Source organism: Lygodium microphyllum, chromosome 23 (genome assembly GCF_053477565.2).
Source record: "Lygodium microphyllum isolate KBCC chromosome 23, Lygodium_microphyllum_v1.1.10, whole genome shotgun sequence".
Taxonomy (NCBI): domain Eukaryota; kingdom Viridiplantae; phylum Streptophyta; class Polypodiopsida; order Schizaeales; family Lygodiaceae; genus Lygodium; species Lygodium microphyllum.
Genome location: NC_141157.1, coordinates 58,538,616 through 58,824,217, shown reverse-complemented (window position 1 = coordinate 58,824,217; position 285,602 = coordinate 58,538,616). Strand labels below are relative to the sequence as shown.

The window sequence follows — 285,602 nt, the reverse complement described above, 5'->3', positions numbered from 1 at the left end:
TGATGAGCTAATAGGCCTTATAGGGCTTAGGCTTTGGCTCATCAATCAAACAAAATGAAAGGCATTACTTTACAAAAAGAAAAACAAAAGGCTAGACACTATGACTTAACCTAGGTTTTTCTTGAATATTCCTGCCACTTCCAAAAGGGTAAAGGAAAAGGATCACATCCAAGAGTCCACCAAAGCTAATCATTAAAATGTGGCCCAATAATGTTTATCAATTTTTGCTTAGTTTTTGTATTATTTTTCAAAAAGTTTAGCATCAAATTTAGAATAAAATATAGATGGTTGGAACTTTCTTAGACATGACAACAAGCTTTTTGAGAATTTTTTTAGATATGTTGCCTTTTTCTCCCCTTGTCCCTCTTCTTTTCCCTCCCCTATCACACGTGGCTAGTCAAGAATTCTTTTTTTGAAAATAAACTTTAGAGTTGAACCAAGGAAAGATGTCAATGGAGCTACTCACTGGGTTTTTCAAGTGTATGTGGGTTGTCAAAACTTCAAAGGACAGGAATATCTAAAGGGCAAAGGGTCCAATAAAGTGACTCTCCCCAAAAGCAACACACACACCTCCCCCAATTTAGTGACAATTTTGTATGCATCATTTGGCCACTTGAAACTATGATATGAATACTTATCTTAAATATAGGCTTAATATGAGTCAACACCTATTTTATATTTTAGATTTTGCAAAATCTCAAAACAACACATCCTTAAGAGTCACATCTAAAACTAGATCTACTAGATTAAAATATCAAATTGTTCCAAAATTTTTATTTGAGAATGATATGATGTATATAGCTTAATGATGTAAATAATTCCTTTTAACTCAATTGGACTTAAAATATCCAATAGGGGACTGCTCAATGTTACTCTATTGGCCCATGTATCCTACTTTACTTGATATACTTTGTAGGCTTTTATCAAACTTATGGGTTAAAGTATACGGAACTCTTAGGAAACCTTTTAGTTAAAAATTTTGAGGTCATTAATACGAGATTTTATTTTCACATAATTCTAACATGGTTTACATGAACATTTAAGCTAGATACGATATGGTTTCAATAAGAACTAAGCATTTTTCTACTTGTTTCTTTGGGGGACTTATCATGATGGTAAAGTAATGGAAAGAGTACTAGTACCTTGCTTCAGTTTCTCTACTTTTCATAAAGGCAAAAAGGTGAATGTTGGAGAAAGGAAAAAGATATGCTCATTCCATAGTCACTTCCCCACCAAAGTCCCAAGTTGGCCAACAAGGTACATGTATGAAGGCAAGGTGAACTAAATTACCACCCTTGGAAACACTCCATGAAATATGGATGCAAGGCCTTATACAAACAAATCTATAATCTAGAAAAGAAAGTTTTGCCAAAAAGTTAGTGTGATGAGTGATTCAAAAATTGCTAGTTCACTAAAAAGGCCACCATATTCTCATCTAAAGCATGCATTGTCCTTTGGCCACTTTTTTATATTCACAATATTCTCTCTTGAAGTTTGACTGACAATTGAATTTGTGCAATTTCTCATTGAATAATAAACTAAGAGTGAAATGTTAACAAGGGGTGCATGAATGTACTTTAGTTAAACACTTGTATTAATTTGACATACATTGTCAAGAAGAGGGAAGGTATAGGAGACAATACAATGAGGACTACCATATATCCTTCCAAAAACTTAACCCCTACCAATATTTTCACCCTCTCACTTCTCATTGGATAGGAAGCACATTGCTTGAGATTTCATGACAAACTCCATGATAGTTAAGCCTACTATTTCCTTAATTCATGTTGCTACAATCATGATCCCAATACTCCTGAAAAAATCTAGAAGGAAAGCACGAACACCTTTATGTTATGCTAGAAGTAAAGTTTCAATAGGTACCATTGTAGTCTTTACAATCATGAATGGTGTTTCCATGATCTAGAAAGATAATTTCTTGAGGTGCTTTCATTCATGCTTAGCACTTGTAGGGTGTGATTTATGTTGGATCTTTTCTAGTATTCCTAGTGCTTTGATATGAATGATGCTTACAATTTGTATTATCCAAAGTTCAAGTATTATTTATTTTCTTTAAGGGTTAAGATGTACAAGAATGTGGATCTTAACTCAAAAGCACTTAATTGCTTTTAGCACCTTGGGCTACTTCCAAAGTATCCGGCTTTGTCATCTTAATAGCTCATCGCACCGTTGGTGGATGTAATCCACGGATAAACTTTCTCATCTCCATATTAAAAGGAACTTCATTAAAAAATGTAGATTTAAGAGAAATAGTTGCAAACTTGTTGATATATATTTCAACATTGTTTTCATGGCTTTGTTTCAACTCATCCCATTCTTGTTACACATCGACTTCAAAGGATAAAGGTAGAAACTTGTTTGTTGAACATCTCCTTAGACTCTTTCCAAGAATTGGGTTCCTTTCCCTCTTGAACAACTTTGATTTCGAGGTTGAGGAAGGAAGTGTACATAGAGATAGAGTGCTCAGTTTCCAATATTATGAGCTAGTTATCTAGGTTGTCTAGAGTGATAATGTCTTTTGGGTAGATGTATAATATTGACTCTTGGTAACTGCTTATAGTATTGAAATTGATTAGAGGGTTTGGAAAACTGATTAAAAGTAAGTCATCAAAATGTCAAAAGCCATGTGATAGCCATTCTAAAATATATTATCATTGTCTAGCAAGCCTTTGGCAAAATGTAGACTCATAGTAGAAAGGGTAAATGTTGCACCACATAGGCTAGCAATAAAATCCCATGGCTATACCACAAATTTGTTTGTTGATTTCACAATTTAATTGAAAATAGGTATTGTCTATGAGTCAATTATTGATGGAGCTAACAACTTGTAGATCAAAGGAGATGGGTTTCCTTATGTTACACCAAGATCCAAATGTATAGTCAATAGGGATTCTAGGCAAAGAACTTAGAAATTTCAAAAGGCCAAGAGATTACCATTGCTAAAATGTTGTTTAAGTCATCAGATCCATCATGAGAGATCGATTCATATTCCTTCTTAATGCCTAAGGAAAAAGTATTGGAGATATTATCAATGAGGTTTATAGTTAGTTCCATAGATGAGTCAATGATCCAATTAGATTCAATGTGTAATCTTGTGGTTAAGAAAATCTTTGGTTGAGAGTTCCACACATAGCTTGAATTGTTTCCTTGCCTGGGTGCAATAATGTAGCACATATGATAGTAATGAGATAATGATCTTGGGGTAGTTTTGAAGTTCTAAAAAGCTACTAGTAAGCCTTGGTTGTTCAAACTATTAAAAAGAAATCTCCTTCTTGGTTGGCACTTTTAGGGTGCTTTTGGATTTGTTTACTTTTTTTTGTGCTTTTGAGTACTTGTATGGTGCTTCTAGATCTCTAAACCTTTTGAAGCTAAGAAAGTTCTATGCACTATTAAATATTAGTTTCCTAGGTCTAAATGGCATAGATCATATGCAAATAGTCTTGATCACAACTAGGTGCTTGTCATTTCTAGCACACTTGTGTCATCACATTTATGGAGAAGTTGTACTACCAGGGTTGTGGCACATCTTTTAAGAACACATGCTATAGAGATGATCGTATAAAAATGAGATACCTTGTACAAATGTTCAATTGGTTTTATAGATGCACCTTTGGCCATTCAACCATATGGGAGAAAGTTGTATCTATAGCAAAATCCATCAAGCAAGAAGTACGAGCTTAGTATAGTGAAAGATGGTGGAGCACTACTATAACAAATAGACATGGAGCATGGTGTGTGTTGAAACAATAGAAAGGATCTAAATGGGCTTCCATCTACACCTCATAAATGGAATTTCCTTTTCTCACATGTGAACTCCCTCTTAAGTAGGTTTTATTGTACATTGCTTGAATAATAGGTTATTGGTTCTTTGGCTTGGTGGTACTACTCTCAATCCTCTCTATCAATATCCTTATGGTCACCATTCCATCACCATGGCCTTGATCCCCATCATCATTTTCTTTGCCATCACCATCTCCACCCTCATCAACCTTGTTATCTCCACTCTCCTCATATCCGCACTTTTTCTCTAAGTGCCTCTTCATGGCCACTTGACTCATAGTCTTCTTGAGACCTCTTTCCCATCCTTGGGACTAAGCTATAATTTTAGGTCACCCATATCATGGTCATCTTCTTGAGACCTCTTTCCCATCCTTGGGACTAAGCTATAATTTTAGGTCACCCACAATAAGATTTTTCCTAGGCAATCTATGGTGTGGATATGAATGGTTGTCTTGGAAAGGGATGGCATCAAGTGGTTTCCTTTGTGCATGTAGTCGTGTGAAGAGACTAAGAAAATAATTATAGAAGTGAAGGATACAAGGAGATTAAATAGGAAGCAAGGGTGTAGTAAAGGACCCATGATATGTCCCCCTCTTCTCTAAGCATCCCTACCTCTACCTAAATTGATACTATTAACTTCTTCTCCCCAAACATTGCACTCCCATAACCATAAGCACTCCCACCACCAATAGCACAAGTAGCATGGGCCTCAACTAGCTCATCAATCACTTTGTCAATTTTTGCAGGCACAAGCACAACAAGCCCCTCACTAGACATGGCCTCTAGTAGTGCATATGAATGGGTAGAGGACTTGAAAGAGAAAAGAATACTATGTGGCTTCTCTATGGGACATCAAGAAGTATCAAAGAAACAAGGACTTGTTGATTGATGAGCACCTTTTGCTCATACCATGAAGGAAACATTTTGCAAGTATGGACACGACAAATGGATGTAATCCACAATCTTGGAGGCCATTCAAGAAGAAACCAAAACTTACATAGTTTCTTTATTTAAAGATGCATCTCTCTGTGCAATCCATGCTCAACATGTAATTGTTATGCATAGGGATATATAGTTCGCTAGGTGGATTAGAGATTAATGGAACTAAATTATTTTTTGTTGGACATGCTTATGCATTCTTACAGTGATTGTGAAATTTGTATCCCCCCCAAAGTATACTAGATATGGTGTTCAAGTTTGCAAGTGTGGTTTTTTAACTTTTAATTTCTACTCTTATTGCTTGATGCCTATTACCCAAAAAGTCCAATCCATTAGCCTAGTCCTCAATGAGTTAGGTGTTTCACATCTGCAGGTGGTCTAATAATAGGTTATAAACCACATCCTTCATGACCATGGCATTTACTATAAAGTTAATCCTTGTGATTTTGACAAGCCAATCCTTCAATACTGCTAGTGATTGGACCTTATAGCCATTGACCACTATAAGGTTGAAGTGCACGCTCTCAATGGGTAGATTTTTCCATGCTTCTAGCACTATGTAGTTGACTATATTACACCTCGGTCATGTGTCAATAATACTTCTTTCGACTGAGTCACCTAGAGCCTCTGCAAGGATAGTGTGATAGTTGGCTTCCTTTTAGAATGTGTCGACTCCAAGAGCTCTTAGAGAAGGAGTATATGCTTTGACACTCGTGTTGTTCCTTTGCATTATATAGAGTGGTGGTTCTTGTGGTTTTGTCCCTCCCTCCTTCCACAATTTGAATACCTTCTAGAGGTTGGGATTACTCCACGATAGTAGCCCTAGTGGTATTTTCATGCTAGTGGACAAGGCTAGGTTCTCCTTCATTGCACTACAACCAATGGTTTGTCTGGCCACCTTCTTATCTATCTTTTATCAAGCTTTAGCTTATTCTATATTCAATTGGTCTTGAAGATAGTTTCTTTGTATCATGCTCATGTCTTGGTAAGACAATGATGGCGTGCTAGACAATCCTATAGTGCTCATGTTAAAAAGCGATGTATAGCACACTTAATTTCTTGAGCTTCTTACAACCATTTCCTTAACTTTTATTATTATTTCTAGCTTCCATTGGGATATTCTTTTTCTTTTAAGGCTACAATCTTCTTAGTTTGGGGAGTTGTATTAGTGCTTTCTATATTGTATGTATATAAGCACATCAATGTGCATTCTTGCCTTTGAGTCTCCTTAACTCCATCCTAACTTATGGTGATTGCCTTAAATTTGGAGTTGGCAATGAGTTTTCTTTTGCCCACTCTTGCAGTTTTGAGAGCTAGTGGATGCATTATGGGTTCAAGTTGTTAGTCCAAGGGTTCTCATGCTCACTAGTGCAAGGTAGAAACCCTAATTTTCCACAGTTTTGATGCATGAAGGAATTATTCTAGTGCATGGATAATGCATGTTTGCCTTGTGTTACAAGTCTTCTAAGCCATCATTGCCTTCTTTTACTTAAGAGGTCATAACCCTAGCAATGATAAGGAGATAATGCATTAATTGTGACTGTATATGAAGGAAGCTAAGGCTTTGTGCTACCTAAGTATCTAACTTTTTGTGCAACTAATGGTGAGGTGATTTCTATGTGATGTACATGTGGTGCCTAGTTTTCATGCATTATCCAAGTTAGATGGGGGGATCCTAAGGGTGGTAAAGCTGATTGGGCATTTGGTGGTGGGGTAGGTGTCAAAGAGTAATGCTCTTCCCGCATGTGAATGAACTAATATTTTATCAGCAAATTCAAGAGTACTATCTTAACATGAATGTGTGCTTGTGATTCTTCTTCAACTCACCCTAAATTATTAGGCTAGATGACCTTCATGCAAGACTAACCTAAGGGATCTACTATGCCTTTTGCATAAGTATTTCAACAAGATGTGTGTGTCTTCTAGGGTACCATGTAAGGAGACGTTCATTTTTGGAGGCTATGTGGGTTTGAAAATGTGCATTATAGTGCTCTAACATGCTTTCCTACTTGTGCCTAACCATATGCCTATTCCTAAACTCATGCCTAATCATGTGTACATGCTTCTACACTACTGCCTAAGTGCAAGAATGCATTTCTACACCTAATATCTAGAGTGTATATTGTACTTAAGTGCCTCGATCCTTTCTATGTGAGTACCCTAAGGGTATGAATGTGGTTGCAGATTTAAATAGGTGGATATGTGTGTTTTTATTCTAGCTACCAAGTGTGTATGCTATGCCATATGCAACTACACTAGGTACTAAGCATCTTGTGCCTCATGTAATGAAGTGAAGCTAGTATGTTGTGCCTAATTGTGTGTATGGTGGATATCAAAGCTTTTCCAAATTTGACACTTGACTTCACAGAATGCTTATTGTTTCAAATGCTTTGATCGATGTGGCTATGGCTACCTCTCACATAACTATTGCACAATCTTATATCATAGTAAACTCATATTTGCAAAGGCTCCTTGATGGCTCCATGTTTCAAGTAATGTTACTCAAGCATGCTTCATCTCCTTTACCTCGATCACTTTCATTACTGAGTTTGCCTTAATAAACAATGTGTGTGTACATTCTCTTAAAATAAGCAAGGTGCAAAAATATCCACTTCAAGAACAAGTTATTTTATGTTGGAAAAATAAATTATTATGTAAATTTATCACATTCACATGCATGCAATTCATTCAACACATGCATACTCAGAAAAATTAAATCATAACGTTAAATATGATAAAGATCACACATTTTAGACTAGCACTAATGATGCTTCAATAATAATAATAATAATAATTGTTATCATTAATGAGATGTTATATGACAATTCATAAGTAGAAGTACTTAAGAAAACCTCCCTAGATAAGCTTATTAAAACTATATTAGTAGTACAAGACAATAATAAGAACTAGCCTAGTGAATAGTCACTTGGTGCTTAAGCACACTTAATGACATTGCTAAGATGGGTGACCTCTTGAAAATTTTTTCCTCAAGTGAGTGATGGCTTCTCACACATAGCCAACATTGCCAACAAAGCCTTCATAGCCCGTTGACAAGTATCCCAAGATCAAGATACCAGGGTCTATGCCTTGGTCGCTTCTTCACTCTCATGAGTCTTGGAGGGATGCCATGATGTGGTGTCCATGCCCTTACCCAATTGCTACATGTTCAAGGTCTATTTTTTAATAAAAGTCATAAAAATATTTTCTTCTTTTGAAAACAAAAATATGTCGTGCTTCAGAAATGGAGTCCTTGCCATGATGTCAACTATAATGCTAAAGGCGGGCCCTCCTCCCCCTCCCCTCCCCTCCTTCTCCAAGTACTATATAAACAAGGGTAGGGGAGTCTAAAAAACAAACAACTCTTGCAAATAATCCATCATGGAGAGTGCGACAAAGCTACTTGCTCCCCCTCTCTCTTCTGCAATAATCATGGAGAAGCCCTACGAGAATCCTTTGAGCTCTTCCTCTTTTCTTCTCCATCATGCAAAGCTCTATTGAAATCCATCGAGCTTCTCCCTCTCTTCCCCACACAATGTAGAAGCTATGTCAAATTTTTTCAAGCCAGTTCCATGGCTCCCAAGAGATGTAGAGATGTTTTGCGGGCTCCCATGCACAAGAAAGGAGATGCTGGTGTTGAAATTTAGCTCAAAGTTGAAGCACACCATGAAGACATCCCCAAACTCGTCTAATCCACAGAGTTAGTCATCACATGGAAATCCAAAGTTATGGTCATGCCATGTAACAATGATGGTTGGCCCATGGAGAAGAATCAGGTTTGTTGAAGAAAAAAGAGTTATTTTTAAATTTTTAGCTTTTATCTCAAAGAATTTGATAAATTACTTAATCAAATTATGTGGTAACTTCTTATAAATTCCTGAGTCAACTTATGTAGTTACTTCATTGTAGTTAAATAAAGAAGCTCGAGACATTAAAAAAGCATGTAGGATGAGTTTTTTGCTTCACTTGATTTTCTTCAGGTCAATCCGGAGGTTCCCCATTTTATTAGGGTTGATTGTGAAGAAGTTGTGAGCCATTCTCTACAACATTCCTCTAGACCATCCCCATTAGATTCTGGTCTATTGAGGGTCTGACATATTCTCAAGAATTATCATCACCTTTTCTCAAAACTCAATGTTCTAGGACCGGTAGGTAAATTTGTACATGACCTTGAATACCATGAACCGATTTAAGCTTGGACAACATCTTAAAAGATCATAGTTACACTTATCAAATAATAAAGATACCTTTATTAATTCACGAGGAAGTACAAAATCTTAACAAAGTATTTTATCCAATTCTTTGATTACAAAAGAAGGCAAACTATCCTTAGTCTCCAAAAATCAATAACGCTTCAAGAGATCACGATAGTCAAGGAGTTTATAGTTCTTTGAATTTAGACACCCAATAAGAGCAATCCTATCAAGAGGAATAACTTTTGTATATTGTTCATATACCATGTATTTGCCCTCATAAATTTCCCGTCTATAAATGTTCTATTGTCCCTTCAAATTGTATGGGTCTTTACATCCTCATATACACTCAAATCTAAGTAAAAGTATGGGTCATCCCATCCCCAAGTTGGGTTCCAATTATAACCTCTTTGTAGACTCAGACAAGTCCAAAACCATGTCTTTTCTAGATAACCATCATGTCCTCTCAAAAGTCAAATATACCTGAGTGACAACCAATAGCATACATGATTTCAAAACTCAACATCATAAAATGTACTTCATCCTTAACCTATCAAGGCAATCTAACTATCATTATATTTCATTACTCATGCTCTTCTAAATAAATAACAATGAGGCTTTTCATTACTACAATTTTTTTTTACAAAGATTTATTGATCATAAATGATCTACCAAAACATGATTTCATGGATTGTTTCCTAATGAAAAGTATCAATGTCTATTCTCTCATATCTCTATGGACTCTCATGTGTATGACAAGTAACATAGCTCAATGGTTCTTGGGGGTAACCAAAATATCAAGTTCCAAAATAAGGTCTTCTTGAACCTATAACAACTCTCTTAGGTAGTACTAATTGTACACCTCTCAATAAACCCACAAAGTTTAGGGTATAGGCTCATTATCAGTGTCTAATAGTCATTCATTTAAAGCAACAAACAAGGGTATATGTTGACTACCCTTAGTCTCTTAGCCCATTGAATTCTCCATAGTTTGTAATAGAGAAGGAAGTTTCGCCCAGCATTTATTCCCATGTATGACATGTTATGTAGCCAAAAATTCCTCATATACCATTAGTCAGGAGGATGAGGTCGCAATACATTGGGAGGAATGAAGATCATTTCCACTATCACAAGGATGGCCTTGCAATATGTAAATTTATTTGACCCTAAGGCTAGTTGATACATTAAAGTGAAAATACCCCGCACACATGCAGTTTCCTCATCCTTGATTTTTGGCACAATGTGTATGCTAGTATTAGTGCAAAAAAACCAGTAATAATTTATTCAAACAAATGTGGTTACTTCATTAATTCTTTTTATCCATTGACTACTTAATCTTGTAGCCCTAGGTCTTTTAAACCTTGGCTCTAATACCATGTGTGAGGTGCCTCCTCCATCCGGCTCGAAGGAGTTCTCTAGTAGTCAACTGAAATTTGTGTCCATGCACAACACCACCCAATCTCTCATGTTCAACTAAGCCCAATGTTTCCTAGGGGAGATTGGGTGGTGTTGTGCATAGACACAAATTTCGGTCAACTACTAGAGGACTCCTCCGAGCCTAATGCATTAAGACCAAAAATGTTTCAAAAAGGCACTTGTAAGAAAATGGTTAAGTTACTAATTAAAGGAGGTTTTGAAATAAAAAACCCTCCAAATTTGGCTACCTAGATCTGATTAATGAGAGAATATATGATTCATTGAAGAGGTTGACCAAAAAGATTAAATATCTTCATTCTTTTATGGATGTTAAGGGTCACCTTTTCAGTCTTATTCTCTTGGAACTTGCAAAATTTTGTATTTTTGAAATTTTGCACCAAAAGACACTCGTTTATTCCTCAACATTTATTTTTTGCACCTCTCTTATTTTTCCTTCTTTGTGACATTGTTGCCCCGTTAAGGGTTCTCCACCAAAATGTTTACCAATACCTCTTCTCTCAACACAAGCGCATCCCCACCAAGCATGTATAAACTTACTATTCAACTAGATCCTGCTCATTCATCTTGAGGAGTATACACCATTGAGCATTGTTGGACAAGGACAAAGCTAATAGGTTACGATTACAAGGAAAGAAGCATGTAGACTTATGGGTGGATGGAAATATTTATCCATTGGACCCTTCTATAGGTGAGCATCCTCCTTTTTACAATATTCATGACTTCATAATGTACATTGGAGATGGTTGTGATGGGATGCTTGGCTATTGTATGAGGTTATATTCTGCATCTTATGCATTTAGAGAACAAATACATGAAATGAAGGAATCATTAACATTGGCACAAAAAACTATTTCTAAGTTGACAAACAAGAATGATATTCTAGAAAATTCTAACAAGTCATTGCAAGAAAAATTACTACACTTGAAGGAAACTCCAATAGGATTTAGAGAGAGAAAAAGGCTACTAAAAAATATAATGGGCTTGTGTAGTCGGGTGAAAAAAAGGAGGCTAAATCTTGCGAAGAGATATACCTCTAATATTTCAAGCATTAATATTCGAGAGAACGATGAGAGAATTAAGCTTAGGAAAGAAACCGTGACAAAGAAGGACATTTTAAGGATTCTAAAATCAACTAAAAATGTAGACTTGAGAAGCCAAACTTTGAAAGAGTTGGTGAAAGATTTAAAAGGAACAGTCAAACCAAATGAAATAGTGGAGATGTGTGATAGTATGGATATCAATCGTAAAGGTTATCGTGCTCTCTCAAAATTGTTGTTTACAAACCTTAGATGTCATAAGATAAGTGCATTTGGTTTGCCTTGGCCTTTTGCAATTTCAATTGCTAGGACAACCATGATATCGTAGGATTCTAGATGTCTTTGGGGAGTATATTCATATAGAAGGATCTATGCCTTATGAAAAGCATAAAATAAATGTTTTTTTAATACAACACATTTAACAGTATTTGGATTGATCTTAAAAGAGTCCAAATTGCAACGGTCCGTATGTATACATTTATTGTTCAAGAATGTGATGGTATTTGGAAGTTTGCACTAAAATTGGATGAAGCATAGATTCAAAAGGGACAAAAGATAGAAAGAGTCAGCATTTGTATCATGAACAGAACATTGGATTATAGTAATGGTAGGAGACAAGAACAACAATTTAAGATACAATGCGAGATGGAACTTTGGTGGATTGGTGCAGCCCAAGTATCAATTGAAAGTCATGAAATCCTGAATGGTTGTTCTCTCATACAGGTATTCCTAATATTGTAAAGTCTCAAAGTAAATGGAAAATGCTAATAGTCGATGGTGTTGGTAGTTTTAATGTTGAGTGGCATATGAGTGCTGACTTGAAAACTATCAAATGTATGCTTGGAATAAGTAATGGAGCCAATGCAAAATATCCTTGTATTTATTGCATGGAAAGTTTGGGATCCAAAGAATGAAGTACTTTGTAGCCAAACTAGGAACTCCATAGATTTGAGCATGTTCAAAACCGTGGATAGTTTATGGGATCCTATTCTTTCAATCTCTTTAAGGAACGTTCATATTTGTACATTGCATGTAGAGATTAGAATAATTGATAAGTTGCTTAGGTTGCATCTTGACTATGCATATTTAATAAAACAAGTATCTTTGTCAGATGAATGATTGATAAATATGAGGCTTTGCTCTCAAAAATGGGTTTTCATGGAGGTCAAGTTCACCTGAGAATCGATCCAATAGCCTCAAGGAAAACAAGAGATATCTTAGTAGACGTCTCTATGGGGGGTTTAAAAGCTAGACGATTTCTAGGAAAAATCATGCAAGCAAATAAATGAGTGCATTATGGGAGTGCTAGAGAGAATCGTGTGCAATCACAACAAATGTAGCGAGTACACCATGAGTGGCATTCCTATGAATGGAGGTTTGGAGACATCTTGACATATTTTTAAAAGTACTCGGGGAACAAAAGATAACATCCAATTATTCGGAAGAGTACAAACGTTCAATTGTAAACCTTGTTCAAGCAATCAAAAAAGCTTGGGGAGAAAAGATATTGCTTTCTCCTTGGTAAGATAGACATAAATTTGATTCTTTGTGCTTTGAAAACAAGGTTTAGTGATTCAAATTGATTTTTGCTTTTATGGGTTGTCACAGCATATTCTTCTTGTTCATGGGCCTTATTTTGTTGAAGAGTAAGGGCCCCTAGCAACTTACAGCAGCCAAGGTATGGAGAAATCTCACTACAAAGCACCTACGTGTTTCTTTCGAAGCACTAGACGCGGAGGAGGAGTAATTAAAATCAATGCCCTTGAGGAGTTATTCAATTGGTTTTTTCGAAAAGACAACTTTAAAGACTAAATAACACAACAAATTGCGATGGAATCTAGAATATCCATACTATTTTCAAAATATTTTATACATGGCTAGCTTTCAAGAGCCTTTACATCCTCATCCTCCTCAGGCATTTTACCTCTATAATGTAAAAACTTTATTCTCTTGTATCCAGCTATGGACTTGATATTTGTTTTATTTACTGCTAAAGCATAAGATGAGAATGCTAAGAAGTATCTAGCCCTGGAGGTAGAGAAGCCGAGAACATAACCAAATATTCGGATGCCTGTTATCTTTTCTAGGAACATGACTTTGTGTGCATTGTACTGCAAACTTGAGTACCCAAGGAGCCTTCTAAGTGCTTTGACATAGACAATCGGCCATGAGGCCTCCTCTGAGAAGAAAGTGCTATGCAAAACTAATAGAACATTAGGATCTATCCTTGATATGTAATGCCCAAGTGCAACATTCTTTAGGGAACTATCACCAATTCTTGATCCTTTGCCTCTTCCCAAGAAATTATCCTCATTTGCAATCTCCAACTATAAAACCAAAAGTTAGAATGAAAAAAATGAAAATATGTATGTGGTTTCAAAAAAATATAAGAAACCATTACTGCTTGATCTTCATCACTCTCAAGTTTACTTGGATTCCATACACTAATTGATGTCTCCTTAATATCCTTGAGTTCCTTCACATATTCTGACTCCCCTCTTCCAAAATTGGAGATTCCAAGCTTCTCTTGAAATTTGTCTAACTCTCTCTTAGCATTTCTTACCTTGCTTAAACATAGGGAAAATGCATCTGATGCATCTATAAACTTATCATTTGGCACTTGAGTACCTAATTTTAGTAAGTCCTCCTTGGATTCATTCTCAACATCCACTATGCCTTCTACATCTACAGATGCCTCTCCAATAATTGCCAAGCAATAATCCTCCCTCAAATTGAAAAGGATTTGTAGATCATGCAATAATATGTACTATTTGTCTTTAATTGGGAAAGTTGGCACAAGGATGGAATAATGAGGTTGGAAGAGGTATCATATACTTCATCAACTCTGCATTGCTCTCTTCAATTATTGTCTTTGCTTTAAATTGAGCAACGTCTAAGTATTTTGCAATTGATGCTTCCATTTGTGGGTCTACTTGCTCCTCAACATCCACATCATTTGCTAACTCTTTAAGAAGACAACAACTGGACAATTTTGAGGTTTCCTTAAGCTTTTCGTCAAATTTTATGGGGTACTTCATAAGAGCAAAGATAATAGATGCAGTAGGCTCAAGCATAAGCCTACATTTTTTTGATTGTAAAGAGCATAACTCAAATGCATAGAATCTATGAAGAGAATGATAACCACATTTCTTGTTGAAGGAAGACTTCTCAATGGTGGTTGACCTACCAATATAGGAGTGTGAACATAATCCTTGGAATCCAACTGAACAATAAGATATGCCAACTCTTCAAACTTTGCAAAGTCTTCCCTACAAAAGTCCTTTGAGTAGTTCATAACCTAATCAAGATCCCACTCTAGATTGAAAATCTCCCTAGCTATTGTTGCAAAGAAGGACAAGTCAATATTGTTTTCAATAAGGAAATCCAGAAGTCTTTCTAAGGCTCTGATCTCTATAATTTGAGTGAGGCCAGGGGTCCTCACAGAAGATTTTCCCTTTTTTAAGCCTTCTTTGTAGTCATAGCACTTGTCACTAACACATGAGATGCAACTGAAACTTTTGAGGCAACTAATTCCCTAGACAATGTGGGTTTAAGCCTTTTTTTACATTTTCCAATTGTGGAGGGTGAGATGGGTGGGTTATCACTTGACATTTTGAACTAGCACTATTGATGGAAAAGATCGGGTGGACAAGAAGAGGCGATGGGAGAAGACGATGATGATAGTAAGATGACGTAAACAAGAGGCAAAAACAGCAATGGAGACAATGGGAGAAGACACTGAGTTTTATAGCAGTGTTAGAGTGGCCGACGGGACAACATGTTGACGAAGACATGGCATGGGGATAGATGCATGGATGGCACATCAACGTCAAGATTACAGCTGCAAAAAAGAGCACGAAAATGTGACAAAGAGGACAAGGAGGTCGATGAGAGGCCGGACAATGGTAGAAAATCGTGAAAAGAGCACGAAGTGAGACCTCGATATATTATATAGGCCATGTGGAACATTCTTGAACCGTTGGGAGACCTTAACTGGAGAACAATAACAATATGACACGTGTCCAAAAGCTCCCCAACATATATAAGGGCCTCCCATTTCGTGTAAAACTTGTTTCACACTTTTCGACTTCCCTACTGTACATTCGACACTCCTATAAATTATGTCCGTAGTTCGTGTCGCACGTCCAACACACTCACCATTTCTGACATCTATCTGACAGAGCCTATACAACGCGAGGTGTTCTTCCAAACCTCCTCATGGAGGCCCTTCATCGCATTGTAAAGAAATTGAGCTTCCGATTTTCCAATGATACAATGAGAATATGAGCCCCGCAGAATCCTCCAGCACAACCACTCACGTCATATCGTATCCTTTTAGAGGTATGGAGAGACCTTTAGATATGTTGATGCACTTAAGAAAAGATTGCATGAAACCTTTAACACGATGGACTTGGGTAATGGTGGTCACATTCTTGGCATGTGCAGTATATAGAATAGAGACAAAAAGATACTCAATTTGTCTCGAAACATTGGGAAGGTATTGGAGCATTTAGTATGGAGAAGGGGAAAGCAATGGGTATTCCATTACTGAAACAACTAAAAAGAAATACATTGGGAAGGCTAAAATGGCCAAGGTTCCTTATGCATCCACAATTGATGTCTTGATGTATGGCATGGTTGGTATACGTCTAGATATTGCCTATGCAATGGGAGTAGTGTAAAAATTATATGGTGTGAATAGAATTTGAGCAAGAGATAGAGAAAGAGAGTATACAGTAGATAAGAGGAGAATAATTTTTTTTCTTTAACTCCAAACAAGATGATACAAAGATTGCTTTGTCCACCTGTGTACTTCCAATGTGAAGCTTAAATGGCGATCTAGACAAAAGATGGGTGAAAAGCTTAAAGCAAGTTGGAGTAACTCTGATTGGGTGAAAGGATGGATCGTGAAAGCTGTGAAGGGGTCTACCTTTTATAGTCTTTGAAGGAGGTCATGATGGATGACCTTTCATATGCACTTGTGTTTGCTGACCTTCCATATGCACATTGTTGAAGGAGTTTTTGTCGAAAGGTTGAATCCACCGGGGATCAGAGGTAGAAGGAAGTAGAGATAGGAGATGGAAGAGAAGAGAGAGAATACACAAGTGGTAAACATGACAAAGACAAAGCACAATGAATTGAATCAATATGTATTGGAATCTTTGCACTACTCAAAAGCAATCTCTAGGCATTAGTTCTCTTGGAGCTCTTTCATAGACCAAAACGTGGATCAGAAAAATCAGCTCTTTCTCTACTGCCTGGGACCCAAATCTGATGGCTCCGTTGGCTTCGAAAGGGGGGGTAAAACCTCAAGACACCTGCTCATGGATCTCCCAGATCACTCCTTCTTCCTCTTCTAGTTCAAACTGCAGTTTTCAGCCTGTTTTCAGCGATTGCGACGTGCGCAATTTCATCAATCTATCCCTCTTGTGAAAATCCCATAATTGGCTAAAAAAGCAACTAGCTTTTTGCATGCCATCCTAATCTAGAAGCTCTTTCTAACTTTTTCAAAAATTTACAATAAATAATATCAAAAATAGGCTAAAATTATCCAAAAATCTAGTATTTTTGGATAATCCATGCAACTCACACTAGTACTAATGGCTCAGATCACATTGACTCTCTAGATCAATAAAGAAGTCGGATGATGATGCATTCCATACTTTTTCACACTGTGTCCTCGTAGCATCACGACATCCACCCCCTCTGAACCTGCACGTCCTCTGGTATGTGCCAAAATCCTAGTTGTCACCAGATTCCAAGTTCTCCTCATCCTCTGCAACCATATCCTTTACTTCTTCATCTTCCATATCTTCCTGGCTAGCCCCTGTATCATGACCACTATTTTCTTTCAATTCTGGCAACTCATAGGTAGTAGATTCCCGCCTTTTGAATAATTTGAATCTTTTTCCTGCTACCGGAAGTTTGATGGTTGTCCCATCCAGGTCATTTAATGCATAAGTAGCATTATCAAACACTTGTCTTACCACATAGGGTCCAAACCATCTTTTGGAAACTTTACGCATGGCACTATGCTAGTTATCTAAATTGCTATCATAAACCTATATCCAATCCCCATCTTGTATGGTTCTTGGTCTCAGTCTATGTCTTTTGTCAAACTGTTTCTTGTTCTGTATCCTTGCTGCCCTTAACTTTGCAGTTTTGCTGCCTATATATCTTTTGACTTTCTTTCCAAGTGTCTAATGCATAAGGCCAACAACTCCTCTCGATTCAACTCCTCCTCCCAAGGTAACATACTCCATGTGACTGTCATCTCTTTTATCGGCATGATAGGTTTTTGACCATACATCAATTTTGCAGTCATATATCATGTAACAGCACTATGAGTTGTTATGTCGGCCCACAAAGCATAAGGGAGCAATCATGGCCACTCTTTTACCTTTTCTCCACTTGCTTTTGCGAATGCCTTCACAATAGGTGGGTGACCTCTTTCACTTTTTCCATTTCCTTCAGGGTTATAGGCTGAAGTTAAAGCAAGCTTTATCCCCAACCGTGCAAAGAAATCATGAGCTTCATCTGCATCCAACTCACCCCTATCTGTTATAATTTTTCCCACACAGCCATACCGACAAAAGATCTCTTCTAGGAGAAAAGTACACACATCATTTGTTGTCTTAGTACGTAAAGCTTTCCCTTCCACTTGATTAGTCAAGTCTTCACGAGCAAGGACAAGATACCTCATTTGCCAAATACCTGTAGGCATTGTGACCAAATCCACCACCCGCTTAAAATGAAGAGACAATGGATATGTGGGTTGCAATCCATCCTGATGTCTCACAGATGAATACATTTGACATGTCATACATGTTTCCACAAAGTGAGCAATATTCTTATACATATCCTGCCACCAATATCTTTCTTTGATCTTTGTAAAAGAACCCCAAACACCTCTATGACCAGCCCACAAGCTTTCATGAAATTCTTGCATTACTTTTACTTGTGAAGCTCTATCACCCAAAACTCGCAATGGCATACCCTGTTTCTTTTTAGCATGTTTCCATAAGTATCCATCTTTTTAAAAAAACCCATACGCTTTCCTCTTGATTTTCTTAAACTCCGCATCTGACCATTCATCTCTCTTTGTTAATGTACTGAGGTATTGACCAATTCTCAGCCACTCTCCTATATATTTGTCTTCCAGAAACACTTCTACACAAGATACAAAACATCTAAAGTGTCTTCTCTTTGTTGTCCAAGCTTCTGTTTGTGTTGTAGCAACACCTTGCATTGCTAAATTCACTCTTGCAACATCATTTTTAGCCATAAGAAAGTCATCTTCTTCCTCCTCATCCATCATCCCATCTTCATTCTCATAACGTGCTTGAGATAATATGTCTGCCACACTGGGTTATCTCTTCTTGCAATATGCTGAAATTCAGGGTTCAAAGATTTGATGTATGCAATCCACCGGAGCATAGCAATGTCCGGAGTAGCACAACTAGTAATCATACCCAATACCAGCAAACAATCGGTCTCAATGACTACATGAGCACCCATAAAATACTCCTTCTCACATTTAAGGGCTGTCACAATTCCCCATAATTCTCTTTTAACCTGTGGATATCTTCTCTATTGTTCAGTCAATACTTTAGCACCAAAGGAATTGCATATCTTTGTCCTTCCTCATCATCTTGCTTAATTGCCCATCCAATCTTGATTGGGATTGTATCAACAGTAATAATGATAGGCTTTCCATGTGAATAGTCAGCTTTTCTCAATGTAGGAGTAGATTTTAAGAGTTGCTTCAATTTCTTCATTGCTTTCTGATGCTTCCTTTCCCAATGAAAATTTTGACATTTCCTTAAAAACTAATAAAGAGCATCGGCTACATGAGCAAAGTGAGGAATCCATATCAAATAGAACACACATGCACCCAAGAATCTATGCACCTTTGATACATTCGTGCATACATATTGCATTCTATCAATCCCATCTATTTTTGCTGGTGATGGCCTTCTCCCATAAGGCCCACACATATGCCCAACAATCAAAACCTCTTCAACTCCAAAGAGAGACTTTTGTCCAGAAAGAGTTAAATGCACCTTTTCTAGACATGTCAAAATCCTCTCACAATCCACAATATGGTCTGCAAAAAACTGTCTGCATCCATGAGCATCCATCTCTTCATTCTTTTCATCCACTGCACACCCTTTGATTGGAACATCATCCAAGAAGGGCATAGTCAATTGTGGTATAAAATCCATGAGTACCCTATTCATAGCATTTGTCATGTGTGTCAGTGAGTTTGTTGTACCCTATGGGAGAGTACACATCCGTACTAACCCCAAAGGAGTCTTCATGGTTGTGATATCCCTGCTTTCAATTGCAAGTTGAAACTGATCATAACCTGAGTAACACCCAAAGAATAGATTGCTCTACAGCAAATTCATCAACCATAGGACCTGCACCCACATTTCTTATGGTCACTTTATTGACTGGTTGCATGTCTTGAATAAATCTCAAAGCCCCATTCTTTTTGGGCATAGTAAACCAATGATTTGAGTACGGGGCTGAAGAAGGCTCCAAGATCTTCATGCAAATCTTTTCATTTAGCAAATCCATTAGCTTTGGCAAGTAAGCTTTAGGCACTGGAATAGGCCTCAAGTTCCATGGTACATGTGGCACAGTAAATATGACCATAGGAGAGACAACATTTGGATCCACACAACCTATTTCACTTGACTGAAATGCAAATGCCTTCCCATGTCTAGTCAACATCTGCATAAAACAGTCTTTCTCAGCAGGCAAAAGAAACCCTTCTGCACCAACTTTCAATTCCTGTAATGTTTCAGATGTAAACTGATGACCTATATCTTTAGGATCCCGTAAGCTTGGCTGCCTTGACACTTTTTCATACATACCCTCACTCTCTGGTGGAAGTGGCAAAGCAATTGGTTTCACCTTTTTGTCAACTGTCTTATACTTTGTCTCCACAAGTGCTTCAACCCATTGTAATCCTTCCTGCTGAGCAAACAATGCTATAACATCATACATATCCAAAGAACATACTAACAACACTCTATTTTTAGCCTCATTTTCTACATGTATAGTTGCTGAAATTTTAGCCATAGTGTTAGTAATATTCAGCCCATAAAAGAGGCCTAAAATGCCATCATTTTCAGCTAACAACCCCAATCCTCTCAGTTTCTTAGTAGCCCATTTAATAGATATGCATTCAGCCCTACACATAGCTTCCATAGGCTTAAACCAACATGAACTATTTGTTGTAAACTGAGAGTTACCAATAGTAAATACATGCTTCATTCCATCAAGAGGTGAGTACACCCTCTGAACAACACTACTGTAGCCCCGCATTACAACAGTGCTTAATGAAATTCCAGGTATTTGAATTTCCTTGCATTTGTAATCGAAGGAGACTCTCGAAGTGTATCACGATTTCTAGGATGATTAACGCAAACAGTAAGAAATTGGACTACTTTCCTCCCAAAATATAGGGCTGTCCCAAAATCACTACATATGAGGAATTATCTTGCATAAAGAAGTGTTGCTCTTCTTATACATCACCAATTGTCACTTTTACATTAGGACATGCAGCATAAAGCCCTCTCGAAGAATTATTTGCAGCCCTCATATGCCAACCATGATCAGTGTCTATAGGCCATCCACCATTTTCATACAATCCACACTCAATGACATTTATCTCAGACCCATGGTCAAGTAAAGCAACACAAGGAGTTTCACGTTCCCCTATTTTCACTACTGTTTCAGTGGTAGCCCTAGCCCAATGATTTCTTGTATAGTGACTTCGAGGAATAAATCCTAGAGTCTCTTCCCCATATTGTTGCATCTGCCTTACTCCACCATGCATATTGCTACAAGACAATGCATTTTCAGTCACTTTCTTCTCTTTTCCACATGCTGTCCCCAATGATTAGTAGCATCCTACATACATAATCCAATACTTACTTCATGCTCATATTCAGCCCGAATACCCAACAAACCAGTTTTCTCTTCAAATTGCAGCAATGCACTAGTGGTATCACCAAGAAACTGACGCTTCCTCTTAATTATGTCAATGATCTCATCATGAAATTCTCGCTTGGCAATGCCGAGCACCTCTCCCAAGGTGAATTCCACCCGACTATTTAAGATCTGTTCTTCAAGAACCTTCTTAAGATTTGTGGCTATCTCAATGTCAGACTGCAACTTATATCCTGGCTGCTTACCCTTCCTTTTGCCTCTTGTTTGCTATCATGTTTTTGCTCATGATTGACCTCTTCCATAACATGCTTGGGAGGTGGCTGATTTGTAGCTTTAGGATGATCCATACTTCTTCTTGTCATTCTTTTAGATGTCCCTACAATATCTTCATCTCTTTTTTGTTTTTCTTCCACAAGTACATCTGTGTTTTGTACCTTTGCTAAATATGCATACACTGAATATGCATCTATTGGTGATTCCCAACCAGTTATGTCACGAATGTCTTGCCCTGCATGAGACATTTCACTATCAGTAACTTTTCTCTTTTCAGCTGCATGTAAAGCATGTGTCCATATTTCAGCCTTTGGACCAACCATCACTTGGCCATGCATTCTATCCAACTGTAAACCAAAAGTAGAAGCATGTACCGCACTATAAGCATTTCGGACAGCCAAGTCTTCCAACAACTTCTACATACCTCCCTTTCCAAAATTCAAAGCAAGAGGCAATCCTATTTCTTGTGCATGGATCTTGCTATCTTTCCAAAAGATGAGCTATCGTGCCAAGGCCTCCTGATAGGCAGCACAATCCTTTCTCTCATGCTGCAAACTGTCACACCACATACATCTTTTTCCAAATTTAGGGGCTGCTTCCCGTCCCCTTTCCTCTTGTTTTTTTCATCCAATTTTGCAACCTTCAATTGAAGATCCCGCATCCCTTTGACCAATTCATCCAAGACATCTTCCCTAATAGAGGGAACAATAGTAGGTACAGCCATAGGGTTAGCCACAGAAGCAGGTGGCTTATTGGATACTTCAATTGTTTTGCCCGTAACAGTGGGCAAGCTAGAGACATGCAATCTTTCTCTTCATCTATGTTTCTTCACAAGCACAGTAATAGCTTCCTTGACATGTCTCCACTCTGTTTTCAAACCTGTCTCTGTAGTCAGATCCTCCACCAAATCATCAAGCTTCTCTTGAAGCTCAGGATTAGCTACCTGTAGAAACAATTCAATTTTCTGACTTGCAAGAGCTTGCTGTTCTGCGAGATCCAACTGCTCAAATCGACTTTTAAATTCTCTTAAAAATCATGTAGCCACAAGACCCTATTGGGTTGTATAGCCCACTCCTGAAAATTCTTGCGCGTAATCAAACTGGTATCCTCAATATAAAATTCTTCCCTGAGTGTCTTCTTGAAGGCTACCCAGTCAGCATCCTGCAAGTATAATTCAGTAATCCGTGCTTTCAGTTCATGAACAGTAACATGTACAAAATACCGGTTCCATGCAGATTGAGCCACTCCAAATAATTCCATCTTCTAAGCATAGGTATGTACATATGCAGATACATTCCTACCATTGAATAACTTCACCTCACACTCAACTGCTTGCAAAGCATTCATCACAACACTTTTTGTTTGAGTAGAAGCTTGCATCATCTGTTGTTGTTGTTGTACCTACATAAGCATATTAATATTTTGCGCCAATTGTTGCAAAACATCACTAGAGATTGTATTCGAAGGTTCTCCCATTTTATCTTTCCTTCTTTTGTGACGACCTTTCACGTCGGGTTCACCAATATCCACTAGGGATCAAAAGTAGAAGAAAGTAGAGATAGGAGATGGAAGAGAAGATAGAGAATACCCAAGTGGTAAACACTACAAAAACAAATCACAATGAATTGAATCAATATGTATTGAAAGAATTTGGAATCTTTGCACTACTCAGAAGCAATCTCCAGGCATTAGATCTCCTGGAGCTTCTTCATAGAACAAAACATGCATAAAAATTACAGCTCCTCCTCTGCTGCTTGGAACCCAAATCTGATGGCTTCGTTGACTCCGAAGGGGGGGTAAAAATCCAGGACACCTACTCACGGATCTTCCAGATCACTCCTTCTTCTTCTTTCTGTTCAATCTGCAATTTTCAGCTTGTTTACATCGATCGTGATGCGTGCGATTTCGTCAATCTGTCCCTCTTGTGAAAATCCCCTAATTGGCTGAAAAAGCAACTAGATTTTTTGCATGCCATCCTAATCTAGAAGTTTTTCTAACTTTTTTGGATTTTTACAATAAATTATATCAAATATAGGCTAAAATTATCAAAAAATCTAGTATTTTTGGATAATCCATGCAACTCACACTAATACTAATGACTTAGATCACATTGACTCTCTTGATTAATAAGAAGTCGGATGATGATGCATTCCATGCTTTTTCACATTGTGTCCGCATAGCATCACGACATCGTGTGTCTGTTGACTAGGGAATATTCCCTACCCCTAGCCAAGGGCTACTTTTATGGCCCTTAGACCCAAAATAGGAGTTGTTGATAACTTCCTTACCCTACAACTCGATGCGGTGTGCCTCAAGTTGTTACTAGCTTTAATTACTTTGTCTAACCCAAAGGCTAGACCCACAACAATCACCTTTTGGCCATCCGGTCACATAGATCTCATTTGACATACAAGTGAGGACCCATAAATGTCTAGGCTCACACATGGCTTCTCCTCATAATGGGGGCCTTACAACGTTGAGCACCATGGATCATTGGTGGCATCTTACGAGGGCAGGTCATTGAGCATATCTAACACCCCCCCTCAATGTGCACCCTAGGTTAACTGACTCCTTGGCCCAATGCCGAGTCTCTGAAGATGAACTTGAAGCAGATTCTTCGAGAGTGCTTTGGTGAAGCTATCTACTCCATTCTCCTCTATTGGACAATAGACCCTAGCTTTGCTATCCCATCCTTGATCCAATCACACACATAGTGATACTGGATCTCTATATGTGTTGTGAATGCATAAACCACTCGATTCTTGGCAATGGCGATGCAACTCTAATTGTCACACCTTAGCACAGGCGGGTCTTCATCCTACGCTCCCATATGCCATAAGATCTGCCTTAACCATACTACTTTACATGTAGCAAAATAGGTTGCCTTGTACTCTACTTCAATGTAGAAGACAATGCCATTGTTTTTTGCTTCTTGATCCAATATGAAATTCTTGAACCTAAAGAAAAACAATAACCATAAATTGACTTTCTAGAATCATTGTCTCTTGCCCAATCTGAGTCACAATACCCCACAAAAGAAGTACTGGAACTGTATGTGATACCATAGTCAAGAGTTTCTTTCAAGTATCTAAGCACTCGCATCCTAGTCTTCCTATGACTCTCAGGGGGTTTTTTGAGAGCCTACTCAAAACTCCAACAATAAAACTAATATCTAGCCTAGTGTTATACAAGTAGATTAAGCTGTCGACCAACCTCATGTACCTCCCAATGTTTGCTAGTGTTGATTTATCCTTAATGGATAACTTTGCATTGACATCCATAGGTGTAGCTATTGCCTTACACTCAATCATAACAAATGCTTTCAAGATCTCCCATGCATACTTCTTTTGAGAGATGAAGATCTTTCCTAGCTCTTGACTTCAATCCCCAAACAATAGTGCAATAAGCCCAAGTCTGTCATGTCAAACTCGGAGCCCAAAGCCTTTCAACTTTGGTTGATCATATCTTCATAGTCACTTGTAAATAAGAATGCCATCCATATATAGGATAATAACTAGACTTTTCACCATCCTTGTAAACATACAAGTTAGCATTTGAGGCACATCTTTTGAAGTTTAAGCTTAAAAGAACTTATATATCTACTGGTACCATGCTCTAGGGGCTTGTTTCGGCCCATATAATGCATTCTTTATCTTATCCACTTTGTTCTCACAATGGAGAGCCACCATTCAAGAACACCGATTTAACATCCATTTGGAAAACTGGCCACTTATTATGGGTGGCCACTACAAGTACTGTGTGAATAGTGGTCATTTTGGTAGTTGGAGCAAATGAAACTTGAAAATCAAACCCTTCAACTTGTGGAAATCCCTGTGCAACTAGTCAGGCTTTGTACTTTTTTAAGGTTCCATCAGCCTTGTACTTGACCTTCCAAATGTAGTTGGTGCCAATGATCTTTCTCTTTGGTGACCGACCATTAGCTCCCATGTGTCATTCTTTATTATGTTGTCATACTCCACTTGCATAGTAGCCTTCCATGTTGGATCTACGAGTGAGTGATTCTTCCAAGTTAGTTGGCTCCTTTACTTCTCTCATAATCTTAGCCATCAAGGCCATATTGACTATGTGAGTAGAAGCTCTTCTTTGCTCCTCTATTCTCTGAGACCTCCTTGGTCCATTTACCTTCTTCTCAATGGATGTAGGCATAAGATTATTTTGGTCATAGAGTTGCTTCACCCATCGCAGCAATCGTTTTTCTAGTGGTGTGATGTCATATTGGTGAATTTTCTCTTCATCATCTGAAGAGACAATTCTTTCTCATCCTTAAGGATAGGGGCAGATCTTGGGATAGGTTCATAGTGGACTACTTCTTCACTTGATGATAAAAGTGGAAGAACTTGCTTTCTCCTCATCCACTGTATGTGGCTGCTCCTTGAACACCACATCACAGCTCTCTATGATCTTCTTTGCCTCTTGGTCATACAATTGCTTATTACTATGATCTAAAAAGATACATTTTCTACTTTTTGGTTTTAACTTGTTTCTTTTCTCATTAGAAACATGTGCATATCATTCACATCCAAAAGTTCTAAAATGTGAGACATATGGTTTTTTATTAGTGTAAGCCTCATGACGTGTTTTTTCCTTAAGAGCCTTTGTGTAGCTCTGATTGAGAATGTAGACTGCAGTATTTATGGATTCGGCCCAAAAATGGTTTGATAATCCCTTTCCTTTTAGCATGCACTTTGCCATCTCCACAATGGTGTGATTCCTGCATTCCACAACACCATTTAGTTGAGATGTATGAGGCATCGTCAATTGATGCTTGATCCCTTTTCTCTTGCATAAGTCTTCAAACTCCTTTGATTTGAACTCACCACTACCATTTGTTCTAAATTTCTTCACACTTTTCCCTGTTTCATTCTCAATAAGTTTTAGCTATTCTTTAGACTTACCAAAAGCATAAGCCATATCACGAAGAAATTACATCCACAACTTCCTACTGTAGCCATCGATGATCAACATGAAGAAGATCCTCCCAATACTTGTATATGCATCTTACCACACAAGTCACCATGTACCAACTCTAAAGGAGCATTTGCTCTATTCTTGCTTTTTTGTGGAAATGCCTTTCTCTATTGCTTGCCTATCATACATGCTTCACATGGACCCTTAAATTCAATTAACTGTAGGTAGGTGAGCAACCATACCTTGCTTATGCATCTCCTTCAAAATTGAAAATCCAATGTGTCCAAACCATTCATGCCAAAGCTTAGTTGTGCCTACTCCAGTGGTGGTTATAAGAGCACTTAGCTCATGTAAGTTGTTCCTCCTTTCTCCTTTGCCAACAACTTTGTCAGCAGCGTCAAGAATTTTTGCACCTGTCTTGTTGAATCTCACTTCATGACCAATATTAGTTATGGTAGCAAAACTGATAACATATTTCTCCTGATTTCTAGAACATACAATGCATTTTAAAGCTTTCTTACTTCACCATTTGTAGCAACAAAGGAAATAGTACGTGTGCTCGTAGTAGGGCATTTTGCATTGTTTCCAACCATCATAGTGATGGATTATTATAGAGGATGCAAAGAACTATATAGATATTTCTTGTTGGTCATGTGTTGGGATGCACCACTATCCAATACCCATGAATCAATGGTAGATTCTTCTTGTGTCAAGGAACATAGTTCCTCGATGGTTGCCATGAATAACTCCAACCCTCTTTAGCTGTGTTGGTAGTCTCCTTCCCCTTACTTTTAAGGGTACCATTCTTTTCATCTGCCTTCTTGACACAACAATCTACAATTGCATGTCCTTTCTTCTTGTAGTAGAAACACTCTCCTTAAAATTTCTTCTTACCACCCTTCTTTTTTTTGTCACCATCATTGTTGGTGGAGGAGCCACCTTTGCCTTTTGCATTGGTGGAGAATGCATCATCTCCATTGCTGCTTCCTTCTCGGGCTTTCAATCTCAACGCCTCCTCCATTAATAATGCACAAAACTCCTCAAAAGTCAAAGCTTGAGGTCTCACTTGAGTATTAAGGGCAGTTACCAATCCTTCAAACTTTGGTGGACAGATCCAAAGACACCTCCAAGCTAGCTCCTTTAGTCTTTTGTATCCCAATGCCAGCCATCTGGTCACACAGATTCTTAATCTGAGTGATGAATGCTTCAATTGTCTCACCTTCAAAAAACTTATTTGCTACTAGTTGATTCTTCAAGTTTAGAATCCTTATTTGATTTTGTGTTTCATATTGACTTCTCAATATAGTCCATGCTTCTGATGCCTTGGTTGTATGCTAAGTCAAAGTCAAAATACTATTAGAACAGCTTGTAACTAAGGCACACAGTGCATTTGTGTTCCTTCATTTCCAAGCTCATAGAAGATCTTTATTTGGAGGAATCATCACACTTGAATTGGATGGATCATGGGTCGGTTGTGGTTCTGGCTCAATCTCCAGCAATGTCTCCTAGAGCTCATAAAAATCAAGGATTGTAGTGATTTTAAACTTCCACAAAGTATAGTTTCTACCATGTAACTTGCCTTTGCTGAATTCTTAGTGTTTGAATAACTGATACAGTAGCATCACCTCCAAAACTTCTTCTTGATGCATCAGAACCACTTGCAAAAATCAACGTCGCTCCTCCTTACTATTGGAGCCTTTTTCTCTTGTGTACTCTTCAATCCCTAGAGTCTCCTAGGCTCTGATACCATGTAAAATATTACATGGCATAGTGAACATAATTTGAGCAAGAGATAGATAAAGAGAGTATACAACAAATAAGAGGAGAATAAATTTTTTTATTTAACTCTAAACAAGTTGATACAAAGATGGCTCTGTCCACCTGTGTGCTTCCAATGTGAAGCTTAGATGGCGATTTAGGTAGAAGATAGGTGAAGAGCTTAAGGCTAGTTGGAGTAACTCTAATTGTTGGTGAAAGGATGGATCATGAAAGCTATGAAGGGGTCTAACCTTTATAGCATGTGAAGGGGGTCATGATGGATGACCTTCCATGACATTCCATATGCATATGTGTCTGTTGACCTTCCATACGTACATGTGTCTATTGACCTTCCACATGCACACGTGTCTACTGACCAAGGAATATTTTCTACCCTTAGCCAAGGGCTACTTCCATGGCCCTCCGGCCCAAAATAGGGGTCCCTGATAACTTTCTTACCCCGCAACTCAATGCGGTGTGCCTTGAGTTGCTACCAGCTTTAACTACTCCATCTAACCCATATGTCACCTTTTGGCCATCCAGTCACATAGACCTCATCTGACATACAAGTCAAGACCCTCAAATGTCTAGGCTCACACATGGCTTCTCCTCATAATGGGGGCCTTAAAACTTTGAGCACCATAGATCATTAGTGGCACCTTACGAGGGTAGGGCATTGAGCATATCTAACAAGTGGTTAGCAAGCATATGGCAAGCCTAGCAAAAGCACTAGGAGGAAATGGAGAGTATCATGGGATACTTGAATGGAACTAGATCTATGTGCATATGTTTTGGAAGGAAGGATGCATTTGTTATTGGATATGTAGATATTGATTTTGTCAGTAATGTAGAATCTAGGAGGTTTAGTATAGGTTTTATCTTTAATGTTAAAGATAGGAAAGTCCCTTGGATATCTTGATTGCAGCCATGTACAACTTTCTCTACCATTGAGATTAAGTTGCAATCATCGAAGCTTGCAAGGAAGCTATATGGCTTACTTGTCTAGTGGGATGCTTGGGCTCTATAGGAGAGGTGCTTAGAGTGCCATTCAATTGACATTGAACCTTGTATTTCATATTGAAGACAAAGCACATTGAGGTGAAGCATCAATCACGTCATCACACAAAGGTCCTTGAGGACAAGTGCATCGAGCTTGTTGAAGTCCATACCGATGTAAATCTTGTAGACCTTGAGTGCTTTGCACACTATAGAGTGATAATGGGCATTGATAGTATTTTCTCTTTTTTCTTGTACTCCCATAAAGACACACCGGCCTTTAAGTGGGGGGTGGTTGTGGTAAAGGCCAATGGCTTGGTAGGCACCCCCTGTACAAATATACACTATAAAAGTATATCACTGAAGATGACAAAGAATAAGTATACCATTCATTGTACCTACTAAACTCTCATGTGTATTTCTCTCTCTCATCCCTCTTACACTCCATAGCTTCTACCTCACATCCCACCATTACTTCCCTCTCAATAGAACTACCTAAGGAGAGCTATTAGTTGTATAAGTACACATTGTACAAGTATATAAGTGAAGATAACAAAGAATAAGGATACTATTCATTGTATCCATTAAACTCTCTTGTGTGTTTCTCTCTCTCAACCCTCTTACACTCCATAGCTTCTACCTTACATCCCACCATTACTCCCTCTCAAGAGAATTGCCTAAGGAGAGCTATTAGTCATGCATCGCCTCTTGAGTGAGATCCTTGACCATATAGATGGGCAATGTCGATTCAATTTTCAAACCAAGTTCACGTTCTTAACTTTCATGGATCCCTCAATGTGATTCACTCGTTGTCAGTTTGTGCTTTGGCCCCTGAAATGACCATCCCTTAGTCTCATTTTATGGATTTCATGAATCATTCTCAAAGATCTCATCATTCTTCTTATTCTTTTGGTGTCATCAACCATTTATTAATCTTTGGCTTCTTTGATCTTTGCCCTTCACAAGTGAATATGTGAATCTCTCTTTGTTCTTGTGAGATCCTTTAGTTGTGGTATCTCAACATTAATTTCATTGTTGTTGCTATTGGTCTTTTGAGCCGCTTTACTAGCCAAATCTTCATGTAATTGTTTATCATTCAAGCCTCTAAATGTTCCAAGTAATGATGATATGATTCCATTTAATCACTCCTTTGTTGATGAATAAATCTAGAGTCTTAGTAAGTATAATGTTAGCTTGAGTTTGTTAATGGTTTGCTTATTAGTGTCATAACCCATGGTCTCACAAGAAGCATTCACATTGATATCACACATAGTATGTCTCCCCACATTGGTGCTAGTGCAAGTTGTATCTAAAAGTGAGAACATGTATGATTATTCATTCCAACCATCAAAAGGTTATCTAGTGGGCATAGGTTAGGAACAATTCCCTCCCCTATTTCTTAACACCTCAAGGCCCTTTCATTGTTCATACCTATTCCTAGTATCTGAAAAAGCATTTTCATGGCTTATTACACATTGTAGTTCTGAACAATAAGGGCGAACTATCAATTTCACTCTCTACATCAAAACCTTCTTATTTTGTGACTTGATGCACTAGCTTAGTTTCAATTACATACCTTATGCATCAATTCATTGCTTGTAGTGTTTAATTCCTCTTTCTCTTTGAATTATAGTCAAGCATGTATAGGATATGCATCTGGTTTTGCTCATGCTCAAGTAGTTTGGGATAAACATTGCTTAGTGGTGCAAGGCGTGACCTATATGATCTATAAGGACTTTTGATATGGCATCCAATTCCAAAAGAGAGGGTTTCCATGTCCCCATTTTAGCCCTCACTATTTTCTTCCTATTTTGAAAGAACACATCCACTACTGCAATATGTTCTACTTGGCATTTCACATGCATAGTCCCCTAAGAGCAAGTTGCAATCAACTTCTTTCATTACAATGAAGTAGATGAGTTGTATGGCTGAAATCTTAATTCATCGTTACTTTAGCAACACCATAAGTTTATGCTTTGACCGATTAGCTATGGTAAATTAAAATATACATTCCCAATTTGTGGGTTTCTCCATGTTGGGTTGTTATTGTGCTCACCTTGTCTATAATCTTGATAATTCCTTGCCTAATAGAATTCCCCAGAGCTAAGACTTGAAATATGACATGCCATTTGGCTCATGGCTAAAAGATGTTAACACTTAATGCTTCAAGTATTCTACTACATGCTAAATTGTGCATTAGTAGAGTAGGATAACCTTCTCTATCTATGTATCTAGATTTTTCTTGTTAACCACCAATCCAAGCTTTAAAAGTCCTCTAAATGCTTTGATTATTTTCAAGCAATACTCCAAGTGCATGGTTAGAGGGGTTGAAGCCATCCCTACTATGATGCCTTTGTCGACATCTATAGGAGTAGAAGAGATGAGAGAGAGAGAGAGGAGAAAAAAGAGAAGACAAAGAGATAGCATCTCTTTTATGGCCAACAATGCTTTCATCAGCTTAGAGTGCGAAGCTATGCTTCATGTAGCCTAGGTGTAGAGCACCTAGTATAACATAAACACACATATTAGGTCTCTTCAAATGTCTCTATCGACCGAACTCCTAACTTGGTTGAACTCACGTGTAAACTTTTATCTAAGATATACTAGAACATCATGGGGTGACATTGATTATTTCTTGTCATTTTCCATGAACATTGATTTCAATATAGCATTTTTTATTATTTTGAAATTATGAAATAAATAAATACATAACTTTAAAATAAAAAACAATTCTTGTAAAAGTTACCTAAACTAGAGAGATATGTGCAACCAAGTTTACGTAATGGGATTATTGTGCCTACATTGTCCAAGTCCTTGATATTGAATGTTTTAATAGAGTCTCGTTTCCTTTCCATTGCTTGAAGAAGTCAATTCCACATAAAACCAATTGAAGTTCAATTCATGGATGTTTAAGAAGAAGCAAAGGAACTAAATGTTCTTTACTATTTCATAGAAATTTAAGGGAAAAATGGATGTATTTAAAATTTACAATTTTTAAAGCCACATATAATCTAGAAAGAGTAGGCGATCTATTTATTTTTTGGAATTGGAAAAGTGTTAAATAGATTGAGTACAATTGATTTTTGCATTAAATTGAGTTACTTCTCTTTAAACTTTTGGTATATGGTATACAAAATTGCAAGGAGTATCCCCAAAACAATTGACAAAGGCTCAAGTTGCACAATGGTATCTTGGACTCGCTTTGTTTCATAGGTACTTGCTTGATCGTGCTTTCAAGCTAAAGTCCTAGGAACAACCTTGCTTGATTTTCAAGTTGAAGTTCTACGAAAGACCTTACTTGATTTGAATTTTCATATCCTATACTTGAAGTACTTGCTTGGACCTAGTGTTGGGATATTATCACATTTGAATCTATTTGCACTAGAATGGACCCATTGTTTGAGTCTCAAATTCAAACTTGTCTTGCATCTGAAAAATAATTTCTCCCACATTTGTCTTGCCCCTTGAGCTTACCTTCAAATCTCTTTGTATTGGCAAAACTCACCCTCAAATGTGCAACTCTGATCACCCCTTGCATTTAGGACACCCAAATTTCCTTCTAGTCTTTCCTACAACCATTATTAGTAGTCAAAGATTGCATTTGAATCTAGTAACTAAACCACTTAGAACCCATCCTCCAAGTGGACTATTAAACATTGACCATTTAGCACTTAGCTTTGTGAGAAAGGCTGATTGCACTTGAAGGCATAACTCTAAGCAAAACACATTGAGTGTTCTTGTGTTTTGAATAATATAACCTAGCCAAGTGAAAGTGGGTTTTCAAAGGTGTTACATTAGAACAATCAAACCCTTTGCTCAAGAGTTGAACCTCTTACTCTTGACCGACATCTCGAATTAGGCCCAATTGCATTGCATTTTTTTGTAGATAAGCCCACATTGGCTCAAAAGGTACCAATAGTGCAGAATAAAGCAAGTCAATAGCCTCTTATGCCACACATACTAAGCAATAAATAACATTGAAATAGTAGAGACAATAAACAATGCAAGGAGATGAGGAGTTCATTGTGACTATACGATCTACAAGGATAAACTGACAATAACCCAATCCACACCCTATGTGCAAAACACTTAACCCACCATGTGCTTTTCTAGTGAGACATGTGTTCCCTAAGATCTTCTATTCCCCTGTTGTAACTCATTAGCCTTATTGAAGACTTAGTCAAGTGGCATGAATCCAAAACAGTGTTTGTCTCTAGCTCAAATATGGAAGATCTAGACTTTGACCTGGCTAATTTTCCCTCGCATATTCAACAACTAATTACACAATATGAGAAATAGATAAAGGTTATGCACCATGAAAGAATGGTGTAAGAAATAATAGCAGACTTGGAAGGGGAAAGGTGACAAAGGAAGGATTTGTTGAAGCAAATTGCAAAGTTCACACATGCACAATGGATAGATATGTAATGAAGAGAGTCTGAATTGAATCATGTCTAGTGGATCCTAGCATTTGTTAAAAGAGCAACATTTGGAGGAAATGTTGATAGGAAAAGAGACTTAGAAGGATACCTTACCTTAATTGAGCTCTTAACCAAGAAGTTGCTAGATAATTTAGCCACTTAATGAAGTAGTGTAGCATTGGTAGCTTCAATCCTAACCGAACTTAGAGAAGCACCCAATGTATGAAGCCAAACCAAAATCCCCATCATCATAAAACATGAGAAGTGTAAAGCAAGAGACGATTCATACAACTTTGTGGAACAATTTGAACAAGTTTATGATGCTAATAATCTTGAAGACACTAGCCAAAGAGCATAGGATTTTGGATTATATCTAGGAAAAAAAGACCAAACTCAATTTACCAACATGGATAATCCTATATGCAATGACTTTGATGGGCTTAAGGACCTTTTTATATTAAGAGATTGTCAAAAGCAGGGTACGTAGACAATTTGATTGTTAAACTCATGTAAGTCAAAAGGACAAGGAAGAAATCCATGATTACATCACCCATGTTTGGAATTTCTACAAGAGGATCTCGACAAATGAACAACCCACACAAAAGGTAGTCTCCACTTTGTCCATTAATGGAATTAGAAATGAGGAACTTTATAAAGCACTAGTAAGTAATTCAAGTCTATAGAAGTACACATTGGTCAAAGTTTTTGAAGAGGAGATATGCATTGATAACCTCTTGAAAGAGAGGAATGCGAAGGCTATTCTAGCCAATAGGAATCATTACCATCCATAGTGAGAGATCCACAATTCATAATAAGTAGGTTGTCTCTGATGTTCAAGACAAGGGGAAGGGAAAGGACCTTACACATGTGATATTGAGCCTTAAGATGGAGCTTACAAAGCTCTAGGATGCATTAAGATAGCCCATAAGACCACATATGCAGCGCATCCACTGTGGCAACAACCATCTCTCATCAAAGTGGCCCCCCATCCATAGCTGTTGAGAATTTTTAGCTTGCTGTCTTGGCATTTTAGCTTGCAAATCAGCATTAACAGCTTACTGTCCGAGCTGTTCCTGCACATGTAGTGGCTCATTATCATGGGCAATAGTATTGAAAGGTAAGCATAGGAACTCTCCCTACATTAGAAAGGATAAGGGTAGCTAGTTGTAAAAGGGTTGGAGGACAGGGGAAACCCTAACCCTAACTCCTCCAGTGGCTATATAAACAGCCTAAAGTACATACTCAATTTAGAGGAGAGTGTACTAGTTGTACTTTGAGCAACTAACTAAACAAGATCTTGTCTCATACTTGAGCTCCCTCTCTCCCTCTTGTGCACACTCTCTCAAGCCTTCAACTCTGATTTGCAACATATTATCGGAGCCATCTCTGATCCTTCAGCTTCCCTCAGCTTCTCTACACATCTAAGTGCACAAAGAGAACTCTTGCCATCTCAGTCACCTTCCTTTCCACCATAGCCAGCTAGACCCCTTGACCTTGGAGGAGTTGGTGTGTGCAATAGAAGCAATTGCAGCTCCCGATTCCTTTTGGAGACTTTATCCTTAGCTTAGGGCCCTTCAGCACAATGCATCAATCCCTGACATTGGTCGATGTCATGGGCAGCATTGCCACAAATGCAGAAAACGACACAGTTTTGAAAGCGTGGCAGTTCGTATAGCAGCGCGGCTTGCACCAGATGTAATAAGGGTGGCCACCATGGGGCTTTGCTAGCCCCCCAAGTGGGCTATCTCCACCCAAGAGGGTTCTTAGAAATTCTTCCTCTGCTGCTTCCACAGAGTCAAACCCTAATTGTGGGTCTTTGGTAGCCATAGCCAGGAAGCTTCAAGCTTCTTCAACTTTCAAAAATTTTCAATGTTTGGTAATTAATAGTGATTTTAATCATTGAGTCAACTTTTTCTAAGTCATTTTCTAATATGATCTTAGAGGTTATTGTACTTGGAAAGCCATCATCAAGCTCATCAAGACCGGCATCTACCATCTCTAGCAACATGAGCTACAGATGAGCTTAAGGCAGATTTCTTAATCAGTGTTGCTATTGGTATTTACAAAATCTGAATGTTTTTCATTAGAAAATTAAAACAACTGAGTACTTTACTTCAGGTTGTAAGGCTATGTGTACAATTTTAAACACATAGACCATCAACACTAGAATTGTATTGCACATCTTCTGTGACCCTTTTTTTTCAAGAACACTAGTCAGTGAAATCAGAGGGATGAGTATCATTGTACTCTCCTTGGAATCATCAACAACAAGCATTGAAATCATAGACCATCCTTGTCCAACACAAGGTTCATCCACTAAGTGATACCACAAGGAGGAGCCAGAAGTCCAGTCTAGGTTCACATCATTGAAGCCTAAAAAGACCATTAAACCTCGGAAGAAGACTACGCATAAGAAAGAACCACCCAGGTCACATTTTGAAATATTACATATGTATGATTTTCAGCCTTTTTTCTCATTACAGCTTTGATATCAAGTGTTTGATTTGCTTCCGCATTTAGTGGCAAGGTTGTAAGGGACTAGACATTGCCCTTGTTCTAACAAGTGGTAAGACCTTCCCAATGGCCACAACATATGCTGATGATCGTCCTCAAATTCAAAAATTTAATGGAAAATATTTCCATCCTTGGTAGGTTTTAATCAAATACAAAATGATGGAAAGAGGATATTGGCCCTTCATACGAGGAACCAAAGTAATTGACCCATCTAGCCCCCTTGACGTAGAAGATGATGAATGGGCTCAGGCCATCATCATGCTTCATTTAGATGAATCCTTAATTCATCACATTGACCAGCTCTTAACTGCAAAAGAAAAGTGGAATGAGCTCAAAAGGCTCTATGGTGCTATAGGGAAGAACTCCAAGATATTTCTCAAGATTGAGTCTTTTAGCTTGGAATACAAACAGGGAGAAGACCTAAGCAAGTTCATTTCACATATGAAGGGGCTTATGGCACAGCTTGCCTTCGTTCAGGCACCTATTCATGATGAAGATGCCATTGCCATCCTTCTAAAGTCTGTGAAGAAGGTTTTTCCAACCCTTGTGACTACCCTAACTTATATCCTGAACAACCCAAGTTTAGCAAGTACCATCCAGTCATGCCTGGATGAAGAGAAGAGAAACCATATTGAAGGGCCATCAGCATTTACTTCTCGTGAGCAAGTGTTAGTTCATACAACTTCTACTAAGTGCTCCTTCTGTCACAAAAAGGGGCATATTATGAGCAATTGCTGGAAGAAATACCCTGACAAAATGAAGTGCAATAAATGCAAAAAGATCGGGCATATCACCAGCAAGTGTCCTGGTGTTCCAGAAGTACCTAAGGAATTGAAGGTCAACTTTGCCTCCCAATCCATAGGTGACCAACTTTTTTGAGCCTTGTAATACTCTCTACCTATAACCTTTTCTTGTAGCCTGATTTATAAAGGCATTGCATTGAGAATTAAGGGGAGGCATCCTATTTGTATCCAATGCCACTTGGCATTGAGGGGGGGGGGGGGGAGGGGGGGTTTGGTTGAAAGGTAAGCATATGAACTCTCCCTACATTAGAGAGGATAAGGGTAGCTAGGTGTAAAAGGGATGGAGGACAGGGGAAACCCTAACCCTAACTCCTCCAATGGCTATATAAACAGCCTAAAGTACACACTCAATTTAGAGGTGAGTGTACTAGTTGTACTTTGAGCAACTCACTAAACAAGATCTTGTCTTGTACTTGAGCTCCCTCTCTCCCTCTTGTGCACACTCTCTCAAGCCTTCAACTCTGATTTGCAACAAATAGTTGGCTGATCATTTCTAGCATTACTATCTGCATTTACAAGTTCATTTACAATAGGTATTTGCTGTTGTACAACGGGCACGTTTTGCTGTCCAAAAGGTATTTCTTCCCGGAATACAACCCTACGGATCTCCTCAGTCTTTTTGGGTTGTTTATACATGCGATCTTCTAGGAAGATAACATCATTGTTGCGCACTACTTTCCTTTTCTTGGGATCCCATAATCTATATCCCATTTCACCCTCGTCACCATATCCTAGGTAAATGCATTTACAAGACTTTGGCCCAAGTTTGCTACGTTTTTTTTAACGAATGTGCACAAAAGCTTTGCAGGCCAAACACTTTTAGGTGAGCATATGAAGGTGGCTTGCCCGACCATGCTTCTTGGGGAACTCCCCTCCCCCAAAGACCTCATAATCCACCCCAAACTGGAGTTGTAGAGCGTATGGACCTTATCCTGTATGGTCCATACGCTCTCTATAACTCCATTTTGGGGTGGATTATGAGGGGTAGTGAGCTCCCTCTTTATCCCTTTGCTATCACAAAATGCTTGAAAGGCCTTGGACACATATTCCCCACCATTGTTACAGTGAAGACACTTAAGTGTCTTATCTATTTGATTTTCAGCCAATGCCAAGAATTTTTAAACTTGTCAAGCATTTCATCCTTGCTATGAATAGGATAAACCCATACCTTGTGTAGTATCATCGACAAAGGTAACAAAATATTTCTTTCCTCCTAAAGATAATCCTAGCATCTGACATATATTTGAATGCACTAACTCTAGAGGAGAAGATTTCAGGGAAAGAGACTTCTCGTGAGACGTCTATGCATGTTTACCATAAACACAATGATCACAATGCTCAAAATAAGCATAACGAAGACAAGGCAAGTAACTCAAACGAGAAAGCACTTTCATTCCTATTTGACTTATGTGTCCCAACCAGCCATGCCACAAAGAAACACTTGGCTGCTCAGTCACGACAACAACATGATCACTCACACTAGATACATGGAGAGGATACAAGGTATTACTTTTACAACCTATGGCAATCACTCTAGATCCCTTACAGATCTTCCATTTCCCATTACCAAATATGTTATGAAATCCATCATCATCTAGCTGCTCTATGCTAATTAAGCTCTTCTTGAGTTGAGGTACATGCTGTACATATTGAAGTGTGAAGATAGAATTATACTGAAATTGCAATTGCACACTGCCAATGCCTGCAATGTCACATGCATAGTTGTCCCCAAGATGGACAACACCATGTCGACCCCCTGTATAAGCAGAGTACCATTCACGATGAGGGGTGACATGAAATGAAGCACCTGAATCGAGAATCTAGGTATGCATGTCATCATCTGTATCTACAAGTAAAGCATGTGCACCAAAGTGTGAAGAGATAAATAATACGTCATTTCCACTATCATTGTCATGAGTGACTACATTCACTTCTTTAATTTTAACACTGCTCTTCTTAGGTCAACCCTCTTTCTTCTCTTCCTTGCTATCATTTGTCTTCTTGCCCTTTCCTTTCTCTTTCTTCCATTTGTAGCAGTCATGTTTAAAGTGACCCTTCTTGCCACAATGATGGCATTCAACATCTTTGCCATGTGATTTATTGCGTCCCATGCTATCAGATTTGTCTTTCTACTATGATCTACCCCTAGTATGCAAAGCATTAGAAGACTTATTGGATGCATTGTTCTGCCGATTCATTTCTTCCATGAGTAGAGCACTCTCTACATCAGCATACAAGAGAATTGCATTATAATTGCTCATAGCAATCCTGAAAATATCCCAACTCTCTGGAAGAGTGCAAAGCAAAAACGTATCCTTAAATTCTTTATCAATCAAGAACTTCAAGGCAACCAGCTGGCTGAAAATGGAGTTAAACTCACTCAAGTGAGTAGACATTGCTGTACCCTCTTTCATACGTAAATCCACAAGCTTTTTCAACCAATACACTTTGCTTGCGGCACTCTTTTGTGCATATAGTTCTTCTAGTCGAGTCCAAATAACATATGTAGAATCCAAACCTTCAATGTTAAACAACAAGGCATAAAAAATCGATAGCTCGATGGTTGAGCGTGCAAGCTCGTTTAACTCATCCCAATCTTCTTGCTCCATATCTGCGGGTTTTGCCCCTTTTGTCTTAGTCGGCTTTGCTTGCTTCTTTTGCAACAGGATATTGTAGCATTGTTTTTGCCAAACTGCAAGGTTATGTGCTTCTTCAAGCTTCTTTATGTGCATGACATTACTGCTATCATTGCCATGCCAACCATGATTTTCATTCCAAATGTGACAAAAAAATTCAACAAATGCAGGCCCAAACTGTCACACAAGTGACTAAGGTACAAAAAGTACCAACCAACAATAAATGACTACGTAGAAGCAAAGATTTTAGATTCGTAATTAAATTTTTAGAAACACCAAACCATGTGCTACAGCATTGCACAACTGATTACAACTGTTCCAAGGGCAAATGCATCACATTACATGTGAAATCCCAAAATTAATTGTAATTTCTGTTGTACATGTACCCACGGGCATAAAATTTGACATGCACGATCAAAAGCCCCAAAATTTTGTGCTTAAAGCATCAACCATACATCCGCATTGTCTCGTACATGCATAGAACAAGCCAATTTTACCAAAATAGAGCAAATTCAACAAAATACCCCAAAATTTCCAAGTGCTAGATGTCCAAATTGCATGAATAATCTCAAATATTTCTGGAGAAAAAGACGGTCGGTCAACGGCCGTTCAGGTCTGTGACCTGTCAGGCGACGTGGCACTTGCCAAACTGCCGCCCGTGCTGGTCGTGTTGCGCCAGGGGTGACGAGTTGCTACTAGGTGTGAAGTGCCCATACCTTCCTGCAGTCACGCCCGACTCTGATTGCACGTTTGTTGGCACCCGCCGCCGCTGAAGCCCTGTCGAGCACGTTGCAACCTGTCCCGTACGCTACCTGGTCCTGGTTGCGTGCAGTTCCTTCGTGACCGCTGTTGACCTGCAACAGCTATCGCTTGACATTTTGACTTGCGTGCAGCCCTGAAATTGTCGCTTGGTTCTGCCTGACTGTTACTTGTCTCTTATCTGCTGTTTCATACACTCAGCAGCTGCCTTTGACCTCGGGAAGCATGCCCTCTATGCTCTGATAGCAGTTTGTAGAGATCGGGAGGCACGAAGATCGAGACAGGCAGTGTTCGTTAGCAGCAGCGAGAGATAGAGAGTGAGAGAGAGCGGAGTAGAGAGTGTGCACGATGTTTTGGGTACAATGGCGAGTGTACCACTTTAAGTTTTTAGATAGATATATATGTGTAAGTACAAGTGCTAAGGGTGTGTGTTCACACCTGAACACATTAAAAGGCATGAGGGCCTTTATTCCCGACAGAGACATGGGTTTCAGAGCATTGGTTGACAGGCACCCTCAAGATCCATGCTTATGCATGGCATTTGTAATAAAAAAGACGCCACACACACCTATAAAACCTGTGCTTTTATGAGTTCTAGAAGTGGAGTACCTAGTGAGTCTTGTTAATAAGTGTCTATAATCAATGTGTCTTGTTAATATGTGTGTCTATAAATGTGACTTGGGTCTATAATCAATGTGTCTTATGTAAATGGATGTAATCAACTGATGTTCTTGCCCAATTTTGAGTAAATTGGCAGTTCTAAATTTCAAAAGAATTGCCCAAAGCCTTCAATCTGTCTCCTCTGTTCCATGATGTAGATTCATAGAACACATATTGTGTCATGAACCAGAACCCCTAACAGACTGGAATAAATGTGCTGGACAATCCAGGCCATGGCTTGTTTTCTCTGATTCACGAGACAGCTTTGATCATCACTGATTCGACAAGCAAATCTGCAACTTCGTGCACAAAAATTCGGTACTGTTGGAAGCGCTGATAAAAGGAAATCTTCATATGGGTGTAGCCTTTGTTTAGGGCATGATCCATGCATTTGGGAAGCATAATTGGCAGAAATACTGGGAAGCTGAATTGGACACATAGAAAGAATTATGCCTGGGTTTCTTGTATCCGGGCTTTCACTATCCCCCAAGCTCAGTGATTCTTGCAAGAGTGACTAGACGTCTTCATTATCCTGGAAGTAAAGTAGGGATGGACAAACACAGACTGAGCAAAAGATCGTAGGAATAACGCTTTACCTGACATTGCAGTTGATGTTTTTTGCATGGTGATCACATGGCATTTGATGCGACTGAGCAAAAGATCATAGGAATAGAGCTTTACCTGACATTGCAGTTGATGTGTTTGCATAGCCATCACATGGCATTTGATGCATCATTTGACTGGATGTAATAATAAGCTTTACTTGACATTGTAGTTGATGTATTGGCATAGTGATCACATGGCATTTGATGCATTATTTGACTAGGCTTAAAAGGATAATGGGCCCAAATGAGACACAGCTTTTGAATTATCTTATTAATGTCTACCTACATCATTGACTCCATGCATAACAGGAAGCTCATTATCCCCAAGAAAGGGCTAATTTGAGTGTTTGATCAGTATATATTGGTGCAGAGGGAGATGACAACATAGACAATAAGGTTTTGACATTGCCCCATGTGGGAAAAGGGGCTCTTTTCCCCTATTTTCTCAATAGTGTTCAACATCATGAGCTCCTCCTCCAGAGGCACCACATACCTAGCTAAGTGCTATTGGGGGCAGGGGGCCGCTGGCCTGGGTATGGTGTGAATACAACATCATGGACTTCGCCAGGTATGGGTACCTCCCTTGTAGAAGCTTGACATGAAGTAGTTGTAATTCACAATGTGGGAATTTTAATAAAATTTCTTGTGGTTAAAATGAGACAAAGCTTTCATTTATCTTATATACCTACATCATAACCCCATGCGTAACAGGGAGCTCATAGGATCCCAAAGAAAAGTGTCAGATCAGTGTATATTGGTGCAGAGGGAGATGGCAGCATATGTGAGATATGGAGTTCTTTAGGACTTTTTTGTACAGCTGGGCTCATTGAAGGACTGGCATTTTCTGTCATGCTGCTCATGTGCAGGGCTTTTCGCATCCATCTGTGATACCTGTGAGCGACTGCTTTTGAGGCTGCTCAAAGATCTCACAATTGCATGGAATTCAAAGTGAAAAACAGGGGATATCAAAGTCAGAAACCTCATCACTTTCATTAAGAGAATTCAGCCTCATAGCAGTGATTTATAGTAATATCATTGTCAAGCACCTCATCACTTTCATTAGGAGAATTCAGTGTTATAGCGGTGATTTATGGTACCTCTATACTTGGAGCACCATTGGTCAGCTCCTTCTTTGCATCCTCCAGCTTTTGCAAGAGGTGTGAGGAAGAGTTCAATTCAGGTTTAAGAAAGGCATCCTCCTGTCGGTGGGTATGGCTCTTGAACTCAGTCACTGGAGAATTGCCTTTCTCACCATCTCTTTCAATGCCCAATTGTGAGACATACCTTGTAGACCATCCACCATTTCCATGGGTCCTGAGCCTTGCATACTCTTTCCTGGCTGCTGAGGGAGGGGTCCATTCTCCATTTTTCGACAGTGCCAGGACTGGAAGCACGAAACGGACCTTTTCCTTGAGTTTAGTTTTGGGATCATCTGGTAATTGCAGTTTATTGATACTGGCTTGTGTATGCGTGTTCTTGATCTTGGGCTTATAAGCAGGCCAGGAGCCATCATTTATGATCATGCTACACAGTGGGGCAGTTTTGGGCTTTGCACTACTGCAGCATCCTCGCCGCACTAGTGGCAGCCTCAGCTGCCACCAAGGTTCCAAAGAGATCTGATGCTTCTTTGCATTGCAAATATATTTCTGGTGGGCTGCAGTTTGATAATTTGGAAGGGTCTCACAGCATGTCACACCCACTGTTTTCCGACTGCGATGCAAGCAGTAGTGCAGGTTTCCATTGGGCTGTCGCTTGACGAGTAGCAGATCTGACATGCCTGATGGACTAATAAGGTGCCAGTTTGTGGTAGAATTGAAGGAGAGTGTCTCATCTCCAGCATGTGACTGAGGAACAACAAAGTGCAGACTTGCCTTGGGCTCTTGTCATGTGAGATTGGGACAAGGTTGGCCTCTTGAAAGTCCCATAAGAGGTGTGCCAATCATGGAAAGCCAGTGGTAACCAGATTACTTATTGATTGTCCCTGCTTCAACCATATATGTTACTATAATTCTCCTATCAGCTAGATGATGCTGATCATTAATGTGTGAGCCTATATCCATGATCCCATTTATCTGCTTCAATCGCACGTGCTGCTATAATTCTCATCTCAGCTAGATGATGATGATCATTAAGATATTGCCAATTTTGGAACTTGGCCAGTAATAACCAGATTACTTATTGGTTGTCCCTGCTTCAATCATGTGTGTTGCTATAATTCTCCTATCAGTTTTATGATGCTAATCATTAAGGTGTGAGCCTGTATCCATGATCCCATAATGTTTGTATACAAAGGTGCGATGTTCTGGAACAATATGCTATTTAGCTTATGATCTGACAAGTTCTCTGGATCTGCATGCTCAGATTTACATCATCAGCATCAGCAGGAATGTTGCTGTGTCTGTTAAGGGCTTATGCCACTAGCAGCACATGATACTGAGACTCTAATTGCCATATCTGCTCAGGTTTCATATCAATAGAAGCAGATCATGGTGAGTTATGATTGTTATATCCATTCAGGTTTGCTACCAATCGAAGCCCATCATACATACCTTCAGGTTTTACGTCAATCTAGCATCTTCCGATGCATATCAATCAATATTCGCCATGCATTACATTTGAGTAGGCAATAAGCATGATTGCAATCTTACTGACCGGGATCGATGCCACTGCACAGAGAGAGAGAGAGAGAGAGAGAGAGAGAGAGAGAGAGGCCTAACGGCCAGTTTATTCATCAACTAATTTAATTACCATGCATGCAATAAGACACAAATCCGGTTTAGTATTAAGCCAATTTGCATAGTTTTGTCCAAATTTTCTGAGAGGGGGATTTATATTTTTGTGAATCACACACACACACACACACACACACACACACACACACATATATATATATATAGAGAGAGAGAGTGCTCTACCTATCAATGAAGATAGATGTGCATATTTTACCTTAGAGAGCACCAAATGAAGACATCCTCCTACTAGGGCGCAAATTCATCAAGTGCACATACCTAAAAGACTATTGGTGATTGCACACCATAATTAATAAATATGCCTAAGCAAGATACTTGCCAATTCAATATTACATGAGCATTGCAAATAGTCCTACACACGTTTAAGATAACTGTAGAGCATCTCCTCCAACACTCTCAAATTTGAGTTCCAAATTATCAAGGACATGTTAAAAATAACAAATATTCCTAGAATACAAAATGGAAACAAAATTTTTGAGATTTTCCTACTTATGGGAAGGTTGTGGGAATGGATGTCGTGAATATAAAAATGACAAACACATATGAAATAAATCCATGATTAGAAACATGACAATCTGCTACCTTATAAAGATAGCTAGCTATTGTGTAGGAGCTTTGGGATGCAATAGTTTACCTGTCCATAATACACCAATTATAAGAGGTACATTGATGCTTTCTTTAAGAGGTTTCCTAATTAGAAAGAGGCCACTAAGTTGAAGATGGTAACTATGCATTTTCTTGCCACATGACTATTTTAAGTTGGGCACTTGTATAGGTACACACAATTTTGTGGTCTACTTTGTGATTCCTCATGATGAGACAATGACAGTGTTGATGACTCATAGTGGCAAGATCACACATCCAATGCAGATCGATGTATCAAGGCAATCATATTAAAGAAAATAAGATGGTCATCGATGTATGGAGAGTTGATAGTATTGTAGTGTGGCAAAGAACCTTGCCTTGAATTTGCCGATGGGCCAAGGAACAATTCTAGATGGAAACTATGTTGGAAATTGTGAACACAACATTTTCATGGAGGATCTTGTTCCACTAGTTGAGAATATCGAATTTATGAAAAAATATTATGTCATTAGGCTAATAGAATTTATCAACCTAATACATTGATGTAATATATTTCCACAATTAGATGTATCATTTAACTATAGAACAAGATAGGTATACCTTTGGGTGATCATGTGAATTGTTACTTTCTAAGAAGAGATCGACACATTCTTTTTTCCTCTTATAAGTTCTTGGGTCAGATATGCGTAGGGTTAAGTGCTTCATGTTTCAAATGTTGACAATGGGCTTGAAATTGGAGATTTGTATAGTGAGTGTGGATTTAATTTTATCACCATAGAGACATTCGTTGGTTTACAAGAGGGTTACAACGGTATAACATATTTATTAGCCTAGAAAAATTCTAAATTTGTGCATACTGATATCGAATTACAATACGCTAACTCTTATTGAGTTTTATTTTAATGTAGAAGAAATTAAGATCATTGCTACCTATGAGATTATGGAAAATGACATTATTAGATATTGGCTTTCCTTAGAAGGCCCATTTTTGAGTTCAAATCTCCCTTAATGTTTATGGTTCCATGGCTATATGAGGCAAGGAATGACCAATTGGCTATGAGAATCATGTTCAATGGAGACCCAAATAAGATAATATTATATATATATATATATATATATACTTCTCCAAAAATCTAGAATGACCTATTAGATAAATGAGTACATTTGACCATGTTGCCTAGACTAGAGAACAAAAATGAAAATAAAAGCGACTAATTGTTTTGATCCTTACAATCCTAAGGCAAGTATAGAGGCTACTATCATGCACAAAAGGATCTTTCTATGGTCCTCTAACTAGCTTATAGGATCCCACCTTGATCAATAGGACTATCAAAAAAGTATTGTATGCTCTTCAAGGCAAGAATATCTTTCATTTGGTGATCCAAGTTAGTGCATCCACTAAGACAAGGTACTCCTCTCCAATGGTGAGTGATGATGGCTTATATAAACCAAAGGCAAGAATTTTGGGTATAATGATGGGGTGATGGGTGCTATGCTTTACACATTGTAGCTATCTAATACATTGCAACTACTTTGATTCATGGATGGTGTGTGAGTGCTCCTAAGGGGCTACATAATAGCATTTGGCAAGCTAGCTTTGGAGCTAGTACTAAAGAAATTTGCAACAACCCATTGGTTGAATAGCTCTACCTTTGTCTTTATCCTCATACTCCTCAAAAGTCTCTCTTTGTGTGTCTAAAGCTCTAGTAAAAATAGTCCAAGTCATCTTTGACCCTTACTCTTCGCCTTTGTGAGAGGCCCAAATGTATATTAGAATAGAACTAAAATCTCCCTTTGATCTCATAATAAAAATAATGCATTTGCAAATAAAGTGCTCATTCAACTCAATCTATTAGCAAATTAGCTACTAGATGCATGCATTCTCAAGCATGTTTGTAAACCATCCATCTCAATCCTCAGTTAGTGTGATGATGTTTGTATCCATCTCATAGCCCTATGTATCCAATGGGGGACATGTACATCCATGTATGCTAGCCTAACAATGAATCTCTACATCAACATGTGCAAGAAATGGTGTTGATGTTGTGCCAGATTTGTCTTAAGGTGCTCTAGGGGTGCATCCATGTGCAATTAGTATCAATAGTGACAATATTTGACCCAGTAATCCAATTTCACAATGTATGAGTGAGATCTAAGTATGGACAATCCAAATTGTACCATATCATGGGAATGCATCCATATGTAATCCATGTGTCCTAAACCATGATTGCAACTCTACACAATGCCAATGTGCCTCTCCACTTTCTACTAATTATTTGGAGGAGCTCAATGTCAAACATGGATATCTATACTTAAGGAGATCCCATCTCCTCTATAGGCAAGTCATCAATTGAAATACAACCTCTATAAGCACATGTGCTACTCCTATCTCTACTCTAACTATGTCATGTTGTACTAATGGCTTGTTCCATATCATGCAACCAATCATCCTCACTACTAGCCTCTCAATACTCTTCTTAAACTTTTTGCAAAGACTTGGACCCCATATTGGAGATTTGAATTATAAGATTAAGGTAACCAATGTATCAAACAATAATAATTTAGTCCAAGATTCTAGAAATTGAACACATGCATATTTTCCTGGAGTGCTACAAGTGTTGCATAACATTTCTTCAAAGTGGCAGTTTGTATATGGCAATAAAAATGTAGGTAAGTGTGACCCCCCAAATATGCATTGGATGTAGCATAATCAACTATATCCTCTCCAAGAGTGAAATTAGTGACTCTAAAGAAGAGGAGGGGATTGGATACGATCTCTTTCTTTGTCTTGAAGTAGAATTGGACATTTCATTTGTTCCACTACACTTCTTGGAAGTAGTTGGGCTTCTTAATCGGCTCCTTTCATTGCTATAGCTTTGTCTCCTTGAAGCAAGCGGGCTTCTTTCCTTCTATTATTTAGACTGATCAAATCTTTCTAGTTTGAAAAAGTGCTTCATGAATATCTTGATTGTCGTCTCCAAGGCTCTAAATGGCTTTTAAGTATAGGACATGATTCTTCCATTGCAATTTTAAGAAAAATATGCTCAAGCACTCTATGCAAGAGCTAAAAATAAATAAACTTATAATTAGTCTAAGTGTTGGGGTGAGGATTGAGCCAAAGTTTTCTTAGATTGAATAGAAAAAATGAGGGTTGAAGATGGGAGTTGGATTGAGCAGAAATACATTCCTGAGAAGGGGAAAAAGGATTTGTCACTCTCATAAGATCATGCAAAGTATGTACATGTTTCACATTCATGAACAATAATTCATTTAAAATGCTCGATGAAGCCACAATAATAAGAGTGTAGGCCAAGAAAAGATTGCACCTTATATACATCATGAATGTTAGTCTATTCTTAAAAAATATTTATCTTTTTAGGATCCATTTAAATCCCTTCAAAATAGATGAATGTCCATTAGAATTTATTTTATGCATGAAAATTTCACTCTTTTTACCATTTATCAAAAGTTCAGTTTGTTAAAGTAGTGTAGAATCATCTTTAGGTGCATTGCTGATCCTCCTCTTCATTTTTGCTAAACATGAGAATTCAATTAAAAAAAAGTATTGACATATGATCTATAATCTCTAAAGCTGTGCTCCATCATTCTAGAAATAACTAGATTTAGTAAGCACAGTCAAAACATGACATACTATTTTTAGAACATTATCCCTATTTTTTAGGATTAGTATTTTTAGACCAATCCAAGGCTCCTAAAATTTAGGAATCCCCTAAAATCAGGGACCCCCAATATGGGTATTATATGAACACTTTTTATGAGTACATCAAAGGAACAATGTTGGAATCCTCATATGAGTTTTCTATGTGAAGATATGTGCATTCTAAACTTTCAATTTACATATGCACATTGTAAAAAATTTTCACAATCATGTCATCTTGTTGATTTTAATTGTTTATTGTGTTACATCTATCCCACACTTCAAGGCGTTATTCCTTTTTGTATGCGAGTCAGACCTTGATATGCTCATGGATTTTTTTCCTCACAATTCAACAAATAGTTGTAGAGATCTTGACAACCATCGCTTACTGAGTAGGTACTTATTCATTGATTCCCTTAGTTTGATTGACTCCCAAAGAAAGGAAACTACAATAGGTGAACCAAGTATTGACCATTTATTTTATTAAAACAATCAATATGATGGAAGAAGTAATGCCCTAGGATGGAGTTATGCCATTGCAATAGAATAGATCCTAGTATTAGAATTAAAGAAGAGTGGCAATGGGACATCTTCATATAGAGTGGGCGACCATTGTAACAACTTTACTATTAGTCAAAGATAGTTGCAGGTTGTAATGAATGATGGATTAGGGAAATTACTAAATCTCTTGATGAAGTTGTTAAGGGATGATTTGAGATCTCTTTGTTGGAAAAGATAGGTCTTTTTAGATCCTACAACTTGCATATGAAGAATTTTTGGAAAAGTATACCTCTCTTGAAATTGGCAATCTGTATATTCAATGCATTTTTAAATATATGAATAGTAAAGCACATCAGCTTATTCATATGGAAGTGAATATCAATAAGCAAACCAAGTATGCTCATTTGCCTCTTAGACAATATATCGCCACTAGATACTTCTTCCACAGTTCTATGGGCTTCATTCTAAGGCATTTCTTTTGTTCCCTTAGAGATCGCAAGCCTCGGGCTTATGTGTCTTATTGATTGGGGCATTTCTTGTTTAAGACGTAGTTCCTATCTTTTCTTAAATGCTTGTGCCCTCCCTTTCTTTACATAGATGCTCTAATGTAGATAGGCCTCCTATTGTATGAGTCACTTTTCTTATTCATTCCTAAGAGTCAATGGTGGTTGCCTCTAGGTTGTTATCATTCCCTTGAGACGTGAGTATGACTTCTTTAGTTAAATTACCTATATTCAACTCAACTATCTTAGTGTGCGTTCTTTGCACAACTACCATGAGTTGCTAAATATTAGTTTGAGCTATGCTTAAATGTGAATGTTAATCATTTTTTCCTTTCCTTTGCTTGAGCTATTTGCTCACTAAGCCAATTCTTGTTTTTCCAAGAGAAATGTGGCTAGTTATATTGCTAAGAAGATTTCACAATGAAGTACATGTGCTCAACATGTTGGTTAGAGATGATACAAAGTCATACTAGAATCATGTACACAAGCCTCTCAAGGCAATCGAGGGGTGAATGGGGGATATAAGCCATGGATGAGAGTAACACCACCTAGGGTTTCCTACATGCATGGGGAAGAACAAATCATGGCCACCCCAAGTGCATAAGAAGTAGTGTTGGAGTTCCTCACAAGGTTAAGAGTCATGTTGCACCTGATTCCAATAGCTGTAGAGGGAGTGGATGATCAAGGCCTAGAGCTCTACCAAAGTCGCATATGTGGATATGCACTTATTGCCTGGAACCAACAAACAACATGCCTTCCAAATGTGCCGCACCGTGAGGCTCCCAATAATATCCCATACCTCTAATTGCTCTATTGTAGACTCTAGTAATTGATGGCTAGGTAGTGCATCCAAGCTGATCATAGCACATGAACTTGTCTCAATGAGAAAAATAGTGTCATGCACCTCAATCTTATATAGTAAATGGCAACCCTTGCTAACTACTTGCTATACCAGATGGCCCCCCAAGATATACACCTCTTAAGCTAGGTGCCACTTGTCAGAAAATATGGTAGGCTCCTCTCCACACAATCTTTGTTGCCTAACATGACTAGAGGTAGTGCTTTGGAGTGTCTAGGTATTGTAGTAGGCAGTGGTTGCTAACTCCATCCTGTTTTATCTGGACCAACTAGCTCCCAATAGCCAAGCCTCCATGTGCCATCAACCATAAGAATTATGATGCCCTCAGCATCCTCCAAAGATCCCACAAGTGTTGCTAAAAGGTTTGTTGAAATGCCTTTGTGATACTGTGTTTTCCCATTGCTTACTGTGCGAGGGCAACCAATCCATGTCCTCTTGTATCAAAACATGCCTACCAATTTGAGCTATGTAGGCTAAGATCCATTTGGCTTCTTGGAAATTGTTGTGGTCAGCTAAAGCCACTCTCTAGGGTTCCACTCCACCTCATCTAGAGGTAAACTCTCCCAAATCCAAAGGCACCATCCTAGAACTCCCTCCAAGGTATGTAGGGGTTCTACATGAAAACCTTCCCCTAGAGTTTGATGACATGAATCCTCCTCCATGGTATAGCTAGTAGCTCCTCCTCCTTGTCGACCTCTGTTAAGGACTAGACTTTTACAAGCCTAAATTATAGTAGCCTTAGGTAAAGATGTTGTCCGAGATGCTCCTATCCTAGATGAAACCTATCTATGTGTCATGGATGATGTTTTGGAGGATGGGGCAAAGCCTCCTGCAAATCATCTTGGCTGGGGCCTTATAGGCTACAGATAATTAGGTGATTATTGAACATTATAGTAAGCTCCATCACCTCTCGCAGACCCTCCCATGCTGATCATGGAGACTATGGATTTGGCCTTTTGCACATGGTGTCCCCCTTTTGCACATAAAACACTATTGAGGTGTGGAAGGAGGATTCTAAATGCCTATACTCTAGGCCCATGAGAGCCACCCATGCTTGTATCTCCTATGTGTGCAAAAAGAGATCTCCAAGTGCCTCCTAGAGAAAAATTTGAAAGGATGCTAGGTCTCTCCAAAGTGTCATGTACTCCTCCTAACGCTATTGATAGGTGGAATAAAGAATGTGGCAAGAACACGTGTTCAAGGTAGAAGTAAGTGCATCTAGTGTGATGAGTACCAAGAAAGACAGGGTGGTCCTAGCTAGTTGCTCTACTTGCCCTTCTTTGGAGCACCCCCACTCCCCTAAATAAAACTTGTCCAATTTCTCCAAGAGGGCACGAACCAACCACCCATGACCTAAGGAAAAATCCAATGAGCCATCTTGCATGTAGAAGGTGGGGTCTCTAGAAAAATGCAGCCGCCTCCTCCTCCTCCTCCTCCTCCATGCCTTAAAAATCTTTGCCACAGTCCTACTGATCCTCAAAGGTCTCTAGATTGTTGAAGTCTCGTCCAACAATCAAAGAGTCAACCACAGGAAAACCTCTTGCAAATCAATCCAAAAACTGGTAAATGTGTGGTGCTCCGTATGAGCATAGACGTTGAGGAAACCAAGATAAGAGTCCCCCAAGTTGTCTTACCCATAGGACTCTTCCTACCACAATCATCCCATGGTCTTACACACAACCTGACAAGCTCATGCCAATAGAAGCACATGCTTCTCCACTCTTGCTATGGGCAAGATTGGAATGCTCCTAGTAGGCGTGTGACTTGCCTAGAGAGTACATTCCCCACCTTGCTAGCCTAGATGGGGGTAAGCTTATGGTCTTGAAGAAGTAAGATCTTGATCCATCCAACACAAGGTCTAGATATAACATTTTCTTGACTATCAACTTCCTAAACATTCCAAGATGCTAGATGTAAACTTATGAGAATGGGGCATACACATGCACTTTGCCATAGATCTGAAGGGCAAGCTTGATTCCCTCATGGTGACCTAGGATGTAGAAGGGGAGTAATGGACACTCCTAGTTGCGCAACTAGGGCATCCATGAGACAAGTTGAGGGATGAGATTTTGTGATTGGATAGAATCAAGTGACCTAAGCAAGTGGACACTTGATCACATTCATTAGTAGCATCCACTAAGGAGGGGCTTGAAAGATGATACTAAGGTGTGGGACCTCTACCCATTCATGGTCTTCCCATGTGATCTCCAATGGAAAAAAATCTTGAGTATCTAATGATTCACAATGCCCATCTCTATCTTGTTGTAGGATCAAGCGAGGGTTTTGAATGTCATGTCAAGTTGGGAAAAGCATTTCATACTAGGATATATTTTTTTGGCATGGGCATTGATGTTTCCATTTGGTGCATCATGTATGATTTGGGTTTAGGCTACATATGTAATCATGGATCTACCACCACCCACAAACCCTAAGGGTACCAAATGTTTATTGGGCCATATTGGGTACTATATATGCTTCATACTAACCTATGCCACAATAATAAGACCCTTATAAAAGCTCCTTGTGACTTGGGAATGGAGTAAGGAATGCCAATTTCGGTATGAAGCCTTTAAAAATTTCTAACAACAACACCCATCTTAAGATCCCCAAATTGGATACTGACACTCCATGTACACATTGATGCATACAAGGTTGCTATCCAGGTGGTGCTATGCCAACCTACCAAGCATAGCATGGATTTTCTATTGAGATTTGCCAATAGACAGCTCACAAATATAAATATGCATAACTCAACTACTAAAAAAGAAGGGTTAGGAATGATAGATATGGTAAATAAATTTTTCCACTGTATCTACTTGCAACCCCCTTTATATTCTTTGCGGACCACTAAGCATTGTTATATTTAGCAAATAAGCCATGTCCCCTAGGCCACATAGCTTGATGTCTCTTACTATTGTTGGAGTTAAATATTGTTAGATCATGTAGAAAGATAAGCAGCTTTATATGGCCCATCATATGCCCTGAATAATGAGTGCTTACAGAGTAATGGGTATTGACAACAATATTCTTGACTTCCATTTATCCACAATACAACAAAGGCCCAAATATTCAAGGCCGAGCTAACACTTTGTTGGGCAAAAGATATTGTGCAATGTAGTGAGCAAGCATTACCAAAAAACCCATTATAAAAGCCAATACTCACACATCTCTTAATCAAGACCTGATTCTATCAAATGATAATGGGGAAAATTTACTAGATAGGGCATGATAGTCTGCTAAGAAGATGTGTTTGTGGGCATTAGATATAGCATGTGCGAGGCTAGAAGTCTACACTATTTAAAGATGTGGCACATTTCATGAAACATTACGACAAATGCCAATGCACTAAGATGTCAAGCCAAAAGGATAAAATAGAACTTATGCCAATTATTGCCTATCCATCCTTTGAAAAATTAGGCATTGTCATCATGGGACCCATTTTCCCTACAACCCAACACTCCAAGGTACAATACATTATCATCATAACTAATTGTATGATGAAGTGGACAGAGGCTAGAGCCACTCATGGGAATGACATTAGAACCATGACCAAATTCTTGAGGGAACAAGTGATCTCCCAGTCATGGTGTTGCATTGAGTGACCAAGAAACCCACTTTATCAATGAAGTAGTAGAACATTTTCTCTCAATGTTCTTAGCTATTCACAAGAAATCAACCCCATAGTACCCTCAAAAAAATGTTCAAGAGGAATCCACCAATAAAACACTGATAAATGTCTTGACCCAAGACAAATTCTACCTCTTAAGTAGATTGGGATATAACAAACTCATGGTAGCCTTATGGCCTTATAGAATAACATGCAAGGTAGCTAAGGACCACACTTCATTTAGGATGGCCTGTAGAATCGTTGTTATCATGCTAGTAGAGTTACTAATTCCCAATTCATACATAGTAGTATAGGATTTATGGAAAATCAATGAAGTTTTGACCAATCATCCAATAGAACTAGAACAACTAACCGATAGACATCTCCTAAAAATCCACACATTGATTGCTAAAATGCCCTATGAAAGGCTTGGTTTGACAAACCCGTGCAATGGATAAACTTTGACAAGGGAGACCTAGTTCTCTTGTACCCAGTTAAAGGCCATAAGTAGTAGATGAAATTCGAGGCATAGCACCTTATCATGTACGCATGATAAGCAATTCTAGAAAAGTAGCACTTGTGACCTTGGAAGGGGAAAACATCATACACTCTATTGGCAACATAATAAAAGAACACTATCTTCTAGGACACTTTCTATATGAACCACTTGAGAATGAGCTTGCCATTCTTATCACAACCATTGTAGTATTAAGACAAAATTAGTATGAGTAGATTGGAGAGTGGCTAAATTCACTCATCAAGCTCATCCAAACCATGCAAGTTATGTGCCTCAAATCAACACCTGAAACTTCCATATTAGGGCTGTCATAAGTAGCAATCTAGATGCTAAGGAGCACCCATTTATCCCTCGACTGTATACTTCCAGTCATATTGATTACAATAAGAGAAGTTAAGGCTAATACTTTGATAGAAAAAGGCTTTGACTTTAATATCTTGGCATATAGCTTCTAAAATCAAGTGGGTAAACCACAACTGGTGTGCCAATAGACACAAATATCCATTCCTAACAAAGGAAAGCCCTATTCCTTGCTAGAAAAATGCAAGTCCTATTCCTTACTACTAGAAAAATATGAGCTCATGGTAATGGTAGAAATAAAAAGCACCCTTTGCTCTCTACATTCTCTTGAACAGTGGACATGGGAACAGAGATCCTTTTGGACTACCCATTTAAATATCGAGCGTAATGCAATGTCAATTATGTTGATAAGTGCATTCATTTGACATTTCTTGGGACAACTTTCATATCAAGGGAACTTACTGAGGGGCACACAGACACTACTAACCCAAACCAACCACCTATAAACACCAACATGAGTGATATCTTGCTATAGAAGTTTTTGGACACTCAACCAAGCTAAGCCCAATTCACAAACCAAGCAAAACATCATGTATCAATGGCAACCTAAGCAATAATCTAAGTAATCTACACCAATCTAAAATAACAAGAACCATAGATGGCCACATGCTTCATTGGTGCCTAGATCTTTATTTGCAGCACAAGGATACTACCAAGGCAAACATCCACTCTAGGTTTCAAAATGCAGCATCCTTGTCCATAAACCCTCTAAGAGAACTACTAATGCTATTTAAAAAAAACAACAAATTGGATAGGAAGTTGGAGCACACTTCCCAAGCATGCTATAGCTTATAAATAGTCTCACTCTAAATAGCTTGCAATGGTAGATAAGAAAAAGAACTTGCATCCTACACTACTGATCACTACTTGTCATTGGAATTGCAGAAACAAGACAACCCGATCATGCCAAAGGCATGGTGGAAGCAAACCTTGACTATTTTCTCTATTGTCCCTAAAAAAGAGAAGATATCCACTAGGGTGATAGCAAGTGTAGACCTAAAAGTGTGGACTTTAATGAAGTTTCTATGACACCTACAATCCCAAAAGCCCCCAATGACCAGAGGAGGAAACAACACACCTTGATAAATCTCTATGGGTCAAGGATGAGAGCCATCACACCAAACCATCATTACAATGCCACTTCCATAGAGTGGTGCCATTATTGGACACATCATGGCCTTAGATAAGTCTGTGTTTTATTTAGAATCGAAACTTCAAAGGGCTGAGAAAAAAGCAATATTTCCTACACCATGCAAAGATGAGCCTTAACTTGTCTAGGTGTTCCTTCAAATTGGAGGTGAAATGATCATCCACGAACAATTACCCATTTTCAAAACATGTGCACATCAAGCACTAGAAAGTGGTTTGTGCATTATTTAGGCTGAAAGACATAATAATGTATGCGAACACTCTCCATTCAAGCAAAATGGCTATCTTGTACTGGTCATCTAGATGGATCTACACTTGGTTGTAGCCTAAGAAACCATTGAGAAATATGTAAGTCTCCTTGCTTGCCATGCATTCATATGCTTTGTGTGAGGTAGTGGGTGATGATCCCTCTTGGCGGTAGCATTCAATCTTTTGTAGATTGCGTATTCCAATTTTATTTTTCTTCTTAAGTACCATGATGATTGGTTATATCAAGTTGATATGCTCAATTTCATAGATGAATCTTGCCATGAGGAGCTTATCTAGATTTTCTTGAATAAGATGTATATATCATAGGTTCATAACATATGGCCATCTCTTAGTGGGCTTGGCATTGGAGTCACTTAGGATTGTCTATGTCAACATCTAAGGTGAGGCTCCCTTGAGATCAATATAATTACATGTGAATATGTCTTTGAACTCACTGAGAAATATAATGAGATTTTTTTGCTCATCTTCCTTTGTGACATCCTCAACAATGTACACTAATCTTGGTCTTTCCCATTCTTTGTTGAGATTTACTTCTTTAGCCTTTACAAGCCCTCAATTTATTTGCTAGATTTACTTCTTTAACCTTTACAAGCCCTTAATTTATTTTCTAGATTTACCTTGTCTCTTCACACCAAGCATGTTGATGACATAATCCCCCTTCTTGAATTTCATAAATGACTTAGGAATATCCTACTACAGTTTACTTCAAATTTCAATGTTAGATTCTTTGCTTTCCTAAGCACTCTTTAGCCACCATCATCTTGAAAAGGTGGATCTCTCTTTGTCTATCACTCTTTAGCAAGTTGAGAAATCTCAAGATTGATGTCCATACCGAATTTAGACTTTGAGCACAACTTGTCTTACTTTTGGGGAGATTTAGTGCCTATATTTTCTACTCCTATCATGAAGACTTTGAGTCTTAGTGAGGTTTGTAAGCTAATACCCCAATTGTTCATGATGTAAGGCTTCCAAATGGTTAAGCCATTCCATTTCAAATTTTCTTTTGACTATTTAGCATTTATGAGCTTTCCTTCAACCTTTAGGTGTTTAGGATCTATAAGAATCCAGTTGATTATTTTACCATTTGTATCATAGTATCCTAATGAATATCATTGATTCGTATTGCCTCATTGAGGATGTGATTAATGTTGGATCTTTCTAATGTTGAACTGTTTGCCATTTCATTGTAACTTCTTTCATCATAGGTACCTTTGATAAAAGCTTTGGCAACAGCCTTGGCATTTGACCTTTCCTGTGAAGGGATCCCCTTGTACAAGGTTTATACATCTGAAACATAATCTCTCATATTCTCTTCTTCTTGTTGTTCAAGATTCACCAACCGTATGATGAAGTTGCCAACTCCTACGAAGTGCACGATGAAGAGATCCTTGAGAGTTGAGAATCGAGACTTCTAAATAGCATCTAGTCTTCTGAAACCTTATCCAAAGTCTTGTGCTTTTTTGTGACTCCATGGTGAGGTTTCTTACCTCATAGACTTACTTAAACTACTCTATAAAGTTGTAGAGGTCCTCTTCTTCCTCCTCCCCCTACCCTCCGCCCTCCAAGAAAAAAGAAAAAACATTGTCCACTCATTTAGCCATAGCATACCAGCCACATGAGTTCCAACTTGCAATGCACTTGAGTTGTCAAGAAACTTCCTTTGTAGTAGGTCAAAGCTATAAAATCATTAGAGGACCCTACTAGACTTGTGTTTTCTATCAAGATATTCCATCTCGCATTGCATTTTAGATCTTTCTTATTGTGTGATTATGGTAAAATCTGTGAGCTTGCAAAGAGTGTCCTTACCTTGATCCAGTATCCTTTGATATTGTTATCCCAAATCAAGTTGCATTACTCGACTTGAGTCTAAGTTTTCTATAGCGTAGAGACAACCCTCTCTTTTCCAAGTTGGACAACCCTTTATCTTTTCCATGGTGCGAGTTTTGCACTTATCTTTTGTGTTCTACAAGTTGGACAACCCTCTCAATAAGGAGAGGTACCCAAGTGATTGTAGCCTCGACTTCCCTTTGGGTGAATTCTAAGATTGGAGTTTGATTAATGTTAGGAATCAAGACTTCCTGGTTGTTGCATAAGTGCATGCACTTGCATTTTCTTGGCTCATTTCTGGCATAATTAATTGTTACACAGACTTGATTCTTTGCATATAGGGTTTCAGTTCTAGTGTCCTTCCATAAACTCCTCTTTAGATGTGGTTGAATTTGTTGATGGGGTGGATGCTAAGAGTGCTAAGAGTACAACCTAAGGCTCCTATTTTGATAAGGTAAGGTTAGGAAGGTGGATGGGATAATGAGATGGTCCTAAGGTGGGTGGAAGATTATGGCTTTGGTAAGTGGTTCCATCATAATTTGAGTGATTTTCTCATGCCTAAGAGTAATGGATAAGTTGATTGAGGGTGAGGGGGAAATAAAATGGGGTTTACTAATGAGCTTAGGTCTAATCTGAGTGTGGTGGATGTACCCTTGTGTGGTTTATTGTTTGTGAGTGCTTAAGAATGAAACTTAGGGTACCTAGGCCTATAAGAATCCAAGAGATGAAAGGATGGGGAAGCCATAACAATGGGTGGTATTAGCTAAGTTTTCCTATCCTAATTATGAATTAGTGAGAAAGTAAAGTGACCTAGATATGTGTGCGCCATAAGGTTTTTTGCAAAACAAAAATGTGTCGAATCTAAGAGTGCTAAGTTCCTAGCATCCAAGTGGTATGGACCCTATCTAAGGTTTGGGTACCTTCAAGAGGAGATTAGGGATCCTAACAAGGTGTGGTGTGATTTGAGGATGCAATACTTAGCTAAGGTGAGATATGTTGGACTTATGGTCCTATTTATAAGCCTTGAGTAGGGTGTGAATAAGCCTAGTCCCCATCACATAGAAGTGTCTAATCTAAGGACAATGTACCTAAGAGGGGGTGACTAGAGTAGTGTACTTACGTGGGTGACTACAATCAATGTGATGATTAGTATGCCTAAGGTGGCATATAGTGTGTAACCATGAGTGGAGATTGTGTGGTTAAGATATAGATGCATGTAGCAAACCCTAGGGTAAGTAGTGTCACTAATATATTGTGGTGTACTTATAAACTAAATGCAATGTACTTGTGTGGAAAAAAGTAGTGATCCAGGTTGACCTATTGTGATGTGCTTAAGCATTCAAAAGCAAGTGTGCCAATGAATGGGTGCCTTAGTGTTTAAAAAGAAGTGCACATGAGTGGTAGTACCTATGTGCCTTAAGTGATGTGTGGAGTGTGACTTTAACCCATGATCATGAATAAGATCTATGGTCTTGTGCTGTGACTCAAATGGGTGGTGAGTGCACTAAATGGTTGTGTCACTTGATTGGTGGGCTCAATTGGTTTGGTGGACATTTGGTGGGTAAACTTCAGTTTGTGAGATCTAGCTTTCTTCATCCCTTGCTTCTACTGTTGAGAGAGAGAGAGAGAGAGAGAGAGAGAGAGAGAGAGAGAGAGAGAGAGAGAGAGAGAGAGAGAGAGAGAGAGAGAGAGAGAGAGAGAGAGAGAGAGAGAGAGAGAGAGAGAGAGAGAGAGAGAGAGAGAGAGAGAGAGAGAGAGAGAGAGAGAGAGGACTTGGTAAGTTAAAGCCTCTCTTGTATCCATCTTCTCCTTATATCCTTCTTCTCCATGCATTATGTGCATTAGAAGGCATTGAGGCTCATTAAGAGTTTTGTGAGAGAGTGAAAAAGAGAGTGTGTGAGTGAGATGTCACAAAGAAGAAGACTTACTCTTCTTTTGCTATCAACAACTAAATTTGGTAGCTTGGAGGGAAGTAAGATGGTATTGGAACAAAGGGTTGGTTTGCGAAAGGGAATCCACAAGGATGGTGAGACCATCTACTTTTTCCTTCTAGGACAAACTATAATAGAAGATATTGAAGAGGCAAGTCTACTATAATCTCTTGAATTATTGAACTCTCTTGCTTGCATTGGTATTATGAGAGGAGAGCACAATGATTAAGAGCTTGGAATGGAGAGAGAAAGTGAATGTAGGTTAGTTGATACTCTAGAAAGAATACAAGCTTCATGTCTATCTCCCATCATTGAGTGCTCATAGAGCCCCAAATTTTGATTCCATTATTGAAAAAAGCAAAATTGACTAGGGAGCTTGCATTCTCACAATGTGGAGAGATAGGAGGCTTGTGAATATAGGTGAGATGGATCAATCTCTTGACTTTGTGTTATGCTCACTTTGAAACACACACGGTTAGGTTAGGATGTGAAATGATATTTTCAATGGATTGTTGATTTGGAGAGCATTCCAATGTATATGTCAAACTAAAAAAAAAGAAACTTCTTGTTATCAACTATTGTGGCATTCTTTTGTTTTATAGGTGTTGCATCACATTGATTTGATAACATTTCACGAATTGATTGATAGTGTATTTGGGAAAAGATCAATAGTAAGCAAGGGGTTGAGATTGGGTTTCTATTGTAATCGTGACTTTGTGGTTCTCTATGGTGATTGTGACTATGGGGCTCACTTTGCACCGACTCACATGAGTACTTCACCTCATTGATTATCGTTTGCATCACCAAAAATCTTGTTTAACCATCATACCATATCAACACCCAACCCCCTAGTCATCAAATCACGATGAGCATGGTAGCACTAGTGTACCACCCATAACCATCTAGCCTTCAACCTCACTATAGCAAGTCATCCATTCGTGCTAAGGTGAGCTTGAGATAAACCTACTCATGACCATATTTTATTGATAGCCCAATCTACAGGTCTCCACACCAATTACACACTCGTAGGATTCAAGTATCCACTAATGCACACTCACGAGCATAGGAGAGCCTAGGCAATCAAGTGGGCTCTCAAGTACACAAAAGCACTCAAAGAGTTGTGATACTCTAGCACATTCTTGAGTAATACCATCTTCTCTTGCTATAGTTTTACAAGAGAACCAACTCGTTATTCTTTAAAGCATCTCCTTTTTAGATCCATTTCAAAAACAAAAAGGAAGTCACGTCAATGTAATGCTAATTAACAATAGAAAGATTGATTTTGTCTCTTTTCACTCTCAATTTGCAAAGAAATTAGTTATTTTATCACATAAAAGTATATGCATGTGTTTTATGTGTGCACATAAATTCTTTGGATGATGTCATGAGTGAAAAATACTTCCCACTCTCACATTGATTGTAGTTAAGCTTATCCCTCAGGGACTTGGGTGGAGCAAACACCTAATTTCTGTACAAACTAAGAGTAAGAATAGAAGGAAAATTGTCGTTTTCTTCATGTTCGATCAACAATACATAAATCAGGCTTCTTTCTCAACATTAAATTGAAATAACAACTTCAAAGAGAGGTAGTGTAATGAATTTGCAATCTATTATCCTATGAAACAACAATGGAAGAAGAGAGAAATTGGAAAATCTAATGACAAACAAGTGGAGAATGATGGTGGGGATGGATAAATCCAACTTTCAAGCTATCTTCAATCGTTATATACAAGTTAACATATAGTAAAACTGATGTACAATGAGATAAAATGAGATGCTTTTATTTTAAAAAAAAGATATTTAGTGTAAAAAGGAAAAGTAGAGTAGCATGTTATAAGTGTCCAACAACATACCAAAAGTATACACCCAATGCCAAATAACATCAAGAAACAACAAGCCAGATAATATAATAGCCACAATGATTTTTTTAGGACTCAATATCAATGTACATCCTACATGTGCCATTCTTTTTATGGATCTCCAAGTTTAAGGAGATCCCTAAATTTTAAGAGTCTCAATTTAGTCTAAATGCTAATTCTTTAAAAAAGAGGATATTCTAAAAATAAAAGGTTTGTGCCTAACACTAATTGAATTTGATTGTTTCTATTCTTTGCAATTTTGAGACAAAAAAGGAAGCCATAAAGAAAACACAAGGATCAAGGCAGTTGAAGCTTTTAAGTGTCCCATTACTTGTCATAGTTCATGACATGTGGTTAGCTACTTATATTATACTATAATTTTCAACTATAACAACTCTTCTCATTCTATGATAAAAGAGCTCATTTCCCCTCATTCTACATCACTTTTCATTGCTATAAAATCATGTACAACAATTACAAATAGCCCTAAAGTTGGTTCTAGCTATCTCCACTATCATTCTTCACTTCATTATCAAATCTCTCAATATCTTCTCTCTTCAAGGCTTCCCTCTTAAATAAGAAAACCTTCCTATTTTTTTTCCATATCCTCAAACTTAAAAATCAAAATCTTCATTGTTTCCACATACCATAAAATCATATATGACACTTCATTTTGCACAACTTTTTGCCCAAAGTGCTTTTACATCTTATAGAGTACCTTCTTGGCCCAATCCACCACATGTACTCATAGTGCACTTGCACTAAATTGTGAATGTTTAATACACTAGTCAAATCCACATTACTATATAGAGTGCAAATATGGGGTGCTAGTTTATTTGCGAGTCTATGCATGCCATTTAAAGCTAAGCACATTGTACTTATTTTAGGCATTTTTATTGTGATCATTTTATGCAAGTTTTAGCATTTATTATGCTAGTAGTTGGTAAATGTTGGACGACGAGCATTTATTTAAGGCCTATTTCATGCCTATATATTGGGGCTTCTCCTCAATCATTGTTATTCACCTCCAGTAAGTTCTGGTGGAGAGAGAGTTGATGTTGGTGCCTTGATAGTTAGTGACTCATGTTGGATCTTTGTGTCTCATACCTTGGTACATACTACAATTTCTCTTCTCCTTGAGTAACATTCATGACCTACACTTCATGGATGCATGCCTTCTTTGCTTTTTGACCACATCAATCCATTGCATGATTTCCTTGTGCTTGTGCTTGTTTTGTCATTTCAACCCATGAGTTAATTTCTTTTCCACATATACATGAATCTCTTTTATTTCATATTGCACTTTTTTTTTTTGGAGAGAGAGAGAGAGAGAGAGAGAGAGAGAGAGCTTACATATTCCATTGGAAATAGAGTCCAACCAATACATAAGGAAATTTTTGAAGAGAAGGAGAAAGAGAGTAAGTTGTAGTTGGCAATGCATGAATCCCAAATATATTTCTTAAAATGTCGATACCACAATGTAAGGGGACTTGATAAGAAAGTGGTGGCACAATCAAAATGTGAATGACAATGGCATGTTGTCCATGACCACATGGTTTAGTTGATGACAAATTTGTATTGCTCATTGGAACAACTTGATATCTATAGTAAGCATGGTAATTTGAGAATCCATCGGTTGTTTCTTGCAAGTGTGAGTTAAATGATAGATTTTGATGTACTTGTGAGTGTAAGAAGTGCAGTAAGGAAAAATACAAACACCAAGGATCTACCTTGTGAAAAGCCTATATAATTCTTGGCACTCAATAAATTAGGGAAGACAAGATCTTGCTTTATGATATATGCTTTTCAAACATGGTCAATCTATTACTTCAAAGAGCAAGGCAATATATATATAAATACATTGGCAAACATCAAGGATATAACCATGAATCAAACAATTTTAGTATATGTTTCTCAAATGGTATCTACTAACAAGACTTTTAATTCCTAGTATAAATTTCCACTTAGATTAATCACCAATCAATCATAGTACTTGTATTACATGATGCTAGCAACAATCTTCTTCAATGAGGCCAAAGTACTTAGACCACTCCCTCATAAGCCAATAACTATAAACATGAGTTCAATAGACAACATGGAGGATGGATTGGAGACAAAACACCAAAATACATGTTGACAAAAACATGACTTTAATAAGCCAAATCTCTTGTAGACTATACTCATGAACTCGATAATCACAAATAGAAGCTCAAATTGCTATAACTCACCAAAACACAATTACAAGAACCCAAATCCCTTGTAGACCACACCTTTTTTAGCATAGTTCATATACAACTTTAGTTTATATTTTCTTGTACAATCAATACATTGGCTTATAAAGACTAGTGTCATCAAATTGTAAGGCAATGATTAAACATTGTACTACACAACAATAACCATGATCTTGAATTCTATACAGCTAGCATTTACTAAATCGTACTCTGCGAGCCCCTATGGATAGACATACTTTTATGTGGCTTTGAGGGGAGAATTTCTAGCTAGCACTTAGCAAAGGATCCCTATTCACATCTTTGTACAGCAAATACCGAGTTCTTATTCTACCAAGGGCACCGTACCTATACATAGAACCGAGGTTAGTATTTCGTGGTTCAAAAGAGTATTAACTATAATATTATAACAACATGATATGAATTAAGGACAAGCATCTGAAATGAAGGTGTTGCTATACCCATCCTTGCAGCTTAAAATTATTTCAGAGTTCCAGAATGATTTAACTTTCAGAACAGATTATATTCCAAATCAGTTTGGTGTCTATTTCATAGTAATTGATGAGGTCATATAAAAATGCATAGCTCTAATAATGGAGAAGCAACAAAGTCTGCATTGTAGAAATAGTCAGATATGTAAGTTTTGTCACTAAAGCTCATGTTAAGTGCAAAGTGTAGCTTTACATGTAGACTAAGTTGGACACAGGTTGGTAACCTATGGGCTAGGTACAAAAGCAGTATATCTACACCACTGAATGCTAGCTGTGTGCATGGATGCCTAATCAACAATGACAAAGCCATATAGAAAAGCATCCAGTCACACCACTAGAAGCTACCATGATCGAATGGTTTGTTTATCTCTCTCTTAACCAAGTCCACTTAAGAATGATTTGTCAGCCACATACACAACCCTTATGAATTTGAATATTGTAAATAACAGGATCATGCCCATGTTTACAGCTATTTCTGCTTAGACATCCTTTATGTTGCTCACTAGTAACACCACACAATTTAGACTTGAAGCTATGATGCTCTCGACTATAGGTTTCCTTGTGGGATGGCATGTAAATGGACCTTGCAGACAACAGTTCAAACCTTGAAAACTGAAAATGCACATGTCCAGCATTTTGCTGCACTATCAAATTGAAACTGTGTTGTCTTTTGAGATTTAAGGTCTTGAACCTCCTAGGTAAGATTATCCCACTCAATAATTATTGAAGCTAACTACGTCTTAGCTTCAACTAATTGGGCCTATAAGGAAGCTGTCTTAGCTTAATTGGCATCCATCAAGTTGGTGGACTCTTCAATGTGTCTAGTAATGTCAATCAATGTTTCCTACATAGAACTTAGCTGAGGGGCTATTACCCACCTTTTGAATATCAAAAGAAGCTACAGTGCACATTGCACATAGTAACGACAAATGATATCATAAGGATGCTTGCAAGAATTGTTGAGTGTTTGCATGATAATGTCAATATAGACATTAAGCTACTAGTTTTTATCGAAGTTGTACTTTGTGGATACACCCAATGATTTCGGTGCATATGTATGAGATTGATCAAAAGAAGATGTTTCAACACTCTCACACTAACAAGATACCAAGGTATTGATTTAAGTATAGATTCAAGGATTTGAGATGTTTTGTGACTCTGCATCAATGTCTAGCAGTTTTATGTTTTAGAGTTTGCACCCTCGTGAAGTAGGGTTCCTTCTATGTTATTAGGGCAATGCAAAGCATTTGATGTGGCTTTATCTATTCCTGATGACACTAAACCATTTAGAAATCTCATCCCTTCAGTCAAATTATTCTGGAACATCATGGCAACATGTGCAAAAGAATCTCAGTCATTTAAAAAGCTTATCTTGAAATTTTCATGTTACCAGGTACTATGTTCCTTCCTAGTGTATACCAAAAAAAATAGGACCAGTACTCATTGTGAAATTTCCATTCAGATAAACAAAATTTCCCATGAAGAGAAAAAGTCAGAAACATGATTTTTAAGAAAACATAGCATACCATTGGGGGACAAAAGGGGCCATCCAGATAGCATCACCAGCTTGGACAGGATACCTACAGTAGTGAAGTGTCAAAACTTATGTAGAAACAATTATACATTATGTTGTCCTTACAAAGCAACAGAAGAATGATATTGCTCATAGAATTACTTCCATTAAATCACATCATATATGCAATCAACAACTTTGCAACTGAGAGTTAGGTTCTTAGCAACATGCTTTGAATGTACCATGCTAACCATGCTACGCACATAAGCATGTGCAACATCAATCAATTGATCTACAAAGAAAAAGGCACACTTTTTGGTGGTCACTGTTGACAGGTGATGCAAGCAGCAAGCAACACCATAACTGGCCCTTTAGGTAGCAGAAGAACCATGGAGTCACCAGACCAGTGTTCATTTCTCTTGAGATCAGATATGTGAAACTCTATTTAGACATGTGAGTCTATCCAAAAGAAAAATATAGGCTAGGCATGCCAAAGTCAGTGCAGCAAGTATCTCACACAATGAGGTGAGGCAACTCAACACTTCGCCAGTTTTTGTTCAACTAGAGGACCCCATTCAGAATCTCCAAAGAAACAGCCTTTGTTATAAAGCCAATTTCTCCATATTCTGCAAGATTTTGATTTTTTCGATGGCCTAACTTGTATACCAAAGAACATTAGCATGCTAATCAAACCATGGGCAGGGTAAAGTATGTGTGCAAACTCAAAAGAATGAAATTTTCACAGAATGCAAGTGCATGACAACTCGCAGTGATAGTTTTAATTTTCCAATGCTTAAGTTTGTCCATTTCATTGAGTTATAAGCTAGGCTAATAAGCTTGCAATTAGGTCTTGATTTTTGTTTTTATTGGTGAAAATGTCCTCAATACACAAATGATCAGAAATAGATTATGCAGGGATCTCTTGAAGAAAGTGTGACCATCAGAGATAGTAGCTTCAAAAGTAGGCAAATTGCAAAGCTCCAAGAATCCAAAGAGTCTAGAAGTATATCCATAAGAATCTAGAAACTTTCAATCTTACAGGGAAGTTCCAAAAAGACAGAATAGTTTACCAAAAACAAAAGGAGAAAAGCAGTCTGATAGATGAGGATGCACAAAATATAGGCTCCAATATGGTCAACTATTAAAAAAATTTGAGAAGTGGCCTTATTCAAATCACTATATCTATGATGTAGACGTAGGTACATGGGAGCATGCATGCATGCATGCACATGTCTGCACATATATGCACCACTTTACTGTGAAATTAATGTTCTAGTTATCTTGGTTTCCAAAGGGGTCCACACATATACACATCAGTGTACAAGACATATTCTTCCCTTTTAACTGTCCAAGAATTTGAAACTGCTGATTTTTTAATTCTTTTCTTAAACTTCAGCTGGTCTAAATGAACAAACTTGTTTCTTCCTTTATTATCTACAGAAAATGAGCAGCTCTTACCACTTGTCACCTAGACGATAGATGCCCTGGCCCTCGAGCATAAGCAGGCCATGTTGATTATAATGCACTTCCTAGGAACCAAAAAAGCAGAAAATGTTCTTCAGTCATCTGGTTTAAAAGATAGTGAACTAGGGCAAACAAACAGCACTCTATAAAACTCGTGTTTCTTCTCAAGAAAAAAGTTGTTTTGCTTAAAAGCTTATGTTTACACAATCATGAAGGAAGTAATGATGCTTAGATTTTAATGTTCAAGGATTTCTTCCGATGTGCAGTTGCTTGTGTCAAAGTTGTCCTTGAAAGACATATTAGGTCCCTTGGATATTATTTCAATCGGTCTAATGTGGGCATGTATAACCTTAGTTAAGAAAGCCTAGTATCAAGTGATGTTAATTACAGTTTATTGTAGACTGAGAAGGTCTGTGACTTTACTTTGTAATGTTGTGACGAGTTAAACGAATGAAAATTTTTTTGGGGGTTGGGTGTTTGGGGGAGGAGGGGGTGTGTGCATTCTTTCCACAAATAGATAGTGGTTTATGTGTTGTTGATCGCCATATGGATTCATCCCTGTTGACTGTCATCTTCATTTAACCAAAAATTAGATGATTTCAAAGCCATGAAGCCTCTGAACAACTTCATAGGAATTTTAAAATTTGTTTTCATCAGCTTAAGGCCCGATTGAGAACAAGATGTTCTCAAGGAAGAAGAAAAGCACTTGAACCAATCAGTGGAATTGCTAAAAACATCACCCAAGTTTCTTTTGAGCACATACAAAAACAACAAAATGGTAACAGTGATGGACTTCTATTGTGCTAAAGATAACATATGGTAGGAGACTGATGCAAAAGCCAGAGTGACATATAAAATGGTAAGACTCTAACAAGAATATTATGTTCCATCAAGCAAATAGTTGGGAAAATGTTTTGAGCAATTCCAAGTCACTACAATGCAAGGTGGGATCACCAAGGGACAAGACATATTGTATCCTACGCCGTGAGGATAAATACCTTGCGGCAAGGTTTGTCGTATAGCAGCACGTACCAGCGAGATTCTGTTTTTTTTTTTTTTGGGGGGGGGGGGGGGTTATTTAATTGCGTCATGCGTGCATTTATTTATTTACAATTTATGTATTAACAGTTATTGTTTTTAACTGTTGAAGATGCAGAATCATCCCTATCCTAGTGTTCGAGATGTTGCTTCATGTTTGGTAGGTCTTGGGTCCAAATCTTTCGAAAAAGGTTCAAACCTTTCGAATATCGGGTAATAGTATTTTACATATCTCAAATTCTGCGTGTCTTTTATACTTCATTTCTGTGGCTAAGTGCTTTTTGCACCCATGATTGGCAAGGACTCAGTATCCTTCAGAAAGTGACAAAGGTTACCACAAGTTATTTATCCTCGATCCTCAGCCTATCCTATGTGAGCAACAATTAATCCGAGTTCAGGTGTTTCAGCATCACCTTACATCAAGTGGGATACATCACCTCATATGGACGTCTAGAGCTGAGAACCAAGTGATTAGGATGGATATTATGTGGTTGACATTGAAAGAACTTGGATGAATCAATACACCACCTTGGAAAAATGATGACCCATTAATTATACACATTTTCTACAACTATCTGAGGTTGGCTTCATCATACAACCACCCTATTTGGAAACCCCCTTGTCACCAACATTTGATGCACCAGATGCCAAATTCATACATCTTCACACTAGTCAAGCAAAGAGACCAGGATTTGGGGACCCACAACAACACTACATCTACTGATGTACCATCTACTATGAGATCAAGGGGATGTTCCACCCGTGAGGATAAAACATGTATCACTATCTCTTTTGGAAAGGTTTTGGACCTTTGTGCCAGATGATGGAGATGTTTGGGGATATTACTATCAAGCTCTAGTGACCCAAGGAGACCTGTTTGAGAAATGAGGGCAGTAGACCCACCTAAACAAAAAGCCTTCATGGTTTTCTTTTCTAAGGTGGGTGAGGATAAATAACTTGTGGTAACCTTTGTCGTTTTCTGAAGGGTCTTCTTTTCTAAGGTGGACAGTAGACCCACCACCTAGGAGGTAACCTCACATTCGACATTATAGAGCAGATCTTGTCACAGCCCATAAGATGGATACCAAAGGTGAAACCGACCTTGTAATCCCATTACTAGAGTCTATTCTTAGATTAGAATAGTTTTTATTACTTCTATTTCATAGACATAGGAGCTTTCAAATACATCTTTCAGATTTTAGCTAGTTTGAAACTTTTTGGCCTCTATGACGAGCTTACATCTCACTTGTACTATTTGTTTGGGTCTCGTATGCCAATTTGGCCTTTTGCAAATAGTAGTATGTCCTTTTTATTCCGTAGCAGGTAATTGTATTACTTACAAAGAATTGTGGTAATATGTCTTTCTTTATTTCTTTCTCTCACACACTATTTTTTGTGGGAAAGCTATTGAATCGATTATTATTGCACAATGTGACTAATGCTCGAGAGAGTGCAGCTTCACACATAGAGTCAAGAAATTCATTACAACCATGCAATATATTGGATAGATCACACAATCACCCCAAAAAACTTCCAGTATAAGCAAGAATTCAAACCTCACCTTCACATTCAGATATTCTCCAGGTTGAAAATCCATAATCTGGTAATGAACAATCATCAAAGGAATTAGCCTAGAACTAAATCTAGATGTATGTTAAAGATATCTTAGAAACGGAGATAGCAGCATGTAGACATCAATTTTTAAATCCAGGCCCACAACTTTTTCCTTTTCATAGAAGTTCCAGTTCATTGAAATGGCGGCAGCATAGATCATAAGATAACTCAACACAGCAAAAATATATCCTAAATCATGAAGTTGCTTGTGAAACCATCAGAATTCAACTTTCTTAGAGATTGATTGTTGTTTAATGTGGTAACCTGGCTCTACAATTTTCACTGTAAACTGTGCATGTGACCATCCTGTAGCTCAGCACAATAACGAGCAGCAGCTTATATTGTGAGATCCCAAAACACAGAAAGAGATCAATCCTATTATCATAAATCATGAATGTGCTTTGCAAACTACCAAAATCCCACTTCCTTGAAGATTGATCATACTGTTATATGGCAACCTAGCATTACAGGTTTCAGACTAAGCACGTGACTATTCTGAAGTCAATAAGGAATCAAGTTATGAGGAGGAAAAGTGGAGGGACTTTTAAAAGCAAGTATGAACACCTTGATCCTATAACCTAAAATCACAAGAACAAGTATAAATCATGAAATGTCTTGAGGAGCTATCTGACTCCTTGTTTAGCATTGTAAAATCCTCCCCATGCAGCTTATTCCTCGTTAAATTCAATAAGGTATCTTGAGGATAATATCATGCACAAGGAGCACAAGTAAAATGTTGTCAGAAAAGTGTATCCCAAAACATGTGCAGTCTCTGGTGCAAATAATCCTCACGCATTTGACCATTCTGTTTTTCTTTCTAGTGTGGTACAATCATGAGAAAAAATAATAACGAACCTGTTGAACACATGAAAGAGATCACCTGACTTAATAGCATAAATTAGAGTTCATTTATTGAAATGTTGAAATCCCTTGGGAACTATTTGTAGATAGGTAAAATGGGTTCTTCTCTAACGTTGTACAATAATCTTACCTTTCCAATCCATACAATTTTAGATCACATAAACCAGGGTTGTCAAGTACCAAAGGTATGATACGGTATGGTACAATAATATACGGTACTAATTGGTACCTTAAGGTTTTATAAGGTACGGTACAATATTAGTACCAAAAGAAATTAACTTGGTTATTTTGGACTGCAGATGATAGAACACATGTTAAAAGCTAAAATAGCAATGCCACTTGAGTTAATAAGATGGATATGTAAGGGTAACAAGGCCCCCACAAGCTTGTAGGCCAACACAATGGTCTTTCTTCACATGGAAAATGGTTAGGGATGCAATCTATAGATTACAAAATGGGAGGGCACAAGATGAGGATGGACTAGTAGCATAACATTTCTCACATGCTGGTGACATATTAGCATATATGTTCAATAGAGCAATATGTAAAGGTTTCCCTATGAGTTGGTCAGACAATACTATAATTCCGCTATTTAAAAGTGGTGATCCCCTAATTCCTAGCAACTACAGGACTATCATGATCGGTCATTCTTTGGCCAAGATACATGGATCTATATTGGAGCATGAACTCAGTGAGTGTGAGTGGGCTGAAATGCAAGGCAAGAGAGCATAAGGACAGGTAGGTTTCAGACGAGAATATACCACACTGGACCATATTCTCACACTTAGAGCCATTATTGAGGAGGGTCAAGCCCGAGACAAGAGGATCTATTGTTGCTTTGTAGACTTTCGCAAAGCTTTTGATACAATGCCTCGTACACGCATCATGCAAAGATTGCACGACATTGGAGTACCAGAGAGTATATGATGGGGTGTCTATGCATTATATGAGGCAGTGCGAAGTCACGTATGAGCACCTGGGGGACTATCAGAGAGGATTGATAGCACTATAGGAGTGAAACAAAGATGTCTACTTTCACCCACATTGTTTGGTCTATACATAGATGAAGTGTCTAATTACATAGATTGAGGAGGAGAAGCTAGCCAACTTGGCAAGGGTATTGATACCGATATTACCGTATGCATATGATATTGTTCTCATTTCATATTCACCGGAGAGTTTGCAATGCCATCTAGATGCTTTGCACATCTTTCGTAGAGATAAAGACCTCACAGTGAACCTTGGGAAGACCAAAACCATGGTTTTCAATACTTCAACAGCATGGGTGACTAGATCTATGTACCAATTCACATTTAGGGGAGACATATTGGAGCATGTGAGGGAATATGTCTATTTGGGAGTCACCTTCTCTAGCCCACGTTTTTCGTTGAAGGGGGCGTCAGAGGCACGTCTGGCATGTGGATACGCAGCACTAGGGGCACTTGAGAGTCAATGTGCTCACATACAGTTCCAGGAGCCCCGCACCAAACTTTGGTTGTTTGACACCCTAATCGCACCTACATTACTATATGGAGCACAGGTATGGGGTTGTAGCTTGTACCATAGGCACTTTAGCCCACTCACTGATCAGATTGTAGTAGAGAGGGATTATTATGATGGCTGGGACAGCATGGAAAGGCCATTGATCATGATGATAGCACGCATGATTACAAGTAAGCCTTCCACCCCACACCCCATTGTCAGAGCAGAGCTAGGGGCAACACCCATAGTCATGGAGGCACTCTTCAAGGAAGTGACCTTTTGGCACAGACTATGAGAACTTCCACGCCATAGATACTCTAGATTGGCACTAACCTCATCTAGACAACCGTAGTTGCCAGGTACAAAAAGTACGGTACGCTATGATACGATAAAATACGGTACTAAATGGTACCTTAAGATTTTATAGGGTACCGTACGATATTAGTACAAAAAAAATAAATTCACTTCATTATTTTGAACTATAGATGATAGAACAGATATTTGAAGTCTAAATAGCAATGCTATTGGAGTATATAAGATGAATACTTGAGGGTAACACGCCAAAACCTCTATGGCATATGCCACATGCGCAACATACGCTATAACTTAGGAGTACATATACAGGAGTGGATACATCATACATGAATGATCATACAAATAAGAGGCATGTATGCTTGAGAGAGAGAAGGTTGAGAGAGAGAGAGAGAGAGAGAGAGAGAGAGAGACGAAATGACGAGAGAGAGAGATGGAATCAAGCGGGAGATGGAGGTCCTGTCGTCGTCGCCTGACCCATGTCGTCATCGCCTGACCCTCGTCGTCATCGCCTGGTGTCTCGTTGCCATCGCCTGACCCTCGTCGCCTGCAGCCGCCTTCTAGTCATCACCCGCAGGCCCGTCACCTGCCCCTGACGCTCCGTCGACTACCGCTGCGTCCCTCGCCCTACTGTCGGACGGCCCATCGGCTGCGTCCCTCACTCGCCTGAACCGTGACCTCTCCGCCTGCTTCTCGCCCCTTCGCCTTGTCCGTTAGGATTTCGGACCCCTGCCTTGCGGCCCAGATTGTCCCGTTCTGCCGTCAATTGCCAGACCTTTGTTTCGCCCTCCTGCCCTTGCATTGTTAGGGTTGTGCCTTGCCACAAGTGTTCTTGGGACAGGTTGAGACTGACAGGTAAAGCTCCGGTTTCATCAGCTGTGATTGCACAATACGCCCCTAGACAGCACCTCTATACAGAAAAGAGGGAGAGAGAGAGAGAGAGGGAGAGAGAGAGAGAGGGAGAGAGCGAGAGAGAGGCATGCGTGTATCTGCCTCCCGCGAGTTCTTTACTCGGCATCTGACCGACATACGTACTGATACAATATGGCTGGCTTGGATCTAGCTTTCATAGACCAAACGGTGGCAACTCTTGGTCTGAATTCTGACACCGAGGAACCTGAGGATATAGTTCCGTGCACAGAGGAGATGCCCCCTGCTCTTGACCTCCAGCCAGTGGGCAAACGCACGAAGCATACTTCGGCAGGGACAATGGATCACCAGGATCGTTCCTATGCTTAGGTTGCTTCTGATTCTATGGACTCCCAGGATGTTCACTGGGAGCACTTGCTGGAGTTTGCCAACACTCTGCTGGGCGATTATGTTCAACATAATTAGGAAGTCTTTTCAGACTCTGCAACGGAAGATGTTCTGGAAGCCACTGTGGATCCGAAACATGTCTTGCGCTCCTTTTCAGTGTTTTATGAACGTGTTGTGATACTTTTCTTCACTGGTAGGATCCCACTGCTTTCCCGTATTCGCCAGTGGCTGCACAGTCTGCTACAAGGGGAATGTGTTGAAGAGATTTTTGTTGGGCCCCGGGGTTTTTTTGAGGTGCTATTGAAATCAGAGACACACCGTGCTGCTCTCCTATCTAATGGCAGATAGTGCTACCCATAAGTTCTTTCAAGCTCTCCATGCCTCTTCAGCTCGAGAAAATATGACTAGACTCCAGGATGCAGAAGGTCAAATGGTCCTTGATCCACAGACTATTGTGAATATGTGTAGGAATTATTTCCTCGACCTTCTTGGTTCTACTTCTTCTCCTTCAGGCCAAATTGCTCATACTCGTTCAGTTTTTTATGATCTGGTCCACAATCAGGTTCCTCAGGACATGCAATCTACTCTGAAATGACATGAGATGCTTTATGAACGTCTACAAGAGGCCAAAATGACATGTGAGACCAATAGTTACTAAACAAACCACCAAAGGTTTTGGTAAAAGATTTATGAATTTTTTAATGGTTTTGTTTAGCATTTCTAAGGCTAAAGTAGCTACCGATTGTACATTCACTAATTCGTGTTCTCTCAGAAGGTACATTAGGCCAAGCTATTCTCTGGCCTAGTTTTATTAGCAATGTGTACTAATGCTTTGGGTTGGGTGGTGCAAAATGAGCTGTAAACAAAGGTAAAATCAATAGGATTAAGCTACTTGATGATTCTCAAATGGTGCTGAATTTATTTATTGATGACACTAACATATTGTGAAAAATGATGGGACATCAATTAGAAACGTTTGGAACTCCTTGAATATCTTATGTATGGCCTTTGGCTCTAGGATAAATCATAAAAAAATATGTATGAGGAGTCTAATCAAGCTTCCACCCCCTTTCTTGGTTGATCGATCAAGGCTACAAAATCATCACCACCACCACAACAACAACAGTCAACAACCCAAACCACCACCACCACCACCAACAACCACGCTATAAAAAGAAAAAGAAAAAGAAAAAAAAGTGATTGTTTTTTTGTACGAATTCGTACGGTATGGTATGGTACAAGCTGTATAGTATGAACTAGTTCGTACTACGTAGGAGTGCAACTATGTAGACAACTAGCAACAGGAGGCGAGAAGAACTGTTGGTTTTCACAAATGGCTATTTGGATGAGCCTACATGGTTTGGATATTGACCGTTTTCCACCTTTGGATTATAGCCTTGACTGCCCTACACTTTCTCTCAGCCAACCAAAGTTGAACCAAGTGATCAGAGCTGATATCTAGAGGATTGAGACGGCAAGGACATGAATCCACCCACCACTCCCTCTAGGATCGAGGATGGAGTTCTACAGGATTTCTTGTGCCTCTCTGATGATGGTTTCACTATTCGGCCAACATATATGGACACCCATCTCTCCCATAGCGTACGGGTTGCTATTGGATAGATTCGCACCTCCTCACATAGGCTCTAGATGGACAAATACCCTAGCAGAGGATAGGACTTGCCAGCTTTGTGGTCGAGAGCTTGAGACGGAGGAGCACTACATATGTAGATGCACAATATACTATGACATACGAGGACGGTACCACTGCCTCTTCCGGGATGGATTTGGACCCCTTCGTCGCATCATGGAGAACGAGGACCAGAGATGCCTAGGTCTCTTCCTCCTGGAGCTCGAGAGGCGCCAAACTGCACTACTGCGAAACAGGAGGCCAGCTCACCCAAAGAGACACACACAGAGAGCAATGACAGGCTTCTTCTACAGAGCCAACCCTGCTAACACTACCAGCCTAGCAGAGACAGAGCCACCCCGCCAGACACCTTACAGGCCATACCGTGGAGTCACATTGGATAGAGTCATTTCCCTTTGTCGAGCAACACGGCGACCCTGTCTACCAGGACCATGTCTGAGGAGGCCACACCACAGTCGAATTAGAGCCATTATCACGAGACACCACAGACTCACCACCAGGCATATTAGTGAAGCAGCTAGGGACTGCATCAAAGCTGAGATCATGTGCAGATCTTGAGACTAGCTACAGCCCATAGTCTCCACCACACTTGTACATGGCTAAATCAGATCTGGTTCTCCTTTCCTTTCCTTTTCTTTTCTGTAGATGGAACAACACTACACATGGTTCAACCCTAGTATAGCCCCATCGTATAGTTATTTTCAGTATTGTTTCATAGGCCACCCACTTACTTGTAATGTTATCTTTACCTTACTGATGAGATGACATTAGACATGGATGTACTCTAGATTTTGTCTCATGGGCCACATTGGCCTTATGTAGACATTAATATATCTTTCTTTCTTTCTTTCTAAAAGGTCAATGTGGCCTATGAGACCAAAGCAATACATACAATGATGGTGTGTTTCTCATCTGGAACGAGAAAAGACGAAAAACATGCCTATAAGACTGAAAAGTGAAATATTGTCCTATAAAAAGAAAACATGTCAATGATCTAAAAGTAAAAGTAGAAAAAGGAAACTCTGAATCAATGAGATGTCTATCCTCTAAGGAGATGTATCTCTGCGTGCCTGAGGCGTCTTAGCATCTGTCTCTTGTGTCACTCAATGATGGCTCTAATTTGTTTGTGGTGTGGATGTCTAGGCCTTCATCGGGTGGATGTGGGCGCCTAGACCAGCTGAGTGCCACTGCTCTATCCAAAGGGACACCTACAAAAGATGAGGTCCAATGATGATGTACTCCTGTAGGCTGTGGCAGCAGTAGTGGTATGTGCCATACTCGGTTGTGTAGCAGTGAAAAAGTTAGTGACAGCTCTCAGTATCAATACCAAATAACGAGATCATGTTCTTCAAGGAAGGAATGTAGTGCTAGGAACAATAATGAAATTGAGAGCCCAATCTCCACCCAAAAGGGGTCAAGAACTGTGACAATGATGTGTAACCAGTTGGTCCAATAAACCCAATCTCTTCTAACTGAAGCTGGGGTAGCCTCCAACAAGCAGGCCATTAATTCAGCACTGGAGCCTTGCCTCATTACCATCCACCTTCACCTGTTTAGCTCCCTAGCCTGTTGCATTCCTTTTACTCTTCCATGTGAGAAGAGTTAAGTTTATTTTTGGACAACTTAACAAAGGTATTCTCAATGCATTAAGCGTAGTGGCATGGAAAGTCTACCTGGTTCATCCCTTTCAGCACCTCATATATTTCATTTTGTTCCCTTCCATTTCACTCAGATAAAAAGTTTTGCTCTTTCATTCTGCACTTCTCATATGAACATTCCTAGGAAAGATACACATGGGGAAGAGGACATTTTAGAAAATGTCACAGCCCGTCAAACCAATGTGCATTGTGACTTTAATGCGCAAAGGGCTATAATGTCTATTTGCCCACATATAAGGGAGTCATTATAGCCCTTTGCGCAGTTTAGCTAACTGACATGACTTTTTCCAAAAGCATGCGCTGGAACTCTTTTTACTAAGAAACTTTGAAAGTTTTCAATCTCAAGAAGAAACATGACTGAGAATGCACATTTTCTGACATAGAAAGTCCCTGGGCTATCTTGACCTTGTGACATTGCTCACAATTCTATCACAGTTCATGGAACTTAATCATTTTATGAATACTCAGTGGACATGATTAGTCACTACTGATATGTTTGTAGCCAAAGTTTCACATTAAACTGTTCAAGCAAGTCTATACAATTGGGCACAAGTTATTAATTTTAATTCCAACGTATCAAATAGAAGTTTGGGCATCCTCTCTTATCATCATAAGTTCATGATGATTGGGAAGGGGTGTGATGCTTGCAGAACATTGCCTTAGATGCGGGAATCTTCCAGTCACAGTTTCCGAATCAGGAAACCCGTTCAGAAATCAAGGCTCCGGCAGGTCTTCCATCATTGGCCCAACCGTCCTCTTATTATCAAAGTCCATGGATGGGAACGGGAAGAGATGTGATGCTTGTTTGAGCTCCACCTAGTGCAGATCCACCAGTTGGTAGCGTCCCCCACGGGTCGGGGTGATGTTGTTAACTCACAAGGTGCTAATCCCATTTGAGGAAAATCTTTCCTGATAATCAGCTCATATGGTGTTGCCTAAGTGGGGGACTTTGGGCTTTCTCAGTGTTGTTGAAAAGAGGTGTGGCCAGTATGGTCCATCTGCTACAATTGTACGAGAAAAATCAGTGTACTCTCCAGCATCCACAAAGATGGTTGAGCTTGTAGAGCACTCTGGATTCTGGTACTTATCAGATCACCAGTGATAATCCTCATTCAGGAATTTTTACTGTCAGTGCTGCACCTACCCTAAAACAGGGGTTTGTGAATCCCTTTTCTGGTCTCATTCTACATCATGCGTGTGCTCCTCATGCAACCACTTGAGAACTTTGGAAGATTATGACTCTGTCACATGGCAAGCAGGCTACGATTGATCAAAGCAATTCCAGTATGATCAGAGCTGTGTTTCTTTTTGCAAAACAAGATGTGTCTCTATATTACTCAGAAAACATACAATAAGTGTAAGAACTCCACAGCATATATCAAGCTAAAAGTCTCCATCACATGGATACAAGACCTCTCAAGGGGAACAAAGGAAAGAAGCCAAGGCAGGAGTGTCTACTAACACCATTGGGGAGTTGCCATCCTGTGTCTGAAAAATAGGCTATGGTTGCCATCCTGGAGAGGTGGAAATTGGGGTCACCAAAGAGCACACCTACAATGTGCACTACACCCAACTGAGAGCACTGGGTTGCCCAGCTGCTGGCTAGGCACATTGGCTCTTTTTTGTTTTCATTTGAGGAGGGTTAGGGGTTAGGCCACTCTTGGGGAACACAACACCAACCTCAAATTGGAGAGTCTCTACCTCCTCCTCCCACTTTCCTACTCTGGAACTACCACCGGCTGCCATCCAATAAGTGTCCCTGCAGACTCTTATGGCACAAAGGCAGGGCAGACTCCCTTGCTGCCTGACATGGTCTGGCACAGCTTCTTTCACCTCGCTCCTCATATGGTCTAGCACTATATCCCACCACACCAGTTGTTCACTTAGCCATTGTATTTACGGTGTACTAAGCTGCTCTTTATGAAGTTTTCTTTGTATTGTGTATACTCTACCACTGGTGGCAACCTGGTTCTCCCCTGAGATCTCATGTACCTAGCCTTCCTTCTTGGAATGGGTGGTGATAACCTGAGATCTCATGTAACCAGCCTTCCTTCTTGGAATGGGTGGTGATAACCTGATTTAAGAGTTAATTACAGCAATAAATAAATGCACATAAAATGAAATACACACTTTACCGTAAATTCTTGAACAGTAGACACCCTATTGGCCCCAAAATTGGCGCCCCTTGTGGTATTTCTTTAGCTTTCATTCAATTGGAAGGAGTACAACTTGAGATTCTTCAATCTCCTCTTGCTAACCAATTGCTCTTGCTGTCATAAATGTCCAGCAAGCCTTGTAAGTCATTTGCCCCTTGTTTCACCAGGACTTCTTCTCCAATTTGACCCTTGGTTGGCCAAATGCTGCACCAAATCAATTTGGGATGGGCTGGCTCTTGAAATCCCTTGATAATCTTCAATTATCAGCTACTGATTTCAGTCCCTTGAGCCTTCAATCTCTGGCACGGATCCCAAGGTGGTTGTTAAACCCTAATTTTTGCTGTGAATTAGGGTTTACTGCAGAAATTACAGATCAGCCCACCAAAAATGGCTGAGATCTCCTCTGAATGGCTGAGAATTGTTGAGAATGGTTGAGCATAGGCTGAAGGAGATGACAGAATGCTGTAGAGAGAGAAAATTTTGAAATTTGTTGTGAAGAACTGATCAAAATCAGCTGCTGCTCTACTATACCAGCCCTAAACGGCTGCACCAACAACAATAGGAGTATCGGAGACTGTGATCTTTAGGAGAAAGTGCATCAACAGCAATTGTTAGCTTCCCAAGGTCAAGAATATGCAATCTCCATCACCAAAATGGCTCCAATGGGTGGGAATTGGCCCCAAAAGCTAGCAGCAACAGTCCAACACCTCTTTCCAACAGCTCCAAAATGAAAAAACGAGATTTCCCTCTCCCTTCAGCCCTATTTAGCCTTTCTCCCACCTGCATGGGAAAGTTTTGCCAAGTGGCAGCTTTCTTAATCCATTTTCAGTAATTTTCAGCTATTTAATTAATTTTTAGAATTAATTAATTCTGAAAATCAATTCAGCCCTTAATCCATGCCCAAAAAATTGACCTTGCCCATCCAAAAATTAATTGGCTAGGCCATGTGCAACCCAAAGTGGTCCCATGCATTAATGGACCCTTGGACAAGCATTAATCCATTAATTAATGCCTAGAAACTAGTGTCACCACTGATACTTAATGGCCAATTAATGGTCCTAGGGGCAGACTGACACCAAAATTCACCTAGAATCTAACAAGTGTAACTTGTTACAACTTTTGCCTTTGACACCCATATTTTTCACAGGGTCCTCCAATCTTCAACTGTGAGAAAGTAGCTTGCACCTCACATGTGCATCTTTTAATTGCACATTTGATTAATCCTTTAATCAAATGTCAATTAAACATAAGCAAAGCATCAAATTTTCACGTCCTCGTGACATCTCATTAATAGGATCTCTTATTCTCTTGAAAAAAAACCATATACTACAATCATTAGGAAGGTCTAACTGACAACAAGGTATGGCACAGCCTTATAGGCCACTGACAGAAGAGTGATGGGACACATCAATCAACTAAGCTCCTATTGATCCCCCTTTTGGGGAGGACACAAAGTAAGTTGGCCAAGATAGTACCTTAAGTTGAAGATGTTCTAAAAAGTTGCAAGTAAAAGGAAGCCTCACCTCTTCTCAAAAGCTGAAGAAGAAGATATAGCGAGGCCTGCCACAACACAACACAAAAAGAACTTGTATCCTTTTTAATACATTTGCATAGTCAATTATTTATTAAATTTGTTTCTTTTTAATACATGTGCATTAGAGCTAACCACTAATGAGCAGTCATAAGTTATGGTGGATCCACACAGTGGGTTAGAAGAAAGATAGTACACACTTCCACCTATATGATTTGACTGGGTGCTTGTGATAGGAACTCTAGCATATGATGGTTTGACTTACACAAAAAGGATAAATATAATGAAGTGTGGGCTAGATCCACCAAAATAGATAGTTACAACTGATAGGATGGTTTGATCATGAAAAGTTTGTACAATGTGCATATGCAGGCTAAAAGCTTAAAATGCATGTCTCTGCATAAAAAAATTTATTTAAGGGTTCTAGCACTATTTCTGTAATGCACTCAAAAAGACCTTTCAGATGATACCCATATTTGGGGTTCCCTAAATTTAAGGAGATTCCTAAATTTTGAGTCTCATATTGGCCTACAAATACTAGTCCTAAAAAGCATGGATGATATTTTAAAATAGTAAGTTTGTATTCTGGCATTGCTTACTAAATTTGATTGTTTCTATTCTTGATAATTTTTAGCACAAAAAGCAAGTATCAACCATAGAAAAGAGACTAAGTATCAAGGAACTTATCACACAAACTTCCAAGTGTCCCATCAATTGTCATGTCTCATGACATTTGGCCGGACACTTGTGCTACTCCACTTTCCCTCTTTGCACTAAGTCTCCCTTTCTTCTATGACAAGAGCTTATTTCCTCTCATTTTCCATCAATTTTTTCTACTATAAACTCACATATAGCAGCTAAAGATAGCCCAAAGTTGCTTCCAGCTATCTCCACCATCATTCTCCAATCCATCATCAAATACTACAATATTCCATCTTCTTTCACAGTTGTTTTACAAAATAACATATCTCTAAATTCATTGCACCACTTCCTTCCTAAGCTCTTCTTCCATTTTAAGAACAAGAAGAAAGCCATATCGATGTACTATTGATCGACAATGGAGAAAGGCTGATTTTCCATTTTTCTACTCTAATCTTGTAAAGAAATCAATTGTTTTTATTGCATACTTAGTTAATGAATGTGATGCATGTTCATCCTTTGCATGATCTTGTAAGAGTGAGAGATACTTCATCTCACTCTCAAGTTGATTGTACTTGAGCTCATCCCTAAGGGACTTGGGTTGAGTAGAAATATATTTCTTGCATAGTCAAATGAATATTATAATTGTCAAGCATATTGTGTTGTTTAGGTCATTTACATGGCCAAATGTTAAAATATTGTCCTAATCATGAACAAAGTTATTAGAATATTGTGAATGATATTTGGCAAGACTAGGCTCAAACAACTACAAGCATTACAATGTTCTTCTCCTTGTGAGACGTAGCTAATAGGATCTTTTCTTTACAAAAACAACTTTATGCCAAAATTTCCTGCAAAGTCCATTCAATTGCAGGGTATGGCATAACCTTGCACGATATGGCCATTGGCTAGCCTTGTATTCCAAATGTATCAAATAATAATACCAATGATTAGCTCTTATTGTGAGATCGTCCACGGGTCCACTATGCGTGTAAGTAGTTTGGATATGGACTCAAATCTTAGCTCATGATGAGAAAGGAGCGACTCTTGTAAAAAATCCTCATATCCACTTGATGGGCCTTGGTGACCCAAGCTATGGTCCCCAAGTCACAACCATAGTCTTTATTGTGTCGTGAAAGACCTTCTAAAGGGCTCTCCTCTACATCTTGTGAGCTCTGGGATAGTCCCATAGATAGTGCATTCTCTCTTCTCTGTCAATTGTACTCTTAGCTAAGCTTCAATCTTTGTGCATCCTCTCACCTTTCACATTGCTAACTAAGCTTCCTCTCTTCTTTTGCCTTGATGTAAAAACTTTAAATGCTTTAAATGATCAACCCATGGAGATTTAAAGTTTTATACAGCAATAAGTTTGCAATGTCACATTTAACTTGTACTGTGAAAGAAGTATTTATTGTTTCGTTCAATGTTTTTACATCAAAGTGTTTACATGCAAGTTTCAATTAAAGAGATTGTGGATAGTACTAGCAGTACTCTCTTGATCTCCCTCTTGAGGTTGCATGTAAGATATTCTTAAGATCTTATATAAAGCTTCACAAAAAAGAGTATTGGAAAAGGGGGAGAGAGAGAGAGAGAGATGGTGGAGAAGAGTCGCGATGTCGGACCTTGGCGCCCCCGTCACCTAACCGGGCCTGCCGCCGAACCTTGCCGTCGACCACGCTCGTTGACGCTTGCTGTTGTCTGCTCGCGAACCATCGTCCCGTTGCCTCCTGGCCTGCGCCCCACTTTCCGCTGCCGCCTGGTATTGCGCCGCCGTCGTCTATTGCACGCCAGGTCACTTGGACCTGCGCCGTCGTGACCTGGACCCCGTTTCCTCGCTCGTCTGCTGCGCGCTGTTGGCGCCTGGCTCTGGTCACGACTGAACCCGTCAGGCAAACCCGTTGCCTCTGCTCACCTGTTGCACAACAGGTTGAGGCCTGCACCTGCGCCGTCGCGACATGCACCCCGCTTCCTCATCCGTCTGCTGCGCGCTGTTGGCGCCTGGCTCTGGTCACGACTAAGGCCGTCAGGCAATCCCCTCGCCTCTGCTCTCCTGCTGTACAACAGGTCGATTCGTCAGGCGGTGCCACTTCTCCTGAAATACAGTACGCTCTCACTGTTGTCACGCCTGCCCTCTGTTCTCGGTCTGTTGCTGGTGGGAGCCTGTATAGACCATCTTGTGGTGACACGTGCGAGAGAGAGAGACACAATCAGGGAGCACGCAACGGAGTCTTGACACAGAGTACAGAATTGACCTGTCCCGTGATACAATATGGCTGGTTTGGATGTAGATTTTATAGACCGAACAGTGGCCGCACTTGGTCTGGATTCTGATACCGAGGAACCCGAGGATATGGTTTCGTGCACTGAAGAGATGTCCCCTGCTCCTGACCTCCAGCCTGCAGGCAAACGCACCAAGCATGCTTTGGAAGAGCCAATGGATCATCAGGATCGTTTCTATGCTCAGGTTGCTTCGGATTCTGTGGACTCTCAGGAAGTGGACTGGGAGCATTTGCTGGAATTTGTTAACACTCAGCTTGGCGATTATGTTCAACATAATCAGGCAATCTTTTCTGACTCTACACCTGAAGATGTTCTGCAAGCCACTGTGGACCCGAAAACTGTCTTGCGCTCTTTTTCAGTGTTTTATGATCGCGCTGTGATACTCTTCTTCACTTGTAGAATCCCTCTGCCTTCCCGTATTTGCCGATGGCTACACAGTCTGCTACAAGGGGAATGTGTTGAAGAGATTTTTGCTGGGCCCCGAGGTTTTTTTGAGGTGCTGTTGAAATCTGAGACGCACCGTGCTGCTCTCCTGTCTAAACTGCCTTTATTTTTTGATCGCCGTTTGGTCCATGTTGTACCATGGCGCCCAATGGTACATTTTCAACGTCTGCTGCAATGTGAATGCCCTATGTGGGTTGAAGTGGAAAATTGTCCAGCTGTATATTGGCCGCTGTTGAAGAACGCTATGGCCGTTGTGGGCGCTGTTCTGGTCCCTCCAAGTCTAAGGGCCGTGAATCGCAACCGGTTGTGTATGTTATGGGATACTGCAAGGAAAAGGCCTGCTTGGTTACGTCTCAATTGCTCTGGCATGCATCCTTTACACTTTCGTTTGAAATGGGGCAATTTTACAGGACATTGCTTCTCCTGTGGACAATTGGGGCATTTTATAGCCTAATGCCCAGAGCAGCAACACACTTCAGATGCTGGGTATGTTGCGCCGCCCATGGAAAATATGGTGTGTGATGCTCCGTCGCAGGATCGTATCCACCCACCTAAAGTTTTGGCTAAAGGCAAACAACAAGTTTCGAGCTTGGATTCCCATGGCTCTGACTAGGTTGAAGTACGCGCAAAAAAAGGCAACACGGTTATTGCTGGCATGGAAAATACTGTGCCTACTGCCTCATAAGATTCCATGTGTACCTATATGCGCAGGAAAGAAATGTTGTCTTCAGAGCACTCAGCTCCTGCTATGGTTTCCTCGGCCCCCCGTCCTCAGCCCACTAGGAGTGTGTATTCGGATCGTCCAAAGGATCCACCTGCTAAGCTGGCTTTTGATACCAGAGGCAACGTCATTACCCTATGGGATCGTCATTATCCCCGTTCCATCCCCAAGCCAGCAGATATGCCGTCTACCTCCAAATCTTGTCCTCAGACCTCTTTTGCCGTGTTGGCGGATTTCTTGGATGCGCAGTCCTGGACATTCTCGCAAAGAAAGTCAAATCGAGGCAAGCTGTGCCTCCTACCTGATTTTGTTTTGAATACACATGAAAATAGCCACGTGGAATATGCGAGGAATTTGTTCTTGCCACAAGCAACATGCCATGTGGACTGTACTGCATGAGAATCAATGGGATGTCTTGTGTGCTGTTGAGCACAAGAGTCACAGAGAAGCCAGAAAAGTTGTGGATTGCCATGGCTTTCGTTTCTTCTATGCAAGGACACAGGCCATGCATTATTCGGGTGTGCTCATGATTGTACATGGAAAATATCAGCCTGTTCTTATTAAAAATGATGTACATGGCCGCTTTCTGATGATTGAAATTTTATTCGAAGGGGAGATCTTATGGTTACTTGGCCTCCGAATGATCCTTTATCTCGCCGGGAGCTTTGGCATACTTTGCAGACTTCCTTGTCACTTGGCAGACGAGGCTTCTTGATGGGCGATTTCAATATGTGTGTTGATTCTTCCCAGTCCACATCGGAGCATTCGGTAATGGACGCGCCGGAAAGTCATATGTGGCATGAGTTGGCTCTTGCTGTTCTTAAGCAAGATCTCTGGTCCTGGCTACACCCGTCTTCTACAGGGTTTACTTTCCATTCTGCCCAGTATGCAACAACATGGTCGCGGTTGGACCACATATACATAATGCAGAATGATGCTTTTCTTCCTGAGATGCTCGAAATGAAAGTGTTGCAGCAATATGCCTTGTCGGACCATTTCCCTCTGCAACTTGAGTTGCTTGCACAACCCATTGCACCTTTTAAGCAATTTTTGGAGAGACTCCCTTTGCGTTTCAACTCGTCTTATTTGAAGCATGCCATCTTTCAGGGCTATATGTAGCAATTGATTGATAGATTCTTATTGGACTTCTCCTCTCAGGGCACTGCTTCGTTTGAACGATTGCTCTCTAATGTGCAACGGGTTGCTCGGCAGTATGGGATCCATCATGCCTCTCTTTGTCGGCGGCGTCCACAAGCAGCGGAGGACTTGCTGGCTTTGGTTCGTTCTTTGCTGGTGGACACCCCAGATGATGCATTTCTGCTAGCACTAGCAATGCAGATAGCTGATCTTATTAAAGAGTTTCAGTTGAAATCGCATAAGCAGGCCAAATTGCAACATCTGACGGAGACTTTGCAAGATAGTGCGTGTCAGACTCATAAGTTCTTTCGAGCTCTCCATGCCTCTCCTGCTCGAGAGAATATCACCAGACTCCAGGATGCAGAAGGCCACCTGGTCCTTGATCCGCAGACTATTGTGCATATGTGTAGGAATTACTTCCTCGACCTTCTTGGTTCCACTTCTCCACCTTCAGCCCAAACTACTCAGGCCTGTTTGGTTTTTTATGACATGGTCCGCAATCAGGTTCCGCAGGACATGCAAGCTACTATGGAGTCAAATATTTGTAAGGCGGAGGTTATGGATGTTTTATTACACCTACCCAAGGATAAAAGCCCTGGCTGGGATGGTCTCACCAATGAGTTCTTTGAGGCTTTTGCTACCCAACTGGCGAAACCATTGAAGGCTCTGTTTCAGCAGCTGTGGGAAACGGGGATCATGCCTTCCTCATGGAAAGGACTTATCAAACTGCTTCCAAAGGTTCCTTCGCCGTCTACGTTGAAACATTGGCGCCCAATTTCTTTGATGGGTTCTATGTATAAAATATTTTCCAAAGTAATGGCGAATCGACTCCATAAGCATCTCCCTGCCATTGTGCACCCTCTCCAATATGGTTTCATTAAGGGTCCAAACATTCTGCACAATGTATTAAATGCGCAACTGGCAATTGATTATGCAAGGCATTCCAATCAGGAGGTCGTACTGATTCAATTGGACCTGGAAAAGGCTTTTGACTATCTGGACTGGTCTTTCGTTGCTGAACTTATGTCTGCTATGGGCTTTGGCGCTCGGATGTCTCGTCTGATCTACAACATCAGTGCTGCGGCATCTTCGCGAGTCATGCTGAATGGAGGCGTTACCAAGCCATTTGTCCTTGCCCGCTCTGTCAGACAGGGGTGCCCTTTGAGCCCTCTCTTCTTTGCCCTTGCAACTCATCCAGTTCTTTCGATGTTATCTCATATGGCAACTTCTACTCAGTTGGTTGGATTGTCGCTTCCTTCTAGACAGCACTTCATTGGTCAATCCTTGGCTGATGACAGCTTTATGATTTTGCGTGCGGACAAGGATATCATTCGCAAAGCATTGGATGTTTGGGTCCTCTTTGGTCAGGCGTCCGGCCTTCGCATCAATGCATTGAAATCAGCCATTCTCAGCTGCACGGAGTCGGATTTACAGTCATTAGACTCGCAGGGTATGGTTGTTCCTCGTGGCTCCATTGTCAAGCAACTTGGGTATCCTTCGGGTGTTGATGTTGCCCCAAAGCAGCTTCTACAGTGGATTTCTCAAAAACTGGCAGCTAAGTTTCTGTATTGGAAGTCTCAGGCCTGGCCCGTCCATGTTTGCCTCAAAGTGGCCCAGACAATTATGTTGCCAATGCTCACATATTTCTTGCCATTGCTGCCCTGGACTACTACGACTCCGAATGCTCTTACTCAGTCTATTCGTTTCATCCTATGGAAAAAGGATTCCTTGCATGCAGGTATTTCCTGGATTTCTTAGTCGCATGCCTGCACCCCCAAACGCATGGGTGGAGGGGCTATTTTAGATGCCCAAACTCACATGCTGGCACTCCGTTGGTCTCTTTTCCGCACCATGTGCTCGGATCATCATACGTGGGTCGTTATAGCCTGTTATTTCCTTGAGGATCATGGGCTTCTGCATGGCAATACCCAAATCCGGAGTTCTTGGTGGCATGTCCTTAATGCTGACTCGCGGTTCTCTAGTTCTTCTTCATCGCTGCTTAACCATTTGGTATATTCCTGGAAATTGGTCCTCCAGAAGGCTCAGTGGCATCCACCGGAGGATCGCTTAGCTACTAATTCGTTTCAATTGGAAGTGCTAGCAGTCTCGCAGTTACTTTCATGGGAAGGTAAACACGAGTTTCGACCACAATTCAACCGGATGGTACGTTTGGGCTTAACTTCAGTCGCGGATGCCACCCTCGCCAGTCACAATGTGCTAATATCATTTCGTACAGCTAGGAGGCTTTTCAGGATCCCTCGTGGATATAGGCATTTATGGGAACAGCTTCTGATGGTGCTTCAGAGCAGACAACCCTTTCCTGCCCTTGCTTTGGATCATCCCTAGCAGGATTGGGACTTTGAAGGCCGGCTGAATTTAGGCAAAGCTTCCGCTAACCAGGTCTATCATCTTCCGATTAAAGATCATCAATGGCTGGTTACAAAAGCGAATACTCTATGGGGATTGCGTAAATCCCGGTCATGAGGGCAACTGTGATGGAGGGCTGGTTGAACAAGACACCCTTCAAATATAAGGCCTTTCTTTGGACGGTGATGATTGGTGGTCTTCCGCTTGCTTCAGCTCTTTCCAAGCGACGAATCTCCAACAGCAATTATTTCTTTTGCACCACTAGTGTGGAATCCACCCGTCACCGATTTCTTTCTTGCCCCATCGCTAAGAAAATCTGGTCATTCTTGTCAGCTGTTTGGCGAGCGGTGGTTGGTTTCTCGCTACGCCCCTTTGATTGGGTTTTTGTGCAGCCCAAATACCCCACTCCGGCACAACCACATATGAAGCTCCTGTTTCACTTTCTTCGATATTGGGGCTGTTGGCATAACTGGACCATTCAGAATGCTTTTCTTTTTTATTCCGCCTATAATGTTCAGCGGCATATTGCTAGGCTTAAGGGTCTGTTGTATTGGCAACTAGATCTTCTCCAGCATTCTAACATGCTCTCTAGGGAGGACTTACGTCCCTGGCATATGGCAATTTTCTCTGCGTCTTTGCCATGACGTTGTAACTCTTAGTATTGGAAGCTTTTCACATGATGGCTTAGTGTCATCATGTATCTTGTAATCAAGTAAACTTGTACTTTTTTTCGTAATTAATACAATTACCTTTTACGAAAAAAAAAGAGATAATCAGATATATCATCAGATGGTGGAAGCCAAGATATGAGTTACTGGCAAAGTTAATAAATTATGGCATCTTCGGGATAGCAAAAAGAAGTGGCGGGAAAGATTTATTCAGCTTTGGAAGTCTAAGGTTCCATACTAGGGTAAAGTGTTCATGTGGAGGCTGCTTATTGGGGGTCTTCTAACGATGGGAGATATGCTCTATGCCCGAAAGATCTCTATAGGACGTTGTGTTTTCTGCACTACATGTGATGAGACATTACTCCACCTCTTTGTCTCTTGCCCTATTGCTCGACAGATCTAGAATGTCATTTCCCGAGCGTGGTCCTCGGCGACTCAGCACCGCATACCAGCTCGTTCGTGGATTATGGGAAATATGCCCTCTATGTCTTCTTTGCATTTAGAATATTCTTGCCTTTTCCATTTCCTTAGATAGACAGCCCTGTGGCATATATGGCATACTCGGAATGCCTTTATTTTTTATTCAACATTGGGCATCCATGGGCATGTGGCTCGTGTGTGTGGTTTAGTGTTATGGCAAATCTCTTCTATGATGTCAGCTGACCTGGTTCTTCCGGATATTGCTGCTCCTTGGCTGGCTATTGTTCGCTCTACTCTAGTTGTCCTTTCGATGTGATTTATAAGTGCTACTCATGTAATAGGTTGTTTTGATAGCTTGCTGGCTTCACTATAGTTGTTTTCTTCTTGTTTCATTGGCTTGAAGGCTTGATGTAAATATCTCCAGAGCGAGAGAGTTTATGACGGTTATTTCTATGCTGACCTGATGGTCTAATGTAAATATTTACTACTTAATTCAATTATCTTCACGAAAAAAAGAGAGAGAGGTACATACATTATATATAAAAATAAATAAATAAATAAATAAATAAATATATATATATATATAGAGAGAGAGAGAGAGTGTGTGTGTGTGTGTGCACTTTCCAAAAGATTATGGTATTAGGAGACATGCTAGAGAGAAAATCTGAGAGATTGATCCATCTCATTCTCAAGGATAGTGATGGTATATTAAACACCACAAAGGCAATTGGTCTCAGATTGGCCCCATTGATACTAGAATTTATTCACCCCACTTAGATAGGCTTTGTTTGAGAGCGTACCATCTTGGACAAGGTCTTAACCTTCCACGAGTCCACTACTCCTACATGTTTCAAGAACCAAGACATTTGGATCTCCTTTAGGGAGAGGACTTGGATTAGGTTGAGTTTACAAGGTATTCTAGACAGATGATCAAAGTAGGTGAGAAGAGATGGCTTTACGTTATGGATAAATGTAGATATTGAGCTTATCAGAGGAGGCCCCTTGAGAGGTTACAATGGGCTCTAGAATAGTGGGTTTGGAGGGGCCCATTTCTTGATAGGCCATGCAAGATGTGACCTCCTTAAGCTACATCACCATGTTTGTAGACTCACTATGTGAGGATAATATACATACCATGATAGCCTCAATGTGAATAGAAATCTCCATTAAAACTCCACAGTCGCCCGCCTGCTTGAGCCAATGCCGGTTTGACCCCCGTCTGCCAGTTGCACACAATTGCAGCCTGTCTCACCATGCCTCCTGCACACGACTGCAGCAACGCCAGCGCCCCTGGCTTGCCACACCTCACCACTCTGGTCCAGTGCACCTCCAGTTCGAGCCTGCCCGACAATCCAGATCAGGGTAAAAGAAAAAAAAATTAATCAATTTTTAATTTCAAATTTCATTCACAGGAAAAGGCTTGTGCGTGGGCAGCATTTCTCTGCTTATGCAAGTGTTTGGGACACATTTCACACAGAGATTTTGTGAAATTTTGGGGCTTTTGTTGCCAGTTCAGAGATTAGCAAATGTACTGTAGTTTGAGTCTGAAATAGACTGTTTTTGAGCATTTTGGGGCAATAAATTTTGGGGCTTTTGCTTCTACATTGTTGCTGAACATTAAATGCAGCTTGGACTGCGTGCATTACAGACAGTTTTGAGACTGAACTTCAGTTTGCCAATTGCAGCAACCTGTTGTAATTTCTGGAAATTTTGAGATTTCCAAGTTGGTCGAGCTTGGACATTGCTCTTTGTTTGCTATTTTTGGCATTGTTTATCATGGCGAATCAAGGAGGTGATGTATTTACCTATGTATCCAAGGAGAACAGGTTGGATGGTAATAACTATTCACTTTGGTCCTTCATGAAGAAGAATGTGCTGATTGCGAAGAATCTTTGGGACTATGTAAGCGGAGAAGTTAAGCCCGGAGTTGTGGCTCCTACTACTCCTCCAGGAGGACGTGGACAACGGGCAACTCAGCCTGTTCAACCTACTCTGCTTCAGCTACTTCCCGAAAGATCAGTAGCTCAAAAGGCATGGGATACACAGGATGCACAGGCTTTGTCGGTGATTGCATTGGCAGTTCACCGATCTATCATCCCTCACATTCGGTCTGCAACTTCTTCAAGAGAAGCTTGGTTGACTTTGGAGTAGATGTTTGCTGGTAAGAATGAGACCCGCATCTCTTTCTTAAAGAAAGAGCTCGAGACACTGAAGATGGATGAGGGTGATTCTATGCAAGATCACCTAAACAAAATTCACGACTTGCGTGAGCAGCTTATGAATGTCGATGAGTATTACTCAGATGCACAACTGATATCTACTACATTGAACTCATTGCTGCCCTATACAGATAAAGTCATTGGGTGGATGTTACTATTTTATGACTTTTATTCATGACTATACTCGCTTCTGCTGGGTCTATCCTTTAGTAAAAAGTTTGAACTGTATGATGCATTTCGCAATGCTTTAAATTTGATCTCCTTCGCTGACGGATGACCCTTATATTTTGATCACTCTTCACTCCAAGGGGGTTTGTTGGGTTTCACTCACACCTACGCTCACAAAGGAGTGTCGGTGATCAATAGGACACGGGGGCACTTTTTACTCTCCATACGAGAGGTTTTTTCCCCCAAACTTATTCTCCTTATTGTGTGTGCCTATGTTACACATTTATGGGCACTTGTCATGTTGCACACACTTTCAGATGTAAACATCCTCTTACAACCCTAAGGTTTAAGGGTTATACTTTGTACTTTCATCTTACACTTTCAGTCTATTGCATTGGGAGTCATGCTTCACTCTCTACACAGTCTACTGCACGCTCAGCTGAGCATTGATCCTCTCCACCTTCTCACATTCAAAGGATAGTTCAAACAAAAGAAAAACATGAAAGATGAAATTAAAGAAAAGCTATTCTCCAATCCTCATGACTTTTCCAAAACAAGTACTCTTAGCTCAAACACTCTCAAGAAAGTAAACATTTTAATTCCTTACATAATTGAACAGATGCACAAACCCAAAACAATCCAGTAGTTTGTTGACAAATTCATCTCTATGTCAACTATAACACAAGGAGACATGACAAAGCTTGCTAAGGCATTACAAGGAACACAAATGCAACTAAACACACTCTATAAAGTCTTAAGAGACACAAAAAGTTTTGAAAGAATTAACTGATCAAGTGCAACAAGATGATTTGGTCAAAGGTGAGACATCAAGTATTAAAACAATCAATCAAATCCGAACCACTATGGATAGAAGACATTGAACTCAATATCAATGCAAAGAAGTTCTACCATAGTAAATCTCTCAAATAAAAGAGAATCATACCTTCTGTTGTTACAGTTTCTAAGATATATGATATTCTCATTAGCATTGATGTTTTACAATATCTAGTGCCATATACTTTCTGAACTAAAGACATTACTTTCTATAATGGTGGAATGAAAACAAGTCTTTCTTTATTAGACAAAGTTGGTAGAAGCATCCATACAATAACTCGGCCTTCAGAGAAAGACGAAGATCAAACAGAAAAATGGATCCATCAAGAAATGAAGAAATTCCAAAAGGAAATAGAGCAGATGAAGGAAGCCCTCTAACAATTTAGATCAAAAGATCCTTTGCTCTTCAAAGAGAAACGCCAGAAATTCACTCTCTCTCTTCCCCTCAAAGAAACTCCCATCCCAACAAAAGCACTCCATAAAGGTATGAGAGAAGATGATTTAGAGCTATACGAACACGAAATACAACAATTGCTTCAAAAGGATTAGATAGAAGCAACTACATTCCCTTGGTCGTGTCAAGTATTCTATGACAATAAACATTCCAAACAAAAGCAGAGTAAAAAGAGATTGATGGTAAATTATAGACCTTTAAATAAATATCTTATTGGTCATGAATATTCTATACCCCTTGAAGATCTTCCAATCAAGAGGCTTCACAAAGCAACTATTTTCAGCAAGTTTAATCTCAAATCAAGCTTTTGGCAGCTTTCCATTAATGATTCTGATAGATTTAAAACAGGATTCTATGTTACACATGGTCATTATTAGTGGACTATTCTTCCTTTTGGTATTAAGACCTCCCCAACCTACTTCCAAGAATGGACTGATGGAGTATTCTGACAATATTCATTTTGCTTGGTTTATATTGATGATATTCTAGTTTTCTTAGAAACTATAGAAGAACATCTAAAATATTTATAGTGGTTTGTGGAAATAGTCAATAATGATGGCATGGTTCTTCTACCAACTAAATCCTTTCTCTTTGTTAAAAGAGTAGATTTTCTAGAGCTAAATAGTCATCATGGAATCATTGAGCTCCAAGAGCATGTCTTGAAGAAAATACTAGAGCTTCCATATAAACTTCCTAATATAAATACCATCCAACAACTTCTTGAATGCTTGAATTTGATACACTTCTCTACACCAAATTCAGCCCCATAAATATAATTGTAAATGGAAACCTATTCACACTCAACACTAAGACAAATAAAGAATCTTCTGGCATCACTTGCATCACTATATCTACCTCTCGGTCCCTAGAGGAAATATAATCATCTACACTAAGGCATTCAACATTGGGTGGGGTGTAGTACTATGTGAAAAAAAATTAGAGAAAAATGTATTGAAAAAATTACAAGTCTACAAATATGCCTCTAGCGTTTTCTCTCCTACACAGAAAGATTATCCATCATATCAAACGCAGGTGTGTGCTACAAGATGTTGTAAGACATCAATACCAATAGGAAGGTCATACCTGATGTTCTTCATTAATTGTATTCAATTGGCACTTTGATTTCACCAAGGTAGAGGAAAGCTTTGGTGACAACAAAGAGAGTAATCCTTTTGTTATTTGAGAGTCCTATAATGGTTGGACTGCAAAGAGATTAAATTTTCCTGAAAATTTTAACTTTGACACAAATAGTAAGAATTGGACCACCACCTTCTAGGACTTTAATATTTAGCTGTGTCGATCCCTTTGATGTGTAGTGGCACATATTTGGTTGATAGTTGTGATATCCTGAGTTGGAGTAGAAATCTCACCTTTTATTAATTCTGCTGATTGGAATATGTGATCTGCGAATTCCTTTGTAACTTTTGTTATAGCTTAAGCAATGTTCAAAAGCTTCAATAAATGCTACCATTTGTCCTTGTGTTCAATTGGAAGTAGAGGTGAATTAATTCACAAACTGCTAGATGGTTGTGGGTTTATGTATTTGCTCAAGTTTGTGAGGAACAAAAATATTAGCTCTCTTAAGAGTGTATGTACTAAGAGTACCTATTCTTAGGAAATCATGAGAATTAGAAAAAATCTTTTCTTTAATCTTGTCTTCATTTTATTTTTCCAATTGACTTTGCTAGAGCTGTCTTTTGAGCTTGCAAAACCTTCTTTTTATAATTTTGGGGACAATATGTTTTCTTTCTTCTTTCATAGAAACGGAGAGAAGTTGATATAGAAGGAATTGTTGTAGAGAAGTATTTGTTTTTTCCTTTCTTGCTAAATCTTGGGACATGATAAACATTGATTATTTCTATGAGAGAAACATTATCTAAATCTTCATCCTCTTCACTTTGCTGAAGATTCCATTTATCCAATAAAAAAGCTGCATGAAGGATTATGTGTCTTCATCACTTGAGAGCTCTTCATCTGACCAATCTGGAGCATACTCAGAGTCATAATCAAAATTAGAGATCTGAATCATGATTACTCAGATCACCAGGAGAGGAGTATGGAACTTCACTAGAGACCTTTGAATCTTTTGACTAGTCATCTGAGAAAGATCAATCATAGTCTATAGCATCATAAGTCCGTGCAACCTCATTTTCTAGCCATCCACAATTAGTGTCTAAAGATGCATAATCAGAGTCATACTCTTCATAAAGTTCATCACTCTAATTTGATGGTGGTTCATTGAACAATTAATAATAAATGCTGATTTTTTGCTTTGATGGTGTGTCTGAACTTTGACCTTTTCCTTTTTGCAGGCATTTGTTTGCAAGATGATTGGGATTCCCACAAATGTAGCATGTAATTATTTTTTGTTTTTTCTTATATCTTTTTTAAGACTTCCTTTTTGATATCTACTTAAAGAATGATAATATGTATCATGCATGTCAGGCCTAGATGGATAAGAGTAATTCCTTTTGCTGCTTTGTCTATCAGAATTTTGATGTTGTCTAGACCTTGAAAAAAACCAACTAGGCTTGGAAGAATTCCCTGGAGAACAATTGCATCTATCACATCCAAAATCTTTATAATATTTCAAAGAATGCATGCAAACTTCTCTAGGAAACTTTTGATAGAGATGTGTAAGTTTTTGTTGATGACAGATCTCTTTGTCAATTTGTTCTATGGTCTGTATGATCTGTGACACACTGCCAAAGAAACCTCTTCCTTCCAATCGCATCTTTTGCTTACAAAATAATGGAATTGGCTCAGGAAAAGAACAAACAAGATGCTCTTTTATACTTTTATCATGTGTACCCATTCCTTCATAGAGGAGATCTGGCATATAGATGAGATAGTATTTATATTTCCCAAGATTACAAAGTCTAGCTTTGAAGAAACCTTCGTAAGCTTCCACAACTTCATGAAGCTTGTTACCAACAAGTTCACCAAGAAGTAATCAAAGAAAAGAGTGACTGGGTCTAGTTGGGATACAATCATGGCTTTAATTTGAGGATGGACAGAAATCCACCATTGTCTCAATCCACCAACAAAACCATGTGTCATGGCATTCACCATGTGTATCAGCTCCCTACTCATCAATGCATAGCCAAGCAATCGACAGCTAGAGATCGACTCCTCTGTCTTGACATCGGCACTTCATAATAGCAATGACTCTAGTCTCTTTCTCTGTAGAAATGAATGTTGTTGCTACGTCATCCATAAGTACTGTGAGACGGTGGCAATTGGCAGTGGGCAAAAAGGCTACAAGGGGTTGATTGCACGTGGTTGCTAGCAATTTTAAAGAATTGGCAGGTGGCGGAAGGTGCTCTCAAAGGTCAGCACAAAACGGCACAGTCAAAATTGTCACATTTGGTTAGAAGCAGAGGGGTTGCTTGTCAGAAGGAGGAGGTTTGCTTAAGCTAAGGGCCTGCTTTCTCACAAATGGAGGAGGCCAAATAGAAATTACCATTCACTGAACCGATGACCTCTATTTTCCCCCATCCTAGCAATATTGTTCCAAGCAATGGTTGATCTTTCCTCATTACTCATTCCCTCCTCACAAGAGTTACCACAAGATTAGCAAAGCACCGAAAATTTAGTATCAAAAGATCCCACACAGCAGTCGGAAAGAGAAAACTTGATCCAAATTGGTCCATCCTCCACCTTCCGGGACTCTAGTGCAACCCCCATAGTGTCAAAAGACGACGTACCAGCGAGACAGTAGGGTTTGTGAAGAGAAACACAGAGTGAACTTGGTAAACATTGGGAAGAGAGAAGAAACTCTGATAAATGGAATGATGAAGATATGAATCATGGAGTGAATGTGATACAAGGGAATAAGGGTGCCGTAGCACAAGGAAGATAATGAAAACAGCCATGAACCACGAATCGCAATGTCCTCCTGAAGGGGGGTGAGGATAGTGGAGAGGCTGGAGAGAAGAGGTGACGGACTGAATGAATCGGCCGTAAATAAAGAGTGATAGAGGCAACCTATAAATAGGCAAGAGACTGTCTAGGGTGGTGCCCGGAGGAAGGGTGTCAACTATCTAGGGTGGTGCCCCACTATGGGCACCTAGCCCCTTTTTTGAGTTGTCCATTGTGAAACCCTAAAACACAAAACGCGAAACCATAAACGCAAAACGTAGAACGCAAAACTGCGGGCGGGTTTTCTAAACACCCCCTCTCAAGCCCAAAAAGGGGAACAAGAGAAGAGTGAGGTGGAGATGGAATGCTACGTGTTGAAGAATGCTCATGCAACAGGTGCCACTTGGACAGTGTCTCTCGTGGGAAAATTGTTCACTTGCCCAAGCGTCCTAGTACAAAGATGATGAAAACATGCAATGCATAGGAGGAATGTTGGACTTTGTGTGGTGCCGAGAACCATAAGGATATGTCTATACTTGATCTCGGGAGTTGGCTCCATGCTAACCAAGTGACCAAGGTAAGAAGAAGAGGAGGAAGAAATTGTAGACGATCCCTAAGATCCAAGATTTCCACCTGAACAATAACCTACAATAAAGAACAATAGACAGAGTGAACTGGAGCACCCGAAACTCAACCTCGGGGAGAGAAGCCACTAGCTCCGTGTATCCATGCAAGAAGGAATATGAAGGCCTCGTCACCAAGTCACGGCTGAACCTCCAAGGCCCTGATCTAGGTAGATCCTCGAGATCGTGGGTATAAATAGGTGAGATGACGGCTGGAAGAAAGCCAACCCATCCAAGGGTAGAATAAGAAAGTAAAAGGACTCCGCCAAGGTGTGCGAAGGATTGAGCAGTGGGTGGGCACCCCTTTGAAACTGGAGGAAATGGAGCCCGCTCTACAATCGCAGTAGATTTAGATGCCCCCTCGGAGGGAAAAGAAACATCATCCCTCTCTGAATCCGCCTTTGAGGTAGATATAGAATCCAAAAGCTCATGGATCACAGACTCCGAAATGTTTGGGGATGAAGGAACTGCCGTTGGTCATGCCGAAGAAGGTATCTGAGGTGGTGAAGAACTCCCAAAGGTGGCCTCTCGAACTTGAGTAGGCGAAGGTGAAGGGTGGGGCTCGACACTAATCAATGAGTGGGCATCAATGAGTGGGCAACAGTCGCTGCTTCTCAATGGAGCGGACCGGAAAGCCAAAGTAGAGGAAGGAGTCGAGTAACCATTCTCTCTTGAAGAAGCGGACTGACAAGGAGATGGTATAAAACAATCACTGTCTCTCGATGGAGCGGATTGACGAAGAGACGATATCAAACAATCACTGTCTCTCGATGGAGCAGATTGTAGAACCGCGGGCCATGGTAGCCACCGTACCCGAAAATAGGTGGGAGAAGAGTGTTGTTGGTATTGCAACGATCTCCAGGAGGTTGTAGCGCCAATTGATCCTCCATGTGCTCGAAAGGATTTAGTGCACATCGGATGCATCTTATTGCCTGGAGCATAGTACTTTGATAGCCAATGCAGAACGATCTCTGTGGCCTAGAAAGGAGAGTGGCAACAGTAGTGCCGCGTGGGAGACGCATATACTTTGGGGAAGTGGGGAGCAAAGGTCGAACTCGGCAAGCATCAGTGGTGTGTCCAGTGATGTCATAGTAGAAGCACCCAGTAGTCTGGTCATTTGATGGTAAAGAAGCCATGGGTACCAATGTGCCTTGCTGAAGAAGAAAGAGGTCAGCCACGAACCATTAATTGCAATGTCCGCCTCAAGGGGTGTGAGGGTAGTGCAAAGCACAAACCACAATGTCCGCCTCAAGGGGTGGGATGGTAGTGGAAAAACGCAGAGTAGATCAGTATGGTCGAGCTGTCGGGTTGTAGAGAATAGTCGCTAGCAGATTGGCTGAGCCGCCAGGTTGTAGAGATCAATTGCCAGGAGTAGGGAGAAGCCACGAGCAGTCTAGCTGAGCTGCCAACAGCAAAGAATAGCCACCAGCAGCCTGGTTGAGCCACCAACAGCAGGGAGGATCGGCCAACAGTCGTCTGGCTGAGCCACCAGCAGGCAAAGAACAGCCACCAGCAGCAGGGAGGGGCCACTAGTAGTCTGGCTGAGCCACCAGCAGACTAGGAGGTGGATGTGGCAACAACAACCTTGAATGCAGACTGGAAAATAGCAAACGGAGGAGGGAGCAGCCGCTCTCATTAATTCTTTGCGTTTCTTTCCTTCCCACAGTTATGAGTGACACGTTCTAACCATGCAAACTATAAGCCCAAAGGGCACTATCAATTCGTCAATTTGTCACAAGCAATGGAACAGTTAGGATGTTAATGTAGGGGAAGAAGAAGAGAAGTGGATGCCATGCTCATTATAGCCCTCATCATGTGTAAGTTAGTGCGGCAATAGACTAGCCGCTCGAACTTCGTGTGCCAAGCCGATTGCGAATCTTTGTGTGAATGAGAGAATAGGCACTCCAGTTTCTCTCACATGCACCCGAAGAGCAATCCTAGGCAAGGACCCTCATGGCTAAGGGCTGAAGGGTCTCTAGTGCGTATCCAAAGTTTTGCTACCAAAATAAAGGCTTCACAAGTGACTCTCTCCTCCAACAAGTGGGAGAAGCAAAAGCCACATGCCCTCTTTGATTTGCATAGCATCCTAGCTCCTCTAGCATTGCATTATGGTCATCAACAGGGACCACATGAGTCAAATAAGCAATCTGGTCTGAATGGAACTCTCTAGCATCTATGACCGCCAGTGACTTGTAGGCCGAATGTACCAATGCAGCAAAACCATAGATGTGCTTATGCATCCACGCCCATCTCCTCTCTGCTATCTCTAAAACATGTGTACGCTATGTCTCTGTGATCATTGTACAAGCACGTGCATCCGCTAATGCCGCTCTAAAGAAGTGAACGAGAAGGCCCATGGTGGATCCCTCCCAATCACTCATATGTAACACCTTATAAAAGAAAGTCATGACAATGACAATGGCATGGACTTTTTGCTAAACTGCTCATTAAGGCACAAGCACTACATGGCTTTGGCCTCCTCTATCTCATGCTCATTCCACTCATTCCATAGAGTGGACACCATTGTCTGGCGGACCGCACCTCATAAAGGTACTCCAGCAATAACCATATGTAAGCAAAGCAAGTTGAAGAAGGCTTCTTCAACTCCAGTGTGGTATGCTCACAATACATCGCAAGCACCTTTACCTTTACCATGAAGAACGTGACAATTGATGTAGCTTTGCAGACCACCCTTTTCATCCACTTGAGCTTTCCAATGTCCTCCATAAGCAAGTCCAAACAATAACTTGCACATGGAGTCCACACAATCGTAAGGAGCTTGGCCTCAAGCAAACGGCCCATGCGCCGACAATTCGATGTATTGTCGATAACAACTTGCATCACATTTGAGGGGCCCACCTACAACCACAATTTACAAATTACAAGTTTATATAAATCAAATTTCAATTATGAATCATGATATTATCATAATGAAAGAAAGTGAAACAAATTTAAAACGCAAATTGCAATGTATACCTCAATGATAGCTTGTCCAATGTGGCAGTAGATGAATGCGTCTGTCCTTTTTCTCCCCCTCTTGCCAGTATCTACGGCCCATAATAAGTAAGTGCCGAGTGGACATGAGACAAGTATGTTGATGGTGCCCCGTTTCCTACGATCGCTCCATCCGTTGGTGAGAATGGAGCAATCATATTTTATCCATGTGGCCCGAATAGGATCAAGGACTCTATCAATCCTCTCCTTCTCTTCATCAATCTTTCTCATCCTCATGTCATTGTATGTGACACCTGTCCATCCTTCACATGGACCCACATTGGCAATGGCTTTTACCATCTTCTTCCATTGCTCTTGCTTTTTTTTTTTCCTTCTCAAGTAAAATGTGACTGATTATATTACTAAAAAAAACTGATTACAACAGAGTGCTCATGCTCAACAGACTAGCTGAAGCTGATGAAAGTCACAGATACATCATATATACAAGCATCTCAAGGCAGTCTAGGGGGGATAGGGGCAAGAAGCCATGGAGGGGGTATATCGCCATCTGGGAATGCCTGCCTGCATCACGAAGAACAGGTCCTGGCCGCCCCAAGTGTGCATGAAATAACCTCGGAGCTCCTGACAAGCCCTGGACTCAACCTGCAACTGATCCTATCGGCCTTGAAGGGAGTGGATCATGGAGGTCCAAAGCTCTGCTAAGGTCGTCTCTACTGAAAGTCTCCCTCCGGCAAAAGCCACCTGACACCGCGCCTTCCAAATATACCAACCAGTAAGACTCCTTATGATTTTCCGTACCTCAGAGCGGTCTGCTATGGGCTCCAGTATCTAGCGGATGGGTAGAGCTTCTAAACCCACCACTGCGCACGACCTTGCCTCGATAATGAATATCATATTCTGCATCCCAGCCTCATACAGAAGGTGACGGCCTTGGCTGACCGCTTGCCAGCAGAAAGCTCCCCAAGAGATACATCCAAGGCTGGGTGCTATGCGACAAAGGATGTGGCATACTCCTCTCCACACGAGTTGTGCCGTTCACACGACCAAAGGCAATGCTTTGGGGTTTCCATAGATTGTTGTGTGCAACGCTGACAAACTCCCTTCTTCTGCATCTGGGTTGGCTAGCTTTCCACCACCAAGCCTCCATGTGCCACCAGCCATAAAAAATACGATATCCTCCTCGGCCTCTAGCTGTCCCATAGGTGACACCAGAAGGTCTGTCGGAACGGCTCCATGATGCTATGCTCCGCCTAGTGCCTGCTATGTGATGGCGCCCAATCCATATCCTCCTGCATCAGTACATGTCTGCCAATCTTGGCGGTGTACTCCAGGAACCTCGGTGGCTTCTTGGCGACCATAGTGCTGGCCAAAGCCACTCTCCTGGATCCCACTCCAGCTCATCAAGTGGGCTTCCTTCCCACATCTAGAGGTGCCACTCCCTGAGCTCCTACCAAAAGACCCTCTTCCATGAAAGGACAGCTATCCCCTCGTCCTACTGCCCTCTATCAAGAGTCAGATGCCCCCCCCCTTCTGCACTGTGAAAAAGGTCCCAAGTGGAGCGCCTCACTCTCTCCAGCATCAACTCGTCGTCCTCTATGTAGAGCACTGTATCATCTACATACTCTGAGTCTAACAACTCAGTCTCCTCTCTCACTGGAAGTTGGAGGCCGCGTAATCCGCTCTTACGTGACCTGAGGAAGTGAGACATCGCCTCTGCAAAGAGAAGGAACACATACGGGGCCAGGGGGCAGCCCTGTCGGACTGATCTCTCCAGCCGAAACTCCTCCCCTTGCCTACCACCTATGAGAACCCTGCTGGTGGCCGATCTGTAGAGTGCGGAGACCCTGGGAATTCAAGCCTGGGGGAAGCCCAACCTCACCATGGTGCCGCCTAGAAAATCCCAATCAACCCTTTCATAGGCATTCTCGAAATCCAAGAGTAGTACAACTAGTCTCTGCCCACTGTGCCGGGCCCACTCTGTCGCCTCAAAGAAGGTGAATACATTGTCCAGGATGCTCCTATCCTGGACAAAGCATGTTTGTGTGTCATGGATGATGTCTGGAAGTATGGGGCGTAGTTACCTACCAATCATCTTTGCCTGCGCCTTATAGGCCACTGACAATAAGGTGATCGGTCTCCACTGGGAAAGCTCCAACCGGTCTCCCCCTTTGGGGAGAAGACTGATGAGGCCTGCCAACGAAAGACTCCCTGGCATCAATCCTGAAGTGAAAATCTCCTGAAAGGCCATCAGTAGAGGGTCCTTCACTACTTCCTAGAAGGTAGTGAAGAAAGCCTAAGAGAGGCCATCCTCTCCTGGGCATTTCTGTTGGTCCTGTGTATGGAAAGCCTCCTCTAGTTCCCTCTCTGTGAAGGAGGCTAGGAGGGAGCGTTCCATCTCCTCTATGACGAGGGACGGAATGTAATCCCAGACCTGCTGTCTACATCACAGTCCTCTAGCTGAGGCTGTCTCCTACTAGAAGAGGCGACTGTAGTAGTCAGTAGCAATCTCCATCACCTCGTCTGGGCTAGAACGGGTCCTCCTATACTGATCTCGGAGGCTACGTATCTACTCTCCAAAGATGTGAGACTGGTGCACCTAGCAAAACCCCTTGCACATCGTGTCCCCCTCCGCGCCTAGAAAGTTGCTTAGGTGCGGAAAGAGAACTCTGAACGCCTGCCCTCTAAGCCAGCAATGGCTACTCACGCTCACACCTCTTGTGCGTGGAGAGTGGGATCCCTTGGCGTCTCCTGTAATAATCTCTGTGTGGCTGCCAGGTCTCGCCGGAGTGCTCTTTCCTCCTCCCAGTTCTGCTGCCTGGCCTGTATGGTTGCCTCTTGGCAGATTTTGCTCGACTCAGCTAGGACCTCTGCAACCTCCTCTGCGATCTGGTCCCTCCTGCCCCCCTCTCTGGTCCAAATCTGCTCTATCTTTCTCGTCACCTCCTCCCTCCTATAGATTGAGTTAGGGATCAGACAAGATTGTGTATCTAAGGCAAATGCTAGGGGATCTAGTGTCAGGAGAATCGAGCAATGATCGGACAACGTGGCGCCCGCCAACTGCCCAATCTCGCCTCCCCGAGAGCCTCCCCACTCTCCCACATAAAACTTGTCCAACCGCTCCACAGGGCTCCACCTAGCCACCTGTATCCCCAAGAGAAGTCCAGTGACCTCTTCCTCCTGTAAAAGGCAAGGTCTCTCCAGGCATCGAGTGCTCCTATTGCCAATAGAAAGACCTCCCAAGCCTCCTGCTCCTCCCCGGCCATGCCTTGTTAGTTTCTCCCTCTACCCTGCTGGTCCTACAATGCCTCCAGGTTGTTGAAGTCTCCTCCTACAATCCAGAAGTCTACCTCTGGGAGTCCTTCCGCAATCTCCGCCCAGAACTTGTTGCATGCCCTAACCTTCGTAGGGGCATAGATATTAAGGACTCCAAGGCACGAGTCCCCAATATCCAATCTGATCCATAGCACCCTCCTTGCCACAATTGTCCTCTGGTCTCGTACACAAGCGGTAAGACTCCGACCAATAGAGGTGCACACACCTCCACTCCTGTCATGGGCACCTATGGCATGCTCCCAGTAAGTGTGCGAGTTGCCTGGGAGTACCTTCCCTACCTGCTAGGCCTGGGTGGGGGTGAGCTTGTGCTCCTGTAGAAGTAAGATGTCGATCCATCCAGCAAGGGCAGGCTACAGCTCTTGCCGAACAATCAATTTCCTGGAACCACATGCCCCACTGTAGTGGACGCTATTCACATTCCAGGATGCAAGGTGTAAGCTCATGGGGAAACCTGTGACTGACCGAACAGGCATCTGTTCGGTGTGGAGGCTGCTGATGAAGAGGAGAAACTATGAGGTATGCAAGTATTCTTTGCCGCCGGTCAGGTAGGCAAACTCCAATTCCCCATGGTGGCCCTCGGCTAGACCATAGGGTGATAGATGTTCCAAGTGGAACTATCAATGCTTGAATCAGCCATGCTGAGAGTTGGGACTCTGTACACTGGTAGAAACGGGCCGCCTGTGCTAGGGGCCACTCGATCACATCCCTCAGAGCTCTCGACTGTGGAGGGGCTTGAAAGATAATGCTCAGGGGAGAGACTTTGGCACCAGCCCACCAATTAATGTCCATCATGCAACTAGGCCACTGCTGTGCAAACAATGATAGTCCTTCATCTCCCATCCACTAGGAGGTGTGGTCCGCCACGTGACTCTTCAACTCTTCCTCTATCTATGTCGTCGTCCACTCCCCTGAGTGAGAACTGAAGAAAAAAGACGTAGTTTGGTCCATCCGATGGTACTAGTAGATGGACCTTGCCCCTCCTTGACTTACGAACCACGAAGATCCCCACCTCTAGAGGTAGTGGAAACTCTCCATGCTCTGCAACTCTCAAGTGGGACCATGGGCCGTTGCGGAAGAACTCTTGTGGCAACAAGTGGGCCTGTCTCGAGAAAGTGTGACGGGCGGCAGGGATGGATGAGCTGGTGGCTGTATGGGAGGGGGAGGATTGCTGATGCGAGGAGCATGTAGGCATATGTGGCTCATCTCCTCTTGTCGGAAATGGGGGGGTTGGTTGGGTCTGGGGGGGATCACCTGAACTAGGTGCGGATCAGGGGGGGTGCTCGGTACGGGGGGTGGTGGGGGGAAGATCGAGGGATGGTGGGATGGACGGAGGTACATGGTGGGTATGGAGGGGGGTTGGTGGCCCTGGAAATGGAGGGCTGTGGGCCAAGGTCAGTGTGGGGGATGGGGGGGGGGGCCATGGGATTTGGGAAAAGGTGGGTGTGGGGACTGTGGAAACTCACGAGCGGTAGTCTGTGGCGCGGGTGGTGGATGTGGGGAGTTCCGGTCCTGCCGGGTGGGGCGGGCTGTGGAGTGCTCTGCCGAGGGAGCGTCGCACGCCCACCTGCACTCTGCTGCCAAGGCTGGGTCTAAGATGCCGGCTGCGCCCCCCTTGCCGTCTCCCTCTCTGTCTTCTCTGGACCCGTGTGAAGCCGTCAGCGTCCACCTACGGGCCTGTTAGCGGAGCCACCTTGGCTTTGATATGTGTGCAACCTGCTGCATGATGTCCAAAGTCGTGGCAACGCAAGCACTACCCTGGCTGCCCCGTCACAATGACCCGTTGCTCGAAGGAGTGCCTGCCCACCTCAATCTCTTGGAACTGTGGGATATTCTTGACCTCTTTCACTGCCACCCGTACCTTTGGGACTCCTATAGTTGTCACTACATCTACGAAGGACGTGGGAAGGATAGTGCCGAAGAGCCGTCCAAAGTCTTCCACCAAACTGGCGATACTTTATCGCCAGGCCGGGGAAAAGAAGAGTGATCGGGTGCCGAAGAAACCTATTGTGGAGTGCAAATGTCTCCACAGTAAAGCCACTATACCAAGGGACAATGTTTATGACTTCCTTTATGGAAGCATATGGTGAACTAGTAAGGAACTTGCGAGCTGCATCTGCCGAGCTGAGCCTGACCATGAAGAACCCTTGGCCCAATAGGACCGCCTCGATCTACGCTATGCCGATGCGCAGCGTGAAGTGAAGCCAGTCCCGAAGATAGGCCTTGGCTAGGGAATGTCCTACTACCTGACCATAAATCGTTGTTTCCTTTAGCTCGAGCTCCTTAGCTCGGATGGCTAAGAGCTGCTCCTTAGAGAGGACGATACACAAGGTGTTTGACTGGGGGGCACTCTCTGAGTGTGCAGGCGCCTGACAAGAGGTTTCCATTGCGTGATCGTTCTGCGAACAACTACCAATCATGTCGCGGTACTACCTCGGGGGGGAGTGTTGCTGCAAGAGAGGGAGCAACTAGAGGGTGGGGGGAACAGTGGCGAGGAGGGGGGGAGGGAGGGGGGTGGTGGGGGGAGCTGCTGTTTTTGGCAGTTTGGGGGGGAGGGGGGGGCATGGGGTGGAACAGCCGGTCGCGGACAGATACTGGGTGGCTGAGATTGTTGGAGCGGTGAAATGGCGGGCGGAGACTGGCAACCGAGTCCGTTGGGGGTGGGGGGAAGGACGGATGGGTGTAATGGGGTGTCGTGGGGGAGGCGAGTTGTCATAGCGAGGGGATGTCGTGGGGGGGGGGGCAAGCTGCTGTGGCAGCGAAATGTCGTAGCAGGCTGCGAGCTGTGGTAGCGGACGGATGTCGTGGAGGGGCGAGCTGTCGTGCCAACGAACTGTCATGGCGGGCTGCCAATGGGAGAAGAAATGTCGCGGCGAGCTATCGTGGCAAAACGGCTGTCGTGGCGGAATGTCATGGCGGGCTGCCGACGGGGGGCAAAATGTCGTCGGGGGGTGAGAGCTATCCTAGCGGGCGCTAGTGATGGCACGATAGCGTGAGCAGATGTGAAACGACGTGACGGGGGGGGATGTGCAGCTCACGACGTGACGGGTGTTGAGCCACTAATTAATAACTATCTTGCTCTAATTTGAAGTATAAAGAGATGTAGGCTTATCTCTCTTCAAATTCAATAACCCATTGCTCTTGCTTTAGGACATTGATTGCAAGATTGCACTCAATCACTGTGCGTGCAATTTCAATGTCCGCGAGTCGTTGCCTTTCTCTAAGAAAGGCAACTGATCCACACATATAACTGGGAGCTTGAGAGAGACGATTGTTTCTCCGGCACCGCATGAGCCTCCACTCTTTGTCTTTTACCGGAGCCAGATGAGGATGTGGAGCCCCCACCACCAATGGTAGAGGCCTCTCACGCATCGGTTGAAGATCCACCCACATTGGATGCTTCCTCGTTAGTAGGCATAAGAGTTGGTGCCAATAAGCCACTTCCTCCTCCTCTTGTGGATCCCCCTCTCAACTTGGTGAGAATCTCCACCGCAATGTTTTGAGGGATCTCCTTGCATGGAGCAACTTGAGTCTTGAAAGAGGCCCGAGAGAGAGAGAGAGAGAGAGAGAGTCTCGATGGTGGACACTCTAGATGATGCATTTCTACTAGCACTGGCAATGCGTGTGGCTCATCTTATTCAAGAGTTTCAGTTGAAATCGTGTCAACGGGCCAAATTGCAGCATCTGACGGAGACTTTGCAAGATAGTGCGTGTCAGACTCATAAGTTCTTTTGAGCTCTCCATGCCTCTCCTGCTCGAGAGAATATCACCAGACTCCAGGATGCAGAAGGCCACCTGGTCCTTGATCCGCAGACTATTGTGCATATGTGTAGGAATTACTTCCTCGACCTTCTTGGTTCCACTTCTCCACCTTCAGCCCAAACTACTCAGGCCCGTTCCGTTTTTTATGACCTGGTTCGTAATCAGGTTCCGCAAGACATGCAAGCCACTATGGAATCAGATATTTGTGAGGCGGAGGTTATGGATGTTTTATTACACCTACCCAAGGATAAAAGCCCTGGCTGGGATGGTCTCACCAATGAGTTCTTTGAGGCTTTTGCTACCCAACTGGCGAAACCATTGAAGGCTTTGTTTCAACAGGTGTGGGAAACGAGGATCATGCCTTCCTCATGGAAAGAAGGACTTATCAAACTGCTTCCAAAGGTTCCTTCGCCGTCTACGTTGAAACATTGGCGCCCAATTTCTTTGATGGGTTCTATATATAAAATCTTTTCCAAAGTAATGGCGAATCGACTCCATAAGCATCTCCCTACCATTGTGCACCCTCTCCAATATGGTTTCATTAAGGGCCCAAACATTCTGCACAATGTATTAAATGCGCAACTGGCGATTGATTATGCAAGGCATTCTAATCAGGAGGTCGTACTGATTCAATTGGACCTGGAAAAGGCTTTTGACTATCTGGACTGGTCTTTTGCTGAACTTATGTCTGCTATGGGCTTTGGCGCTCGGATGTCTCGTTTGATCTACACCATCAGTGCTGTGGCATCTTTGCGAGTCATGCTGAATGGAGGCGTTACCGAGCCATTTGTCCTTGCCCGCTCTGTCAGACAGGGGTGCCCTTTGAGCCCTCTCTTCTTTGCCCTTGCGACTCATCCAGTTCTTTCGATGTTATCTCATATGGCAACTTCCACTCAGTTGGCTGGATTGTCGCTTCCTTCTGGACAACATTTCATTAGTCAATCCTTGGCTGATGATAGTTTTATGATTCTACGGGCAGATAAGGATAACCTTCGCAAAGCATTGGATGTTTGGGCTCTCTTTGGTCAGGCTTCCGGCCTTCGCATCAATGCGTTGAAATCAGCCATTCTCAACTGCACGGAGTCGGATTTGCAGTCATTGAACTGTCAGGGTATCCTTGTGCCTCGTGGCTCCATTGTCAGGCATCTTGGCTACCCCTTGGGCGTTGATGTTCCCCCAAAGCAGCTTCTACAGTGGACTACTCAGAAACTGGCGACTAAGTTCCTGTATTGGAAGTCTCAGGCTTGGCCATTCCATGTTCGCCTCAAAGTAGCCCAGACAATTATGTTGCCGATGCTCACATATTTCTTGCGCTTGCTGCCCTGGACTACTACTACTCTGAATGCTCTGACTCAGTTTATTCATTTTATGTTATGGAAGAAAGATTCCTTGCATGCAGGCATTTCCTGGATTTCTTGGTCGCATGCGTGCACCCCCAAACGCATGGGTGGAGGAGCTATTTTGGATACCCAAACTGACATGCTGGCCCTCCGTTGGTCTCTTTTCCGCGCCATGTGCTCAGATCATCATCCGTGGGTCGTTATAGCCCATTATTTCCTTGAGGAGCATGGGCTTTGGCATGGCAATACCCAAATCCAGAGTTCATGGTGGTATGTTCTTCATGCCAATTCTCAATTCTCTTGTTCCTCTTCATCACTGCTTGCCCATTTGGTATGTTCCAGGAAACTGGTCCTCCGGAAGGCTCAGTGGCATCCGGTGGAGGATCGCTTAGCTACTAATTCTTTTCAACTGGAATTGCTGGCAGTCTTGCGGTTACTTTCATGGGAAGGTAAACAAGAGCTTCGACCACAATTCAACCGTATCGCACGTTTGGGCTTAACTTCAGTCGCAGATGCCACCCTTGCCAGTCGCAATGTGTTAATATCATTTCGTACAGCCAGGAGGATCTTTAGGATCTCTCATGGATACAGGCATTTATGGGAACAGCTTTTGATGTTGCTCCAGAGCAGACAACCCTTTCTTGCCCTTGCTTCGGATCGTCTTTGGCAGGATTGGGACTTTGAAGGCTGGCTGAGTTTCGGCAAAGCTTCCGCTAGCCAGGTCTATCATCTTCTGATTAAAGATCATCACTGGCTGGTCACTAAAGCTAATGCTCTATGGGGATTGCATAAATCCCGGTCATGGTGGAGGGCAACTGTAATGGAAGGGTGGCTGAACAAGACAACCTTCAAATATAAGGTCTTTCTTTGGAGGGTGATGATTGGGGGTCTTCCGCTTGCTTCGGCTCTTTCCAAGCGACGAATATCCAATGGCAACTGTTTCTATTGCACCACCAGTGTCGAATCTGCACGTCACCGATTTATTTCTTGCCCTATCGCTAAGAAAATATGGTCGTTCTTGTCAGCCATTTGGAGAGCGGTGGTTGGTTTCTCGCTAAGGCCCTTTGATTGGGTCTTTGTGCAGCCCAAATACCCAACACCGGCACAGCCACATATGAAGCTCGTGTTTCACTTTCTTAGATATTGGGGCTGTTGGCATAACTGGATCATTCCGAATGCTTTTCTTTTTTATTCCCCCTGTAATGTTCAGCGGCATATTGCTAGGCTTAAGGGTCTCTTGTATTGGCAGATGGATCTTCTTTAGCATTCTGACTTACTTTCTCGGGAGGACTTGCGTCCCTGGCATATGGCAATTTCCTCTACATCTTTGCCATGACCTTGTAACTCTTAGAACTAGAACCGTTTCACATGATGGCTTAGTGCCATCATGTATCTTGTAATCAAGTAAACTTGTACTTTTTTTCGTAATTAATACAATTACCTTTTACGAAAAAAAGAGAGAGAGTCTCGACTCTTGAAACTTGAGTCTTGAAAGTTGAAAGGGAGGGAGACTCCAGAGACCCGAGGGTTGGGATAAAGTTGAAAGAGCAAGAGTGAGAGAGAGGGAATGGGAGATGAGAATGTCAAATGCTTTGATAGGGTGCGGGATAGAGGGGATGGGAGATGAGATTTGAGAATGACAAATGCTTTGATAGGGTGCGGGAAAGAGGGGATGGGAGGTGAGATTCGAGAATGACAAATCACAAGTCCATTCAAGAATCAAGATCCAAGAGAGGAAGATGAAATTGGCAACTTGTAAGTGCTTGCTGAATTGGTGTGGAAGTATAGAGGAGAGGAGCACCTTTTGTAGATGAGAGAAGGGTCAAAGTTCAAACAGTGAAAGAGAGAGGGGTCAACGGTCAAAGAGAGGGCTACAAGCTAGAAGGAATCCAAAGAGAGGGCTGCAAGCTGGAAGGAATCCAAAGAGGAGCACCTTTTGCATGGCTGGAATTTGGAAAAGGAGGTGGGATGAGGTATCCAAGACTTCCCACCCCCCCAAAAAGTGCAACAGTCCAAGAAACGCGGGAAACACAGGACGCGGGGGCGCAAGAAACGCTGAATGAGGACGCGTAGGCTAGGTGGCCCAAATAGGCTTGTTTTAACGTACGAATTCATACCGTATAGTACCGTACGGATCGTACCGTATGGACTGTTTCGTACATCGTACGGAAGCAACTATAAGATTAGGTTCGATCCTAATGTAGAGATCGACATTAGAGATAGAGTTGCGGCCTTGACGGCCTCATCTTTGGCGTACCAATTGGTAGGCCACCAATCACCAATGCACACACTAAAAGACATGATACAGGTAGCTCTCATTGCCACTCCAACGAGAGTTACAAAGGTAACCCCATTGGGGAAAGGGTGTTTCAAGGTCAGCTTTAGCATAGTAGAGCAATCTACAGCAGCGCTTGCCACTAGCCCATTAATCGTGTAAAACTGTAGTTGCCTTCTTTGATAGATGGATTGAGGGCAAGGTCTATTCCACGCTTTGAGATAGCACAACTATCACAGTACATCTACACGCCCTTGACGAGTATTTCTTGACTCATGTAGCCCAAATTTGCAAAGCCTTTGGGCATTTCATTCAGTAGGATAGGACCTTCGTAGATGCGGTGCTGGAGGGACGACCTCAACAAAGGCAAAAAGGCATTGTTTATGCACAATAATATCTCAAGGAGAGGACACATAATAGTGACTTTGGGCACCACAACCTAGCTCAAAGACAAAGGTCCTATTGGAAGCGACCAAGATGTAGATGCAAGTATCTCCTATCACTTTGCAAACAAGGAGATGAGGGTGATTGAGGTATCGGATTTTTCTTAGACAATGTGGATAAAAGACATTTGCAACATATGGAAGATGCTTGCTAATATTATCAATAGGTTCTTTTGAGAACTTAGATGTAGACAAGCCATAAACCAGCACAATACCCTACCCTCAAAGCCTCTATCTAACATAAATAGAGATCATTGATACTCTCAAAGGTAGATGAGGGAGATTATATGGAAACTCAGAGCGCTCACAAAAGAGGAGAGAGGTTTTCCTAGCTATAAAATATCCATGGACTTCATTCTACCGGAACCTGATGTGGCATTATAGCCCCTCAAATTTGGCTCTTCATTGAGGCAATACTGCAATATGTTCTTCCTTAAGAGTGATCAGCCTTTCTAATACCTCTGATGCTACTCTTTCTATAGTTTTAGCTTCTAGTACTGATGGCATACTAAGTAGCTAAGTTATTTGGCTAAGTTGTGATAAATAAAACTTTCGTTATTGGGTTAAAAAAGAGTACCTGCTTGGTTACAGTAGAGCATGGTTATCACATTCAATGGCATCCAATGCTAGTACGGTACTAATCACACTAATTAATCTTCGACGTACTTTTGATGCTAGTACGGTACTAATTTTAAGTCCTAAATGTTAGGACCTAAAACAATACACTCCCCATGTTTAGAGTCTTTTACTAGGAGATTCCATATGGAGAGCTTGAGGATAGAGAGCTTGAGAGCTTGAGGATGAGAGGGTGGAGAGGATAAGGCTTGAACATAGAGAGGATAGAGACGGTAGAGTGCTTGAGAAGAGAGAGTTTGGGAGAAGAGAGCTTGAAAGTCAAGCTTCAAATTTGAAATTGAAATGAGAGAGGGAAAAAGAGAGAGAGAGTCCATTGTAAGAAGAAGTGTTGTGGGGGGGGGGGGGGGGGGGGGGGGTTGGTTGTTGTGTGTGTGTGTGTGCGTGCGTGTGCACAGAGGGTGCTGCTGGTTGTGCAGATGTGTTGTGTAAGAGGAAGCCTAAACAATACCTGCAACAACCACAAATTGTCACATATGGGAACTTCAAAACAGTCAAACAATTCGGATCAAACACCATCATAAGGCATTGGATGAGCCATACTGGAAGGACGGATCAGACTAGTCCATTTCTCCATCAGACGTGTACAACTATGCGATAGAGTACTTGTCAAAATCTCCAGATGTGGAGAGACTGAGGAGACACAAAGATATTGTGCCTCCAGATCCCTCAAAGGCAGATAGATGCACTCAGACTATAGACCAGCAGCATAAGTCAACCTTTCAGACACATTCATACTTGGACAACAATTTTCCAAACCCTTAGAAGCAGACAAGGTAGATCATATTGTGATTCAAAGCATATGAAGAGGAGATAAGAAGCATTTCATGCAATCTAGGACTCAAGTACCTTCCATCTAGGGAATCCACAGAGTTTGGCATTATAGACTGCCAAACTGGTTATTCTGATATACCTTCACTGATTCATTGTGCTCTTTTATTTTTTGGTATATCTCAATTGTGTTAAAACCTTGGTGATGTCTAACATGGACAGGTTTTTAGAGTAAATTGCTTTCATTGAAAAAAAAAAGCAGCAAAGTGTTCACCATCTTCTATATGTTCATGTGAAAGTTGAACATTTTAGCTATGTGAGAACATGATATGATTTTAAAAAAAGCAGCAAAGTGTTCGCCATCTTCTATATGTTCATGTGAAAGTTGAACATTTTAGCTATGTGAGAACATGATATGAGTAAACACGAGAATGAAGTAGAAGGGTGGGATCGTGTGGCACATACATGTACATTGAAGTCATACTCTGCACTTGTTGGGAGCAGCTTTCGAAGTACAAAAACCTGCAGCAATATAATTAATTTACTGAGATAAAATTTCACTCCTTTCTTGAATGACAAGATCATTCATCACCATTCCATGGCTTGTGTGATCAACTAAACTAAAATAAGACTGCCAGAAAAACTCCCAAAGGTAATCAAGTGACAAGACCAGTATGTCCATTCATCAACAATTCTGTGAAACTGCAACCAGATGCAAAACCCTTCAATAATCACCTCGCCAGGAGTTTCTAGCACAGGCTGCATATGTGTTGACCCTATTATCAACTTTGGAGCATCATCCACCAACTTATGATACCTTCAAAGATCAACAAAATGTCAACATGAGGTGAAACAGCATAAGAATAGAGCAGGCATAATTGCAGTAGAGAACAAGAGTAAGAGAACAGAATGAGCTGAACAAGAAGAATGCACTTCTCTTTTGATGAATTGATTAAATGATCAATACAAAATCATGATGTGATATTACCACTTGATGGTTGAATTCAACAGTAAAGCACACCAATCAAGGAGCTACATTAGCTTTGTAAACACAGAGCAAGCAGAAGCTCAGAAGTTGTTTCACACCAAGAAGGTACTCCAACAGTCTTATTTTCAAAAGCAACAAAATACTTGCTAACTCTTCTTTTATCAATAGCAAGCTTCATGCCAACGAGCTCACACACTTGCAGATGACTTTTGGCACGCCCTCCAAATATCATGATTAATTTTATTGTACAGATTATTTTGTATTTTTCCAAATATCAGGAAGCCAACTTGGCCTGCCTTGGTTTCCCTATACTCATACAGACAAGGACACAACTAGCATCATTTAGCTGCAACAAGCACCCCACATTATTTGACTCAAACTATCATAAATAGGTTCCATGCCCAACACTCCAAAGGAGTCTATCCTATGTAGGCCCCGTGCATTAAGTTCAGGAAGACTAAAGACCCTGCCTGAAGCACTCCTCAGGAAAGAGCTGAGAGCACTGTAGAGTGTATTCTAGATTCTCTGGTGAGAAGGCTGAACACTGAGAGGGATAAAACTCTCTTAACAGGCCCTATCTGGGCCCTTGAAGAAAAGACAAGCAAAGCTGGAGAGGTGCATGCAGCACGCCCAGCCGTCCCTCCAGTATGCAGTGGGTGGCTAGGATTGCTTTCCACAATAGTATTTTAATGGGCATTCAAATTTGTTCAAATCAAGGCACAATGCTGCTGCTTTCTAGCTGCTCCTCACAAGCTGCCAATTAGCTTCCAGATCCTTGTCATCCTGCTGTGGCAGGTCTTTTGCTCAAAATGTGAGCAATCAACCACTCAAACACTAATTCCTTTTTTCAAAGAAAAGAGATTTCTATTCATTAGCACCTTAGAAAAATCCCTCCCAAAGTAAAATACACAAAATAAGCAATGTACAATAATGCAATGATATACATCAAAGATAAAAGTTAAAGTTTACTGATCAAAAGCCAATCAGGCAGTCTGTAACTTATGTTACTCTAAATGGAAGAAGGTGCCACAATCCCTAGTATAAAGAAAAGCACCTCTTCTCCTTCTAAAGCACTGAGAGTCACCATGTAATTTCTCACATCCCCGAGGAGCATATGGATGATCTCTCTCCAAATCCGAGAGTCCCTAGAGGGTCTCTCTACAGTCAGTATGTCCTGCAAATCTATGATATGACCGCATCTCACCCCAAGGAACATATGGATGATCCCTCTTCAAATCCAAGAGCCCCTAGAGCGTCGGTCTACAGTAGGTGTGTCCTGCAAATCTATGCCATGACCGCATCTCACTATTTAGATGAACCAAGCTAAAATACTAGCAATTGGCTCCCACCTGCGATAATCTCCCTCGGTCCAGTCTATCTACAATAAGTCTGGCTAGGGAATCCTGCTCAAGTGCTGTCTAGAAATAAAACAGGACTGGTTTCCCTGAAAATCCTTGTATCCACATGTTGGACCTCTGTCCATGACCCAAGCTTTTGTGCCCCAAGTCACTATCATAGTCTCAGCTTAAATAGAACCCCACCATAAGGGCTCTCTCCTTCACACACCTCGGTGCCGGGACAATCCAATAAGCAGTGCCTTTGTGTATCCTATCCCCTGATCTGAAGATGAACTCCTGCCAAGGTGCCTACTCTCCTGTAATGATATCAATGCATCTACCCCTCTTATCTTGCAAAGTCTCTACCATATTGACGTCTGCCCACCATGTAGTGATCAACTTGAGGAAGAGACTGCAAGGGTGGTCCAAACTGTCTCCTATTAGCTGACCATTTGGGTATAGTAAATGGCTCACAAAAAGCAAGGGGAACTTTCAAAAACCGCATCATCAAAGGTCCTATGTTTGTAATTGACATGCTTGAATAGTTTCTTGCATCCATGTGTTACATCTTTCTGTCAGTGTTCATGCTTTCTTGTTCACGCTTCCAATCATTTGTGCATTCTCACAGGTCCTGTACCATACAACTATCTCCAAGGCATAAGTTCACAACCCCTTCAAAACACCTGCCTTGATCACTATGTCTGCTAAGGAAGATGGCAGATTGGTGCTGAAGAAGTTATGATTTATCAAAATCCTACACCTGCAAGCAGTGCTACAGCTCTGGCCCTAGGAGAAGAAGCACACCTATGAGAGGTGCTGAAGCTCTGGCCCTGGAAAAGAAGCACACCTATGAGTGGTGCTTGAAGCTCTAGCCCTGGAAAAGGAGCATTACTTGGAAGAGAAAGCAAGAGGCTTGTGACACAGCACGCCAAAGGACGCTGGCTGGAGATGGGAGGAAGCTGAAGCAAGAAGCAGAAAAACAGTGTCAAGCCACTGATGAGAAGTGAGGAAAAGGGTGGAAAGGGCTCAGAGGCAGCAACAGGCCTGGGGGACGGTGGGCAGGCTGGGGGGTTGAAGATGAGGATGGAGGGACAGCATGGCAGAAAACAAAGAGGCCCAGGCTGAGAAGAAGGCTGAGATTGATGGGAAGGGGCTAGGAGGCAATGAACAGGCCAGATGGCTGTGGTGAGGCAAGGCCAGAGAAGAGAAGGCTGGGGGAGGTGGAAAGATTTAGTTCAGCTGGCTGGCGGGCATTTGGGGGGTTCAGCTCAGTGCTTGACCCATCAAGATGATGCTTGTTCATCTTCTTATCTCTAAGTCTGCCATTAGTTACCCAAAGACTCTGTCAAAAGAAAATTCAATTGCCCTCTATCAACAATCTGTTGCTGCATGGTGCTGCCCCATGCAACAATCTCCATGCATAAGCAACGTCCACAACCCTTCAGGACCCCTGCCTTGATTACTATGTCTGCAAAAAAAGCTGGCAAAGCAGTGCTGAAGAATCTGTCAGAATCCTACACCTGCAGGCTGTGCTACAGCTCTGGCACAGGTAAAGGAGCATGCCTATAGCCCTGGGCAAATGAGCATCACTAAGAGGTGCAGGATGTTGTGTGTCCTACTAAACCCACAATGCTAAACCAATGTATCAAGGAATGGATCAGTAATAGTGTTACGAATAATCACAGAGTTAGAAAGCACAACATTGATTCCTTTCAGGAGTAGGAAGGAGCACCAGAAGATCACTACCCTGCAACATTTACACTGTGCCACCTTTATGAGTCAAAAGCCAAGTTTGTACCAATGGGACCATAAATGAAATGTTTGCCATGCTTGCTACTTAGATTAAGGTGTGGACTAAAAATCCAGACTAAGGAATTTAATGTTGGTGTTAAATCTGTAAGTTTGCTTCAGGGAGATGAATATTTAGGCATGCATGAATGCATAAAAAGCAGCAATGCCTCTTTAGCAGTTGGCCACCTAGAATCTGAGGAACTGAATGCACTGATGTTCCATGGGGAAGTAAAAGCTAGGCACTGACAGAGAATGAGAATTGGTGGTGAAGGAAGGAGCAGGTAGAAAGGAGGGGCAATGAATGAATTATGCAGGGAGGAGGAGGGATGACCAAAAAGTGTGGAGGGCAGTGAAGAGGGTAGCATCAAAGAGAGGAGGAAGGAGATGGGTGACAGTGAGGAGGAAAACAAGCAGTGGGTTAGAGAGAGGAAGGCGTAGCAGTAAGAAGGAAGAGGAGAGACAGAAAGTAGAGAGAATAGAGAGGCAGCAGGGAAGCCATGGGACAGGTGAGGTGAGGAAGAAGCATCCAAACAAAATGAAGAGAAGAGCAAGTGGTCAAAGAAGAAGATACATATAAAGCCAAACTGTGTAGAATGCCTGACAGAGCCACATTCATCACAACGTTTACATTGACAGAATCCCTATATCATACCAGCAAAAATGTAATTTGGTGGCACTAAACAAGCAAAAACCAGTAAGATAACTGAAAGCACATTCCCTTTGCTACACATATTAAACGGTCCAACTAGATCGAAAAAGCTGTATTTGGGTCATAGTTTACTAAAAAACTCCTGACACTCCACTTTTCCGCCCTTTCGTTTGTCATGTTTCCATTCCCCTTTCTATTTCTATTTCTCATCCCTCACATCCATGTAGTTATTGGAAACTCCCCAAAACTCAAAATTAATCTCATTTGTCCATTTCCATTTCTGTTCCCCTTTCATTTTTCCCATTCCCAATAACTATCATTTACATTGCCTTCAATATTGTGATGGAGAATGAAAACAATAAACCACTTCCATGCAATCTTCTGGACAGATGCCATAGCTTCTGTCAAAGAAAGGGCTAAATTAATGTAACTGAAGGATTGTTTGAATGATGAATATCATGCCACAGCATCATAATCCCTTATAGAATGGACAATGACCAGTTTGTAAGCCTAAATACTTTTGAAATGATGTTCCAATGGTAGGTCAAAAAAACTGCATGAAACCATGAGACAAACTTCCAATATGAAGACTAAATCTAGATACCATGTAGCTCAGATTCAGCTTTAAAAATGGTGAGTTTAGAAGCTGGGTAATTGACAAAGATTGGAGGAAAGTTTTGTACTAAATCAAGATGTCAAACCTACATTTCAATGTTTTAGAAGGTGAGTAATTTGCAAAGCGGAAGAAAATCGATTAAGTCCACATCATGCATCTGTTGAGCAGCATGTACACTTGACGCATATTGAATCATTAGAGTGACTTCATTCATAACATGAAATATTTGCACAAAACTAGTAGTAATACAAGTTACAGCATGTTTCTTGTGCAGTTTCATTGTGCAAGCCTTCAGAAAATGCCAACCCTCATTTGGCTAGGGGAGAAAATGTAAGCATACAAATGGTCCAGTTTTCACCCAAGCCATGCATTCATAGAACCCCTGTTAATTTAATTCTCTATTTACCATGGGGAGCTAGCACAAAAAGCCTCAACAGACCTACAAAGCAAGATTTCCAGCTTTCATGCTGAGCTGCAGCTGGCACCACTCTGATCATGATCATCTGTATCCTCCTAGTGGTATATCCAAAGAATCATGAGGTGTCTCTGCAAATGGATCTATCCACAAGCACTCCCCCAGGTCCCACTATAGTCTCTGAAGCAGCCTCCTCCTGTATGCCCAATGTCTCTAGCCATCTATCATAAAAGTTTGAGGGTCTGGGTCTAAGTACCAAGTCCAGTCACAGTGAGCCACAATTCTAATCCTCTACAAAGAACATCTTGTGAACTCCAAGCTGATCCAGATCCTCTTGTCTGAGTCTGCCATCCATGTCTCTTGAGAAAGGCACTCTCTCTGTTGGTAGCTAGAAGGATCTCTTCTCTAGCGAAGAGCCCGATCCATGCCTATGAGGTATCTATGTCAGTCCTCCACTCAGGTGGTACCACCTCCCTGATGGTCTCCTTGGTGGCTCTAGCCCACACAATGTCTCAAAGTCTCTATCTCTGTACATAAGCCAGTAGCTCAAGAAAGGCAAACCAATTCCCCACAATAGAGGCTACCTGTAAAGAGAACCTCCCCAAATTAGGCAAGTCCTCTCTCCAATGGTGTGTCCTCTCACTGTCCTGAGTAGTTAATTGAAGAGAAGTGACTGCCTCAATTTTGCTTCCACTCTGGCAAGTCCAATCTGGTGAAGTCCTAACGATACTGATCTCCATGCCCATATCATAGATGCAGCAAATCTGGCCTCAAAACTATTTTCAAGCCCTTCAGCCTAGATGTGCTCGAATCTACAATCTATGTAGGCTGCCATGGCCCGCCAGGAGTAGGAGCAATATTCTCTAGTCTCCAAAAAAATAGCTTTTTTCAGGACTCCTTGCCCGAAAGGAGGCTCCTCACAATAGCTTCGGCATCAACACACTTCTCTAACTCTCTAGGTTGATGATCTCCAAACCATCCCTGAATCTGGACTGAATGATGATATCCCATGCTACCTTTGCCATTGCAAGACTACAATCTCCACCTGACCAAATGAAATTCCTGATGGGTCTCTTCATCTCGCCAATGCATGACCTAGAGAAGGCCCAACAAGAAGTAATATACCACATGTTGGCTAGCAAAACCTAGTTTGCCACTACCACCCTCCCTACTAGGGACAATCTTGCTTGCTCTGATACAATATCTTCTGCCTTAACATGGTAATTATATTCTGATCTTGCCTCCTTCATAGCATCTATTTCTTCTTTGGCAGCATGCATCCTCTCATCCACCCACCTGCATCTTGGTTGCCTTTTAAAGTGCTACCAATGAGGCTCTAGGAGTCCTCTTCTCTCTAAGAGACCTTCCTTACTGCTCCTTGCTTCCTCTCTGAAAAGAGAGCACACCTCCTAAAAGTCTCGTGCAAGTCTTGAGCCATCATGCCAAATAAGGACTTGCCTTCACAAATCCTTGTAATATCCTTCCTCAATGCTCATCATAATACAAATGTAAAAATTCACTCTTTCTTTTGGCTATTTACACACGGGTTTAGCAGTTGCTGGCCATGATAGAGACCTTGTCTCTTGCACTAGATCTAGGAAGCACGAGAAGACTTAAGAGGCACTGCACATAGGATTGCCCATGGGCCCAAGAGGTTTGTAGGAGAGTCCTTAGGATGGCATTTCACAGCACTGCAGACTGTATGACTGTCATGTGGGGGACAATTGCTTGGGTCATGGACAGAGGGCCAGCTTCTGGCTACAAGGATGTACATGCATGTCATGTCTATCTGGTATCAGGGCAGCTTGTGAGAAGGATTGTCATGTGAGATTTCTCACAGATGTGGACCCAGGGACATTGTCGCAGATGGGAGCTCATAGCTAGCATCATTGCTTGGTACAAGAGGGCAGATAAATGTTGCCATGCTCTTGATTTTTTGGATATATCTACTACAGAGAATCTCTCCAAGATTTGGACAGAGATTGTGCATATTCTTCATGGGAGATGGGAGAGGATATTGTGCACACTCTTTGTGGGAGATGGGAGAGGATGCAAGGCACTACGGAGACTATCAGATCCACATGGACTGGTACTACAGGCCTCCCGAGACTAGTTTTCATCCAAGCCTTGTTACAGACTTCACCTTGTTATATATTTTTTAAATATGGAAGTCCCTTACAGGGCTGTTTTGTACTCCAAATTTTACCCTAGGATATTTTGTTCTGAGATGTATTAATAATAGAATTTTTTCTATTCTCTGAAAAAGAAAATACTGCAGCTTCATGTAAGCCTTTAACAGTAAAAGTTGTCTTCTAATTTTACAATTGGAACAGGTGTTCATATATTGGGTAGATCCAATCAGCCATGGACTATTGAAAAGGTTTAAAAAGTTGACCCAAAATAAAAACAGCCATTGACCATTCAGGCAGATCCAATCAGCAAAACTCTGTTAAACATGTTAAAAGCGTTGAACAAAGTGTAACTTGAAGTTGTATCTCATCTTGCTCCAAAGGAAAATAATCTTGCCTAAGATATGTGAGGCCACCTTGAGAGTTTTTACATATACATGGATCTGTATATCTCTGTAGGGTTATATGTAGTCATATGCATGCATCTATGCACATGTGTGAAATAGCTTTGAGCACTTTACATTTGTCAGGATAATGAGAGGACCGAGTAAGATTGAAAAAGCTAAAACCTATTATCCATTTAAGTGAACTAAAATATATGCGGAACTTAGAAGAATCTAATCATGAATTTATCCAACTAAACTAAATGATACAGAAACTGCCTGACTTTGTTCAAAACAAAAATCGTTGCTAAGGAATATCAGTGATGAGAGTGTTGATGAGGATTAAGAAAGAAAACTTAGTTACACAGCAAATAATAAAGAAACTGCCTGACCTTCGCTCAAAAACAACAAGAGTTGCTGAGGAATTGCTGTGAAGGGAATGTTGAAGGTTTGGTGGCAAGTACAAAAAAGAGTCCACCTATAAAATACATCACGCAATAAATTTTCCTACTCTTGGGTCCACATACAATAGGTTCTTAATTCTACTTTTCACTTTCCATTGTAAGTTCTAACTTTTACTTGTATAACAATTTTCAATTGCTATGGGTTTCCGGATCAAAGCTGATAACCATTGTGGACACATTAGAAACAGAAGCACTCAACAATCCATGACACCATTAACCACTCCAGTTCTCTACAGGCACAGTGAGCATAAGCCAGACTCAGAGGGGGGAAATTATCAGTAATAAGCCTACGTTTCCAACATGATGCCACAAGAGTAGGATAAATATGGACCAAAAACACACATGGACTAATGCTGCTCATAAGCAAAACAGTTATGAACTGGAAAGCAATCATAATGCAGACAATTCTGAGAATAAATCTGGAAATGGGTGAGAAACTATGCAGGTATATAAACTTGTCCTCCCACCTAGATAACCTAAAATCCATGGCATACAATGCACAAGCCATATGCCAGTCAGCAGATATTACTGATTCTAGGATTATGTGTTTTGAATGCAGCCGCATGTACTGTAGTTACAAGTGCATAACCAACATACATTGGCTGGAAAGGATGGACACTTTGCACACTACAATACATTTTATGCAAACACTGAAATTTCGCAGGTCTTGATTTAATAGGTCAAGCATGACTTTACAACCATCCGTGGCTTATAATACTCTCAAGCAAGATGGACTGCAGTTCAAGGTATGATGCATGGTATTCTCTATGAATTTGGAACTCTTCTTGGATTGCAAACATCATCCCATGAGAGCAGATATGTGGTTTTCCCTCAACTTACCTATAATATGTTATCAATTTGAGGAGTGGAGAGAGAGAGAGAGAGAGAGAGAGAGAGCACAGGGACACACACACACACACACAGAAGGGTTTCTGCCCTATGTGAAGATATGCTAGGGTTTGTATTGAGGAAACACAACATGTATGACCATGACTAAAACACAAAGACTCAAATAGTGACAAGCAAAACTCAAACCCTAAACGCAAAACGCAAAGCGCAAACACAGAGACAAACATAGAGAGAAGAAACTCTGAAGTGAATGAATGCTGCGAATGACTTTAAGAGTGTATAGAGTGCCCAAGGGTAGAGCAATGGAGTGTTGGAGAGTGACATCCACCGGAGACGGATCCCGAGTGATGTGACCACCAGTCAGAGTGCCAAAGAGTGCATGAGAGATCATCCCTGCTGTGTCACCTCTGTCATCTAACCTGCAGTGATCAGCGTTTGGTGTTTTCAGCAAAAAGATACAAATGCAGCAATGATGCAGCCGCCAACAGGATGGAGATGGTTGTTAGCTGCCACTAGGTGGAGAAAAGGGCCAAACGCAGGCTGCACACTAGCGCCTGATGCAGAGAGGAGGGCTGCCACCTGTTACCTGGCTAATGGAGTGCTGAATGCAAGCAAGAGAAGGTAGTCTGTGAGTTGGCAATGGCAGATGGACCAAACACAGCAGAGGAGTGAGAACCTGCACAAAAGGGATGAGGCTGAATGGTGGGCAGCCTGTCTATTAATAGATCTTAAAGGTTGCTCCAAAAAATAGGAGTTTAGGGAACCATTGAAACTCTCCCAAACTGCGCACCAATTTTGTGTTTTTGATTAATTAAGCGTATTTTGGGGCTGTTTAAAGATGCTAATCAGCTACAAAGTGTGTTTTCACTTACCATCCTCTCTCAAGCCCAAAATTGAGCCTACAAGGGAAGGCCTATGATGTTTACCCCAAGGCATCCCACCCCAAAGCAACCAAGGCATCGGACAAAGGGTGCATGTTGGCTACCTAGTGGCTTACCAAGACTACAAAGGCAATGGTTCTCTTACCAAGGGAGTCCAAGTAGTCAACCCAGAGAGGATAAGGCATCAGACAAAGAGTGCTCGTCGGCTGGCCAGTGGCCTACCAAGCCCAACAAAGGTGAATGGAACCACATTGAATATTTTTTTGTGCATTGTTTTTGGTTGGAAAGTCAATTTGAGGGGTGGCAACCAATTAAGTAATAGTTATCCAAAAGACGGGAGTAGAGATGGTACATCCAACACATCACAAAACAGTACAAGCATACCCAACCACTCGAGGATGTTGATGATGAGGAAAAGGTGATGAAGTATCATGGAAAGAAGAATGGTGGTGTAATTTGCCAGTCGAAATAGCTTAGGACCCGTCCAATGGTGTTTTGCACAATGGGATGCATAGTATGCTACATGCTGAAGAATGCTCATGCAGCAACTGCCACTTGGACAATGTCCCTCATGGGAAAATTGTTCACTTGCCCAAGTATACTAGTACAAAGATGATGAGATCATGCAATGCATAAGTGAAGGTAGAACAAGGGAAGGAAGGCCAATGTCGAAGACAAATGCCAATAACCTATAGAATACCAAGAATGGTAGAAACCCCCTCTCAACCTGGATGTTGATGCCAAAGAAGGATAAGAAGCATCACGATATCGGTCTACGTGTAGTGCCAAGAACCATGTGGATGAAGATGATGAAGCATCCGAACTAGAATAGCAAGGATATAAGACACCGACATGATAGCATCAAGAGAGATGCTACAAGATCCATCGCCGGAGGGGAGGCCTCCATTCTGGTAGAAGAGCAAAACTCCATGGAACCATGGAAGCAATGATGTGCAGCTCTTGTCTCCAGCTTAAGGAGAACTGATGCAAACCTGCATGTTAGCCCTACATTGAAATACAAAATCTGCAAGCATAGAGGTGAGCAGTGAGATGCTCCAAAAAACAAAATTCAAAGTACAAGAAAGCAAAGCTAAGTGCAATGCAATGAGTGTGTAAGTATGCAACACAAATCTGAAAGGAAAAGGCTACATGTGTGCTCACCATCGCATATGGCAAGGTAGGGAAGTGGTCCTAGAAGGTACAATGGATGCATAGAGTGTAGTAGGTGAGCCGCTAGCAGACCAATCAACTAATTCTTTAGGAGTAGTAAAGGAGATAAACAGTCTAGAGTGTCCCCACACCACATCTCTAGTAGCCACTAGGGCAAATGGAGCAGAGGGTGTGGCAGTAGGAGGCATAACCTCATTGGACTAGCCAATTGAAGTAGAGGGAGTCACAACAATCTACTATGGTTTTCTAGATGGGAGACCGCGGCTCTTGATACAACACTCCTCGTCCACATGGCTTGATCTCTGGCAATATGTACAAAACCTATTATTCTTAAGAATTTGCTACCAAGGGGGTCATGTTTCTTTGTTTCCATCAAAGAAAGGGGTGTCACCCTTGTTTTGGCTTGCCTTCATAACTTGCAAGTTATTGCCACTATTGATTTTATCCTCTTGAAGAAGACGCAACCAACCCTCACCCCTCTGAATGGATGTGTGTGGAGGACTTCTTGTGGACTTAATCATACAGCCTTGCGTAACGCAAAAACTCACACTCAAACTCATAGAAGGTCGACAATCTAGGTAATGAGATAATGTGTTGGATAAAATGGAAGTATTTGTCGGGTTTCAAGAAGAACGTAACTTGATCGTCATCTAACTTCGAGGAGCCAATAGAGGCAAATTCAACGAGTAACTGCTGATATTCAACCAACTTAACTTTCAGATCATCACTGTCCTTAATGGAAAACTCCTGAAGCTCAAAATCGAGATTGATATGTCGAGTGCGATCTCGTGCTGCATAGCAGTCAATGAGATGACTCCCATCACTAAAATGTGAGGGGAAAATGTTGTAACTGAGAGTGCAATTCAACAAGCAACCGCTACATTAACTCAACATAGCCATGGCATTGCGGGCTCTCCATTGATCAAGGTGAGCTAATTGACGGTCCGATATGGGCTCCGTACCAACGATGAGATCCCAAAGTCCTTCAGATTCAAGCACTTGTCACATGAAATTTGATCAAGTAGTGAAATTTGACCTGTTAAAACAAGTCTTATCCATGAGGGCATTCTTGACCATTGCAACAAGAGTAGTAGTGCTAGGAGATAGAGAAGGTGTGTAATGGGGGTAGGGTAGATAAGGGGAATAAGGTAGGGGAGTGGAGTATACTTGGGAAGCAAACCCGAAGTGCACACCATGCATACGAGAAGTATGCACAATGATTTCAAATGTGGGTATGGGCAGATTGGATATGGGCATGGTAACTGCGTGAGGAGCCCAGGATGGAGCAAAGGATGGATGCCCCTACTTCTTAAAGGTCATGTGTGTATATGTGTGTTGGGGAGGGGGAGGGGAAGGGGTTGTTGTGAGTGTCTAGGGGTAGGGAGAGGAACGCCCATCACAACCATCCCAAAGTGGAAAAATGTGGTAAAGTGGAGTCATATGGAAGGTACAGTGTTAAAGGGTGGCATTTCCTCTAACGATGCACCAAGAGGTGTACTAAATGAAGGATAGGTAGATGGTGGGATGGGGAATGAGAAAGTGCTGAGAACAGAGATGGAAGATCCAACCTGTTGAGAAACCCTTCACCTGCAATTTGCGTTTTTGCGTTTTTGCGTTTTGCGTTTAGGATTTGCAGCCCCAAAAAGGGGCACCATCCTAGTCTGACTATGCCTATTTATAGGCCACTCTCTCATTCATTCCTCACAGCTAATTCATTCAGTCCACCACCTCTTCTCTCTAGCCTCTCCACTACCCTCAAACCCCTTCAGGAGGACATTGCGGTTCGTGGTTCGTGGTTGTCTTCATCATCTTCCTTGTGCTACGGCACCCTTGGTCCCTTATATCACATTCACTCCATGATTCGGAACTTCATCATTCCATTCATCAGAGTTTCTTCTCTCTTCTCTTCTCTTCTCCATGTTTATCGAGTTCACTCCGTGTTTCTCCCCACCAACCCTAGTATCTCACTGGTATGTCATCTTTTGACATGGTATCAGAGTTGGATCTGCTCACCTAGCAACGAAGATCCTCCTCCACTCTAGTGAAGGCAAAGACCGGTGGTGGGTTCGGCATCCACTTCTCTTCTTTTTCTACTGCATCAAAATCTCTTTTTTGCAGATTTCAGGTGTTCAGCTTGCTGCCCATACCTCGTTCGCGGAGGATATCTCAACCAAAGCTGTCCATTGCTGTCTCCATCAGTTGGCGCTTGATTTCCAACCCTCTTCACACAGTTTGGAGCTGATTCCAGCCAGGCAACTGTTGTTCCTGTGCAGACCTGCTGCCGTACAGCCTGCCACATCATCACAGCCCTGCTGCCTGCATTTTTTAGTCTTTCTCTCTCCTGCAGGCTGTCCTGCCTACGTTTTTAGTATTTCACTCTCCTGCTGCCTATCTTGCTCTCCTGCTGCCTGTCCTGCCTGTGTTTTTAGTCTTTCTCTCCCCTGCAAGCTGTCTTGCCTGCGTTTTTTGTCTTTCTCTCACCTATTTCTTACGTTTTTAGTCTTTCTCTCTCCTCACCTGCGTTTTTCTACTGGTTGCAACCTCTTACTGCTGGTCGCATCCTCCTCCCACTGACAGTTCATTTCCAACCCTTCCACTACCCTCCCACCCCTTAAGGCGGACATTGCGGTTCGTGCTTCACACTGCCCTCACACCCCTTGAGGTGGACATTGCGGTTCGTGGTTCATGGTGGCTAATCTCTTCCTTCTTCAGCAAGGCACACTGGTATCCATGGCTTCTTTACCAACAGATGACCATACTACTGGGTGCTTCTATTGCGACATCACCGAACACACCACCAATGCTTGCCGACTTCGACCCTTGCTCCCCACCTCCCTGGAGTATATGCGTCTTCCACCAAGCACTCCTTGTGGCACCTCTCCTTTCTAGGCCATAGAGATTGTTCTACGTCGGCTATCAAAGTACTATGCTCAAGGCAATAAGACACATCCAATACGCACTAAGTTCTTTCAAGCACATGGAGGATCGATTGGCGCTACGACCTCTTGGAGATCGTCGCAATGCCAGCGGCAGTCTTCTTCCACTTATTTTCAGGTACAATGGCTTCCACGACCTATGAATCTGCAGTCCGATCCATCGAGAGACAATGATTGTTTGATACCGTCTCCTCGTCAGTCTGCTCCTTCCAGAGACAATGGCTGCTCGACTCCTTCCTCTTCTTTGACTACCCAGTCTGCTCCATTGAGAGACAACGACTGTTGTCCACCTCTTGCTCATTCTAAGCCTCACCCTTCCCCACCCTCGACTACTTAGGTTCGAGAGGCTACCTCTAGGAGCTCTTCGACACCCCCAATACCTTCATCGGCCCGACCGGCGGCATTTTCTTTGTTATCAGACATTTTAGAGTCCGTGATCCATGAGTTTTTGAATTTCCCATCTACTACAGAGGGGGAACTCAGAGGGGAATGTTGTTTCTTTGCCCTCAAAGGGGGCATCTACTTCTTCTTCCACTTCAGCAAGGGCCCCTCCACCTCCCACCTTAGAGAGGGAACCTACTCCACATGAAGTTCTTCACCCATCCTCTACTTTCTTGGGGTGAATGTCTTCGACCAGTCATCTCTTCTACTGATACCCAGGATCTTCAGGTACCACCTAGATCGGGACCTCAGAGGTTTAACCGCGACTTGGTGACGAGGCCTTCGTATTTCTTCTAGCATGGATGCACGGAGCTAGTGGCTTCTCTCCCAAGGTTGAGTTTTGGGTTCTCCGATTCACTCTGTCTATTGTTCTTTACTGCAGGTTCCCTTTCCGGTGGAAATCTTGGATCTTAGGGATCCTCTACATCTTCTTCCTCCTCTTCTCTTCTTGCCTTGGTCACTTGGTTAGCATGGAGCCACTTCCCAAGATCGAGTACGAGCATATCCTTATGGTTCTCGGCACCACACAAAGTCCGATATTCCTCCTATGCATTGCATGCTTTCATCATCTTTGTACTAGGGCACTTGGGCAAGTGAACAATTTCCTCGCGAGGGACACTATCCAAGTGGCACCTGGTGCATGAGCATTCTTCAGCATGTAGCATTGCATCTCCACCTCACTCTTCTCTTCTTCCCCTTTTTGGGCTTGAGAGGGGGTGTTGAGAAACCCTTCACCCACAGTTTGCGTTTTTTGTGTTTCTATATTTTGTATTTAGGGTTTGCAGCCCCTAAAAGGGGCACTATCCTAGTCTGACTATGCCTATTTGTAGGCCACTCTCTCATTCATTCCTTACGGCCGATTCATTCAGTCTGTCACCTCTTCTCTCCAGCCTCTCCACTACCCTCACACCCCTTCACGAGGACATTGCGGTTCGTGGTTCGTGGATGTCTTCGTCATCTTTCTTGTGCTACAGCACCCTTGGTCCCTTGTATCACATTCACTCCATGATTCGGAACTTCATCATTCCATTCATCAAAGTTTCTTCTCTCTTCTCTTCTCTTCTCCATGTTTGCCGAGTTCACTCCATTTTTCTCCCCGCCAACCCTACTGTCTCGCTGGTACGTCATCTTTTGACACAACCCCTAGCGTGCTATGAACAAAAGTGAAATACAATCCCAAGTTTTGGAATGGATATGTGAAGAGCTTAAAATCCAAAGAAGATAGCAATGGGAAAGGAGGGAGCTGAGAAGTGTGGTTTACTTGCTCAAATGAAATAGATGGTAGAGATACACTGGATGAAGGCTATCCACTTTAAGAGCTTCCTCTATTAAAGTTAACATATTGAAAACCATCCGGATCCTGCACAACACAAGAAGAAATAGGAGAGGATTTTGACTCATATCACTCAAAAGGGTTACATGAACCTGACATAAGGTCTAGCTAAGATGAAGGACATGGATCGCTAGACATGCCGAATATCGTAGTCCCTCCAAGGTCAAGGAGATCGCTAGTCTCACCAATTGATCTAGACAATGTAGTAGCAGTCATTGGAGGGGTGTAAACCTAGCTATACGTGATGTGCAAGTACTCCTCATCTCTAAGATGACTAAAACGTGAAGAAGAAGATGGTAAAGGTGAAGGCATGTCTACCTCCTTCTCTAGACTATAGTGCCTTCTCAGAGCCTCCAATGATGGAGAAGCCTAATAGGGCATCATAGGAACCCTAGAAGAAGGTGCCTAAGATATTGCGAGTCAAAATCAAGCCGCATGTGAGTCTCACATAACGACTAGCCTCCACAATCACCGTAGGATACTCTTTAGGAGAGCACCACATCTAATACCATGTGAAGCTATGCTACGGTTTGCACTGAGGAAACACAGCAAGTATGACCACAACTAAAACACAAAGACTCAGACACTGACAAGAAAAACTCAAACCCTAAATGTAAAACTCAGAACGCAAATACAATGACAAACACAAAGAGAAGAAACTTTGAAGTGGATGAATGCTATAAATGAATGTGAGAGTATATAGAATGCCCAAGGGCAGAGTGACGTCCACTAAAGATGCATCCTAAGTGCTATGACCACCAGTCGGAGTGCGAACAACAAGAAAAACACCAAACGCTGATCACCAGAGGGTCAGATGAATGAGGCAACAGCAGGGATGATGTTTGATGTAATAGGCAGCAGGAGAAAGCTGCAAACGCAGCAATGATGCAGCCGCCAACAGGATGAGGATGGTTGCTAGCTACCGCTAGGTGGAGAAAAGGGCCAAACACAAGTTGCACACTGATGCTTGATTTAGAGGGAGGGCTACCACCCATCACCTGGCTAATGGATTGTTGAACGCAAGCAAAAGGAGGCAGTCTGTGAGTTGGCAATGGCAAATGGACCAAACGCAGCAGAGGAGTGAGAGCTTGCACAAAAGGGATGAGGCTGAATGGTGGGCAGCTTGTCTATATATAGATGTTAAAGGGTGCTCCAAAAATTAGGGTTTTAGGGGACCGCTAAAACTCTCTTGAACCACACACTAATTTTACGTTTTTCATTAATTAAGCATGTTTTAGGGCTGCTTAAAAATGCTAATCAGATGTAAAGCGTGTTTTAGCTCAACACTCTATGCATTACATTGGGATTGTTTGTCCCCTATGCCCTCAACAGCCTGTCTTGCCCATTTCTTGCCCTAGGGTGCTCGACTTGCCACTTTGCCAAATTTGAAGGCTGCCTTGCTGCGTTGGAGGCCACCCTACCTGTTTTGGAGGTTGCCCTATCACCCTGTCTATTTTTGGAGGCCACCCTCCCTGTTTTGGGGGCTGCTACCTACGAGCAACCTATTTTTTTATTGGGTTTGACTCACGCCTACCCCCACAGAGAAGTGTCAATGATCCACATAAGACACTAGGGCACTTTTTACTCTCCTTACGGGAGGATTTTTTCCCATTTACATTATTTTTTTATCTTGCATGTTTATGTTGCACAGTTCAGTCACTTATCGTACTTCACACCTTTTGGGTGTGAATGCACCTTAACAACCGTAAGGTCTAAGGGTTGTACTTTCATACTTTCACTTACACTCTTGGTAATTGCATTTGGAGTCATGATGTGTCTTCACTCTCTCACTCTCCACTGTCAACTGTGTCCTCTCAACTAAGCTTCTATCCTCCATCTCCCACATTTGGTACCAGAGCTCAACCTTTGAACAACACAACTTTTCAGGCTCCTCAACCTCTATCTTGAGCTTAGCCTTCAATCCACGACCAAACGCTTGTACCTCCTGAGCCAGCTCAACCTCACCACCAACCAACGCTAGGCCATCGCGACCTGCAGTACCTGAAGTCCACCTTGGTCACCTCCTGCACCAACAATGCCAACGCTCTTTGCCCTATGACCTATGCAACCTAGGCGTCGCCTTCCTCAGCTCCTCCAGCTCCAGTGCCACCTGCAGTACAACCGTACCAGAGCTCAGCCTTTGTACAGCCCAACTTTTCAAACTCCTCAACCTCTATCTTGAGCTTAGCCTTCAATCCAGGACCAAACGCTTGTACCTCCTGAGCCAGCTCAACCTCACCACCAGCCAACGCTAGGCCATCGCAACCTACAGCGCCTGCAAGTCCACCCCAGTCACCTCCCACGCCAACAGTGCCAACGCTCTTTGCCCTACGACCTATGCAACCTACACATCGCCTTTCCCAACTCCTCCAACTCCAGTGCCACCTACAGCCCAACCACCTGCGCCTTCTGCTCCAGCTCGTCCGCCTATGCCTTCTGCTCCAGCTTCGCCTAGCTCCGCCCAACTCCACCTTGGTTCAATCCACGCTACTCGTCGGTCATTCTACCAATTCAGCATAGGAGGTAACAAAGAAACTTCTTTTTTAATTCAAAATTTTGAATTGCAGCAAGGGGCTTCTTTTTGCTTGAGCAGCCTCGTGTCTTGGACATTGAACACACTTATTGCAGTGATTTCTTGGGAAGCATGCTAGAAATTTTGGGGCTTTTGGATTTACTATAGAGATTGGCACATGCAAGTTTTGTCTGAAATTGTGCATTTTGGACAGCAAAATTTTGGGGCTTCTGCATTTTTTTGTGATGTTGGGCACTATTTGTGCATTGGACAGCATGTATATTCAACAGTTTTGACAAAGTGTAACAGAAATTTATCAATTACAACGTGGTGCATGATGTAATTTTTGGAAATTTCCAAATTTTCAAGTTATTTCAGCTTTAGCTCTTGCTCTTGTGCTCTTTGAAACAGTGACATTTACTATGTCCAATCAAGGACAGATTGATGTATTCACATATGTATCCAAGGAGAATAGATTGGACGGCAATAATTATTCTCTATGGTCTTTCATGATGAAGAATGTGTTGATTAGAAAAAATCTTTGGGATTATGTTGGTGGTGAAGAAGTTCATCCTGGAGTTGTGGCTCCTGCAACACCTCCTCCTATAGGACATGGCCAAAGATCCGCTCCAGCTCAGCCACTTTCCCAAAGATCAGTAGCACAAAAGGCTTGAGACACATGGGATGCTCAAGCATTGTCATTGATTGCATTGGCAGTTCTGCAATCTATAATCCCACACATACAGTTTGCAGCTTTTTCACGTAGAGCATGGCTTACACTTGAGCAAATGTTTGCTGGAGAAAATGAGACACGCATCTCTTTCTTGAAGAAAAGGCTTGAGAATGTGAGGATGGATGAAGGTGATTCCATACAAGATCATCTTAACAAAATTCAAGACTTATGTGAATAGTTAATGAATGTCCATAAGTATTATACACTGTTGATCTCTACTACTCTGAATTCTTTGCCACCCTCTTATTTGGCCTTTCATATGGCCCTAAATCTCACCATGCGAATTTCTCCGCACCAACTTACCTCTCTTCAATTGGTTAGTTTGCTCCTAGAAGAAGAGCAAACAACAAAGAATAATGGGATGAATATAATAGCCTCTGAACAAGCTTTTATAGTGAGCCAAAGGCAGCCAATCAAAAAATGCTCCATAGAGTTCTGGAAGTTCAAGTACTTCACAGAGCAACAAGAAACAAGAGGCACACAAGCCAAGAAGGGCAAGTGCAACTATTGTAAGAAACCAAGTATGCTAGAACTTGGTTCTTTGATAGTGGTGTTGCTAAGCACGTAACATCCCGCAAGTTTTTATTTTCCTCTGTTATTGTTGCTCTTGTTTGCAAGTCTATGCAGTGTGCAAACAATGCATCTTACCATGTTAGAGGTGTTGTGTTGATTGTCTTGAAAGCCATTGATGGCTTTACTCTCCCTTTGCAGGAATTATTTATGCCAGGCATAAAGAAGAATGTGTTGTCCATTTCTTCTTTAGCAAAGTGTGGTATGCAAGTCACATTTGATGGTGACAAATGTATCATCAAAAATAAAGAATTCTTGACTTTGGTTTTGATTGGCACATTATGTCATGGACTATGAATTAGATGCCTATTCGATTGATGAATCGGTCTATTTAATATCTACTCTTACTCTTGCTATGTCACACATAGAGTTATAGCATACTCACATGGGACATGTCAACTATGGCACTTTGATGCTTATGCAACATGCTCAGATGCTGAATCGTTTCTCTCTAAGAGAGACCACCTGAGCATATTTGTAAGGGATACATTTTAGAGAAATGCATGGATGTTGCTTTTAAGGAAATAGCCAAATTACAGATTGTGCGATCATATATCTATGGACCTATTCACACTAAGTCATTGGGTGGATGTTATTATTTTGTCACCTTCGTTGATAATTTTACTCAATTTTGTTTGGTCTACTCACTGGTGAAAAAGTCAGAGGTATATGATGCATTTTCGGCTTTTGTCGCACTTGTTGAAAATCAACATGCCTGAAAGATTAAGACTCTTCGTTTTTTGACCCGGGGGTGGGGGAATACATGTCTTCCTTACTAAATAATTTTTTGAAGCAAAAAGGCATTGTCCATCAATATACTATTATTGCATATACTCCACGACAAAATGGGGTTGCAAAAATGAAGAATTAGTCACTCATGGAGAAGGCCAAATGTGTGCTGAAAGCTAAGAATTTGCCACATGGCTTTTGGATGGCAGCAGTTACATGTGCTTGTTATGTTTTGATGAACAAGTGCCCTATCAAGGCATTAAAAAATGCCATGCCTTTTGAGGTTTGGAACAATCGGAAACCTTTAGTTGGCCACTTTCGTACTTTTGGGTGCCTTGCATATGCTCACATTCCCAAAGTAATAAGGAATAAGTTGGACAACAAGGCTATCAAATGCATCTTTTTAGGGTACACCAATGAGAGCAAAGGATATAGACTATATGATCCTGTTTCCAAGAAAGTCTTTGTCACTAGTAGGAAGGCGATTTTTTATAAAAAATTAGAATCATCCCTTGCTGGTTTTGATAAATATCAGACTGCAAATGATGTGTTTGAAGGGTTGCTGCCTATTTCTTTTGGTGATACAACTAGAGTTTCAATAAATGAACACAATGTTCAGCCAATACTCCATTGAGCAATGCAGAAATTCAGCCTATGGCTGATCCGAATATTCAACAAGATGCTGAATTTGAGATTCGGAAAAGAGCCTCCACATAGTCAAGAAGCGAAGGCAGAGGCCTAGATGGTGCTTGCACACTATGAAAGATAGTCATTTGGATGCTCCTATTGCTGGTCGCACTAGAAGACAAGCTCATTTGCATGATGGTGCTAATACTATGTAGTTTGTTATGGCAGCACATACACTTGATGATGGGGAGCCTAAATGTTTTGTGGATGCACAACAAACTATGCATTGGATGGCCGCAATACAAGCTGAATTTGATTCTATCATAATGAATTAAACATGGGATTTCGTGACATTGCCTGTTGAAAAGAAAGCCATTGGTACAAAGTGGGTCTATAAGCTGAAAAGAAAAGCAGATGGATCCTCTGATAAGTATAAAGTCACGCTTGTGGCAAAGGGCTATGCCCAAAAGAAGGGCATTGTCTATCAGGAGACATTTGCTCCTACATCTCGTATAACTATCATTCGGTGTATGGTTTCTTTGGCTGCCCATCATTGTTGGGACTATGCACCAACTTCATATTAAAACTGCATTTTTACATGGGGAACTTCAAGAAGAAGTGTATGTATAGCAAGTCATGTACAACAGTCCATTCGTTTTGCAGTTGAGGGATCTGAACACTTGGTATGCAAGTGTTGGGTTTCACTCACACCTACACTCGCAGAGGAGTGTTAGTCATCCTCAATATGACACCGGGCACTTTCTACTCTCCATACAAGAGGCTTTTTTACCCAGATTTATTCCCTTTATTTTATGTATCCATGTTACACAGTTTTGGGCACTTGTCGTGTTTTTTGCAGTTGAGGGATCTGAACACTTGGTATGCAAGTGTTGGGTTTCACTCACGCCTACACTCGCTGAGGAGTGTTAGTCATCCTCAATATGACACCGGGCACTTTCTACTCTCCATACAAGAGGCTTTTTTACCCAGATTTATTCCCTTTATTTTATGTATCCATGTTACACAGTTTTGGGCACTTGTCGTGTTTCACACACTTCGAGTGTGAACACCCTCTTACAACCCTAAGGTTTAAGGGTTGTACTTTGTACTTGCACCTTACACTTCAGTTAATTGCATTGGGTGTCGTGCTCTCACACACTACATTGTCTACTCCACCCTCAGCTGAGCTTCGATCCATTCCTATTCTCACAGCTGGTATCAGAAAGGAAGGTGTATATAGACAGCAAAGATAGTGAGGAAGAGACAAGGCCAACAGCTCCTCAATCTTTCCCACTTGAGATCCCTCCTACCCCTAGTTGCCCTCAGTCTCCTACCATGGAATCTAAGCAATCTATTGCAGAGATAGTGTCTTCCCTGCCCATAGTAAGCTTCATGATGTACAGTCCTCCCCTACAACTCCCAAGTTTCCAACCTCCCTTAGAGTCCCTATTCAACAAATAGAGCAACCTAGACCCTCTTATGCTCATGGAGAAGAATACCCTTCCAAGTCCAAGAGAAAGAGGAAGTCTCGATTTTATTATGTTCAGAAATGTTTTAGTGAGATAAGGAAGGCACAAAGAGCTACACAGCATGTGATTCCAAGGTCTTGAAAACACTTCTGCAAGCCGACTTGCTCCAGCAGTCCCTGTCTGCTGCCCCGCCTGCAGTAAAAACGCTACCCCAGCCAGCGCCTCCTCCAACTGCTCCGCTTGCAGCAGAAACGCTGCCCCAGCCAGCGCCTTCTCCAGCTGCCCTGCCTGCAGCAGAAGCATCACCTCCAATGTCAGCCACCAGCACAGCTCCACAAGCTGCGCCACTATGCCCTATCCCTCTACTCCTACTCCTTCTGACGCCCGCCTGTCTGCAGCTCCGCCCTGTCCCTAGTGTGACACCTGCCCATCAGGCTGTGCCCCATCTGCAGCTCCTGAACCCGCCTGCCAGGTCTGCTCCCGCCACCAGCGCCGCCTGTCTGTTGCACCACCAACCTCTAGCACAGGCCATCACCACCACCACAGGCCTCTACATTGCCTGTAGTTGCTGCCTGTCAGCTCAGAATCGGAGGTACACGTTTCTCTTTATTATGTTTAATTCAGATTCACTTTTGGGGAAGGGGCTTTTACCGAGGCAGGCACTATCAGCTTCAATACGTATCTAGGACACAATTATTGCAGAGATTTCTTGGCAAATCAGTCAAGAATTTTGGGGCTTTTGGGTATCAAGCAGACATCGGTACATGTAGTACAGTTTCAGTCAGTTTCAGTCTAAAATAGACTGATTTTGAGCATTTTGGGGCAAGAAATTTTGGGGCTTTTGCTTCTACAGTGTTGTTGAGCAATTATTGCACCTTGGACTACGTGCATCACAAACAGTTTTGATAGTGTGCGCTTCAATTCGCTAATTACAGCAAGTTACTTGCTGTAATTTCTCAAAATTCTGAGATTTCCAAGTTGGTCCAGCTTGGGAATTGCTCTTTTGCTCTCTGATCAGCATTGTTTATCATGGCAAATCAAGGAGGTGATGTATTTACTTACATATCCAAGGAGGATCAGTTGGATGATAACAACTATTCACTCTGCTCCTTCATGATGAAAAATGTGCTCATAGCGAAGAATCTTTGGGATTATGTCAGCAATGAAGAAGTGAGACCCGGAGTTGTAGCTTCAACTACTCCTCCATGAGGACAAGGACAACGGGCAACTCAGCCTGCTCTAGCTCAGCCACTTCTCTAGAGATTAGCAGCACAAAAGGCATGGGATACACAGGATGCACGGGTTGTGTCTCTGATTGCATTGGCAGTTCAGCGGTCTATTACCCCTCACATTCGATCTGCAGCTTCTTCACGAGAAGCTTGGCTGACCTTGGAGCAGATGTTTGCTGGAAAGAATAAGACCCGCATCTCTTTCTTGAAGAAAGAGCTTGAAACAATGAAGATGGATGATTCTATGCAGGATCACCTAAATAAAATTTAGGACTTGCATGAGTAGCTTATGAATGTTGATGAGTATTACTCAGAAGCATAGCTGATATCTACTACCTTGAATTTATTGCCGCCCTCGTACTTGGCCTTTCATACGACCTTGAACCTCACCATGAGGATTGCCCCACAACCACTTACTTTCCTTCAGCTGATCGGTTTGCTCTTAGAGGAGAAGCAAACCCGAAAGAACACTGGTGTGGATGTTATAGCCTCTGAGCAGGTTTTTATGGCATGACAGAAGGGTAAGGGCAACCAAGCAAAGAATGCTCCGTAGAGCTCTAGGACTTCAGGCACTTCACAAGGAAATAAGAAACAAGGGGGCACGCAAACCAAGAAGGCTACTTGTCACTATTGCAAAAAGCCAAGTCACTACATCACTAAATGTAGAAAGTGCATAGCCAAGGAAAAGAATAAGAAATCAAGGATGTTTGTTTCTGATACTTTTTCCATTTCTACTAGGTCAGAGTCCTTTGTTGCAGACAAGGACTATTGTTTTTATACCGGCAGTTATGACTCTTCTCGGGTTGATAGAGCATTTAGCTCTACTGAGGATACAAGCACATGATTTTTTGACAGTGGTGCATCTAGGCACATCACATCTCGCATAGATCTGTTTGTTTCTGTTGTTGCAGCCCCGATTGGCAAGTCTGTACAGTGTGCCAACAATGCATCATACCTTGTTATAGGTCTTGGGGAGATCATGCTCACAGCCATTGATGGCTCTCTTCTCCGCCTATAGGATGCTTTGTTTATGCCAGGTATAAAGAAGAATTTGTTATCTATTTCTTCTTTGGCATGGTGTGGTTTGCAGATCACCTTTGATGATGCATGGTGAGAGATAAGCAACACATGACTTTGGTTTTGACCGGTACTCTTATATCATGGGTTATATGAGTTGGATGCTCTTTCAATTGATTAGTCGGTGTATTTAGCGTCCACTCTTACTCCTACTATGTTACAGGTGGAGTTATGGCATGCTCGTATGGGACATGTAAACTATAGTAGCTTGATGCTTTTGCAGCATACACAGATGCTTGATGGATTACCTCTCTTAGAGAGACCTCCTAAGTACTTATGCAAGGGATGTATTTTGGGAAAAATGCATCAGTTTTCGTTTTCCCATGATGTTGCTTTTAGAGCCATTGCCAGTTATAGATTGTGTACTCAAATGTATGTGGCCCTATACAGACAAAGTCATTGGGTGACCGTTACTATTTTGTCACTTTTATTGATGACTTTACTCGCTTTTGTTGGGTCTACTCGTTAGTGTAAAAGTCAGAAGTATATGATGCATTTTTGGCTTTTCCAGCACTTGTTGAAAACTAATCTGGCTGCAAGGTAAAGACTCTCCGTTCGGACCGAGGGGGGGAATACATGTCCTCTATACTGAATTCCTTTTTGAAGTAGAAGGGCATTGTTCATCAATACACTATTGCTTATACTCCACAACAGAATGGGATTGCAGAGAGGAAGAATCGGTCAGTCATGGAGATGGTCAGATGTATGTTGAAAGCAAAGAGCTTGCCACACAGTTTTTGGATCGAAGCAGTTATGTATGCTTGCCATGTTTCGAATAGATGCCCCACCAATGCATTAAAGAATATCACGCCTGTTGAGGCTTGGAACAGCCGAAAACCTTCTATTGGGCACTTTCGTACTTTTGGGTGTCTTCAATGCGTACACATTCCCAAGATACTTAGAAAAAAGTTGGATAACAAGGCTGTCAAATGCATTTTTGTGGGGTACAATAGTGAGAGAAAAGGATATAGATTATATGATCATATCTCTAAAAATGTATTTGTCAGTAGGGATGTGGTTTTCAATGAAAAATCAGAATTATACCTTGCTGGTTTTGACACATATCAGGTTGTCAGTGATGCATTTGAAGGGTTGCTGCCCATTTCGTTTGGTGATACAGCTGGAGTTTCAACAAGTGAACATAATGTTCAGCTAGTTGCTCCATTGCAAAATCCAGAAAATCAGCCCATGGGTGATCTAAATATTCAGCAAGGTGTTGAATCTGAAATTCAGCAAGAGCTTGTACATAGTCAGGAGGCTAGACAAATGCCTAGATGGTATTTACAGACTATGAAAGATAGTCATTTGGATGGTCCCATGGCTGGTTGTACTAGAAGGCAAGCTCGTATGCATGATGCTGCACATACCATGGAGTTTGTTATGGCAGCACATACAGTTGATGATGAGGAGCCTGAATGTTTTGAGGATGCACAACATAGTGTGCATTGGATGGCAGCAATGCAAGCTGAGTTTGATTCCATCATGAAGAATCAAACATGGGATTTAGTGTCTTTGCCTATTGGAAAGAAAGCCATTGGAACAAAATAGGTATATAAGCTGAAAAGGAATGCAGATGGATCCATTGACAAACATAAAGCCAAGCTTGTAGCCAAGGGCTACGCACAGAAGAAAGGCATTGACTATGAGGAGGCATTTGCTCCTACCTCTCACATGACTACCATTAGGTCTATAGTTGCTTTGGCTGCCCATTATGAATGGACTGTGGGCTACGCACAGAAGAAAGACATTGACTATGAGGAGACATTTGCTCCTACCTCCCGCATGACTACCATCAGGTCTATAGTTGCTTTGGCTGCCCATTATGGATGGACTGTGCATCAGCTAGATATAAAGACTTCATTTTAACATGGGGAACTTCATGAAGAAATATATGTACAGCAACCCATTGGTTTTGCAATTGAGGGATCCGAGCACTTGGTTTGTAAGTTGAAAATGACTTTATATGGCTTGAAACAAGCTCCTCAAGCTTGGTATGCAAAGATTGATGCTCTTTTACTCAACCAAGGGTTCATAAATAGCTCATCGGAGTCTACCCTTTATGTATGTAAAGAGGAAAGATCCATGTTGATCGTTTGTCTATATGTTGATGACCTTTTGCTTACACAGACACATACTGATCAGATTTCAGCATTGAAACAAAATTTACAGCAAACTTTTGAGATGTCAGATTTGGGGTCTTTGCATTATTACTTGGGCATTCAGTTCATTCATGATGCTAGAGGCATTGGTTTATCACACTGGAGATACATTGGTAAACTTCTTGAGAGGTTTGGCTTACAGGATTGCAAACCAGTCTATAAACCAATGGAACCTGGACTAAAGTTGTCATTGCATGATGACAGTGACTTGTTCGATATCCACACATATGCTCTAGTAGTTGGATGCCTTATCTACCTATGCAACACTAGGCCGAACATATAGTTTGCAGTTTCAGCCCTGAGCAGATATATGCATCAGCCATGCATGTAAAATTGGCAAGTTATCAAGCGTGCTTTCCATTACTTGCAGGGTACTAGAACTCTTGGATTGCTTTATGCCAAGGGGGGACCACTACACTTACATGCTTACAGTGATTCTAATTGGGGTGGTCATTATGATTCTTGTCACTTCACTAGTGGTAATTGTTTCTTTCTTGGCTCATCTTGCATTTCTTGGCTTAGCAAGAAACAATCCATTGTTGCCACATCGTCAAGTGAACCTAAATACATGGCACCTTTCACTACCACAGTTGAATACGTATGGCTTAGACGCTTGCTAGATAATGTGGATGTATCTGTCACGAATCCTACTCCTTTATTCACTGGCAGTCAAAGTGCCATTGCAGTGGCACAAAACCTAGTGTTTCATGCACGCACAAAACACATTGAGATCCATTATCACTTTGTCAGAGAGAGGCTATATGCTAAGGATATCAGACTTGTCTATTGTCCTACCACTAGCAATGTGGCAAACATCTTCACCAAAGCTTTTCCTCATGACAAATTTGAAGCATTTTGCAATGCTTTAAAATTGATCTCCTTTGGTGGATGACCCTTGTATTTTGATCACTCTCCACTCCAGGGGGGTTTGTTGGATTTCACTCACGCCTACCCTCATAGAGGAGTGTCCATGATCCTCAATAGAACACTGGGACACTTTTTACTCTCCATACGCAAGGTTTTTCCCCCCAGATTTATTCCCTTTATTTTATATACCTATGTTACACCATTTTAAGCACTTACCATGTTTCACATACTTCGGGTGTGAACAATCTCTTACAACCCTAAGGTTTAAGGGTTATACTTTGTACTTGCACCTTACACTTCATTTGATTGCATTGGGTGTTCTGCTCTCACACACTACACTGTCTACTCCACTCTCAAGCTGAGCTTCGATCCATTCCTATTCTCACACCAAGTTGAAAAAGGCTTTGTATGGTTAAAAGCAAGCTCCATGAGCTTGGTATGTGATGCCTTTTTACTCAGCAAAGGGTTCACTAAAAGCACATCAAAGTCTACTCTTTACGTATGCAAAGAGGGGGGATCCTTGTCGGCCATATATCTTGATGTAGACGATCTTCTGCTCACACGGACACATGCTGATCAAATTTCAACATTCAAGAAAAATTTGCAGCAAACTTTTGAAATGTCAAATTAGGGGCCTTTGCATTACTATTTGGGCATTCAGTTTATTCATAATGCTAGAGACATTGGATGGTCACAGTCCAAATAGATTGGTTGGTAGACTCCTTGAGAGGTTTGGCTTACAAGATTGCAAGCCAATCAGTACACCGATGGAGACTAGACTCAAGCTCTCATTGCATGATGACAATCATTTGTTTAACATCCATACATATGCTCGAGCAATTGGATATCTCATTTATTTATGCAACACAAGGCCAAATATTCAATTTGCAGTTTCAATCTTGAGCAGATATATGCACAGCCCACGCATATCACATTGGCAAGCTGTGAAGTGTGTTTTTTGTTACTTGCAGGGTACTAGGACTCTTAGATTGCTTTTTGCCAAGGGGGGACCACAGCAATTACATACTTACAATTCAGATTGGGCTCGTGATTTTGATTCACATTGCTCTCTACGAGTGGAAACTGTTTTTTTATTAACTCATATTGCATCTTTTGGCTTAATAAGAAACAATCCACTGTTACCACATCGTCTTGTGAGGCTGAATACAAGGCAACTTTCACTACCACAATTGAATGTGTATGGCTAAGACGTTTGTTGGTTGATCTTGATGTACCTGTCACAGAGCCTTGTTGGGTATCTCACACGCCTTACTTAGGCCTACGCTCATATGGGAGTGTGCGGGTGATCACTAGGACACTGGGGCACTTTTTACTCTCGGTAGGAGAGGTTTTTTCCCCCAGATTATGTGTACTATTTTGTATGTGCTTGTGGTGCACACTTACGGGCACTTACTGTGTTCGGGTGTGAACAGCCCCTTATAACCCTAAGGTATAAGGGTTATCGTTTGTACTTTCAGCTGACACTCAATTTAGTACTATTGCATTGGGTATCGTGCTCAACTCTGTCTCTCACTCTCACACTGTCTACTGCACTTCAGCTGCACCTCGATCCTCTCTCCTCTGACATTTGGTATCAGAGCTCAGCTCAGAGCAGTCTTCAGTCTGCAGTCTGCAGCCCCCGCCAGTTCTGCCCCAGCCGCCTGTTCCTGCCCAGTCCTGCCTGCGCCTGTCAGTCCGTCAGCGCGCAGCACGAGACGACTCCTCTGCCCAGCGTGCAGCTCCAACAATCAGCGCGCAGCACCACCCTGCCCAGCGCGCCACCTGTACCTGCGTGCTGCCACCTCTGCCCAGCGTGTCCTCTGCCCTGTGTCTGCCCAGCGTGCCCCTTCGCCTGTCAGTCTGCCTGCGCAGCCTCCCTGCACTGAGCTAGCCTGTGCCGTCAGCTCCAGCTGCCAGCGCGCCACCTGTCTCCACCAGCCAGTCCCTGGGTGCCGCCTCCTCTGCCCAGCGCGCGCCCAGTCCTGCCTGCGCGTGTCACTGGACCTGCACGCCTGTACCTGTGCGTCAGTCCGACTGTACCCAGCAGTCATTACCTCGGGAATCGTGCCCGTCGTCAACACGCAGAGGTAACATTCTGCACTTTTCTTTTACACAGGAGTTCGTGCAACAGGTTCAGGTTCAGCATTGGGAAACGTGCTGAACAGCAGGTTCAGTTTTCAGCATTGGGAAACGTGCTGTGTCAGTCTGTGACACATTGAATGCACATTTTGGGGCTTTTGTAACAGACATTTGTGACAGAAATTTTGGGCAGAAAATTTTGGGGCTTTTGATGTTTTAGTGCTGCTGAGCACTAATTGCACCTTGGGAAGCGTGCATCAGTGACAGTTTTTTTGAAAAAGTACCCTTTGCACATTAATTGCAAACTTGTGTTTGCTGCAATTTCTGGAAATTTGCAGATTTCCAGCCCGTACTGCATTGACATTGCTCTATTGCCTTTTGGGAAATAATGGCAAATCAGGGAGGAGATGTATTCACCTATGTGTCCAAGGAAGACCGATTGGATGGGAACAATTATTCCCTTTGGTCTTTCATGATGAAGAATGTATTAGTGGCCAAAAATTTGTGGGATTATGTCAGTGGAGAGGAAGCACGACCGGGAGTTGTGGCTCCCGCTACTCCTCCTCCAGGAGGACGTGCAAGAGGGCAACCTCAGCCCCCTCCACCTCAGCCCGCTCAGCCACTTCCCCCAAGAACTGCAGCTCAGAAAGCTTGGGATACACGGGATGCACAGGCTATGTCGCTGATTGCATTGGCAGTTCAGCGTTCTATCATTCCTCATATTCGTTCAGCAGCTTCTTCACAAGAAGCTTGGTTGACATTGGAGCAGATGTTTGCAGGAAAGAATGAGACTCGCATCTCTTTCTTGAAGAAAGAGCTAGAGACTCTAAAGATGAATGAGGGTGATTCTATGCAGGATCATCTCAACAAAATTCAGGACTTGCGGGAGCAACTCATGAATGTGGATGAGTACTACTCAGATGCGCAGCTGATTTCTACGACATTGAATTCACTGCCTCCCTCTTACTTGGCTTTTCATACTGCCTTGAACCTCACTATGAGGATTTCGAAAGAGCCCATCACTTTCATTCAGCTTGTCAGTTTGCTTCTAGAGGAGGAGCAAACTAGACGGAACAGTGGTGTGGATGGTATAGCCTCTGAGCAGGCTTTTATGTCAAGGCAGAAGGGTAAAAACAGCCAAGGGAAAAATGCTTCGCAGAGTTCTGGTAGTAGTAACACTTCACAGACAAGTCAGAAACAGGGGGGCACGCAAGCCAAGAAAGGAAAATGCCATTACTGCAAGAAGCCTGGCCACTACATCACTGAGTGCAGGAAGCGCATCGCCAAAGAGAAGAAGAAGGAGTCAGGGATGTCTGTTTCAGCAGCTCCTTCCACTGCTAGTGAGTCCGCGTCCTTTGTTGCAGACAGGGACTATTGTTTTTACACTTGCAGTTATGATGTCTCTTGGGCTGATAGAGCATTTAGCTCTACAGAGGATGCTGACACTTGGTTCTTTGACAGTGGTGCTTCACGGCATATCACATCTCGTAGAGATTTGTTTGCTTCTCTTGGTGCACCTCCCGTTGGGAAGTTTGTTCAGTGTGCTAATAATGCATCATACCCTGTTCGTGGTATTGGGGAGATTCAGCTTACAGCCATTGATGGCTCTATTCTCCGCCTACAGGATGCTTTGTATGTGCCTGGCATTAAGAAGAATCTGCTTTCCATTTCTTCTATGGCACGTTGTGGTTTGCAGGTCACCTTTGATGATGACCGTTGCATGGTCCGTGACAAGGAACACATGACATTGGTCTTGACAGGATCTCTGTGTCATGGGTTATATGAGTTGGATGCTATTTCGGTAGATCAGTCTGCATATTTGGCATCTACTCTTACTCCTGCTATGTTAGAGGCGGAGTTATGGCATGCTCGTTTGGGGCATGTAAACTATGGCAGCTTGATGCTATTACAGCGTACTCAGATGTTGGATGGATTACCTCTCTTGGAGAGACCTCCTGAGCATTTATGCGAGGGTTGCATTTTGGGGAAAATGCATCGTTTCTCTTTTCCCCATGATGTTGCTTTTAGAGCAACAGCCAGATTGCAGCTTGTGCATTCGGATATTTGTGGGCCCATGCAGACACAGTCATTGGGTGGTTGTTACTATTTTGTAACATTTATTGATGACTTTACACGTTTGTGCTGGGTCTACTGCTTGAAAAAGAAGTCAGAAGTGTATGATGCATTTTTGGCTTTCAGTGCACTTGTGGAAACTCAGTCTGGTTGCAAGATTAAGACTCTCCGTTCGGACCGAGGGGGGGAATACATGTCCTCTATGCTGAATTCTTATTTGCAGCAGAAGGGCATTATCCATCAGTACACTACTGCATATACTCCACAGCAGAATGGGGTAGCAGAGAGGAAAAATCGGTCACTCATGGAGATGGCCAGATGTATGCTGAAGGCAAAGAGTTTGCCTCATAGTTTTTGGATGGAAGCCGTCATGTGCGCTTGCCACATTTTGAACAGATGCCCTACCAAGGCCTTGAAAACCGTCACACCTTTTGAGGCTTGGCACAGCCGCAAACCTTCTGTTGGCCACTTCCGTACTTTTGGGTGTCTTGCATATGCCCATATTCCACAGGTACTTCGAAAGAAGTTGGACAACAAGGCTGTAAAATGCATCTTTATGGGATATAGCAGCGAAAGCAAAGGCTACAGACTCTATGATCCCGTGACCAAGAAGGTTTTTGTCAGCAGGGATGTTGTATTTGATGAAAAATCAGAATTATCCTTGGCTGGTTTTGATACATATCAGGCTGCCCGTGATGTCTTTGAAGGGCTGCTGCCCATCACATTTGGTGATTCAGCTGGTACTTCAGCAAATGAACCTAATGTTCAGCCAGCTGCTCCTATGGAACATGCAGTAAATCAGCACATTGCTGAAACTGAAATTCAGCAGGAACTTGTACACAGTCAGGAAGCAAGACAGGTGCCTAGATGGTACACGCAGACTATGAGAGATAGTCATTTGGAAACACCCTTGGCTGGTCGTACTCGAAGGCAAACTCGACTGCATGATTCAGCACATTCCATGGAGTTTGTTATGGCAGCATGTACTCATGATAATGAGGAGCCTGAATGTTTTGAGGATGCACGACATAGTGTGCATTGGATGGCAGCCATGCAAGCTGAATTGGATTCTATTCATAAGAATCATACTTGGGATTTGGTGTCTTTGCCAGTTGGCAAGCGTGCCATTGGTACGAAATGGGTCTACAAATTGAAAAGGAACGCAGATGGATCCATAGATAAGTACAAGGCACGGCTGGTAGCTAAAGGCTACGCACAGAAAAAGGGCATTGACTATGAGGAGACCTTTGCTCCTACCTCCCGTATGACGACCATTCGGTCTATGATTGCCTTGGCTGCACATTTTGGTTGGAAAGTGCATCAGCTGGATATAAAGACTGCATTCTTACATGGGGAACTTCAGGAAGAAGTGTATGTACAGCAGCCCATTGGTTTTGCAGTTGAAGGCTCAGAAAATTTAGTATGCAAGCTGAAAAAAGCTCTATATGGTTTGAAACAAGCTCCACGAGCTTGGTACGCAAAGATAGATGCTTTCTTGCTTAGTCAGGGGTTTGTAAACAGCCCATCTGAGTCTACCCTTTATGTACATAAAGAAGAGGGATCCATGCTGATTTTGTGTCTATATGTAGATGACCTTTTGCTCACTGGAACACATGCTGATCAGATTTCAGCATTCAAAAATAATTTACAGCAAACTTTTGACATGTCTGACTTGGGTATTTTGCACTATTACTTGGGCATCCAGTTTGTACATGATGCTAGAGGCATTGGATTATGTCAGTCAAGGTACATTGGGCAACTTCTTGAGAAGTTTGGCTTACAGGATTGCAAGCCAGTTTGTACACCCATGGAACCTGGGCTCAAACTGTCATTACATGATGACAGTGATTTGTTTGATATCCATACTTATGCTCCAGCAGTGGGATGTCTCGTCTATCTATGCCACACTCGGCCAGACATACAGTTTGCCGTTTCAGTTTTGAGCAGGTACATGCATCAGCCTCGTATGTCGCATTGGCAAGCTGTGAAGCGTGTGTTTCGTTACTTGCAGGGTACTAGAGCTCTTGGATTGCTTTATGCCAAGGGGGGACCACTGCAGTTACATGCTTACAGTGACTCTGATTGGGCTGGTGATTTTGATACTCGTCACTCCACTAGTGGCAATTGTTTCTTTCTTGGCTCGTCATGCATTTCTTGGCTTAGCAAGAAACAATCCACTGTTGCCACGTCGTCATGTGAAGCTGAGTACAAGGCAGCCTTCACTACTGCAGTTGAGTGCGTATGGCTTAGACGCTTACTTGCTGATTTGGATGTATCTGTTACGGAGCCTACTCCTTTATATACTGACAGTCAGAGTGCCATTGCAGTGGCACGGAACCCTGTGTTTCATGCTCGCACGAAACACATAGAGATTCACTACCACTTTGTCAGAGAGAGGCTACATGCAGGTGATATCAGCCTTGTCTACTGTCCTACCACCAGCAATGTGGCAGACATCTTCACCAAAGCTCTTCCACGAGACAAATTTGAAGCATTTCGCGATGCTTTGAATTTGACGCCCTTTGGTGGCGGATGATCCTTGTACACTTGATCACTCTTCACTCCAGGGGGGTTTGTTGGGTATCTCACACGCCTTACTTAGGCCTACGCTCATATGGGAGTGTGCGGGTGATCACTAGGACACTGGGGCACTTTTTACTCTCGGTAGGAGAGGTTTTTTCCCCCAGATTATGTGTACTATTTTGTATGTGCTTGTGGTGCACACTTACGGGCACTTACTGTGTTCGGGTGTGAACAGCCCCTTATAACCCTAAGGTATAAGGGTTATCGTTTGTACTTTCAGCTGACACTCAATTTAGTACTATTGCATTGGGTATCGTGCTCAACTCTGTCTCTCACTCTCACACTGTCTACTGCACTTCAGCTGCACCTCGATCCTCTCTCCTCTGACAAGCCTACTCCTTTGTTTATTGATAGTCAGAGTGCCATGGCACTGCCAAGGAACCTAGTGTTTCATGCACCCACGAAACACATACAGAACCACTATCACTTTGTCAAAGAGAGGCTACATGCAGGAGATATTAGCCTCGTCTATTTTCCTACCACCAATAATGTGGCAAACATCTTCACCAAAGCTGTTCCTCGCGACAAATTTGAAGCCTTTCGCAATGCTTTAAATTTAATCTCCTTTGGTGGATGATCCTTGTATACTGATCACTTTCCACTCTAGGGGGGTTTGTTGGGTTTGACTTGCATCTACGCTCAAAGAGATCTGTGGTAGGACACTGGGGCACTTTTTACTCTCCTTACGAGAGGTTTTTCCCCCCACTTACATTATTTTTTATCTTGCATATTTATGTTGCACAGTTCGACCACTTACCGTACTTTACATCTTTCAGGTGTGAACACACCTTAACAACCCTAAGGTCTAAGGGTTATACTTTTGTACTTTCAATTACACTCTTGGTAATTGCATTGGGAGTAGTGTTGTGTCTTCACTCTCTTACTCTCCACTGTCAACTATGTACTCTCAGCTGAGATTCAATTCTCCATCTCCCACATTTTCATCTCTAACACTACCCGCGAACCAAGGGACTCCTGCATGTATGTTGTGCCTATTGCATAAGGCAAGGCAGCATGTCAAAGAGAGGAGGAGAATGAGCTGATGACCCCATTCTTTTATGGCAAGTCTTAATCAAGATTATATGCATCTGCCAATTGCAACTTTAGGTCTTGTATTCAACTATCTATCAAACGCAGCAAGCATCTCCACAACGAACTACTGCTCTTGAGGCTCCTAACCCAAGTGATGCTCTGCCTCACTCATATGCTTAGGTGGCTTCCACTTCACATGATTTGCATGAACCAAATTGGGAACATTTGGTCAAGTTTGTGAATACTCTCTTGGAAGAATATATTGAGCATAACCATCGAGCTATTCCTACTTGTGTGGAGGAGGAGGTTTTGGATACACAAGTGCCCACTCAAAAGGTTCTTCGTTCCTTTCATGAGCAAGGCATTATTATCTTCTTCATGGGTCAAATTCCCACGCTTGCCAAGATCTGCCAGTGGCTATATCCATCCTTCAAATTGAAGGTGTGGAGGAGATCTTCGCTGGTCCATGTGGATTTTATGAGGTTATGTTTCTTTCTACTTCGGCCCAGAATGTCCTCCGCCATAAGCGTCCCCTTTTCTTCGATAGACAATTGGTACCTATTATCTCATGGCATCCACTACTAGAATTCCAATGTTTACTGAAGCAACAATATCCAATATGGTGGAAGTGGAGAATTTCCTAGCCCTTTATTGGGCCCTTCTAAAGCATGCAATGGCTGCCAAAGGCCATGTACTGGTACCCCCAAATCTGAATGCAACCAACAAAAACAAATTGTGCAAGCTTTGGGATTCCGCTAGGAAGAGACCCAATTGGTTACATCTCAATTGTACGGGCATGCAGCCTCTTTGGTTCTAGTTCAAGTGGGGTACTTTTGCCAATCACTATTTTTCTTGTAGTAAACTAGATCATTTCATGACTGAATGTCGAGACCAAAAGAACAATCTTGTCGATCAGCCCATGGATAATGACCAAGACTAAAGCATGGCTCCAATTTCTGCCCAGCAAAGGATTGTTCAGCCCACTCAGTCTAAAGGCAAGCAGCCTGCTTCCTCTTCAGATCCGGAAACACAGGGATGACGCAACAAAGGAAAAGCAAAGGAGACTTCCCTGTCCACAGCACCTACTAATCCTTCCTTGCATTCATAGGACCCTCTTTGCACTTATTCGTGCCATTGGGATAAATCTTCTGATGCGCCTACTGCTCAAGTTCCCACTCGATCCGCCACCCCCCAAATAACAACCGCAACAGCAACAATCGAGCCAGTCCTTGCTACGTGCCCATGACCCTCCAACTCAATAGGCTTTTGATGATGCTGGTAGAGTCATCACCCCATGGGATTGCAAGTTTCCAGGTTCCACTGCTTACCCTACAAACGTGCCTTCTTCCTCATGGATTGAGCATCAACGTCCGAATCCCTTTGCACTACTACACGACTTCTTTAAAGATAGTGTCTTGGAGACATTGGCAGCAAAGACCCAAGCCCACACAACCAAAGCTCATTTGAACTCTTGATCTAGTCTTGGCGTGCTTCTTGCACTCCTTTTGTATTTATTGAAATTGTTCTATTTGGTCTCTACCCCATTGCCTAGAGCCATCTTGCACCTGCAATCTTGAAATCTTGTACTTTTTTTCACAATCAATACAATCACCTATTAGAGAGAGAGAGAGAGAGAGTGCAAGGTCTTTCTTTGGAGGATAATGATTGGTGGTCTTCCTCTTGCCCCGGCCCTTTCCAAGCGTCGAATCTCTAACGGCAATTGTTTCTTCTGCACCACTACGGTGGAATTGGCCCGTCATCGATTTATTTCTTGCCCTCTCACAAAGAAGATCTGGTCGCTTTTGTTAGCAGTTTGGCGAGCTGTGGTTGGTTTCTCACTAAGCCCTTTCGATTGGGTTTTTCAACGCCCAAAATACCCCACACCGGCTCACTTGCATATGAAGATCTTGTTCCACTTTCTTAGATACTAGGGATGCTGGCACAATTGGACCACTCGGAATGCCTTTCTTTTTGATTCGGCCTCTAATGTTTCGGGTCACATTGCCAAGCTTAAAGGCCTCTTGCTTTGGCAGATAGATCTCATTCGGCACTCTGACTTGCTCCCTCGAGAAGACTTACTTCCTTGGCATATGGCAATTTCCTCTACATCTTTGCCATGATTTTTGTAACTCTTTCCTGGTTTTGTGCTAACAATTTACACATGTTGGCTTAGAGCCATCGTGTATCTTGTACTCATGTAAACTTGTACCTTTTTTTCGTAATTAATACAATTACCTTTTACGAAAAAAAAGAGAGAGAGTGCACAATCCAAGAGTGTAGAGTCATATAGTCTGCTTGAGGGGCCTTCTTCATTGGTAGCTTAACATGATTGAGTTGGTGCATATTCTCCCTAGAAAGGACATGCTTTCTTAGCACACTATAGTTTCTTCATCCCCCCTTCACGCCATCTAGTTCCTTGGTGTTTTTGATCGTGATGTATCTTTGTACTCTTGGTCATGGTGTACTTTTGAGATTATGTTTTGATCATTAATAAAATAGCTCTTTACGAAAAGAGAGAGAGAGAGAGAGAGAGCACAAAAAAAAGGTTACATACACAGAGAGAGAGAGAGAATGGTGTCGCTGCGTGCGCGTTGGGAGTCTGATCCGCGTCCTCGTCACCTGGCCATCATTGGCGTTGCCCGCTGTCCCGTCGACGTCGCCTGCAGACGCCGTCTGACACCTTCTGCTTGCCACCTGCAGTCCCCTCGCCTGCCCCTGACGCCCTCCACGGCCGTTGAGTCCTCCCCCCTGCTGCCGGACGGCCCCTTGCCTACATCCCCCACCCACTTGTACTCTGCCCTCTACGCCTGCTTCTCGCCCCTTTGCCCTGCCCGTTAGGGTTTCAGCTAATAACGGATCCCTGCCCTACGCCCCCGATTATCCTGCTCTGCCGTCGACTGCCAGGCCGTTGCTCTGTCCTCCTACCCCTGCACTGTTAGGGTTGTGCTTTGCCACCACGGTTCTTGGGACAGGCCACGACGGAGGCTGACAGGTAAAGCTTCGCTTTCATCAGCTGTGCGTGCAGAATACGCCCCTGGACAGCAACTCGGTACAGAAAAGAGGGAGCGAGAGAGAGAGGGAGAGAGAGAGAGAAAGAAGCATGCGTGTCTCTGCCCCCCGCGACTTTTTCACTCACCCTCTGTTCGACATACGTACTGATACAATATGGCTGGCCTGGATCTCGCTTTCATAGACCAAACAGTGGCAGCTCTTGGTCCAAATTCTGACACCGAGGAACCAGAGGACATGGTTCCGTGCACAGAGGAGATGCCCCCTGCTCCTGACCTCCAGCGAGCGGGCGAACGCACCAAACATACTTCGGTAGGGACAATGGATCACCAGGATCGTTCCTATGCTCAAGTTGCTTCTGATTCTGTGGAATCCCAGGAGGTTGATTGGGAGCACCTGTTGGAGTTTGCCAACACTTTGCTGGCCGATTATGTTCAACATAATCAGGAAGTCTTTTCGGACTCTGCAACGGAAGATATTCTGGAAGCCACTGTGGATCCGAAACATGTCTTGTGCTCCTTTTCAGTGTTCTATGAACGTGCTGTGATACTTTTTTTCACTGGTAGGATCCCGCTGCTTTCCCGTATTCGCCAGTGGCTGCACAGTCTGCTACAAGAGGAATGAGTTGAAGAGATTTTGTTGGCCCCCGGGGTTTTTTTGAGATGCTGTTGAAATCAAAGATACACCGTGCTGCTATCCTGTCTAAACTGCCATTGTTCGTTGATCGCTGTCTGGTCCATGTGGTGCCATGGCGCCCCATGGCAGATTTTCAGTGTCTGCTGCAACATGAATGCCCTGTATGGGTTGAAGTGAAAAACTGTCCGGCTGTTTATTGGCCCCTACTAAAAGGCTCTATGGCCCCTGTGAGCATTGTTCTGGTCCCCCCAAGCCTAAGGGCCATGAATCGCAACCGCCTCTGTATATTATGGGACACTGCTCAAAAAAGGCCTGCTTGGTTACGCATTAACTGCTCTGGCATGCATCCTTTACATTTTCGTTTGAAATGGGGCAACTTTGCAAGACATTGCTTTTCATGTGGAAAATTGGGGCATTTTATGGCTGAATGCCCAGAGAAGCACCACACTTCAGATGCCGAGCATGTTGCGTAGCCCATGGAAGATATGGTGTGTGATGCATCGTCGCAAGATGCCACCCAACCACCTAAAGTTTTGAATAAAGATAAACAATAGGTCTCGGGTTTGGATTCTGGTGGCAATGACTGGGTAGATGTACGCACGAAAAAAGGCAACAGGCATGTTGCTGGCATGATGGATACTGTGCATGTTGCCTCACCAGATTCCATGCGTACGTATATGCACAGGGAAGAAATGATGTCTTCAGAGCACTCTGCTCCTGCTATGGTTTCCTCTGCTCCCCGTCAATAGACAGCTAGGAGAGTGTCTTCAGATGGTCCTAAGGGTCCACCCGCTAAGCTGGCTTTTGATACTCGAGGTAACGTCATTACCCCATGGGATCATCGTTATCCCCGCTCCATCCCCAAGTCAGCGGATATGCCATCCACTTCCAAATCTCGTCGTCAGAACTCTTTTGCCGTGTTAGCTGATTTCTTGGATGAGGGTGTCCTAGACATTCTTGCCGAAAAGGTCTCATCGAGGCAAGCTGTGCCTCGTACCTAATCCTCTTTTGAATCCACATGAAGATAGCTACGTGGAATGTGCGAGGAATTTGTTCTCGCCACAACCAACATGCCATGTGGACAATATTACATGAGAATCAGTGGGATGTCTTGTGTGCTGTTGAGCACAAAAGTCATAGTGAAGCAGGTAAAGTTGTGGATTGCCATGGTTTTCGTTTGTTCTATGCAGGGACACATGCCAGGCAGTATTGTGGTGTGCTTATGATTGTACATGAAAAATATCAGCCGGTTCTTATCAAGAATGATGTACGTGGCCGCTTTGTGGTGATTGAAGTTTTATCCGAAGGAGAGATCTTATGGTTATTTGGCCTCTATGCTCCGAATGATCCTCTATCTCACCGGGAGCTTTGGCATACCTTGCAGAGTTCCTTGTCCCTTGGCAGACGGGGTTTTTTGATAGGGGATTTTAATATGTGTATTGATTCTTTACAGTCCACATCAAAACATTCGGTAATGGATGCGCCGGAAAGACTTACGTGGCAACAGTTGGCTTTTGCCATTCTTAAGCAAGATCTCTGGTCTTGGCTATATCCTTCTTCTACAAGGTTTACCTTCCATTCTACCCAGTATGCCACAACATGGTCGCGGTTAGACCGCATATACATCATGCACGAGGATGATTTCCTTTCTGAGATGCTCGAAATGAAAGTGTTACAACAATATGCATTGTCGGATCATTTCCCTTTGCAGCTTGAGCTCCTTGCATAACCCATTGCACCTTTCAAGCAAGTTCTAGATAGACTCCCTTTGTGTTTCAACTCGTCTTATTTGAAGCATGCAATCTTCCAGGGCTATATGCAGCAATTGATTGATCGATTCTTATTGGATTTCTCATCTCAGGGCTCTGCTTCCTTTCAAAGATTTCTCTCCAATGTGCAGCGGGTTGCTCGCCAGTATGGGATCCATCATGCCTCTCTTTGTCGGCGGCGCCAACAAGCAGCCAAGGAACTGCTGGCTTTGGTTCGTTCTTTGCTGGTGGACACTCCCGATGACGCATTTCTGCTATCACTGGCAACGCGTCTACCTAATCTTATTAAAGAGTTTCAGTTGAAATCCTATCAGCAGGTCAAATTGCAACATCTGACGGACACTCTACAAGACAGTGCTTCTCAGACCCATAAGTTCTTTCGAGCTCTCCATGCCTCTCTTGCTCGAGAGAATATGACAAGGCTCCAGGATGAAGAAGGTCTAATGGTTCTTGATCCGCAGATGATTGTGAATATGTGTAGAAATTATTTCCTCGACCTTCTTGGTTCCACTTCTCCGTCTTCAGGCCAAATTACTCATGCTCGTTCAGTTTTTTATGATCTGGTTCGCAATCAGGTTCCTCAGGACATGCAATCTACTCTGGAGGCAGATATTTGTGAGTCGGAGGTCATGGATGTTCTGTTACACTTGCCTAAGGATAAAAGTCCTGGCTGGGATGATCTTACCAATGAGTTCTTTGAGTTTTTTGCCACCCAGCTCGCGAAACCTTTGACGGCTTTGTTTCAACGGGTATGGGAAATGGGGATTATGCCTTCCTCTTGGAAAGAAGGTCTTATTAAACTCCTTCCAAAAGTTCCTTCGCCATCCATGTTGAAACAGTGGCGCCCAATTTCTTTGATGGGTTCTATGTATAAAATATTTTCCAAAGTCATGGCGAATCGCCTCTATCAGCATCTTCCTGCCATTGTGCATCCTTTCCAATATGGTTCTATTAAGGGCAGAAACATTTTGCACAATGTCTTCAATGCGCAACTGGCAATTGATTATGCAAGGCATTCAAATCAGAAGGTCGTACTGGTTCAATTGGACCTAGAAAAGGCTTTTGATTATCTGGACTGGTCTTTCATTGCAGAACTTATGTCTGCTATGGGCTTTGGTGCCCGGATGTCTCGTCTGATCTACACTATTAGTGTTGCAGCATCTTCGCGGGTCATGTGGAATGGAGGCATTACCAAGCCAATTGTCCTTGCCCGCTCTGTCAGACAAGGGTGCCCTTTGAGTCCTCTCTTCTTTGCCCTTGCGACTCATCCGGTTCTTTCGATGCTATCTCATATGGCAACTTCTACTCAGTTGGCTGGATTGTTGCTTCCCTCTGGACAGCACTTCATTGGTCAATCCTTGGCTGATGGTAGTTTTATGATTCTGCGTGCGGACAAAGATAACCTTCACAAAGCATTAGATGTTTGGGCTCTCTTTGGTCAGGCTTCTGGTCTTCACATTAACGCCTTGAAATCGGCCATTCTCAGCTGCACGGAGTCGGATTTGCAGTCACTGGACTGGCAGGGCATGGTTGTCCCTCATGGCTCCATTGTCAAGCATCTTGGGTACCCTTTGGGCGTTGATGTTCCCCCAAAGCAACTATTACAGTGGATTTCATAGAAACTGGCGGCTAAGTTTCTGTATTGGAAATCTCAAGCCTGGGCCTTCCATGTTCGCCTCAAAGTAGCCCAAACAATAATCTTGCCAATGCTTACATATTTATTGCCATTGCTACCCTGGACTACTACGACACTAAATGATCTTACGAAGTCTATTCATTTCATGTTATGGAAGAAGGATTCCTTGCATGCGGGTATTTCCTGGATTTCTTGGTCGCATGCATGCACCCCAAAACGCATGGGTGGAGAGGCTAGTTTGGATGCCCACACTCATATGCTAGCACTCCGCTGGTCTCTTTTTCGCACCATGTGCTCGGATTGTCATCCTTGGGTCGTCATAGCCCGTTATTTTCTTGAGGATCACGGGCTTCTGCATGGTAATACCCACATCCGCAGTTCGTGGTGGCATGTTCTTAATGCAAATTCTCGGTTCTCCAGTTCTTCCTCATCTCTACTTGCCCATTTGGTGTGTTCCTAGAGACTCGTCCTCCGGAAGTCTCAGTGGCATCCAGCGGAGGATCATTTAGCCACTAATTCGTTTCAATTGGAATTGTTGGCAGTCTCGCGGTTAATTTCGTGGGACGGTGAACATGAGCTTCGACCACAATTCAACCGTATGGCACGTTTGGGCTTAACTTCGGTCGCGGATGCTACTCTTGCCAGTCGCAATGTGTTCATGTGCAGGCCGGCTGAATTTAGAAAAGGCTTCAGCTAACCAAGTGTATCATCTTCTGATTAAAGATCATCAATGGCTGGTTAATAAAGCTAATATTCTATGGGGATTGCATAAATCCTAGTCATGGTGGAGGGTAACTGTGATGGAGGGTTGGTTAAATAAGACACCATTCAAATATAAGGTCTTTCTTTGGAGGGTGATGATTGGTGGTCTTCCGCTTGCTTCAGCTCTTTCAAAGCGCCGAATCTCCAATGGCAACTGTTTCTTTTGCACCACCATTGTGGAATCCGCCCGTCATGGTTTTATTTCTTGCCCCCTTGCTCAGAAAATCTGGTCATTCTTGTCAGCCGTCTGGCGAGCGGTGGTTGGTTTCTCGCTTCGCCCGTTTGATTGGGTTTTCGTGCAGCCCAAATATCCCACACCGACACAGCCACATATGAAGATCTTGTTTCACTTTCTTCGATATTGGGGCTGTTGGCACAACTAGACCATTCGGAATGCTTTCCTTTTTTATTCTGCTTATAATGTTCAGCGGCATATTTCCAGGCTTAAAGGTTTCTTGTATTGGCAGATAGATCTTCTCCGGCACTCTGACATCCTCTCTAGGGAGAACTTACGCCCCTGGCACATGGCAATTTCCTCCGCGTCTTTGCCATGATTTTGTAACTATTTGGCCCTCTGGTTCTTGTAAAGAGTCAGTTTGTACACACGATGGGATAGAGCCATCGTGTATCTTGTAATCATGAAAACTTTTTCGTAATTAATACAATTACCTTCTACGAAAAAAAAAGAGAGAGAGCACAAGCCTCATGGGAATAGTTGCATTCTCTACTAGAAACTTAAATGCACAACAAAGACTCTCTCACCAAACACCTCTCACACTCACTTTTAGATAAAACCTAGCCCTAGATCTACACTTACAAGTGTGTTCATAAGCACACCCCTATTACATAGATTCCTATTTCTCAACACCCTTTCTACAATCAATACGTCCTTGTTATCAGAATTCGTGCTGAACATCTATCCAAGACAGTCCAGACCATATGTGAAGGTTGATGTAGATCCATGAAGAATGCAACATAAAATGTACAAGATACTCCTTCACCAATATTCATCCAAAATTTGTGGAGTGTGCCCCATATGCTTTTGAAATTCCTCCTAGTACTTTATCCAAACAAGGAGTTTCAAGATAAGTTCAATTCCAACCTCCAACAAATGCCATCTATTGTTATCTTTTTTATTTTCCAAGTCCATGATCATACATTGCATTGACTTGCTTATTCAATTCAGCAACAGACATCATCACATACCTCAATATCAAGAACATTATTTTCCTGCATACAAGTTGTGAGATCACACAATGCACTTCAACTGCAACTTCTTCTTTTGCATCAGCACATGCATCATGGCCACCTTCAAACAATGCCATATCCTTTGGTGATTTAATTATCATTATCCTCTGTGGCCACCCAATCAATGGGTGCACCCATTTGCTTCATGCCAACAAGAGTTTGTGGTTTGAATTCTAAGATTTCCTTCTTACTTATGATTCTAGTCAAATATCTTCAATGCAACATCAGCATCAAGCTAAAAGAGGTCATTGTATCAACCATCATCATCCACAAATTCACCTTGCTTGGGAGTGAACTATTCATGCTTTTAACCACTACATTCAAAAAATTTATCCAGTGTGAATAGACCCTTAAGCTAATGGATGAAAGTATGTGAATAGTCTTAAACATTTAGAAATATCCTATAAGGTTCTCAATGCTTTTGAAGCCTATTCTGTATAACCTCTTCTTCTCTTCAACTAGTTGATGCTGCATCTATCATTTCAGTGGTAGCAGTAGCTGCATCCATGCTGCCACAAAGAAGTGCCAATGGAGAGGCGGCTCACCTTACCAAGGACCTTGAAGAAGCTACACTCTGTGAACTGGAGGAAGTGGGCCTCCTCACCAGCTATGTCGATGCTTGTCCTAAGCAGAGAAACTTTAATCATGTTCTCAAAGGCAAACACTTCAATTGTCAATCCTTTCTTTTGGTTCTTGCCTTGCAGACTGCACTTTTGAGCTTTCTTACACTGTTCCTTATGGCTTCCTAATTTATGCTTACAGACTTCTGATTGTTTTGCTATTCAGTCCCATGCTGCTTGTGGCTTTTGCCTCTGTTAAAGCTAGTTCATTCCTCTGTTCAGCCTTACCTTGTTTCTATTGCTCTCTGTGTTTCAACTTTCGCTGTCTGGGATTTACTTACTGACTGGCAATAATCATGTACTTCAGTTCACCCTTCGTACTACTGTCCTTCTGGAGGACCATCCATCCAGCGTGCAGGGCTTATATACTCAAAATCAGACAGGCGTTCCTCATGCGTGCCGCCGCTTCTGATGCTTTCTAACAGATCATTTACTCCAACTCACAGAACTATTGTCTTCAAGCTTCAGGTTGTTTGCTGGAATGTCTTTGGTGAGGCACCCTGATTAATGAATTTCAGCCACAGTAGACGCAATTAATGTTGGTCTTCCTTTCACTTTGCACATCTGTTTCGCTTACATTAAAATGCAATATTCTTGTTCTACAATAGCAGGTCCAGCCTTGAATGGTTGAACATATATCGCAATACTATTTCTCAGTCACAAAATGTTGCACACAGACAATGGATTCTCACAACTTAGTAACTTTTCCAGGTACGATGCAACATACCCAATACCTTTAGTAGCTGGATTTCTCCAACTTACCCTCAGTAGCCGGATTTCTCCAACTTGCTTGTAGCTAGCACCTCTTCTATTGAATCAGCAAAAATATTGAAGAGCTGCAACTCTATGAGTTTGCACCACCTTGCAATCAGCTCCACATGCAAAGGTAGACACACAGGATACACAAGACTCCATAGCCATGCTTACATTATCCAGAAACTCAAAGTACAATAGAATGTCTTCGAACATACCCCTCTCCCACTCACACAACTATTATAAGGATACTATTTCTCAACATAACACAGATATGTTGTATAGAAAAGTAAACATGGACCCACACGCTGCATGTACTTCATGTATGTTATGTCTAGATGGTATACATCTTGTTTTTTTCCAGAGAAGAGAAATTCCATTAATAAGACCTCAGAGAAAGCCTGAGGCAATATACAAAGTACAAGGAACACTATAAAGAGTAACAGAGTACATCACAAATACAATTGTTCTGTGAACAATCAATCAAGTGGGCTATAATGCCAAACCATCTGGGGGACAGTGTGGAAGAAAGTGCCTAAGTCCCATATCCGCAAGAGGGCCTCTCTTCTCTTCCTCATCCTCTCAGAACTGCCCTGCGTCCTCTCGCCTCTCCCATGGAGAGTGTGGTGATCTCTATCCAGATCCTGGATAAAGTCTCTGATGCGGATACATCCTGAAGTTCAATAACATGAGTGCATCTTGTGGTCCAGATGTACCAAGCTATGATACTAGCATAAATTATATGTATCTTATCTTATGCCATCCACAATATGGGGCAAGGCAACTGCATATGCAATGCAACACCATTTCAAGGTTTCACATGTTAAATTGGATTGGACAAGGTGTCTTGCTATCAATCAGATCACACAGGTCCAGGGCTTAGTTTATATTTTGAATTGGGAAAAGCAAAGCTAAAAGTTGGTAAGTTAGCTTGAAATTTCTCTATATCTTTTATTGCTTCGATGGATCTAAGTAGGTACTAGATTTCCTTTTGGTGGAGAGGTAGTGGATCATCGCTTTCTCATGATACTACATCCCAATCTTGTGTAGCATGTGTGAGAAACTCTTTTTCTTTCTGAGATAAGATACACACATCCAAACACCCAACCCCCCCTTCAAATATAAAATAAGAGAAAATCACTATATCTCTCTTTCTTAATTTGTGCTTCCCACATGCTAACGAACTCGTGATCTAGAACCTTAATGGTAAAGGCATACATACCGTAAGCTCTTGGGATTCTTCAAAGATTGTTGAGAAAACCAACTCTCCCTTTATGATAAAGGCAAACCTAAACATTGCAACCAGGGTAGAGCATAAAAACCTCAAAAAATTATGTTGACTGAGGATCTGTTAAGTCCACGTGCAAAAGTAGAATAGTGCATCATTGAGCATACCTTTCTATATCGGCACCAGGCAATCCAGATGTGGAGTTCTCTGAAATCAAAAACAGAAACACGTAGATGTAAGAGAATGAGGTCAAAAAAAGAATCTTTTTCTTTTATAGTAGTGTTCTGTAAGGAAAAACAATGGCAAAGGGGGAACCATTCCTACATGGTCTTGTGTGTGAAGAATGACTGTTGTAACTTCCTTTCATAAATAGGAACAACCTTTATCAGATATTGTCAAGTGGATGTCACAAAGTGCGACACCTTGAATGATACTTGGCATCATTTTCTGTTACAATGTAGCATGTGTGGTGGCAACACATGCACACATGGCACACCTATAAATGATGTCTCTCTCCTATAAACAGAACTATGTGTTTGATTTAAAATAAAGATTCCAAGACGGTGCATTGCTTTGTAGTATATGTTTTTGAGCTTAGTTTTTTAATTTGTATTCCTTAACCTTGTGTTGCTAATAATTGCCCTTAATTTCTCTTCACCCAATACCAATTGGATACAAGCACATAAGTTTAGGCAACCAATTGGTGGAACTTGTCTACCAAAATTTTAATGTTTTTAAAACTCATAGATGATGGTAAAAATCCAAGGGATAATAGAAGATATCCGACTTTTAGCCAGAGTATAGGGACAATAAGAGGGAGTAAGATACTAAGCATCATCCAAGAAAAGGCAGTTCTTTTAAATAGAGAACTTATAAAATTTTAAAAGACCAATATGAAATATAAACTCCAAGTAAAAGAGGTCACCATAGGTCTAAATGGGTAGTAATGGATGTCAACTAGCAAACCTCATCATGTTCAGTTTTTTCACCTTTAGTTTGTACAATTACATGTATGTACCTATTTTACTACTTTGGTCTTTCTTTGTGTGCCATTCTAGGTTTTACAACTTCGTATGTTGGATGACATTGTAGGTTCAATTTTCTACTCTCTACTCTATTTGCACTACACATAAGCCATTTGTTGCAAATAAAATGTAAAAAACTTGAGTTCTCAGGCTACCTTGCCCTTACTCCCTTTGCACCTACAAAGGTGGCGTCATTGTTGAAAACTTTGAGACCTCATGGCAGCTCAAACCATAAGCCAATAGAATCTTGGGAAAATATGAATGCCTAGGGTTTCTAGTTTCTTGTATGGATACTTTCGACCCAAGTGACCTACTTGTAAATATCTGTTAGGGCACATATAAAGAAATGCAAAAGTATGACAAACCATGGAACCCAAGTTGTAGAATAATTAGATGACTGAATGAATGAATGAATATGCCGAATGATACAATAGAGACCTCAAACCTCAATGTCTCGGGTATATGGGATGAAGTGAGCTGACAGAGATGTCGGAGACACCGTGACGCATCCCAAAATGATGCAATAGCAGCCCATTAGACTGATCGTGATGTGTGATAATAAAAGGAGCAAAACACAGTTCTCCATAGCCAATTTCATCCCAAAGATGATGACGACATCAAAACACAGGCAAAGCCGCAGAAACTGCAGCTATCAGAGCCTAAATGATGACATCAACAAGTCAATGATGATGCAAGCAGGTCGTACAGTCATGGTGACAGCAGGGTAGCCTGCTCTAGTTGAAAATCCAGCAACAACAGCCCACAATACAGTAGCAGAGTTCTCCAAATGATGTCGACTAATGGGTAGCAAGTCATCAATGAAGTGGCTGGCTGGACGGCAGCTGGGACAGCTTCCTCCACTAATGGCGATGTCCTCCAAATAGGAAGCAGCAGGCTGAGATGAAGGCTAAGCGGCAGCTAGGAACAGGCCAGCATGCATAGTAGATTTTGGTGCATGCATCCTACTATTTACAAATAAATTTGTTTCAGCAATGAATTCTTTGTGCGCCTATTATAAGGAGAATTAGTGGCACAACACTCCTCTCAAGCCCAAAAAGGTCCCAAAACAGCGTGTGACTCACACTCCACCCTCATGTCCAAAAGGTCCCACCCTAAAAAAACCAAGGCATTTGACCAAGGGTGTTGCAATGGGCTGCCCATTCTAATGGGCCTTGCATTTTTCTTTTTCTTTTCTTTTAATGTCAATATATGAATAGCAAGACTTAAGATTTCATCCTCCATAAATGAATCGTTGCAGGGCAAGGGTGGCTGATGAAGTATAGACAGAAAATCACGATGTCGATGAGGGTATGCTGCAGCAGTAACTACCATCAGGTGACCAATATTAGAAGGTCCAAGAAGATTCTCAACTACTGTTGCCTTTCCTTTATTTCTCCCCTTCACTGATTTACCACTGCTCCTTAGTCTTCCTATCCAAATACTTATTGTAGTGTTGTCAAGGGTCTTGAAAGAGTGGTAGTTTCTATTGATGGAGGATGTTGGCCCTTGGGTATTACCATTGTCAAGAATAGAAACTCGTCGAGGGATATACAATGAAGTAGATTCATCAAAGACAACATCTTTGCTAATTGCATAGCCATGAGTGGTGGGATTGTAACATTTGTATCCTTTTCTTTCTTGAGCATAGCCTATAAAAATACATTTTTGCATAGCCATGTTAGATAGGGCAGAGGATATCTTAGGTGAAGCTGTCCACCATTGTGTTCTATCATCGTGCACCTATTTCTAAGCCATTTCTCATAGATTCAGACTGTTTCCAGCCCTAATCTCCTTGCTGTTCATCAAGACATCCGCAGTCTACCCTCCAAAGTTCTAATTCTCAGCTGATCTTCATCCAAATCTCTACATTTAGGGCTGCTTTGCTATCGCCAACAGTAGGCCACCAGTCCCTAGGATGCATTTTGCATCATTTGCTGCCACCTAGCCTAAAATGTCACCATTGCTGCTGCATTCTCCCTGTTCTACTGTTCTACTGCCACCTGGTCAATCTGGAGCTCACCAATGCCGTGTTTCTCTAATCAATGCCTTCCAAGCTGCCAATCATCATTCTAGGCTGCATTTGGCATTTCTTGTCTGTCCTCTGCCCATTTGTCACACTAATCTGGCATCCTACTGCTGTGTTTGTTGTTGCCAAACACATACCGAAATTCTAACACCCCTTGCAGTGCCAATGCGATGAAGTACAAGGATCATCAATCGCCAAAGGGTGATAAGCTCAAAGACTTGCGGAAAGCCTCAAACTTCTCACATGGTAAAGCCTTGGTGAAACTTTTTGTAACATTTTCTTGTGTGGGAACATACATCAAGCTGATCTCTATTGCATAAGATCTCTCTCACACATGGTACTCGTGAATCTCAACGTGTTTCATGCGAGCATGAGATATAGGATTTCATGTTACTGCAATAGCACTCTTAACTATCTAAGAGAATGGGTGTAGAACTTTCCAACAAAACCTATAGAGATCAACCAGCAATCTGTGCAGCCATACACATTCAATTGTTGATGTGAAGGCTGCCCTGTACTCAGCCTCACAAGACAAGGTAGCCAGTATAGGCTGTTTCTAACTAAGCCATGAAATGCATAAACAACCCAAAAATAAACAATATCCACTAGTAGACTACCGAGTATTTGAGTCTCTAGCCCAATCTAAATCATTGCAAGCCTGTAATTGCGAGTCTCCTCCCTAGGTGAAAATAATGCATATATCGACTATCTTGCAAATAGCAAAAGATCCGCTTGATAGCTTGCCAATGTGTTGTCCATGGGTTGTGCATTAACCTACTCACATGAGATACTACAAATTGTATATCAAGGGGTGTGTTGCACAGCCAACAACCTTGCTATGGATTGCAACATCTAGCATCTCACTACTCTGTGTGTGTGTGTGCGTGTGTGTGTGTGTAAGAGAGAGAGACACAAGACAACGAGCAAGAGAGGGCAATAGTCCCACACTCAAGAAATGCAAGTACTAGAATGATGGAATGAAAGTACATAGGTCTTAAGTAAGTTAGACCTATCCCTAACTTAATTAGAGTTAGTTTAACTCTAGTGTCACTACTTATAAAGTCCTCGACACATACTTTGACACTGTAATAAGTGTCCATACCACACATTACATTGGCCACTACCCAAAATTGGCAAATTCTAACATTAATCAAATCAACTTAATGCATCTTCGTTTCAAAACCCACGCATCCAACCCATTCGTTTCGTTGAATCATTATTACCATTCAAACAAGTGCTTGTGTGTCCCTCTTTGACTTTTTCTGCCTACCCATCCTATCCCCCTCCCTATTCTTCTCACTCTATCCCCCTCCCTATTCTTATTGTTGAGGGCCTTCCACGCCCAAAACTCACACACCCTTTCCTTAGCAGACCACAGAGAGGAGGTGCCTCTTACATTGACACATGTTGATCTTTGTGGGCCAATATTCATTGCCGCCCTTAATGGCAATTTTGTACTTCTTTTTTATAGTGAAATACCCAAACTAATGGGGATTAGACATTACTTTTGAGAAAATTCAATACATGACCCCATGAAAGAGATCAGTCTCTGATGTTTCAATATTGCTAGAGAAGGCACTTTCGGAATCAATTTGATAACTCCTTTCTTCCATGATGAAGGCATAATCCCTATTTTCCAGACCTATTGACACATGACTATCAAGGGTTTCACCAAATGAGTAGCATAAGCCTCAAAGAATTCATTAGTGAGGTGGTTCCAACCAAGATAATTTATCCATAGGCAAATGCAATAAGACATCCATAACCTCATCCTCACAAATATCACCCTCTTGACGCACTAGATGCAATGAGGCTGCACTAGAGACTGGTGATGCTATTGGGTTTGACTCATGCCTACGCTCACAAAGGAGTGTCGGTGATCCGCAGTAGGACACTAAGACACTATTTACTCTCCTTATGAGAGGTTTTCCCCCCCAATTACTTTATCTTCTATTTTACGTGTTTATGTTACACAGTTCGGTCACTTATCGTGTTTTACACTTTTCGAGTGGGAATGCACATTAACAACCCTAAGGTCTAAGGGTTGTACTTTGTACTTTCATTACACTCTTAGTAATTGCATTGGGTGCCATGTTGTGTCTTCACTCTCTCACTCCTTGCTATCAACTATGTACTCTCAGCTGAGAGCTTCGATCTTCACCCGCTCTCACATTTGGTATTAGGTTTGTGCATCAGCTCTAGCTTCAATCATCACCACCAGGCCAGCATCACCCCGCCAGTCAGCTGCTGGCCATTCAGACCTGCAGCACCACTAGCCATAGCTGCTCCCGCCACCAGTCCAGCACCATGCACCTTCCAGCAGTTGCTAGCACCGCCTCAGCCTATAGTAGCTACGCCACCTGGTCACCAAACGCCAGCTGCATCTCCCTACCTCTAGGTCAGCTCCGCTTGCAAACCCGCCTCCAGTCACCCCTTGTGCCAGCACCAGCTCTCTGCGCCAGCACCTCTGTCAGTTTCGCCCTAGTTCCGATCCCTGCCACCTAAGCACCGCCATCTGAACAACCGACTCATCTCCTCCAGTTGCTCGCTTCTAACTATCCCTCCGCTAGCTCCTCTAGGCCTGACAGCTGTCACAGCCAACATTAGAGGTAAAGAAGGCATTTACTCATTTTTTAATTTAAAAATTTCCATCACAGCAGAGGGATTTTGCTCAGGCAATCCATTTTTGCTCTTGGACATGTCTTGGACACACTATTGTAGAGATTTCTTGGGAAGCAGGCCAAAAAATTGGGGCTTTTGGGTATTGAGCAGACATTGGCACATGCACTATAGGTTCAATCTGAAATAGACTAAAATCCTGTATTTTGGACAGCAAAAATTTGGGCCTTCAGCATTGGTTGTGTTACTGAGCACTATTTGTGCGTTGGATAGCGCGTATATTGGACAATTTTGATCAAGTGTGACAAAGTTGTTCCAACTTTGGATCTTGCTTTTGTGTTTTTTTGAAACAGTGACATTTACCATGGCCAATCAGGGACAGAATGATGTATTCACATATATATCTAAGGAGGATACATTGGATGGCAATAATTATTCTCTATGGTCTTTTACGATAAAGAATGTATTGGTTGCAAAAAAAATTTGGGATTATGTTAGTTGTGACGAAGTCCGTCCCAAAGTTGTGGCTCCTACAACACCTCCTACAAGAGGACCTGGTCAAAGGCCCGCACCAAAGATCAACAACACAAAAGTCTTGGGACACATGGGATGCTCAAGCATTGTCACTGATTGCATTGGTAGTTTACTGGTCTATAATCCTGCACATACGGTCTTGATAACCCCCAAATCTGTGCAAATTTCTGCACAAGAGTATGATCTTCATCAACAAATCTTATGTAGTTTGATCATTTAACCTTCTAACTTCATTGCAAAATCTCAAGACAAGCATTGTAAAAGGCATGACTAACAATTATAAAGTAATGGCCTTAAAATGTGTGTGTGTCATTTTTTCCAATTTGAAACATTCAGAAGTTCTTTTATTTTCAATAATGAAACCTTCTCGTAAGGTGTCAAAAAACCATGTAAGACAAATATTCCAAAGAAATACAAAAAGAAAAGGGGAAATGAGGAGTCTTATGATCTGGGGGAAAAGGAGAGAGTGAGGATGAGGATGAGGATGATTAAGATATCTTTTGTGTGCTTGATTCTTGTCGAGTGGAAGGCTAAATTTCTAGTTGAAGAGAGTATTTCTTGCAAGTTTGAAGGCGTGCAAGTGTACTTGCAACCTCTCTTACCTGAGATATGGCAGATTTTCTATGCTCATATGGTATTATCCAGGTCTGCAACTTCTTCATGCAAAGCATGGCTTACACTTGAGTAGATGTTTGCTGAAAAAAATGAGACATACATCTCCTTCTTGAAAAAAGAGCTTGAAAATGTGAAGATGGATGAAGGTGATGCTATCTAGGATCATCTTAACAAAATTCACGACTTGGATGAGCACTTAATGAATGTAGATGAGTATTATTCTAATGCACAAATGGTCTCTACTATTCTAAATTCTTTGCCGCCCTCCTATTTGGCCTTTCACACGACCTTAAATCTTACCATGAGAATTTCTCCGTAGCCACTTACCTTTCTTCAGTTGGTTAGTTTGCTCCTAGAAGAATAGTAAACAAGAAAGAATAGTGGGGTGAATGTTATAGCCTCTGAACAGGTTTTTATGGTGAAACATAAGGGCAAGGGTAGCCAGTCTAGAAATGCTCCGCAGAGTTCTAAAAGTTCAAGTACTTCACAAAGCAATAAGAAACATGGGGGCACTCAAGCCAAAAAGGGCAAGTGCTACTATTGTAAGAAGCCAAGCCATTACATCATGGAATGTAAGAAACACATTGCCAAGGAGAAGAACAAGTCAGGGTTGTCTCTTTCTAATGCACCTTCTAATGCTACAAAGTCCGCAATTTTTGTTGTAGACCGTGACCACTATTTTTATACTTGCAATTATGACTCTTCTTATTTTTCCTCTATTATTACAACTCCTATTGACAAGTCTGTACAATGTGTCAACAATGCATCTTACCTTGTTAGAGGTGTTAGGGAGATTGTCTTAGAAGCCATCGATGGCTCTACTCCCCATTCACAAGATGCATTATATGTACCACGGATAAAGAAGAATTTGTTATCCATTTCTTATCTAGCAAAGTATGGTACGCAAGTCACATTTGATTATGACAACTGCATGGTCGCGGATAAAGAATTCTTGACTTTGGTTTTGACTGGCACATTATGTCATAGACTTTATGAGTTAGATGCTTATTCGATTGATTAGTCAGTCTATTTAGCATCTACTCTTACTCCTGCCATATCACAGGCAGAGTTATGGCATGCTCGCATGGGACATGTCAACTATGGCAATTTGATGCTTATGTGGCATACTCAGATGCTAGATGGCTCACCCCTTTTGGAGAGACCTCCAAGCATTTTTGTGAGGCATGCATTTTGAGAAACATGCATTGATTGTCATTTCCTTGTGATGTTGTCTTTAAGGCAATAGCCAGATTATAGATTGTGCATTTGAATATATGTGGACCTACGCAAACAAAGTCATTGCATAGATGCTATTATTTCGTCAACTTCATTGATAATTTTACTCAATTTTGTTGAATCTACTCACTGCTGAAAAAGTCAGAGGTGTATGATGCATTTTCAGCTTTTGTTGCACCTGTTGTCCATCAATATACTACTGCATATACTCCACGACAAAATGGGGTTGCAAAAAGGAAGAATCAATCATTCATGAAGAAGGCCAGATGTGTGCTGAAAGCTAAGAATTTGCCACATGGCTTTTGGATAGAAGTAGTTACGTGTGCTTGTCATGTTTTGAACAAGTGCCCTACCAAGGCATTAAAAAATACCACGCTTTTTGAGGCTTGGAACAATCGGAAACCTTCAATTGGCCACTTTCGTACTTTTGGGTGCCTTGCATATGCTCACATTCCCAAAGTACTAACAAAGAAGTTGGACAACAAGGCTATCAAATGCATTTTTTTAGGGTACACCAGTGAGAGCAAAGGATATAGACTATATGATCCTGTTTCCAAGAAAATCTTTGTCAATAGTAGGGATGCAATTTTTTATGAAAAATCAGAATTATCCCTTGCTAGTTTTGATAAATATCAGATTGCAAATGATGTGTCTAAAGGGTTGCTGCCCATTTTTTTTGGTGATACACCTAGAGTTTCAATAAATGAACACAATGTTCAGCCAGTTGCTCCATTGAGAAACGCAGAAATTCAGCCTATGGCTGATCTGAATATTCAGCAAGATGCTGAATTTGAGATTCGGAAAAGAGCTTCCACATAGTCAAGAAGCTAGGTAAATGCCTAGATGGTACTTGCACACTATGAAAGATAGTCATTTGGTTGCTCCTATTGCTGGTCGCACTAGAAGACAACCTCCTCTGCATGATGGTGCTATTACTATGGAGTTTGTTATGGCAGCACATACACTTGATGATGGGGAGCCTAAATGTTTTGAGGATGCACAACAGAGTGTGCATTGGATGGCCGCAATGCAGGTTGAATTTGATTCTATCATAATGAATCAAACATGGGATTTCGCAACATTGCCCGTTGAAAAGAAAGCCATTGGTACAAAGTGGGTCGATAAGCTGAAAAGAAAAGCGGATAGATCCACTAATAAGTATAAAGTCACGCTTGTGGCAAAAGGATAAGCACAAAAGAAGGGCATTGTCTATCAGGAGACATTTCCTCCTACATCCTGTATAACTATCATTTGGTGTATGGTTGCTTTGGATGCCCATCATGGTTGCCAGCTTGATATTAAAACTGCATTTTTACATGGGAAACTTCAAGAAGTGTATGCAATTGAGGGATCTAAACACTTGGTATGCAAGCTGAAAAAGACTTTGTATGGTTTAAAGTAAGCTCCACGACCTTGTTATGCAATGCCTTTTTACTCAACGAAGGGTTCACTGACAGCACATCAGAGCCTACTCTTTACGTATGCAAAGAGGGGGAATCCTTGCTGGTCATATATCTTTATGTAGAAGATCTTCTACTCATAAGGACATATGCTAATCAGATTTTAGCATTCAAGAAAAATTTGCAACAGACTTTTGAAATGTCAGATTTGGGGCCTTTGCATTACTATCTACGCATTCAGTTCATTCATGATGCTAGAGGCATGGATTGTTATAGTCCAGATATATTGGTAGACTCCTCGAGAGGTTTGGCTTACAAGATTGCAAGCCCGTTAGTACACCGATGGAGACTGGACTCAAGCTCTCATTGCATGATGACAATGATTAGTTTAACATCCATACATATGCTCCAACAATTGGATGTCTCATTTATTTATGCAATACAAGGCCAAATATTCCGTTTGTAGTTTCAACGCCAAGCAGATATATGCACAGCCTACACATGTCACATTGGCAAGCTGTGAAGCGTGTTTTTCATTTTTTGTAAGGTACTAGGACTCTTTGGCTGCTTTATGCCAAGGGGGGACAACTGCAATTACATGCTTACAGTGATTTAAATTGGGCTAGTGATTTTGATTCATGTCACTCTATGAGTGGAAATTGTTTCTCTCTTGGCTCATCTTGCATCTCTTAGCTTAGTAAGAAACAATCCAATAGTGTCATATCGTCTTGTGAAGCTCGATACAAGACATCTTTCAATACCACAGTTGAATGTGTATAGCTAAGACATTTGTTAGTTGATCTTGATGTATCTATCAAAGAGCCTACTCCTTTGTTTCGTGACAGTTAGAGTGCCATTGCAATGGCACCGAACCCAGTGTTTCATGCACACACAAAACACATTGAGATCCACTATCACTTTGTCAGAGAGAGGCTACATATAGGAGATATCAGCCTTGTCTACTATCCTACCACCAACAATGTGGCAAACATCTTCACCAAAGTTCTTCCTCACAACAAATTTGAAGCATTTCGCAATACTTTAAATTTGATCTCCTTTGGTGGATAATTCTTGTATGTTGATCACTTTTCACTCTAAGGGGAGTTTGTTGGGTTTGACTCATGCATATGCTCATAGAGGAGTGTCAACCATCCACAATAGGACACTGGGGCACTTTTTACTCTCCTTATGAGAGGCTTTTTCCCCCACTTACTTTATCTTCTAGCACTCTAAGGGGAGTTTGTTGGGTTTGACTCATGCATATGCTCATAGAGGAGTGTCAACCATCCACAATAGGACACTGGGGCACTTTTTACTCTCCTTATGAGAGGCTTTTTCCCCCACTTACTTTATCTTTCTAGTTTATATGTTTATGTTACTCAGTTCGGTCACTTATTGTGTTTTAAACTTTTCGGGTGTGAACACACATTAACAGCCCTAAGGTTTAGGGGTTGTACTTCATACTTTCATTACACTCTTGGTAATTGCATTGGGTGTCGTGCTGTCTTCACTCTCACTTCCTACTATCAACTATGTACTCTCAGCTGAGAGCTTCGATCTTCACCCCCTCTCACAAATGCAGTGAAGTCATGCTATAGTGACTATCACACTGGATGCTCTCTATCTTTGGTCATGATGCAAGGTCTACCAAATTGGAGAGAATGGCCATTATACAGGCACTGCCATGCTGGAGTAATGCAATGGTCATGATACTGTGATAGTTGCATTGTAGTGATTGCATTTGCATTGTGACACTCTCCATTTGACTTGGACAGAGGCACTAAGAATTTTCGGGACTGTAGTGTGTTGGGTATCTCACACGCCTTACTTACGCCTACGCTCATATGGGAGTGTGCGGGTGATCACTAGGACACTGGGGCACTTTTTACTCTCGGTAGGAGAGGTTTTTTCCCCCAGATTATGTGTACTATTTTGTATGTGCTTGTGGTGCACACTTACGGGCACTTACTGTGTTCGGGTGTGAACAGCCCCTTATAACTCTAAGGTATAAGGGTTATCATTTGTACTTTCAGTTAACACTCTATTCAGTACTATTGCATTGGGTATCGTGCTCAACTCTGTCTCTCACTCTCACACTGTCTACTGCACTTCAGCTGCACCTCGATCCTCTCCCATCTGACATTTGGTATCAGAGCTCAGCTCAGAGCAGTCTTCAGTCTGCAGTCTGCAGCCCACTCCAGTTCAGCCAGCCCCCGCCAGTTCTGCCCCAGCCGCCTGTACCTGTGCGTGCCCTGCCCAGCGTGCTATCTGTCCTGCACAGCGCGCCCTGCCCAGCGTGCCACCTGTCCTGCACAGCGTGCTATCTGTCCTGCACAGCGTGCCCTGCCCAGTGTGCCACCTGTCCTGCACAACGTGCCGCCAGTTCTGCACAGCGCGCCATCTGCCCAGCACGTACCAGTCCTGCCCAGGGCGCCACTGGCATGCACTAGACTTCTGTCCGAAGGTGCTGCTTCCTGAACCGGCAGCTGTCCACCACCTTTGTTCGCCAGCCTGTTCCTGTGCACAGACATTGCCTCGGGATTCGTGCCTGTCGTCAATCATTCTGCAGAGATAACATTTTGCATTTTTTATTTCAACACAGGAGTTCGTGCAGCAGCAGGGTCAATTTTCTGCATTGGGACACGTGCTCTGTGTATGTAACAGAGCAGCAGCAGCATCAGTTTTCTGCATTGGGACATGTGCTTGTGTCTGTGACAGAGACACATTAAATGCACATTCTGGGGTATTTGTGACAAATTTTGCAGAAAATTTTGGGGCTTTTGATGTTTTAGTGCTGCTGAGCACTAATTGCACCTTGGGAAGCGTGCATCAGTGACAGTTTTTTTTTGACAGAGTACCCTTTGCACATTAATTGCAGACTTGTGTTTGCTGCAATTTCTGGAAATTTGCAGATTTCCAGCCCGTACTGCATTGACATTGCTCTATTGCCTTTTGGGAAATAATGGCAAATCAGGGAGGAGATGTATTCACCTATGTGTCCAAGGAAGACCGATTGGATGGGAACAATTATTCCCTTTGGTCTTTCATGATGAAGAATGTATTAGTGGCAAAAAATTTGTGGGATTATGTCAGTGGAGAGGAAGCACGACCGGGAGTTGTGGCTCCCGCTACTCCTCCTCCAGGAGGACGTGCAAGAGGGCAACCTCAGCCCCCTCCACCTCAGCCCGCTCAGCCACTTCCCCCAAGAACTGCAGCTCAGAAAACTTGGGATACACGGGATGCACAGGCTATGTCGCTGATTGCATTGGCAGTTCAGCGTTCTATCATTCCTCATATTCGTTCAGCAGCTTCTTCACAAGAAGCTTGGTTGATATTGGAGCAGATGTTTGCAGGAAAGAATGAGACTCGCATCTCTTTCTTGAAGAAAGAGCTAGAGACTCTAAAGATGAATGAGGGTGATTCTATGCAGGATCATCTCAACAAAATTCAGGACTTGCGGGAGCAACTCATGAATGTGGATGAGTACTACTCAGATGCGCAGCTGATTTCTACGACATTGAATTCACTGCCTCCCTCTTACTTGGCTTTTCATACTGCCTTGAACCTCACTATGAGGATTTGGAAAGAGCCCATCACTTTCATTCAGCTTGTCAGTTTGCTTCTAGAGGAGGAGCAAACTAGACGGAACAGTGGTGTGGATGGTATAGCCTCTGAGCAGGCTTTTATGTCAAGGCAGAAGGGTAAAAACAGCCAAGGGAAAAATGCTTCGCAGAGTTCTGGTAGTAGTAACACTTCACAGACAAGTCAGAAACAGGGGGGCACGCAAGCCAAGAAAGGAAAATGCCATTACTGCAAGAAGCCTGGCCACTACATCACTGAGTGCAGGAAGCGCATTGCCAAAGAGAAGAAGAAGGAGTCAGGGATGTCTGTTTCTGCAGCTCCTTCCACTGCTAGTGAGTCCGCGTCCTTTGTTGCAGACAGGGACTATTGTTTTTACACTTGCAGTTATGATGTCTCTTGGGCTGATAGAGCATTTAGCTCTACAGAAGATGCTGACACTTGGTTCTTTGACAGTGGTGCTTCACGGCATATCACATCTCGTAGAGATTTGTTTGCTTCTCTTGGTGCACCTCCCGTTGGGAAGTCTGTTCAGTGTGCTAATAATGCATCATACCCTGTTCGTGGTATTGGGGAGATTCAGCTTACAGCCATTGATGGCTCTATTCTCCGCCTACAGGATGCTTTGTATGTGCCTGGCATTAAGAAGAATCTGCTTTCCATTTCTTCTATGGCACGTTGTGGTTTGCAGGTCACCTTTGATGATGACCGTTGCATGGTCCGTGACAAGGAACACATGACATTGGTCTTGACAGGTTCTTTGTGTCATGGGTTATATGAGTTGGATGCTCTTTCGGTAGATCAGTCTGCATATTTGACATCCACTCTTACTCCTGCTATGTTAGAGGCAGAGTTATGGCATGCTCGTTTGGGGCATGTAAACTATGGCAGCTTGATGCTATTACAGCGTACTCAGATGTTGGATGGATTACCTCTCTTGGAGAGACCTCCTGAGCATTTATGCGAGGGTTGCATTTTGGGGAAAATGCATCGTTTCTCTTTTCCCCATGATGTTGCTTTTAGAGCAACAGCCAGATTGCAGCTTGTGCATTCGGATATTTGTGGGCCCATGCAGACACAGTCATTGGGTGGTTGTTACTATTTTGTAACATTTATTGATGACTTTACACGTTTGTGCTGGGTCTACTGCTTGAAAAAGAAGTCAGAAGTGTATGATGCATTTTTGGCTTTCAGTGCACTTGTGGAAACTCAGTCTGGTTGCAAGATTAAGACTCTCCGTTCGGACCGAGGGGGGGAATACATGTCCTCTATGCTGAATTCTTATTTGCAGCAGAAGGGCATTATCCATCAGTACACTACTGCATATACTCCACAGCAGAATGGGGTAGCAGAGAGGAAAAATCGGTCACTCATGGAGATGGCCAGATGTATGCTGAAGGCAAAGAGTTTGCCTCATAGTTTTTGGATGGAAGCCGTCATGTGCGCTTGCCACATTTTGAACAGATGCCCTACCAAGGCCTTGAAAACCGTCACACCTTTTGAGGCTTGGCACAGCCGCAAACCTTCTGTTGGCCACTTCCGTACTTTTGGGTGTCTTGCATATGCCCATATTCCACAGGTACTTCGAAAGAAGTTGGACAACAAGGCTGTAAAATGCATCTTTATGGGATATAGCAGCGAAAGCAAAGGCTACAGACTCTATGATCCCGTGACCAAGAAGGTTTTTGTCAGCAGGGATGTTGTATTTGATGAAAAATCAGAATTATCCTTGGCTGGTTTTGATACATATCAGGCTGCCCGTGATGTCTTTGAAGGGCTGCTGCCCATCACATTTGGTGATTCAGCTGGTACTTCAGCAAATGAACCTAATGTTCAGCCAGCTGCTCCTATGGAACATGCAGTAAATCAGCACATTGCTGAAACTGAAATTCAGCAGGAACTTGTACACAGTCAGGAAGCAAGACAGGTGCCTAGATGGTACACGCAGACTATGAGAGATAGTCATTTGGAAACACCCTTGGCTGGTCGTACTCGAAGGCAAACTCGACTGCATGATTCAGCACATTCCATGGAGTTTGTTATGGCAGCATGTACTCATGATAATGAGGAGCCTGAATGTTTTGAGGATGCACGACATAGTGTGCATTGGATGGCAGCCATGCAAGCTGAATTGGATTCTATTCATAAGAATCATACTTGGGATTTGGTGTCTTTGCCAGTTGGCAAGCGTGCCATTGGTACGAAATGGGTCTACAAATTGAAAAGGAATGCAGATGGATCCATAGATAAGTACAAGGCACGGCTGGTAGCTAAAGGCTACGCACAGAAAAAGGGCATTGACTATGAGGAGACCTTTGCTCCTACCTCCCGTATGACGACCATTCGGTCTATGATTGCCTTGGCTGCACATTTTGGTTGGAAAGTGCATCAGCTGGATATAAAGACTGCATTCTTACATGGGGAACTTCAGGAAGAAGTGTATGTACAGCAGCCCATTGGTTTTGCAGTTGAAGGCTCAGAAAATTTAGTATGCAAGCTGAAAAAAGCTCTATATGGTTTGAAACAAGCTCCACGAGCTTGGTACGCAAAGATAGATGCCTTCTTGCTTAGTCAGGGGTTTGTAAACAGCCCATCTGAGTCTACCCTTTATGTACATAAAGAGGGGGGATCCATGCTGATTTTGTGTCTATATGTAGACGACCTTTTGCTCACTGGAACACGTGCTGATCAGATTTCAGCATTCAAAAATAATTTACAGCAAACTTTTGACATGTCTGAATTGGGTATTTTGCACTATTACTTGGGCATCCAGTTTGTACATGATGCTAGAGGCATTGGATTATGTCAGTCAAGGTACATTGGGCAACTTCTTGAGAAGTTTGGCTTACAGGATTGCAAGCCAGTTTGTACACCCATGGAACCTGGGCTCAAACTGTCATTACATGATGACAGTGATTTGTTTGATATCCATACTTATGCTCCAGCAGTGGGATGTCTCATCTATCTATGCCACACTCGGCCAGACATACAGTTTGCCGTTTCAGTTTTGAGCAGGTACATGCATCAGCCTCGTATGTCGCATTGGCAAGCTGTGAAGCGTGTGTTTCGTTACTTGCAGGGTACTAGAGCTCTTGGATTGCTTTATGCCAAGGGGAAACCACTGCAGTTACATGCTTACAGTGACTCTGATTGGGCTGGTGATTTTGATACTCGTCACTCCACTAGTGGCAATTGTTTCTTTCTTGGCTCGTCATGCATTTCTTGGCTTAGCAAGAAACAATCCACTGTTGCCACGTCGTCATGTGAAGCTGAGTACAAGGCAGCCTTCACTACTGCAGTTGAGTGCGTATGGCTTAGACGCTTACTTGCTGATTTGGATGTATCTGTTACGGAGCCTACTCCTTTATATACTGACAGTCAGAGTGCCATTGCAGTGGCACGGAACCCTGTGTTTCATGCTCGCACGAAACACATAGAGATTCACTACCACTTTGTCAGAGAGAGGCTACATGCAGGTGATATCAGCCTTGTCTACTGTCCTACCACCAGCAATGTGGCAGACATCTTCACCAAAGCTCTTCCACGAGACAAATTTGAAGCATTTCGCGATGCTTTGAATTTGACGCCCTTTGGTGGCGGATGATCCTTGTACACTTGATCACTCTTCACTCCAGGGGGGTTTGTTGGGTATCTCACACGCCTTACTTACGCCTACGCTCATATGGGAGTGTGCGGGTGATCACTAGGACACTGGGGCACTTTTTACTCTCGGTAGGAGAGGTTTTTTCCCCCAGATTATGTGTACTATTTTGTATGTGCTTGTGGTGCACACTTACGGGCACTTACTGTGTTCGGGTGTGAACAGCCCCTTATAACTCTAAGGTATAAGGGTTATCATTTGTACTTTCAGTTAACACTCTATTCAGTACTATTGCATTGGGTATCGTGCTCAACTCTGTCTCTCACTCTCACACTGTCTACTGCACTTCAGCTGCACCTCGATCCTCTCCCATCTGACATAGTGATCTGCTGGTCTGATGTAACACTGACAATACGCAATTGAGAAACTATATGCTGTGGTAATACTCTGCAGTCTTGCAGCAGTGACCTCACGATGAGGTACAGGATCGGGTGCATGTCTATTTATTACAGTCTTAAATTGCATTACTGAGACACAGCAATGAATAATGTGATCATTCAAGGCATATAGTAAACACATACTGCAAATTTAACCTTGCTCTAATCTGGATTGTTGAAACACAGCATTCTGAAATAATGCGACCAATCCTTGAGAATGTATTGGTAGCAGAGGATCATACATTTCCAAATATGGATAAACCAATATCACCATAAAAACAAGGTGATATTCCAGTGAAAGAGCGATCCTTCCAAACCCCAACAAAGCTCTATCAGAGACGGGGATGCAATGTACTTGCACCCACGAGCATCAAAGATGTTTTAAGGCCACAAAAATACTGAAGACAACGTGCAGGTGGGGTCTGGATGACATAAGTTCTCTCATAAGATTTGAGATTAAGGAAATATATCCATCAATACATGATAAAGTACTGCTGGAGATGAAAGAACACATGAAAACATACATAACTGAGTGGAAGAATGGAAAAATAGTGAAATAAAGGCAAAATTACAAGCTGAAATGGCAGATAACTGGTGAAATTCGATACAGCTTGGAAGAATGATATGAAAACTTTTAGAAAGTACACTAATACATACATACCAACCAAAGAAAAAGAAATTTCTAGCTGAAATCTCAGCTATAAGCTTGCAAGAAAGACACAATAGCATATAAGGAAAGACTTGACCCACAAAAGCCATCGCTAGTTGCACCAGAACTGGAAAAAGGGATGGAATGCCTTGAGAAACGACATGCATACATAGGTAGACATAGTCAAAGGGACGAGAAAGAACATGGAACTAATGGAACATGTCACTAAAGAAAATGCTCAATGTATTGAGGTTGTAAAGAACAAATGAGGGCATATAAGCAAAGTAGAAGTGATGAATACCACCCTAGAAGAAGAAGCAAGACAGAAAATTGGAGCACTCTGAATTCATATAGTAGGATGGATTTCTAAGTCTTTACAAACTTTGTGGTTATCAATCTCATAGGACTGTATCAAAGGCTTTGCAAAAGTCCACAAAGCAATAGTAGAGTCTCTCCTTCCTAGCAAGGGCATGGTCATTCGGCACCCTCCAACATTGAGGAGGGATGGTTCAAGTAGCTTGCAAACATATGTAAGGCGGGGCACTAGTAGCTCACATCTCGTGCCTCGTGATGACATCCCCCCCCCCCCCCCCTTGCTACACAACCAGCACCTAAGGAGCCATCATTTGATAATGATGGTAACCTCATCAATGAGGATGAGTATGAGAGTGTCACATCATCTGATGCCAAGGAGTCATCTTCAAACTCTCTTGATGAGCACTCATATGGTTCCAAAGATGATAATGATACTGTTAGATATACTCGATGCCCCACCCTCGTAAGGTGCCACCAATGATCCATAGCGCTCTAACACATAAGGCCCCCGTTATGAGGAGAAGCCATGTGTGAGCACGAACATTGGGTGGGTCCTAAATTGTATATCAGATGAGGTCTATGTGACTGGACGGCAAAAAGGTGACCTTTGTGGATCTAGCCTTTGGGTTAGATAGAGTGGTTATGTTGGTAGCACCTCGAGGCACAATGCATCGAGTTGCAGGATATGGGAATTATTAAGGGCCCCTATTTTCCATGGAATATTCCCTGGCCAACTAGGGAAGGTTCATAATATGGTCAGACATACCGACCAGAATACCTTCCCAAGCTATAAAAGGAAGACCTCTTTAAAGCCATCATCAATTTACCTCTCACCCAATTAGAGTTCTTCCAACTACCCTTAAGCTCTTCACCTATCATCTGTCTAGTAAGCTTCACAGTGGAAGAGAACGGGTGGACAGAGCCACCTCTGCATCACTTCGTTTCAAATTAAAGCATTCTCTGTTATTCTCATATTTGTTGTTTGTTATCTACTCCTTGCTCAAATTCAATCCGTTGTGCCGTGTAATTTCTATAAGGTATCAGAGCCTAGGGGACTTTGAGGAGTAAAGAGTACGCAAGAGGCAAGGGCTTTAACAACAAAGAGAAAAAATATCATCTGCTGCATCAAGTAATGGAGTTGGCGCATCAAGTGGTGCTATTGTTGTACTAGCAATTCAAACACTAAGGATTTGTCCACCAACCTTCAGCGAAGGCAAGTTAAATGGTACAAACTATACTTTGTGGAAGTTTAAAATCACAACTATCCTTGATTCTTATGAGCTTCTAGAGACGGTGATGGGAACCAAACCAGAACCACAATCAACCCCCAACCCATTAAATTTGAGTGTTATGATCCCTCCAAATGCAAATTTTCTACGATCTTGGAAACGAAAGATTTGTCCACCAAAGTTTGATGAATTGATAACTGCCCTAAATACTCAGGTGAGACCCCAAGCTTTGAAATTTGAGGAATTTTGTGCACTACTAATGGAGAAGTTGAGGCTTAAAGCTCGAGAAGGTAGCAGCACTGGAGATGTTGCATTTTCCACCAATGCAAAAGGCAAAGGTGGTTCCTCTACCAACCATGACAAAAAGAAGAAGGGTGGTACGAAAAAATTTCAAAAAAAGTGCTTCTACTACAGGAAAAAATGGCATGCAATTGCAGATTATCATGTCAAGAACACAAATGAAAAGAATGGGACTATGAAGACTAAAGGAAAGGAGATAGCTAATACGGCTGAAGTAGAGTTAGAGTTATTCATGGCAACCATTGAGGAAGTGTGTTCCTCGATGTAAGAAATATCTAACACTGACTCATGGTTATTGGATAGTAGTGCCTCTAGTCACATGACCAACAAGAAAGGTCTATATAGTTCTATGAAGCCTCTACAAGAATCCATCACGATGATGGTTCAAAATTATGCAAAATGCCATGTTGAGCACACAAGTACTATTTCCTTTGTTATTGCGATTGGTGAACTCAAGAATCTTTCATTTGTGTTGTATGTTCCAAAGATTAAGAGAAATCTACTACCAGTTGCTTCTATAACTGATCTTGGCCATGAGGTGAGGTTCACTAAGATAGGTACAAAAATTATCGAGAGTGCTGGTAAAGTTGTCGGCAAAGGAGAAAGAAGGAATAACATGTATGAGCTAAGTTCTCTTACAACCACTGCTAGTGTGAGCACAAGTAAACTTTGGCATAGAAGATTTGGTCATCTACTTACAGTGATTGAAATGAAGGAACCACGTGAAGCTTGTATGATGGGCTAGTAACAGAGAAAGGCATTTCCACAAGAAAGCAAGAACAAAGCAAAGGCTTCTCTAGATTTAGTACATACTAACTTCTGCAGTAAAATATCTACAAAAGCCTTGGGAGGATCTTCTTATTTTATGTTGATCGTCAATGATTATCGTAGAAAGATATCGATGTACTTCCTTCGTAATAAGGCTCAAGCTTTTTGTAAGTTTAAAGAATGGCTAAAACTTGTTTTGAGAATGAAACATGGCAAAGTGTGAAGAAGTTTAAAACATGCCTTGATAGCTAAGATTATGAGCAAAGTAAAGGAGCCAGCAAACTTGGAAGAAGTACTTATCGATCCATATATGGAGAGCAGCTGTGCAAGCTGAGTATAACAGCATCATGAAGAATGACACTTGGAAGCTAATGGATCTTTTTAAAAAAAGGAAGATTATTGGCACCGAGTGGATCTGAAAGGTAAAGTACAAGGCTGATGATGGCAGCCTAGAAAAGTACAAAGCCAGATTACTTGCACAGTTATTTTCGCACGTTAAAGGATTTGATTTTTTAGAATCATTTGCTCCAACTGCTAGAAATAACCACTATTCGCATAGTACTTACAGTGGCTACTCATAAGAAGTGGCCAGTTTACCAAATGGATTTCAAACCAGCGTTCTTGAATGGTGATCTCAAGGAGAAGGTGTATGTGGCTCAACCACCAAGGTTTGAGACCCCCCGTTCTGAGAACAAAGTTTATATGCTGAAGAAGGCATTGTATAGGCTGAAACAAGCCCCTAAAGCATGGTATCAACAGATAGATAAATTCTTTCTAGATTTAAATTTCAATGCATGTGCCTCAAATGCTAACTTGTACGTTTACAAGCATAGTGAAAAGTTTGTAGTGATTGTCCTATATGTGGATGACCTTCTTATTATATGTGACTATGAAGATATGATCCATCAGACTCTAAAGGCTTTAAGCTCTGAGTTTGAAATGATAGACTTGGACTTGTTGCACTATTGTTTGGGGATTGAAGTCCAGCAAGAGCCTGGGCAAAATCTTCATCTCTCAAAAGAAGTATACATGGAAGATCTTAAAAGCATTTGTCATGGCCGAGTCTAAGGAGATAACTACACCTATAAAGGTCAATGTGAAGTTATCCATTGAGGATACATTAGCACTAACAAACATTGGGAGGTATAGGAGATTGGTTGGCAGCCTTATCTACTTGTGCAACACTAGACCAGATATCAGTTTTGTTATTGGATTCTCAAACAAACCACAAGAAAGTCATTGGAAAGCTAGGATGCGAGTGCTTAAATACTTAAAGGAAACTCTCGACTATGATATCACATACAGTTTTGGAAATGCTCTTATAGGAAACTATGACTCAAATTGGGCAGGTGAATGATTCCACGAAATCAATTTCTAGATATTGTTTCTCTTCAGGTTCAAGAATCTTCTCTTGGATCAGTAAAAAGCAACCAACTATAGCATTGTCTTTTACCAAAGCAGAGGACAAGGCAGCTTTCTTTGCTACATGTGAAGTAATATGGTTAAGAAGGATCCTATGGCATATGGGAGTATAAAATAAAGATCCAACAATGCTAAGATGTGACAATCAAAGTTGTATCACCATTCCCAAAAATCCAATTTTTCAAGCACGTACCAAACACATTGAGATCCAGTATCACTATGTGCGTAACTTAATATGGAATGGGATAGTAGAGTTGATCTACTGTTCACGTCTTGAGAGACTCAGCATTGGGCCAAGAATATAGTTCACCTACGGATGGACATGTTAAGAAACCCTTCACCTGCAGTTTGCGTTTTTGCGTTTCTGCATTTTGCATTTAGGGTTTGTGTTTAGGGTTTGCGACCCTAAAAAGGAGCACCATCCTAGACTAACTATGCCTATTTATAGGCCACTCTCTCATTCATTCCTTAACGGCTGATTCAATCAGTCTGTCACCTCTTCTCTCTCCCCAGCCTCTCCACTGCCCTCACACCCCTTCAAGAGGACATTGCGGTTCGTGGTTCGTGGCTATCTTTATCATCTTCCTTGTGCTATGGCACCCTTGTTCCCTTGTATCACATTCACTCCATGATTCAAAACTTCATTATTTCATTCATCAGAGTTTCTTCTCTCTTCTCCTCTTCTCCATGTTTGCCAAGTTCACTCTGTGTTCCTCCCCGCAAACCCTATTGTCTTGCTCGTATGTCATCTTTTGACATGGTATCAGAGCTGGATCTGCTCAAACAGCGGCAAAGATCCTCCACTCTAGTGAAGGCAAAGACCGGTGGCTGGTTCGGCATCCGATTCTCTTCTTCTTCCACTGCATCAAAATCTCATTTTTACAAGTTCCAGTTGTTTTCAGCTTGCTGCTCACACCCCTTTCGCAAAGGACATCGCAATCTCATCTGTCCCTTGCTGTCATCTACAGTTTGGCACCTGTTCCCAGTCTTTCACCCGCACTTTGCAGTTGTTTACAGCAAAGCGACTATTGTTGATCACTCTTCATTCAGAAAACAATCTCGTTTTTGCAAATTTCATGTATTTTAACTTGCTGCCCACACCCCAGACGCAGAGAACATCGCGGTCCAAGCTGGCCATTGCTGTCTACAATAGTCTAGCACCTGTTTCCAGCCTATCACACATTGTTCGGAGCTGATTTCAACATATTAACTACTGCTGTTGTTTTTCCTACGTTTTTAGTTTTTCTCTCTCCTACAGCCTACGTTTTTAGTATTTCTCTCTCCTCACCTGCGTTTTTCTGCTGGTTCCAACCTCTTGCTGCTGGTAGCATCCTCCTCCCACTGGCAGCTCACTTCCAGCCCTTCTACTGCCCTCCCACCCCTTGCGGCGAACATTGCAGTTCGTGCTTCACATTGCCCCCACATCCCTTGAGACGGACATTGTGGTTCATGGTTCGTGGCTGACCTCTTTCTTCTTCAGCAAGGCACACTGATATCCATGCCTTCTTTACCAACAGATGACCAAACTACTCGGTGTTCCTACTGCAGCACGAACGATCATCCCACCGAAGATTGTCGACTTCAACTTTTGCTCCCCATCCCCTCAGAGTATATAAGTCTTCCACCAGGCACTCCTTGTGCCACCTCTCTTTCTGGGCCACAAATATTGTTCTGCATTGGCTATCAAAGTACTATGCTCAAGGCAATAAAACGCATCCGATGCGAACTAAGTCCTTTCGAGCACATGGAGGATCGATTGACACTACAACCTCCTGGAGATCGTCGAAATGCCAATGGTAGTCTTCTCCCACTTATTTTCAGGTACAGTGGCTTCCATAACCCACAGATCCACTGTCCGCTCCATCGAGAGACAGTGATTGTTTGATACTGTCACCTCGTCAATCCACTCCTTCGAGAGACACTGGCTGCTTAACTCCTTTCTCTTCTTCAGCTACCCAGTCCGCTCCACTAAGAGACAGCGACTGTTGCCCATCTCTTGCTCATTTTGAGCCCCACCCTTCCCCACCCTCAACTACTCACGTTCAAGAGGCTATCTCTGGGAGCTCTTCGGCACCCCAAATACCTTATTCTACATGATCAATGATACTTCCTTCTTCATCAGACATTTCAAAGTCCGTGATTCATGAGTTTTTGGATTCCCTATCTACTTCAGAGGGGAATTTAGAGGGGGATGTTATTTCTTTTCCCTCAAAGGGGGCATCTACTTCTTCTTCGACTTCAACAGAGGCCCCTCCGCCTCCCACCTCAAAGAGGGGAACCTACTCCACATGAAGTTTGTCACAAGACTGTGACAACTAGTACCTTTTTGTTGATTTTTTTATTACATATTTTATTTGGTTTTTCTTTTTGGAAGGATCCCTCTTGAAATCTAAACGCCTGAGTTGCATGGCCAGTATGTGAAACAGACAGGAATGTCTAGTGAGTCAAGACTGGACAGTTAAGGTCCAGTACAAGCCTAGAAGAGATTGATGGCACTATAGATTGACAAGTCTGGAAGAGACTTGTGAAAGTGTATATGGACAAGTGTGTTGAAGAACTAGCCTGGAAGAGACTAGTTCAAAAGAAAGATGGACAAATCTGCAAGAGATTAGCCCATGTGGGGTCATCAGTGGAAATTCACTTTCAGTTGAGCTACATTACAAATCTGGATGTAGCCATAGTCTGCAAAGATGGTCAGAAGACTAGTGGGATGCAATGGAAGCAACTCCTAAAATTTAGGCAGTTACTATTTTTGGATCCCAGAATCTATTCGCGTCATTATCTTCGTTTTTGCACGAGGATGAATCCTTTGGTCTGTGCCGAGGTCAAATTCTGCACCGAGGATGGAGAATTTTAGACCGGAAGGCTGGAGTGGGAAATATCTTCCAGTGCTGCCACTTGGCAGACATGTGTGCACTTACCTCTTCAAAAGAGGGCTGGGTGCAGTTTTTTTATGAAAAGGGGCTCATTTGAGGGGGATTGCTGTAGATGGAGAGCTCTTGAGAGCTGGTCTACCTTGTCTATGATGCACAGAGGCTTGAGCTTGCTTCCTACTCTCTCTCTTTCTCACCCTGACAATATGGTTATGCTGCAGAATCAAGGGCCTTACTTCTGATTCAGGTACAGCTGTGTGGGAATATGCTGTTTTTGCATGAGGCAAGAACCTCCTTTCTCCAGGAACAAGAGCACTTGTATGCTGTCTGGGCAGGGACAGGTGAGGGTGGTAACCTCACCAAGTGTCTGAAACAGCACTGAATCTGTACTGTCTTTGGACTGTTCAGAGGTTAATTCAAAGCCCAATTGATGTCAAAGTCAAGGGGCACTCGGCCCAGATGATGCAGGACAGTGCACGGAGCAATATGAACTGAAAACGGGTTTCAGAACAGGTCTGAACCAGTTATTACAGTGGGCTGAATAGTACAGGGAACAGTAAGAGTTGTAACCAGGTTTCAGACTAGGTCTGAATCAGTAATTACAGCAGACTGAAATGGTCAAATCTGCACTCCAACCAGAAGTTTCAGACTTGGGCAGAGTTTCCCCTCCTGGTCAACTTGTTTTGGGTCAGTAATTGTACTATTATGCTGCCAAATTTCACCCAGAATAGGTGAAAGACAGCCCATTGTACTTTCTCCTTTCTAAAAATAAAGAAATATCGCAAGGGGCACCTAACTTAGGGGCCAGCAGGGTGTCTGTGTTGAAACGGGAGCATTTTAGCTTCCTGTTTTTCTTCTTTATTCTGTGTCTTTAAGTTTAGGTAAAGTGGGCGACTGTTAAATTGGGTGAAAGCATTTTTGATTGTACACTACCGCCCTTCCCAATGAATAGGCCGATTACATGGTTCCATTGCCGGGATCGAATCACTTTTTCCCTAAAAAGTGAGCCAAGGTTTGTTTGGGTGTAAGACACAGAATTGTGCATTATGGCTGATAGAAAGGAAGACACCAGGGAGGAAGCGTCTGCATCACAGGAGATCCCTGTTAATCACGAAGTGGGAGAGTCTTCTAGACCTCCAGAGTTTGTTACTCCTCCTGTTATGGTTGAGCCACAAGTTCTTACCGCTTTTTCTACGGATGAAGACATTTTCAAGACTCAGTTAGTTGCTGTTGTGAGTATATTTACTCAAGTGATGCAGAATCCAAGGTTTTTGGCATTTTTGCCGCCTTCCCTTCCTTTACAGCAAGTTGGGCAATCTGCAAAGATTTCGGATCCAGTAGAGGTCCAGGATAAGGCTAAGCATACTGCAGATTCAGTGGAAACACCAAGCCAGCTTGCGGATTCAATGGAGACTCCAAGATTAGTTCCGACTGTCTAGGAACAGGTGGCGGAAACGCTAGTTACACAAGCATTGCCAATTCAGCTCGCCACTTTACAACAGCCAAACGTTGGTTTAAATGGATAGGGAAACAGTTTTCAGGCTTTACCACAGGTTTTCCCACCGACCTCTGTACATCTTGGGTACTTTAGAGGCGGATCTGTATTTCAGAGTATGGCTGGTTATGCGCCTGGAAACGAGATTTATGTACCAGGAACAATGTTTGTGTAAACGCCCCGAACAACGTAGTATGCTTAACAATTATGATATTTGCTTGTTTTCGAGATTTAATAGAAAAGAGAATGAACACTTAAAGCTGAAAATGAAAATTACTCACAAAATTACAGCCATAAAAATGTAAAAGTAATGGAGACAAGATTGAGGGTTGAAGATGGGCAACCCCCCCCCCCCCCCCCGAAGGAATGTATTTCTGCTCAACCCAAGTCCCTTAGGGAAGAGCTCAGTTACAATCAACCTGAGAGTGAGAAGAAGTAATTCTCACTCTCACAAGATCATGCAAAGATGTACAAACACACATGCATTATCTATTATGCAATGATAAGAACTGATTTCTTTACAGTATGAGAGAAGAAAAAGGGGAATTCAGCCTTTCTCCATTGTTGATCAGCAGTACAGGGATAGAGCTTGCTTCTTGTAGCTAAAATGGAAGAAAGAGCTCAAGAAGGAGGTGCTGTGATGAATTTACAGGCTTGCTGTCTTGTAAAACAGCAGTGATAGAAGAGGGAATATGGAGGAATTTGATAATGGAGAAGTGGGGGATGATGATGGGGATGGATGGGGCCAGTTTCTGGCTATCTGTGGGTGCTGTACATGAGTTTACAGCAAAGAAAAATGATGCTCAATGAAGAAAAACGAGCTCTTATTTATAGGAGAGGGGAGAGCTAGTACAAAAGGGGAAAGTGGAGTAGCACAAGACAAGTGTCCAGCCACATGTCATGAGATGTGACAAGTGGTGGGACACTTGGAAACTTGTGTGACAAGTGTCTTGACACTTGTCTCTTCTTTATGGCCTTCCTTTTTGGGTTGAATACTGTCAAGAATAGAAACAACCAAATTTAGTAAGCACAGTCAGAGTACAGAACTTACTATTTTTAGAATGACATCCCTATTTTTTAGGACTAGCATTTTTAGGCTAATTCGAGGCTCCTAAAATTTAGGGACCTCCTAGAATTTAGGGACCCCCCCAATATGGGTATCATATGAAAGCTTTTTCCGTGTACATCGCAAAAATGGTATCCGAATCTCCATGTGACTTTCCTATGCAAAGAAATGTGCATTTCAAGCTTTCAGCCCACACATGCACATTATACAAGCATTTCATGATCATGCCATCTTGTTGATTGTAACTGTCTGTTCTGGTGGATCTAGCCCACACTTCAAGGCATCAATCCTTTCTGTGTGCGAGTCTAACCCTGATATGCGTGAGTTCTAGTCACAGGCGCCCAATCGGGTCATATAGGTGGAAGTGTGAACTATCTTTTCTCTAACCCACCGTGTGGGTCCACCATAACCTGTGACCACTCATCAGTGGCCAGCTCCAATGCACTTTTATTTATATCTAATTAGTGCAAAGGAAATAAATTTAATAAATCATTATATAGATAAATTAATGAAAAATGATACAAATTCTGTTTCTATAGAGTTGTGACAGCCCTCTGGCTTTTATTCAGCTGTCCTCAGCTGAAAATCTTCTTGATATTGTTGTAGAATATTTGGGTAATCCTTCATGACTTTTTCATCTACCCACTGTGCATCTGTGGTGGGTAGATTCTTGAATTTTAGCAAGAATTTTCGTGTCACAAGGCCACTTCTCGTGGTTCGATCCTTGAGAAACAAAATCTTTTCAAGTTCCAAGAGTTGCTCTGTTTCTTCAACTTCTGGGGGATCTTCAGTAATGGGTTCCTTTGGTTCTGATCCTAAGTAAGGTTTTAGCAAACTTACATGAAAAGCATTGTGTATTTTCCAATGAGTAGGAAGCTCAAGTCGATAAGAAACTTCATTTATTTTCTCAATCACTTTGAAGGGTCCAAAGTATCTACTGGAGAGCTTTGGAAAAGATGAATTTTGACCAGAACCTTGTTTGAGCCTGCTTTTATCAAACTTTAGCAAGACATATTGACCTTTTTCAAAAGCCAAAGGTCTTCTTCGTTTATCTGCTTGCTTCTTTTGTCGCTCTTGCGCAACTTTGATAGTGGCTCGAACTTGATCCATTGTTGTTTTTAAATCTGAAGCAAACTCATCAGCAGTAAAAATCTTATCTTTAGTGCGAATAATTGGAGGAGGAATCACTTTACCCTGTACTATTTCATTTGGAGCTTTCCCTGTGGATGAGTGCACTGTATTGTTGTAAGCAAACTCCAATAATGGAAGATATTTCTCCCATTGTGACTTATGTTCACTAACATAAGCTTTCAACATATCCAAAAGAGTGAGATTCATCACCTCTGTTTGGCCGTCAGTTTGAGGATGAAAAGCTGAGGAGAACTTTAAAGTGGTTCCCAAATTCTCAAATAAAGCACGCCAAAAGTTACTTGTGAATTTGGAGTCTCTATCTGAAATGATCTCAGAAGGCATACCATGTAATCTGAAGATATGTTGAATGAAAAGTCTTGCAGCTTGTGCGGATTTCAATGTTTTATGACATGGAATAAAATGTGATTGTTTGCTGAATCTATCAATTATGACCCAAATCATATCATGACCTTGAGGTGTTCTTGGAATACCTGAGATGAAATCCATTGTGATAGATTCCCATAGATCTTTGGGCACTGGAAGAGGTTGCAACAATCCTGGAATCTTCTGCCTATCATATTTGGATTTTTGGCATACCAGACAAGCCTCAATGAAGTTATGTGTATCTTTTCGTAATGTTGGCCAATAAAAGTAGCGTTCAATTGCACTTAGAGTGGCTGCCCTCTCTCTATGCTCTGCATAAGGGGGTTCATGACTTTCTTTAAGCACCTTTTGTCGAACAGGAAGAGTGACACAAAGGCGATTGTTCATGAGAAGGTAACCATCTTTGATGGAATAATCTAGATGAGAACCTCCTTGCTGTAAATTTGACCAAATTGCTGCAAAATCAGTATCTTCATCATAAGTATTCTTCATCGTTTGAAAATCTTCATGATGAGCCACTGTAATAGTTGCAATGCGAGGCACTCTAGAAAGTGCATCAGCAACTACATTTTGTTTCCCTGGAGTGTACATAATTTGAAAATGAAACATAGACAAGAAATTTTCCCATTTTGCATGTTTCTCCTGCAAATGCTTTTGAGTCTTGAAATACTTCAAGCTTTGATGATCGGTTTTAATAAGGAATTCATTGCCTAAAAGATAATGTTTCCATATCTTTAAAGCATAAACCACTGCTAAGAGCTCCTTTTCATAAATGTCATACCTTTTCTCCACATCATTTAGACGGCGGCTTTCAAAGGCTACGGCATGGCCTTCTTGATTTAGCACTGCACCAATACAATCACCGCAAGCATCTGCTTCCACCACAAATGGTTTTACCAGATCTGGAATGATAAGAACAGGTCCAAAAGTAAGAGCTGTTTTCAGCCTTGTGAAGGCTGCCTTCTCTTTTTCCTTCCATTGGAAAGAGATCTTCTTCTTTGTAAGGTCATGAAGTGGAGAAGCCATATGTGCAAAATGCTTGATGAAGCGGCAGTAATAAGAACATAAGCCAAGAAACGATCGCACCTCATGTACATCACGAAGATGAGGCCATTCTTGGATTATCCTGATCTTTTCAGGATCCATCTGAATCCCTTCAGAAGAGATGACATGCCCAAGGTAATTTATTTTATGCATGAAAAATTCACTCTTTTTACCATTTACCAAGAGTTGATTTTGTTGTAGTAATTGTAGAACAATTTCCAAGTGTTGATGATGCTCCTCTTCATTCTTGCTAAAGACAAGAATATCATCAAAGAAAGTACCGACATATTGTCGATGCTCTCTAAAGATGCGCTCCATCATTCGATTAAAGGTGGCTGGTGCATTGGTTAATCCGAAAGGAACCACCAAGAATTCATAAAGACCGTATGAAGTGCGGAAAGCAGTTTTGTGTACATCTTGTAGTATTACCCTAATTTGATGATAACCACTCTTTAGATCAATGCGGCTGAAAACCTTTGAGCCTCCTAGACGATCCACAATGTCGTCAATTCTGGGAATAGGAAACCGATTCTTCACGGTGATTTTGTTGAGGGCTCGATAATCAATGCACATCCTGAATGTGCCATCTTTCTTTTGAACAAGAAGAACCGGTGAACAAAATGGTGAGCTACTTGGCCTAATTAGCCCACGGTTGAGTAGGTCTTCGACTTGCTTTCTGATTTCTTCTTGTTGAGGACGGCTCACACGGTATGGTGCTATATTAGGAGGAGAACTGCCCGGGATAATATCAATATGATGGTCTTCTGGCCTTTCTGGGGGAAGCTGATAAGGAAGATCTTCCGAAAAACAATCTTTATACTTTTCCAAGAGCTGAAGTTACTCTTGGTTTTCAGCATTCATATTATCTTTTACATCAGTGACATAAAGCAGACAACATTGAACACAATCCTTAATTGCTCTAGAGACTTGCATATGGCTTACCATAGGTATGGTGTCTCCAGAAACTCCAGCTTGGATCTCGTACTTCTTGCCTTTGTTGGTGAGTTCTACCTTCTTTTTCTGAGAGAAGATGGTTGAATCTACTCTATGATTCCAGGGCATGCCAAGAATCACATCGCAACCATCAAGGTCTCCGATACAAAAGGTATCTTCGTCACTGTAGCCTTGAATTTGAAACTTGAGCTTGCCAATGTAGGGTATCACAGTCTTCACTGTGTCACCTTCATCAGCATTTAAAGCTTGGCGAACTTCTGCCGGAGTGTCCATCTCTTCATTCTTTAATCCAAGCTCTTTAGCTAATTGCAAGGAAATGATATTTTCATTCGCCCCAAGATCTATCAAGAATAGTGCTTGCTTACCTTGCAACTGTCCCCAAGCTTTTAATAATTTGCGCGTCTCTGAGTGTGAGTTGTGTTTGCAACTACATCACTGATAGCATTGATTTTCACTGGCGACTTAGGCTTGTTGTCAGAAACCTTGCTTTGTCCTTTGTTTGGACATTGCTTCGCTATGTGGCCTGTTTGTCCACATTTAAAGCACTTCTCTTCTTTCACGAAGCGTTGCTTTTCTTCTTCGGAAAATTGCTTTGCTTATGGATATAGATTGGAGCGAAATTGAGGAGCATTAGGAGGTGCATAGGGCTTCCTCTTCTTTTGATTTGCTAGCTGCTTTTGCCACTGTTTTTGTCCTTCATTTGGGGCTGAATACTCCTCATCATCAGCTACTCTCTTCTTATCATTCTTTTGGAATGATTTGTTGCCATTGTGCTCCATTTTTCATGTCTCAGCATGGTCAATGAGTTCCCTGAGACTAGAACAATGATAATGATTAAGAGCAGTACGAAGTTTAAAATGCAAACCTCCTTGAAACTTCCTAAGCTTTTCCGAATTGCTGATCTTCTTGAAATGTTGGACCTTCAAAAGTAGCTCCCAAAATCTCTTGGTATAGTCACCAAGTGACTCTTTTTTTTTTTGCCAAAGCCGATCCCATTCCATTTTTACATCTCTTTTGAAATGAACAGGAAGAAATTGGCTTTGTATCAGGCGAACAAAGGACCGCCATGATTTTGGGGCAGCATGATCATATTCCAATCCCGTCCACCAAGTATGGGCTAAGTCGGTTAAGTGTAAAGCTGCAAACTTAATCTTTTCTTTTTCTTTATACTTGTCACGACCATACAAAATTTGAAATTGACAAATAAACTTCAGAAGAAGATCAGGATTTCGGAAACCATCATACATACTGAACTTGATCTTCTTTTCAAGTTGAGATAGTGACTTAGTCTTCTTCTTCTTCTTATGCCTTCGTCCATGCTCGGATCTTGAGGTTGAAGATGATGAAGTGCTTAATGGGGATAAAGATGGAGACGAGGGTGAAGAATGTCGACGCCTTTGACGATGATGAGGTCTTCCACGAGAAGGGTGAGACTCTTCATTACTAGAAGAGGATCCATCAGAATAGGCGCCAGATGACTTTGAAGAAGAGGATGAGCTGCGACGCGATCTCTTTCTTTGTCTTGAAGTAGAATGGGACTGCCTCTTAGAAGTAGTTGCACTTCTTGATCGGCTCCTTTCATTGGTATGGCTTTGTCTCCTTGAAGTAGATGGGCTTCTTTCCTTGAATTCTTTGGGATTCTCAACTTTTTCTAGTTTGAGAAGTTGCTCACGAATTTGCTGATTCTCCTCTCTAAGACTTTGAATGGCTTGAAGGATAGCACTCGATTGATCCATTGAGACTAAAGAAAAAAAATATGCTCAAGCACTCAATGCAAGGGCTGAAAACAAACAAACTTATAGTTGTAAGCACTACCAGTGTTGGGGGTGAGGACCGAGTCAAAGCTCTGATACCACTGTAAACGCCCCGAACAACGTAGTATGCTTAACAATTATGATATTTGCTTGTTTTCGAGATTTAATAGAAAAGAGAATGAACACTTAAAGCTGAAAATGAAAATTACTCACAAAATTACAGCCATAAAAATGTAAAAGTAATGGAGACAAGATTGAGGGTTGAAGATGGGCAACCCCCCCCCCCCCCCCCGAAGGAATGTATTTCTGCTCAACCCAAGTCCCTTAGGGAAGAGCTCAGTTACAATCAACCTGAGAGTGAGAAGAAGTAATTCTCACTCTCACAAGATCATGCAAAGATGTACAAACACACATGCATTATCTATTATGCAATGATAAGAACTGATTTCTTTACAGTATGAGAGAAGAAAAAGGGGAATTCAGCCTTTCTCCATTGTTGATCAGCAGTACAGGGATAGAGCTTGCTTCTTGTAGCTAAAATGGAAGAAAGAGCTCAAGAAGGAGGTGCTGTGATGAATTTACAGGCTTGCTGTCTTGTAAAACAGCAGTGATAGAAGAGGGAATATGGAGGAATTTGATAATGGAGAAGTGGGGGATGATGATGGGGATGGATGGGGCCAGTTTCTGGCTATCTGTGGGTGCTGTACATGAGTTTACAGCAAAGAAAAATGATGCTCAATGAAGAAAAACGAGCTCTTATTTATAGGAGAGGGGAGAGCTAGTACAAAAGGGGAAAGTGGAGTAGCACAAGACAAGTGTCCAGCCACATGTCATGAGATGTAACAAGTGGTGGAACACTTGGAAACTTGTGTGACAAGTGTCTTGACACTTGTCTCTTCTTTATGGCCTTCCTTTTTGGGTTGAATACTGTCAAGAATAGAAACAACCAAATTTAGTAAGCACAGTCAGAGTACAGAACTTACTATTTTTAGAATGACATCCCTATTTTTTAGGACTAGCATTTTTAGGCTAATTCGAGGCTCCTAAAATTTAGGGACCTCCTAAAATTTAGGGATCTCCTAGAATTTAGGGACCCCCCCAATATGGGTATCATATGAAAGCTTTTTCCGTGTACATCGCAAAAATGGTATCCGAATCTCCATGTGACTTTCCTATGCAAAGAAATGTGCATTTCAAGCTTTCAGCCCACACATGCACATTATACAAGCATTTCATGATCATGCCATCTTGTTGATTGTAACTGTCTGTTCTGGTGGATCTAGCCCACACTTCAAGGCATCAATCCTTTCTGTGTGCGAGTCTAACCCTGATATGCGTGAGTTCTAGTCACAGGCGCCCAATCGGGTCATATAGGTGGAAGTGTGAACTATCTTTTCTCTAACCCACCGTGTGGGTCCACCATAACCTGTGACCACTCATCAGTGGCCAGCTCCAATGCACTTTTCTTTGTATCTAATTAGTGCAAAGGAAATAAATTTAATAAATCATTATATAGATAAATTAATAAAAAAGGATACAAATTCCGTTTCTATAGAGTTGTGACAGTTTGGGGGTACACAGGGTTTTATGCTAAACCCCATGTATGGTAATATAGGCATGCAGCCTGGATTTCAAGGTGTTCAGGGCAGTTTTGGCATGTCACAGGGCACTTTTGGTATGGCTGGTTATCAAAACCAGCAAGCAAGTATTGTGTCTACAAGCCCTGTAGTCAGTGGTCCGGCAACTCCTATGCCACCTGTTAGTGTTCCTATGTTACAGGAATATCCTACGGACCCTTTGATGGCTCATGAGAAGCCAAAGCCATACAAGGAATGTGGTGCAACCGTACAGTTTGACATCTTTCGAGGATTTGAAGATAGGACTAAGGCTCTCTCTTTCTTACAATAGTTTGATGCCGCATTTGCAGGAGGGAACTTTACAGAGCCTTCTAAGGTTCGAAAAGCTGCCACTTTTCTTAAGGACAATGCTAGTCAGTGGTGGAGTACACTGTTGATGCAAGGACAGGCTCCTGCCACTTGGACTTACTTTAAGCAAGTATTTGCTTCTGCTTGGTTGACCAATGAATTTGAGATCGATGTTATGTCAGCTTGGCACAATTTGGATGCATCTAAATGCAAGGATCTGGAAGACTATAACAAGAAGTTTTGGGAGGCTTTACTTCCAGTCACTTCTTACAGGGTTGTGCCATTGACCGAGCAGATAGAGAAATATTGTTGTGGGCTGCCCAAGGAACTCCGGAATTATTGTACAAAGACAAAGGTCACCACTTTGACTCAGTTAATTGAGAATGCCACCACAGGAAATGCATTATTGTTGGGACAGTCAAGTGATGTTGGGGGCAGCATTAAACAGGACAAATCTGAAATTTTTTCAGCAAAGAAGCCATTTGGTAAACACGTTTCTCAAATTTCTCAAAGCACAGGTAAATTTTGGCAGTTCAAGAAGAAGCCAGCCAAGTTCTTTGGACAGCAGCCAAAGGACCAGAAGAAACCTTTTGTGCGCAAGTCTCTTGAAGAGAGAAAGGCTTTAATGGCTGAGAGGAAATGCTTTATCTGTGAGCAGACTCGTTATATTGCGTCTAACTGTCCAGACAAGAATAAGAGATCAGCTGATGATAATAAAGAGGACAAGAAAGGAAAGAAGCCCAAACCTTCAACAGGTTTAGTGCCAGATATGCTAGGAGACAAGCCACACTCGGATGCTAATGAGCTTTGCAGAGCTTGGGGTAAAGTTATGGATCAACATGTACTCATTTTCTTTGATCCACGAGCTAAGGCAAACTTTATCTCACCAGAGTTAGCTTCTACTTTGGGCATCAGAGCAGATGAGATGGGCTACACAGCAGAGGCAGGGTTGGCATGTCCTGGTCACTCAAGTCTGTGACACCCATTCTTGGAAAGTTGCGTCTTCATGTACAGTCTTATGTTGATGCAGAAGAATTTTATATCATGCCACTTGAAGGCTGTGATGTCTTGTTGGGAATGCCATGGATGTTCAAAAAGCATGGCAAGGATCTTTGATCAGCTTGTCAATGGATAACATCATGAGCATTATCTTCTCAAGGATGGTTTCATGTTGATGCATGGTAGACTATGTGTGACTATGCCATTGAGACGGAAAGTTATGACAGAGAGTCACTCTCCACCGTATGCAGGGCATCGTGGTATTGATGCAACAGTCAAAGCAGTAGAGACATTCTTTTATTGGCCTACTTTGAGAAGAGACGTGGATGCTTTTGTGCGGCAGTGTTTGATTTGCCAAAAGTTCAAGTTTGACAGGCAAAAAGCACCAGGGCTTTTATAACCATTGCCTATTCCAGATAAACCATGGGAAAGCATAGCTATGGATTTTCTATTTGATCTTCCAAGGACACAGACAGGAAATGATGGGATATGGACAATTATTTGCAGGTTTAGCAAACAGGCTCATTTCATTCCTGTCAGGAAGAAGATAAAACCAGATCAGATAGCACGTTTGTTTATGTGCAATGTCTTCAAGTATCATGGTATGCCACAGTCTATTGTCAGTGACCGTGATCCACGGATGACAAGTTTATTCAGGAGAGGTATATTTGAGAACATGGACACAACGCTTAAATTCTCATCGTCATTTCATCCACAAACTGATGGACAGTCAGAAGAGGCAAATTCTACTGTCTTGGATCTGCTTAAGTGCTATGTGTCAGAGCACAAGTCAAAGTGGAACCAGTATTTGCCTTTGGTCAAGTATGCATACAATAATACTGTGCATTCGTCAACAGGCAAAGCCCCTTTTGAAATTGTTGAAGGTGGTAAAAAGGTTCCTCCCTTTTTGCAAACAAAGGATAAGATCTTTCATGCAGATCAGTATGTGCAGAGTATGGGGGAAATGTATCAGAAAGTTAAGCATGCCCTTGAAAGGACTCAGGCAAAGCAAAAGAAAGCTGCTGATCATCACCGTCGTGAATTGATATTTTCCCTTGGTGATTGGGTACTGTTGCGGTTTGAAAAGGCACGCTTAAAGAAGCGGAAAAGCAAGGAAAGTCTTTTCACTAAGCTTAGTATGCGATACTATGGGCCTTTTCAAGTAACAGAGAAGATTAGTGATATCAGCTATAGGCTGAAATTGCCAGACAATTGGAAGATTCATAATGCTTTTCATGTAAGTCTTCTTAGACCTTATGTGGGTGATGTGCCAGAAGATATGCCAGCTAAGGAACAGCCCGAAGTTGAGGAACTTGATGAAATTCTTGTTCCAGAACAGGTACTGGCATACAAGGAAAGGAAAGTGAAAGGCAAGGTTGCTAGAAGGTATTTGGTTAAGTTCAAGAACTATCCAGCTATAGATGGTAAGTGGATGGACGAAGGTGAACTTACAAGTCACCTAATGTGTTGGAACTTTACCTTGAAGCATTTCGCTTGCAACCTACCTTGCCCCTTGTATCTCTAAGCTGAAATAGATTGTCAAAGTGACAATTGCTTAAGAAAGAAATTATGTACAGAAACAGATTTTGTACACGTTAACACTTATTGTGTCCATATGGTTTTCTCAGTACTAAAGAAGTAAGTATTGCTTGCAAGAATACAGTTTTTACTTCTATTGAATTGAATACATGTTGTAACAATGGTTACTCGATCAGGCATGTATTTTGTGAATTGACTCAGTGGGGATATCATTTTGATGTACCGGCCACTAGACCTCTAGTCAGGGTGATGTGGAGTCATCAAATGAGAATCTGCCACTATGGGGATATCATTGTGATGTACCAATCACTATATCTTAAAACAGTGATGTGGAGTCACATGATGATAGTTTACCATGTTTCACAGTTAGAACATACATGTGTTAACAGTGTGTTCAGTACGCAATGTTGACTGATAGCATGTATGTGTTGTACATGTGCTGCCAAGTGTAAGTTCACTGGGTTAGCTGGAAGCATGTATAACATTCATGCAAACGAGGATTTTTGCGATTTCAAGAGGGAGGTATGTCACAAGACTATGACAACTAGTACCTTTTTGTTGATTTCTTTTTTCCATATTTTATTTGGTTTTTCTTTTTGGAAGGATCCCTCTTGAAATCTAAACGCCTGAGTTGCATGGCCAGTATGTGAAACAGACAGGAATGTCTAGTGAGTCAAGACTGGACAGTTAAGGTCGTACAAGCCTAGAAGAGACTGATGGCACTATAGATTGACAAGTCTGGAAGAGACTTGTGAAAGTGTATATGGACAAGTGTGTTGAAGAACTAGCCTGGAAGAGACTAGTTCAAAAGAAAGATGGACAAATCTGCAAGAGATTAGCCCATGTGGGGTCATCAGTGGAAATTCACTTTCAGTTGAGCTACATTACAAATCTGGATGTAGCCATAGTCTGCAAAGATGGTCAGAAGACTAGTGGGATGCAATGGAAGCAACTCCTAAAATTTAGGGAGTTACTATTTTTGGATCCCAGAATCTGTTCGCGTCATTATCTTCGTTTTTGCACGAGGATGAATCCTTTGGTTTGTGCCAAGGTCAAATTCTGCACCGAGGATAGAGAATTTTAGACCGGAAAGCTGGAGTGGGAAATATCTTCCAGTGCTGCCACTTGGCAGACATGTGTGCACTTACCTCTTCAAAAGAGGGCTAGCGTGCAGTTTTTTGATGAAAAGGGGCTCATTTGAGGGGGATTGCTGTAGATGGTGAGCTCTTGAGAGCTGGTCTACCTTGTCTATGATGCACAGAGGCTTGAGCTTGATTCCTACTCTCTCTCTTTCTCTCCCTGACAGTATGGTTATGCTGCAAAATCAAGGGCCTTACTTCTGATTCAGGTACAGCTGTGTGGGAATATGCTGTTTTTGCATGAGGCAAGAGCCTCCTTTCTCCAGGAACAGGAGCAGTTGTATGCTGTCCCAACAGGGACAGGTGAGGGTGGTAATCTCACCAAGTGTCTGAAACAGCACTGAATCAGTACTGTTTTTGGACTGTTCAGAGGTTAATTCAGAGCCCAATTGATGTCAAAGTCAAGGGGCACTTGGCCCAGATGATGCAGGATAGTGCACGGAGCAGTATGAACTGAAAACGGGTTTCAGAACAGGTCTGAACCAGTAATTACAGTGGGCTGAATAGTACAGGGAACAGTAAGAGTTGTAACCAGGTTTCAGAACAGGTCTGAATCAGTAATTACAGCAGACTGAAATGGTCAAATCCACACTCCAACTAGAAGTTTCAGACTTGGGCAGAGTTTCCCCTCCTGGTCAACTTGTTTTGGGTCAGTAATTGTACTGTTATACTGCCAAATTTCACCCAGAATAGGTGAAAGACAGCCCATTGTACTTTCTCCTTTCCAAAAATAAAGAAATACCACAAGGGGCGCCTAACTTAGGGGCCAACAAGGTGTCTGTGTTGCAACGGGAGCATTTTAGCTTCCTGTTTTTCTTCTTGATTCTGTGTCTTTAAGTTCAGGTAAAGTGGGCGACTGTTAAATTGGGTAAAAGCATTTATTTATTTTGGTTGTACACTACCGCCCTTCCCAGTGAACAGGCCGGTTACAAAGTTCTTCACCCATCCTCTACTTTCTTGGGGTGACTGTCTTCGACCAGTCATCTCTTCTACTGATACCCAGGATCTTCAGGTACCACCTAAATCGGGACCTCGAAGGTTCAGCTGTGACTTGGTGATGAGGCCTTTGTATTCCTTACATGGATCCACGAAGCTAGTGGCTTCTCTCTCGAGGTTGAGTTTCAGGTTCTCCAGTTCACTCTCTATTATTCTTTACTATAGGTTCCCTTTCCGATGGAAATCTTGGATCTTAGGGATGCTCTACATCTTCTTCCTCCTCTTCTTCTTGCCTTGGTCACTTGGTTAGGATGGAGCCACCTCCCGAGATCAAGTGTGGGCATATCCTTATGGTTCTCAGGACCACACAAAGTCCGACATTCTTCCTATGCATTGTATGTTTTCATCATCTTTGTACTAGGGCCCTTGGGCAAGTAAACAATTTCCCCGCGAGGGACACTGTCCAAGTGGCACCTACTACATAAGCATTCTTCAACATGTAGCATTGCATCTCCACCTCACTCTTTTCTTGTTCTCCTTTTTGGGCCTGAGAGAGGATGTTGAGAAACCCTTCACCCGCAGTTTGCGTTTTTTGCATTTCTGCGTTTTACATTTAGGGTTTGCAGCCCCAAAAAGGGGCACCATCCTAGACTGACTGTGCCTATTTATAGGCCACTCTCTCATTCATTCTTTACAACTAATTCATTCAGTCCGTCACCTCTTCTCTCCAGCCTCTCCATTGCCCTCACATCCCTTCAGGAGGACATTGTGGTTCGTGGTTCGTGGCTGTCTTCATCATCTTCCTTGTGCTATGGCACCCTTGTTCCCTTGTATCACATTCACTTCATGATTTAGAACTCCATCATTCCGTTCATCAGAGTTTCTTCTCCTCTTCTCCATATTTGTCGAGTTCACTCCGTGTTCCTCCCCGCAAACCCTACTATCTCGCTGGTATGTCATCTTTTGATAGGACATTGAGGGGGAATGTTAGATATACTCAATGCCCCAACCTCGTAAGGTGCCACCAATGATCCATGATACTCTAAGTTGTAAGGCCCCCATTATGAAGAGAAACCATGTGTGAGCATGGACATTGGGTGGGCCTTGACTTGTATATCACATAAGGACTATGTGACTAGATAGCAAAAAGGTGGCATTTATGGATCTAGCCTTTGGGTTAGATAGAGTAGTTATGCTAGTAGCAGCTCGAGGCACAACGAGTTACGAGGTATGGAAATTATCAGGGGCCCCTATTTTTCCTAGAATATTCCCTAGCCAACTAGGGAAGGTTCATAATATGGTCAGACATACCGACCAGACTACCTTTCCGGGCTATATAAGAGAAAGACCTCTCTAATGCCATCATCAATTTATCTCTCACCCAATTAGAGTTCTTCCAGCTACCCTTTGTTAGCAGATATTAGTCAGCTCATGGTGTGAGTCTGTGTGCAGAGGCTGGGCATTTTATGTAGCATTTTATGCAGTATTTTATGGCGCATTTTTGTGGCCATTTATGATGTATTTTTAGCATTTATTGCTGGCCGACCTGCATTTTATGCTCCCCACTTTTGTGGCTATTTATAGGGCTCCTCCTCCACAGTCTTCGGTGCTTCAGCCATCAATGGAGATCCTTCTGGGAGAGAGGAGCCGGTGCTGAGGAGCCCACGCAGCCAGTGACTCACCGTTGTATGCTGCTGTCTCGTGTTCGATATGGATTCCATTTCCCGAGCATACATCTGAGTTCTCATCTGTCTACTGTGTTCATTCTTTCTTCTGTCTTGTGTTTCAGCATTTATTTCAGCATATTCTTTACGCTTCCATTGCTGCACCACTTCTGACATGGTATCAGATTTCAGGCTGCAACCTATTTGTGCTGTGTTTTCTTGCTGATTTCAGGAATTACACCCTTCTTGCTGATCAGCCAGCTGTTCTTCCTGCTGGCGACTGCTGTCCTTCCTGTTGGCGACTGCTGATTTGCTGCTGGCGACAGTGTTTCAGCATTTGCGTTTTGCGTTTTTCTGGACAGATTTGCGTTTACTGCTGTTCCACTCTTTGCTGCCCGTGTTTCCTTAATCAAACTGCTGGCAACAGTCTTTAGCCCCTGTTTCTTCAGTTTGCAGCCTGTGTTTTGCTGTTTACAGCATTATTTTTGCCTGTTTTTCTGATTATTCAGGCCGTTTTTGCTGTTTTTGGCAGTTTTTGACTGATTTTTTCACTTTGTACAGTAGCTTTTGGCTTATTCTGGTCAGCCTTTGGGTTATATTGCATGTGAACTCACTATTTTTGGTGTTTTTGGTTGCGTTTTGGCTGTGCTCACTCTCCAAACGACCTTCTTTTCTTCTACTTCTCTTTTCTACCTCCTCCAGATGGCTCCTCCGTGCACTTCCTACAAGCTCCCCCCGGAGTTTGATGGAGTGGCCAATGCTTTGCGGGCACAAACATCATCGACTCCTGTCAGTTTTACACATATGACCTCGATGCTTCTTGAGCATGAGGCATCCTTGAGATTACAGGGGCGGCTTCCGGCACATAATGGAGGTGAGGCTTATGTAGCTTCAGAGAGGGGTGACGGGAAGAAGAAGTCAAAGGCCCAGTGTTACCACTGTGGCAAGAAGGGACATTTGCGGAAGGATTGCAAGAAGTTAGCGGCTTCCAGGAAGAAGGAGCAGAAGACGAAGCAGGATGCTGACTCTACCGATGAGTCCTCTCCTTCATCAGACTCCGACTCCGATCCTCCGACCAAGGGGACGTCCAAGGCGCGGAAGGGATCCTCTTCTTCGGATCGCGGGAAGGGCTTGGTTGCCCCTTCCTCGGCTGCTTTCTAGTGGTGGTGATGAGGTCATCCCTCACGACTCTCTTATGCCAGAGAGGGAGTGTGAGCGGGTGTTGGTGGGGCTGCAGTGCCTCATCTATATTTTGATATAGATGCACAGGATCCAAAGAGGGATGTTCCTGACGCATCGACGGTATCTGGCAGTGAAATCCTAGAGACTGGTGTTGATTTCTGGGTTCATGATGAGCTGTTCTTCTTGACAAAGAGCGAGAGGCTTTCGTCTGGAGCTCACATGAGGGGACACTTTGGTGGTTTGGCCAAAGGCGGGAACTCCATGGTCACATGTTCAGCGACATGTTTGGCAGATTGGCTTTGTATGTCCTGAGTGACATAGGTGACATTACACAGAGAGCTGCTATGAGTCTTCTCTATTTTCAGGTGTTGTTGGTACGATCGACATCGACATCAGATACTCTCCGAGGCTTCTTGGTGGTGGGCTGGCCACTCACCGCTTGGACATCCATGGTCCTTCTGGTGTTTCTTTGTTGTGTAGTTTATGACTCTCCATCATTGTACTATTTTATTGTATCCGATCACACATGATCTGAGAGAGGGTGTTAGCAGATATTAGTCAACTCATGGTGTGAGTCTGTGTGCAGAGGCTGGGCATTTTATGTAGCATTTTATGCAGTATTTTATGGCGCATTTTTTTGGCCATTTATGATGTATTTTTAGCATTTATTGCTGGCCGACCAGCATTAAATGCTGGCCGACCTGCATTTTATGCTCCCCACTTTTGTGGCTATTTATAGGGCTCCTCCTCCACAGTCTTCGGTGCTTCAGCCATCAGTGGAGATCCTTCTGGGAGAGAGGAGCCGGTGCTGAGGAGCCCACGCAGCCAATGACTCACCGTTGTATGCTGCTGTCTCGTGTTCGATATGGATTCCATTTCCCGAGCATACATTTGAGTTCTCATCTGTCTACTGTGTTCATTCTTTCTTCTGTCTTGTGTTTCAGCATTTATTTCAGCATATTCTTTACGCTTCCATTGCTGCACCACTTCTGACACCCTTAAGCTCTTTACTTATCATCTGTCTAGATCACCATCTAAGCTTCACAGTCAAAGCACGTGTGGACAGAGCAGAGCCATTTTTATATCAGTTTGTTTGAAATTAAAGCAGTCTATGTTCTTCTCATATTTGTTGCAGTTCTCTACTCCTTCGTCAGATTCTACCCACTGTGCCATGTAATTTCTACATATAGTGATGCCTCATCATAGATTCATAGATCTCTCTCTTTTTTGTATCTACTATCATTATATCCACGTGCCACTATGATGCATCATCCATAAACCACGTATATACAAGACACTAGTGGTATCGCATGTTGTGCACAGCCCATGCAATCGCAATGGCCACCCTCATGTATTCATCTTATTTTGTAATGAAATGGCTATTTTCACTTTAAAAATGTGTTCTGTCATTTAATGATTTATAGTTTTTTTTAATCATGTTTTTTTTCTGTACTAATATCATACCATACCTTATAAAATCATAAGGTACCATTTAGTACCGTATTTTAGCATACCATAATGTATTGTACCTTTTCTACTTGACAACTATGATTCAAAGTCATGTATGATAACTTGGAAGGCATGGTCCTATATCCCCACTCTAGATGGCCATTATGCAGCAAATCTCAAAGCCCAATGATAGGAAAATTGGATGCAATCCTAGAGGTGCCTTAGAGTACGAACATCACACCATCTCTCATATCTTATATTGGTGGAATTTATAGCATATGTGGTTGATAAGGAATGCTTTTATCTTTGCATTAATTCATTTCTTCACAGATGGCAAGGCTTCAAGGATTGACTTTTTGGCAGTTATCTTTCTTGGGGCAACTGGGGTCTTTGACAAAGAAAAAGTGGTGCGTTGGAGTCAAGTAATCAGAGTTATAGAATGGCATGATAGCCTGATTGAGATAAGATATTTTTATCAGAGTCTTGGCTGATAGTCAAGGCTTCACATGCACCGCTATAATCAATTCTTTATTTGTCATCATACTATGTGATTCACCTCCTAATGTTGGAAAGGTTGTCAAACACCAAAGACATATGTTAAGAATGCAGCATTCAAAAGGCAGTGAATAATAAATAGCAAACCTTCCATTTTTGCAAGGTACATGGAAAAATGGGAGCCCATTGCAGGAGAAACCAAGTGTGCAGCCAATGTCCTTGACCTACAAAAACCAATCAGTCATTCTTAAGAATTCATTAACATGTTATCATCAGTCAAGTAATTAACCCTAACTTCAGTGCAGCACCAGTGAGAAACAGAATACCAGCCTTGAAGTGGAACAAACACTTGACTCTCTGGTGAAATAATGGCATGATTCCTTCCATAGAAGCTTCTTGTATATCCTGGCAAATCTGCAATTAAGAGTAACGCCATCGGGACAAATTATTCACCAGCCAGTTTCGTGGAAGCGTTGATTGTGACAAAATCATTTGTCTGTTTTATGCCATATTAATTTTGTAAGCCAAGAAGACAATCCAATTTTGTGATGTCTGAAGAATAAGTATTTGTTCATTCATCTTCTACTGTCAAATATAACACACACATTTCAATACAGTCTTGAAAACATTGTGCATACAATGCAAACTGAAGAGCAGACCATTGGAAATACATGGTAGGCCATCAAAAATCTCATCTTGAATGCCAGAATCTCTACCTACCAGAAATGACTTGAAGCAGCTAAGCCTAAGACTACAGAAACATCTTTCAAACCTCAACAAGGGCCTTGTTTATCTCTTCCTCTTTTTTGTTATAAACTAGCCACTGTGCAACTTTTTTGAGAAGTGTAAGATAGTAGGAGAGCAAGTTTGTTCTTTTTCATTTATAAGTTATCCATGGTAAGATATTGCATGGATCAACTGTACTTATCATTTGGGCCTCCAGTGGACCCCTGTTTTCAACAGCTCAACTCTGATCCAACATTTTGTATTTTAACCAGTTTTCCCCCAGATGCACAAAACCAAAAAGTTGAAGTATGTCAAAAGAGCAATATGGAACAGAATAGCATAGAGACAGTGCTCAAACTGGGAACTGAAATGATGAAGTACTCAAGCACCACTACAAGAATCAAGAGTACAACAATTGAGTGCTAGCTCACACACTCCACATGCTCACTCTCAAATGAGTAATACCAAGAAAAGCCATAAAATAGGCCTTTGGTGCACACTGCACATGAATCTGTGAAGTGACCACTTTTAATACCCTCTCCAAAGCATACATGAGCAAGCAAGGAACAAGAACACCTTGAGAGGAAAGACTAGGAATTGCACAGAAAACAAGCATATGACAACACACAATTAACAAATTAACTCAAAGAATAGAGTAGAGAGTGAAGAAAATGAACAAGAGAACACAATCAGTAGATCAATTATATAGATGTATGCAGCGCAATCAGAGAGCTCAAGAAGGCTGCCCAATGACCATTGTCGCTAGGAGCGGGCTGAGGGATTCTGAAGAAGAATATCATCCTCCAAACAGATCCCGAATACAACAAACCACCATCAATCAATGTCGAGGGTGAGGATGAAGACTCTGAGGCTGAGGAAGTGCAGAAAACTGCAAAACCATTAGTCCTTCACAAGAGAGTGCTGAAACAGCAAATACGGAAACTCAGGAACAGACCACCAGCAGCTGGGAACACCTGACTCTAAAATGCAGCTGTCAAGAGATGTCGGAGAGAAGCGGGCTGCAACAGCAGCTTGCCACACTGAAAATGCAGCAGTTAAGATGCCACAAACAGCAGCAATGATATCACCAGAAAATGCCAAAAAAAATACTGCCACAGCCCCTGCAACACAGACTCACCCTGAGCTGACTAATCTGCTAACACCCTCTCTCAAATCAGGGGTGAGCTGATACAATACAATAGTACAATGATGGGGAATCAGAAACTATACAACATAGAACCACCAGAAGAACCATGGATATCCAAGCAGTGAGTGGCCAGCCCACCACCAAGATACCTCAGAGAGTATCTAACGTCGATGTCAAGCATAACAGCACCACCTAAAAATAGAGAAGAATCATAGCAGCTCTCTGTGTTATGTCACCTATGTCACACAAGACATACAAGACCAATCTGCCAAACATGTCTCTGAACATGTGACCATGGAATCCCCGCCTTCGGCCAAAACCGCCAAAGTGTCCCCTCATGTGGGCTCCAGACGAAAGCCTCCGGCTCTCTGTCGAGTAGCCATCCCATCATGAACCTGAATGTCAATCCTAGCTCCAGGATTTGTACCTGCCAGACTTCGTGCGATGCGCCAGGGATGTCTCTCTCTAGATCCTGTGCATCTGTATAGACATATAGATGAGGCACGGCTGCCCCATTGCACCACCCTCTCACACTCCCTCTCTGGCACTGGAGAGTCATGAGGGATGACCCCATCACCACCACTAGAAAGCAGCTGAGGAAGGGGCCACCAAGCCCTTCCCTCAATCCGAAGAAGAGGATCCCGTCCGCGCCTTGGACTTCACCTTGGCTGGAGGATTGGAATCGGAATCTGAGGCAGATAATGACTCGTCGGAGGAGTCCACATCCCGCTTCGTCTTCTGCTCCTTTTTCTTCCTGGAAGCCGCTAACTCTTTACAATCCTTCCTTAAATGACCTTTCTTGCCATAGTGATAACATTGGGCCTTCGACTTCTTCATCTTTGAATCCCTCTCTGAAGCTGCAAAAGCCTCACTGGAACCTCCATAATGTGACAGAAGTCTCCCCTGTAGTCGCAAAGTAGCCTCATGCTCAAGTAGCATGGAGAACATGTGAAGAAAACTGATAGGAGTCGTAGATGTCTACGCCCATAAAGCATTCGCCACTCCATCAAACTAAGGAAAATTTGAAGACACAAGGGGCAGTAAAAATATCTAAATGTAAGAGAGAGAGACACAAGAATAAGTGCACCTTAATATTTTTACAAAAAGAGCACAAGGTCCATTGTAATTTATTTTATAAAGAAGAGCCACCACGCAAGTTGTAAAGAATAAGAAGCATGGGTTAAGGCCATACTAATCAGAAAGGAGAAGGAAAAAGAGTGGAGAAATGGACAAAGGCAGGCAGGCCAAAAAGAGGATGGCCACCCAAGGAGGAGGTAGGGCATTATAAAAGTCAAAAAGTGAATGAAGAAGCTCATTCTTGGTGTGTAGCCAAACTTGCTCTCTTTTTATTTCTTGCTTCTTGCTTCATTCTTGTGTATGAGAAAGGGAGAGTGTGTGTGAAAGAGGGAGGGATCATGGAGAAGCTCTTCTTCTCCTCTCTTCATCTTCGTCTTCTTCTCTTCCCTTTTCTTGTGCATGTGGCTATGGAGCTTGAAGCCTAGAGCTTGGGGATGGAGCTTGCTTGAAAGTGCATCTTGGATCATAGAGCAACTGGCAGATTCGTGGAAGAAGGCAACTTGATCAGATTCAAAGGTAAGCTCATGACACTTGTATGTGGGTGCGTGGCGGTATGGTCGAACGGGGTCAACGGACCCCGTCACATCTTCCACAAAAGAAAAAGAGGCAAAATCTTTTCTTCTAAATCTTCTTTGAATTTACCTCTTCTCCTCCAGATTTACCTCTTCTCCTCCAGGTGTTCGCGCGCACAAGCACAGTGTGCAAATCTGTGCAGGTTTAGGCCTAGAAATTTGGGACTTTTCTAGATGGAGTGCTGTCTATGCAAAATTGAGGCATCTGCGTCAAAAATTGCAGATCTTGTGTCCATTTGAATTGGAAATTTCGCCAAAACTATTGAAATTTTGCTCATTTTAGTGAAAAAAATCAACATTGGACCCATAAAATTTGGGGCTTTTCCCAGATTTGCGGAATTTGATGCAAGACAAGCAAATCTGTCTCAGAAATTGCAAGAATTTGTGGCATTTTGTCCCCGACATTTGGGGCTTTTCATGTACATGCACAAACTGGGCTGAAATTTACCCAATTTCTCGACATTTGATGCACATTGGACCCCATGCAATTTGGGGCTTTTACAGTTTGGGCAAAATCTGGGCAGCATTTGGTCAGTTTATGTACATGCAGGTTGAATTACATGCAATTTGGACATCAACACTTGGTAAAATTTGGGGGTTTTGCTGAAATTGCTCTATTTTGGCAAAATCGGCCTGTTCTATGCATGACAAAGAACATGCAGATGTGTGTTTGATGCTTTGAGCATAAAATTTTGGGGCTTTTTGCCCGTTCGTGTCAAATTTTATGCCCATGGGTACATGTACAACAAAAACTGCAGCTGAAATTTTGGGATTTCTCATGTAATGTGATGCATATGCCCTTGGAACAGCTGTAATCAGTTGTGGAATGCTGTAGCACATGGTTTGGTACTTCTGAAAATTTAATTACAGATCTGAAATCTGTGCTTCTGCGTAGTCATTTATTGCTGATTGGTACTTGTTTGTACCTTGGTCACTTGGGTGACATTTTTGGGCCTGCATTTGCTGTTTTTTCTTTTTGTCACATTAAGCTGAAAATCATGGCTAGCAGCAATGACAGCAGTAATCTGATGCATATAAAGAAGCTTGAAGGCGCACATAACTTTGCAGTTTGGCAAAAGCAGTCCTACAATACTATTGCAAAAGAAGCAGGCAAAGCCGATCAAAACCAAAGGGGCAAAGCCTGCGGACATGGAACAAGACGATTGGGATGAGTTAAATGAGCTTGCATGCTCAACTATAGAGCTATCGATTTCTGATACCTTGTTGTTCAACATTGAAGGTTTGGATTCTGCATATGCTATATGGACTAGACTAGAAGAACTGTATGCACAAAAGACTGGTGCAAGCAAAGTGTATTGGCTGAAAAAGCTTATGGATTTGCGTATGAAAGAGGGTACAGCAATGTCTACTCACTTGAGTGCGTTTAACTCCATTTTCAGCCAGCTGGTTGCCTTGAAGTTCATGATTGATGAGGAATTTAAGACTACTTTCTTGCTTTGCACTCTACTAGAGAGTTGGGATACATTTAGGACTGCTATGAGCAATTCTAATGTCATCCTTTTGTATGTTGATGTAAAGAGTGCGCTACTTATGGAAGAGATGAATCGGCAGAACAATGCATCTAGTAAGTCTTCCAGTGCTTTGCATACTAGGAGCGAATCACAGCAAAAGGGCAAATATGATAGCAAGGGACGCAGTAAATCACATGGCAAAGATGTTGAATGTCATCATTGTGACAAGAAGAGTCACTTTTGATGTGATTGCTACAAATGGAAGAAAGAAAAAGGAAAAGGCAAGAAGACAAGTGATAGCAAGGAAAAATAGAAGGACAATCAGCCTAAGAGGAGCAGTGTAAAAATTGAAGAGGTGAATGTAGTCACTAATGATAGTGATAGTGGGAGTGATGTTTTCTTTGTCTCTTCACACTTTGGTGCACATGCTTTACTTGCAAATACAAATGATGACATGCATACCTGGATTCTCAATTCAGGATGCATGTGAGATTGCAGGTATTGGCAATGTGCAGTTACAATTTCAGCATGGCTCTATCTTTACACTTCGGCATGTATGGCATGTACCTCAGCTCAAGAAGAGCTTGATTTGCACAGGGTAGCCAGATGATGATAGTTTTCGTACCAACTTTGTTGCAAGAGTGATATTTTGTATCCACTTCATGTATCTAATGTGCGTGACCATGTTGTTGCCGTGACCGAGCAGCCAAGCGTTTCTTTGTGGCATGGCCGGTTGGGACACATGAGTCAAACAGGAATGAAAGTGCTTTCTCGTTTGGGTTACTTGCCTTGTCTTCGTTATGCTGATTTTGAGCACTGTGATCATTGTATTTATGGCAAACATACACAGACTTCTCACAAAAAGTCTCTTTCTTTGAAATCTTCTCCTCTAGAGTTAGTACATTCAGACGTATGTCAAATGCCAAGATTATCTTTAGGAGGGAAGAAATATTTTGTCACCTTTGTCGATGATCCTACACGGAAAGTATGGGTTTACCCTGTTCGTAGCAAGGATGAAGTACTTGACAAGTTTAAAAATTTCTTGGCATTGGCTGAAAATCAGACAGATAAGACACTTAAGTGTCTTCGCTCTGACAATGGTGGGAAATATGTGTCCAAAGCCTTTCAGGCATTTTGTGACAGCAAAGGGATAAAGAGGGAGCTCACTGCCCCTCATAATCCACCCCAAAATGGAGTTGCCGAGTGTATGAATCAAACCATACAGGATAAGGTCTGTACGAAGCTGTCTCATGCTACATTACCCCATGGTTTTTGGGCAGAGGCTTTTATGACAGCCGTTCACTTGATTAATCGGTCACCAAACAGGTCTTTGGGGAGGGGAGTTTCCCAAGCAACGTGGTCGGGCAAGCCACCTTCATATGCTCATCTAAAAGTGTTTGGCTGTGGGGCTTTTGAGCACATTCGTAAAGAACAACGTAGCAAACTTGAGCCAAAGTCCTGTAAATGTATTTTTCTAGGATATGGTAACGAGGGTGAAATGGGGTATAAATTGTGGGATCCCGAGAAAAGGAAAGTAGTACGCAGCAATGATGTTATCTTCCGAGAAGATCACATACATAAACAGCCTGAAAAGATTGAGGAGGTCCGTAGGGTTGTATTCCGGGAAGAAATACCTTTTGGACAGCAAAATGTGCCCGCTGTACAGCAGCAAATACCTGCTGTAAATGAACCTGTAAATGCAAGAAATGATCAGCCAGCTATTGCCCATGATAATGAGCCACTACATGTGGAGGAAAAGTCAGGACAGCAAGCTGTTAATGCTGATTTGCAAGTTGAAATGCCAGGACAGGCATGCTGAAAATCGAAACTTGCAGGAACAGCCAGCAAACAATGACCATTGGGTTAGGAGATCGTCTAGGGCTACTAAACAACCTAACAGATTTGTTCCTGGTGCAAACAATGTGGCTGATTATGTCATGTTGACAAACTCTGGTGAACTGTCTTGCTTCAAGGAAGCAATAGACACAGAGGACAGGAAGAAATGGTATAAAGCCATGTTGTCGAAAATGAAATCTCTTGAGAAAAATGCTACTTGGGACTTGGTGTAGTTGCCTAAGGGGTAGAAAACACTTTCATGCAAATGGGTTTACAAGATAGAAGGTCACTTCTAGTTCCTCCCCAAAGTACAAAGCAAGATTAGTTGCAAAGGGGTACAAGCAGGAGCATGGAATTGACTTTGATGAGATTTTCTCTCCTGTAGTCAAGATGACTACATTGAGAACCATTTTGGGCTCAGTTACAGTTGAGAATATGGAGCTTATTCAAATGGATGTGAAGACTGCCTTTTTACATGGTGATCTGCATGAAGACATATATATACAACAGCCTGAAGGGTTTGTTGAACAAGGGAAAGAAAAAATGGTATGTAAACTCAAAAGGAGTTTGTATGGGCTGAAACAAGCACACCGAGAATGGTATCATAAGTTTGATACATTCATTTAGTCCCAAGGCTTTCATAGAAGTCAAGTGGATCACTACTTGTACACTAAGAAGACAGTAGATGGCAGCCTAATTATCTTGGTTTTATATGTTGATAACAAGTTGATTGCTGGCAGGGATACTCATGCCTTGGATTCATTGAAGCAAAGTCTTCATGGCAGCTTTGGCATGAAGAATCTTGGTGATGCAAATTACATTCTTGGCATGCGAATACTCAGAGATAGATCGAAAGGCTTACTCTATCTATTTGAGTAGGAGTATATCTCCAAGGTTTTGCAACGTTTCAATATGAAGGGGGGGAAAACAATTGGGGTTCCATTGCCTCCATATGTGAAACTCAGTGCAGAGGACAGCCCTACATCTGATGATGAGCACGCTGAAATGGCCAAGATACCATATGCTTCAGCTGTTGGCAGTTTGATGTATGCTATGGTTGCTACACGTCCCGGCATTGCCTTTGCAGTGGGAGCGGTTAGCAGATACATGGCAACCCCTAGCAAAAAGCATTAGGATGTACTGAAAGGTATTATGAGATACCTCAAAGGCACAAAGGAGTTGTGCATCTGCTTTGGAAAGCAAAAGGCATTTATTGTTGGCTTTACGAATACACACTATGCTGGTCATACGGACTGCAGAAAGTCCACTTCTGGGTATGTATTAACTTTCACACGAGGAGCAGTCTCATGGATCTCCAGACTACAAAAGTGTGTTGCATTGTCTACTACAAAGGCAGAGTATGTGGCTGCCACTGAGGCATGCAAGAAGGCTTTATAGCTTTCACGTATGGTGGAAGAGCCTGGCATCTCAGAGTTACCTGTTCTCCATTGTGATAGTCAGAGTGCTATCATGCTAGCACGGAATCCTGTCTTTCATGCAAAGACAAAGCACATATAGGTGAAGTACCACTTCATTAGAGATGTACTTGACAACAAGAGCATTGAGCTTGTCAAAGTGCATACAGATGATAATCCTGCAGACCTTCTCACGAAGGGATGTCCAGCAGAGCGGTTTGCTCATTGCCGACAGATGATGGGAGTTGGATAGTGTATGTATTTCAGCTTTATACATAACTAGACTTAGCCGATTATTTTCTCCTCTTCAGGCACATGGCCTTTAGGTGGGAGGTTATGGGAATAAAGACCCTCGTGCCTTTTAATGTGCTCAGGTGTGAACACACCCTTAGCACTTGTACTTACATATATATATCTATCTAAAAACCTAAAGATGCACTCTCGTCATTGTACCTAAAAACGTGCTCGCTCTCTACTCTGCTCTATCTCACTCTCTCTGTCTCTCACTGCGACCAGCAACTGTCTGTCTCGATCTCCGTACCCAACCCGTCACTACAGAGACATGGGATATATGTCATTCATTTCGTGGTTTCATCATCCTGGAAGCTTTGCTCTTCTACCAACATGGAGACTTCCCCTCCCAAGGTGGATCATACAACATCTCCCTTGATGCTGTCATGGTAGTAACTTCTATCTTGCACTTCCAGTCAAGCTGCTCCATCCTCCTTTTCATCTATCACCATGGTTCTCGACACCACATGAAAACCAACATCGGGCTCCTCTTCCTTCAACCTCGATATCCAAGGTTAAGAGGGGATTCCCACCCTTCTTGGTATTTTGCACAATTCTGCACTTGTCTCTAACATCAGCCTCCCTTCCCTGTTGTCCTCCCCTTTGCATCACATGATCATCATCATCATCTTTGTACAATGGCACTTGGGCAAGTGAACAATTTCCCCATGAGAGACACTGTCCAAGTGGCACCTACTACATGTGCATTCTCAATATATAGCACACTACTCTATGCATCTCATTGTGTAAAGCACACCTAGGCGGATCCTAAGCTGTCTCCACTAGCAGTTCTTTACCAACACAGCACCATACTTATTCAGACCTTTCCCTCATCATTGACACCCACAGGTGGTTGGGATAGCTTGTATGTCTTGTCATGTATTGAATCTTACCATCCCTTTTCATTCTCACCACAAGACACAATTACTTGAAAGGCTACAAACCATATCTATTCTCCCAAAAGAAAACAAAAAAGTAAAGTTCAATGTGGTTCCATCCACTTTTGCAAATCCTAGTAGGCCACTGCAAGCACCCTTTGTCCAATACCTTGGCCACTCTGAGGTAATCACTTGGGCTCCCTTCGTAAGATAATCATTGCCTCTATAGGCTTGGTAAGCTATTGAGCAGCCAACATGCACCCTATACCCTAGCAGCTTTGGAGTGGGACACCTTGGGCTAAAAATGGGCTTGAGCTTTTATTACAGTCCCTTTTTTGTTCTTGTTTTGGGCTTGAGAGGGGATATTGAGGTAAAAATGCATTACATACTGACTAGATCTTTAAAACAGTCCCAAAACATGTAAATTACTAAAAGTCTCATTAAACGAGAAGCATTTCTAGAGAGTTCATATGTCCCACATGTAAAACCCTATTTTGGGAGGATCCTTCCACATTAATAAATAGACAGGCTGCCCATCATTCAGCCCTATCTTTGTCTTGCAAGTTTTGGCCATCAGCCCTCATCCACTAGCTGTCCCAAGTCCTCCAGTGACTACTCCTACATGGTCTATGTTGTCACCTTGCCTCCCATTGTTGCCAAGTGATCAGCTACCATCATCTTTAGTAGGTCATTTTTTACCTTTTATTCATTAGCCTCTACTCCTACTGGTGGCTACTACACTCCAGATCTGTCTCCGATGGATGACACATCAAAACCTTCCTCATCCCACTCCCATGAGAGCCACTGTATGTTGGACAGTTGTACCCTTGAGCATTCTATACATTCTCTCATTCATTTTACAACATTGATTCATTCACTCCAAAGTTCTCTTCTTCTCTATTTGTGTTTGTGTTTTTGAGTATTGTGTCTTGCGCTTTGGGTTTTGAGTTTTCGTTTATTGCGTACTATATAAGTTGTTTTGTTTTAGTCTTATTTGTACATTTAATGTTTTCTAAATGCACCCCACAAATGTCTACTTAATGAGCTAAAAGAAGAAGCATGCTACCCGACGCATAGGATTCCATTTGAAAGGGGCCCTAAAGGCCAATGAGGAATAGCAGAATCTCCCCCTATCTTTAGACCTACTCATGTCATTCTATTCAACTTCTTTCTAAACAATGATTTATCTTGCCAATGCAATAATCTAGAAATAGACAACACTTCAACTCATAAGGAATTGGCATTTTTGTCTAGACTAGGCACCGATAAATAAATGACATTAGGTCTTGCCAAGAAGAGATTGAGTAGGATAATAGGATTGATTTAGGGCATTTTCTTTTAGTAGAATTCAAAGCATGCCACCAAGAGGCATGAATACATGTATCACCATGAGAAATCCCCACCTCAACAAAAGCTGTCGCAATATCTACCTAGACTGCTGCTCCAAACAAATTCCCTATAAGAGAGCTAATGTAAGAGCCACCATGTGTTTATTGAATGAGTGTATCAACACAAGAAATCCCCACCTCCTCAACAAAGGCTTTCACAATATCTACCTAGACTGCTGCTCCAAACAAATTCCCTATAAGAGAGCTAATGGAAGAGCCACCATGTGTTTATTGACACCCAAAAGAGGAGCCCCACCCATATGCTTTGAAGTAGTGACATGGTCCCAAGACACCCAAGCCTTAACCCAATAGAGAATAATGTAATGGGGCAGTTAATGGTTAACAAGCCCAATGGCAGGAGCTCAATTATTCAATCAAGAGATATTGGTTCAAGTTAAAGACAAGAGAGGAATAGGATGTGAACTGAGTGTACTGAACAGATGCAAGGCAACAGACACATGTGAACCTTCCCTTAGGTATGTAACTCTGGATGAAAGAAAATCAGAAAGAATGGAGTGCAGCATTAAAAATGTGACAGTTGCCAAAAAAAAAAAAAAGGGGAAATGACTGCAAAACAAGGAGAAATGACACATGTAAGCTTGTCCTTCGATACGTAACTTAAGCTGAAAGAAAGAATAGAATGCAAGCAATCAAATTGTGATACCTATGAAAAAAACTGGACAATGACTACTAGACGGGGAGAAACATTAATAGCTGAATGAGCACAATGGCTGGGCTGGTCAAAGCAAAGGATGCAACGATCAAAACACAATGTGTAGCTATCAAAATGTAGGGTGCAATAGTGAAAATACAGGTTAAACAGACCACCCAATAGCTGAAAACTGCCACCCAGCTGAAAATGATGCATCCATGCAACTGATGACAACAACAGCAAAACATGCAGTTGCAGCAATTGACAAGGTTGGATTAGACCTCAAACAGCAGTCTAAAACAGAAGACACCACCAAAACAAAGACCCTTGGGCTCTGATACCATGTCAAAGAATTATGGAGCAACGGAAGTAAAGTAATGAAGCTGTTGCATACGTAGAGAACTGAACAAGAGAACAAGAACACACGAACTCACAAATAATGAACTCCAGAAACTAGCAAGACGCGGTATGCATGTATGATTACAATGACAATGAGAGGTGGCCTACAAAGAAGCATAAATAGAGGGAAATAATGATCAGGTCTGCCAGCCATAAATGCCACCATAAATGCTAGCCAACAAGGCTTAAAATCTGCTCACTCAAAATGCAATGCACCAAGGTTCGACTCTCCTGTGTGATATTTGGAGAGTTTGGCTGGCCCATTGCTATGGCCCTTTGATTGGGTTTTTGCTAGGGTAAAATATCCCACCCAAGCGCAGCCACACATGAAGATTATGTTTCACTTCTTCAGATTTTGGGGTTGTTGGCATAATTGGGTCACCAAGAATGCTTTCATCCTTGATTCTATTGCGAGTGTCCAAGGACATATTGCCAAAATCAAGGGTCTTCTACACTAGCAGTTGGATCTCATTCAACATGCTAATCTTCTCCTTGTGGAGGATTTAGTTCCTTGGCATACAGCACTCTCTTCTGCTGCTTTGCCATGATTTTGTACTCATTCTGCGACTTAATATAATATATCTGCTTGTTACGAAAAAAAAAAAAGGGAGGATTGTTTCAACATGCTATCAGTACAACCTAGAGGTGTGTATTAGATTTGGGCAGTGATCAAGTCACACATAAGTGCGCAGCAACTTTGGATGTGGACATTTTAGAGGATGAAATGGAGAAATTTTGTTGCATCCCCCTCATAGAAAGAGTCTAGGCTGGGATGGCTTACCAAATGGATTATTTGGAGTGTATGTGAAGCATCTTAAGGCCCTTATCACTCTCATGTATTAGGAGGTATGGAGGCTTGGTGTGACGCAGCCCAATTGCAAGTTGCCCTTGCTCCATTTGTGGCCCACAATACCTACATGATGAAGTTAAAGCAATGGAGACCAATTTCTATGATGGGATCCTGATACAAAATCTTTACTAAGGTGTTGGCAAATAGGTTGTAGAAAATATTTCTTGCTTTAATTCATCCTTGACAATATGGTTTTATCAAGCATCGATAATGTTTTGCATAACATCCTTAATGTTCAATTGTGGATTGATCACGCATTAGCATCTAGACAAGGAAGTGCTAATGGTCCAACTCAACACATAAAAAACTTATGATCATATCAGTTGGTCTTTTTTACCACAACCATGGCTACTATGGATTTTGGCCCTTGGATGACTAATGTGGTAAATACTACCAGCCAAGGTGGTATTGCACAAACTCGAGCCTCTTTCTTGTTCTTTGAGGCAAGAATACCCTCTCAGCCCTTTATTATTTGCTTTAGTTACTCATCCCATATTGAGTTTACTGGATAAGCTTCCCTTGGATGGAGATATTTGGGGCTTCACCTTTACTTAATTACAACAAGCAATTATTAATGAAATGCTGAAACACAAACATTTACCAATCAATCTTGGACATTGGACACCCTGTTGGCCCCCAAAACTAGTGTCTCTTTCGGTATTTCTTTATCTTTAATTGCAATTGAATGCACATACAATAGGGTTCCTTCAATCCCCTTCACAATCCAAAAGCCCCTTGCTATCAATAATGACTAGCAAGTCCTAAAATTGATTTGCCCCTTAATTTGCTTAGACAATTGACTTTCATCAACTCCTTGGAAAATGAAATTTGCCCCAAATTCGAATGTTGGCTGGTCCCTCACTTGAATCTTGCTCAAAATTAATTCTCACCTTGAAAATTCAAGTCTTGGGGCTTCAATCTCCTAGCTCGCTTCCCAAGGTTGCTATCAAACCCTAGTTTCTATCGTGAATTTGGGTTTACAATAAAGAAAAAATGCAATTTCTCAACCTAGCAAGGATTAGAATGCTAAGATCTTCAAAGCAAGACTAGGAAATGGCTAGAGAATGTGAGAGAATGCTGAATAGAGAGAAAATTCGGGACCTCCATCGCAAGAAAATGAAAGAAATCCGTTGTTGGCTTATCTAGACAACCATGAAAGCTATCTCCATTGATGAAAAACAACAAATACGATGTTTGTTTGGCTAAAACAACACTCAAACTGCTTTCAACTACTATTGTAGCCCCTTCAAGGCATAGCAGCAGCTCCCATAGGGTCTCTTGCTGACTCGAAATGGCCTATCAATTGTTACAACAGCCATGACAATCTTCTCTCTATCTCTCTCAACTTGCACAAGGCTCGAATCACCCTGTTTCTTTCCCCCAGCCTCAAAAACATCTTTTCCACTTGCATGGGCAAGTTTTGCCAAGTGGCATCCTTCTAATCCCATTTTCCAGCATTCTGCATTATTAAATTAATTTTTAGCTTTAAACTTCTGAAAATTAATTTAGTAATTATTTTAGTGCCTAGAAAATTTGTTTGACCAACCAACAATGAAATTCGCTAGGCCAATTCATCTCCCAAGTGTTCCTGAGTCTTCTTTAGACCCCAAATTGGCATTAAGTACCATTAAATACGAAATCCATAGTATTACGAACTTACACTTATGACTAATAAAATGTCTTAGTCTAATTTATGGCACCAAATACCACCTATTTTCTATGCAACATTACTTAAGACAACTTCTGCCTTTGATATCAATTGATTTCCTTATGTCCTTGGCTCATAAATATTAAATGTCAAATCCCTAGCAAACTTTGCAATCAAGCCAATCTTGCCGAGTGTAGAAACTGATAGCAAATTCTTCTTGATCACTGGTACATGCAAACCATCCATAAGTGTGAAAGTAAGGCCGTTTACAGTAGTCAATACAATTTTTCCAATTCCTTTAACAAATTAACAAAATAAGAGGGTACATCTCACAACTCTACTCTTAGGGGCACATGTCATAATTTTTCCAACTCTTGTAATAGGATAAGAGGAGTTATTGGTACATGTCATAGTACTGTCCTCAGAAGCAAGCTCAAGAGAAGTGAATAGAGACATTATAGAGAAGTGATATACATTCTAGCACCATTGTCAAAGTATCATACATATGAACCCACAACAGATATGCAGAAATCATATAAAAAAGGATTATAACTACATTGCGTGCTAAATGCCTACTCTATATTGTACACAACATTTGTAGATTCTAACTTAGAAGGAGAAATACTTGCTCTATACTTGTAGAGCAGTAACCATACTAGCCTCTTTTGCGCTTAATGACATGATCTTTTGCCTTACAATATCTAAAAAACATCTAACTCGTTTTCCTTCTCATTCTTGTCAATCTTCTTTATTTGAATAGCATTTGCAAAATGCAATGCATGGGATTTGATCCAGAAAGACTGGACTTATTAACACTATCAATGTGGATTTCTCTTCAAGAGTTCTGCTCCATGGTGGTGTCACTAAACCCTTTTCCCTCTGGCAATATAACTAGATTTGTCCAAGTAAGAGGTGTCAAGCATTCATGGCCATAAAATGCCTTGAACAAGCTCATTCCAATCAACCTTTCATGTGAAGCATTACAAGAAAACTCAACCGAGGTCAAGTAAAAGCTCCAATTATGTGGCTCTTTAGCATTATCACCTCTTGAGATATCTTTATTCACTCATTGTATTTGACCATTTATTGAGGATGATATGGAGAGTTCGTGCTTAATAGGGTGCTAGTTGCTTTGAAGAAGTCTTGTGAAAATTCAGAAGTGAACTTAGCATCTCTTTCACTCACTACTCTTTTTGGAATTCCATGAATTTGAAAGATCTCTTTAGAAAATATATACTATGTCCATGGTAGCGTAAATTTTTTAACTTACAATCTTGGACAATGGACACCCTATTGGCCCCACAACTAGCATCCCTTCTTTCGGTATTTCTTTAACTTAATTGAAGAAAAAGTTTATGTACAATTGGGATTTCCCAATCCCTTTCGGTATTCTAACTCCCCTTGCTATCCAAAATAACCAACAAGTCTTCAATCTGATTTTCCCCTTGATTCAGACAGTCAATCGGCCTTCACTCGCTTTGATGGAGATGGAAAATGCCCCAAATTCACTAATTTGTTGGTCCCTCCACCTGAATTTGACTGAAATTTGCTTCAACCCTATTGAATCCAAGTCTTGAATCTTTCAATTTCTGGAACGCTTCCCAAGGCTGCTTCCCCTAATTGCTGCTGTGCAAATTAGGATTGACAACACAGAAATCTAAAATTTCTCAGCCTCTCGTAATCTCAATGTTGCAATCTTTGGAGCAAGGCTGTAGAAAGGCTGGGAGATGAGAGAGAATATTGAGAGAGAAATTTCAGACTTTCTTCATGAAGAACTAAAGAAAATCGATCATTTTCTACTGATGCCTTGTCTCAATAGTTTGTAGATGCAAAGAACTGAAGAAAATCAGTCATTTTCTACTGCCGCCCTACCTCAACAGCCTGTAGATGTTGTCACCTGCTGTTGATTGGTCTTTTCTTGCCCCTGGCTACTTCAGAATGTCCTCGGATGGCTGCAAATCAGACCAGCAGCACCTTCTCCCTCCCTCTTGCAAGCTGAATACACTAAAACTGCCTCTCTCCAACCTCGAAATACGGTTTTCAGTCTTGCATGGGCATTTTTGACAAGCGGCAGCCTTTCCTAATGGTTTTTCCAGCATTATCTATAATTAAAATATTAATTTTCACACCTTAAATACTGAAAATTAATCTAATAATTATTTCACTACCCTGAACAATACTCTAACTGGCCAATAATTAAATCGGCTTAGCAACTTTCATTCTTGAGTGTCTTTGCACCATCTTTGACCATCAGATTGACATTAGATACCATTAAACGCCACTTCTCTAGCATCACCAACTGACAGTTATGGCCAAATGAATGGCCTAGGCCAACAACTGGCACCACGTACCACCAAGTACCTGTGCGGTATAACTTATAGCAACTTTTGTCTTTGACATTCCATGTTTTCCTTGGGTCTCAGGTTCGTAAATTTACTCTAACCCCAATTACACCTCACATGTTCAACATTTACTTAACCATGTGATTAAAAATTAATCCATATGTTAAGTGAGATTTCAAAATACATGTCCTCATGACAACCACCCCCCTTTAAATCCTTGCAATCGTCCTCGATCGCACTACCAAATGCATCAAAAGCAAAATAGTGAATTGAAATTTCCACAAGGTATCATAGTTAACACAACATTGCACACCATTGCTCAATCATTCCATATACCCAACACATGCTAAAAATTACTAGCCAATCATAACATAACATAAGACTCACAAAGAATCTTAAAAACATTACTAGATTATCATGTGACATGTCTATTTCTCATGAGTTCGACTCATCTGTCAAAACCAAACCATAGCATAGCATAACCAGGCATATACCATGGCTAAAACATCAATGGCATCATAACATATGTTGTTGTCCATGGAACCAAATGTAAACCATTGAAATCTGAGCATAATCTAATCATAAACTAATCACTTGCCGATCTGAGAAGCGATCACAAAGTGCTGCAAATGTGACCCCAAACTGATCACAGACTCATTGCAAAAACTGACCAACAATCAATACAAAAATTGAAATGAGCGATACGCAGTGGCGATGCAATGTCCGGCGATGGAAATGTCAGGTAGAGAGCAAAACGTAAGCAAGAGTAGCAAGTGAGAGTCAGAGATAGAGATGCACGATGTTCTTGGGTACAATTTGTTGTGTGTACCTCTTTAGGTTTTAGATAGATATATATGAAAGTACAAATGTACTAAGGGTGTGTTCATACCCGTGTATATATAAAAGGCACGATGGCCCTTTATTCCCAACAACCTCCCACCTAAAGGCAATGTGCCTTAAGAGGAAAAAAGAATCAACTAATTCTAGATATGTACAAAGCTCAAATACATATATCTATCCAACTCCCATCATCTGTTGGCAATGAGCAAACCACTTTGCTAAAAGACCCTTCGTAAGAAGATCTGCAAGATTATCATCTGTATGCACTTCAACAAGCTCAGTGCTCTTGCTATTAAGTACATCTCTAATGAAGTGATACTTCACTGGTATGTGCTTCGTCTTTGCATGAAAGACGGAATTCTGTAATAGCATCATAGCACTCTGACCATCACAATGGAGAATAGGTAACTCTATAATGTCAAGCTCTCCCATCATACGTGAAAGCCATAAAGCCTCCTTGCATACCTCAGTGGCAGCCACATACTCTACTTCTGTAGTAGACAATGCAACACACTTTTGTAGCTTGGAGATCCAAGAGACTAATCCTCCTGTGAAGGTAAACACATACCAAGAAGTGGACTTTCTGTAGTCCGCATGACCAAAATAGTCTGCATCCGTAAAGCCAACGAGAGATGCTCCTGCAAAGCACTGGAAGACTTATTGGATACATTGTTTTGCCGATTCATTTCTTCCATGAGTAGAGCACTCTTACATCAGCATACAAAAGTATCGCATTAGAATTGCTCATGGCAGTCCTGAATGTATCCCAACTCTCTAGCAAAGTGCAAAGCAAGAACGTAGCCTTAAATTCTTCATCAATCATAAACTTCAAGGCAACCAACTAGCTGAAAATGAAGTTAAATTCACTCAAGTGAGTAGACATTGCTATATCCTCTTTCATATGCAAATCCATAAGCTTTTTCAGCCAATAAACTTTGCTTGCGGCACTCTTATGGGCATACAATTCTTCCAGTCGAGTCCAAATAGCATAGGCAAATTCCAAACCTTCAATGTTAAACAACGAGGCATCAGAAATCAATAGCTCGATGGTTGAGTGTGCAAGCTCATTTAACTCATCCCAGTCTTCATGTCCCATATCTGCGGACTTTGCCCCTTTGGTCTTAATCGGCCTTGCCTGCTTCTTCTGCAACATGATATTATAGCACTGTTTTTGCCAAACTGCAAAGTTGCATGCTCCTTTAAGCTTCTTAATGTGCATGAGATGACTATTGTCATTGCTGCTAGCCATGATTTTCAGCCCAAATGTGACAAAAAAAAACAGCAAATGCAGGCCCAAACTGTCACACAAGTGACCAAGGTACAAACAAGCACCAACCATCAATAAATAACCACGTAAAGGCAGAAATTTCAGATCTGCAAATAAATTTTCAGAAACACTAAACCTTGTGCTTCAGCACTCCACAACTAATTACAACTGTCTAGATGTCCAAATTGCATGGAATTAAACCCACATATACATAAAATGACCAAATGGTGCACAAATTTCGCCCAAACAGCAAAAGCCCCAAATTGCATGGGGTCCAATGTGCATCAATGTCGAGAAATTGGGTAAATTTCAACCCAATTCTTGCACGTACATGAAAAGCCCCAAATGTCGGAGACAAAATATCACAAATTCCTACAATTTCTAAGACAAATATCACTGTTGTGCCTTGCTCGCATCAAATCTCGACAAATCCCCGAATTTCTCAGATCCAATGTACACACATATCAGTGAAATTGAAAAAATTTGACTAAAATGTGAAAAGCCCCAAAATTCCAGGGCAAATGTGCACCAATTTTGCAATTTCTAAATCAGATTGTCCAGTTCTGCATTGAAGTCCCTAAGTCTGAGAAAAGACCCCAATTTTATTAGGCAAAATTTCACTTTGAGCCTTTGCGTATGAACGCCTGGTAAAGTTATTGCAGAAATTTAAAGAAAATTTTTTGAACAGGAAAAGAAGGCATAACAGATCTGTCTGGGCATTGACCAAGGCCCGTCAAACATGACGCCTGGCCCCCGAGCTTTAGCCGGACTTCTCACTGCCTGTCGATGTACTTATCGTCTGCTCGTCTCGTCATCGCGTGTTGTCTGCAGCGTCTCATTGTCACGTGTCTCCTGCAGCCTGCGACCTGGCGACTGCTGCCCATCAAGCCCATCTGTAGCTCCTGCGACACCTACCTGTCAAGCCTGCCTGCGACTTGTGTGTCGTCGCACACTTGCCTATTAAGCCCGCCTTGACTAGCACTCGTCACCTCAAGCGTGTCACCTCACGCCAGTTACCTCACGTCCATCACCCGCGCTCTAATACGAGTTTGAAGTGAGCGATGCGCAGTGGCGATGCAATGTCCGGCGATGGAAATGTTAGGTAGAGAGCAAAACGTGAGCAAGAGTAGCGAGTGAGAGTCAGAGATAGAGATGCATGATGTTCTTGGGTACAATTTGTTGTGTGTATCTCTTTAGGTTTTAGATAGATATATATGAAAATACAAATGTGCTAAGGGTGTGTTCATACCCATGTATATATAAAAGGCACGATGGCTCTTTATTCCCAACAAAAATTGATGCAAAACTAATCCCAAAAGTAACCATAAATGATTCTGAAGCTAATCAAAAACTGAGCTGAAACTAATTAGAATTTTGTCTCAAAATTGAGGCAAAATTCATGCCAAATTGATCATAAGCTAATGCAAAAGTATAGTTCCAATGCTAAGATAAAACTCATACTCATCTTTACACATCTCACAGTGACTAGTACACTAAGTAGTGACCTCATGGCAAACATATTGTCAACGCAATACCTTAGATGCATATTCAATATATCCAAGATCCACTACATACGAGAGTTGTCCATAACTGGAGGAGTAGAAGTGCTACCTCCCCCTTGGGCATCAGTTAATACTCCAAACCCTGTTTCTCAGTCTTGGCCTCAGTGACATGTGGCTTGGTATCACTATCTTGGAATCTTGCATCCTTTCCACGCACCAATGTGTCGGCTTTAGTAGCAATTTCTTTAAGCTGAGACATGTTGGAAATAGTAGGCTTAATGCAAAAATCCCAAAAACCCTTTGGCAAATCACAAATATACTTCTCCACCTGCTCATGGAGGGATACTCTGCAATACAAATTAACTGGCAACAATGCATCCCAAAACTTCTTATTATACTGATCTAAGTTCTTGCAATCTTTGGAATTCAACCGATTCCAAGTTGTCATAATGTCCACCTCAAAGATACTTGTCAACAAATTTGATGCAAACATTTGCTTGAATTGTACCTACGTTGACGGTGGTCTACCTTGCATCAAAAGAGTGGACTACCACTATAATGCATTTCCTTTCAAGAAAGTGGTTGCCTTTCGAATCTTCGAGGATTCCGTGAAGTTTCCCTCTAAATAGACTGCATCAAACTACTAAATGAAAGTCAAAGCTTTCAGCCTATCTTGTACACCACTGAAGGACTCAAATTTCACTCCTTTTTCACCCTCATCATGGTCTTTTGCCACCCCTTTGGGTATCAAGTTGTCATACAATCGCTGCCACAAAAAGGGTACATTTGCTGTATTTACATCAAAACCAACACCAAACGGAGCATTTGCATGACCAGCATTCACTCCTTGTACTCCCAATCCACTCTCTATGATGATGGAAAATGCCTCAAATTCATTGATTTGCTAGTCCCTCCACTTGAATTTGACTGAAAAGTACATCAACCTATCGAATCCAAATCTTGGAGCTTCCAATTTTTGGCACGCTTCCCGAGGCTACTGCTAAATCCTAATTTCTGATGCTGCAGATTAGGGTTTACAACAGAGAAATCTGAAATTTCTTAGTCTCTGGTGATCTCAATGCTATAATCTTTGAAGCAAGGCTATAGAAAGGCTAGGAGATGAGAGAGAATGCTAAGAAGAGAGAAAATTCAAACTTTCTTCGCGAAGAACTGAAGAAAATCAATCATTTTCTACTATTGCCCTATCTCAACAGCTTGTAGATGCAAAGAACTGAAGAAAATCTGTCATTTTTTGCTACTGCCCTATCTCAACAGCCTGTAGATATTGTCACCTGTAATTGACTAGTCTTCTCTTGCCCCTGGCTACCTCAGAAGATTCTCCAATGGCTGCAAATCAAACCAGCAGCATCTGTTACCTCCCTCTTCTAGGCTGAATAAACTAAAGATGCCTCTCTCCAACCTCGAAATACGTTTTGCAATCTTGCATGGGCATTTTTGACAAGTGGCAGCCTTTCCGAATGGTTTTTCAAGCATTATCCATAATTAAATATTAATTTTCAATCTTTAAATACTGAAAATTAATCTAATAATTATTTCAGTGTCTTGAAAAATAATCTGACTAGCCAATAATTAAATTGGCTAGACAACTTCCATTCCTGAGTGTCTCTGCGCCATCTTTGATCATTAGATTGACATTAGGTACCATTAAACACCACTTCTCTAGTATCACCAAACTGATAGTTATGGCCAAATGAATGACCTAGGCCAACAACTGGCACCACATACCACCAAGTAACTGTGCGGTATAACTTATAGCAACTGATTACAACAAGTATATCTTCATAGGGTGATACGGGATCAAGTGATAATGATGCATCTCAGTTTGGTCATTCACATGGTGAAGGGAAAAATATAATGCATGATCTTGGACAAGGTGCTCAGCATGGACAGCAAGCTGAGAATGTGGGAAATGACCCAAATGTAGGGACTTTCATTGCTCTAGATGCTGATGATTGGCAAGAGGGTGAATAATTTGATGATAGGTTGAAAGATTGGATGAGGACAGCAGCAAATCTCTTTGCTGAATTGGCAAAGGATCCTTGGTTTACTCAATTCTTGAATGCCTTAAAGAATGACAACAAAGGCAAAGAGAAGGAGACACCTTTTGCAGCTTTTGGACAACTAGAAAAATAGAAGGAAATGCTTAAGCCTCCATTGGAAGAGCCCAAACTTACTAATGAGCACAAAAAATTAGTACCCGTGAGACAAGAAGTGTGAATGCATGGCCAACTTGGTAGTGCCAATGCATGGGAATATGGATAGTAGGGTATTCATGCAAATGCAAACATGGGACAGAAAGGATAATTTGGTGGTGGCAGCATTAATCATGCAACGGTTGGTCAAGGACCGCATACGGGAATGTATGGCATGAATTCCCATGGTATGCACTAGCCAATGTATGGTTCTGAGCACCCAATGTATTTGGGTATGTCAGTTGGAATGCACAATCCCATGTATGGCAGCATAGGCGTGATGCCTAGGGCACAAAGTGGGCCACATGGAAATGTATCTGCATCCCCTAGGGCTGTTGGAGCATAAGGATTTAGTGCTGGTCATGTAAATGCATGTGCTAGTGCTAGTTATCATGGAAATGCAGCGAGTGTACCCTTTTTGTAGTAGTCTATTTGTGACAATTTGACTCCCATAGGTCTGGCAAAGGACTATGATGAGGATGGCAAAAGTGTGAAGTTTGAAATTCAATGGTGTATAAGATAGGCTTAAAGCTCTCACTTTCATACAACAATTTGATGCAGTCTATTTGGGAGCAACTTTACAGAGGCATCTAAAATTTATAAGGCAGCCACATTTTTAAAGGGAAATGCATTACAATGGTGGTGTCATGAGGACATGTATTTTTGAAACCTCTCTTAACACGTGGATTAATTTTTAGTCACATGGTTAAGTAAATGTTGAACATGTGAGGTGTAACTGGGATTAGAGTAAATTTACGAGCCGGAGACCGAAGGAAATCATGGGATTTCAGCAACTGATTTCAGTAAAAATGCAAAGCTTCTGACTCAATCAAGTGCCTCGAGCCCACCAATTCAAAGGATTAGATGGTGTCCCGGCAATGAAACCATAAAACCAACCTTCCTTCCATTGATGGGTGGTAATAACCTGATTACAACTTAATTACAGCAAGCAATAATTAATGACATGCTGGAACACAAACACTTACCAATCAATCTTGGACATTGGACACCTTGTTCGCCCCAAAATTGGTGTATTTCTTTATCTTTAATTGCAATTGAATTCAAATACAATGGGATTCCTTCAATCCCTTTCACAATCCAAAAGCCTCTTACTGTCAATAATAACTAACAAGTCTTCAAATTGATTTGCTCAGCAATTGGCCTCCACCAACTCCTTGGGAAATGAAATTTGCCCCAAATTTGAATGTTGGCTGGTCCCTCACTGAATCTTGCTGAGAATTAATTCTTAGCTCCAAAAATTCAAGTCTTGAAGCTTCAATCTCTTGGCTTGCTTCCCAAGGTTGCTGTCAAACCCTCATTTTTGTTGTGAATTAGGGTTTACATTAGAGAAAAATACAATTTCTCAACCTCCAAGGATTAGAATGTTGAGACCTTCGAAGCAAGGCTGGGAAATGGCTAGAGAATGAGAGAGAATGCTGAATAGAGAGAAAATTCAGACTTCCGTCGCAAAAAAATGGAAAAAATCAGCTACTACCCTGTCTAGACAACCATAAGAGCTGTCTCCATCGATGGAACACACCAAATATGATGTTTGTTTAGCCTCAAACTGCTATCATCTAATGTTGTAGTCCCTTCAGGGCATGTCACCACCACCCGAAGGGTCTCTTGCTGGCTAGCCTATCAACTATTGTAGTAGCTATGGTAGCCTTCTCTATGCCTCTCTCAGCTTGCAGAAGCCTAGATGACCCTATCTCTCTCTCCCCCAAGCCTCAAAGACATCTTTTCCAATTGGCTAGGCCAATTCATCTCTCAAGTGTTCGTGAGTCTTCTTTAGCCCCCGAATGCATTACATACCATTAAATGCCAAATCCCTAGTGTCACAGCTAACACTCATGGCTAATAAAATGTCTTAAGCAAATTTCTAGCACCAAATACAATCTAGTATCTGTGCAGCATTACTTAAGACAATTTTTGCCTTTGGTATCCACTGATTTCCTCAGGTCCGTGGCTCATAAATATGAAATAACCTCAATTGCACTTCATATATACAACACATACTTAAACATTTGATTAAAAATTAATTTAAATGTTAAGTAAAGAAAAAAAATGTCACATCCTCGTGACATGTGATGAAAGCACAACTTATGCAGAAGCATCTCTCGTACATTGTTTTAGGTTCTACCTTGCATCCCAATGACCCTCTCTTCCATCCGATTGACATGAAGACAATTGTGAGGAAGCAGTCGTGGGACAGCGACAAATCACGATACCAAAGCATAGTCAACACTCCTTCAATGTATCTCAAAGGAAGTCCTATTGGTGATTATCTCCTCAGTGTATAGTCACATGGAGCACAAAACATGATAAGGATAAGGGACAAGGAACCGAGAGAAATTGTTGTCACTTGTGACTATTTAGTTATATGAAATAGAATATGGGATGGAAAGGTACTACCATCCCCACAATCCTCAAGTTCAAAAACGATTGTCACTTGTGATTATGCTTGTGGGACACCTAATATGTGGAAGAAAATCTAGCTTGTGTACAAGGCTTTGTTAACCTTGAGGGCTGTTACCATCTAAAGCCAATTGCAAACTAGGCAATTGATATGATTTGATCATTCATTCTCTGAGTGACAAATCCAGGATCAGCTCTATAGCATGCAATCAACCCTACCTAGAGCCCATTTGGTGAGGATTGTTCTCTACAAACTACCTCTCTAGTTTAATAGTGTGGCAAATCTATTGCAGGTTGAGAGATCTACATCTCCCATCGATTTCTAACGCATGACATCTATGCTACTTCAGCATGAATCTACTTTACAATTACATGGGAGGCTACTATCTCATCCTGACGGCTCTCATTCTACAAAGAAATACTCAAGCAAAGACGATAAACAAAGTGTACGACAATACACCATGATAAAAAGTAGAACTCAAAGATGGATAGTAACTCAATATGAAAGAGAATGAATGCTGAAAACACACTATAAAAAGTGAGTACAATAACCTTAAGATCTTGAGCAAGTCAATGAAGAAATCTTGCAATTTCTAGTCTCGTTGCTACATCAAAACTTGAAAATGCACAAGGAAGGCCTCTTAAACATCCACAAGATCATTGACAAGTAAAAAGAGAGCTGATGTAAAGTAAAGACAAAGAAGTTATTCCCTCTTCAAGAACTCTCAAAATTAATGCTCTCAATGGCGCATGCCCCTTCAAGATCTATGTTGATGCACTCATTGATACTAGATCCACTATAACAGTAGCTCCCCAAAGGCTTTTCCCTCAAGCTAGCTCGATAAAATGAGCTCCAATCTTGGTAGAGATCTCCAATAATAAAAAGGTACATGTTACAAACAAGATCAAAACATGGCTCTATCTTGAATAAAATGCATATGAAACTTGTTTCATACCTCCCGTTTTAGAAACCCTTCGCAACTATATTATGGAAAAGGTGATCAAGGATGTTTGCAATCGGCAAAAGGCAGCCAAGTTGTATCACCAAATCCACAATTCCATTTGTAAATATGAACTCAAAGTTCAAAAAGATTTTGGCTGCCAAAGATTTAGACATTGCTCTTTTCCACATTCTTATGCCAATTATAATGACATTCTTCATACCATAAGAAAAAGCCAACCCATAAGAATACTCACTCAAGGAAAAGGGGAAGCTTAAATACTTTGTTTGCCGAAGCTCTTACCATCTCGCCAATCAATGCCCTCATTGCCAAAAGAAACTCAATGCTCATCAAGTTCACAAATCCAAAAGACCTATTTCTCACTCCTCTAATTACATTTGTCAAGGGAACTAGAAGACCCTGAGTCTTCTTCTTCTCTTGACAAATATAATCTCAATGCTCACTGTTTCTCTCGCCCTAGTCAGGGTCATGGTTTCTCCTTTTCCTTCTCTGATCGAGGTGTATCAACATCATTCTCCAAGAAATTATTTGACCCCCACAACCCTGGATCTTCTAGTTTTGCCCCACAATCATCAGACAAATCAAACACATTGTCCAGTAACCATACTTCATCCCTCTCCCAACACTAGTAAAATAAAAGGCAACAAAGAGAAAAAATACAAGAAGAATTACTACAAACACCCTATGATCTACCAAAATCACAAAGCAGCCTTGAAACATTGAGTAAGAATACTCTAAACAGAGGAAATGAGTTTCTCTCCCCGGGTCTAGATGAGATAACTAGAGTATGATCTTCTACAACTATGCTAAGTCAAAGACAACTCTAGATTATCGAAACTGATCTCCTAGAAATCACCTTGAAAATCAAACAAGTCATTGTCGACCTCCAATCCTTGGTGACTTTACTACATCAGAATTTGAAGCAATACAAAGAAGATCTTTCTATCCTACATATTTCTATTCAACAAGAGACAATCCACACCAAGGAGCAAATACCAACCACCACCAAAGGCAAACAAAAGGACAAAGAATCCCTTCCCTCTCTCAAAGTCAATGCATTGAACAGCAATGGTCCAATCCCAACTATGTCTATAACCCTCAAAGATACCAGACACTTCAAGATTTACTGATACACTTATTGATACAAGCTCTACAATGATTGTTACCCCACAAGAATTGTTTCCTCATACAAGCTAGCAAAAAAGAGCTCCTCTCTTAGAACTCTCAAATAATAAAAAATCCCTATTACTACCAAAGTCAAGACTAAGCTTTACCTTGGGGATATAAAACTCCTTATTGAGATACAGCTAATTCTCAACTTGTGCTATGATCTTATTATTGGCATTGATATACTTAAATATATAATACCCTTCACTTTTTACATAGATATTCTCCATATAACATATGCTAACAAGGAAATCACTCTTCCTCTCCTTCCAAGGATAGCTTGCTCCGTTTTCATGATACAAGCACAATAACATCTCTAAATCTAGCTTAGTAAAAAACTGGCCAAATATAACACAAATATCTCTCAAATTAAGGAAAAGGTTGTTCAATTTTGCTCCAAAGTTCCAACCTTGTTTAAAGAAAAATGCACCCCTTAATAAGTATCTACTTAGACATGGCCATCTACTGCCCCTAAAAGATATCCTTTTTAAGAGGCTTGATGGTGCCAAAATTTTCAATGAGTTTAACCTAAAATAAGGCTTCTAGCAATTATCTATAGCCCCACATGAGCAATGTAAGACTACGTTCTATGTTCCACATGGCCATTACCAATGGATATTCTTATCATTTGAAATTAGAACTACCCCTACCAAGTTCCAGGAATGGATTGATTTTACTTTAACTAACTACATTTTGTCCTTGTGTACATTGATGACTTATTAGTCTTTTTTGACAAAGTGGAGCAACACATTAAGCATCTTTAACTCTTTCTTTCTCGAATTGAAAAGGCAGACATGGTTCTCTCCTCTTCCAAATTCACCCTCTTCACCCTTACCGTAGACTTTTATGGCTTGCAAATTACTAATGGTAAAATTATGCTACAAGTCCATTTTTTAAAAGTCTTAAAATCCTTTCCAGATACCTTGCATTTTGTAACCCAACTCCAACAATTTCTTGATTGTTTAAACTAGATCTGCAGATCCGTGTCTTACATGATCCAATATACTTCTCTTCTCTATCCAAGCTCTAGAAGAATAATTTCTAGTAGAATCAGTCTCAAACCCTTGCTATGCAAGGGCTTAAGTACATAATCCAAGATCCACCCCCACTCCAACTACCTTCTAAAAGACCCCTAATTATCTCTAAACTAGAAGGAGAAGTAAGAGGGAAGCACTCTTCACCTCATTAATCTAAAGAAGCAAAGGAGGGTATACCCAAGCTAATCCGTGGTGGAAAGTACTGTAGAACTAGCCTATTGACCACCTTGGCCAAAATATTTGCAAAATTATACTTGAAAGGCACAAACTCTAGGCGAGTAGTATCTAGCTCAACCTACTCTCTAGTGACGTGGAAGTGAATTGCCATGTGCCATGTCCGAGGTGTGATGACCAAATTCCCCGCAAGGGCAATGACACTCTAGTTGTCACAACAGACATCTGTAGACATCTCACAAGGAAACTGAAGCACACCCAACAAATTCCTCAAATAGATAGTCTCAACGGTACCATCGAAGAAAGTCCGATACTCTACCTCAACCATCAAAGTCGCCATCATCTCTTGCTTACAGCTAGCCCAAGAGATGGGTGCAGTGTCCATGGTATAGAGGTAGCGACCATGGGAACACCAAGTGTCAAGATCTCCTACCCGGTCACAATTAGTGTACCTCTACAAACATAAACCATGACCATAAGTTAGTTCATAATTATAGATACATCTTAAATATCTTAACCCACGAAGACAAGTAATCTAATGAGACATTCTAGGTGTATTAAAATACTAACTAAGCAAACTAACTGAGTATGCAAGATCTGGCCTAATATGTATCAAACAAAGTAGTTTTCCTACAATAGAGCAATAGGTGTGAGCATCAAAAGACTCACCCAAGGTAGCCTTATACAAATGGACAATGGGATCAAGAGACATGGCCACTGACCGTATCTAAACAGTGTAATACTATTCCACTAGTTGTAGGGCGTACTTCTAATGTGACAGAAAGATACTTCCCTCGAATCGAACAATCTTCATCTCCAAGAAAAATAAGACAACAAACCTAACTCGGTCATCTCAAATGTAGCACAAAGCTTTGCCTTGATTTCTCCTATGGCCACAAAATCTAAGCCAATGAGAAGTATATCATCAATGTACAACAGAATTTAGTTGACCCTTGCACTTATGATGGGCACATATAAATTTGGATCATAGGGGGTAGAATGGTATACATGAGTCCATAAGAACTCATCCATTCTGTAGTACCAAGATCTCGGCGCTTACTTCAATGGGATATTGGTTAAGGATGTACACTGAAGTGTTAACAGTCTCAACCCAAAGATACTCAAGGAGCCCTTGGTAGAGGTGAGATGGCATGCAATGCCCTACTCCTATAGGAACTCAAAGAACTCATGGGTTTATGAACTTGATGAGCATTGAGTTAATTTTGGCAATGAGAACACTGATTGGCCAAATGGTAGAGCTTCTGCAAACATAGCATTTAAGTTTCCCCTTTTTCCTAGAGTGAGTCTTCTTGTGGGTCAGCTTCTTCTTATGGTATGAAGAATGTCATTTATAATGGGCCTAAGAATGTGGAGAAGAGAAATGACTAAATCTCTAGTAGCCAAAATCTTTTTGAGTTCATATTTACAAATGGAATCAAGGATTTGGTGATGCAACTTAGATGCCTTTTGTTGATTGCAAACATCCTTAATCACCTTTTTCATAACATATTTGTAAGCGTGAGGAAGAATGTGAGAATGACAATACTTTATACTTAACCAACTCAATCCATTATCACCATAAAAGTTAGAAGATAGACAGTCAAAGAGAGAGAAAAAAGAGTCAACCCTATGTTGAGAGGAAAACTGGCCCTCCCTCTTTTCGGGAATTTATTGAAACAAAACCACGGGCATCAAGTGCTTGAATCATATACAAAAGGGCTGATTTACTACAATTCTGAAAATTAGGGTTTTGAAATCCTAATTTTTGCAAATTCCAAGCAAAGTTGATTTTCTTCTTTAATATTTGGATTAGATGAAGCTAAGTAGAAAGTGTTTCTTGGATGAGGGATAGATAGGAGAGTACAAAGCATGCAGCTGAAATTTCAACATGAAAGCTTGTTTCAAATAAATAAAGAAACCTCCAATATATAGATGTGGGGCTTGGGAGCTCAAAAATGAAAAGTAGAGGCTACAAATGACAAGTGAAAATGGTAAGTATAGTGACACTTATCTCTTCAAAATAACACACGTCCTCTTCTAGATGCCACATGTCACTTTTCTAGAGAAAGAAGCTTTCAAACCTTCTACTCTAAAAATCTCTCAAATGGTTAAGAATTTGAGATAGCTAATGAAGGCAAAATTATGTTGGGTATTTCACTCACGCCTCACTTACGCCTACGCTCATATAGGAGTATCAGTGATCAATAGGACACTGGGGCACTTTTTACTCTCGGTAGGAGAGGTTTTTTTCCCCAGACTTATAGTCTTATTTTCATATATGCTTATGTGCTTATGTTACACACTTACGGGCACTTACCGTGTTCGGGTGTGAACACCCCCTACAACCCTAAGGTTTAAGGGTTGTACTTTGTACTTTCATTTCACACTCTTTCAGTCTATTAGCATTGGGTATCGTGCTTCACTCTATCTCACTCTCTCACACTGTCCACTGCACTCTCAGCTACACCTCGATCCTCTCACCTCTCACATTTGGTATCAAAGCTCAGCTCCGAGCTCAGCCACCTGTCTGCAGTCTCCCGCCCCCGACTGTACCTTCTGTCCCTCCAGCTGCCACCAGTTGCAGGCGCCGCCACCAGTCTGCAGGCGCCGCCAGGTCTGCAGGCACCGCCAGGTCTGCACGCGCCGCTAGCTCTGTCTAGCCGCCACCTGTCAACGCGCGCCAGTCCTGACTACGCACACCACCTGTCCGCAGACGCCGCCTCCTGTACCTGCAGAAGCCCGCCACTAGCTACCGACTGCACAGATCAGTCCCTATTTCTGAAACCAACTGACGCGTGAGCCTCTGTTCGCCAGCCTCTTCCTGTGCGCAGACATTGCCTCGGGGTCCGTGCCCGTCGTCAGTCAGCTGCAATCATTCTGCAAAGGTAACATTTTGCATTTTTTTTTTTCAACACAGGAGTTCATGCAGCAGCAGGATCAGTTTTCTACATTGGGACATGTGCTTGTATCTGTGGCAGAGACACATTGAATGCACATTTTGGAGTATTTGTGACAGAAATTTTGGCAGAAATTTTGGGGATTTTGACATTACAATGTTGCTGAGCACTATTTGCATCTTGGGAAGCGTGCATTAAAGACAGTTCTTGACAAAGTACACCCTTGCACATTAATTGCAGAAGTGTGCTTACTGCAATTTCTGGAAATTTGCAGATTTCCAGCCCTTACTGCTTTGACATTGCTCATTTGTCTTTGGAAATTTGTCATCATGGCAAATCAAGGAGGTGATGTATTTACCTATGTATCCCAAGAAGACAGATTGGATGGAAACAATTATTCGCTATGGTCATTCATGATGAAGAATGTATTAGTGGCTAAGAATTTATGGGATTATGTCAGTGGAGAGGAAACTAGACCGGGAGTTGTAGCTCCCGCTACTCCTCCTCAAGGGGGACGTGGACAACAGGGACCTCAGCTAGCTCCACCTCAGCCACTTCCTCCAAGAACTGCAGCTCAAAAAGCTTGGGATACACGAGATGCACAGGCTTTGTCGCTGATTGCTTTGGCATTTCAGCGGTCCATCATTCCTCACATTCGTTCAGCATCTTCTTCACGAGATGAATGGCTGACTTTGGAGCATATGCTTGCAGGAAAGAATGAGACTCGAATCTCTTTCTTGAAGAAAGAGTTAGAGACTTTGAAGATGAATGAGGGTGATTCTATGCAGGATCACTTGAATAAGATTCAAGACTTGCGGAAGCAGCTCATGAATGTAGATAAGTACTTTTCGGATGCACAGTTGATATCCACCACCTTGAATTCCTTACCTCCTTCGTACTTGTCTTTTCATACTGCCTTGAACCTCACCATGAGGATTGCCGCGCAGCCACTCACTTTTATTCAGCTGGTTAGTTTGCTTCTAGAGGAGGAGCAAACAAGGAAAAATAGTGGTGTGGATGCTATAGTCTCTGAGCAGGCTTTTGTGGCAAGACAGAAAGGCAAAAACAGCAAGGTAAAAAATGCCCCATAGAGTTCTGGTACTTCTGGCACATCACAGAATCAGATACAAGGGGGCACGCAAGCTAAAAAGGGAAAATGTCATTATTGTAAGAAGCCAAGCCACTATATCACTGAGTGCAGGAAGTGCATCGCCAAAGAGAAGAAGGAGGAGTCTGAAATGTCTGTTTCTACTACTCCTTCCACTGCTAGTGAGTCCGTGTTCTTTGTTTCAGACAGGGACTATTGTTTTTACACTTGCAGTTATGACATCTCTTGGGCTGATAGAGCACTTAGCTCTACAGAAGATGTTGACACTTGGTTCTTTGACAATGGTGCTTCGCAGCATATTACATCTCGCAGAGATTTGTTTGCTTCAGTTAGTGCACTTCCCGTTGGGAAATCTGTACAGTGTGCCAATAATGCATCATACCCTGTTCGTGGTATTGGGGAGATTCAGCTCACAGCCATTGCTGGCTCTATTCTCCGCCTGCAGGATACTTTGTTTGTGCTTGGAATCAAGAAGAATTTGCTATCTATTTCTTCTTTGGCACGTTATGGTTTGCAGGTCACATTTGATGATGACCGTTGCATGGTTAGAGATAAAGAACGCATGACTTTGGTCTTGACAGGATCTTTGTGTCATGGTTTATATGAGTTGGATGCTCTTTCAGTAGATCAGTCGGTATACTTGACATCCACTCTTACTCCTGCTATGATACAGGTGGAGTTATGGCATGCTCGTTTGGGGCATGTAAACTTTGGCAACTTGATGCTTTTGCAGCATACTCAGATGCTGGATGGCTTACCTCTCTTGGAGAGACCTCCTGAGCACTTATGCGAGGGATGCATTTTGGGAAAAATGCATCGTTTCCCATTTCCCCGTGATGTTGCTTTCAGAGCAACGATCAGATTGCAATTGGTGCATTCACATGTTTGTGGACCTATGCAAACAAGTCATTGGGTGGTTGTTACTATTTTGTGACATTCATTGATGACTTTACACGTTTTTGCTAGGTCTACTGTTTGAAAAAGAAGTCAGAAGTGTATGATGCATTTTTGGCTTTCAGTGCACTTGTTGAAAATCAATCTGGATGCAAAATTAAGACTCTCCGTTCGGACCGAGGGAGGGAATACATATCCTCTATGCTGAATTCTTTTTTGAAGCAGAAAGGCATAGTCCATCAGTACACTACTGCCTATACTCCACAGCAGAATGGGGTAGCAGAGAGGAAGAATAGGTCACTCATGGAGATGGCTAGATATATGTTGAAGGCAAAGAGCTTGCCTCATAGTTTTTGGATGGAAACAGTCATGTGTGCTTGCCATATTTTGAACAGATGCCCTACCAAAGCCTTGAAGACCATCACACCTTTTGAGGCTTGGAATAGCCGTAAACCTTCTGTTGGTCACTTCCGTACCTTTGGGTGTCTTGCCTATGCCCATATTCCACAAGTACTTAGAAAGAAGTTGGACAACAAGGCTGTTAAGTGCATTTTTATGGGATATAGCAGTGAGAGAAAAGGCTACAGGCTCTATGATCCCGTTACAAAGAAGGTTTTTGTCAGCAGGGATGTTGTTTTTGATGAAAAATCAGAATTATCCTTGGCTGGTTTGGAAACATATCAGGCTACCCGTGATGTTTTTGAAGGGCTGCTGCCCATTACTTTTGGTGATTAGCTGGAGCTTCAGAAAATGGACCTAATGTTCAGCCAGCTGCTCCTATGGAAAGTGCAGAAATTCAGCCATTGGCTGATCGGAATATTCAGCATAATGCTGAAACTGAAATTCAGCACGAGCTTGCACACAGTCAGGAAGCTAGACAGATACCTAGATGGTATTTGCAGACTATGCAAGATAGTCATTTGGATGCACCCATGGCTGGTCGTACTAGAAGGCAAACTCGTTTGCATGATTCAACACATACCATGGAGTTTGTTATGGCAGCAAGTACTTTTGATAATGAAGAGCGTGAATGTTTTGAGGATGCACAACACAGTGTGCATTGGATGGCAGCAATGCAACCTGAATTAGATTCTATCACTAAGAATCAAACTTGGGATTTGGTGTCTTTGCCATTTGGGAAGAAAGCCATTGGAACGAAATGGGTCTACAAACTGAAAAGGAAAGCAAATGGATCCATTGATAAATACAAGGCATGGCTTGTAGCTAAAGGCTACGCACAGAAAAAGAGCATTGACTATGAAGAGACATTTGCTCCTACTTTCCATATGACGACCATCAGGTCTATGATTGCCTTGGCTGCACATTATGGTTGGATACTGCATCAGCTGGATATCAAGACTGCATTTTTACATGGGGAACTTCAAGAGGAAGTTTATGTATAGCAGCCCATTGGTTTTGCAGTTGAAGGCTCAGAACATTTGGTTTGCAAGCTCAAAAAGGCACTATATGGTTTGAAACAAGCTCCTAGAGCTTAGTATGCAAAAATAGATGCTTTCTTGCTTGGTCAGGGATTTCTAAACAGCTCATCTGAGTCTACCCTTTACGTATGTAAAGAAGGGGGATCTATGCTGATTATATGTCTTTATGTTGATGACCTTTTGCTCACTGGAACACATGCTGATCAGATTTCAGCATTCAAACAAAATTTGCAGCAAACTTTTGACATGTCTGACTTGGGAATTTTGCATTACTACTTGGGCATCCAGTTCATACATGATGCTCGAGGTATTGGGCTATCACAGTCAAGGTATATTGGGCAGCTTCTTGAGAAGTTTGGCTTACAAGATTGCAAGCCAGTTTGTACCCCCATGGAACCTAGACTGAAACTGTCATTACATGATGACAGTGATTTCTTTGATATACATACATATGCTCCAGCAGTTGGATGTCTTATCTACCTATACAACACTAGGCCGGACATACAGTTTGCAGTTTCAGCCTTGAGCAGGTATATGCATCAGCCACGTATGTCACATTGGCAAGCTGTCAAGCGTGTTTTTTGTTACTTGCAAGGTACTAGATCTCTTGGGTTGCTTTATGCCAAGGGGGGACCACTGCATTTACATGCTTACTGTGATTCTGATTGGGCTGGTGATTATGATTCACGTCACTCCACTAGTGGCAATTGTTTCTTTCTTGGCTTTTCTTGCATTTCTTCGCTTAGCAAGAAACAATCCACTGTTGCCACATCATCATGTGAAGCTGAATACAAGGCAGCTTTCACTACCACAGTTGAATGTGTATGGCTTAGACACTTGCTAGCTGATCTAGATGTATCTGTTGCGGAGCCTACTCCTTTATTCACTGACAGTCAGAGTGCCATTGCAGTGGCACGGAACCCAGTGTTTCATGCACACACGAAACACATTAAGATCCATTATCACTTTGTCAGAGAAAGACTACATGCACGTGATATCAGCCTTGTCTATTGTCCTACCACCAGTAATGTGGCAGACATCTTCACCAAAGCTCTTCCTCGTGACAAATTTAAAGCATTTCGCGATGCTTTAAATTTGATATCCTTTGGTGGCGGATGATCCTTGTACTCTTGATCACTCTTCACTCCAGGGGGGTTTGTTGGGTATTTCACTCACGCCTCACTTACGCCTACGCTCATATGGGAGTGTCGGTGATCAGTAGGACACTGGGGCACTTTTTACTCTCGGTAGGAGAGGTTTTTTCCCCCAGACTTATAGTCTTATTTTCATATGTGCTTATGTGCTTATGTTACACACTTACACGCACTTACCGTGTTCGAGTGTGAACACCCCCTACAACCCTAAGGATTAAGGGTTGTACTTTGTACTTTCATTTCACACTCTTTCAGTCTATTGGCATTGGGTGTCGTGCTTCACTCTGTCTCACTCTCTCACACTGTACACTGCACTCTCAGTTGCACCTCGATCCTCTCACCTCTCACAAATTATTCCTTGCGAAACTCCAGAGCCTTTGATGCGAACAAATTGTCCATTTGAGCAACTTTCAAAAATAGTAACCTCCTAAATTTTAAGAGTCGCCATACTTAGCTTCTGGAGAGCTTCATTATATAGGTTACCACTTCATGGTTTGTTTTTTCAATCATAAGTATCCAGTTTCACTTTTTGAAACCACTCATTATATAGCCTTCTAGTCAATGTGATTATCTAAGTATGAAAGTCTTAGTAGTTATTCGAACTTTCTGGTCAATCTAACTGTCCGACTAAACTTTTTTTATTTCTCTTGGGTATCTCTAAATAACGACCCAACTATAATTATAGGGTATTTTGGCCATTGGCCATACTTAGATACACAGATAAACATTTAATCATATTTTGAAACACTTAAATAATACAAATGTCCTTTCAAAGTAAATGAGCATCAAATTAATTTGAAATCATTGAGCCAATATATATTGGTAACAATTGATATATAAAAGGTTTGTTACATAGTTGCTAAGGGTTTCTGAAACAAGTTTCGTATAAGTTTTCTAAAACATTATAAACGAGTTTCATTTAAGATGAAAGAAAACTATCATGAGACTTTTAAGTATAGAATATGACTCATATGATGTAATTTATCATAATTCATAATCCTATACAATACAAATGGAGATTTAACACAGCATCCGCCATCAGTATATACATGCAACATGTTCAATTGTCCATGACAATATTAGCTTTAATTATAGAATAAGCCATCAATATATACATGCATCAACGACAACTCATTCTTGCAAACAATGTCGATCTCCATATTAGTGTGTCAAATGAATCCATGACAAACGTTGATTACGAAAGTTGAAACACATATTTTAGGATAGGGATTATTTGAAATTTGTAAATATGTGTTTCATAGATTTTTAAAACACCCAAGTATGAAACGAGTTTCCTAATCTTACAGAACAAGTTCCTTGGCAACTATATTCCATAATTTCACTAAGCTACCCAAAACTATCAAAAAAGTCGTCCAACTTACAAAGACAAGGCAAGCTAGTCTCTATAAGGTTAAAGCTTTCTCTTTTACCCCATGCGCATCATAGTACTTGGCTTCAATAGCATCAAGCTGGTTAAAGAAATTGGAATCATATTCATCTTGCTCAAATACATTAGTAATAGAGTGAGTATTTATACGAATAATTTAAAAACTACCTGAAATTCATTACTGTCCTATGAGAAGTCATCATCATCATCATTAAGAGGGACAATACGAGCCAAATCATCCAACCCACTTTTAGGAGTCGATGAAGCACAGAGAGAGGTAGGTAGACCTTACGCTCTGAGAGAGAGACAGAGTGCGAGTAAGCAGAGTAGAGAGTGAACACGTTTTTCGGTACAAAGACGAGTGTACCACTTTAGGTTTTAGATAGATATATGTACGAAAGTACAATGTGCTAAGGGTGTGTTCACACCCGTGCACATATAAAAGGCACGATGGCCCTTTATTCCCAACAACCTCCCACCTAAAAGCAATGTGCCTTAAGAGGAGAAAAGAATCAGCTAAGTCTAAGCATGTACAAAGCTAAAATAAATATATCTATCCAACTCCCATCATCTGTCCGCAATGAGCAAACCGCTCTGCTGGAAGACCCTTCGTAAGAAGGTCTGCAGGATTATCATCTGTATGCACTTTGACAAGCTCAATGCTCTTGCTGTCAAGTACATCTCTAATGAAGTGATATTTCACCTATATGTACTTTATCTTTGCATGAAAGACAGGATTCCGTGCTAGCATGATAGCACTCTGACTATCACAATGGAGAACAGGTAACTCTGTGATGCCAAGCTCTCCCACCAGACGTGAAAGCCATAAAGCCTCCTTGCATGCCTTAGTGGCAGCTACATACTCTGCCTCTGTAGCAGACAATGCAACACACTTTTGTAGCCTGGAGATCCAAGAGACCGCTCATCCTGTGAAAGCAAACACATACCCAGAAGTGGACTTCCTGCAGTCCGCATGACCAACATAGTCTGCATCTGTAAAGCCAACAACAGATGCTTTCTACTTTCCAAAGCAGATGCACAACTCCTTTGTGCCTTTGAGGTATCTCATAATACCTTTCACTACATCCCAATGCTTCTTGCCAGGGGTTGCCGTGTATCTGCTAACCACTCCCACTGCAAAAGCAATGTCAGGACATGTAGCAACCATAGCATACATCAAATTGCCAACAGCTGAAGCATATGGTATCTTGGCCATTTCAGCCTTCTCATCATCAGATGTAGGGCTGTCCTCTGCACTGAGTTTCACATATGGAGGGAATGGAACCCCAATTGTTTTCCCCCCCTCCATATTGAAACGCTGCAAAACTTTGAAGATATACTCTTGCTGAGATAGATAGAGTAAACCTTTAGATCTATCTTTGAATATTCGCATGCCAAGAATGTGATTTGCATCACCCAGATCCTTCATGTCAAAACTGCCATGAAGACTTTGCTTCAATGAATCCAAGGCATGAGTATCCCTACCAGCAATCAGCATGTCATCAACATACAAAACCAAGATAATCAAGCTATCATCTGCTGCCCTCTTGGTGTACAAGCAGTGATCCGCTTGACTTCTATGAAAGCCTTGGGACTGCATGAATGTATTAAACTTATGATACCATTCTCTTGGTGCTTGTTTCAGCCCACACAAACTCCTTTTGAGTTTACAGACCATTTGTTCTTTCCCTTGTTCAACAAACCCTTCAGGCTGCTGCATATATATGTTTTCATGCAGATCACCATGTAAAAATGCAGTCTTTACATCCATCTGTATGAGCTCCATATCCTCAACTGCAACCAAGCCCAAAATGGTTCTAAATGTAGTCATCTTGACTACAAGAGAGAAAATCTCATCAAAATCAATTCCATGCTCCTGCTTGTACCCCTTTGCAACCAACCTTGCTTTTACTTTGGTGAGGAACCCAAAGTGACCTTCATTTTGTAAACCCATTTGCATGGAAGGGTTTTCTGCCCTTTCAGCAACTGCACCAAGTCCCAAGTGCCATTTTTGTCAAGAGATTCCATTTTTGACAACATGGCTTTATACCATTTCTTGTTGTCCTGTCTGTCCATTGCTTCCTTGAAGCAAGACGGTTTACCACAATCTATCAACATGACATACTCAGCCACATTAATTGCACCAGGAACAAATCTGTCAGGTTGTCTAGTAGCCCTAGACGATCTTCTAACCCAATGGTCATTGTTTGCTGGCTGTTCCTGCAAATTTCCATTTTCAGCATGCTGTCCTGGCATTTCAGCTTGCAAATCAGCATAAACAGCTTGCTGTCCTGGCTAATCCTGCACATGTAATGGCTCATTTTCATGGGCAATAGCTGGCTGATCATTTCCAACATCATTTCCTGCATTTACAAGTTCATTTACAGCAGGTATTTGCTGCTGTACAGCGGGCACATTTTGCTGTCTAAAAGGTATTTCTTCCCGGAATATAACCCTACGGACCTCCTAAGTCTTCTCGGGCTGTTTGTGCATGCGATCTTCCCGGAAGATAACGTCATTGCTGCGTACTATTTTCCTTTTCTCGGGATGCCACAATTTATACCCCATTTCACCCTGGTCACCATATCCTAGGAAAATGCATTTATAGGACTTTGGCTTAAGTTTGCTGCGTTTTCCTTTACAAATGTGCACAAAAGCCTCGCAGCCAAACACTTTTAGATGAGCATATAAAGGTGGCTTGCCCGACCACGCTTCTTGGGAAACTCCCCTCCCCAAAGACCTGTTTGGTGACCAATTAATCAAGTGAACGGCTGTCATAAAAGCCTCTGCCCAAAAACCATGGGGTAATGCAGCATGAGACAACATCGTACAGACCTTATCCTATATGGTTCGATTCATACACTCGGCAACTCCATTTTGGGGTGGATTATGAGGGGCAGTGAGCTCCCTCTTTATCCCTTTGCTATCACAAAATGCCCGAAAGGCTTTGGACACGTATTCCCCACCATTGTCAAAGCGAAGACACTTAAGTGTCTTATCTGTCTGATTTTCAGCCAATGCCAAGAATTTTTTAAACTTGTCAAGCACTTCATCCTTGCTACGAATAGGGTAAACCCATACTTTCCGTGTAGCATCATCGACAAAGGTGACAAAATATTTCTTCCCTCCTAAAGATAATCCTCGCATTTGACATACATCTGAATGTACTAACTCTAGAGGAGAAGATTTCAAAGAAAGAGAATATTTGTGAGAAGTCTCTGCATATTTGCCATAAATACAATGATCACAGTGCTCAAAATTAGCATAATGAAGACAAGGCAAGTAACCCAAACGAGAAAGCACTTTCATAACACTTGGCTGCTCGGTCACGGCAACAACATGGTCACGCACACTAGATACATGAAGTAGATACAACGTATCACTCTTGCAACCTTTAGCAATAACCCAGATCCCTTACAGTCCATCACCAAAGGTGGTATGAAAACCATCATCATCTAGCTGCCCTATGCTGATCAAGCTCTTCTTGAGCTGAGGTACATGCCGTACATAGTGAAGTGTAAAGATAGAGCCATGCTGAAACTGTAACTATACACTGCCAATACATGCAATCTCACATGCATAGTTGTCCCCAAGATGGACAACACCATGTCAACCTCCTGTATATGCGGAAAACCACTCACGATGAGGAGTGACATGAAAGGAAGCACCTCAATCAAGAATCCAGGTATGCATGTCATCATCTGTATCTGCAAATAGAGCATGTGCACCAAAATGTAAAGAGACAAAGAGTACATCACTGCCACTGTCACTGTCATGAGTGACTACATTCACCTCTTCAATTTTTACACTGCTTTTCTTAGGCTGACTGTCCTTCTTCTCTTCCTTGCAATCATCTGTCTTCTTGCCTTTTCCTTTTTCTTTCTTCCATTTGTAGCAGTCACATTTAAAGTGACCCTTCTTGCCACAATGATGGCATTCAACATCTTTGCCATGTGATTTACTGCGTCCCTTGCCATTATATTTGCCCTTTTGCTGTGATCTGCCCCTAGTATGCAAAGCACTGGAAGACTTGCTAAATGCATTGTTTTGCCGATTCATTTCTTCCATAAGTAGAGCACTCTCTACATCAGCATACAAAAGGATCACATTAGAATTACTCATGGCAGTCCTGAATGTATCCCAACTCTCTAATAGAGTGCAAAGCAAGAAAGTAGCCTTAAATTCCTCATCAATCACGAACTTCAAGGCAACCAGCTGGCTGAAAATGGAGTTAAACTCACTCAAGTGAGTAGACATTGTTGTACCTTCTTTCATATGCAAATCCATAAGCTTTTTCAGCCAATACACTTTACTTGCAGCGCTCTTCTGTGCATACAGTTCTTCCAGTCTAGTCCATATAGCATATGCAGAATCCAAACCTTCAATGTTGAAGAGCAAGGCATCAGAAATCGATAGCTCTATGGTTGAGCGTGCAAGCTCATTCAACTCATCCCAGTCATCCTGGTCCATGTCCACAGGCTTTGCTCCTTTAGTTTTGATCGGCTTTGCCTGCTTCTTTTGTAACTGGATATTGTAGCACTGTTTTTGCCATAGTGCAAAATTGTGTGCGCCTTCAAGCTTCTTTATATGCATCAAATTACTGCTGTCATTGCTGACAGCCATGGTTTTCAGCTCAAAAGTGACCAAAAAACCAATAAATGCAAGCCCAAATTGTCACCCAAGTGACCAAGGTACAAACAAGTACCAATCAGCAATAAATGACCACGCAGAAGTACGGATTTCAGATCTGTAATTCAGTTTTCAGAAGCACCAAACCAAGTGCTACAGCATTATCCAACTGATTACAACTGTTCCAAAGGGCATGTGCATCACATTACATGAGAAATCCCAAAATTTCAGCTGCAATTTCTGTTGTACGTGGACCCACGGGCCTAAAATTTGACACGAACGGTCAAAAGCCCCAAAATTTTGTGCTCAAAAGCCTCAAACACACATCTACATTTCTCTGTCATCCATAGTACTATCCAATTTTGCCAAAATAAAGCAATTTCAGCAAAACCCCCAAATTTCACCAAGTGTTGATGTCCAAATTGCGCTGAATTCAACCTGCATGTACATAAAATGACCAAATGCTACACAATTTTTGCCCAAATTGCAAAAGCCCCAAATTGCACGAGGTCCAATGTGCCTCAATGTCGAGAAATTGGGTTAATTTCAGCCCAATTTGTACATGTACATGAAAAGCCCCAAATGTTGGGGACAAAATGTCACAAATTCCTGCAATTTCTGAGACAAATTTGTTTGTCCTGCATCAAATTTCCCAAATCTTGAAAAAGCCCCAAATTTCTAGGCTAAATGTTGAGAAATTTCACTCAGATAAGCAAAATTTCAACAATTTTGGCGAAATCCCCAATTCAAATGCGCACAATGTCTGCAATTCCGACGCAGATGCCTCAATTTTCCACAAATAGTGCTCAGTCTGGCAAAGCCCCAGCTTTCTGGGCCAAAATTGCACAAAGTTGATGTTTTGTGCTTGCACGCGCGAACCCCGGTTAGGGGAAGGAGTTTGAGGGGGGAAAAAAAAAAATTTTAAGGTTTGAATTACGGGTCTGTTGACCTGTCAAGCCTCCCCATCGCGCGCTCACCCGCTGGCTCCATCACGCGTTGCGCGCCCCGTCAGGTCTCCCTGGCCGCTTGCCCGCTAGCGTCGAGCGTTGACTGCTGCCTACTATCGCCCGTCAGTTGCAGCCGTTTTGGTCCACGCTATCGCAGCCCGTCACGCTACTGCCCGTGCAGCCAACTGTTGCCTGCCGGTCCTGCCCGACTTCCTTGCAGACATCGCTTACCGCTTGACTACTTGCTGGCGCCGTTGGTCTTCTGCTAGACTTGCTTGCTTCACTTGTCGAGTGGACTTCTGTCAGTCCTGCGACCTGACACTGCTTGGAAACGCGAACCTTGTAACCAGCGCTTTGATACCAGTTTTTAGGAGTCGATGAGGCACAGAGATAGAGGTAGGCAGACCTTACGCTCTAAAAGAGAAAGAGAGAGTGCGAGTAAGCAAAGTAGAGAGTAAACACGTTTTTCGGTACAAAGACGAGTGTACCACTTTAGGTTTTAGATAGATATATGTATGAAAGTACAATGTGCTAAGGGTGTGTTCACACCCGTGCACATATAAAAGGCACGATGGCCCTTTATTCCCAACAATATCTTGGCTGAAAATTGATTATTGCAGACATTCAGGTCTAAAATCTGCATGAAACAGGCTGAATGTTCACAAACAAATGACACATAAGGCTGAAATAGTGCACACACAACTGGCAGGACAAAAATTTTCATATATCTTGGCTGAAAATTGCAGACATTCAGGTCTGAAATATACAGGAAAACAAGCTGAATGTTCACAGCTGAAGGTTACCTTTCGAGAAGAGAGCTTTCAATGTTACTGAGTGACCACGGGTTGATGTGCAGCATTTCAGGCACGATTGCTTCAATTCGAGCAGGTGCAACAGTAGGAGAGTCCAAAATGAGCAGGGGGAGAGACGAAATATGCAAGAGACTAAGAAACGCAGCCTGTTTTGGGGGTTTTACCCTGCCCGTCCCATGTTTGGCAAAAACGTTGTTCCAGGAACACTGTTTCTGGAAACTATGATGGTGACACCCATTTGCAAAACAAATTAGTTCCATCTACTATGATACTAGAATCAGCTAAAGATTCATATTTCTGGGATAAGTCCCTAGCCAGAGGAGAAAATTTGTTCCAAGATGATACGATCCATAGCAAGGGCAGGAAAGGGTTGTCTGCTCTAGAGCACCATCAAAAGCTATTCCCATAAATAACTGTATCCACGAGGGATCCTGAAAAGCCTCCTAGCTGTACGAAACGATATCAACACATTGCGACTGGCAAGGGTGGCATTCGCTACCGAAGTTAAGCCCAAATGTGCCATGCGGTTGAATTTTGGTCGAAGCTCATGTTTACCTTCCCACGAAATTAACTGCGAGACTGCCAACAGTTCCAATTGAAAAGAATTAGTAGCTAAGCGATCCTCCGCTGGATGCCACTGCGCCTTCCGGAGGACCTATCTCCAGGAACAAACCAAATGGGCAAGCAGAGATGAAGACGAACTGGAGAAGCGAGAATCGGCATTAAGAACATGCCATCAAGAACTCCGGATTTGAATATTACCATGCAGAAGCCCGTGATCCTCAATAAAATAATGGGCTATAATGACCCGTGGATGATGATTCGAGCACATGGCGCGAAAAAGAGACCAACGGAGTGCCAGCATATGAGTTTGGGCATCTAAAATAGCCCCTCCACCCATGCGTTTGGGGGTGCACGCATGCGACCAAGAAATCAAGGAAATGCCTGCATGCAAAGAATCCTTCTTCCATAACGTGAAACGAATAGACTGAGTAAGAGCATTCAGTGTAGTAGCAGTCCACGGCTGCAATGGCAAGAAATATGTGAGCATTGGCAACATAATTGTCTGGACTACTTTGAGGCGAACAGGGAAGGGCCAGGCCTGAGACTTCCAATACATAAACTTAGCTGCCAGTTTCTGTAAAATCCACTGCAATAGCTGCTTTGGGGGAACATCAACACCTAAAGGGTACCCAAGATGCCTGACAATGGAGCCATGGGGAAAAACCATTCCCTGCCAATCCAATGACTGCAAATCCGACTCCATGCAGCTGAGAATGGCTGATTTCAAAGCGTTGATGCGAAGACCAGAAGCCTGACCAAAGAGAGCCCAAACATCTAATGCTTTGCGAAGGTTATCCTTGTCCGCACGTAGAATCATAAAGTTGTCATCAGCCAAGGATTGACTAATGAAGTCTTGTCCAGAGGGAAGCGACAATCCAGCCAACTGAGAAGAAGCTGCCATGTGAGATAACATCGAAAGAACTGGATGAGTCGCAAGGGCAAAGAAAAGGGGACTCAAAGGGCACCCCTATCTGACAGAGCAAGCAAGGACAATTGGCTTGGTAACGCCTCCATTCAACATGACGCGCAAAGATGCTGCATCACTGATAGTGTAGATCAAACGAGACATCCGAGCACCAAAGCCCATAGTTGACATAAGTTCTGCAATGAAAGACCAATCCACATAATCAAAAGCCTTTTCTAGGTCCAACTTAACCAGAACGACCTCCTGATTAGAATGCCTTGCATAATCAATCGCCAGTTGCACATTTAATACATTGTGCAAAATGTTTCTGCCCTTAATAAAACCATATTGGAGAGGATGCACAATGGCAGGAAGATGCTTATGGAGCCGGTTCGCCATTACTTTGGAAAAGATTTTATACATAGAACCCATCAAAGAAATTGGACACCACTGTTTCAACATGGACGGCGAAGGAACTTTTGGAAGCAGTTTAATAAGACCTTCTTTCCATGAGGATGGCATAATCCCCATTTCCCACACCTGCTGAAACAAAGCCGTCAATGGTTTCGCGAGCTGGGTGGCAAAAAACTCAAAGAACTCATTGGTAAGACCATCCCAGCCAGGACTTTTATCCTTGGGCAAGTGTAACAGAACGTCCATAACCTCCGCCTCACAAATATCTGCCTCCAAAGTAGATTGCATGTCCTGCGGAACGTAATTGCGGACCAGATCATAAAAAACTGAACGAGAATGAGCAATTTGGCCTGAAGGAGGAGAAGTGGAACCAAGAAGGTCGAGAAAATAATTCCTACACATATCCACAATAGTCTGCGGATCAAGGACCATTTGCCCATCTGCATCCTGGAGTCTAGTCATATTCTCGCGAGCATGAGAGGCATGGAGAGCTCAAAAGAACTTATGAGTCTGACAAGCACTATCTTGCAAAGTCTCCGTCAAATGTTGCAATTTGACCTGCTGATAAGATTTTAACTAAAACTCTTTACTAAGATCAACCAGACGCATTGCCAATGACTGCAGAAATACATCATCTGGAGTGTCCGCCAGCAAAGAATGAACCAAAGCCAGGAGATCCTCCGCTGCTTGTCGACGCCGCCGAGAAAGAGAGGCATGATGAATCCCATACTGCCAAGCAACCCACTGCACATTAGAGAGCAATCTTTCAAACGAAGCAGTGCCCTGAGATGAGAAATCCAATAGGAATCGATCAATCAATTACTGCATATAGCCCTGAAAGATTGCATGCTTCAAATAAGACAAGTTGAAACGCAAAAGGAGTCTATCCAAAAATTGCTTGAAAGGTGCAATGGGTTGTGCAATGATCTCAAGTTGGAGAGGGAAATGATCTGACAAGGTATATTGTTGCAACAGTTTCATTTCGAGCATCTCAGGAAGGAAATCATCATTCTGCATGATGTAAATGCGGTCTAACCGCGACCATGTTGTAGCATACTGGGCAGAATGGAAAGTAAACCTTGTAAAAGAAGGGTGCAGCCAGGACCAGAGATCTTGCTTAAGAACGGCAAGAGCCAACTCCTGCCATATATGACGTTCCAGCACATCCATTACCGAATGCTCTGATGTGGACTGTGAAGAATCAACACACATTGAAATCCCCCATCAAAAAACCCCGTCTGCCAAGAGACAAGGAAGTCTGCAAAGTATGCCAAAGCTCCCGGCGAGATAAAGGATCATTCGGAGCATAGAGGCCGAGTAACCATAAGATCTCTCCATCGAATAAAACTTCAATGACCACAAAGCGGCCATGTACATCATTCTTAAATAAGAACCGGCTAATATTTTTCATGTACAATCAGAAGCACCCCAGAATACTGCCTGGCATGTACCCCTGCATAGAACAAACGTAAGCCATGGCAATCCACAACTTTTCCTGCTTCACCGTGACTCTTGTGCTGAACAGCACACAAGACATCCCACTGATTCTCATGCAATACAATCCACATGGCATGTTGCTTGTGGTAAGAGCAAATCCCGCGCACATTCCACGTGGCGATCTTCATGTGTATTCCAAAGAAAATCAGGTACAAGGCACAGCTTGCCTCGATTTAACCTTTTCTACGAGAATGTCCAAGACTCCCTCATCCAAAAAATCGGCTAACACAGCAAAAGAGTTTTGACGACCAGTTTTGGAGGTAGATGGCATATCCGCTGACTTGGAGGTGGGACGGGGATAACGACGATCCCATGGGGTAATGACGTTACCTTAGTATCAAAAGCCAGCTTAGCAGGTGGACCCTTTGGGCCATCCAAATACACTCTCCTAGGTGGCTGTTGATGGGGAGCAGAAGAAACCATAGCAGGAGCAGAGTGCTCTGAAGACAACATTTCTTTCCTGCGCATATACGTACATATGGGATCTGGTGAGGCAATAGGCACAGTATCCACCATACCAGCAACAAGCTTGTTGCCTTTTTTCGTACGTACATCCACCTAGTCATTGCCATGGGAATCCAAACCCGAGACCTGTTATTTCCCTTTTTCCAAGACTTGAGGTGGCTAGGTGGCATCCTGCGATGGAGCATCACACACCATGTCTTCCATAGGCAGCGCAACATGCTCAGCATGTGAAGTGTGGTGCTTCTCTGGGCATTCAGCCATGAAATGCCCCAATTTTCCACACGAAAAGCAATATCCTGCAAAGTTGCCCCATTTCAAACGAAAATGTAAAGGATGCATGCCAGAGCAATTGATACGTAACCACGCAGGCCTTTTCCTAGCAATGTCCCATAACATGCATAGACGGTGGCGATTCATGGCCCTTAGGTTTGGGGGGACCAGAACACTGCCCACAGCGACCATGGCATCCTTTAATAGTGGCCAATAAACAGCCGGACAGTTTTCTACGTCAACCCACACAGGGCATTCAAGTTGCAGCAGGCGCTGAAAGTCTGCCATTGGGCGCTATGGCACAACATGGACCAGCCGGCGATCAACGAACAATGGCAGTTTAGACAGGAGAGCAGCATGGTGCGTCTCAAATTTCAACAACATCTCAAAAAACCCTTGGGACCCAATAAAAATCTCTTCAACACGTTCCCCTTGTAGCAGACTGTGCAGCCACTGGCGAATACGGGAAAGAAGTGGGATCCGACCAGTGAAGAAGAGTATCACAGCACGTTCATAAAACACTGAAAAGGAGCGCAAGACATGTTTCGGGTCCACAGTGGCTTCGAGAACATCTTTCGTTGCAGAGTCAGAAAAGACTTTCTGATTATGTAGAACGTAATCGCCAAGTAGAGTGTTGGCAAATTCCAGCAAATGCTCCCAGTCAACATCCTGAGAGTCCACAGAATCCGAAGCAACCTGAGCATAGGAACGATCCTGATGATCCATTGTGTCGGCGGAGGTATGCTTGGTACATTTGCCCGCAGGCTGGAGGTCAGAAGCAAGGGGCAGCTCCTCTGTGCACAGAACCATATCCTCTGGTTCCTCCGTATCAGAATCCGGACCAAGAGCTGCCACCGTTCAGTCTATAAAATCCAGATCCAAGCCCGCCATCTTGTATCAGTACGTATACCGGTCAGAGGCCGATTGAAGAGCACGGGAGGCAGATACACGCAGGCCTCTCTCTCTCTCTCTCTCTCTCTCTCTCTCTCTCTCTCTCTCTCTCTCTCTCTCTCTTATATATATATATATATATATATATATATATATATATATATATATATATATATATATATATATATATATATATATACAGGAGCATATTAGTTCTCTGATCTGCGCAGGGATGCAGTCACGTGCTGCCAAGTTAGGGTTCCCTGACTCTGTCACGGCCCAACAAGGTGCACAGGGCAGGCACCCGCAGGCAGACACCGTGCAGATGACTGACAGGGCTCTCTCTCTCTCTCTCTCTCTCAATGGATAATTATATTGATTATGAAAAAAAGAATAAGATAGCAATCTTCTCTCAACAACAAACTTGGCTGCACATCAACACCAAGGGATAACCAAGATTGATGTTTTACAATGTCTCCCTGCTGAGCAAGCACACCCTGCCACCCCAAATCTAGCAAATTCAAGCCAATGCAAGCAATAAGGGAAGATTTGGTAACATTGATACACATGCCAAATAATTCCCAAATATCTAAAGCTTTGCAAAGATTAGAAGTATTCACTTTGAGAACCCTAAAAGTATCATTAGCCAATGCCTAACCAACGAAATTTTGCTACAAAGGTGGAGATAAACCAACTAGCTGTCCCATATCAATAAGGTGCAATAGCATACAATAGCATAGAAAGAATGGGCTGAGTACTCTCTCTCTCTCTCTCAACATCACACTTATTTTTTGGGTGATGCTTATCTAATTTTGTGAAAGACCCCAAATTAAGATCCACTAAAGGATTACAAACCCTAGACACACTTTAATCTTGCGGAGAGACATGGAAAAGTCCAATTACGGGACAAAATCAGTAGCACAATCATCCACAATACACACGCACACACCCCAAAAGAATTCACCAACATAAAACTAGAGATTTCAGGCGTGTATGAGTGCAGATACCTTGCAAATGAGCTGGCGACAAAGTGGGATCAGTGACCTTAGCATACGGTTCATGGGCCAACCCAAGCAAAATCAGCTGCTCTGGTGCAGCAACTCTGCATTGCTCGTCGACAGCGGATGCGCCTGAGATAGTCCACAATCATAGACAGCCATGAAGATTTTAAAGCAAGAGCATCAAACCTCCCTTTTGTTGTTGCGATGACATTATTCTGTTTTTTTTCTTTTACCTGACAGAGTTGTTCGAGAAGACAGCCAGAACACGAGAAAGAACTGAACCAGAGTGGGCGCCTTCATTTGTTCTCGTGGCTGCTGCGGTTGGTGGAGTCTGGACTGACCAGTGAGAGACTGAGCTCTCGTTCAGACAGTTATATGCTCTTTACTACTAATTTTCAAATCTACCATATATGCTCTTTGCTTTTATACTTGCAACTACATTTCACTCCTTCTCTCCTATATCTTTTTTTCTTTTGAGAAAGCATTGAAAATATGTATTGCAAATGAGAAAGATAGTATATGTATAATTGGGGCAGGGAGGGAACAACTTAACTCACATTTATACAAAAAGCCCCTAAGCATAAGATAAAGCCACTAGTCTAGGAGTTGTATCAGCTTTAGGAAGGGAGGATGGGACATGGCTCGGGATGGGGGATCTTTATTAATCGGACCATCCTATATTTTTTTCCACATGGCCTCCCTTCGCTCCAATCTACAACGATGCTCCTTATGCACTTTAAACTTTCGAAAGGTTATCATCTCCTCCTCCTCTTTTGGGCTAGGGTTGAGGGGTTGGGTAAAAGAGCCACTCTGCATTTTGGACCAGCATGCTGTGTAGTGCACCAATTCTTGGAGTTATGCTTCCTTGTTACGATGCAACTCTTCCTTTTCTTTTTTGGAAAGGCTAGTCTTCGCAACTATCTTGGGCTCCATTTTGGCCATTGCTCTCATTTGCTTAACCACCTGCACATCAAAGTCTCTCGTTACTTTGGGTAGAAAATTAATAGATCTATATTAAATACTACATCATCATTGGCCAGCCAAATAGTCCACAAGGTAATGCCACATATATAAGTCCAAAGTGTGGATGGAATTTTGCTTGCTTGGTTGAGCAGAAGTGCTCTTTAGGAAAGGTTGTAGGGGTGGAAAGGGAGGATTAAACTCTGGAGCCAATGAATATAGGGTATATTACTCCGGTATTTACAAAGAGGCAGGGCAAGGTTTCTTTTTCCTTGTTGCACCTTCTGCATATTCCAAAACCCACTTCTAGCTTTTCAACTCCTTCTTGAGTTTAGACCCTTATGGAGGGTTAACCATACGAGGAGGGAAATCATAAGGGGAGGGGGGAGATCCAAATCTACTAAAAACAAAATTCCCACTGGTTGGCATTCCAAATCATGCACCTTTATTTGTTAAGCCTTACAATTAAGTTGGAGTTGTCTTTAGGGAGGGTAGCCAAGGGGAGTAGCTTATGCCTATTGGGCCAACCTATATTAGCTATTCTAAATTTGAACCGACACTATATCAAGTTGGGATTTAGACCTTCCTAATTTTCCTTCCTACCCTTTATGAAAGCAAGATCGACCTTGTTAATCCTATAGGTTGTCCTCAGTTCTACATCACTTTTCCATTCTCTATCCCCAAAGTTCCGGAGGTCAAATCTGAATCCCTTTTCTATTTAGCATGGCTACTTTTACATGTAAATGTTGGAGATAGAGGGAAGAAGGATGTTGAGCCAAACTAAGTCATGGTTCAGGCCTTGGGCTGGTCTTTAAGGGTGAGGAGCATCTTGATATTTTACTAGGAATCCTTTTTTTATATATATAAGGGGGAAGGACCCCTTGGCCTTAAGTCTATGTGGCTAGGCAGCACAACTATGTAACCTAGTAGGTTATTGAATTTGGAACACATTTCATACTAGAACGATTTAAGAAGCATACATAACTCTTTCATTTTATATGTCCAACTAAAGATCACTTTTTGTTTAATATATTTTTTCTATAATACAACTTATTATTTTCAAATCCAAAGAAAGACTTTACATTGATACGGAGTCTTCTTGAGGCGACTCTCCACGAGTGTTATTTTCTACTAAACCTAGATTTATGCAAGCCCCAAATAGTATCGGCCTTAGTGACTAGCCAATCATTACAAGGATACAGAGGCATAGAGATGAAAGCTATCAAAGGTTTTAAGTGGATGTGTTATTTGTATAGAGACCCTCCCATTTCTAGCTTGCATAATGATGGAGTTACCAACACAAATAACAAGGCATACCGTGAAAAAAAAAGTGTCAAATGGAAAAGCACGATCGTTTTGCTTTGTGAAACAAGCATGAAGAAAGAAAGAAAGAGTGACAGAGCATGAACGAAATCAAGGGAGGTTGAGAGAGAGAGAGAGAGAGAGAGAGAGAGAGAGAGAGAGAGAGAGAGAGAGAGAGAGAGTGTGTGTGTGTGTGTGTGTGTGTGTGTGTGTGTGTGTAAGGGAGCCATCCATAAAGAAGAAGAAGACAATTGCGAAGGAGAAGAAAAAGAAGAGAAGGAGGGAGATCACAAAGGAAAAGAAAAAGAAGACTACAAAGGAGTGCTTCTTCTAGATTTAAGGCAAGTGTATTCTCTCTTCTCTCTTTGTTTTTCTTATGTGGAGAGAGAGGGGGGAGGGGAAAGGGAAAGGGATAGAGATGAAGGAAGCAAGAGGGAGAGAAAAGTAGAGAGGGAGAGGAAAAACAATAGAGAGGGAGAGAGGGAGGGAGAGAGAAAAACAAAGAGAGAGAGAGGGGGGAAGAGAGAAATAGAGAGAGGTAAGGAGAGAGAAATAGAGGGAGGGAGGGATAGAGAGAGAGAGAGAGAGAGAGATAGAGGAAGAGGGAGAGTTCAAAATCACATATGCCATCATCACATTTGATCACCATAATACCAAGAAAGTACCTTAGCTCATCTAAATCTTTTATCTCAAACGTCTTATTCAAAAGGTCATTGACTTCAACAATTCGATTATCAATGTCACCTATAATAATCAAGTCATTCACATAAATGACTATGATGACAAAATATATATCTCTCTTTCTCACAGAAAGTGAGTGATTAACATAAAAAACATAAAAGCCAATGTTAACAAGATACTCTCTTATCTTGTTAACACCATACTCTAGGTTCTTACTTCAACCCATAGAGTACATTTTTTAACCTACATACATATGTGGGATGCTTTAAATCCTCATAACCTATTAGTTGCTTGATAAACATCTCTTCTTGTAATTCTCCATGTAAGAATGCATTCTTTACATCCATTTGTTGCAAAATCTAACCTTTTGGTTGCTTCCAAAGCAATCACACATTTAACAATTACCATCTTAGCAACTAGAATGAATGGTTCTTCATTATCTATGCCATATGTTTGAGAGTAGCCTTTTGTAACTAGCCTAGACTTATACCTATAATAGAACCATCAGGTTTGTAGACCCACTTACAACCAATAGCTTTTTTTCCTTTAGGAAATGATATTAGATCTGAAGTCTTGTTGGCCTCTAATGCAACCATCTTCTCATCCATTGCTACATTCCAATGAGCATGACCAACAACATCCTCAAAACAAGTAGGATCAACATCCTCAATCACCTTTACTATATAAGCATAATGGTGAGTTGCATAACCTTCAAAACCAAATCTTTTAATAGAGTATTTGGCCTGCTAGACCTGCATACTATTAGATCACTTTGAGGAGCCTTTACATTACCATGTACTCTCCATACACCTAGTGTCTTGGCTGAAGAAATACCAAGATCATCATTCAAACTCTCTAAACCATTAGAATCTCTATCAAATCCCAAATAAGTAGCACATGTATCATTACCATCTAACACATTCTTCTTCCCTTTGTCTTTACCTGCAATACTAATAGATGTACTTGAAGATGTGGAATTGCTCCTTAGTCTCCCAAACTAGGGGCTAGTTGTAGATGTAGTACCAAACAATGTTTTTAGTCCACTAAGGCTTCGTAATTCTTTTTTTTCTTTATACGCATAACTATCAACATCATTATCCTCATCAAATACATCACCACTAGATGCATAGCAATTGCTCATCTCATAAAAAATAACATCCATTCTCACTTTGAACTTACCTATGATAGGGTTATAACAATGATATATTTTCTACTCTAAAGTGTATCCAATGAAAATACATTTTTTAGCCTTTGGATTAAGCTTCTTTTGTCGCTCGTTTGGCACGAGAACATATAAAATACAACCAAACACTTTCAAGTGTAACACATCGACCTTCTTACCTATAAAGCATTCTTCAGGGGTTATTCCATGAACTATAGCTATAGGAGTTCTATTCCTAATATAGATAGTAGAATAACTAGCTTCAAGCCAAAAATAAATTGGTAAATTATTTTCAATCATCAATGCCTATGCAACTTTTGTAATATGCCTTTTTTTATTTCTACAATCCTATTTTGTTATGGGATATATATGCAATAAGTAAATTATTTATTTATTCTATGAAACCTCAAGAAGTCACTGAACTCATTAGAGGGATACTCTTTTCCTTCATTTGACCTCAAGTACTTAACTTTTAAGTATGTGTCTATTTCAACAGAGTAGCCTTGAAAGTTTTGAAGTGCTCAAACACATCACTCTTTTCCTTCATGAAATACATCCATAGCTTTCTTAAACAATTATCAATAAATATGACAAAATACTTACTCAGACCAAGAGATATATTTTGTATAGGTCTTCAGATATTTATATACACAATATTATGTATATTCATGCATAGATCTCTATTATGCAAAAAAGGTTGTTTTGCCTAGTATCAACCTGACGTGCTTCATACAATTTATGAAATTCTGCAACTCTAAAAGTAAGCAATCTTGTAACCAACCTCTTGGACTATATTAATTTCAATCTTTATACATTAGCATGTCCAATATGTTTGTGCCAGATTTCAATGTCTGCAACCACTCTTTTGCCTTTAGTAACATTCATAACAAGAATTTCGACATTCAAAGTAAGCATGCAACCAACTCTACATTCTTTTACAACTAAGCTACACTTAACATTAAAATCTTTCACAAAATAACATTTTGTATTGAATAGAACCTACAACCCTTGCTTTACCATTTGACAAATAGACATTAAATTATTTGTAATGGTTGGTATATTAATACAAACCTGATACACTCTTTGTCTGACCATCATACAAGGACAAGGAAACTTTTTCAATGTGTAAAATTAAATCCATGAACCATTACTCATTTGCAAATGACTTGGATTTTATGAATCCTACATCTCTCCAAACCATTCAGCATGACTAGTCATATGATTAGATACACCTAAATCAACATACCATACATCAATATATTCTCTTTCCTATAATAGCACTTATCATGTGATGCATAACAAACATACACTCATTTTTGTCTTCATTTTGTTGTAAAGACGATGCATAGTTTCCTAGCTATAATTTACCATTGCAGATATTATCATTCTTAGTATAACAATGGGCTATAATATGTCTTGTTTGCCATAATAGTATTAAATAATACTATAATTACTAGAATATTTGTTTTGCCATCTACCTCTTTCTCAAGAGCTCCCCTTATCTCTAAAGTTGTCATGGCCTCATGAAACCTGTATATCACCAAACTATTGATTTAATATGTTGTGCTAGTTATTACTAGCATGTCTCATACCACAACCTCTTAAAGAGGACAAGTCACATTCCCTTCCTAAATTGGAGTAGAATGTTTGGACCTATTCACCAAATTTTTTTAATGATTTACCCTACATGATGTCTTCAACAATCATGAGAGAGACCAACTCATCAAGAATCTAAAAGTGGCTTCCATACATACACAAAAGTAACAAACAAATTTCAAGCCTTTTCATTATTAAGGCCATCCAAAGTAGATGATACCAAATCATCATAATTAGGCATTACATCAATTTGCTGCCAAAGCATTTGTAATGCTCCTCACATTCAAAAGATACTCATTGATGATAGATATTTTTCCTTTCTTTAAAATATTCAGCTCTTACTTGAGCTAAACCTTTTGCGCCTTTGTGTTCACAACAAACATACTTTCAAACATTTCTGATATGCTCTAGCATAGTCTTATCAATGATAGCAAATAGCTGATACATCACCTTTTTGTCTTTTACATTGTATTCTTTCTATGCCTTTAATTCATTTGCAGTCATAGGGTTACTCAACTTTGGCTCCTTTTTTACTTGAAACAAACTTGAAGAGGCATTTTCTAATAAGAAAGTTTATCACACTAAACTTCCATGATGGGTAGTTATTATTGTCCAACTTCTCAATGATAGGGATTCCATTATTCTTTGCCATTATCGTAAAATTGATACAAAATAACAAGTCTTCTAAAACCCTTTATAACAAGTGCACAACAATATACCAAGCAGTCTTTTTCACTAAATGCTCAACATTACATGTAACTTGTAACCTGTTTGTAGATAAAACTTGTGTTTGTTTCCTACAAACACCTTAGAACTTGCATATTCAAAATTTGTGACGTATGCACCCACTTTTGGTCGACATAACCAAAATTGGAGTATATTCTGAAATTGATGTCTACAACATTGTGGATCTAAAACTGAGCCCAAAATAGTCTTAGATGATAAAAAAAGTAGCGAGAGGGTCCTAAAGGACTAATTAAAAAATATATAGTACTTTTCTTGCACACCAAATCTCACAGCAATCTAAGTTTTTTACTCTTCTTGCTTTTGATACCTCCACATGTACTATCCAAGAGAAAGAGTGGAAAAATGCGAAAGCTTCTTACCCATTGCTTGCTTGGTCAAATTCTTGCTTCTTCCCCTTTACTTCAGTCTCCAAAACTAGCCTTTATTAGTACTGCAACTCTAATACCATGTCATAAATCATGTGGTGGGGGGACTTGCTTGAGGTGCTATGCCAAGCACACATCATACACACAAAAGAAAGCTCACTCAGTAACATAAGAAGAGAGATGGAGAACAAAACATTTTCTTGCTAGTGTTTTTTTCTTCTTTCACATACTTTTCAATGTACACAAAGTATATATAAGATATAACATAAAGGAAAGTGGTCTACTAAGTCATACGATGTATAATGAACTATACTAATCGACTGATACTATAACTATGCAAGTCGTAAATAGGTGTAACAAACCAAATATGAAAAGTGATAAGTCAATGGCATGTGAGTCATAATGACCATCAACGCACTAAGAGTATACATGCGGCCCCATATAATTAGGCGGTCCATCATCAATATCTGCACGTGTTGAGCTTACTATCTCAATAGGTTTAGATAAGTAACCTAGTCATTTAAAAATTTTATTACTTATTATGTAGCAAAAATGACTAATGATGATAGCCGCAATACTAAAGATTGAGAGACATATCTCAATCAACATGTCCCACTTAGTGCATGCTTGTAATTTGTTGAAAACATAGCTTGTCTATAGACCACGTGTGATGCTACAACGAGTTTCAGTAAAAATCATTAATAAAAAAATATTGGACTTTAAGGTAGCGGTCAGAGAAGTGTGCACTAGTCGTGCTTTATAATCAAAATTTTATTAAAATTATTTTCAATAATATTATTTGTTTATGAAATCTCCATAAGGGGATTCTGGTGCATCCCAAGCAATGGATATTTTGTAGTCGATAAAACGGGTTTGTGGGCGTACAATAGAAGGAGCACATGAGTCGATAAACCCTATAGAGGGTGCTTCATCTAGTGTCTCTTTGAGAAGATATTGGGGACCTATTTGACCTTCCTTATATCTTGGAGCTTGAGATGAAAGTAATGATCGATGCATTACTACCCATGTATGTTGAGTCATCTAATCCATTGAGGGAGGAGGCATCCGTATCATTATATGATGGGTGTCGAGTATCTCGCTTAGAGATGCTCCTTGTGCTCTTGAATATACATACAAAGTATCGATGGAGCGATGCAAGTGTGACTGAGTTGTTCAAGTACATGGTACACCCTCTTTTTTACTGTATAAGAAAGTTTTTGTATTTTTTCAAAATTTTAGAAATTTTAAGAGTAATAAAATGTTACATATTACCATCTAAAATACGATGCCCAAGTATTGTTATGATGCATGACAAGTATTGCAAAAGCTAGGCATGGATTACAACTATATTCATGCATGTGTCAATGACTATGTGCTCTTTTGAGGAGAATATGAGTCCATGGAAACATGTGCGAAGTGTGGTGCTTATAGGTATCGATAAGACTTGCAAGGTCAAACAATCCCCCTCCCAAAGCTAGTATGAGTGGAAAATAGTTTATGAAGACTTGCTTCTAAGAGGAATGCGACGGTTTCAGTTTGCTATGAGTTGCCATATTGGACCCATTTATAGATCAATCATATTTTGGATCTCATGCACATTTTCAAGAATGTTAGCACCTTGTTATTGAACCATATCATGGAAAAGAGAGTCACTTTAGGGGCAATGATGGACTTGAAAGAGATAGGTAAGATGGAGGCGTATTCCACAAATAAGCCTTGATGGTCATGTGCAACTATCTCATGCTTCTTGGGTCTTATCCGTTGTAGAGGAGCATATAGTGAAGCAAATCATTAGGTCTATCTATATGCCAATGGATATGATGTGCTCTCTTAGGTCCACATTTTCTAAAGATGATGAGCTAACATGACTAAAATCCCATGATTGGCATAAGATATATCGGATTTGTTCTAGCCATGATAGTCTACTAACTTGATTTAATACTGCTTGTATTTTTTATTTTGCATTGATCTATAGTACACAATGCATTCCATTTGCAATATCAGATAAAGAAATACCACAAGGGCATCGATTTTGGGGCCAAAAGGATGTCCAATGTCCAATATTAAAGTGGTAAAGTGTGCATTTTCAGTTTACATGAACTTTATGGTTGCTCTAATTAGTGCTTAATCAAGTTATTTGCCACCTTAATATGAGGAGAAAGGTTGGTTTCAACATGTGAGATTAAGTTGAAATGTGAGTCACGCTGATAGAGTAAAAAATAATCTAGGCAATGGGGGACGTTGACAATCGTGGAGGATAGGTGATAGTTTCAAAGGGGTTAGAGAATTCAATCATTTAATGTCTTAAACTAAGGTGTGTGAAAGGTTTCAAACACTTTCAAGCTCAAAGTGGTTAGAGATTCAAAGTTGAGGCATGCAAGGTCAAACAGGGCAGTGCCCGACTAAATTTCTAGTAGTTCTTCATACTATCAATCATGATTACAGGTTATCTAACTCCATGGATATGTTTGGTGATTTATAAGTTATTAAACTTAGTACAATGGATCTCATAAAAGGAGATAAGGACATCCTCCATTGAATCCACAAGGCAAGGAGTAATGGTGGGGACAATTTGTCTCTTTGAGAACTATTTACCACAAGCGTGCTTACGATATATATAGATCCACCTCCTAGTATATCTTGTGGAAGAAGTGGAGATTGTAAAAATAGTTCGTATCTAGTAGATGTTCTTTTTAAAGCAGTTCATGAAAACCCTAAAAGGCTTTGTATGGCAATAGGCTCTTGTCCAGAGGATAGCATGGCTAAAGGTTGCTAGTGTTGGAGGCATTGGTACATATTTTTGAGTGGCTGTCGATAGTGGATTTAGATCACATGATACTATGGATGCTGAAGGACTATGAAAGGCTAATTGGAGACATGGTAGTTGGAAATGGGGTAGAGAAGATTATGGATGATGCAATGGAGGAGAAGGTGAATTATTTATGTATGTTGCACCATGCATATATGGAGAAGTGGTCGAATAGGTACAAGCTTACCACCAGAAAACAAAGAGAGGTAGCTCAATTGAAAATTTAGCATAGTACACATCAACATCTTGTTTGATATCCCAAGGGCTTGGAGGAGTTGTTGCAATTCACAAGTTTGAGGTAGTTGTATGATGTAATGACAACAACTTTATGTGAAGGGGAGGAAGTCACTAAGGAGGAGTGGGACTTCTCAAGGGGATGCAGTCCAAAGATAAATATGTGCTTTTGTTGGTGTTGTATCTAGCAACTAACCAAGAAGTTTCAAATTATGCTTGATGATGGATTGTGGTATCATGGCAAAGTTTAAGCAAGAGAGTCAATGGTGGGCCATGGATCCAAATATTATAATGGAAGAGATGGAGTACTTGTTACAAAGCATGATTTTAGTAGATTGTTGTAGCTTGTTCATGATCATATTTGATGTACAATGGTTTAAAGTGGTGTTGGAAGGAGTAGGGATAACCATTCAACAAGGATCGTTTGGGTTCTTGGAGGTAGATTATTATAATTTATAGAATGATTTGCAAGACACATTTGTCTTTTCGGATCATTATGAGCATGTGTATGGTATTTTTAAAATATTTAAATTTATCAAAATGAAAGTCACAAATAGATAAGTTCTTAATTCATTCCAAACATGTGATCTTCTATACTAACCTACAATAACCTTGTTGATAGAATATTATGCTTGTAACACCTTGGAGGGCTCGATTATATGATGAGAACAATGTCCCTAGCATGGACATGGAGAGTATGCATGTAGGGGAGTTCTTTTTGTGGGAGGTGGAAGAAGGGCTTGCGGCATGTGGAGGACATAAGCACATGTAGTCCAAGGGAGGTGACAAACATACAAGAAATCATTGAGAGTGAAGTAGACTCTTTTTTCGTGGAGACCTCTATATAGACTTTTTGGCATATGCCAAGCTATGCCAAGCTATGCCAAGAGCTTGTTATGGAGGACTAGAATCACTTATATTTATGTCCTTTTGTTATTAGATTCATTGACTATTCACTTATATTAGTACTTTATTACATGTTTTTTAACTTGCAAATTCACCAATGTACATTATCATGACTCACTTTCACCCTTATATTAAATGTCTTAACATCAATATTTTGTTGTATAGATCACTACAAAGATCCATATAGCAAGATGAGTTGATAGTAATAGATGAGGAGTTATAGGAGATTTTCATATAGATATCCCAAGATCAAATGGTGCAGTTCAAGGACATAGTAGATGCAGAGTTTTCTTGATCGACATTTGGGAATTATGGGCATTCTACCTTGGCATGCTATGATGCATCAATCTCTAGCAAGCAAAGTCAATGCTCTAGGTTAGCCTCAAAGGGAGGCAACTCATGTATGTCTTGCTTGATGGGTGGAGATGGTGGCTATGATGGATGCTTCGAGGGGACACTGACTTCCTCTTCTCATTATGGGGATGGTTTTGGGGGGTGCTATGGAGATATGGATGTTGTGATCCCATGGTTGATTACTACTTCTTACTCCCATCATAGTTCAAGAGAGAGTGGCTCTAGTGCTTATTGTGGAGACATTGATGCAATGTTCTCCCATCAATGGAGTGGACACTCATCACCTATCAAATTTGTTGTACCTATAGACACTTTCACTCATTTGACACTAGAGTTTACTCAACCACTCATGAGGGTGGCACTCCTATGGGTGCTATTCTTAGAGATACTATCCTTGTAGGTATACCAAATATACACGGGTCTCCTAGTTATGCCTAGGAGCATAGTCACAGGTGAGAGAGGACACACATTAAACACACCCCACTAGGTTATGGCTACTCAGTGGAGTAGAAAATCGATACAGTATACATGAATGATGAGGGGAAGAGATTGATTGTACATATGCATGAGTTGTGCTAATAGTTTTTTAGCCACAACATATTGGATCACTAGAACAATGTACTAGAGGGTAGCAAGGACTATATAATAGTGTTTTTAGGCACAACATATCGGATCACTAGAAGAATGTATTAGATGGTAGCAAGGAATATGTAATAGTGTCCTTGCATGATGAGTTTCCAATATCCATATTAGTTGATCATTTCTTCACTAGATGGATGATGGGGACCTATTGCATGCTTACATGTCCCAAGGCAATTAGATGCATGGAAGGTAGTGAAGAATGGCTCAAGAAAGTCCAAGTGGCTAGACCAAGAGGACTAGAGGAGTCTCAAAGAGGAGGCCATAGACTCTCCAAGGTGATGGCAACAGAGGCGAGAGATAGCGAGGGTATGGCTGGAGGTGGAAGTCGTGCACCACCTTGGAAGTGGCAGCCATAGGACCTACTTGGAGGACTTTGTAAGTTCTCTATTAGTTATGTTCACTTCCTTATTTTATATATTTCTTGTAGTAATAACCTAATTCTAATAATCCTACTTTGTCCTTTTTGCTACAGCACTCGATTACAAATTACGACTCTACAAGATTAGAGACCTGATATGTAGAAAGACATGGTCTTACTACACTTATGGACAAGCTATATGTATGCAATGGTTTGGGACATCATGCCTTTTTCATGTTTTCAATTTTTACTTCTTATGATGCATTGTGTACTTTGGATTGATCTTTGGTCACATTGTATACTCCTTTTGATGATTTGTTGCATTAGGATGAGCTATCGAATGGTAATGAGCTATATAGCTAAAGCTTGGATCCATGGAGCATCCCTCCCATTTTTGGCCTTGTGCTCCATACATGGTTTTTCCATTGATTGTATTTAGCTTTCTTTAGACATATTTCTCCTTTGTTGTATGTGACTTACATTTAGTGACTTTTATAGATAGTTTTTCCTATTGTTGTTCCTCCTCCCTATCGTTCTATGTAATGCTATGAAATGTGACCTTATCATTGTACTTGTTTGTAAATTCAATCAATGGATTCCTTCTTTTTGGTGAATCATGATGTATAATTTTTGGACAATAGCTATACATTTCATTTGTAAATGAATTATGGAATGATATTCAGTCCATATGGTTAGAAGCTATACATTTCATTTGTAAATGAATTATGGAACGATATTCAATCCATATGGTTACAAGGGTGGCAGGGTTGCATGCCTTGGCACCCAAATTTTTTTCTTTGTAATTGTCACTATTTGCATCCAAAATTAAACTTGCAACCGTTGCTATCTATTAGCATTGAAATTTTTATTATAACTATCGCTATTAGTGTTAATATTACTTTCGCTATTATTGTCAGTATCAATGTTGCTATTTGTGTCACTATCCACATTGCTATATAGCGATGCTAATAGTGATGCAAATAGTTATGATTTTCTAGTAACACTAGTATCAATATCAATGATAGGGAAAAATTTCTTCCATGAGTAATTTTGTCGCTTTAATCATCAATATTAGGCCTAGATATTGTAGTGAATGGTGGTCCTTAATCATAAGGCGATACACTTAGTTATCTTGCAAGATCCCAATCCTACTGCAATTGACCAACGTAGCAACAAGAACATAAGATAAGCTCGAGCATACTATACGATTAAATTTAGGATGGTCCTCTTGTTTCCCATCCCACAAGAGTACCTTTCACACTGCCAACAATTCCATCTAAAATAATAAGTCACTAGCGATCCTCCGCACGATGCCACTGCAGCTTTTGAAGAACCCACTTCCATATGTGTACTAAATGAGTCACCAAGAAAGAGGAAGATGATGAGAAAGGGACATCAACAATAAAAACCTAGCAATGTCGATTAGGGCACACATAGGAAAAAAGAGAGATTTAAAAAGAGTAATCATGTGAGTTTTTGCATTTAGAATATCCCTAACACCCATACTTTTAGGGTGTGAACATGGCTATAAGGGATCCAAGAGATACCAAGGTGCAAAGAGTCATTTTCAGAACATAAAATAAATGGTCTAGTAAGATTCTTCGAGATAGAGGTAGTCCAAGGCAAAAGAACAGAAAATAAGTAAGCATGGATAACATGATGGACTATGCCACATTAAGGCGCACATGGAAAGGCCAGGCCTACGATTTCTAGTACATAAACATGGGTTTCAATTCATGGGAAATCCATTGTACCAATTGCCTTTGATGAACATTAATGCCCAAGGTATATTCTAGATGCCTTGTAACATTACCACCTGAAATTACCATACCTTGCCAATATAACGACTACAAATTTGATTTAGTATAGCTAATGACAAAGGATTTGGTGGAATTTATCTGAAGACCAAAAGCATGTCCAAAAAGATTCCAAATGCCCAATGCCTTGTGGAAATTGCCTCATCCTACTTTGAAAATCATGAAAGTATTGTCTACTAATGATTAGCCTCAAGGGTGCACCTTGTGTTAGCCCTCTATATAACATGCATTCACATGGTGTTTCAAAACCCCCATTTTTTTGCATCATTTTATAACCCCTTTTGTGATTTTTGGAGGCAATAGCTACATCCCTTCTATAAATCTAATTTTGAGAACAAATGCATTTTCATAACTCTTCTATACAATTGAAATAAAAATAGGATGCTCTAGTACTTTATGTCTAGACCTTTCATTATAATACAAGATGAATATCCAAACATCATATCATTATTAGGAATGTTTTTTGGGAGTTAATAGAGATGATCAACTAAACCTCTAAGCTACTTACCCACACAAGGGGAGCAGGAACCACATCTCTTTCTTCTGGAACTACCTCATATAATGTTGTACTTGTCTACTTGCAATCATTTGGGTAGTTGCCCAATTTTGGCAATCATTTCTTTGTATATCTCCATCTCGTAGCTTGTGTTCATCAATGGAAAATGAGTTGTAAATCATTGCAATGTGATTGAGTAGTGTAATCCAAACATTACCGATTTCAAATTGTCGAGTAGGGCTATTGAGTGGACTAACAAGCCTTTTTTCCACTATATACAAAGTCTTAATCATGTAAACCATGTAGGTGTCCTTTCACAATTGTCCCTTTTAATTTCCATCCACACCAATTGATAGAGAGTTGCCCTTTATTCCTTTTAAGGGAATCTGCAAGCATGAGGTTGGACCATCTACTATCTCCATCCAAAGCATGGCGAATTATTGGACCTATTGTATTCGTTAACTTTTCATCCCACAAATGCACCATAAGATTCCATTGATTTCTAACAAAAACTCTATCAAACCAATTGCGTGTGACTTGCACCACCAAAGCTAGTCATGGAAGACTTATAAAGAGGGTTTACTATCAAAAGTTTTGTATAGCTCCCCACCACATGGTTTTGAAACACATCCACTATCTTACCATAACCTCATGATCCCTCTCCCACAACAATTGTATCATTTGAAGAGCATTGATGATGTTCTCCTTTAGTTCCACAAAATCCGATAAGAGTGTCATCCTTTGCATTCCACCTGCATAAAAAGAAATGTTATTTAACTTTTATCACTCGTATACTTTCTTCACACAATGGAAAGTAAAAAATGGTGCAAGCCACAATACATCAAATCATTTTAAGCTTACCTTATGCAACGCTTGATATTGTCTCATCTTCAATGATGATTATTGGAACCATTGATGTTACTCCATGCTTTTTTTTTGCATCCATATATATCTTACCCATTGCCTCAAAGATGTATTCATGCTCTCTAAGTATGAAGTTTGTTTCTTTCCTTTTTTGTAGTGGACATGGATGGTCCTCCAAGGTTAGTACTCAAAAAGTCATGCAAGCGTGGCCCACCCCAATGCTTAAGGAGCTTAAACATGGCCTTTGTAGACTTAGTGAATCTTTGTGCCTGCTTGGCTTGTACTACATTCTTTGCTACATCTTGAAAGAAATCCCATAAACTTGGTTTATCTCCAAATCTACCTTGTTAATGGGTCTCAACTATATTATTGCAAAAGCCCCACACGTCCTTCTTGTTTAAGCACTCAAATTTTACTTCTTTCAAGGACTCAATTCTCACAGAAAGGATGACAATTCTTGCTTGCAACCACCATAGCTTCCGCTTGCTTCTTGTAAGTCTCTCTTGGACTTAACTCTCACATTTTTTAGCTCTTCACCGCCACTAAGATAATCCAATCACCTTCCTTCTCCTATGTTCTTAGCCCCTCTCTTCTTAATAGTGATACTCTCTCTATACTCTCATGTGAAAATCATCGCAAGTGGGAATTATTTAGAAATAGTTATAGGTAAAATTTTCAAAGGGCTTTCCACCATATGAAATATGAATATGGTTCATATGCATATAGCATCCATTTATCTTGATTTCAATAGATCCATAATGTAGGACAACTTTTGTCTATGGCTCTAAATACCATTGATTACCTATTTTAAGGTCATGTAGCAAAGATTTTATGTCAACCTCACATGCTTTGTAAGACACAGTTCTTTGAGATAATCCCCAATAAAGCAGATTCAAATCACATGAAGAAGACATGTATGAATCACTTGCACAAGTACAAGGTGCTTCCAAATCTATTGGTGTTGCACTTTGTGTGGTTGATTGGATTAAGAAGGCCAACAAATTTTGCCACATATCTACATCAAAAAACTTTCTTGGTTGCCTCAAGCATTTGTTGAAGGTGGTTGGTTGATGGATGATGTTTTGGATACAACCATAATGTGAGACTTTTTCTTTATATGTTGTGTAAGGAGTGCTTGCAAGTTTGGCCTTTGGGGACAAAAGTGTAACCACTTTTTATCATCCTTGCATATAGTTTTTGCTCTTCCTTTATCTTTATAGTCATTTAAGGTTGCCTCAATAAGCTCAAAATTATATCCTACACAATTTCAAGTTAAAGCTCACAAAATTAATAATCTGAATGATTAGGGATTAGCTTTAAAATGCATATACATGAGCTCATTAAAAGAAGCCCAAATCTAATTGAAATACAACTCATTCATAAACTACACTTATTATACATGAAAAACATTTTACTTAATGTCTCAATTATTAGAAAAAAACACCTATATTCATGAGTGACATTGAATCCCATTTCCTTTATTGTAGCTAAAATTGCGTTCATGTCATCTTCATTGCTTTCTTCTATAACTTTTGAGCCAAACATCACACCAATCTTCAACCCTTAATTTATTAGATACATTTGTTGATGCACTTGATCTTCTAATACATGGCTTCTCATAAAATTAGAAAGATATGAGTAAGCAGATTGCTTGCTAGTTACTCTTGATCCATAAGTAGTTCCACATTCATGACACCATACTTGAACCAAGGGTCCACCATTCTAATCTTCAGTGGTAAGCTCAAACTTATCATCTCTTAGTAGATTAAGCTTCCTCAACTTTGTGCGAGTCTTATCACATTGAGTTAGTCAACTTTTAAGTGTAGAATTTGAAATCAGCGTGCTATTAAGCATATTTGTAACATGCATTGGGTTGTCACCTAGGTTGTGCATACAAGGATCACCTTCATCAACTCAGTGCAAATTCTGTAACTTCTATAGATTCTTTCGAGCCTTTGCATGTCCATTTTGTGGATTGACCCTTGTCCTCAACCTCTTGGCACACAAATATACAAGGCTTTCCTTATGCCTACACTAAGCATGGTATCCATGTCCCATGTCCTCATGGCTTGGCACTAAGAGGGACACCATAATTAGTGTATTCATACATGTGAATAAGTAGTTTCCTGGTAGTTTTTAGCTTGTATATTTAACTTTGTGTTGGTTTCCCGAGGCTCGTTTGGCACACTCAAATACAAAGCTTTCCTTATGCATGTACCAAACATGGTATCCAAGTCCCATGTCCTTGTGGCTTGGCAGCACTAAAGCGACACCATAATTAGTACAGTCATGCATCTAAATCAAGTAGTTGCATGGTAGTTTCTAGCTTTTACATTTAGCTTTGTGTCAATGTCCCTTGGCACACAAAGATACAAGGTTTTCCTAAGCATTGTGTCCATGCCCCATGTCCTCATGGTTTGGCACTAAAGAGACACCATTATTAGCATAGTCATGCATTTGAATCAAGTGGTTTATAGCTTGTAAATTTAGTTTTCAAACTATTTGATCAAATAAACTAAGCTTCTTTAGGTTGAAAAATATAACACTAAAAAGTACACCCAAACTTTTTGAAAGACCTTATGATCGAAACTTTTTTTATACTTTGACTCTAAGACAACTTTACCCCAACTTCCACTTATCATTTTCCACATGAATAGAATTCTACTCTCTTTCTTTGATTTATAATGCAACACAAGACTCTTTGATCACAAATTGACTACTCATTGCAAACTACACTATGATGAATAATTCAACCCTTAGTTTGCAACTAGATTCAATTGAAATAAATGCCTAATAGTCTCTTTTAAGAATCAGCACCACTTTCACTCCAATCACTAGTCACTTGCTCATTAGTCTCTTTTAAGCATTAGTACTTGCCTACTCCCACTCCAATTAGTACCCATTTCATACAATAATGGTTGAATACAAACACATGCATGGCTTAAGACTCAATGCACCATAGTTAACTTGCACTTGAGAATGGTAGTACCTAAGGGTGCAAGTCTCTTCACACTAACTTTAACAGTCATTAACATGGATGATTTTTCTAAATCTATTTATAATTTTCTACATTCTTGCATTTATGGTTTTCTAGCACTTATGATCATTGTAATGGCCACCCATGCTTGGCATTCAACACATTCATGTAAGTAAAGGGCATACATAAATGCTCTACATGCATACATTATGTTTTGACAAGCATTATGTGCACGTTCTCCTTTCCACTAAGTGATAGCACACACATAGGCAATGTAATCCATTTTGTACCAAAGATCACATACCTATGGACCAATATACACATCACTTTTGTAGATCTTGCTTTAACAGTTAATGTTGAAAGAGGAATTTGAAAATACTCTTCAATGCAGATTTTAATTTGGATTTGAGCTTGTAGTTTAGCGAGATCCATGCAATCATATAAAGGCTTTATGACTTTGAATGAAGATATTTCACTACTATATAATATCAAACTCAAGTATATCATAAAGTTAATAATACATTTTAAAGTCTTTCTGATAGATTTATTGATGGGTAATACCCACTTCATTTGAAGATGTAACCCCACAAAGGCACCCAATTGTCAAATTTTCTTGCCCATGATTCTCTTTTATAGAGCTTTTAGCTATGTTTTATGCACTCATGAGAAATAGTAAGAAAGTAAGTCCAATTTAGATATGCCAATTTTTTTATAGCTCGGCAAAGTCAGACATCTTTTGATACATTAGTTTTTTTTAGCTTTTTGGTCCCCCCCTTGGAGGAGATTAAAGAATGGGTTCAAGAATCAAACCTATGATGGTATTGCTCTTCCTTCACTAAGTAGTGGCACACATGAGCTTGATCATTGGCACATGGCTCGGATGCCTACTAGCCCTTCTTGGGTTGAACTTTGGAGATTGAATAATGGGCCTAGGAGATGTTTATGAGAGGTCTTAGGATTGTGTTTCATGATGCAACTGAAAGTAAGATAGAGACTTAGCAAACAATACTTGGGATCATGGATACAGACCGATCATGCAAATGTAAGAATATTTTAGGGATGTGTTGTTATCATTCCTACTCACAGTATTTGAAGGTGATCCCAAACTAGACATCTCTTAATCAAAGTGATTTGAGAGGCATTGTCATGATGGTTGGTATTGCTAGTGGGTTTCATTATCCATTTTACATTCTAAAACATACACTCTATCCTATGTCAATTGACTCTTCAAACATGGTGAAAGGTATGCATAGCATATATTTTTCAAGTTTTTTTGTCTTTCCTATTTTTAAAATGCAAGCAATGGGTGAAAGTTACATTGAAGATCCAAACTCATACCAATATGTAAAGGCAAGTTGTGATTATAAGAAGATGTTAGGAAATACCTCTACATCTCATGCTCACTCCAATGAAGTCATTTTTTATTCTTCGTCATCATCATTTAATCAAAGTCAAACTTCACAAGTGCAATGCACATCCATCCCACATGTTTTATAAACTTTTAAAAATATAATACACCTAAATTTTTTGAAAAATACAATACATTTGAAAAACATAATATTAAAAAAATACACATTTAAAAAAATACTTTACAACATCTTTCACTTGTCATTTTTCACTTGCATTAAATGTTGCTCTTTTTTTTTCATTAACCATGCAATGGGAGACTTAAACTCTTTGGCCATGAATTGACTACTCATTCAAAACTACACTATTATGGTTTGTTTCTCAACAAAATCAACTGGCAATTAGACTTGACCTAAGGAAATGCCTACTAGTCTCTATCAAGCATTACAACTTGCCCTAAGCCCACTCTAATCATTACCCATCCATACAATAGTGATTGAATGAGGATTGAACACAAATATATGTATGGATTGAGACTCAATGCATCATACTTAACTTGCATTTAAGAGTGGTACTACTTAAGGGTACAAGGCCCTTCACACTATCTTGCTTGGTCGTTAACATGCATGATTTTTACATGTTCAACTCTAATGGACATATTTGAAATATGTTTTTAATTTCTTTTCACCATTTTTAACTTTTTTTGAAATTAAATTATTACAAAATAGAAAATTGTTTTGTTTTTTTCAGTGGCGCTTTAGCTTTTTAGCTTCATTCATTTCGTGGTTTCTAGCTTCTTTTGCTTGAGCTTTTTAGGTGTTTTTAGTTTTTAGTTTGATGTGTATGACTTGACTTCATATATATATACATATATATCCTTTGTTTCATCGTTTTCCTACTCCTTTGCTTTGTTGTTCATGTTTGTTATGCTCATGTGCTTGGTCGTCATCTTCATATTTGCACCATCTTTTCATCAGTGTTATTCATGATCTAGGTGATAATTCATTTTTGTCAATTAATCATCAATTAATGTGATCTAAGTAATAATTGATTTTTATCAATTAATTGTCAATTAATAAACGTTAGCTATCGTTGATTAATAAACATTATGCTTACATCAACATTACGTTATATAATGGAATGATGTAATACGTTAATAATGTTAGTTATTATCAATTACTAAACATTAATTACATTATTAGTTAGTAAATGTAATTATTATTCTTATTATAGTTACTTAGTTGAGTTAACAATTAGTACTTTAGTTAACCATTAGTAGTTTAGTTTAACTATAGTTAATGATAAGTAGTTAGTTTAATTACAATTATAATAGTGGTAATTATAATATAATGAATTAATTAGTTTTATAATAATTAAATTAGTAGTAATTAGTGATTTAACAATGAGTAGCTGTGAAAATTTATTATGTTTTAGATAATCAATTAGTTAAAAGGTAGAATGTTTATTAATTTATTAGTTTATGTTTAAGTAGTATTAGTAAATTAGATAGACTTATTAATAGTATTAGTATTAGTTTATTAGCAGTATTAATTAGTTAGACTTATTAGTGGTATTAGTAGTTGTCGAATTATTGATTAACTAGTTAGACTTATTAGAAGTATTAATAGTTGTAGTATTATTAGTTAATTAATTAGACTTATGTCATCTTAGTAGTATCTGTAATACTTAATAGTTAATTATTAGTTACATTATTAGTAGTTAGATGTATGTTAGTTAGACTTATGTAGTATAATTAGTATTTTTAGTAGTTAATAATTAATTAATAGTGAAATGAAAGAAAAAGAAAAAAATATTTTGAATGTGTGAAAAAACCAAAAGCATAATGATCTTTCAAACGCATTGAAAAAAAAATGAAACATTATTTCTTCAGAATACACTGCATATTTTGAATGGATGGGAAAATGGCACGTTCTCTCATAATTATTTAAATACGAAGAGACATGTACCAACTCTTTGGCATGCTATATAACACGTTTTTCCATTTTATTTATTTTTAAAATATTATTAATGTTTATTTATTTTATTTTTAATGGATTTAATTTAATTTATTTGAATTATTATTAAGAAAAAAAATTGAAAATCACCATTCTCACACGTAAAAGGGATAAACTAGCTATTTTATTTTTTTAAAAATTATGTAATCACAAAGTATAGTATATTATTTTCATGAACAAGTGTAGTGTAGTTGAATGATAAAAATATATTGTTCTCATCAGCATCAATGGATGCTATGCAAAACAAAGTCATAGGGTATCCTTCAAGACTTCTAAAAAAAGGAAAACTATGGCTTGTAGAAAAACATCATTAAAACCCTTTGTTTGCTGCAACTTGGTACGACATAGACAAATTCAAATCATCTTGGGCAACATAATGTGAAAGCATCATTGGAATACTAACAATGTGCACATTCTATGATATAGTCACAATGCACTATCATGGTATCATCTTGCAAAAGAACTATGCCTCTATAGTAGAAATACAAGTAACAATGACTTTGTCAAGAACTATTCTCATCCTCGCATGTCAACAGCACAGAGTGAACATGATGATAACGAAATGTCGACCATGTCTTATGAACAAAGACAGAAATAAATATGTGGTCTCTGACTATTACGAGACTATACAAAATGAATTCTGAATGCAAAGTTGTTACAACAACTCTCGAGCATCGTTTATATATCCATCTCAGTCTCCAAAACGATAACAATGATTGCAAATGGAACCTTGGACAATCGGTCAATTCTTGACAACTCTCTAGTCCCTTGGAATGATGCATTGCTTTCGCAGCCATCTACTAGAATTGACTTAACTACATTTGATATTTTGGATGTGTTCCCTTTCAATATGCTACATGATGCATTGATCTAGAAGTATATGGCTATAGTAGAGTATCCATATCTAAGGACATGGCTCTGCATCCTTAGCATGCAATCCATCGAAAGGATTCTAGAGCTCCATCATAAAAGCTCTCCATTCGACCCAATTCTCCAAGCAGAACATGAGAATGAAAGAGGTTATAGTTTTCTTGATAATATAGTCAAGCCAAGTCGACGGTAAGTATTCTAAAGAGCCGATCAACATGAGTTTGCATGCATCATATTATGGAATAGTAACCATCTCATAGAAAGAACAATAACATTTAGGATGGGGATGGCTTGCTTGCAAGAAACTCGGCATACCTAGATATCACCTTGGAAAATCCACCATTTCTGTTCCTATTCCCACTTGGCCATGGCACCTTCAATGGCAACATCTATCTTAGTGAATAAATCAAGATATAGGCATCAACCCTATTATTTGTATATACCTTATACAAGCCTTACATCATGATTCTATACTAGCTAAAACAAGCTATCATGATCGCAAATAACATAAACACAACCCACTTGGCCACGCTTCACAAGCATAAAAAACTTGCCTACAAAGGGACATCGACGACTATACGTGTGCAAACAAGAACAATTCCAATGAGAAGATTGTTAGGCACATCCTCCGCTATAGTGTTCTTGCTTCAATACCGAGATCCCTATCTTGACACGAGTGTAACTTGAAGGACCTTATCACAATGATTGATGTATGAGACATGCCTCATTTCTTCCTTACGTTCATTGCAAATGAGGTCACCAATATAAGGTGGGATGAGGTCAATAAGTGGAATGCATTGCAAAGAAGTTCAATCCTAAATTCTCATGGAAAGACTGCCACATCAATGCACATCCTCTTCCACACTAGGTTTCACATTTTCTTCAATCAGTACATTCCCGGCAAAGCTGCTTGCATCGGGCATGTTAAGCACCATGTCATTAGGTATGAGACCCAACATAGGGGCTCCTTACATACACATGTGATCCTATGGTTACACAAGGTAGATGTTGCAAATATGACAAAAGAGATATACACGTACATTCCATCCAAAGATGATCGGTGTAGTTCAACAAAAAAACTAAGAATCCTTGTCATGGCAAAACAAATTCATAGGTGTTGTTGTGCCTGCTACATAAACAAAAGTAATGGTGCTAGTAAATGTAAGTATGGATTTTCGTATGCCTCATGTGATGATCCAGAACCAATAATAGACCCTAAAACTCGATGATACATCTACTACCATCCTAGAGATGAGCACCAAAATGTTGTGACATATCACCCAATGCTTTTGCTCCTCTAGGGAGTGCACATGAATATTCAACAAGTAGTAAACTCTTCCATCTCTTACTACTTGCTCAAGTACGCAATGAAGGCAGAGCTGATTGGAAAGTTGAACATCTAGACAGAAGATGCCAAGAGATTGGCTTTGCAAGACTTGGACTCAAACAAGTAAAAATTGATTTTTGCTACAATATTGTGCAAGCCAATATCACCCATCGAAGCAACATTAAATTGCAGCAGATCTCGATAGTCACAGACGAAGCAAGTTTATCGAGTACATCGATAGCTCCCCTGCACAAATATGATAGCGAAAGCTCACAAGGATATGGAATATCATCATGCACCCTATAGACCTTTACTATGCCTAACTATTGAGCTTAAAGCATGTAACATTTTGTCACTATCACAAAAGCTAACAACATTATCAAAACCACAACTGCATTTGATCTTGAATCCACTCTCCATGATGCTTATGGAAATACTGTGGAGTAGCATACTAGATTGGTACAATTCACCGATTTTCACTCGAGCCACCAAACTGAAGGTTTCTTCTTTAACACATTATTACAATGAATAAGCATTAGGTCAGAGAGTGAACTAATAAGCGTCGAGAGCTCGGCACAATCATAGTATATTGAGTGTCAATTTCGTGGTCTTGTGACCAATGGGAAAGACCTCAAAATGTTCACCACTGACTATATGCAAAGAAACTTACTCGCATCAAATCGAACCCACCCAACTGATGAACGTGATCATTCAAAAGATTCCTTTCATCAAAGACAACCCAATGATCTTCATAGTACCTCGAGCAGCTTTTTTGATAGTAAAAGTAGTGTTGCATCAATACGAATAAGGATGTTACAACTTGCGAAAGAGTTCCAAACGATTCCTGATAGTACTCTAACAATAGAACAACGAGCTATCTACAACCACCTCATCGATGCAATGTATGGCCTATATATCGTAATCAGCACACCAGGCAGTGGAAAGAGCTTCCTCATATGTTACTATAGTTACAACCTCATTGCCAAGAATAAGAGTGTACTACTGATAGCAAGCAAAGGAGCAACTGCAACAAGACTATGCAACCTATCCACCATGGTCCATACTAGTTCAAGATACCAATACGTGCATAGCAATATCCAATATATTTGCAAGAGACAGATGAATAGTACATTGCAATAAGACAAGCTGATGCAATCATCATTGATGAGATGTCCACGATAACAAGGACAACGTTTAATGTAATAGTGTGCCAAATAGTGAGCATTTGCCAAGGCTCACATATTAGTTTGTTATCAAGAAGCTCATGATACTATTTGGGGATCTTGCACAATTGCCCCCTATTTGCAACCATCAAACTAAGTTCTCCGAATAATATCACATCACCTCCTCATTGTACGAGGCACATGGAAAGTAATACCCTCTCCAAACCTTAGTTTGACACGCATGCAACCTAACATTCCTACATTTTCTACAAATGAATATGCATCATTGGCCAACAAACCAAGAGATACATGAATGCTTACATCAATGCATGATTGACCAAAAGGATGCCCTAGATATTATTGATCAAAAAACAACAATCATATGCATACACAAGGAAGATATTCATAACTACAATAAGCAGATTCTACACAAATACTACACAATTGAATAGATCCACACCGTCAAAGTTCAGACAAATGCAAACGACGAGCCAATATTATAGACCCAACTAAATGACAAGAACTTCATGAGATAGAGAAGATAGGAATTGAGGCGATTGCAATGATAACTGAGAATATTGACCTCACTATAGGTGCAGCAAATGGTGTGACATGTAAGATCAACTATATCGACATATCAGACGACAAAATGATATCGGGAATCCAAGTTATGATTGACTCAATGAACCAATAGCTCACCCTCCAATATAGCAAGCACCAACAAGGCACTGAGTAGCAAGTGGTACCATAAATCTAGGTTCTCATTGACACTTGCACATGCGATTATCGATGACAAATTGCGAGGAGCCACAGTCAACCAAAAAGCACTTCTACATATAAGAAGCATGTTTGCGCCTGGACTAGTCTACCTAATGCTCTCCCACATAACCGAAAGAAGAAATTTGTGTATCTTGGTCTTTTAAATCAAATTGCCTTCGCTTTGATGCCTTTCTTGATACCATGACTCAAGTAGAGAAACAACAAAGCTTAATAAAAAACAAAGAAACATTAAACACAACACATTTCATCACATAGCAATCTCATACGCTTCTTGTAGGAAGTAATAAAGCAATTCTTTCAAGAGTTGTTATGCTTTTCTAATTTTCTTCTCCTACTAATAGACACCACAAGATACATGCCTCATATCGATGTTTAAAGCAACGCAAATGTTCATAAAAAAAATTGCCCCCATCGTCGTTAAAAGCCTCGGTATTAACATCTCTACAAAATCATCATAGAAATCGTTGCTATTTGTGTCGCTATATTTGCATCGATGCAAATAGTGACGTTTTGTAATGTACATTGCAACAACAATAGCGACATGTGAAGAGAAATTAGTGACGGTTACACAATTTATTTATTTTTGGGTGGCAAGGGAGCAAGTTGCCTTGCCACATATAGCACCATGTGCTGTATGATATTATGCAAACCAATTACATATTGGGTACACAATGGCCGTCAAGATGAGCACAAAAATTACTTAAACCCACGAGACTGATAATTCATAGATTAAATATAAGGCTAGTGATGACAACTTATGACATTACACCATGGAGAGAGAGGAGAGCCAAAACAAACATGAGATTCTATTTGTAATTATTGCAAGATGCAATTTTATACAAAGGATAATAAATACATCTAAGGAATAGTACATGGAAGTTTTTTGCATAGATCATAGGATAAAAAAAAGAGGGTGTGCTCTCTATGAATCCAAGCACATGCTACTGATCCTCAACATTAGAAAGCTCGTCCCGATGCAAAGGAGCATTGAACAAACTCTGTAAAATGAACAACTACACATCAATCCACCATACATAATGCGATTAGAAAAAAGTAACTACGGACGAGAAAGATGATTGACTTAGTGGGCCACCACGCACACACAATCTATTGATGAGTGCAATGAGATAGTTTCTCTTTGTATATCGAGTCTCCAAACTTGTGGGATCGCGGTTTGTGATGGAGTGCTACAAAGAAAACATAATACAATTATTAGAAACATGATTGTTAGTACAAGTGATATTGCAAACAAGAAGGCAAGAAGAACAAAAAAAAACTTACAAAGTCCTCCAGATAAGTCATATGGCCACCACTCCCCAGATGATGCACAATCCCTACCTCCAATCGTGCCCTCGCTGCCTCTTGCTACTATGGCTCCCCATCATCCTAAAGAATCTGTAGCCTCCTCCATGAGTCTTTGCCAACCATTTGCATCTAGCCACTCGAGCTTTGAGATGCCGCTCTTGAGTGCCTTGCGCATGTGCCTGATCATCTATGTGACACGTATGCATGCATATACTCCATCATCCACCTAGTGGAAAACCTCTTTGCCACGGTAGGTACCGAAAACTCATCATGCAAAGATGCTACTATATAGTCATTGCTCCCCTCTAGTATATTCTTCCAATGGTCCAAAATGTTGTCCCTAAATACTTGTTGGCACAACTCTCTCATGTGAGACATCACTTTCCTCCCCTCATCATTCATGATCACAACACTTGTTCTATTATCTACGAGGTATTCATACCTTGTTGGGGTACATCTAAGGTGTGTCCTCTCGCACCTGTGACTATGCTCCTGGGTATAACCAGGAGACCCCTGTATATCTATTGTATCACGAGGGTAGTATCTCTCGAAGTAGCATCCATAGGGATGCCATACTTGCGGATGACTGAGCAAAACCCAGAGTCGTTGGAGTAGATGTCTCTATAGGTGTGATAAATCCTGGAGGTGACAAGTATCCACCAAATCGACGAGATGGAGACACTGTATTGGTACCTCCACAACAACCACCTGAGCCACTCTCTCAAGATCCTATACGAGAGTGAGGAGTAGCGCCCCTATCTTGAACTGAGTGCAAGCTTAGAGCATCCACAAATTTGCAACATCCTCTAGAACCACTGCCTCTTTCCGAGCCCAGTCTAGAGTGTCGACCTTGTCTATTGGAAATCAAAGCATCAAAGCATGCCAAAGTAGATGTCCCACAGAACGGCTCGATGGTGTCCGAGAGATAGCTCCTGGTCGGCCATATCTCTAAATTTGGCCATATGATATGGAGACATACATGCAAATATCTCCTACAACTCCTCATCGCTCATCCCTTGACTCATCCTCCTCTCCAAGTATCGTCAAAGTAACCTGCACAAATAGAAAATGATGCTCGCATAATTAATATAAATATTTAGGTAAAGCATGATAATATAACTTTGAAAAAAGTGATGCTAATTAAAATGCATAGTCTAAAGTATCATTAGAAGCGAATCATCAACGAATTGAGTAGGCGGAAGTAAATTTGACCCAGCCTATGGCCCTATGTCAATCTCCTAGCACAACTCCACGTACATAAGAAGGTCTATATATAGGTCACCACAAAGGGAGGAGTCTACTACATTCTCAAAAAGTTCATGGTCCACAGTCTCTTTGTCTACGTTACCCGTGTCTCATCCTCTACACGCTCCAAGTCCTCTTTGGCCTCCACCCTCTGCAATATCGACCCCTCCACCTGTATACTCTCCTTGTCTACACTAGGAACATTGCTTTTATCATACACTCACACTTCGAGAAGCCGACGACATAACTTACCACCATCGAGGTTGTCGGGGATTTGGATTGAAGATAACCTATTCAATATCACATATAAGAGTGAATCAACATTTGTGGCTGTTTTGTGTTGTGTGAAAAAAAGTTAAAAAAATCTTCATACATCTATTCACAATGGGCCGATAGGACAAACGTGTCGCGTAGATCCATCCATCTTTTCTTGGAATCTATTTTCAGACATCTAGATGGACCTCACTGAATAGTTGCCCCAGCTCCTTCCAATACCACTTTGAACCATTGTACATCGAATATGATCATGGAGAAGCTATGGTAAGCCACTAAGCTAACACTTTGCAAGTTCTTATAATACTCCATCTCTTATTTTTAATATTGTTCGATGGATTTGTGGCCCGTCGTTGGGTCTCTTTCTTGAACTTTGCTACGACACCACAATCTGTTGTGGAGTGCATTTTGTCGATGCGCTCAACAGGAAAATGTCACCTGCACGACCACGCCACACTATAGATTTTATATTGTACATTTAAATGGTTAGATTAGTTATTGCATATAAAATCTAGATACGATAGCTTGTAAAACATGCACTCACCTTCGGACTACATTCCCTCAAGAATTTCCAATCCTTAGTAGAGATCTCTACCCCTTCGTGAGAAGCTGCGATCAAAGCTTCATGTGACCACCGCATAGACATAAATCGCGGCATCTCCTCCATGTTCTCAGGATATCAAATCGGTCGATGGCTACTGCATCAAAATTTTGATCGCACTTCTCCCCGATCTTTTTTGGCCTGCTCGTCCAGTGAGCCACTTCTCCATGGATGCATGATGTAACATAGAAAAACGATTCACTTTCTCCTCCATTGCAGCACCCATTCTTTTTCTATCCCATTTCCAACCATGATATCTCTGATCAGTCTATCATTGTCCTTCAGTGACCATAGCATACTGTTGTCTGAATCCAATGTTGATAGCAACTCTGAAATATGCACTAATGCCTCCACTACCAATCAACCTTCAGCTATACTACCTTCTAACCGAGCTCGTTGTCGCACAAAGCCTTTTAGGGTTTTCATGAAGCACTCCAAGAAGAATATCCATTGCATATGGATGGGTCCGACAATCTCCCCTTCATTTATGAGATGCACTAAGAGGTGAATTTGTATCGTGAGCATGTCGGTGGGGCACGTACTTCTCAAAGAGATAGACCATCTCCACTTCTCCCTACCTTGCTGATTCAACAGAGGATGCCTTGATCTCCTTCTGTGAGATCTATTGCACTAAATTTGACAACTTGTAAATTGCCTCGTGTATTTCTGGAGTGAGGCATCTTGCAATCACAATCGGTAGTACAAATTGCCACAAATGAAGAAGCATTACAAATATCAACTAGCCACTAAATAGCAAAATACATAGGCTACTTGCAATCAAGGCTAGGACAAACCTAACATATCTTATGCTAATCATGGGATTTTAGCCTTGATAGTTGGTAGTCTTTAGAGAAAGTGGACCTGAAGGAATGCAGCATACCTGTCGGGGTGCGGATAGACCTAATAATTTGCTTCACAATGTGCTCTTCTTTAGTGGACCTGACCCAAGGAGCGTGAAGTAGTTTCAAGCGACCATCAGTGCTTGCGACTGTGGCCAAAGCACCTCCATCTTGCCTACCTCCTTCGAATCTGTTGATGCCCCTACAATGTCTCTCTTTCATGTGATGTGGTCCCATAATAAGCTGCCCACATTCCTGAAAATATGCATGGGATTCAACAAATGGTTGATCTCTAAGTGGGTTCAATACGACAACTCGTAGAAAATTGAGAACCATCACATTCCATTTGGATATGACTCCTTGTGGACAATTTTCAACTCGTACCGGCTTTGTGTGTTCATTCTAGGAATATAATGGTATGGATGTTTTCTCTTTTAGTGGATCAGATGACTCGATATTCATGGGCATCAATGCATTGGTCATTGCCTCCATCTCAAGCTCCAAGTTTGGAGGAAGGTCTGAAAGACCGATTGTCTCCTCTTGTATCGAGGGTGTAGAATGAGTCGTGCCCTCCAGTTGGTGTATTGGCTCACGCACTTCATCCATCGTACGCCGTCAAACTCTTCTAACTAGCTACAATAGGCGCATTTCTTGGGATGAGGCATCATCTCCCTGTACAAATTTTATAGGTATGTCTAATATTTTTGTATATGATATATTTAATTACTTTGAGAATGTAAAGCATGATGGACACACATGTT

The 285,602-nt window shown here is 41.2% G+C and overlaps 2 protein-coding genes across 7 annotated transcripts; both read right to left on the bottom strand.

Moving 5' to 3' along the window:
- Positions 1-42,173: 42,173 nt before the first annotated feature.
- LOC148016228 (uncharacterized) lies at positions 42,174-44,385 on the bottom strand. 5 transcript variants are annotated; one of them, XM_087664699.1, is made up of 3 exons: positions 44,268-44,385; positions 42,816-44,172; positions 42,174-42,643 (listed from the first exon to the last, which is right to left on the bottom strand). In XM_087664699.1, the coding sequence occupies exons 2-3, from the start codon at positions 43,491-43,493 to the stop codon at positions 42,575-42,577; spliced, it is 747 nt and encodes a 248-aa protein (XP_087520825.1). In that variant the 5' UTR covers positions 43,494-44,172; positions 44,268-44,385; the 3' UTR covers positions 42,174-42,574. The 5 variants fall into 5 exon arrangements, with proteins under 5 accessions (XP_087520825.1, XP_087520826.1, XP_087520822.1 ...); XM_087664700.1 differs by having other exon boundaries at positions 42,174-42,631; XM_087664696.1 differs by having other exon boundaries at positions 42,174-42,609.
- A 19,947-nt stretch (positions 44,386-64,332) lies between these two features.
- UGLYAH (ureidoglycine aminohydrolase) lies at positions 64,333-255,212 on the bottom strand. Of its 2 annotated transcripts, XM_087664414.1 has the most exons (13): positions 255,040-255,207; positions 254,813-254,935; positions 205,587-205,674; positions 205,408-205,484; positions 161,644-161,683; positions 161,471-161,537; positions 122,395-122,480; positions 114,430-114,511; positions 114,160-114,216; positions 70,390-70,428; positions 67,785-67,855; positions 66,340-66,393; positions 64,333-64,670 (listed from the first exon to the last, which is right to left on the bottom strand). In XM_087664414.1, the coding sequence occupies exons 1-13, from the start codon at positions 255,104-255,106 to the stop codon at positions 64,589-64,591; spliced, it is 933 nt and encodes a 310-aa protein (XP_087520540.1). In that variant the 5' UTR covers positions 255,107-255,207; the 3' UTR covers positions 64,333-64,588. The 2 variants fall into 2 exon arrangements, 1 of the variants encoding a protein (XP_087520540.1); XR_015688130.1 differs by lacking the exons at positions 64,333-64,670; positions 66,340-66,393 and adding an exon at positions 91,161-91,366 and having other exon boundaries at positions 67,807-67,855; positions 255,040-255,212.
- Between the last annotated feature and the right edge of the window lie 30,390 nt (positions 255,213-285,602).

Bases quoted from the DNA above. Each gene is read 5' to 3' on its own strand.
- LOC148016228 (XM_087664696.1), bottom strand. From the start codon at position 43,493: ATGTCAGATCTGCTACTCGTCAAGCGACAGCCCAATGGAAACCTGCAC. The intron at 42,610-42,815 runs GTACCATAAATC...AGTCGCTCACAG, and splicing joins ATGGTGCTCCAAGTATAGAG to GTATCACAGATGGATGCGAA.
- UGLYAH (XM_087664414.1), bottom strand. From the start codon at position 255,106: ATGAAGGCGCCCACTCTGGTTCAGTTCTTTCTCGTGTTCTGGCTGTCT. The intron at 205,675-254,812 runs GTATCTGCACTC...TCTTAATTGCAG, and splicing joins GTCGCCAGCTCATTTGCAAG to ATTTGCCAGGATATACAAGA. The intron at 64,671-66,339 runs GTATGCTATGTT...TTCTATGTATAG, and splicing joins GCCCCTTTTGTCCCCCAATG to GTACGGTGCCCTTGGTAGAA.